We start from the raw sequence: 288,358 nt of genomic DNA on the forward strand, positions 1-288,358 counted from the left end.
AACCTGAAATAACCACGTATTAGCCTCCTTGGTAGAGTGACCACCCTTATTCGTTCAAATAACATAAAGATACTCAAAAAACATGCATAATCTATGAAAAATGGAGGATTGAACAAGGACAATTAGGAAAAATGAGCCCAATAAGTTACCCAATTCGGGGCTCATCATCACCCCCTGCTAAATGGGTTGCTCATCCTCTGAACAACTAGTCTAGCTCATCATCCTTTATGGCTTTGAATGCCTCCCTCACATCCCAGGCCTCCACAGTGATATCTTCTTCCCGGTTGTGGAATCTTGCTTTCCTTTCCACTTCCTCCCACTATTTGTCTCCCTCCTCTTTCTTAACTCCTTCTAGCAATCCCAAAAGCAAAGGAGGATTGAATTTCAGGCCAATTCAATTGGCCTGCAGATTTTGCACCAACTATTTGTAGAGAGGTACCCTTGCCAAGGCCTCGCTCATCCTAGTGGGAGACTGGTATTCCCTTATCTTCAAGTTGTGAGGCAGTGTGTTCCACCACCTTGTGCAGGCATGTAGGCAGTTTTATCCCAAAAATCTTTCCATTTCCTCAAAGTGGGCAATAGTGGGAGACCTCTCCTTTTGTGTAGATGGGGTGTCTACAATCGTGATTGGTTCTTTTGACGATGGCTGGGGTCTTCCAGTCCTTATCCTCATGCTCCTTCTTGCCTTAAAATACATGGAAGGCTCCCTCTTTCACTTCCCTGTTTGCTTTGGAGATGTGCTTAGGGTGGCCAGCACAGCTGCTGCCTCCCTAGCTAAAATCTCTAGCGATTTTTCCTTCTGTTGCCCTTCTTCCAGACTTCCTATAGAAAGTCCTATGCTGAATGTTTTCTGGCTTCCTGTAGAAATGGTTTTCTGGCTTCCTGTAGAAACTGTCTTCACTGTTTTGGTCTACTTGGCTGGGGGTGCCTTCCCTTTTAATTTTGCTGTGGTTGCCTTGGTTGTGTCCTCACTTGCTTGGACTTTTTCAGTCCTCTCTACCCTGATTTGCAATCGTTTCTCCCTTGGTGTTTGTGCCTTTATTCCACCCACAGTTTTGGGCTCAGCAGCTTGGCCTTTCCCTTGTTTCTCTTCTTATTCTTTCTGTGGTGGTCTGTCCTGGGTTTCCTTACCCTTGGCTTTCTCTTCTGCCTCAATATGCTCCCTTTCCTCACTGCTGGATGAAGTGAGTTCCTCGGCCAGAATCCGAATATCATCATCCTTGGACATATTACGGAAAATCTCCCAGGAGAGAGGGACAGTGTAGGTATGGAGGGCATCTTCCACTAGAAGCTTCATAAGCCCATGATGGGCCAGCTGGTCCGGTGTCCCTTCAATTTCGTGCCACACTCAATTAATGATTGTAGGAGGAAACAGGGGATGCTTAACTTTTGTTCTGCGGGTAAATCCATCCTATGTCTAAGTTGACTTAGCAACCATAAGTGATAGCCATAAACAATACTAAAATGCCCCTCACAGGTAATGTATTTCATGATCTGAAGGCTGACCTCGCTCCAAAAAGGGTATAGGCTGGCTCTCCGGACCCCATTCTTATCTTTTGGAAAATGTTCCTCTGGTAGGAAGAATTCTTTCTTGGCTTTTTGGCCCAATGCCCTCTCCTCTTTGCTCCAGGGTATCCCCAATGGTAGATCAGTGACTCGACTAATTAGTTGTGGGGTAAGCTTTAAGGTCAACCCTATGAAATTTACAATGGCCAGTGTCTTGGATTTAGGCTGCAGGGACCTTAAGAACTCTTCTATTACCTCATCATCATGACCTTGAATTCTGTCATAGAAGGTCATCCAATTGGCATGGGTGAATAGGTCCACCACCTCGGGAGTTTCTCGCAATTTCCTAGAATCCGAGGGTTCCTTTCTGATAAACCCTCCTGGCATGGTGAGAATGCTCTGTTTTGGCTTGTGCTCTGATCAGAAGGGGAATTCTGTGTATGGTTTCCTCCCCTGAACTTTGAAGACAGTATCCCTCAGGTGTTTATATTTCACTTTGCACCAATTCCCTGGTTATAATGTTGTTGCTGCCCAAAACTCGACTGTCAAAAGGGAATTAGGCTCCCACAGACAGAGTGCAGAGCTTAATTTTCATCCCCAACCACATAAAAGTCACATTCTTCATGCACAGGTTAGCCCTTACAGTGGTTTATCGTTTCTATAGGAGGAATTTGTTAACAGGAACCGTGGAGGAGAATTTGATGCAGAACCAACTGAAAAAATTTCATGTATCACACAGGCAAACTACTATTCTTGACCCACAGGTAGACTTGCTTCTAATTCTCCTACTCCAGATAGTTTAATTCACCACCTTTCAAAATATCATGCATGGGAATGGTGTTCTTGAGCCTACCTCTCTTCGAAACCTCAATTTCGATGCAGAAAATCCAGGTTTCTCTGCTCTTGGAGGCTATGACATGCTTCCTGTAGAGCTCCTTCCTGTAGAAAGCTTTGCCAGCTTGTGGAGGACGTCACGATGCTTCTGAACGAGCCTGGGATGTGGGAGGATTTTGAAACAGGCCGAGAAGCTCGGGCTAACAAACTGCAGAGGAGGAGGACACGTACTTTGCTGAGAACGGTTGCAAGTGTAAATGACAGCGGTTAATGTGAGTCCTCCGGCCGATCAATTTTGAATTATGGTGCAATTCATGGCGAGGGGGTGAGGTGGCCTAGCCACCTCACCCCCTCGGGACATGGAACGATGGCTTTGCTCACTGCTACTTCGTGCACAGGCGCTGAAACTCCTTCTTTCATTGGTTGATGCTATATGCACGGCTTCAGGACCCGATCCTCTGGTTGTAAACGCTGCATGCACAGGCTCCATCTGATTTCAGCGATCAAGGAGGTGTTCACATCCAAGCAGAGTTTGTTACAGGTCCCATGTGTCGAATTTAGATGCTATTGACTCCATAGTATGTGCTCCAGACGGATCAGTTGCTACAGGATTCCTGTAGGACATCCTGTAGCTGCTTCTCCTCTTGGGATGCATGCTGAAATGAGCAAGGTTGCATTCGCAGATGAAGGGTCTTGATGGAGCTTTGACAGGTAGAGTGTGCGAGCCTTTGTGTGCTTGATTTGTCACTTGGGGCAAAAAAAAAATCAATTTGAGGAAAACAGGACTCTTTGCATGACTGTGCAGGAATACATAACCTGATTGTTGCAATGGAGGTTCGAAGAGATGAAACCGGTGATGGATGGAAGAGAGAGGTGGCTGCAGGCCTAATAAACAGACTTCAAGCTTTAAATCCCTTTCCAGAATCAATTTTGGCCTACCCAAAGGCTCTATAGGATGTTTCCTGTAGAAATGCAGAACTCCCTGTAGAAAACCCCAAAACTTCCTGTAGAAAGCTCAGAAATTTCCTGTAGGAGGCTGAATCTCAACCATAATGTATTCAAATCCTGGAAAAAGTGAGTGGCTATGGAGTGAGTGTTTGTAAGGATGTCCTGTAGCCTAGTACGGACCCCTATCCTCGTTTTGCGCGACCTTTTTATCTGCATTGTATTCCCTGCAACCTGCAATAATTCTAGAGATTAGACCTGTTTCTTTTTCTTTCTTTTTCACTCTTTTTTCTTTTTCTTTTTCTCTTTTTTCTTTTTGAGAGGAAGCAAGGGCGCCTCCATGAGGTTTTCACCACCACTATTTGCCCTGGGCGCCTCAGAGAGGTTTTCACCCAAAGATCTTTTTTATTCCATTTCTTTATTTTCTGAGAGATAGCTAGGGCGCCTCCATGAGGTTTTCACCCTCACTGTCTACCTTGGGCGCCTTAGAGAGGTTTTCACCCAGGGATCTTTTTATTCCCTTTTTTTTTATGATCAAGGTGTGGCCGGAATAGAGGTAGAACCCTGCTCTACTACCAGCACTGATTTTTCCACAGTTTCAATGAACTCCTGCCTCGAAAGGGGTTTCTTGTAGATTTTCAATCGATGCCCATTGACAAGCATGGGGATGGCTTCTTCATCAATGGTCCTGATAAGGACTAAACCATTGTGATTGCATTTCTCCACTGTATATGGTCCCAACCATCTTGTCCTCAACTTTCCTTTGAAATCCTTGTATCTTGAGTCATACAGCAGCGCCCAATCTCCTGGCCAGAATTTCTTTTCATTAAGGAGCTGGTCATGGCATATCTTCCTCTGGAGTTGAACTACTTCTGAGTGGAGGAGGACCTGCATTATGTGTTCATCTAATCCATTCAGCTGCAGTAATCTTTCACGTTGAGCATGGCTGAGATCTAGGTCCAGCTGAGCTGCCACCCTCAATGTGTTGTACTCGAACTCTATGGACAACAAAACTTTCTTCCCGTAGACCAGCTCATAAGGTGTGAAACCCATTGTAGTCTTCCAAGTGGTGTTGTAGGCCCAGGTGGCCTCAACCAGGCAATCTGCCCAATCCTTTCTGCTGCTGCTCATCACCTTAGTCAAAATCCCTTCCAATGCTCTATTAGTGACTTCCACCTGCCCATTTGCTTGAGGATGATATGGGGTGGAAGTCCTGTGCTTGATCTTGTGATGAGCGAGCAAGTCTTCAATTAGGTTGGAGGTGAACTGGCTTCCTTGATCAGTGACTAACTCTCTTGGGTAGCCAAACTTGTAGAAGATATTTTCCCTTAAAAACTCAACCACCTTTTCTTCTGTTGCTTCTTTGATTGCCTTTGTTTCTGCCCACTTTGTCAGATAGTCGGTGCACACAATGATGTAAGACCTTTGCTTTGAAGGAGGGTTGATAGGACCCACAAAATCCATGCCCCACTTCTCAAATGGCTCGAAGGTCACTTGAGGTTGGAGAGGAATTTCATCCCTTGGAGTTGATTTCCCCATCCTCTGACATCGGTCACACTGGCTAATGTATCTTCTGACGTCTTGATGAAGAGTAGGCCAATAGTAGCCTGCCTGTAGAATTTTGAAGGCAGTCCTTTTTTGCTGCAAAGTGGCCTCCACAAGGTCCGTCATGACAGGTTAGGAGGTTGTCAAAGACTTCCTCCTCCCTAACACAACGCCTCAAGATCTGATCTGGGCCAAGTTTAAACAGGTTGCCCCCGATCCAAGTGAACGGGGCACTCTTCCTTACAATTTTGGTCTTCTCCTTTGAGGATAGATGCGGAGGGAACTGTGCTGAGACCAAGTAATTTGCTATATCATCAAACCATGGAGAGAGCATTGAGATAGCAAACAGATGCTCATCTGGCATCTGGTCATCCATTGTTCCTTCTTCACCTAGAGACAAATCCAATCTAGACAAGAAGTCAGTAACAACATTTTCCTTACCTGGCTTGTCGACAATAGTCAAATCAAATTGATGCAACAAAAGTAACCATCTAATGATACGAGCATTGACATCAGGCTTATTCATTAAATATCTAATCGCGGCATGATTAGTGTGTACAAATGTTTGATAACCAGTGATGTAGTGTCTGAACTTGTTTAGGGAATGGACTACAACCAGGAACTCTTTCTGGGTTACAGTATAGTTCATTTCTGTCTTGGACAGGTTTTTGCTGAAGAAGTATACGGCATATGGTAGTTTCTCCTTAACTTGTCCTAAGGCTACCCCTATGGCTTTGCTCGAGGCATCAGTGTGGATGTGGACAGGTAGGGCCTAGTTTGGACCTCTCAAGATCGGTGATCCAGGTGGATCTTAGTGGCCACCTGCCAACTCCACCTGGACCTCCACCATTGTTTCTCTCAGCATTTTCAGTTTCCTTAATTGTAGCACAATTTACTATTTTTAGCAGTTTTTCGGGTCCTGAACTTCCAAAGCCATTTTGAGGCCCTAAATGACGCTTTTTGGGAAATCTAGGGCAACATGGGTCCTTGGACCGATGTTGCCTCCCAAAGTGGTAGTGCTCAGATAGATCTTTCTAACGAGCTATTGTACACGTCAAACGGAGATCATATGCCAAAGTTATGACCCCATGAAATTGATGTACCAATTTACCCAAACAGGGCCCACAATTTGGCGTTTCATCTTCTAGGGTTAGGTTTCAAGATGTGAAAGGTTTTCCATTGTTTCTCAACAATAAATAGGCCTTCGAGCCTCATTGTAACACAGTTCAGAGGCATGTAGCCACCACATCTCTTCTCAGAGATAAGCTACAATCGCCCTCGCTAGTTTATTTCCATTACTGTTTGTAAGCATATTTCAGTATTTTCCATTAATGAAATGACGTATTATTTCCGCTGCATCTTTGTGTATATGGTTATCTCTATAATTTTTTGCATTCCTGTTTAAATCCGGATCAGTGGTATCAGAGCGGTCTGCTTTTTCTTTGTTTTTCTTTGCATGTCCCCAATGACGTCAGGATATAAGGAGTTAGGGCTTGAACTGGTCGAACCTTTGCAAGACCAGCCCCGCAAATCCCGATGGTCTCCCATGGCAGATGAGAAGAAAGACGAGGGGGTAGGAGATCCTATCAAAATATTGCTCGAAGAAGCCCTCGAGCGACAACGGAACGTGATGATGGACAGCTTTGCCCAGATCCTTCAGCGGCTACCCAGAAGCGACGCATCGGCTTCCAGTAGCTACTCTGGAAACGCCACGCCCTTTAAGGTACAAGTTAATTTTGAAATCCCCATTTTCGAGGGTCAGATAGATGTAGATGCCGTAGATAAATGGTTAAATCTGCTAGAGGGTTATTTTTTTGTTCATGAATTTTCGAGTCGGGAAAAGATTGTTTTCGCTCTTCTCAAAGCAGCCCCCCACGTCAAGGACTGCTGGGAAACCTACTTCGAGCAGAAGGATGAAAGTACTGGCTCACTATTTTCAGCCGCACCCACTTGGAATTCATTATCGGATGCCATCAAGGAGTAGTACTACCCTGTCAGAAGCTATGAGGATGAATACATAAAGTGGACCATGCTGCGACAGAGAAGGGACCAAGACGTGCCGGAGTTCACCAATCTTTTCCATACCCTTCGCACAAAGTTGGCTATCAAGGATTCAGAGCAGCATTTGATACTCAAATACCACGGTTGCCTGCACAAGTACATCCAGGAAGAAATACAATTCCTGAACATCTCCTCGCTCGGCGCAGCATACCGATATGCCGTCAAGGTCGAGTAGAAGTTTAAACAAAAGAAGCGAGACTTTGGATCCGTGAATCCAAAGGAAGGGAAAGGTGCCCCTAAACCATATAACAAAGGACAAAGCCAAGGCGGGGCAGCCCAAGACAGCCCGCTGAAGCTACAAGCAAAGAACAATGCTGTGAAGCTGAAAAAGGACACGAGAAAATGGTGTGAGTACCATAAGAGCTCCACTCACAACACAAGTGAGTGTCGGGCCAAGCAATCACTGGTGGCTGAGCTAAAGGTTTCAGAATCAGATGCATGTTCCGACTCTGAGTCAGAACTCGACAAGAGGAATGACAAAGGGAAGCAGATCATTGATGCGGATCCCAACGCCGTTGTTGCTACCGCCAAGATCCAAAACAATGAACCCGAAGATCCAAAGGAGGAGGAGTGTCTCTTCCACTCCCAGATGTGGGTAAAGGGTTCCCCGCTACAGTTCATTGTTGATAGCGGGAGCCAAAAGAACCTCATTTCTACAGAGGTCGTGAAGCGATTAGGCTTACCGACCACAACACATCCACAACCGTATACCATTGGGTGGCTTCACCAAGGACGGGATCTTCGCATGAGCCAACAGTGTCGCCTTCCATACAACATCAAGCCCTTCACGGATGAGGTATTGTGTGACATTGCTCCCCTTGAAGTTTGTGATGTATTATTAAGATAGCCATACTTGTGGAAGCGACATGCTATGTATGAATCAAGGCCCCGTGCTGTTACTATTACATTGGGAAATAAGTTGTACAGGATACCAGAGGTAGCATCGCCTACCGCCATCTCTTTGATTACTACAAAACAATGCAGTATGCTCATTTCCAAAACCGGGAAATTTGTTTTCCTGATGATACACCCTCAAGGAAAGAAGAAGACAGTGGTCGCAGCCTCCAAACAGGGTCCCTCCGCACGACAACTACAGATGGACAAGGTCGTGGAGGAGTACGAGGACATCTTCACCTCCCCCGCAGGGGTTCCTCTGCACTGTCAGGTCAAGCACTCCATCGATCTGACCCCAGGTGCACCACTACCCAATGGACCAATTTATCGGCGCTCTGTTCTGGAGAACGATGAAATCAAGAGGTAGATTTAGGAGCTCCTATAGAAAGGTCACATCCGTCCGAGTTCATCGCCTTGTGGGAGCCCGATCATGTTGGTACAGAAGAAGGATGGGACTTGGAGACTCTGTATTGACTATCGGGCGCTGAACAAGATCACTGTCCATAATAGGTACCCGATCCTGCGGATTGATGACCTCCTGGACCAACTAAAGGGGGCAAAATATTTCAGCAAGATCGATCTGAAGTTAGGATATCACCAGGTACCAATCGAACCCTCTAATGTGTGGAAGACTGCCTTCAAAGCCAAGGAGGGCCTTTTCGAATGGTTGGTGATGCCTTTCGGATTGACGAATGCTCCTGCAACCTTCATGAGGCTAATGGATGACATCTTGCGGCCATTCACCAACTCATTTGTTGTGGTATACTTGGATGACATTCTGATCTTCAACCAGAGTTGGGAAGAGCACCTCCACCATATCCGACAGGTTCTCCAAACACTACGGCAACACAAGCTATGTGCCAATTTGGAGAAATGCACTTTTGGCATGACCCAGGTTCAGTATCTGGGATACATTATTGATGAACAGGGGGTGCATGTGGATCTAGCCAAGATCCAAGTCATTCGAGATTAGCCATCTCCAACCACTCTGACAGAGCTCCGCAGCTTTCTAGGTCTTGCCAACTTCTACCGCAGGTTCGTGTTGGGGTTTTCTCATATCACTTGGCCCTTGAGTCAAGTCACCAAGGGAGGAGCGAAAGCAAAATTCTTTTGGTCTGAATCTCAATAGAAGGCATTCATAGAGTTGAAAGATCGCCTCTACATGGCACCAGTGCTTGCGTTACCAGATTTACAACAACCATTTGAGGTTGAGACAGATGCCTATGACTATGCTATTGGGGCAGTCCTTACTCAACATAGACATCCAGTGGCATATCACAGTGAAACACTTTCAGACATAGTCCGGAAGTATCCCACTTATGATAAAGAGATGTATTCCATTGTGCAGGACTGCCGACAATGGAAGCATTTCATTTTGGGGAAGGAAACGGTCATTCACACAGACCACCGACCCCTGCAGTTCATACAGACCCAAGGGAAATCACAGAATGATTGCCATCAGAAGTGGTCTACATACCTACAACAGTTCCATTTGAATATCAAGTATAAGAAGGGCAGCACCAATAATGTTGCAGATTGCCTCAATCGACCACCGATCATGGCGTTAACCACCGAGCTCAACTCTTGTGGGCACGAGACTTCTGATTGGCCACTTCTCTACAAAAGCGACCCAGAATTCGGCCAAACATACGAGACACTCTTGGAGGGTCGGCATGTTCCAGATTTTCACCTCCAAGATGCCTTGTTATGCCACCTGGGTCACCTTTGTGTTCCTTCAAGTGAGCCTTCCAAGATGATTTGGGAAGCACACTACAGTCGGGCTGCTGGGCATTTCGGGGTCAAGAAAATGGTGGTAGTACTGCAAAAGTATTTCTATTGGCCGAATCTTCGACAGGATGTTGGGAAGTATATCAAATCATGTACTACCTGTGCCATTGCCAAACCGACCATCAAGAAGAAAGGCCTCTATGCCCCACTGTCTACCCCTAGTCGACCTTGGGAATCCATCTCCATGGATTACATGTCAGGCCTTCCTTCCACTAAGCATGGAAATGACTATGTTTTTGTGGTCGTCGATAGGTTCTCAAAGATGGCTATTATGGCAGACTGCAAGAAGAATATCACAGCAGAAGCCACTGCTAAACTCTTCTTTGAACGAGTGTGGGTGCACTTTGGGATCCCACAGTCTATCATCTCAGATTGGGATAGTCGGTTCCTCAGTATGTTTTGGTCCAGTCTCTGGTCAATTCTGGACACTAAACTCACGAAGTCCACAACCTTCCATCCTCAAACTGATAGCCAGACATAGGTTTTCAATAGGATGATTGTGCACATTCTCCGCATGTATAACTCAAAGCATCCACGCACATGGGATGAGAGCCTCACCTATGTTCAACACAGCTACAACCGAGCTCTTCACAGCTCAACTGGCCATAGCCCTTTTCAGGTGGGCTTGGGATTCCAGCCACTATGCCCCATTGATGTGGCCATGCCACTTGCAGCTACTCACATAGATTCGACTCATGTCCAGTCCGAAATAGACAAGGAAACCAGCTTCATTGAGCACATCCAACATATTCGCCAGCAGGTCCATGACATTCTGGAGAAATCAAATGCCAAGTACAAGCAGCGACATGATCAACATCGGGTGCCACAAAAGTTTCAGGTGGGCGACAAAGTCTGGTTGCATTTGCAAAAGGAACACCTTACTGGAGCCTATCAGAAACTAAGACCACTCCGATATGGTCCCTACACCATTACTAAGGAGGTGGGAGACAATGCATTCGAGCTCAACATTCCCCCATTCCTTCGCTTGCACCCAGTGTTCAATGTGGATTGCCTTCGACCATACTTTCCACCATTGCTAGACACATCCGACATTGCAGAACAACTCACACCCATAGAATTAAATCCAGATTGCATAGAACACGCTGCAACTGATCGGATCATGGACACATAGATCAAGAACACTCACCAATAGAATATCCAACTGTATCAAGTTGTCAAAGTAGGCCAACTCCTTCGCCAGGGCAAGTGGCTCACCAAGGACCAATTTCAGCAAAAGTTTCCTCATCTCATGGAGGAACTCAATGCAATGGGGACCATTGCTTCCTAAGGGGGGAGGAATGATCTGGGTGGATCTTGGTGGCCACCTGCCAAGTCCACCTGGGCCACCACCATTGTTTCTCTCAGCATTTTCAGTTTCCTTAATTGTAGCACAATTTACTATTTTTAGCAGTTTTTCGAGTCTTGAACTTCCGGAGCCGTTTTGAGGCCCTAAACGACATTTTTTGGGAAATCTGGGGCAACTTTGGTCCATAGATTGATGTTGCATCTCAAAGTGGTAGTGCTCAGATAGATCTTTCTAACGAGCTATTGTACGCGTCAAACGGAGATCGTATGCCAAAGTTATGACCCCGGGAAATTGATGTACCAATTTACACAAACGGGGCCCACAATTTGGCGTTTCATCTTCTAGGGTTAGGTTTCGGGATGTGAAAGGTTTTCCATTGTTTCTCAACAATAAATAGGCCTTCAAGCCTCATTGTAACATAGTTCAGAGGCATGTAGCCACCACATCTCTTCTCAGAGATAAGCTACCATCGCCCTAGCTGGTTTATTTCCATTACTGTTTGTAAGCATATTTTAGTATTTTCCATTAATGAAATGACGTATTATTTCCGCTGCATCTTTGTGTATATGGTTATCTCTGTAATTTGTTGCGTTCCTATTTAAATCCGGATCAATCGGGGCGGACACCAGCTTATCTTTCAACTCATCCAGTGCCCCTTGACAGTTGTCAGCCCATTTAAACTCAACATCTTTCCCTAAGAGGCCAAACAATGGCGAGGCTAGCTTACTGAAATCTTTAATGAATCTTCGATAATATCCTGTTAAGCCTAGTAAACTCTGAACATCTCTTACCTTTTGAGGAGGTGGGACCTTTTGGATGATAGCAATCTTATTAGGATCCACCTGTAATCCTTGCTGAGAAATGGTATGACCCAGCACGGTCCCCTCTGTCATCAGGAATTCACATTTTTCAGGACTGAGGAACAAGTTCATCTCAATGCACTTGGTTAGAAATTTTCCTAGATTAGTCAATGCCTCTTGGAAGTTGGACCCATAAGGAGTAAAGTCATCCATATAAACTTCTACTGAATTATGGACCAACTCAGAAAATATGCTCAATACTACTCTCTAGAAAGTGGTAGGAGCGTTTCATAGCCCAAAGGGAAGGACTCGGTAGGCAAAGGTACCCCATGGACAAGTGAAGGTGGTTTTATCTTGGTCCTCCAGGCTTATTTGGATCTGGTTATACCCTCTAAACCCATCTAGGAAAGAGAAGAACTTCTTCCCTGCCAGTCCATCCAACACTTGATCTATGAAAGGCAAAGGGAAATGGTCTTTCTTGGTGGCTTTGTTAAGTTCTCGGTAATCTACACAGATTTCCCACTTCCCATTCTTCTTGGGCACAAGCACTAGAGGTGAGACCCACTCACTATCAGAGATAGGGTAGATGAATCCTGCATCCAACAATTTTTGCAATTCTTCTTTGACAATGTCTTTAAGGGCTAGATTCATTCTCCTCTGAGGCTGCCTGACTGGTTTACAATCTTCTTTAATGTAAATGTGATGGGTACAGACTGAAGGGTGGACTCCTTTCATCTCCTTATAACTCCAAGCGAAAGCATCCAGATGATTGTTCAGTAAGCTACACAGCTCCTTCTCCTGGGAGGGAGATAGGGAGGATCTGATCTTTAAGGTACTTTCAGGGCCAAATTCCACATTCTTAACTCTGGGAGAGGTCGGATCAGTCACACAGAGGTCTACTAAAGTGCTGGCTTGGGTATCTTCCACTAGTTCCTCTAAGGATAGTGCACTGGGAGGTGGATTTTGAATCAAAGTCTCAATCAAATCATCTAGGCACAATGTTGCAGAGTAGACCTCATCCTCGTCTCCCTCTTCCAACCAGAGTGGTAAGTCATGTTCTAGAAGAGGTTGGGTAGGAGGGTATAGGACTAGCTGCTTGGACATAGGCCCATTCTTGATGGTCATGCTTCTAGCTCGACAACGGATGTAAGCATCCGCAGTGGCTAACCAAGGCCTTCCCAAAATGAGGGGGTATCCAGTGAGCTTTGCCTTTGGCCGAAGGACCAAGAAGTCCGCAGGGTACTCCCAAGAATCAATAGAGACCAACACATCTTCCACAATCCCTTCGGGAGTCACGGTGGAGCAATCTGCCAACTGTAGGACTGTTGAGGTCTGCCTTAAGGAACTCTGAAGGTTGAGTTTAATCATGGTGTCCATGGTCATGACATTAATGGCAACCCCTAGATCAATCAAGGTATGGGAGATTATGGTGCCATTGATGTGGACATCGACTACAGGACTCCCAGGGTCCAAATAATTTGGACAGATTACTTGCCCCAACATTAGATCGGATAGTTGTCCTGTGACATTGATAGTCGGGGCATCTTTCTTTCACCTGCCTGGGTGCCTGAAACAATTCTCCTTAATCAATTTATTGTATATCTATTATCAGGAAATCTAGTGTCCATGTAGAGCTGCTAGTCCCACTAAGACTAGTAGCTATCTTAGAAACAAGCAAACTAAAGCTACTTTCGTTTTCCTTTATGAGAAGTAGATGAGAGGGGAACAAAGGAGACCAACCTCTATCTTGGGCTTGGTTCCTTGCTTGATTCCTCTCCCTTTTGATAGATCTTTTCCACTCGCTTCCTCGTCTACCCAGCTTCAAAGAGCACCTGTGGAATCAAAGTAGCATAACACTATCCAAGAACAGAGATCTACTATCACAAACAATATAGGACTAGATATATATTGACCACACAAATGCATATATCATCAATCATACAAGAGTGTGGAGGAAAACTTCAATAGCTTTATTAATATCAAGAATAGCGAAGAGGATTACAACCAATTGTTCTGACCCAGCGTCATCCTCTCAGCAAGAAAGCCCTTCTTCACCTCATGAAAAGCTTAGATCACCCAACACTATGATGTTACACCAAGAAACCAGCAGCACTTCCTTACAAGATACCAAATTCTAGCCTCTGGATCTTTGGGATGAGGGATCCATATATAGATGATTACAGGGAGGTGAGTCAGCTTTTGAGATTTGATTAGTGTCCTCTCTCTGATAGTTCTTGATTCCACTTGGAGATTGATGATCTCTTACTCATCCCTGGGCGAATTCAGAGAGGCAAGTGTCATAGGAGAAGTTTCTGGAAGATTCCATGTCGAACCACCTTGCAAACTATCTTTGCCATTTGTCCACTCTCGCTCACCGCACCCTGCAAAATAGCTATCCAGTATGCATCGCACCTTTTACTCTGGGCAGGTGGGATGCACTGCACCTTCTGCATTGGGCAGTTTGTATGGTCCAGATTTGATCAGTTCTAAGCAGTTTTCTGTGGAGAACTTCTAGGAGATGATGTAATCAGCTGAATTTGTTCCTTTAGGGTGTGAAACAACACTTTTAGGGACTTAGGAGCCCTTGGTTTATGGACATATATGATTGGGGTTGCAGTGCCCAAAAATGTCTATAACAGTTGCCCCCTAAAGCATGAGGTCGTTAATCTTTTGATGTCGGGTGAAATGCTTTATCATGAGGATCCAAAGTTTTTTCGAGTTGGAAGGCGACCTGTAATAAGATACAATACAATACATTATCTTCATAATATTTTCATGATCTGGTTGAGGCGGGCATTCCCATGCTCAGCTTTATAAATTCATTTTCATGTACATAGGATAGGCAATCGTCGATGTGCAGACTGATGATTCTGGTAGAGCCATCATCCCTTAGATTGGATGATTATCTGTGCATCAATGATGTACATTTGATGTCTTTATTTTCCTGAATATATATCACATCCCGGATGGATGAAACTAGATTCGAGGTCTTCAATCTCGTTCGATCTTCACTCAAAGTACAAGTCGATCCATGTGATAGATGTTCTGGAGTCGAACATGGAAAGACATTGCCTGATTACCAGCCAGTGATGTAAGCTGTTAACAGGCGCGAGAGGAATCACCAATAATGATGATGATCCTCAAGGTACAATAGTACAATTCATGTGGCGTGAAAAAGGGACTTGGTGTCGAACACCACGCAAAATCTTTCGGTCGAAGGCCATTGATGTAAACCTGTCGCCGGAAGTGAGAAACTTGCCATTGAGGCATGCAAGCTTCAAAGTACTAAAAGGGTTGTTCCTAGATCGACTTCCTGGATAATGAGCTGATGTCGACAAGAAGCAATCCATCGTAGGAGGGCCTTAATGAATCCCACATCTACGACATGGAACAGATCAAATGATTTTAATGGAGGTGAAAACGATCTGATGATATAAGGTTTAGGGTGGCGGTCATGAAAGAATGGAGCGTGAATGTATTGTAGTGGATGAGACACAGGTGAATTCTCTGAGCAACTTCTCTTGAACATACCGGCGACACTGACATGATGGATTGGTAGTGTTAACCCCAAATGTGGATGGTGTGATGGACCAATCGTGATATGACCAGTGAACGGAACAACCCAACCTGACTCGGATGCAGAGTGAAAGTGTCATGTTCAAGAGCGACTTGCTACCAATAAAGTTTTTTCAAGTTTTCTTCCCAATTTTTCCCCAGTCATTGCTGACCAGTACCTCTTTATTTTTGTCAAGCTTGAGGAGGATAACATATTCTTGTTCTATAATTTTCCCTTCGGGCAAACCCATCGCTATGTTTTAACGAGCCTAGCGATAGTGAAACTCGTTCTTGTATGTATGGACAAGTTTGTCGCTATTCGGTTTTAACGAGTTTAACGACAAAGATAACTCAGTCCTTTTCAATTTTAGAGAGTCTGAAAGGGACATAAATAAAACTCCAATAATCCTTTTTCGTCATATAATCCCTTAAGTTCGAAAAAGTATAAAATAATACAAAAGGGATGAATTTTCGGTAATTTTAACGAGCCGAACAAAACAAGCGCTCGATCTTTTTGTGTAATAATCCCTCAGGTCCAAAAAGATTAAAATATAAAGGAGGGATAGCACTTTCGGTCACTTTAACGAGCTGGAGAGGCTAATTTCTCGGCAATCTTTTCATATTTTACAAGTCAGATGAAAAGAGATTAAAGGAGGCTCATTTTTCGAGGAACAAGTGATAAATTCGGGTAGCTGATTATTCCAGGTAAGGTTTGGAATTTTCCAATCACGGCAGTGTCACCACGATGGCTAATAGGATCACTCTTCATAGTTGTTCCTCAAAAAGGGTAAAAAATAAAATGGAGGTGAATGATCGGCCAAAACAGAGTGGAGGTGATGATGAGAACACGACCAAGGCTCAAAGTTTGATAATAATGCATTTAAGATGGTTATTTACCGGAAATTGGTTCATTTTTTAATGAATGAGCTTAAACTCCGGGGGAAACATTTGCTCATTTCTTATGTTTAATTTTTAACGAGCTTGAACTCCACATAAAAATATCTCGATCCAGTCGTATAATAAGGATGTATCATATAAGATGCCATTTTTTATGGAGCTTGCACCTTACAAAGCTTTGCCCCGCATACTTTCTTTATGCAAGTTAGGAAACGACCAATCCTATGAGTTTAAAGGGTTAGAGGACCTAAAAATTTAAAAAATAAATGGTCGCTCTTCGCTTACATGCCAAAAGGTTTGCATGCCCACAGGTATAGTGAAAAATTTCCAGGTTACCAAAGATTGTTCCATCCGAATTGTAGACAAAACAATTCCTCGACGATGTCTACCGAAATAAACAAAGGTGAGTGGTGCAACTTGCTTCCACTCACATAACTTTGACGAAGGAATCTTATTCCAGTCTAATCTCATAAACCAGTCATATATCCTTCGAGGAAACCTACCCTATGCCCAAGGTTTTCCTGCCGAACAGACCAGGGTGCATGCCCCCTGGGTTTCAGTCATGTCCTCCCGAATCACTCGCGCTCATCAGGTGGACGGACTGGGGATTGATGAGACATTCCTTGCATGAAAATATCATTCAAGGATGGTATTTGACTATTTTCTATGTGTGAGCCGGGGAATGAAAGCTGGTCTACGAGCTTGACCACTCTTCCTTCATGCGGAAAAAACATTACTCTAAAGAGCGAGGAGACAATGGCTCCCATGCAATAAATATAGTCGCGTCCTAGGAGTAGATTATAATCTAGGGGTCCTTGGACTACCATTACGTTCATGTGAACGATTTTCCTTTTCAATGTTATCGGCACATTGGGAAGGATCACTAACGGTCGACTGGTTCCTTTGTCAAAGCCTGTTAGATTTCTCATCTCAGGCAAAAGCGATGGCGAACCAAGTGCTTTCCAAGCAATTGAGGAAAGGATACTCACAGAAGCCCCTTCATCTATGATGGTACCGGCCATGATCCTTATATATATTTGTGCAATGATTCGAAATGGTACACTAGCCAGTAAACGGGGTCTGCCTAGTAGATTCCAATCGAAGGAAACAACTAGGTTGCTTGGAGGTGGGACAGAATAGACGACCGAATATGACTCTGAAGAACTTCCTTCCTGCGGTAAAGGAATGGGTAGACTGCCCCTATGTTCATCTGAGTCTGTGTTTACGAAGAGAATTTGAATGGTGTCATTCTTGTTCTCTTCGGTGACTGTATCATCTGAAGATGGACCTTCTGAAGGCAAGACCGGGTCAACTGCCACCTCGACCTTTTGACTTTCGTCTGGTGTGAATTCAGATGGTTTATCTTCAATGATAGATGCTTCGACCGACCACAATGGCACGTCATTCTGATTTTCAACTAGTGATGGACTTGGCAAGAGTTTCTTATATCCAGGAGGAAGCCATAATGGTAGAACCGGACGGTCGTCCAAAACTCTTTTAGCCTCGTCTAGGAAGAGACAACGGCGGATGGTGTGATCGCCTTCACACAGTTTACAAGGGAATTTACTTTTCCTTTTCTATCCCGACACTTCGCTTTTACTAGTTGACGGTGTACTTTCAACATGATCATCAGAGGTTGTTGACACTGGATTGTGCAAACGAGGTGACGAGTCCCTTAAGATCTGAGGGATGCAAGGACAATCTCGATGATAGTGATCTCCTTTGCAAATGACACATGGAGATTTAGGATTTGATAGTGCAGTGTGTGGGTTTTCACTAGATGATTCCTAGTTTCCCCTTTTCGCCTTTGGCTCCTTCTTCTTCTTCTCTTTCTTCTCCTTCCCCTTCTTCTCCTTCTTAGTTACTTTATTTTTGGCTTTACCAGCTCCATTAAGTGAAGAGGAAGGAGGAGAGGGAGAATTAGATGAAGTAGAAGGTTGGGGGGTAGCTTTGGTATCGTCCAGTTGCTGACTTGATTACTCAGGAATCACGGTGTTCTGAACGATAGAGGTCGAGAAGAGCCATACGAGCAGGCCGATTGTCAATCCTGGAAGCGACAATGTGGCCATATGGGGTGCACCAACATCTCCCCAAGAGGAAAAAGGACTAGGATTTCCTCCAAGGGGAAATCCTTGGTTGGTGGACTCCATTTTTCTCAACCTAAGACCAACGTAGGAAAGGTGACGTTTATTCCGATTAAAATAAATTTTAGATGCTTTGACACAACTTGTTTTTTCAATTTTTAAGAGTCGAGAAAAAACAAAAGATGACTCTAGTCGCCTTTGATTTTTAATGAGCTTGAAGTGAAAAGTGCTCAGATGGACCTTTTCCTTTAAGGAGTCTGAAAAGGAATGAAAGAGACTACTATGGAAGTCTAGACAGAGGGATTACTGAACCAATCGTAAAACTGCAGAATACTTTTTACGGTACGACAGTCAATCTTCCTGAATGTTGTGTTCAGTGAATTGCGATCGATAGGGCGGTAGACACGGCTTCCTATGGATAAAGGATATAGCCTATTGTGGTCTCCCAATATATACTCAACGGTATGTGGGAGCACAAGTCCATACTGGCACTTGTTCTCTCAAAGTGGAGGAATCACCCAACCAGCAATGAAAACAACAGTTACCAAGCTTTACGACGTCGGAATACATCTCTAGCCTAGACTTATAAATGTTGTGCGTTAGGTTCCAAAGCGTTTTTAGATTCATTAATTTTATTTTACAGTTGATCTTGTTTAAGAAATTTTCCTTTCAGGTTCACCGCGTGATGTAGATATACAATTCCTAAAATGCAAATCTAAGATGATAAACAATCGTTTAATCTTCTTTTTGCAATGAAAATCCTAGCTACTAAAGAAAGAGAGATGATATTCTTTCAACATAAAGCAGAGAGCAACACTATATGCACTGTCCTAAATCAAACCAACAAACAGTCTAAATGAAAATGCACATGCATGTATTTGTTTTTAGCCTTCTTAATGTGTGAATGATAAAAAGAAAGCTAAGCGCAAATCTGAATTATTTTTCAAATCGACATTACTAACAAGTTTCTTTTCAAGACAAAATGAAGACAATGATGACACTTTGCGATTTGGAATTGAAAACTTACTTTCGACACTCGAAAAACTACTAATTCAAATCAAATACAAGAGTAACAGTGTAATCGACTATCAAGAACAATCGGATTCTCTTCTATGACTGAAAACGACACTTGCGACACTTCCAAATCAAGAAATGATAGTTCAATTACGCTACTTCTTTGTAAAAGAGAACTGAAAATGGCTCACAATACATAAAAACATTTACAGTTCTTTACACAATGGAGGCAGAATAATGGAAAGGAAGGGGGTTTACACTGAGGTATACTAACTACAGACATCAAAACTCCTTAATAGAGCTGAAAAAAGTGAAGAAAAACCAAAGTCTGGAGGCAAATTAACCTTCTCTGACCATCGCACCTGTTACACAGGGATTCCAGTATGCATCCAACCTACTACACACGGGAAGTGCGAGGCATACTGATATCCTTGAAGAGAGGGTGTGATGGTATAGTGCGAGACTTTTGATCCAGTTCTTGATCACAGTTTGCAGCACAATTCAGAGATTCAGGCCGAGCAAGTGATAATCAATAAATAAATCATAGGGGTGGATCTAAGGAGGTTACTAGAGCCACCACAAGCGCAATTAAGATGTTTACAAATCAATTGTTCAGTTTATAAACAAAACCCGGAGATAGAATGAAGCAACATTGATCTACTTTCCACTTGCACAGCAAATGCAGTTCGAAGGCTAGCTGGCTTGACTTCAGGCTCCGTCTGTAAGTTTATAAAACAAACAAGTATAGAAAATTAAAGAAGATATTCACTCCCCAGTGGAGTCGCCATTTTGTTATCAGGAAATCTAGTGTCCATGCAGAGCTGCTAGTCCCACTAAGACTGGTAGCTATCTTAGAAACAAACAAACTAAAAATACTTTCGTTTTCCTTTATGAGAAGTAGATAAGAGGGGAACAAAGGAGACCAACCTCTGTCTTGCACTAGGTTCCTTGCTTGATTCCTCTCCCTTCTGATATATCTTTTCCACTCGCTTCCTCGTCTACCCAGCTTCAAAGAGCACCTGTGGAATCAAATCAACATAACACTATCCAAGAACAGAGATCTACTATCACAAACAATATAGGACCAGATATATATTGACCACACAAATGCATTTATCATCAATCATACAAGAGTGTGGAGGAAAACTTGAATAGCTTTATTAATATCAAGAATAGCAAAGAGGATTACAACCAATTGTTCTAACCTAGCGTCATCCTCTCAGCAAGAAATCCCTTCTTCACCTCATGAAAAGCTTAGATCACCCAACACTATGATGTTACACCAAGAAACTAGCAGCACTTCCTTACAAGATACCAAATTCCAGCCTCTGGATCTCTGGGATGAGGGATCAATATATAGATGATTGTAGGGAGGTGAGTCATCTTTTGAGATTTGATTAGTGTCCTCTCTATGATAGTTCTTGATTCCACTTGGAGATTGATGATCTCTTACTCATCCCCGAGCGAATTCAGAGAGGCAAGTGTCACAGGAGAAGTTTTTGGAAGATTCCATGTTGAACCACCTTGGAAACTGTCTCTGCCATTTGTCCACTCTCACTCATCGCACCCTGTAGAAGAGCTATCCAGTATGCATCGCACCTTTTACTTTGGGCAGATGGGATGCATCGCACCTTCTGCATTGGGCAGTCTATATGGTCTAGATTTGACCAGTTCTGAGCAGTTTTCTATGGAGAACTTCTAGGAGATGATGTAATCAGCTGACCTTGTTCCTTTAGGGCGTGAAAAAACACTTTTAGGGACTTAGGAGCCCTTGGTTTATGGACATATATGATTGGGGTTGCAGTGCCCAAAAATGTCTATAACAATATCAGTACATCTTTTATGGCCTGGAGGAGTGGTATTTTCACACACAAGTATTTAAGTTCTCCCAGAAGTTCAGTCTCCTCTGGGTTTGGTTGCGTGGTTACTATTAGTCACTCAGGAAAGGGTGGAATGGCTTTGGGTTCACTTTCCTATTTCTCTTCCTCGTCCTCTAGGGGAGGAGGTTGGCGATTTGGAAGGGTCTTCCCAGATCACAGGTTGATCTCCTGGATCTCCACAGCATAGGTGGGGCATGTTGTCTCCCCAGTGTATACCTATTGGGCCTGTCGATTGTTGGGGTTTGGGTTCGGTTGAGCAGGCATCTGGGGTTGTCTTGGAGGAGTAGGAGGTAATGGTTGTGGTTGAGCCGGTGGTGGAGCCAGAATGGTGGGAGGAGAGTTGTATTGGGGCCTCCACCCAGTTGAGGTGCATTCCACTGAGGTTGTGGCTGGACATGTGAGTGAAACAAATGAGCAGTGGGTTGAGTATGGTATTGAGGTGGATAAGACCACAAAGGAGGTGTGGACCAGGAAGGATGAGCAAGGGGACCCCAAGAAGGTATGTGAGCATATTGGTTGGGGCCATAATAAGCTTGGGATGTCCCTTACATCCCCTGCTGGTAAGGTCTGGGCCCATGCGGCCTCCTTTGGTTGAGGAAGTAGAGAGGTTCAGTGGGTGCCTCAGTCCCTTGGTACATGGCTTTAAATCCGAGTAAGGTTGGGCATTGGTTTGTGGGGTGGTTTTCCTCACAAATGAAACATACCTCTACTGAGTGCAATGGACACTCGTTCTTAGGGTACTTCCTCATACATCTAGGACAAAAAATGGCCAAAGCCCTCTCAGCTTTTTATTTTGTTGGATTCGGAAAGTTTCAAGTTGCATGGCAATGGTCTATCTCATCTCACTTTTGAGGTCTTCCATCTGATTAGCAAACTCATGCTTGGAGAAGGTAGTACTAGCTGAAAGTGGATTCCCCCTACCTCTTTTCCAGGCTGCTGGTTTCTACACACAGTCTTTATGTCCTCATAAGGTAGTTGGTAGATGTCTCCTCCAGATAGCATGTGAAGGGTATCTAGAAGGTCTTCAGGGACTCCTCGGAGCAAAACTAACTTTAGAGATTCAGGGTCAAGTGTGCACCTGGCCTGTTTATAGCTAAGTTGGAACCTTTCCTCACAGTCTTCTAAAGACTCATCATTTCCCATGGTCATCCGAAAGATTTCTCCCTTTGCTTCCCTTGACCTATAGTAACCCCGATATTTGTTGTTAAAGGCTTTCTGCATCTGAGCCCAAGTGGTGATACTGTTTCCAAGTAACCCCATGAACCAGCGTAATGCTGCATCCTTGAGGGTAGAGGGAAAGAGTTTCAACTTTTTCTCATCTTCTACATAGTCATAAGTTCAAAAAAGGACAATAAACTCAAACAGGAAGGTATCAGGGTCTTCAGTGGTCAATCCATGGAAATGAGGTAAGGATGAGGGGTTTATGTCCTTCATCTTCATGTCCCCGTTGGTCTCTCGGATGGGGAAGGTACCTTCTATTCTCTCATCATCATCTCTACTGTTTCTGTTTTCAGCCATGGTCTCAAAAGGAATGTTTTCTTGCTCTTCTTCTGTTATAGGATCTTCGTATATCTCAGGAGGTTCACCTATAGATTCTTCTGGGTCACTGCCACCAAAGAAGAGAGAAGGGTGACTCAGTGAAGTGATGGGAGTGTTGGGTAGGAATTTTCCGGTATTATCTCTGTTCCTACGAGGCATGAAAAGGTTTTTGGTTTCTTTTGCTTTTTTCTACTTGTACTGGCAAAACTGAAACAGATGGAATTGAAACTGAAATGAAAGCAGGAAAGGACTAATCTATTTTGCTGAAATCAAATTGCGAGAATGAAATGCTAGAATACACTTGCAGAATTGAAATTCTATTCTACGCTTGCAGAATTGAAATTGTGGAATTGAAAGGCTAATCTATGAAAGCAGGAAATGTCTAATTTACTTTTGCAGAAATGAAATTGTAGAATGGAACTGAAATAAACTACTTAGCAGAAGGCTGGAGTAGGAAAATAGAAGAAAGGCAGTAATCACAAATACTCTAATGCTTCCCCGACAACGACACCAAAAATAATGGTGGGCTCCAGTATTGCAGCAATATTGCTGCAACTCCTGGGACTCCCTTCTTTACTTTTATCAACCCGGTAGTTCGTAACAAACTTGGAAGCGACGGTGCTGTATGCAAAAGTACTAGCTCTTGCCGCAGTTGTCACTTGGTCAGCTGGCACAAGTCTGCTAGGAGCTTAAGCCAACTTCTATGAGCTCTGAGAAGAAGCTTTTTAACTGATGGATGAAAGCTAGCTCAAAGAAGGCTGATCTACTCGCAGAAAAAAACTGGAAAGCTGAAAGGGAACGTAAACCCTAGCAAACCCTAATTTTACCAGCTAGCCCTACTGATGCAAGAAAGAGGATGCAAGCTACTAAAAGAGATGCCATTGAATTCTAGGAAGGTAAAATACATGTATTTAAGCTACTTCTACAGTAACATCTAAAGAAAAAAAACATCTTTTTGTATTTTTGAATAAGTTTCCAGAATTATCATGCATGCGATTTGACTATTTTTGATTGTGCAGAGGTGGATTGGCGAGAGGAAATGCTTGGAGGAGCTCATGAAGGTTCAGAGAGGGCCTAAGGGGTCCCTAACACCGTTCCAGAGAGTTTCACAGAGTTTGGCTATCAAGAAACCTCATTCATGAGCCTCTATAGGAAGTGTGCAGGGGTTCTATAGGATGTTTGTAATTTTCTACAAGTTGTTCAGAAATGGGTTTTTGGAGGATGGATGGAGAGAGAAAGGTGGAGGAGTGAGTATGGAGGTAGGACAGGGGTGTAAGGACGTCCAGGACTTAGTGGATGGAGTTGAGGAAAGATGAAGATGGCTGGATTTGTTCAAGGAGGAATGAAGCAATGTTGCACAAAAATTAGGGTTGTGTGAGCAAGTGTGGCAAACGTGAGGCAAGAATCCGAGTTAGGGGATGGAGCCACTGGGATTGATGGAGTATGGGCAGATAGAGAAGTGGTATAGGTGCTCTGCAAGTTTTTTTTCCAACTGAACCAATGAAGACTTGTAAAATCTGAGACCTAGTTACGTTGACCTAATCTGATCTAGCTAACAGTAAAGAGATTGAACAGAAGTTTTAATCGCAAGGAAACCATGTATATTAACTATGCAACGAAGCAATCAAGAATCTGAACATGTAACCAACTTCTGCAAATAAAAATCAAACACTAATGATTGCATGGCAAAGCAAAGTCAGTGTTTTTGTTGGCAACAAGGTCACCTTGATCCCAGCTCCTGATCCAACTGAGGGAGAGGTGAAATCAGAGTTGCTTGATGGCCTTTTTATGGAGATTTTCCCCGTCAATAACCTATCAACTCAATCTGAACATCAAAAGTCTTTCTAATCATCAACAGTGACCTGGTTAATCAGCAAGGTTTAATCTACTTAACAGAAATGATTTTGCAAAGACATAAAGAACAAATAACAATACATAAAGGAGGCCTTGGCACTTGGGTTGGGCCCAACCCCAAGAGCTGCAAGCTCCTATAAAGAACTCAGATCTGATGCCAAGTAAAGCTGCTTTTCATTACTAAAAAATAATCATCATAAGAAAGTTATACAACAGTAGCTACAAGAAAACGAACTGAGAAAATGATAGCACTATAGTGCAAATACCAACATTTCCAAAAGTAAACTATGAAGGTTGAGACCTTCCTATTTATACACTACGAGGGGCCTAGCAACCCTCCTAAATTCAAGGGACTCAGTTGTTCCAACTGCTAGTAAACAGTCACTCTTCCCAAAGCTGCTCGGCTGCCTTTAGGATTCGTTTTGGTGGCCTGTTGAGCTCGGAGTTGAGGGTGGAGATTTCGAGGAAGGCCGATTTAATGCAAGCGAAAACCTCCCTATGAATCGTCACCTCAAGCTTGGCTGTCACCAGACCCATAATTGCTTGGTTTGGCTCCAAACTTTGTCCAAAAAACCTGAAATAACCACGTATTAGCCTCCTTGGTAGAGTGACCACCCTTATTCATTCAAATAACATAAACATACTAAAAAAAAATGCATAATCTATGAAAAATGGAGGATTGAACAAGGACAATTAGGCAAAATGAGCCCAGTAAGTTACCCAATTCGGGGCTCATCAAATACTTCCCCTTTGCATAATTTCCCAAGAATCTTCCTTCTATCCCAGTTTACAAGATTGACGCTACTGACCAATTTTCTCATCGTGTTGATTTATAGAGGTTAAATCTAACCCTCACACCGATCGGATCGACTGAGCCCTTTTCAGTCATCTCTATCCACTTTTGGAAGGTTTTTTAAATAAGGAGTCGAAGCTTCCATGTCTAGAAGCTTCGTAACGAAAGTCTAATAGATGGCTGGGCTGAATAGAGTCAAGGAAATCAGTTTGGGCTCCTTTCCCCTATTAGGATGGAACAACCTCAAGAGATAAGACCTTCTCCCATGACGAGAGGAACCATCTCCCATCCATTCAAGCTATATAAACCTCTCTTTTTCCCAAGCACAAGCTAGTTTTTAGTTAGTGTTTTGGAGCAGGTGTGAATAACCAGCAAGTCATTTATAGCTTATAGCTTTCTAGCGTGTTTTAGGTAGAATAGTATGATTTTGGTTTGGTTTGAGACTAGAGGGAAAGAGGCCTTAAACTTCCATTTCTTGGGGCTATACATGAAGTGCTAGCGAAAGTGTGGGACCCTGGATACGTCAGCGGAGACCAACCATGTCAAGGCACTGGTTGTAATCTATTTCTAATTTATATTAATACAACTATCGATTGATTTCCTACCTGAAGTGTCATTTTACATCTTTATGGTTTAATGTTCCTTGACCTATTAAGTAGGTTGAATACAATATTGCATGTTGTCATGTTTGTTTTTGTTTTTGTTTACGTGTTTCAGGTATTCAAAGGAAGGAAACAAAAGATAACTAGAGTGAGGAAGCAGGTTCATCACCAAGCGCAATAGCATTCTAAGAGGTAGGCCTTCTTAATTGATTCTAGATTAGGGAGATGTTCCACAGATTGTTTTTTTGTGGCTAGACCCACTCTCTCGGGCTAGAGGAATTGTTTGTGTCTACACTAAGAATTTACCTACACCACAAATTGGCAACTCCACTAGGGAGCCAATCCTTCTATTTGATTGATTTTCATTTTATGGTTCTGTGTGAACTTTTCTAGTATCACCATTTCCCTTTAGTGTTCTCTACTTTTCCTTGTTTACTACTTTGAGCCTGAAATTTACAGTGGCAAGCCTAGTCTTAGCCTTTGAAAATTTTTATTTTTTTCTTCGAATCCTTAGTCAGTGCGTTTATTTTTCTGACTGTCGCGCTAATCATCACAAGTTTCTCAAAAGCAGTGGTGCTGACCCCCTTTTGGTTCATGTTGTCAGTTAGGCAATTACGTCGATTCTCGTAGGTGAAGATCAGGGTTTACCCTAGATCATAGCCAATATGTCTTACCCTTATGATTTCTCTCTCTCAACTCTTTTTTACTGTGTTCTCCCTAGCTGGAAATCTCTTTTAGCTTCGTTTGTATGATCAATTAATTTTCATTTCCTTCACTTGGTTTCTTGAGTTCTTGGATGGTGTATAACCCTAGGGCATCTAGGTCATCACCCATTCACTTGTTTGCCTACTCAGAAAGTCAAGTCCATAGTCAAATTTGCTCCTTGCATTTCATTTGATTAGTCCTTTCATTGCTTCGATTTCCATTTGACAAGTTTGGAAAGTTTCATTTAGTGTTTGAGCGTCTCTTTTCGGGCACAGATCACATTGCCCATCTTGTTTTTGGTTCAATATTTCCTTCATTAGTTTTGAAAAGAATTCTCTTTTATGCTCACTTGTGATTGATTCTATTGTGAATGTTTCATTGAAGTGTGAAGTGTTTGCGAAAGATTCATTCCGTCATTTCATTGAAAAATACATAACTCTAGTTTGTTGCATCAATATGTTACATTAGTTAGCATCATTGAAGGCTAGAGTTGCATCATCACTTGCATTGCAAAAGAAATGAATTCTCTTTATTAGTGAAAGGGCTACTTGAAGTGCATTTGATAGGAAAGTTAGGAATTGGAAAGAGTTTTTCATCATTTTTGTTTTCAAAACACAAAATAGTGAAAAAAATCATTTTTCTTTCAATTGCTTATTTTGTTGCATTTGAGTATGATTTCTAATCTCATTAGTGTAGACAACTCATCGAAATGAAAGGGTCCTGTCTCATTTAGTTGCATAAAGGTGTTTTTGAGTCGCATCAATAAGGCCTGAAAATCCCGACATAATTTCAAGATAAACTCTAAAATGTACTCAATTAACCTAAGACGCATTTGAAATTTAACGATCACATATTAGAAGGTCTAGTCTAGAGACGTGTTCCAGCGTCTTAAAACCTAGCAGCTGTCATTTGCTTTAGCACTATACAACACTAGTACGGACTTATTCTCCCTGTACCATCGAGTATATAAAGGGAGGCCCCACTAGGTTGTAATCCTTTATCCATAGGAAGTCGAGTCTATCACCTTGTAAATGTGATACACCAAACACAGCATTCGAGGAGATTACCTACCTGTACTTCTCGGTTCGCCGGGAGGTATTCTGCAGTTCATTGTTACCTGGTAATCCTTCTTACCTAGATCATCCTGAGTAGTCATTTTGATATTTTTGACTCCCTAAATATAAAAAATCATTCAAGCACTTGTCCTTTTGAGCTCATTTCAAACTGAAAGTGATAGAGCCACCTTTACTTCTTTCTCGACTCTTAAAACATGAAAGAGCACTAGTTTGTTTTTGCGTCTTAAAAAATTGTTTCCCACGATCTTATAACATCCCTATTAGTCTTTCTTAGACTACATCATGAGTATACCTTTAAATAAATTTTAAAGCCCTTGCAATCAATCTCTCTTTTGGTTATTTGAGACAAGATCATCATGGTTGAGCCAATTGGTTCACCTAGTTCCTCTTCCTCTCCTCTCTATGAAATATTGTTTTAGGAGCCTTTTCCTAAATTGGCACAGTCACTTGACAATCAAGGTTTTGAGCTTGGAATTATTTTGAGTATTCAACCTTTTTCATCTCGTCCTCCCCCTTCAAATACTCGGTCACTTTTTGATGTTGGCCCAGAATCTCCAGATAACCCTATCCAGACTCCCGAGAGTCTGCTGACTTCTGAAGGTCAGCTTGGACTGGTTGTTTATCCTTTGAATCCTTTGTTTGATCCTATTTTGATATCACCGTAGCATCTGTACATTCTGTATGATCGGCTGGGTACTCCTTTGGAATTATCCCCTTGAACATCTTTGGCAGTCTGTCATCGTTGGTTTTCATTGATGGAATCAGAAGGTGAAATTGATGAGGCTAGATATTGCAGCAAGAATGTTGCAACTCCCACGGCTACCATATTTACTTATCAACCTAGGGTTCATACAAAATTGGAGGTGACTATGCTATATACACAAGTAGAAGTGAAGGTACTGCCTGTTGTCACTGCTCATCTAACAAGAGACCACAGGGGTTCCAAGCCAGACTTCTATAGGGTCAGAAGAAGCTTGATTTTGATGGAAGGAGAGAAAACCTATTCTAGGGGAGAGCTATTATACCGCGGAAATGAAGAAATAAATCATGTAATGATAAAATCACACCAGACCCTAGCTAACCAATTAAACAACTATGCTAAGCCGAATTAATAGATTAATCACTAATCTAATGCTAATTATCTAAGTTGTAGAAGTAAAAGCATAAAAACTAGAATAAGGGGTAAACAATGGAAACTAAGCTAATTCTATGTCTAAGCAGAAGAAGTAGTCGAGGTCAAATTAGTGAAAAGAGGATGTGAGGAGCAACAAGACCTGAGAACCATTGGATCAGGTGGGTGAAAGGAAAACAAGCAGATGAGATCGGATCACAGGAGGGTATGTAGGTAGATGGGCGAACAAGGTTAACTACAAGATGAATGGTGGAGATTATATCGCGAGCGGTCAAGTGAATAGATGAATGAACGGGGAAACTTGGAGATGGATGGCTGAGATTATATCGTGCGGGTGGATTCAAGAGATGGACAGATGAGATTAATCAGTATATGGATGGTGGAGATTAGATCGTGGGAAAAAGAAACGTACGGAAATGGTACCGAGTGATGTGATGGCCGTCAGATCAGGAGACAAATCGATGGTGGAGATTGGGGCACTTAAAGGAACGTGTAGAAATGAGGGAGTGGGTTTAGCCTCAAAGATGTAAGCATTTTTTTCAAATTTCACGTGATTAGCCTCCCTGGGTGACACGTAGCATGGGGAAACCACCCATTTCACATGCCCTCGGGTGGATAATGATCGGACAGAAATCCACATGATGTGGTACAATAACCATCGGATCTGGCAAGGTAGATCAATGGTGGAGTGTGACCGGGATAGTTGGTGAGCGAGTACATGATAACCATCAAATCTGATAAGGCAAATCGATGGTTGGGGTTTAAAGTGCATGAAGTCAAATTCTAAAAGTGAATTCAGGCAGTGATTGGTTAGTTTTGCTATGTGAGGCGATCTAAGGGTAAAAACTATTTGAACGTGTATTAATAGCTTCCGCTTAGCTTTTCATGCTGAAGTAGAATGAAAGGGATGTAAGGAAGATCAAATGACAGTGTTAGGGCCTAAATCTACCTCAGGCTGAGAAAGGCAAGATCTAGGGTAACATTAAACCACGCTTAACCTGGTAGTTAGCCCTACCAGGTCAAGAGAGGGCTCTCTTCTTGTCAATCTCAAAAAACATGGCCAATGAAGCTTGAGATCACTGATATGATGATTGATTTTAGGCTAGGTATGTGTACAGAGGTGTTTTATTGAGTTTAAGATGGGTTTGTTGGCTCAATTGTGAAAGGAAAATTTGGGTCCGGGGAATGGACACAATCTTGCAGAGATCTCTATGGGGCAAGGTAGGAAAATGGTTTAGTACTTCAAATTGAATGAGATGGAGAGATTTCAGACCAATGAGGAGTTGGAGAGGGCATGAAAGTCTCAAGGATCCTCTTCAAACAGTTGAAAACATAAATAACTAAACAAACCCTAGGTAGAGCACTGCAATTTCAATGAATTCTACCTTTATCCTTGTTTCATTTAGTTAAGATGAGCGAAGAGAGATCATGGCATACATAAAACACCTATAAAATTGCAATTATAGAGGGAAACACAATACCAAATCAATATTCCACAAGAATCCCATAAAGTGCTGCAAACCTTGGTCAATTCCTTAGCCAAATTGGTGAAAATGAATGTACAATAATGCTCAAAGCATTCACAAGAGTCCAACCTTTCTCAATGACTAAAAAACTACTAGATATAGGCATCAAAAAACTCACGCTAGGCATTAGGGGTCGAGTTCATAAGTTTAGGAGCTTTTTCAACAAGATTTAAACTAAGAACTGAAAAGTAGGCAGTGGAACAGCATGCCTTTAAAACCTAGGAAATTGATTCATTTAATTGCAAACTACTTTTTCATGATGAATCTACCTCTATGAGTGAAAATTTAGCATAATTACATCAAAATACATCAAGTCACATTAAATTACATCATGAGTTTGACTATTATAAAGAGAAAATTCAAACTGTGAAGAGACTAGGTGAAAAACAAAGTTTTTTGGCCAAAATGAGCAAATTTCCTCCTACGCACCGTGCTCATTTCCCTATGCATAGTGCCTTTTTGCATCTAATTTTGGAAGCCTTCCTATGCACCAAATTTGCTCCAAGTGGGCTTGCTGGAAAGTTCTACCTATCTACTTTCCAAAACAAGTGGAATATCTGAATTTGGCCTCCATTTTCACATCCAAAATTGAGTTCTCCCAACATTGCTTCTTGTGTGTCGAAAAAGGGGCAGAAAGGTCATTTTTGAGGTGTTTCTGACCTTTTTGGAAGCTCAAACCTGTCAAAATATCTTGGCCATGTGAGGGAATTCATATTTTCCATGACAAATCCAAAAATGCAAGCCATTTTGAAAACTTCTTATCCAACTCAATGCGTAGCGCTGGTGGCGCGGTGCATTGGGCAGAAAAACCTGTTTTTTATGCCAAAAATTTTAAAATTGCAAAACGTTTCCCAAATTTCATGAAATTTGGTTTGAGTGTTCCTCATCAAGTGCTGTGTGGGGCTAAGGAAGCCTCAACCAAGATCTAGAGTCTATTTTTCTCTTTTCTCTTCCTCATGGCTTTCTTCAACTTAGCCTTCAAATTCCTGATTCTTGCTTTGCACACCATATTTCTTGACAAGTAGTGGTAGGCCATGTTCCTCAATGTATTTTCTCTTTGTCGGCCTTCTCCAGCATCCTCTCCAAGTGCAAGTTTGTCTTCTTAAGCCAATATTCACGATCAGCTTGAATTTCTTGTTTCAAGTGTTGTCAATTTGGTTTTCCTTCTCTTTGCTGCTTACTGGTTTTCTTTTATGTTTTGAATCCATGGATGAGTGGGATTGATGAGGGGAGGATTTGATGCTAGCTGTAGGGCTTTTAGGGAGTGATAGGGTTTAGAGATGCAAATTAGGGTTTGGGAATAGTGGGATTAGGTATTAGGGTTTTTAGTTTTAGGGATAAGGGGATAGGTGAGTGTGAATGAAAGAAGGGAGGGAAAGTGATATGAGTGAAGTGTAGTGAGAGAAAAATGAAAATAGGGATACAACAACAAAACTACAATTTTGCAAACCCTAGGCAATTTTCTCAACACAACTTTGCAAGGAACTAGGGTTTTGTTTTTAACCTATTGAAACACCATAAACACTGATGGAAACTCATACATTGGCAATATGGAGGTGTTAACTTACTTGTGGAATAAAGAATTTGAAATTTTGGAGCTTTGGAGGAAGATTTGAATGGACTTTGGGCTTTGTAGACCTATGCACCGTGCCACCTCAATGCATCGTGCCCGTTACAAATTTTCACTGTAAGTCACTGCCCATGCGCCTCTCTGGATGAGTGTGTCGTGCCTTTTTGAAGACAAGTTTTGGAGGCCTTCCCAGTGTCCAAATTGGGCATGGGATAGCTCGTTGGAAAGATTATTGAGTCTACTTTCCAACCGAACTTTAATTTTTCAATTTGAAGTTCATTTTCCCTACCAAAAGTCAAATATCCCAAGACTGTTAAAAATGTGCAAAATGAGGTTGCCTCAAGGTAGAGTGATGTTGTAGTCAAATTTTGAAGGTCTTCCTCAACCCCAAATTGAACGCATGATAGCTCATTGGAAATATTTCTATGTCTAGTTATCGTTTGACTCATCAAGCAAGTCATTTGGCCAACCAATATAGGAGAAATCTTGATTTTCCCAAGGTCACTTCAGAGGTGCATCAATTCTCCTGAGGCAACTGTATTTTTGACATTTCTCTAAAACCATGACACCTGTGTAAAAAGTGGAATTTTTTCTTCCTTGGCCTATTTTGGAAAATAACCTCTCTCATTTTTTCCAAATTCATCTTTTCTTACTCAGAAACATCATTGGAGTAAAACCTATCCCGATGTGTGGAACAGGGGATTTGTCGAAATGAATTGAAATGAAGGGGATAAGGGGCTTCTAAATTCTTGAGAAAATTTTGGGAAGTAGGGAGGGATGTTAAGAAGTAGGGGAAAGTGGAATTTCAAAGATTGAGTGAGGGAAAGGGATCAAAAAGGGCAAAACACAGGCCTAGCCTAGAAAATTGTCAAGTTGTAGCAAGAAACTAGGGTTTGTGCGAAAATGAGGAATTTGAGGGATATCAGTGATGGGAAGTGTTTAATAAGGTAAATTAAGGATGGGGGAAGGTGTATGAACATCGGGATACAATTTTTTCTGATGATTTGACCATCCAAGAGAAATTACCTTCAAAACCCTAGGAGAGGGAAATGAACCTTACCTAGGCACAACTGAAGCATGAACAAGGTGTAAAATGACCCATTGGAACCTGACATGATGATGATAACTCTCTAAATGATGGTACACTCAGCTGAATGGTGAAATAGACTGACATTTGGACAACTTTGACAGGAGTAAAAGAAAACCCTAGACCTAATACCTAGTGACCAAATTTTACATGAAGACTCACTGAAATGACAAATTTGACCTTAACACCTTAAAATGACTTTATAAGAGCATGTTTGATCACTGGAGGAAGGATGAAAAGACTGACACTAATAGATGAGAAGAGAGCGAAGGAGCAGATGATCATAGAAGGAACAGAGTAACAATGTAATGAACCCAGTGACTGCATTAAACCACAAACTCCCTATGAAAACCAAAGCCCTGTGTTTTTGGAGTTGTTGCAGGGTTTCTTCTTCACATCATGGTTTCAGAGGGAGGAGGTGAGGCCGAGACACCTATGAGTAACCTTGTGGATTGTTTCTTTGCCAACCTAATGACTAAATGAAATCATAAATGATCTACTCTACACTACTGTAATGAGACTGCACCTGTTTAAATAGATGAACATTTAAACGATAAACCTATGGAATGGAAATGTATGACTTAAGTAGATAAATAGGAAATAGGAAACTATGCTACTAACAATACAATAAAGAGGAGCTTTGGCTACTAGGGTCGAGCCCTAACCCAAGAGCTTCAACCCTCTGAGTTAACTCAGTGCTGGCTAAAAAAAAAACTCATCTTTATTATAAATCAAAAACTGTTACAAGACTTGTAGCTTGAAAACAAAGTAGAGTTCTTGCTAAGTCTTGGTGACTCCTGATAACTAACTATGACTAAAACAAATGAGGTCCTAAGCCTCTCTACTTATACATTTGAAGTCTCCAACGACTTCCTTCAAAATTAGGGAGGTACACCTCCCAATTCAATGATAAACTGATGCTTTCCCTTTCACTAGCTCGGCTACCTTCTAGTAAGGAGGCTTGGCTCCAAACTCAAGATAAACTCGTACCTTCACTTGCTTGGATGCCTTCTAGTATACCTGACTTGGATGTTTTCACCTTGACTTGCTCGGCTTCCTTCTAGTACTCCTGATTTGGTTGTTTGTACTTTCAGTTGATGGAGGGATATTCGAATGCACGGGCAGTAAATGAGGAGGATTTACCTATTTTAATTCATCTCCCTTGTCCCATTCAAGTCTTTACCAAGGTCTTTCACCATAGTTCCTTACTTTTATCTTTTTATCCCTGCATCATTCTTGCTTTTATCCTTTATTCCTGCATTACATGCACATTAGATCACAAAGCAAAATATCCAACTCTACTCATCTCATAAACAAAATATAATCAAAGGTATGCAATAAGTTGTGATAATAGTTGGTTTGACTAAGCTAGGAGGTGAATTAAGGCCAATTAAGGCCCATATAATTACTCAATGATGAGGCTCATCATCAGCCCCCTACTGAAAGTTTTTCTCATCATTTGAGCAACTTAGTGGCTTTGGTAGCCTCTCTGACATCCTATGATTCTGTTGTGGTCTCTTCTTCTTGTTCATAGAAGCCTACTTTCCTTTCTACTTCTTCCCATTGATATTCTCTAATCTTCAAGCTATGTGGCAGTGTTTTGCATCTCCTTATGTAGGCATGTATATTATCATTTCTTAGCAACCTAAACATGTCCTCAAAATGTGAAATTTCTTGCTCTTGGGTAGCAAGATATCTAAGTTCCAGCTGAAGATCATTTACAATTAGATTATTGGCGTGGATTAAGGCCATGGGATTTGATTATTCAGATGCTTCTCTATCCCTAAAGCCACTTAGCTCTTTTATTTCTTACTGCTATTTTTTTTTTTCAATACCTTCTTCCTCTTCTGTTTCAGCATTGTGTTCCTTTGTCTTAGCATCTTCTTCATCATGTCCCTCTGTATTAGTTTCTTCCTTATCCACCTCATCTCTATCTAGCTCTGTATCTTCTTCTTCTTGTTTTTCTTCCTCCTCACTGATAGAAGAACTAACACCATAAATGAAGTTTCTGATGTCATCCTTTGTTGGTAAGTCATTGAAGACTATCCATGTTATAGGGATCCTGGGGTTTAGGAGGGCATCCTCAATGAGGATCCTGATCAACCCATGGTGAGCCAATAGTTGGGAATTTCCTTTCTTTACTTTGCTGCTAGATTCCATAACTGATTGCATCAGAAAATAGGGTATGTTGAATCTTTAGTGAACTAGTGTTTCTACCCCAAATCTTAGTTCTTCAAGCATTCTAAAATGGTAGCCATAAAGAATATTTTATCTACCCTCACATGAGATATACTTGATGAGCATCTTGCTTGTGAGGCTTGAAGAGGAAATGAGCAAATTATTGAGAAAACAGAGTTTCCTATGTATGTAATCCACTAGCCTCTTTTGTTTAGAGGAAACTGGCCACCTTTTTACTTAAAAACCAACTACCTCTTAACCTTTACAACTTTGATCAAATGATGCATATGAGTGAGTGAGCAGGATACTTACCTATGGCCTTAATTTCACGTTGTAGTTGTCAAAGATCAGAGGTGCTACTGATGGTCATTCTTCTTCCTCCTCTACTATCTATTGATGGTTTCTTGACTGCAAATCTAATGCTACTACTGCTGCTATATGGTCATCTTTCTTCCTCTTCTTTTGTCTTCTGATGGTGTCTGTGACTGCATATCTGATGTTTTTGAATGGATAGAGGGAGTAGGAGTGTGTGTGAAGGCAAGGATGATGGTAATGGATGAGATTAGGGGTCCCTGTAGAAAACACAATTTTCACCCAAATTGGAGCAATGAACGGAAAATAATGGAATTTATGGATGGATTCATGGTAAGGAGTGAAGGAGATGAACATATGTGAGGCAAGGCCCCCTTTGGATCATCTCTTTGCTCCTTGATTGTCTTTCTCATCCTCCTGCAAATAACAATTATGTTTTTTTCTTTTTCTCTTATTATATATATATTTTTTAAAACACCCAGGCTGCGTTAGAGAGGTTTTCACCCTAGATATTTTCCCTGGGCGCCTCGAGGAAGGTTTTAACATAGGGATATTCTTTTTCCTTCCATTTTTCTCATCATTGGGCCTCCTCATGGAGGTTTTCAACCCAAATATGGGACTCAGGCACCTCATGGAGGTTTTCACCTAAATCCTTATTTTCTTTTTTTTCTTTTTCAGTGACCTGATGAGGGAGGAGTGAAACTTGCTCCACCATCATCACTATCTTATTGATACTATCAATGAACTCTTGTTAAGATAAAGGCCTCTTGTACATTTTCAGTTTGTGTCCATTAACTAGTAATGGAATGGCTTCTTCATCTATAGTTCTGATCTGCACTGAATTGTTGTCATGGCATCTTTCCACCACATAAGGTCCGAGCCATCTTGTCCTTAGCTTGCCCTTGAAGTCTTTATACCTGGAATCATATAACAATGCCTAGTATCTTCTTGAAATTTCTTCGCCTTAATGTGCTTGTCATGCCAAATTTTCCTCTGAAGCTGAACTATCTCTGTATGGAGGAGGTCCTGCATTCTGAATTCATCTAAGTTGTTCAAATGGAATAGTCTTTCTTTTTGTGCATGACTAAGATCCAGATCTAGTTGGGCTGCCATCCTCAATGTATTATATTCAAATTCAATGGATAACAAAGCCTTCTTCCCATAGACCAACTCATAGGGTGTAAATCCAATGGTGGTCTTCCATGTTGTATTATAGGCCCAGGTGGCCTCACCTATTATTTCTTCCCAATCCTTTATGTTGTTATTCACTACCTTGGTTAGGATGTCCTCTAGTTCTCTGTTGGTCACCTCCACTTTCCCATTAGCTTGTGGATGATAAGGAGTGGAGGTCTTATCCTTGCTTTGTGATGCTTGAGCAATTCTCCAATCATGCTAGAGGTAAACTAGCTGCCTTGGTCTGTGACTAGCTCTCTAGGGTACCCAAATGTGTAGAATATATTCTCCCTTTGGAACTCAGCCACCTTTTCTTCTGTTGCTACCTTAATTGGCTTGGTTTCAACCCACTTAGTCAAGTAATCAGTGCACACAATAATGTGTTGTTTTTGCTTTGAAGGAGGATTGATAGGCCCAGTGAAGTCTATGCCCCACTTTTCAAATGGCTCGAAAGTCACTTGAGGTTGCAGGGGAATTTCATCTCTTGGAGTAGGCTTTCCCATCCTCTGGCATCGATCACACCGACTAATGTACTTCCTCACATCCTGATGAAGAGTAGGCCAATAATAGCCTACTTGCAACACTTTGAATGTTATCCTCTTTGTTGTAAAGTGACCTCCACAAGGCCCATCATGACAGGTCAGAAGGATGTCAAAGACTTCCTCTTCCCTTACACATCTTCTCAAGATTTGATCTAGGCCAAGTTTGAATAGATTGTCCCCAATCCAGGTGAATGTGGCACTTTTCCTAGTTATCTTGCTCTTTTCTCTGGAGGGCAGGTTTGGTGGGAACTCTATTGATACCAAATAGTTTGCTATATCAGCAAACCATGGGGAGAGAATTGAAATAGAAAACAAATGCTCATCTGGTAACTGATCATCCACCATTCCTTCTTGTTACACTAAAAAATGTCACCATGACCATTTACAGTTAGGATGACTCTATCAACAGTCATGCTACCCTCTTAGGCAAGTCTTATGCCTCTGCTTTCCATGTCAAACTCCAAAAAAGAGAGAAAGTCTTTCTAAATGTATTTATCTCTGGGGACGCAGGTTCTCTCAACCTTACCTGCGGGGACGCACCCAATGTTCACAAAAACTGCGTCTTTGGACGCTCTGTATGTAAAGGTGCAGGTGCGTCCCCCTGAAAAGGTTAAAATGCACAAGTTTCATCTTTAAAAAGTCACTTGTGGTTATTTCTAGAGCATTCTAGAAGGTTGTTTGACGTGTATTGAGCGCCTCCAGATGGTTCATGCACTCCTACCAAAGAGGAACTTATGCCATCAATAAGGGAGCTATCCCATCCAAAGAGGGGATTATCCCATTGATGGTGGACCTGATTAACTTCCTCTTGAGCACTATAAGTACAGGCATTGGGCCAGAAGGAGAGGAGGTTGAAAGCTATACATTTCTAAGGGTAAATGCTGCAGGAATTAGGACTCCCATTTAGAAGCTTGTGAGGAGAGATTGCCATCTTTGCTTTTTCTATTTGGAAGTGGGTGAGCTTTGTCAAAGTAAAGGAGAACTCTTGATGGACCCTGGGAGGGACTTGCACAACACCAAGGCTTAGGTTGTATTTGTTCCTTTTGTTACCTATTAATGCAAATGAGTCCATTCTTCTCAATAACTTTTTATTTATGAGTTGTTTCATATACTCCTTGGTCTATGTGTTAAATATGTTTTATTCTATGAGATTATCAAGTGCTATTTAATCGTTTGATTGTTAGTATATGCAGGTTTCAAAGTGAAGGAGGAGCTCATCCGGATCAGAGGAGCTGGACTGCTACAACAGCGTTGGATTACAGGTAGGATCTAAACACTTGATTTCCCATATAGTAAATGCATGTTTAGAGAAGGATTGCTCTTGTTTGTCTTGTTTGTCACTAGAGAGTCTTAGGCTCCTAGGGAGGTTGGTTGTGTCCGCACAATCGACTCTTTCCGCCTGACAAATTGGTGACTCCACTGGGGATTCCATTAATGTGAAAAGTCTTTTCCTTTGTGTGAACTTTGCTCTGAGAAAATTGGTTTATTTTTCTGGTTTTGGCTCTGTGACTTTGTCTGTGGGTGGGTTAGCTTAGGATTAGATTCTTTTTGGTTTTTCTTGAGTTTTTCAGTAGGACGCACCCTCTGAGTGTTGCACAGTGCGTCCCTGGACGCACTATCGCTGTGTGCACAGAGCGGGCCCGCACCTGTGCTAATGGGTCGCCTGCGTCCCCTGCTAAAATTTGAGAAAATTCCATCTTTTGCATTTTTTCTCTTAGATTTAGTTTTTTCTTAGTTTTTACTGCCCAGATTCATTAGTCCTTTGTCAGAGATCTTCACCTGAACTTGTTTCGATAGCATTGAGTGTTTTAGTAGATTTCATGGAAGTTTAAGCCCTAGGGTTTGATTTTTGAGTAGGTCTTGTAGTGACTTTGACGGTAGAAGTTGTCAAGCCTTAGATCTCTCTGGTTTTGTCAGCATTCTAAGAAGTCAGATCTGTCGTAAAGTCTACCTGTGTGAGCAACTTACTATTGAGTTGTCTCTTTGGGCAAATTTCGAAGTGCTTGTTGTTTAAGTCTTGAATTCCATTTTACAAAAAGAACAAAAAGATTTGAATTTTGTTTTGACTAGTCTTTTGATTCTGCATTAGCTGGTCCTTGATTTGATTTTGGTCAAGTAAAACAACCTAGAATCACCTTTGTGAGCTTTTGCCTTGTTAGATTTGCTTAGAGTAATTTCCTTTTTGATTTGCTTGTGAGTCAAGTTTTCATAATTTTTATAGCTTTTAAGATTGATTTTCGTTACAATATATTTATATGCTTTATTAAAAAGAGAAAATACAAAAACATCTCCTTTGAAAAGTTTTGTTTCAAGTAGCTTTGAAAAGTTTTGAAAGAAAAAGAGTTTTTTCGTGCACGTAAGGAGTGGTCATGTTTGTATGCTTGAAAAGAAAAAGAGAATTGTTTCTTTGATTGTCTTTTCTAAGGAAGTGGTTTTCTTTAAAATTTGCATTCTCTCAACTCTCTTAGTTAAGAAATTCATTGAAAACGGAAAAGTAGCGTAAATCATCTTAGGTGCATCTTTGTAGTGGTTTGAGTCGAGTCTACACACCATTGGTTTCACTTCCGCTACCTTTTGTCTTTAAGAAAAACCATAAAATTAACGCTTAAAGTAAAATCGACGTAGTAATTTTTTATTTACTAGGGCTCTGAAACACCAATTTAGATCAGGCTAGTGTCTTGGAGTAGGTGAGTAATTAACTCTCCAAGACAACAAAACCAAACAAGTAGCTTATCTTGTGATAGAATAAATCCAATTGTCTCATTTGTACTCTGGGAAAGCTCCTCTTAAAGGAGAAGCACGAGCTCGTGTCCGAACCAGTGAGGGGATCAATCCCCCCTCGTTGGAAACGACGCCAGACACGCACGTATTACAAACGGTAAACCTCAGATTAACCATTGTCGAGGAGCCAGGGGTCACTTGTCGGTAAACCTTGGATTATTGTCAAGGAGCCGGCAAGGGGATTGAGCTTGCTACTCTGCCCTTGCGTGCTGTCGGAGTTTAGACTGTTCCCCCAGGTGCATTTGTTGCGATTGGTAACCTTAGTGACCATTATCTTTAGGATTCTACCGAGGTGACGGTGGAGGGAAGGTCCCACTGTACCTGGAGCAGACGTCGGCTATACTCACTTGGATTTTCTGGGGGGTTCACTTCACTCGAGACGGTTAAAGTGGAGGAACTTGGTCCAGTCTATTCATTAAGCAGGTTGTCGGGGTAACTGTTCCACCCGCCACTTCTGTACTGAATCCAGCGATGTTGGGCTTCATCACCAACTAGCGCTTTCGGTCTGGAAGGCTACTGTTTGTGCTTGGTTTGACGCCCTAGATTCTTTAGGCGTGTGATTCAAATTTGTTTGGTTCTTTAGAGACTTTAGGTGGTTTGATTTGAAATTTTATTTTGTTTTCGTGTGTAGTAGTTAAAAGTTTTTAGCTGTGGCGGAATTACCGAGACAGTCCCGTAGACTTCGGGGCAAGTCACCTGAAATTGTTACCGGAACAGATTTGTTAAGAAAACTCCGTAGATCGCGGGGTGGATCTCCTGAAGACGTTCTGGGTCAGTACGAAGGGTTGAAGGTCCTTGTAACTCCTCCTAGTGGCAGTAGAGTAGGTTCACCTGAAGAAGGAGAATCTTCCTTGGTAGTCCATCCAGATTACCAAAGTTTAGAGACAGGTTATAATCCCGAAGCTGTTACAGTTTCTGAGCTTGTTGGTAGTTTTTCGTCTGCTAGTGATACAGGCGAAGAACCAGAAATATCTGAACCTGTTACTCCGACTTCTAGTGTTCCTGATTCACCGAGAATAGAAAGAATTATCACCGAAAATCTTCCTACTGGTTTGATTGCTATTGAAGAACTTGCTCCAGAGGAAGAAATAGGCGTCTCTAACCTTGAAGATCAACTTACTATTGATCTAAGGGAGCGTGAATCCATCTTTTACAGTCCTCCTAGAAGTACTACTTGGTACCTTTCGTTAACCAATTATTTAGACAACTTTGGGTTAGGTTTTTCTACACCTCGTACTCCTTTTCCACCTGGAGGTATTCATACTCCTGTAAATATGTCTGGTCAGTCGTCCGTGTTTACTCAAAGTCCTGAATCTTTCTTACACGGCGGTCCTTCTGTTCCCACCGGGTATCAATCTCTTTCTGGTACTTTTGCGGGGGCATCTCCTCAACCCGTTGATCATGGGTTATTAGTTGGAAACAGTGGTAATATACCATTGGGTGTAGGAGACATTTACATGATGTCAGGTTCAGTTCCCGTTTCCCAACCTCAAGGTGGCCAATTACCGCCTGGGGGGCAGCCTCAGTTAACGCCTGGGGGGCAACCTCAAGGTACATCATTTGTGTCTGGGGGCAACCTCAAGGTCAGTACGCACCTATGGTGCAATACATACCTCAAGGTCAACCCCAGCCTCAATATGTACCCCAGGGTCAACCTCAGTATCAATATCAACCTCAAGGATGGCAACCTCAAGGATGGCAACCTCAAGGGTATCAACCCCAAGGGTATCAACCTCAAGGGTACCAACCTCAAGGTCAAGGTCAACCCCAGTATCCGTATTTACCTCAAGGTTATCAACCTCAAGGTCAATACTCAGGTCAAGGTTATCAACCACCTCAAGGTCAATCATATGGTCAAAATGTGGGAACTGCACCTTACAATTATCAATCCTATCCTCAATCCGGCTATGGATCTCAGTATCCTCAACCTGTTATGGGTCAATACCCTGGAATGTTAGTGTGGGATCCGTCACAGGGTCAACAGGTGTTGCAGCCAAGTATACAGTTGGTACCTCAAGCTGGACAACCCGTAGTTTCTGGTCCACCCCAGCAACCGCAACCTGTCCAGTCAAATGTTCAAACTTCTGTAACTTCGGTAGTTACTCAGCCGCCAATTGCACCTAGTACTCCATCTCAAACGGCTGCTGCAACTACCGCCACATCTACCATACTTACTTCTGGAGTATCGACGGCTCCGGTTTCTACTGTCTCTGTAACCACTCCTCAGACATCTTTACCGTTGTCTGGATCTACGATTCAAACCACGGTCCAGATGCCTGTAGGTCAGCCTGGTATAAGTACGGTTGTCACTACTCAACCTCAATTTGTTCACCAACCGTACCAGGGACAGTACCAACCTGGGCAAGCTGTCCAACAACCGGTTTACCAGTATCAACCGTATCCTGGGTACACTTATCAACAACCTCAACAACCCCAGTACGGTCCGGTTAATCCTGGTTTTCCAGGAGGATATAATATCCCAAATGCGACTCCTGTTCCTAGTTATCCTGGATATCCTCCTCCTGGGGCCAGTATTGTGACCCAGAGTTTTAGAGATCCTAACCGGCAGTTACCGTTTATCGCAACTTTGGATTTACCAGACTTGACGCGCCTAACGAACGATCCAATTCAATATCTTCAGTTCTGGCCGCCAATGCCAAATAAGTTGCCCAGTGATATACCCAAGTTCGAAGGTAAGTCTGGAGAGGATCCGTCCAATCACGTGATGACTTACCACCTCTGGTGTGCTTCAAATTCTATCTCGGATGATTCGATCCGCTTACGTCTTTTCCAGCGTACACTCATTGGTCTCGCGGCCAAGTGGTACATTGAGTTACCACGGGCCTCTTTTTACAATTTTAGCCAGTTAGCTACCTCGTTCTTAACTCACTTTCAGTTGCCGGTCAGATACGATAACGGCACGGAGTTATTAACTTCACTAAAAAAATCAACGTCCACGTATATTTCTGATCACATTCATGAGTGGAGACGTCGAAGAAGGCTAGTGAAAGTTTTTATCCCGGACCAAATCTTAGCTGAATGGTTTGTTAAATCATTATTACCGAAGATTACTGAAGATGTAGCTAAGGCCGGAGTAGTTACTGAGGAGCAAGTCATTGCTCAGGCGCAATACCTTGACTTAGTTTACACTCAGTCGGGTACGTTACACGAGAAGATTCCAGATCTTCCAAAGTCGAATCAAATCGCTGCTGCTCCTTCGGGATCTCATGCCGCTGATGGTATGATTGGTATCGTGAATACAAAGAGCAAGAAGAAGTCTTCCAAGGCTTCAACTACTCCTATTATCACTTTGCCTGATTCCCCGACAGGAGAGTCTTCTCCTGAACTTACCGCCGATATTCACGCTGTAGAGTCATCTACGGCCAAATCAAAAAACGGTGGAAAGAAGAAAGGAAAGAAGAAGGCTAAAGCAGACAAGGCTCCGAAGGAGAAAATGGAAAAGTCGGAAACCAATGACGAAAAACGCAAACCTCGATATCCTTGTCTTATTTGTGAAGAGGATCATTTTACGAGAGATTGCCCTCATCGGGCCGAGGTTGTGAAAATAGTCAAAGGTTCTCCCACTCCTGCTGTGTTAAAAAATCCATTTCCGGAGCAGGAGAATAAGATGATAGGTTCTTCCTCGAATGCCAGTGAAGAACCCATTTTGATGATGTCTCATGTGAGGATTGCGACTCGATCGCAAGATTATGGTAGTAAGGCTCCTGTTGATGGTAAGGAAGCAGAATCTTCTCATTCTAACCCATCAACCTCAGCTCCTGGTTCCGATCCACTACAGATCGAAAAACCTAACCCGGACTTAGTAATTAAACCGCCCGCCAAGGGTGTACTTCGAAGGTCTGCTTTCAATCCACATGCGAGAGCAGCCCAGAATTACAACATTGTTGAGGACTTAGCTGTTTCACCCTCAGCAATGTCGGCGTTAGAAGTGCTGCAATCATGCCCAGCACAACGAAAATTACTTTTGTCGGCTATCGGAGCTGTTGATGTTCAGGACCCGAACCTGATAATCTTCGATCTAGAAAATAGTACACCACGTCTCCCCCATCAAATGGCTTTCCAAATTCCAGTGATAGTAAAAAACAGGCCTATTCATCGGACTGTGATTGATGAGGGAGCTTCTACGTGTATTATGTCGATTCAATGTTGGAGATCTCTTGGTTCTCCTTCGTTGAACCAATCCCCCACCATCCTTAAGGCCTTTGATGGCCGTGGGTTCCGTCCGTTTGGTATTCTACAGGAATTGCCTATAGGGGTAGAAGGTAAAACCGTTAGTCTGGATGTGGAGGTGGTTGATGCCCCTCTAGACTACAACCTTCTTTTGGGTCGAAGTTGGTCATATGCTATGACAGCGGTCGTTTCATCGGTCTTCAGAGTAATTAAGTTTCCACATAACGGTAAGATCGTGACTATTGATCAGCTGACATACTTTTCATCCGACCCAGCCTCTTCAGAGAGTATCCAGCATGTCGGTAAGACGACAATCCCTTATAGGGACGTTGGTGTAGGTTTAGTTAAAGATTCCGGTTTACTGGGAACTTTTCCTCTCCCTCCACTCAGCGTAGATCCTTCATTTGCAACAATTCATATGATTACATCAGAAAACATTATTTATGATGATCCTTGGATTGTCCCATCTGAATCTGAGATAGACTCATTCGGTGATGCTATGCCTTTGAGTCCATATGAAATTGCTTATGAAGCTGTCATGTCTTTTACCGACTCGCGTTCAACCGAAATCGACCAAATGAATGTGGTCAGTGAAGAATCACTTTTCACCTCAACCTTAGAACGGATAGCGTTTCCCGAAGTCGTGTCATCTGACGAACAACTTCGCGAAATCCTAAGTGTAGACGATCTACCATGGGAAGATCTCCATCACAGATCTTCGTTTTTACCTAAGGATGATGCTTTTGAAAATGATTTTTCATCTATCTTTACCGCTGAATATGTCAAAGACGCTCAGGATCCAACGAAACATTCTGATTCAGAGTTGAATTTAGGGAATATTTCTCGTACTATTCCCATTGATATTTCAGTGAAGCCCGGAATTGAGGAAAACATTCATATAGGTGCCGCATGTACAGAAGATGAAATCCAAACTTACAAGGCCCTATTCCAAGAATTCCGCGATGTGTTTGCCTGGTCTTACGAGGAAATGCCGGGAATCGATCCTGCCATTGTTGTTCATGAAATAAAGACCTACCCGGATGCTAAACCCGTCCGGCAACGGTTGCGTCAGATTCACCCTCGAAAAGCGGCTGCGATTAAAGCAGAAGTCGAAAAGCTGTTGAAAGCAGGTTTCATTTATCCGATCCCGTTAACGGATTGGGTATCGAATATTGTTCCGGTCAACAAGAAACAAGGAACAATAAGAATCTGTATCGACTATAGGGATATAAATCGAGCTTGTCCAAAAGACAACTATCCTACGCCTTATATCGATCAAATTATTGATGATTGTGCCGGAAGTGAAATGTTTTCCTTTATGGATGGTTTTTCGGGCTATAATCAAATCAATATTCTACCTGCCGACCAACCAAAAACGGCATTCATTTGTCCATGGGGGACATTTGCTTATTGCAAATTACCTTTTGGGCTTAAGAATGCCGGGGCCACTTTTCAACGGGCGATGTCTTACGCATTTCATGACATCAAGCACATTGTGCAACCGTACCTCGATGATTTGCCTGCTCATTCTTTACATCGAGCTGATCACCTTGTCCACTTACGAGCAATCTTTATGAGGTGTAGGCATTATCGAATTCGGTTGAATCCCCACAAGTGTGTTTTCTGTATAGAAACAGGTCGATTGCTGGGATTTGTTGTTTCAAAAGCCGGCATTCGCGTCGATCCCTCGAAGGTCGAAGCTATCATCAAATTGCCTCCTCCTTCGAGTTTGCGCCAACTCCAAAGTTTGCAAGGGAAAGCGAACTTTTTACGCCGATTCATCCCAAACTACGCCGAGGTCACTAAAGGTTTTACACGGTTGTTGAAACAGAACGCTCAATTCTTTTGGGACGAGATTGCCCAACAATCTTTTGATGCACTAAACACGCGTTGACCCATGCACCGTTGTTGCATCCTCCCAACTACAACCAGGACTACTTCTTATACCTCGCAGCTTCGCATTCCACCATTGGAATGGTGTTAGTTCAAGAAGATGAATTCGGAGCGGAACATGTGATATATTATCTTAGTAGGACCTTAAATCCCACTGAGTTAAAATATTCGCATGTGGAGAAATTGGCCCTGGCAGCCGTTCAAGCTGTCCAGCGTTTTCGTCACTACATTCTTCTCCGTAAAACTACAGTTATTTCGGATTGCAACCCTATGATTTATATTTTGACAAAACAACTGCTAGGGGGCAAGTACTCTAAATGGATCGTTATCCTGCAAGAGTTCGACTTGGAGTTCGAGAAGTCCAAGTCTAAGAAATCCTTAGTTTTTGCGGAATTGATGTGTGATTTCCCGCGTGCTGACACAGAGACTGTGGCAGAGGAGTCCATTGCGGACGAATCTTTGTTTCTTATCAGTACTTTAGATCCGTGGTACGGGGATATAATCATCTATCTCCAAACCCAAACCTTTCGGCCTGAAGCTTCCAAAGCGGAACGTCGAAAAATTCGGTTTCAATCCCAGCAATACAAAATTATTGGAGATACACTTTATCGCCGGGGGGCAGACTTAGTTTTTCGACGTTGTTTAACTCACGAAGAGGCTGAGAAGGTTTTGAATGATTGTCACTCTGGAGCATGTGGCGGTCATATGTCTGGGTATGCCACAGCTCAGAAGGTGTTGCGCGCTGGTTACTTCTGGCCATCTATGTTTAAAGATTGTATCATTGCAGTCCGGAAGTGCCACAACTGCCAAGTGTTTGATCGAAAGATGCGCGCACCACCTGCTCCTCTCCACCCTATAATTTCCGTTGGTCCATTCGCCAAATGGGGTATCGACTTTATTACTTGTAACCCTCACTCGGCCGGGGGGCATGCGTATATCATCCTCGCGGTTGATTATTTTACTAAATGGGCCGAGGCGATGCCTACATTCGACGCAAGCGGCAAAACAGCTGCAGTTTTCGTATTCAATCATATTATAACTAGGTTTGGTGTCCCACAAGCAATCATTACTGACCATGGGAGCCATTTTCGAAACATCATGATGACTGAGCTTACAAGCCAGCTTGGTTTGCGCCACGATAGCTCTACTCCTTATTATCCGCAAGCCAACGGTTTGGTTGAGTCTATCAACAAAGTTCTGGTTATCATGATCCGACGAACCATTGGTATTCATCGGTCGAATTGGCACAACATGTTATTTTCAGCGCTATGGGCATACCGAACCTCAGTGAAAAATTCAACAGGGTTCACTCCTTTCCAGCTAGTTTATGGCTTGGAAGCTGTGTTACCCATTGAATGCGAAATCCCATCACTTCAAATGGCTGTCGAATTACTCCCAGCTACTTCCGAAGAGGAGAAACGTTTATTATACTTAGCTAAATTAGATGAGACTCGACGTGACGCTACATTGGCAATCGAGACTCACGCGAAGCGAATGAAAGCTCAGTATGATAGAAATGTGACCCCTCGAAGTTTTTCGGAGGGAGACCTAGTGCTATTATATGATCAAGCTAACGATAAGCTAGGTGCTGGAAAATTCGTTCCTATGTGGCATGGACCCTACATTGTAAAGCGAAAGCTAGCAAAAGGGGCTTATGAGCTGGTTGATTTTGATGGGGACTCTTTGGGTAAACCCAGAAATGGACTTTACCTAAAGAGGTATTATGCTTAAATGGTGGGTATGGAGAATTTTTTAGTTAGGTTAGGTTTTCTTTCTAGCTAGTATGTTTGTTAGTTAGTCAGTGTGTTTAGCTTAGAGAGTGTGTTTTTCGTCGTTATTCTGGCTTATCTTGGTTTTACTCTTGATATTGCAGATGTCGACGCCTCTCCAAACATACATTGGATTTGCTGATGGTGCTTGTCGTAGTACACGGAATATCTCTTCCGCAGCTTGGGTTATCTATTCACCCTCTGACGAGTTAGTTTCTATGCATGGGGTAAGCCTCGGTCAAACAACGAACAACATTGCAGAATACAGTGCAGTGGTTGAATTATTATCCGAATCTATTTCATTTGGAATTCGACGTTTGATAGTGAGGTTAGATTCTGAACTTGTTGTATTACAGCTTAATAGAGTTTATGCCATTAGAAATCCTGTGTTATTAAGGTTGTTTTTGAGAGTGCGTCTCTTGGAACGTGAATTTGATTACATTGAATATCAGCATATTCCAAGGTCTTTAAATACATTAGCAGATGCAATTGCTTCTCGAATGTTGGACAGACATTTACGATAATCATGCAAGTAAATTTAAAAACATTTCATCACATATGTTAAACAAGATAAGCCGGTAATAGTGATATATATATAGATAGGAGTGTGTCAAAAAATATACATCGTCTTCGATCATAGGTTGAAAAACACCTTATGATCGGCAAAAATGATAGAGTACAAAAAAGTAAAAAATGTCACATGTGTCTACAAAGTGACTAGCCAATCACTGGTGGTGCTCCCTATACGACACCACTGCACGGGCTACCTTGCGCAAAAATCTCCTAAACGGTCCAGGGACCGCGACTACATAGCGCTGAAGCCTGATAGGAATATCATCCATGGTAGTCTCAGGCATATCCGCCGTCAGACGCTCTAGATCATGCTCCAACTCAGCCAGTACCTCTGTAGCCGCCGCGTCCTGTGGGGCCGGTACCGGTGCAACTGGATGTCTCCTCTCAAAAGGCCGGAGGTTGGCTGGCCGCTGTGGACCAACATCTGCATTTTGAAAATTTTTACTGTCAGTTTTGAGACGATATATATAAAAACAAAAAAAATACATAATTTGAAAACTTGTGAAAAATAAAGTACCTCTGTCATCCCATTGTTCTCCCTGTGGAAGAACCATGTCCGGATCATGTCGAAAATCTACTCCGGCATACGGAAAGTCCTGGATCAAGAAAACCTGGTCCTCCAACCAGTGAAAGTAACTATCAGAAAATCGAACAACTGTCGCGCCCTCGTCAGGATGCCGGGCCATCACCGCAACCCATCGTACCAGCTTTGGCTCCCGAGGACCCAAGATATCAACAGTGAGTTGCTGAGGGATCAGCATCGGAACTCTCTCTAAGGCAAAGCTCACGACTAAAGGCCCATATCCAAAAGTTTTCAGTCGTCCGTTCTTTGCCTTAGTCAGTTGGCTCTTCACATTAGCCGACACAGCATCACACCAGTTGAAAATGGTGCCTTGGTAACAGTCAATTGCCATCCGCATTTGGGACCCAGAAGCAATGTGTAAAGCGGCTGCGCCGCAAATTCTGGTAACCGTGAATGCTATAACTTTGAGTTCACGCAGAGAGATGTGTTTGATCTCCACGCCTTTCGAATGGTGTGCACCAATCTTCCCGGAGACTAACAAGGGATTGGCCACCCGGCCTAGTCCCGGCTAGATTGAGTTGCTCACCTCTATTTGGCAAGCCAGTGAGAAAGTATATATCAGAGGGCTCTATCTCGAGCTGGTGCCCTCCGATGTAAAAGCATTGTTCTTGAACGTTCCATCTCTCAACCAGCCATTCCAAGAATCTTACCTGAGCCCTCATGCCCGGTATGGCCCAGTATTTATATAACCCGCATGCTTTTAGGGCATCCAGGGAAGGTTGATGTTCGATTGCAGCTTCATCAACCTCCTCGTGCTCTCTTTCTCTCCAATCCAGCATGGTAAGTGCCCTACACATGAATAAATAGGCATTAGAATTAATTTTGGGAAATTTGAATGGTTGATTTTGGAGTTTGGGGTTTCAAAATCCGCGTTTTGCGGAGGACGCACCCCGCGTTTAGAACACAGGGCGTCGGGACGCAGCTGGCCTGAAGGTGGGCTGCGTCCCCCGACCTTTTTTCTGTATAGAAAAAAGTCGGGGGACGCAGGTCACCCGAAGGGCACCTGCGTCCACCGCATAGCGCATTTTGAAACCTAAAACCCCCCAAAAATCAAAACTAAAACCTAAAATACAATTTTAATTGGATGAAATTGAAGAGTAGGATGTTGTAAAATACCTGGAAGAGACGGCGTTCGATTCTGACGGTCGGATTTTCCGCAGCAACCACGGGAAGTTTCTTGCCAAAAGCCCTTTTTTCAACCTCAACAGTAAAATGGTAAAAATGATATTGTAAAAAGTCTTTTTATAGGTTTTTTTGGATGAATTTGTTCATTTTTCACCATGGAAAGATGTTTTTCGATGTATTTTTGCCTATCTTAAACAGGTATGAGTAATGTGTTGCTTTTGTGCAGGACAAAGGGACTTAGAGGGAAAATTGTCATTTTTCACGAACCAAAATATCAAGTCATCTTTTAAGCCCTTTTCTGACTCCTAAAAGATGGAAATATTGCCGAGCGTTTCTTTTACACTCGTTAAAATGGAATTAAAAGACGGTCCCCTTATAGCTCTTTTCTGACCGTAAAATCAGGAAAAGATTGCCGGGTTTTTGTCGTTTCAAACTCGATACGGAAATAAAACGACGTGTCCTTGATCGCTTTTTACCTTTCAGGTCAGTGACACTAATTATGAAAGTACTCCTTGGTCGCAAGATCAAGCGGTTCCCCCAGGTATTATTTTATACTTTTTCGGGCTTGAGGGACACAAATCTACGAAAAAGTTCAACTTGGAGTCTTCTTAAGTTTTTCAGACTCTCTAAAATTGAAAAACGCCGAGTTTCTCCTATACTGGGCTCGTTAAACATTTCACAGTAAAGGACCTGTTCAATTACAAACAGGAACGAACCACTCCTTCCTAGGGTTCGAATCAAAACTAGGTTGGACTCATCCGAAGGATGAGCTTATAATCAAGCATATGTTATCCTCCTCAAGCTTGTTAAAAATAAAGAGGTACTTGCCAGAAATGGTGGGGGAAAAGAGAGAAGAATGAGCCTATTTGTTACCTTTTGTCTCAGAAGAAACTTTATTACCACTCTTGAACACGACACTTTTTCATTCACCTGGGTTGGGAAATCCTTACCTCACAGTTGGTCAAACCACTTTGAAAGTCTTTAATCGGGTTACGGGGATTAACTTTGAATTATTCATCACCAAGCCATCTGTCATGTCGTTATGTGTTCAAGAGGTCTGCAAGTAAAACTTTCATCTGCAAAATACTTGTCATCCATTTGACCATCCCTGAGTCAGTCCTTACAACAACATTTCTTCAACTTGAACAATGATTTCGTGTTGCAGGCTTGCCTGCAACGAGTCGCTTTCTATCGACATCAGCACATTATCTAGAGAGATGACTTAGAGATCGTCAGTACCTTGAAGTCTGCATGCATCAATGGCAGGTTTCTCGCCTTTGACGTCAGTTTACATCATTGACTTTCGATCAAAGGATTCCGTGAAATGTTCGACATCAACTCATTCATTCACATCTCATGGATTGTACTGGGTACTTTGAGAACCATTGACATTACTGGTGGTCTCTCTCACGTTTTTTAACAGTTTACATCATCGACTGGTAATCAAGTGGTTTCTACCATGTTCGACATCAACTCATTTATTCGCATGGCTAGAATCGTACCAATTCGAGAAGTAGAAATGAAGACCCTGGATCTAGTTTCTACCATCCAGGCTGCGAGGAGTTTTGTATTCATTATCTAAGTAGACTAATCACAAACAAATGGCTGCGCCCATACTGTGTCTACAAAAGTCTATGATTATGATGTACTGCAAGATCATTCCTGTATCAGAGTAGTTAGTCTGTTAGTTAAAGTTTTAATCTGAGTATGGGAATGCCTACCTCAGTGATGATATAATCTTATACATGTATTTTGTGTTGAAAATTGCAGGTTCTGACCAGGCTCTCCACGAGATAATCCTTGAAATGATAAAGCGCTTCACCCTTCCTAGATAATACAAAACCCTAATCTATTTCAGGCTTCGCACTTTAGGGGGCAATCTGTTACACTAAAAAATGTCACCATGACCATTTACAGTTAGGATGACTCTATCAACAGTCATGCTACCCTCTTAGGCAAGTCTTATGCCTCTGCTTTCCATGTCAAACTCCAAAAAAGAGAGAAAGTCTTTCTAAATGTATTTATCTCTGGGGACGCAGGTTCTCTCAACCTTACCTGTGGGGACGCACCCAATGTTCACAAAAACTGCGTTTTTGGATGCTCTGTATGTAAAGGTGCAGGTGCGTCCCCCTGAAAAGGTTAAAATGCGCAAGTTTCATCTTTAAAAAGTCACTTGTGGTTATTTCTAGAGCATTCTAGAAGGTTGTTTGACGTGTATTGAGCGCCTCCAGATGGTTCATGCACTCCTACCAAAGAGGAACTTATCCCATCAATAAGGGAGCTATCCCATCCAAAGAGGGGATTATCCCATTGATGGTGGACCTGATTAACTTCCTCTTGAGCACTATAAGTACAGGCATTGGGCCAGAAGGAGAGGAGGTTGAAAGCTATACATTTCTAAGGGTAAATGCTGCAGGAATTAGGACTCCCATTTAGAAGCTTGTGAGGAGAGATTGCCATCTTTGCTTTTTCTATTTGGAAGTGGGTGAGCTTTGTCAAAGTAAAGGAGAACTCTTGATGGACCCTGGGAGGGACTTGCACAACACCAAGGCTCAGGTTGTATTTGTTCCTTTTGTTACCTATTAATGCAAATGAGTCCATTCTTCTCAATAACTTGTTATTTATGAGTTGTTTCATATACTCCTTGGTCTATGTGTTAAATATGTTTTATTCTATGAGATTATCAAGTGCTATTTAATCGTTTGATTGTTAGTGTATGCAGGTTTCAAAGTGAAGGAGGAGCTCATCCGGATCAGAGGAGTTGGACTGCTACAACAGCGTTGGATTACAGGTAGGATCTAAACACTTGATTTCCCATATAGTAAATGCATGTTTAGAGAAGGATTGCTCTTGTTTGTCTTGTTTGTCACTAGAGAGTCTTAGGCTCCTAGGGAGGTTGGTTGTGTCCGCACAATCGACTCTTTCCGCCTGACACTTCTTCACCTACAAGTAGATTCATCCTAGATAGAAACTCAGCAACAACATTCTCCTTACCAGGCTTATCAACAATAGTTAGATCAAATTGTTGTAATTAAAGTAACCATCTTATGATTCTAGCATTTACATCTGGTTTATTCATTAAATATTTAATTGCAACATGATTAGTATGCACAAATGTTTGAGAGCCTATAATGTAATGCTTAAACCTGTTCAATGAATGCACAACAGCCAGAAGTTCTTTTTCGGTCACACTATAATTTAACTTAGACTTTGATAGGTTTTTACTGGTAAAATATATGGCATAAGGCAATTTCTCCTCTACCAGACCTAAGGCTGCTCCTATGGCTTTATGTGAGGCATCAACATGGATATGAAAAGGGAGGGCCTAGTTTGGGCCTCTAAGGATTTGTGAAGTGGTTAATTTACCCTTTAGAATGTCTAGGACCTCTTGACAGCTCTTTGACAATATAAATTCAGAATCATTGGCCAACAATCCAAACAAAGGAGAGGCTAACTTGTTGAATTCCTTTATGAACCTTTTGTAGTATCCATCTAACCCCAAGAAACTCCTGACATCTCTCTTCTTTTGTGGAGGTGGGACCCTTTGGATGATGGTTATTTTGTTTGGGTCCACCTGCAATCCTTGCTTAGATATGGAATGACCTAGCACAGTCCCTTTAGCCATTAAGAATTCACATTTTTATGGACTAAGGGATAGGTTCATTTCAATGCATTTGCATTATACTTTGCCTAGGTTAGTGAGGGCTTCTTGGAAATCATAGCCATAAGGTGTAAAATCATCCATATATATTTCCACAGTTTCATGCACTAGTTTAGTAAAAATACTCAAGACTTCTCTCTGGAAAGTGGCAGGAGCATTACATAAGCCAAAAGGAAGGACCCTATAGGAAAAAGTACCTAGAGGATAGGTGAACTTGGTTTTATCCTAGTCTTCCGGGTAGATTTGGATTTGGTTGTACCCACTGAATCCATCTAGGAAAGAAAAGAACTTCTTCCTTGCCAAACCATCTAGCACTTGGTCAATGAAGGGTAGGGGAAAATGATCCTTCTTTGTGGCTTTGTTCAACTCCCTATAATCGACACAAATCCTCCACTTACCATTGTTATTTAGAACTAGCACTAAAGGAGAGACCCACTCATTATTAGAGATAGGTTAAATGAACCCTGCATCTAACAGTTTTTGCAGTTCTTCTTTGACGATGTCTTTAAGGGTTGGATTCATTCTCCTTTGTGGTCGCCTGAGTGGCTTGTAACATTCCTTGATGTATATGTGGTGAGTACACACTGAGGGGTGTACTCCCTTCATTTCCTTATAGCTCCAAGCAAAGGCTTCTAGGTTCTCTTTCAACAATTTGCATAGCTATTCCTCTTCTAAAGTATAAAGATATGGATTAATCTTCAAGGTTTTCTCTGGGCCAAATTCTATGGTTTTGACTCGGAGTGGGTTGGAATCAGCCAAGCATAAGTCAATTTGATGATTGTTTAGTGTTTCATTTACTTCTTCTTCTAAGGATAATGAACTAGGAGTTGGACTTTGGAGTAGGTGCTCAATGATGTCATCCTCGTCTTGTTTTCCTCCTCCTATGATTACTTCCATAGTATAAAGTTGAGCAGAATAAAGCTCATATTCTTCCTCCTCCTCCAACCATAAAGGTAAATAATGTTTTAGGGAGGGTTGAGCAAGAGCGTATAAGACTAATTGTTTAGTCATATGCCCATTCTTGATGGTCATATTCCCATCTCTGTAGCTAATGTAGGCATTAGTTGTGGCCAACCATGGCCTCCCAAGGATGAGAGGGTAACTAGTAGGCTTAGCCTTAGGCTGGAGAACTAGGAAATCTGTAGGGTACTCCCAGGAGTCAATGGAGACCATCACATCCTCCACAATTACCTCAGGGGTGACTGTGGAATGGTCTACAATATATAGCACTATTGTGGTCTTCCTTAATGACCCTTAGAGGTTAAGCTTGAGCATGGTGTCCTTGGTCATCACATTAATGGCCACCCTAATATCATTCAAAGTGTGTGGGACAATGGTGCCATTGATGTGCACATCAACTATAGGGCTTCCAGTGTCTAAGTATTTTGGACATATTGCCCCAGCGTTAAGTCAGATAACTGCCCAATGACATTAATGGTAGGGGCATCCCTTTTTCTTCTTCCTGGATGCTTGAAGCAATTCTCCTTAATCAACTTATTGTAGATATGAACATCTTTGATTGCTTGGAGAAGGGGGATCTTTACACATAGATTCTTCAATTCTCCCAGAAGTTTAGTTTCTTATGGGGTAGGCCGGGGTGGCTGGGCTAATCTTTTAGGAAAGGATGGATTTGCTTTAAGGTTGCTTTCCTCTCTTTCTTCCTCAACCCCGCTATGTGGAGAGGGAGGTTGGTTATCTGGGAGAATTCTCCCAGATCTTGGGTTGATCTCCTGGATTTCTATAGCATAAGTTGGTTATGATGTCTCTCCATCGTATCCTTCTTGAGCCTGCCTATTGTTTTGGTTTGGATTTAGCTAGGTAGGCATATAGGGTTGCCTAGGTGGAGAAAGGTGTAGGAGTTGTGGTTGGGTAGGTGTGTCACACGGAATAAGTCGATCTTGCGGACAAGATAGACATTCCTAGAATCTAAAGAAGACCTAATGACAAGCAAACCAACCAGACACTATCTTTCTCTAAATATGCTTTGATAAACAATAGCAAACAAGTGTTTTTAGGGCTTACCTTAGGTCCAACGCAAGCTTGCGGATGCCCTCGCTTCTTTGATCCAAATGAGCTCCTTTGTCGTGAATCTGCAAACACAAACAAGGCAAACAAATTAAATAGCACCTGAAAAGCCAATTGCATAAAACATATTTAACATGAAAGTCAAGGAGTCCATGAAACAAATAACATAAGATACTTGTTGAGAAAAATGAGTTTGATTGTATTAATTCAAAAGAAGAAGAACCTTACAACCTTTGCCTTGACGCTGTACAAGGTCCTCCCAGGGTCCAACAAGAAGTCTCCTCTACTTTGAAAAGTTTCACTCACTCCCCAATGAAACCAAAAATGGTATGTGATCTCTCCTCTTTAGGCTTAACTAGGAAGTCTTGATTTCACCAGCATTTACCCTAAAAAATGTTCAGCTTCTAACCTCCCCAGCAACCAGCCCAATGCCTGTATTTATAGTGCAATGGAGGGAGGTTACTAGGTCCTCCTTCAAAGGGATAAAGCCCTCCTTCAAAGGGATAGCTCCTCTCATCAAGGGATTAGCTCCTTCTCTTTTGGGATACATGAACCACCTCAGAGCGAACAATCCACGTCAAAATTCCTTCTAGAAACCTCTAGAATTAACCCAAAGTGAGTTTTTAAAGATAAAACTTGTGACTTTTTACTTTCACAGGGGTCCGCACCTACACCGTTAGGGACAGAGTGGGCAGGTACACAGCTTTTGTACACAGAAGGTGCGGGACCGCAGGTGACCATGAGAGAAAGTGCGGAACCAGAGTTACATTGATTTTTAATGTCTTTCTCTCATTTCCAAAGCTTGATTTGAAGAACTGAGGTCTGAGACTTGCTTAGGAGGACAGTACAAGTGATGATAGACCCATACTGACTGCAAATAATCATGGTGACGATATTTTTGTGTAACAAATTTCCCCCTAAAGTGTGAAGTCTGTAGTAGATGAGGATTTCTTATCATTTAGGAAGAGTGAAGTACTTTATCATTTCAAGGATCATCTTGTGGAGAACCCGGTTGGAACCTGTAAAAAACATTCAATGCAAGATATATATATGAGATCATATCATTGCTGAGGTAGGCATTCCCATACTCAGATAAAAACTGACTACAAACTAACTACTGTTCTGATACAGGAATGATCTTGTAAAACATCACAAGTATAGACTCATGTGGACACAGTATGGATGCATCCATTTGTTTATGAATAGTCCATTATATAATGAATACAAAATTCCTCGCAGCCTGGATTGTGGAAACTGGATCCAGGGTCTTCATTTCTACTTCCCAAAACAATACGATTATATCCATGCGAATAAATGTGTTGATGTCGAACATGGTAGAAACCACTTGATTACAAGTCAATGATGTAAACTGTTAACAAGTGTGAGAGAAACCACTAGTAATGTCAATGGCTCTCAAAGTACCCAGTACAGTCCATGAGATGCGAATAAATGTGTTGATGTCGAGCATGTCACAGAATCCTTTGATCGAAAGTCAATGATGTAAACTGTCGTCAAAGGCAAGAAACCTGCCATTGATGCATGCAGATCTCAAGGTACTGACGATTCCTAGATCATCTTTCTAGATAATGAGCTGATGTCGATAGAAAGTGATCCGTCGTAGGCAAGCCCACAACACGAAATCGTAGATCAAGTTGAAGAAATTTAGTTGTAAGGACTGACTCAGGGATGGTCAAGATGGATGACAGATATTTTGCAAATGAATGGCTTATTGGCAGTGACCTCTTGAACACATAACGACACGACAGATGGTTTCGTGACAATTGACCCAAAGTTAATACCCAGAAACCGGCTGAAGACTTTCAATGTGGTTTGATCAATTGTTAAGCAAAGGATTTCCCAACCCAAGTGAATAAAAGTGTCATGTTTAAGAGTGGTTACAAAGTATGACAAACAGGCTCATTTTTCTCTCTTTTCCCCCACCATTTCTGGCAAGTACCTCTTTATTTTTGACAAGCTTGAGGAGGATAACATTTGCTTGATTATAATCTCATCCTTCAGATGGGTCCAACTTAGTTTAAATTCGAACCCTAAGAAGGAGTGGTTCGTTCCTGTTTGTAATTGAACAGGTCCTTTACTGTGGAATTTTAACGAGTCCAGTATAGGAGAAACTCAGCGTTTTTCAATTTTAGAGAGTTTGAAGAAACTTAAGAAGACTCCAGGGTTGACCTTTTTCGTAAATTTATGTCTCCCAAGCCCGAAAAAGTATAAAATAATACTTGAGAGAACCACTTGATCTTTTACGACCAAGGAGTACTTTTCATCATTAGTGCCTTTGACCCGAAAAAGTAAAAAAGCGATCAACGACATGTCGTTTTATAACCAATATCGAATTTGAAACGACAAAAATCCAGCAATCTTTTCATGTTTTTACGGTCGAAAAAGAGCTGTAAGTGGACAGTCTTTTAATTCCGTTTTAACGAGTTTAAAAGAAACACTCGGCAATCTTTTCATGTTTTAGGAGTCAGAAAAGAGTTTAAAGATGACTCTACATGTTTTTATGTTGAAAATGATAGATTTCGCCTGAATAATCCTTTATTCTGCACAAAAACACAAACATTACTCATACCTGTTTGAAATGGATAAAAATGTCGAAAAATACCTTTTCAAAGTGAAACATAAACAAATTCGCGATTTATTTACTCAAAAAACTTATAAAAAGGGCCTTTGTCAATTCATTTTTACCGTTTGAGTTTGGGTGAGAAAATAGTGCTTTTGTTCAGAAAACTTCCTGTGAAGATTTCGGAAAATCCAACCGTCGGAATCGAGCGCCGTCTTCTCCAGGTAATCCACATCATCCTACTCTTCATTTTTAACCGTTTAATTTTTTGTTTTAGTCTTTTACTTTCATTTTTGGGAGGGTTTTTAGGCGCAAAACCCGCGCGCGGGGGCCCACGGGTTTACCATTGCGGACCCGCGGACCCCGACTTTTTCTCCATTGGGAAAAAGCTCAGAGTTCGCACCTTCCGTGTAGATAAAGTGCGGTCCCACGCACTGTGTCTAACCCGGAGGGTGCGTTCCCCACCGCAAGGGTTTTGAACCCAAAAATTCTCAAAGACGGACCAATCAAAATATTTTCTAGCAATTTAATTAATATTTATACTTGATGCAGAGAGTACATCATGCTAGATTGGCGTGAACGAGAGCACGAGGACGTGGATGCTGCCGCATGGAATCATCAGCCTTCACTTGATGCTTTGAGGGCATGCGGACTGTACAAATTCTAGGCCATTCCTGGCATGAGGGCTCAGGTGGATTTCTTATAGTGGTTGGTTGACAGATGGAGCATACAGGACCAGTGTTTCTTCATTGGCGGCCACCAGCTCGAAATCGAGACGGTGGACATATATTTCTTGACTGGTTTGCCTAAGAGAGGCGAAGACTTGACTCTGCACGGGACTAGGCCAGGTGGCCAGTCTGTCGATAGCCTCTGGCTAGAGTACTGCAACAGCCAGGCTAGAGACAAAGGGATAGACATAAAGACAATATCCCGTCCTAAGCTCATGGTGATTGCATTCACTATCACCAGACTTTGCGGAGCTGCCGCATTACATATTGCCACTGGATACCAGATGCGTATGGCAGTTGATTGCTTTCGAGGCACCATCTTCAACTGGTGCGATGCCGTGTTGGCCAATGTGAAAGGCCAACTAACCAGGGCCAAGAACGGACGACTAAAGACCTTTGGTTATGGGGCTTTGGTCGTGAGTTTTGGCCTGGAGAGGGTTCCTATACTGATCCCACAGCACCTTACTGTTGGAGCTGGGCTTCCTCGAGAGCCCAAGCTGATGCGATGGGTTGCAGTCATGGCCCGTCACCCGGACGAGAGGACAGAGGTTGCTTGATTCAAACCTGAGTATTTCCAATGGCTGGAAAACCAGGTCTTTTCCATTCAGGACTTCCCTTATGCTGGGATAGATTTTCGTGGTGACCCAGGCATGGTTCTTCCACCAGGAGAGCAGTGGGACGAGTCAGGTAAAATCCTTCTCAACATTTTTCCTATTTCATTTATATTTTTTTTTATTTTTTCATCGTCTCAAAAACTGATAGGAAAAATTTCAAATGCAGATGTGGGTCCACAGTGACCAGCCGCTCTCCGGTCTTTCGAGAGGAGGCAACCAGTTGCACCCGCGCCATCCCCACAGGATGAATCAGCAGAGGTTTTGGCTGATTTGGAGGGTCATCTCGAGTGCTTGACAAGAGATATTCCTGAGACCACTATAGACGACATTCCTCGTCGACTTCAGCGCTATGTGATTGGAGTCCCGGGACCCTTTAGGAGGTTCCTTTGCAAGGTGGCCCGTGCAGTGGTTTCTTATAGAGATCATCACCAGTGATAGGATGATCACCTATTGTGGGCACATGTGACATTTTTGTTTTTTGTACTTATCATTTTTGCCGATCATAAGGTGTTTTTCAACCTATGATCGAAGACGATGTATTTTTTGACACATTCCTATATATATATCACTATTACCGGCTTATCTTGTAAATCATGTTATGGAATGGTTTTAAATTTACATGTATGATTATTGCAAATGTCTATTTAACATTCGAGAAGCAATTGCATCTGCTAATGTATTTAAAGATCTCGAAATATGCTGATATTCAATGTAATCAAATTCACGTTCCAAGAGACGCACTCTCAAAAATAATCTTAATAACACTGGATTTCTAATGGCATACACTCTATTAAGTTGTAATACAACGAGTTCAGAATCTAACCTCACTATCAAACGTCGAATCCCAAATGAAATAGATTCAGACAATAACTCAATCACTGCACTGTACTCGGCAATGTTGTTCGTTGTTTGACCGAGGCTTACCCCATGCATAGATACTAACTCATTAGAGGGCGAATAGATAACCCAAGCTGCGGAAGAGATATTCCATGTATTACGACAAGCACCATCAGCGAAACCAATGTATGTTTGGAGAGGCATTGACATCTGCAATATCAAGAGTAAAACCAAGATAAGCAAGAATAATGACGAAAAAAAACACTCTCTAAGCTAAGCACACTGTTTAAACTAAAACACACCAGCTAGAAAGAAAAAATATCCTAACTAAAAAATCTCCATACCCATTCTTTTAAGCGTAATACCTCTTCAAGTAAAGGCCATTTCTGGGTTTACCCAAAGAGTCTCCATCAAAGTCTACCAATTCATAAGCCCCTTTGGCTAGCTTTCGCTTGACAACATAGGGACCATGCCACATAGGAACGAATTTTCCAGTGCCTAATTATCATTAGCTTGATCATAAACTAAGACTAGATCTCCTTCCGAAAAATTTCGAGGGGTCACATTTCGATCATACTGAGCTTTCATTCGTTTTGCATGAGTCTCGATTGCCAATGTAGCATCACGTCGATTCTCATCTAATTGAGCTAAGTATAACAAATGCTTTTCCTCTTCGGAAGTGGCTGGAAGTAACTCGATGGCCATTTGCAGTGACGGGATTTTGCATTCAATGGGTAACACGGCTTCCAAACCATAGACTAGTTGGAAAGGAGTGAACCCTGTTGATGTTTTTACTGAAGTTCGGTACGCCCAAAGCACTGAAAAAAGAATGTTGTGCCAATTCGACCGATGGATCCCAATGATTCGTCGGATCATGATAACTAAAACTTTGTTGATGGACTCAACCAGACCATTCGCTTGTGGATAATAAGGGGTTGAACTATTGTGACGTAAACCAAGCTGGCCTGTAATTTCGATCATCATAACGTTTCGAAAATGACGCCCATGATCAGTGATTATCGGTTGCAGGACACTAAACCTAGCAATTATATTATTGAACACGAAAATTGCAGCTGTCTTGCCGTCTACCTCGAATGTAGGCATCGCCTCGGCCCACTTAGTAAAATAATCTACCGCAAGGATGATATACGCATGCCCCCCGGCCGAGTGAGGGTTACATGTAATAAAATCGATACCCCATTTAGCAAAAGGACCAACGACAATTATGGGGTGGAGAACCTTCGAGGGATCAACGCGAATGCCGGCTTTCGAAACTACAAATCCCGGCAATCGACCCGTTTCTATACAAAAGACACATTTTTGTGGGTTCAACCGAATACGATAATGCCTACACCTCATAAAGATTGCTCATAAATGGACGAGGTGATCAGCTTGATGTAATGAATGAGCAGGCAAGTCATCGAGATAGGGTTGCACAATGTGCTTGATGTCATGAAACGCATAAGACATCGCCCTTTGAAAAGTTGCTCCGGCATTCTTAAGCCCAAAAGGTAATTTTCAATAAGAAAATGTCCCCCATGGACAAATGAAAGCCATTTTTGGTTGATCGGCAGGTAGAATATTGATTCGATTGTATCCGAAAAAACCGTCCATGAAGGAAAATATTTCGTTGCCGGCACAATCATCAATGATTTGATCGATATAGGGAGTTGGGTAATTGTCCTTTGGACAGGCTCGATTAATGTCCCTATAGTCGATGAATATTCTTATTGTTCCATGCTTTCTGTTAACCGGAACAATATTCGATACCCAATCCGTTAACGGGATCGGATAAATGAAACCTACTTTCAACAATTTTTCAACTTCTACTTTAATTGTAGCAGCTTTTCGTGGGTGAATCTGATGCAAACGTTGCCAAACGGATTTAGCGTCTGGGTAAGTCTTGATCTCATGAACAACAATCGTAGGATCAATTCCTGGCATTTCCTCATAGGACCAGGCAAACACGTCGCAGAATTCTTGAAATAGGGCCTTATAAATTTGAATTTCGTTATCTGTACACTAGGCACCTATATGAATGTTCTCAACAATTCCAGGCTTAACCGAAATGTCAATAGGAATAGTTCGAGAGATGTTCCCCAAATTTAACTCTGAATCGGGATGTTTCATTGGATTCTGAGGTTCCTTGACATGTTCAGTTGTAAAAATTGATGAGAAATCATTCTCAAAACGATCATCCTCAGGTAAAAACGAAGATCTGTGATGGAGATCTTCCCATGGTAAATCATCTACACATAGGATTTCACGAATTTTCTCATCAGAGTGAACAAGTTTAGAAAACGTGGTTAAATCCAAGGTTGATGTGAAAAGTGATTCCTCACGGACCACATTCATTAAGTCATTTTTGGTTTAACATGGGTCGGCAAAAGACTGCACGGCTTCATAGGAAATTTCATATGGACTCAAAGGCATGGCATTACCAAATGAGTCTATCTCAGATTCAGAAGGAATGATCCAAGGATTATCATAGACAATGGTGTCTGATGTAATCATATGAATGGTTGCGAATGAAGATGATGCATTGATTGGAGGAAAAGGAAAAGTTCCCAGTAAACCGGCATCTTTAACTAGTCCTACTCCAACATCCTTATATGGGATAGTCGTTTTACCGACATGCTGTATACTCTCCGAAGAGGCTGGGTCGGATGAAAAGTAAGCCAGCTGGTCTATTGTTACGATCTTTCCATTGTGTGGAAACTTTATTACTCGAAAAACCGATGAAACGACCGCTGTCATAGCGTAAGACCAACTTCGACCCAAGAGAAGGTTGTAATCTAGAGGGGCATCAACCACCTCCACATCTAGACTAACGGTTTTTCCTTCAACCCCTATAGGCAAATCCTATAGAATGCCAAAAGGATGAAACCCATGGCCATCAAAGGCCTTTAGAATCGTCGGGGATTGATTTAGTGAAGGAGAACCAAGCGATCTCCAACATTGTATCGACATAATACACGTTGAGGCTCCCTCATCAATTACAGTCCGATGAATAGGCCTGTTTTTGACTATCACTGGAATCTAGAAAGCCATTTGATGAGGCAAACGTGGTGTACTATTTTCTAGATCGAAAATAATTAGGTTCGGGTCCTGAACATCAACAGCTCCTATAGCCGACAAAAGTAATTTACGTTGTGCTGGGCATGATTGTAGCACTTCCAAAGCCGACATTGCCGAGGGTGAAATAGCTAAATCCTCAACAATGTTATAATTCTGAGCCGCTCTCGCATGTGGATTGAAAGCTGACTTTCGAAGTATACCCTTGGCGGGCGGTTTGATTACCAATTCTGGATTAGGTTTCTCGATCTGTAGTGGATCGGAACCGGGAGCTGAGGTTGATGGATTAGAATGAGAATATTCTACTTCTTTACCATCAACAGGACTCTTACTACCATAATCTTGTGATCGAGTTGCAATCCTAACATGGGACATCATCAGTATGGGTTCTTCATTAGCACTCGAGGATGAACCTATCATCTTACTGTCTTGAGCCGGAAAAGGATCCTTCAAAACAGCAGGAGTTTGGGAACCCTTGACAATTTTTGCAACCTCTGCATGATGAGGACAGTCTCTTGTAAAATGTTCATCGTCACAAATGAGACAAGGATAACAAGGTTTGTGCTTTTCATCATTGGATTCCGCCTTTTCAGGTTTCTCCTTTGAACTTTTGTCGGTTTTATTCTTCTTTCCTTTCTTCTTCCCACCAGATTTTGATTTAGCTGTAGATGACTCTACAACGTGAATATCGGCGGAAATCTCTGCAGAAGAATCTCTTGTTGGGGAATCAGGCAAGGTTATGATAGGGGAAGAATTCTTGGAAGACTTCTTCTTACTTTTAGTGTTAACCATGCCAATCATACCATCGGTGGCATGAGATCCCGAAGGAGCTGCAACGATTTGATTTTGCTTGGGAAGATTGGGGATTTTTTCATGTAACGTACCCGACTAAGTATACACCAAGTCAAGGTATTGTGCTTGAGCAATGACTTGCTCCTCAGTAACGACTCCAGCTTTAGCAACATCTTCAGTGATCTTTGGCAACAAAGATTTTACAAACCACTCATCCAAGATCTGATCTGGAATAAATACCTTCACTAAACGTCGTCGACGTCTCCACTCGTGAATATGATCTGAAATGTAAGTGGATGTTGATTGTTTTAGCAAAGTTAACAATTCCGTGCCATTGTCATATCGGACTGGAAACTGAAAATGAGTTAAAAACGAGGTAGCTAACTGACTAAAATTATAAAAAGTGCCTCGCGGTAACTCAATGTACCACTTGGCCGCGAGACTAATTAGAGTGCGCTGGAAAAGTCTAAGACAGATTGAATCATCTGTGATGGAGTTAGACGCACACCAGAGGTGGTAAGTCATCACATGGTTCGACGGGTCCTCTCCTGATTTACCTTCGAACTTGGGAATGTCACTGGGCAACTTATTCGGCATTGGCGGCCAAAACGGAAGATAATTAATGGGATCGTTCATTAGGCGCGACAAGTCAGGCAAGTCCAAAGTTGCGATAAACGGTAACTGCCAATTAAAATCCCTGAAACTCTGGGTCATGAGACCAACCCCAAGAGGAGGATATCCAGGATAACTAGGAATAGGAATCGCGTTCGGGATATTGTATCCTCCCGGAAAACCAGGATTAACCGGACCGTACTGGGGTTGTTGAGGTTGTTGATAAGTGTACCCAGGGTACGATTGATATTGATAAACTGGTTGCTGCACAATAGGACCGAATTGGTACTATCCCTGGTACGGTTGATAGGTGAATTGTGGTTGACTAGTGACAACCGTACTTAAACCAGGTTGTCCTACAGGCATTTGAACCGAAGTTTGAATTGTAGATCTAGATAGTGGTAAAGATGTCTGAGGAGTAGATACAGGAACAGTAGAAACCGGAGCTGTCGATACTCCAGAAGTAGGTGGGGTAGACTAAACAGATGTAGCGACAGTTGTAGCAGTCGTTTGAGGCGGAGTACGAGGTGTACTAGGCCCAGGCTAAGAAACTACTGAAGGTACAGAAGTTTGAATGTTAGACTGGACTGGTTGCTGGGGTGTACCAGAAACTAGGGGTTGTCCAGTTTGAGATGACAATTGTACACTTGGCTGCAACACCTGTTGGGTTTGTGATGGATCCCACACTATATTCATTCTGGGGTACTGACCCATAACTGGTTGAGAATACTGAATACCATAACTAGGTTGAGGGTAGGATTGATAATTGAAAGGTACATTTCCCGTTCCTTGAGCATACGTTTGACCTTGGGGTGGTTGGAAACCTTGGTTCGAGTATTGACCTTGGGGTTGATACCCTTGAGGCACATACTGATACTGGGGTTGACCTTGAGGTATAAATTGATACTGAGGTTGACCTTGGGGTACATATTAAGTCTGGGGTTGACCTTGAGGAACGTACTGTCCCGTAGGTATGTATTATCCTTGAGGTTGCCCCCCAGATGCAAATTGTGTACCTTGAGGTTGCCCCCCAGGCGTTAATTGAGGCTGCCCCCTAGGCGGTAACTGGCCACCTTGAGGTTGAGGATTGGGAATAGAACCTGACATCATAAGAATGTCTTCTACGCTCAACGGCTTTGTACCATTGCTTCCAGTTAATAAACCTTGCTCAATGGGTTGAGGAGATGCTCCCAAAAAAGTACCAGAAAGAGACTGATACTCGGAGGGAACAGATGGACCGCCTTACAAAAATGATTCGGGCGATTGAGTAAACATGGACGACTGTCCTACCATATTGACGGGAGTGTAAAAACCTCTAGGTGTTGAGTGATAAGGGGCACGAGGTGGTGAAAAATTTAACCCTGAATTTTCTAAATAATTAGTCAAAGAAAGATACCAAGAACTACTCTGAGGCTGACTGTAAAAAAATGATTCACGCTCCCTTAGTTCAATAATAGGTTGATTTTCAAGGATAGGGATGCCTACTTCTTCTTCTTCCAGAGCAAGTTCTTCAATAGAAATAAGTCCAGAAGGAAGATCTTGAGTGATTACTCTTTCTACCCTAGGTGAACCAGGACCACTAAAAGTTGGAGAAACAAACCCCGATGTCGGAGTAGTAGCAAATTCACTTTCAGGCTCGGATATTTTGGGTTCTTCACCTATATCACTAGTAGATGAAAAGCTACCAGCGATTTCAGAGACAGACACTCACTGAGGATTATATTCTGCTACTGGAGTTTGAAAATCAGGATGTACAATCAAAGAAGATTCTCCTTCTTCCGGTGACCCAAATCTACTGTCTCTAGGAGTTACGAGGACTTTTAAGCCTTCAAGTTGGCTCGGTACTTCCTCAGGAGGTTGGCCCCGAAGTCTACGGGACTTCCTCAGTAACTCATCCACGTTTATAATCTCAGGAGACTGGCCCCGAAGTCTACGGGACTGTCTTGGTAATTCAGCCACAGTTAAAGACTTTTAACTACTTCAGACGCAAACAAAGTAAAATCTCAATGAAAAGCACCTAAAGTCTCTAAAGTACCAAACAAATTTGAATCACACGCCTAAAGAATCTAGGAGATCAAACACACACAAACAGTAACTTTCCTGACCGAAAACACTAGTTGGTGATGAAATCCAACTTTGCAGAGTTCAGTACAGAAATGGCGGTTAGAACAGTTACCCCGACAACCTGCTTAATGAATAGACTGGCGCAAGTTCCTCCACTTAACCGTCTCGAGTGAAGTGAACCCCCCAGAAAATCCAAGTGAGTCTAGCCGACGTCTGCTCCAGGTACAGTGGGATCTTCCCACCACTGTCACCTTAGGAAGAGTCCTAAAGAATATGGCCACTAAGGTTACCAACTGAGACAAATACACCTGGGGGAACAGTCTACGATCCGATACGCACGCAAGGGTAGAGTAGCAAGCTCAATCCCCTTGAAGGCTCCTTGACATAATCCAAGGTTTACCAACAAGTGACCCTAGGCTCCTCGACAATGGTTAATCCGAGGTTTACCATTTTTAATACGTGAATATCTGGCGTCGTTCCCAATGAGGAAGGATTGATTCCCACACTGGTTCAGACACGATCTCATGCTTCTCCTTTAAGAGGAGCTTTCCCAGAGCATAAATGCAATAATTGGATTTCTTCCCTACCACAAGATATAGCTACTTGTTTGTTTTTACTGTCTTGGAGAGTTAATTACTCTCCTACTCCAAGACACTAGCCTAAGCTTAGTTGGTGTATCAGAGCCCTAGAAATAAAAATGTTACTAGGTGAATTTTACTTTAAGCGTTAATTTTAGTGGTTTTTGGTTAAGTCCAAAGGTGCGGAGATGAAACTCGTGGTATGAAGACTCGACTCAAAATCACTAAAAATGCACCTAATATGATCTAAACAATCTTTTTCTCTTCGATGAACTTCTAAACTAAGAAAGAGTTTGAGAATGCAAATACTTTGTAAACACAAATCTTTCTCAATTAAACAAATTAAAAGAAGAGCTTTTCCTTTCCAAAGCACTCAAAACGAGACAACTAATTATTTCACAAAAATTTCCTTTTTTCGTTTCAAAGCACTCAATCACTACAAAAAACAAACTTTTTCCAAAAGAGATTTTTTTTTTATTTTTTCTTTTATTTTTTGCAAGACACTCAAAACTAATGAAAATGACTAACTTTGAGATCTACAAATTATAAAAACCTATTTGAAGTCAAAGCCTACTAAAAGTCTTTTTTAAGGATGTTTTACTCAGCTAGATGCAAGCTAAGGACTAATTTATGCAGAATCACAAATCAGTCAAGAACAACCAATTTTGTTTTCTTTTTGAAAATGAAAATCCAAACTTTCAAATACAAGCTTTTCGAAGTTTTGAAATGAGAAAATACAAAGCGGATTCCTCAACAAGGGGAGGTTTCATACATGGTCAGACTCATAAGAAGGCTGGTAGACACTAAGGTGATCTGAAGTCCCTACAGCTTCTAAGCTCATAGCCACTACACAACCAAAATGAAAAACAAACCCAACAAGCAAAACTCCTAGGAATTTCACCTAAAACCCTAACACTAGTGAAATTAAACCAAGGAAAGTTTTTGACAGGGCACACGCAGGTCTGGGCAATGGATAAAACCTATAAACAAATTCTAAACTGATAAAAAAGAGAAAAATTTAAAATTTCTCAAAATTTTGACAGGGTACGTAGGCAGCCTGTTTACACAGGTGTGTTCACGCTCTGTGCACAAAGAAAAATCGCGTACAGGTACACACTTTGCTTAACTCAGAGGGTGCGTACTTCTCCCAAAACTATGAAAAATAAAAACTAACTCAAAATTAACTAAATCCACCCAATCCCACAATCATCAAGTCAAAATCAGAAACAAAAATAGAGTTTTGCAGGTCAAAGTAAAAACAAGGAAAACAATCAAGCTCCCTAGTGGAGTCGCCATTTTGTCACACGGAATAAGTCGATCTTGCGGACAAGATAGACCTTCCTAGAATCTAAAGAAGACCTAATGACAAGCAAACCAACCAGACACTATCTTTCTCTAAATATGCTTTGATAAACAATAGCAAACAAGTGTTTTTAGGGCCTACCTTAGGTCCAACGCAAGCTTGCGGATGCCCTCGCTTCTTTGATCCAAATGAGCTCCTTTGTCGCAAATCTGCAAACACAAACAAGGCAAACAAATTAAATAGCACCTGAAAATCCAATTTCATAAAACATATTTAACATGAAAGTCAAGGAGTCCATGAAACAAATAACATAAGATACTTGTTGAGAAAAATGAGTTTGATTGTATTAATTCAAAAGAAGAAGAACCTTACAACCTTTGCCTTGACGATGTACAAGCTCCTCCCAGGGTCTAGCAAGAAGTCTCCTCTACTTTGACAAGTTTCACTCACTCCCCAATGAAACCAAAAAAGGTATGTGATCTCTCCTCTTTAGGCTTAACTAGGAAGTCTTGATTTCACCAGCATTTACCCTAGAAAATGTTCAGCTTCTAACCTCCCCAGCAACCAGCCCAATACCTGTATTTATAGTGCAATGGAGGGAGGTTACTAGGTCCTCCTTCAAAGGGATAAAGCCCTCCTTCAAAGGGATAGCTCCTCTCATCAAGGGATTAGCTCCTTCTCTTTTGGGATGCATGAACCACCTCAGAGCGAACAATCCACGTCAAAATTCCTTCTAGAAACCTCTAGAATTAACCCAAAGTGAGTTTTTAAAGATAAAACATGCGTCTTTTGACTTTCACAGGGGTCCGCACCTACACCGTTAGGGACAGAGTGGGCAGGTACACAGCTTTTGTACACAGAAGGTGCGGGACCGTAGGTGACCATGAGAGAAAGTGCGGAACCAGAGTTACATTGATTTTTAATGTCTTTCTCTCATTTCCAAAGCTTGATTTGAAGAACTGAGGTCTGAGACTTGCTTAGGAGGACAGTACAAGTGATGATAGACCCATAGTGACTGCAAATAATCATGGTGACGATATTTTTGTTTAACAAGGTGGTGGAGGCAATAGGGTTGGAACATTGTTGCCTTGGGGCCTCCACCCTTGAGGTGGGGTATTCCATTGGTATTGTGGCTGAATGTAAGCTTGAAATGATTGGATGGTTGGCTGGGAATGATACTAATGTGCATAGGACCAAGGAGGGGGTGTAGGCCATGAAGGTTGAGTAGGGGGTCCCCAAGAAGTTATATTTGTGGTTTGGTTGGTTTTGTAATATGCATGGGATGATCCTTGCATACCCTACTGGTATGATCTAGGCCCAAGAGGTCTCCTTTGGTTGATGTAGCATAGCTACTCAATGACCCCTTCAGCTCCTTGATATAAAGCTTTGAGTCTCTGTAAATAAGGGCACTTGTTTTTGGAGTGGTTTTCTTCACAGGCTGAGAAAATCTCAATACAGTTCAATGGGCATTCATTCCTAGGATGCCTCCTGGTGAATCTAGGACAAAATATAGCCAAGGCTCTCTCTGCTTCGTCTTTCTTCCTTTTGATATTCAAAGTATCCAATTGCAAGGCAAGGGTTTGCAGCATCTTACTTTTGAAGCCCTCCAGAATATTTCCAATTTCACCCTTGATGGATGAGTTGGAAGATGATGTACTGGCCATAGGTTGACTACTCCTACCCTTTTTCCTGGTTGCTGTCGGATGATTTCTAAAGACAGTCTTGATATCCTCATAGGCTAGTTGGTAGATATCTCCTCCCGCTAACAAATGCAAGGTATCTAGGATATCCTCCCTTACTCCTCTAAGCAGGACCAAATTTAGTGACTCAGGGTCAAGTGTGCACCTGGCCCTTTTGTAACTAAGCTAGAACCTTTTTTCATAGTCTTCTAAGGATTCATCCTAGCCTATGGTCATCCTAAAAATCTCTTCCTTAGTGTCTTTTGACCTACAGTAGTCCCTATATTTGTTGTTAAAGGTCTATTGTATCTGAGCCCAAGTTATGATGCTATCTCCAGGTAAACCCATAAACCAGTGCAATGTTGCATCCTTGAGGGTAGATGGAAACAATTTTAACTTTTGCTCATCCTCTGTATAGCCATAGGTTTGGTATCAAACAAAAAAATCAAATAGGAAAGTATCAAGGTCCTTTATGGTCAAGCCATGGAGATGAGGTAGAGAAGATGGGCTTATATTCCTAATTTTAGTGTCCCCATTGGTCTCCCTAATGGGGAAGGCACTCTCAATTCTCTCTTTGTTTCCTCTGTCATCTTGGTTTCCAGCCATTGGTTCAGTAGAAATGGGTTCTTCCTCTTCTTCTTCCCCTATAGGTTCTTCAAATATGTCAGGTTGCTCACCTAAAGGTTCTTCGAATTCATAGTCACCGAAGAAGAGAGAAGGTTAACTGTTGGATTTAGTGGGGGTATTTGGTAAGAATTTTCTCGAATTATCCCTATTCCTACGAGGCATGAAAGGAAATTTTTTGGTTTTTTTTAGTAATATTTTTCTTTAAAGATGAAAAGTACTCTATAGAAAGGAAATTGTTGATTGAATGAAAACCACTAACAAAAAGGAAATTACGTGCTGAATTGAAATTGTTGAATGAAAGACCACTGATAGAAAGGAAACTACTTGCAGAATTGAATTGCTTAATTGAATGAAAAACTACTAATAAGAAGGAAACTGTTTGCTGAATTGAAATTCTACTTGTAGAATGGAAAGGAAAGTATATAAATGACAAATGAAAGAAAGAAACTAGATTACTTTTTCAGAAATAAACTAATGGAAGAAAATTGAAGACTAGAAGTAGAAGAAAAGAAAGTTAGAGACTAGAAAAAAAAAGGAGTAGTAATCACTTCTACTCTGACACCTCCTCGGCAATGGCGACAAAAAGTGATGAGCCTAGGTATTACAACAAGAATGCTACAACTCCCAGGGCTACCAGCTTTACTTATCAACCCGGGGTTCATACAAACTTGGAGGTGACTATGCTATACACAAGTAGAAGTGAAGGTACTGCCTGCTGTCACTGCTCATCTGGCAAGAGACCCCAGGGGTTCCAAGCTAGACTTCTATAGGGTCAGAAGAATCTTGATTTTGATGGAAGGAGAGAAAACCTATTCTAGCGAAGAGCTATTCCACTGTGGAAATGAAGAAAGCAATCATGTAATGCTAAACTCACACCAGAACCTAGCTAACCAATTAAACAACTATGCTAGGCAGAATTACTAGATCAAACACTAATCTAATGCTAATTATCTAAGTTGCAGAAGTAAAATCATCAAAACTAGACTAAGGGGTAAATAATGGAAACTAAGCTAAGTCTGTGTCTAAGTGGAAGAAGTAATCGGAGGTCAAATTGGTGAAAAGAGGACGTGAGGGAGCAACAACACCTGAGAACTGTTGAATCAAGCAGATGAAAGGCAAACGAACAAATGAGATCAGATCACAGGAGGGTACATAGGTAGATGGGTGAATAGGATTAAATACAGGATGAATTGTGCAGATTATATCGTCTGCGGTCGAGTGAATAGATGAAAAAATGGGGACAACCGGAGATGGATGAGTGAGATTATATCACGCGGGTGGAGTCAGGAGATCGATAGACAGGATTAATCAGTAGATGGACGATAGAGATTAGATCATGGGAAAAAGAAACGTGTGGAAATGGTATCAAGTGATGCGATGGTCATCAGATCAGGAGACAAATCGATGGTGGATATTGGAGCACTTAAATTAATGTGCAGAAATGAGGGAGTGGGTTTAGAGGGTGGTAAGCAGTGTTTAGTGTGCCCTCAAAGCTGTAAGTAGTTTTCTCAAATTTCACGCGATTACCCTCCCTGGCAAACACATAACATAGGGAAGCCACCCATTTTGCATGCCCTCAGGTGGATAACGATTAGACAAAAATCCATGTGATGTGGCGTGATAGCCATCGGATCTGACGAGGCAGATCAACAGTGGAGTTTGACCAAGCTGGTTGGTGAGTGGGTGCATTAAAGTTGTCGGATCTGACAAGGTAGATCAATGGTTGGGGTTTAAAGTGCATGAAGTCAAACACTAAAAGTGAATTCGAGCAGTGATTGGTCAGTTTTGCTACGTGAGGCAATCTAAGGGTAAAAACCATTTGAACGTGGATTAACAGCTTTTTCTCAGCTTTTCATGCTGAAGGAGAATGAAAGGGATTTAAGGGGGATCAAATGACGGGAAGAAAATGGAGAAAATGATAATAAAAGGAACAAAGTAACAATGTAATGAACCCAATGACTATTTTAAACAACAAATTCCTTGTGAAAACCAAAACCCTGTGTTTTTGGAGTTGTTGTAGGGTTTCTTCCTCACATCATGGTCCCAGAGGGAAGAGGTGATGCCGAGACACCTATGAGCAACCTTGTGGATCTTTTCTTTGCCAACCTAATGACTGAATGAAATCATAAATAAGTTGTTATGCACCACTATAATGAGAATGCAACTATTTAAATAAATGAACAGTTAAATGATAAACCTTTGGAATGGAAATAAACTACTTAAGTAGATGAACAGAAAGTAGGAAAATATGCTACTAACAATACAGTAAAGAGGAGCTTTGGCTGCTAGGGGAGGGCCCTAACCCAAGAGCTTCAGTCCTTTGAGTTAACTCAGTGCTGGCTCAAAACAAAACTCATCTTTATTATAAATCAAAAACTATTACAAGACTTGCAGCTTGAAAATAAAGTAGAGGTTTTGCTAACTCTTGGTGACTCCTAATAACTAACTGTGACTAAAAAAGTTGAGGTCCTAAGCCTCTCTACTTATACATATGAAATCTCCAATGACTTCCTTCAAAATTAGGGAGGCATAGCTCCCAATTCAATGATAAACTCATGCTTTCCCTTTCACTAGCTCGGCTACCTTCTAGTAGGGAGGCTAGGCTCCGAACTCAAGATAAACTTGTACTTTCAGTTTTTGGCTACCTTCTTGTACACCTGATTTGGCTGTTTTCACCTTCACTTGATTGGTTGCCTTCTAGTACTCCTGATTTGGTTGTTTGTACTCTCAGTTGATGGAGGGATATTCAAATGGAGGGGTGTTATAAACTTTTTTGTGCCTTACAGCTCTAAGCATGAAATGTCCATAAACCAAGGGCTCCTAAGTCCCTAAAAGTGTTGTTCTAACTCCTAAAGGAACAAGGTCAACAAATTACAGCTTCTCTCAGAAGTTCTCCACCAGAAACTGCTCAGAATCAGTCAAATCAGGATCATTTCAGCTGCTCCACTAGCTAGCTGCATTGCAAAGCACCCAAATACACTAGCTAGGTGCATTGCAACGCACTTAAATGCACTACCAAGGTGCGTTGAGTGGGAAATGACAAGTGGTAGAGTCATTCCACGAGGTGGAGAGACAATGGAAGCTTCCAGAATCTTCTCCAATGACACTTGCCTCACTGAATTCGACCAAGGATGAGTAAGAGGCTCTCAGTCTCCAAGTGGAAGCAAGAACTGACAGAGAGAAGACACTAGTCAAATCATAAGCTGACTCATCCTCCTTGCATACATCTATATATGGATCCCTCATCCAAGAGATCCAGAGGCTGGAATATTGTACATTGCAAAGAATTGATGTTGGTTTTGAGATTGATATCAGAGTATTGGGTGATTTATGCTTTGTTGGAGGTGAAGAGGGGCTTCTCTGCTGGGAGGTTGATGCTGGATCAGGAATCATCGGTTGTAACTCCTCCTGGATCTTCTTGTTATATCAATAAAACTATTTGAGTTTCTCCTACATGCTTGTGTATCATTGATGTTTGTTACATTTGTATGTTTAGCTTAAATCTGATCCTAAGCTTTTTATGAGTATGAACCCATGTCTTTGTATAGTTTCCTTCTTCTGTGATCTTGCAGGTACTTGGTGAAGCTGGGCAAGTAAGGGAGCAGGTAGCTGGGAGCTGTTAAAGAGGAGAGAGATTGGATCAAAGGACTAGCACAAGACACCGGTTGGTTCATCCTATTTCTCTTTGTTTATAGTTCATAAAGAAGAATACAAAAGTAGTTTTCTCTGTTTGTTTCTAAGGTCACTGTCACAACTTAGTGGGATAGGGTCATTTTGAATAGACACTTTTCCCATTAACAAAATGGCGACTCCACTGGGGATGATCGTCTAGTTGGTTTGTTTGTGTTTCTCTTGTTGTTTGTTTCATAAACTTAGAAGTAGTGAATCGAACTGCATTTGCCATTAACAAACGCAAAGTAGACATCTGCTGCTTCAATCCATTCACTGGATCTGTTTATGATTTGAACAGATGATTCACAAATGATCTGATTGCCCTCTGTGATAGCTCTTAGATCTGCTTTAAATCTACCCTATGATTGTGCATTACTGATTGCTTTTACTCGGCCAAAAAACCATAGATTAAACTGCAAACCGTGACCCAGAACCAGCATAGAATTCTCGTTTCTACCCCAGCACAGGTACTGTGAAGAGTTCCTGCATTTTAGCGCAGTTCTCGAGAGGGCAACCTGCGTTGCAATCCAGTTTCTCTGTGTAGCAGGTGCATTGATCATCCTAGCCTTGTGCAGCTGAGGTTCTTTGCTCATTTTTTTCAGTTTTGTCTCTGATTTTTGCAGCCTGTGATCAGTGTGTGTGTGTCTATTTAAAAACCCCTTTTCTTTGTTGATATTCTGCCTCATTTGTATAAAAGAAACTGTAGATGTTTTTGTGTGTTTGTTACGTCATTTACAGTTTTCCATTGCAAAAGTAGAATAGTCATACTGTCGTCCTTTGATTTAGATCTGTCGCAAGTGTCGATTTTGATCATAGGAGAAAGTTTATTTGTTGTTGACAGTTGATTATGCTTTTACTTTTGCCTTTGGTCTGAATTTGTGACTTTCTAGTATCGAAACGAGTGTTTATTTCAAAATCATAAAGTGTCGTAATCGTCTCTACCTTTTGATTTCGAAAAGAAGCTTGTTTGCGTTTTTCACTTGAAAGCGAATTCAGATTTGTACAACAACTTTCTTTTTAGGCACCAATATTAAGAAAGTGAAAAAAAAACACATGCATGTGCATTTGCACATTGACAGTCTGTTTGGATTGATTTAGGAAAAGTGCATTTACAGTGTGCTCTTTGCTCTTTGCGAAAAGATTGTGTCTTTCTTTTCCCTTGTAGCTAGGATTTTCATTGCTGAAAAGAGATAAAAGTTTGTTTATCATCTTTAGACTGCATTTTAGGAATTACATCTACATCTCGTGGTGATCCCAAAAGGAAAACTTCATAAGAAAGATCAACCTAAAATAAATTCGATGAACTTAACAACGCTTTGTAACTTAACGCACAACATTTAGAGGTCTAGGCTAGAGACGTATTTTGGCGTCGTAAAGCCTAGTAACTGTTGTCCTCACTGATGGTTGGGTGATTCCTCCACTTTGAGACGATAAGTTCCAGTACGGACTTGTGCTCCCACATACCTTCGAGTATATATTGGGAGACCCCTATAGGCTTTAAACCTTTTATCCATAGGAAGTCGTGTCAGTCGCCCTACTGATCGCAATGCACCGAACACAGCATTCGAGAAGATTGACTGCCGTACCGTAAAAAGTATTCTGCAATTTTGTGATTGGTTTGGTACTCCCTCTACCTAGACCTGCAGAGTAGTCCCTTTCGTTCCTTTTCAGACTCCTTAACGGAAGAGGTCCATCTGAGCACTTGTCACTTCAGGCTCATTAAAAATCGAAGGAGACTAGAGTCATCTTTTGTTTTTTCTCGACTCTTTAAAACTTAAAAAACAAGTTGTGTCAAAGCATGTTAAAATTTATTTTAAACAGAATATTCATCCCCTTTTTCCTACGTTGATCTTTGGGTTGAGAAAATGGAGCCTACCAACCAGGGAATTCCCCTTGGTGGAAATCCTAGTCCCTTCTCCTCTTGGGGAGATGTTGGTGCGCCCCATATGGCCACATTGTCGCTTCCAGGACTGACAATTGGCTTGCCAGTATGGCTCTTCTCAACCAATGTCGTTCAGAACACCACTATTCTTGAACAATCGAATCAGTAATTAGATGAGTCCAGAGTTACCCACCAGCCTTCTACTTCCTCTAATTCTTCCTCTCCTCCTTCCTCTTCGCTTGATGGAACTGGTAAAGCTAAAAGACAAGTTCCTAAGGAGAAGAAGGGAAAGAAGAAGAAAGAGAAAAAGAAGAAGGAGCCAAAGGTGGATGGGGGAAAACGAGTGTCATCTAATGAAAATCCACACACAGCACAGACCAGGCCTAAATCGCCATCTGTCATTTGCAAAGGAGACCACTTTCACAGAGATTGTCCTTGCATCCCCCGGATACTAAGGGACTGGTCTCCTCGTTTGCACAATCCGGTGTCATCAACCTCTGGAGATCATGTTGAAAGCACACCGTCGACTAGTGAAAGTGAAGCCCCAGGACAAAAAGGGAAAGCTAGATTTCCTTGTAAACTGTGCGAAGGCGACCATGCCCTCCACCATTGTCCCTTCTTAGACGAAGCTAAAAGAGTTTTGGATGATCGTCCAGTTTCACCGTTACGACTTCCTCTTGGATATAAAAAACTCTTGCCGAGTCCGTCACTAGTTGAGAATCCAGCTGGCCCGCTCAGGTGGTCGGCTGAAGCACCTATCATTGAAGATAAACCAACTAAATCCATACCAGACGAAAATCAAAAGGTCGAGGTGGCAGTTGACCCAGTTTTGCCTTCAGAGGTTTTATCTTCGGATGATACAGTCACTGAAGAGAACAAGGATGACACCATCCAAATTCTCTTCATCAACACAGACTCCGACGAACATGGGGGCAATCTACCCATTCCTTTACTGCAGGAAGGAAGTTCGTCAGAGCCATACCCGGCCGTCTACTCGGTCCCACCTCCAAGCAACCTAGTTGTCTCCTTCGACTGGAATCAACTAGGCAAACCCCGTTTGCCAGCAAGCATACCATTCCGAATTATCGTTCAAATATATAGAATGGTCATGGCTGGTACCATCATAGATGAGGGGGCTTCTGTGAGTATCCTTTCCTCTATTGCTTGGAAAGCGCTTGGTTCGCCATCGCTGTCGCCTCAGATGAGAAATCTGACAGGCTTTGATAAAGGAACCAGTCGAACTTTAGGGATCCTTCCCGATGTGCCCATAACATTGAGAGGGAAGATAGTTCGCATGAACATCATGGTAGTTCAAGGATCCTTGGATTATAACCTACTCCTTGGACGAGACTATATTTATTGCATGGGAGCCATCGTCTCCTCACTCTTTAGAGTAATGTGTTTTCCGCACGAAGGAAGAGTGGTCAAGCTCGTGGACCAGCTTTCATTTCCCGGATCACGCATAGCAAATAGTCATATACCATCCCTAAATGGTCTCTTCACGCAAGAAATGTCTCAATCCCCAGTCTGTCCTCCCGATGAGCGCGAGTAATTCGGAGGGATATGACTGAAACCCAGGGGGCATGCGTCCTAGTCTGCTTCAGCAGGAAAACTTCGGGTATAGGGTAGGTTTCCATGGGAGAATATGACTAGTCTGTACCCCGTCCGTCGGTGTAAGAGGGGTCATTCTAGAATAAGATTCTCTTGTCAAAGTTATGTGAGTTGGCGGACGTCGTCGCTCACCCTTGTTTATCTCGGTAGACATCGCCGAAGAAGTGTTTTGTTTGCACCGCGAATAAAGCAATCTTTGGGTGACCTGTAAGAGGTAGGCCTCTCCTGATAGAACAAATGTTTTGTCTGCAAATTGAGGGGTAACCTTGAAACCATATTTTATACCTGGGGGCATGTGAACCTTTTGGAGTGCAAGCGAAGGGCGACTATTTATTTTTTTAAATTTTTAGGTCCTCCCTTTAAACCTGTAGGTTAACCCTTTAAACTCGTAGGATTAGTCGTCACCTAACTTGCATAAAGAAAGGATGTGGGGCAAAAATCTAAAAGTTGCCATTTTTATATGAGACATTCTTATCATATGACTGGATTAATCGAGCAGTTTTAGCGCATAGTTCAAGCTCATTAAAAAATAAACATAAGACTGAGCAAGTGTTTCAATCCGCGTTTAAGCTCGTTAAAAAATGAACTATTCCCCGGTAAATAACCACCGTGAATGAAGCATTTCAGCCATTAAAGCCTTGGTCGTGTTTGCATCGTCACCTCCACTTTTCCATTGGCCGATCATTCACCTCCATTTGATTGTTTACCCATTTTGAGGAACAGCTGCGAAGAGTGATTTCACTAGCCATCCTTGTGACACTGACGTGATTGGAAAATTCCAAACCTTATCTGGGATCAGCTGCTACCCGTTTTATCACTCGTTCCTCAAAAGACGAGTCTTCTTTAAGCTCTTTTCAACTGACTCGTAAAATATGAAAAGATTGCCGAGTTTTGGCCTTCCAGCTCGTTAAAGTGACCGGAAGTGCTATCCCTCCTCTAGATTTTAATCTTTTTGGACCTGAGGGATTATTGCACAAAAATATCGAGCCCTTGGTTTGTTCGGCTCGTTAAAAATATCGAAAATTCATCCCTTCTGTATTATTTTATACTTTTTTGGACTTAAGGGATCAGATGACGAAAAAGTAATTCCGGAGTTACCTTTACGTACTTTTTCAGACTCTCTAAAAATGAAAAGGACCGAGTTATCTTTGTCGTTAGACTCGTTAAAAAGATTAAATAGCGACAAACTTGTCTTTAGACGAGAACGAGTTTCACTATCGCTAGGCTCGTTAAAACATAGCGATGGGTTTGTCCGAAGGGAAAATTATAGAACAAGCATATGTTATCCTCCTCAATCTTGACAAAAATAAAGAGGTACTGGTCAGCAATGACTGGGGAAAAATTGGGAAGAAAACTCAAAGAAACTTTGTTGGTAGCAAGTCGCTCTTGAACATGACACTTCCACTCCATGCCTGAGTCGAGTTGGGTTGTTTCATTCACCGGTCACATCACCATGGTCACGCCATACCATCCACATTTGGGGTAAATGCTACCAATCCATCACATAAGTGTCGCCGACATGTTCAAGAGAAGTCATCCAGAGAAGTCACTTGTGTCCCATCCACTACCATACATTATACTTCATTCTTTCATGACCGCCATCCTGAACCATATATCATTAGATCGTTTTCACCTCCATCAAAATCATTTGCTCCGTTCCATGTCATTGATGTGGGATTCATTAAGGCCCTCCTTTGACGGATCTCTTCTTGTCGACATCAGCTCATTATCCAAGAAGTTGATCTAGGAACACCCCATTTAGTACTTTGAAGCTTGCATGCCTCAATGGCAAGTTTCTCACTTTCGGCGACAGGTATACATCAATGACCTTTGACCGAAAGATTTTGCGTGGTGTTCGACACTAAGTCCTCTATTCACACCATGTGAATTGTACTACAGTACCTTGAGGGTCATTATCATTATCGATGATTCCTCTCGCGCTTGTTAACAGTTTACATCATTGACTGGTAATCAAGCGATGTCCTTCCATGTTCGACTTCAAAACATTTCTCACATGGATCGACTTGTACTTTGAGTGAAGATCGGACGAGATTGAAGACTCCAGATCTAGTTTCATCCATCCGAGCTGCAATATATATTCAGGAAAATAAAGACATTGAAATGTACAGCACTGCAGCACAGATAATCATCCTACCAAAAGGATGATGACTCTATCAGAATCACCAGTCTACCATCAGACGATTGTCTGTCCTATGTACATGAAAATGAATTTATAAAGCTGAGCATGGGAATGCCCGCCTTAGCTAGATCATGAAAGCAGTATGAAGATAATGTATTGTATTGTATCTTATTACAGGTCTCCTCCCAGCATTGAAAGAACTTCGGATCCTCCTAATAAAGCATTTCACCCGATAAACGGCCTCATACTTTAGGGGGCAACTGTTATAGACATTTTTGTGCCTTACAGCTCTAAGCATGAAATGTCCATAAACCAAGGGCTCCTAAGTCCCTAAAAGTGTTGTTCTAACTCCTAAAGGAACAAGGTCAACAAATTACAGCTTCTCTCAGAAGTTCTCCACCAGAAACTGCTCAGAATCAGTCAAATCAGGATCATTTTAGCTGCTCCACTAGCTAGCTGCGTTGCAAAGCACCCAAATACACTAGCTAGGTGCGTTGCAACGCACTTAAATGCACTACCAGGGTGTGTTGAGCGGGAAATGACAAGTGGCAGATTCATTCCACGAGGTGGAGAGACAATGGAAGCTTCCAGAATATTCTCCAATGACACTTGCCTCACTGAATTCGACCAAGGATGAGTAAGAGGCTCTCAATCTCCAAGTGGAAGCAAGAACTGACAGAGAGAAGACACTAGTCAAATCATAAGCTGACTCATCCTCCTTGCATACATCTATATATGGATCCCTCATCCAAGAGATCCAGAGGCTGGAATATTGTACATTGCAAAGAATTGTTGTTGGTTTTGAGATTGATATCAGAGTATTGGGTGATTTATGCTTTGTTGGAGGTGAAGAGGGGCTTCTCTGCTGGGAGGTTGATGTTGGATCAGGAATCATCGGTTGTAACTCCTCCTGGATCTTCTTGTTATATCAATAAAACTATTTGAATTTCTCCTACATGCTTGTGTATCATTGATGTTTGTTACATTTGTATGTTTAGCTTAAATCTGATCCTAAGCTTTTTATGAGTATGAACCCATGTCTTTGTATAGTTTCCTTCTTCTGTGATCTTGCAGGTACTTGGTGAAGCTGGGCAAGTAAGGGAGCAGATAGCTGGAAGCTGTCAAAGAGGAGAGAGATTGGATCAAAGGACTAGCGCAAGACACCGGTTGGTTCATCCTATTTCTCTTTGTTTATAGTTCATAAAGAAGAATACAAAAGTAGTTTTCTCTGTTTGTTTCTAAGGTCACTGTCACACCTTAGTGGGATAGGGTCGCTCTGAATAGACACTTTTCCTATTAACAAGGGGTAGTAAATGAGGATTATTTACCTCCTATAATTCCTCTCCCTTGTCCCATTTGAGTTTTTACCAAGGTCTTTTACCATAGTTCCTTTCTTGTATCTTTTTATCCCTGCATTTTCCCTGCTTTTATCCTTTATTCTTGCATTACATGCACATTAGACCACAAAGAAAAATATCCAACTCTACTCATCTCATAAACAAAATATAATCAAAAGCATGCAATAATTTGTGAGAGTAGTTGGTTTGACTAATCTAGGAGGTGAATTAAGGCCAATTAAGGCCCATATAATTACTCAATGATGAGGTTGATCAGAAATCCTAGTTTCCTCTTCGAGAACTAGGGGGCTCTCGACTTCACGCATAGTTGAGCAAGAATATCCTTTCCCTCCTAAAGGTTTCCCTTACATGGGAAGCATTCCTACTAGTGTTCATCCTGAGTTACCACATAATTATGTGACTTTAGCTAAGTTGGTTTCAAGCACGCCTACTGCCTCATCATTGTATCACAACCCTATTTGGGCTTCTAGCGTTATGCCTACCAATGGTCTGTTCATTCAGAACCCGACCACCCAATAAATGGTGATGTCTGCAGTCACTTCAGTCCTGATACAACCCACCATTAGCAATTCCCTTGTTTCATCGGTCCAAGTGACCTGTCTAGTTTAACCAACAATCTCTAGTCATGTTGCTTCTAGTTCTTTGACCCCTCTAGTAAGTGGAAAGGCTGTTCCACCACCTGGGGCACAGAGTTTGAATGTTTCTATGATATCTGCACAACCAATGTGAGTGGATCACAACCTCACATTGTTGGGATGAACCAATCCTCTTCAGGTTCCATTTCAAATCCTATTGGTCCTGTTGAATCAATTAATTTCTAGTACCAATAGCCTAAGTTTGGTTCGTCTAGGTCAAATCATGTCCAATACCAACAACCCAATGTTGGTCTATCTAGGTCAAGTCATGTCCTGTACCAGCAGCCTAATATGGCTTAAGGTCGGTACCAACCTCCTTATGTTCCATATGGTTCATAAGAAATGGCTAATCCATCATACATCCCTCATCCTAGACCCTATGTCTGGCCTTGTCCATCCATCGCACCTGGTGGGTATGGCCAGATACAACTCAAGAACTTTCAAGCTATCATTCCGGGAATTGTTCAAGAACCTTTGCAGTAGCAAGGACAGCTCCAGATGCAGCAAGGGAAACCTTCATTGTTGTGGGGGCCATCCATGCAGTAGTAAGGCCAGATCATGCCGCAGTAAGGACAACTGCAACAATCGCAGGGGAAACCCTCGCAACAGTTGCAGCAAATCATGCAGCCACATATGTAGTATGCACCGCAATCCTCCTAGCCTATGCCTTCACAAGGTCAACCTCTACAGCTATAGGGATATCCTTTACAGTCACAAGGTCAACCCTTGCAGCCACAAGGTCAACCCGGGCAACAACTACCCTTATATTCATATCAATAGGGTCAACCCTTGGAAGGGCAGGGCCAGGGACAAGTCCTGTAGTAGCAGGCATAGAATCCTTATGTCCAAGGGAAACAGGTTCAACCTCCTTTTTTCCAAGGATAGTAAGTCCAAAATCCTTATGTCCAAGGACAGCAAGCACAAAATCCTTACATCTAAGGGCAGTAAGTCCAATACCCGTTTGTACAAGGGCAGCAGGTCCAAAATCCTTATGCTCGGGGACATCAGGTGAAAAACCGATATGTCCAAGGCAAGGAGGTTCAATAGCCTTTTAACCAATATGTTGCTTATCAACAACATCTCGCTAAATAGTTTCAAGGCTTTCAAGGTCAGAATCCTCCCTATGGGAAAGGTAACCTACAGTGGGGGGGAAATCAAATGCCTTATGGACAAAACCCTCCACTTTGGGGACAAAATCCTTACTAACAGGGATGGGTCCTGCCAGTTGGACCCCCTTATCAACCTCAAATTCCTTTCAATACCCAATTTCCATTCTTGGCTATGCTGGAATTTCCATATGTGTCTAGACTCACAAATGATCTGATTCTTCATTTGCCATACTGGCCTTCAGTTCCATCCAAGATTCTGAGTGATTGTCCAAAGTTTGAAGGAAAAGCGAAAGAGGACCCTCAAGCCCATGTGATGACATATCACCTCTGGTGCTCCTCGAATTCCTATGTTGATGATTCCATTCATCTTCATATTTTCCAATGAACTCTTACAGGAGCTATGGCCAAGTGGTATATCGAGCTCCCCTAGAATAGCTATCATGACTTTAACACTCTCTCCATAGCCTTTCTCACACATTTCCAGTTGTCGATTCACTAGGAAATTGGCACCCATCTGTTAACGTCACTCAAGCAAGACACATCGAATCACATCTCCGATCACATCCATGAATGGAGACATAGGCACTGTCTGATTAAGTTTGAAATTGCTGATCAGTTCTTAACCAAGTGGTTCACCAAATCATTTTCCAACAAAATTGTTGAGGACATTGTTATGGGTGGATGCGTCACTAAGGAACAAGCCATCATATGTGCCTAGTATCTAGACCTTGTATATTCACAATCCAACACGTTATATGATGTGTTACCCGATGCGCCCAGACCATCATCTAATATGACGACATCTAAGTCCCCCACTACCCCTCCTATTGATGGAGCAATTGGTTGAGTGACTCAGACCCTGTTACACAACATTTTGTCATTGTCCCTGTACTCCCCATTCCTTGATCCTGGAGGACCTCTACAATGAACCCCACATACTTTTCCTTCATGGAGAAACTCCCATTATGTCCCTCTTTATGAGCAAATCATTTCTCTTTTGCACCATTTCCCCTGAAACTTTTGTTTTGCCTAGTTTACAAGGCCAACGCTAATGACCTTTGTCTCCCCCACACTAATGTGCAGAGATTATCACTATTCCCCATGCCGATCGGTGTGATTGAGCTATGTTCCAATCACGTTGGTCCTATTATGGAAAGTTTTTAAAATTAGAGCCAAAGCTTCCAGCTCTAGAAGCTCCGTAACGAAAGTCTGGTAAATGGTTTCACCGGATGGGGTCGAGGATGACAGCTTGGGATCCTTCCCCTTATAATGATGGAACTAGTTCAAGGGATAAGTCCTTCTCCCATGAGAAGAGGATCTATCTCCCATTTATATTTCCTATATAAACCTCCCTTCTTCCCAAGCACAAGTTAGTTAGAGTTTTGGCTGAGTGCAACTATACTATTTTGATTAGACAAGCAAGCTATTACTAGTTGTAGCCATCTAGTTGTGTGAGGGAGAAGTGTGTTTGGTTTGGAGTGAAGTCTAAAGGGAAGAGCCTTTAAACTATTGTTGTTTGAAGGCATCATGGAATGCTAGCGAAAGTGTGTGGGAACCCGGTCTTATCAGAGGAAGACTGCGACGTCAAGACGAATGGTTGTAATATCTCTTTGATATTAATATATGCAACTATCGATTGACTTCCTACATGTTTTGTAATATTATATATCCATGTCTTAATGCTTCTTGACTTATTAAGTAGGTTGAATTGAAATTTGTCTATTATTATGTTTGTGTGTTGTTGTTGTTTACTTGTTTCAAGAACTTGAAGAAGGAAGTGAGAGATTGTTGGAGCAAGCAAGTGAGGACATCATCAAGCAGGATAAGGAACCAAGAGGAAGGCCCTCTTGATTGATTCTAACCTAAGGAAATCTTCCATAGAATGTCTCTTTTGTGGCTAGACCCATCATCAGGCTAGAGGAATTCATTCATGTGCACACTTATAATTTTACTTCACCATAAATTAGTGACTCCATTGGGGAATATCGCATCTTTTGTTTGTTTTGGATTTCATGATTTCATGAGAAATTTGCTAGTTTCATGTTTTCCCTTTGGTTCTATTTCTTTTCTCCTGCTTACTAGCATAAATCTAAAATTCATAGTAGTAGATCTAATCCCTGTTTTGAATTCTATTTTATTTTTCCTTAGTTCGCTCGGATATTGTGTTTAATCGGCTGACAATCATGCCGACTAGCATGAATTGTGGAGGAACAGTCTCGCCGACTAGCCTCTGGCACTTATTGTCAGTTAGGTAGTCACGCCGATCTTTATAAGTGAAGATTAGGGCTAGACCCCAATCTTAGCCAGTGTATTCTTCTCTTGTGTTTTTGACCCCGTGAGCCTTTTTGACTGTTTTCTCCTTGATTAGGAAGCTACCTTTCATTTGGTTTTTCTTGCTTGTTGGCTTGTCATCTTGTTGTTTGATTGATTGAGTCATTGAGTGGCCAGCGACACTAGGGTATCTAGCTAGTCACCCATTCAGCAGCTTGTGGACTCATCAAATCTGGTTGTGGGTGTGTTTGCTCCTCACATTTGTTTTTAGTCCCTCTTATGACTTTGACCTCTTCTTTCACAAGTTTGAAAAAGTTTCGTTTACTAGTTTGAACGTCTTTTTCTGGCATAGATTACATTGTCGGTCTTATGTTTGGTAAAGTAGGTGTTTCATTGATCTGAATGAACTTCTCTTTTCATGTTTTCATCTATGTGAAGAGCTCATAGTCTCGAAAACATTTTCATTGAAAGATTGTATGTGAAAGGTTTGTTTCATTGTTTCATGAGAAAGTATGGAATTCTAGCTTGTTTGCATAATTATGATTTACATCTCTTAAAAAATAGAATTACATTAGCATTTGAAAAAGGAAGAGAATTTTTTTCATTTTGAAAGGACTGATAGATAAGTGCTTGTCAAGAAATTAGGAATTGTAATGCAATTTTCATTAGTTATTTTTTTTTGAAAAAGTGTAGTGAAAGATCATTTCGTTTCAGTTGCTTTATTGTTTGCATTTCATTGAGTAGTTTCTACCCTCTCTAGTGTAGGCATTTCATCAAATTGAAAGGGTCTTGTCCCATTTGGTTGCATTTTAGGTTTTTTTAGTAGCATCTCTAAGACCTAAAAACTAAAACTTAACTCAAGATCAACTCTAAAATGAATTCAATTAACCTAAGGCGCATTTGACATTAACGATCATATCTAGAAGGTCTAGGCTAGAGACGTGTTTAGGTGTCTGTAAACCTACAAGATGTTGTTAGCTTCAACATTAGACAACACTAACATGGATTTGTGCTCCCTGTACCATTGAGTATATAATGGGAGAACCCACTAGGTTGCAATCCTTTTCTCCTTAGGAAGCCGAGTCAACTGCCTTACGAACGTGATACACCAAACACAACATTCAGGGAGATTGCCTACTCGTACTTCTTGGTTTGCCAGGAGGTATTCTGTAGTTCATGGTTTCCTGGTAATCCTGCTTACCTAGATCATCCAGAGTCTTCATTTGATCTTTTTGACTCATTAAACTTAAAAGATCATTCGAGCACTTTTCCTTTTGAGCTCATTTCCAATCGAAAGTGATAGAGTTATCTTTGTTTTTATCTTGAATCTTAAAAAATGAAATAATATCAATCTTTTATGCATCTTAATAATTGATTTCCCACGATCCAAAACATCCTATTAGTCTTTTTGACCAAATAATGATTTCCCTTAAAAGGAAATTTTAAAGCCTTGAAGTTATTTGTTCTATCGACTAAGACAAGGTCATCATGGCTGAACCATTTGGTTCACCCAATTCCTCTTCCTCTCCTCCATCCGAAAGACTATCTAAGGAGCCATTTCCTGAGTTATCAGAGTCACTTGAGGACCAAAATGTTGAACTCGCAATTGTTTTGAGTGTTCAACCATTGTCATCTCGTCCTCTGCCTACCTTCGATTCAGGGTCATTTGCTGATCTTAGCGTAGAATCTCAGGATAATCCTGTTCGAACTCCAGAGAACTTACCGACCACTGATGATCAGCTTGGACTGGTTATCTATCCTCCAAACCCTTTGTTTGATGTTGTTGAGATATCATCGCAGTGTCATTACAATCCGTACGACCAACCGGGTGTTCCTTTAGATCTATCCCCTAGTATACATTCGTCCATTCATTGTCATTTATTTTCAGACATGGAACCTGAAGGCGATGCTCCAGTCATTTCTCCAGATGAGTCCAAAATTTCTACTCCAAAAACTATTGAGGGGGAAGAAATACAGTTGCAGTCCCCCCCTGAGGGTTTACCTTATTCAGAAAGTATTCCTGCTAGCTTACCACCCAGATATGTGTCTTTAGGGCACTTAGTTTCAGGCACACCTAGCGCCTCATCACTCTACCATAATCTTGTTTCGGCGTTAGACGTTAGGCCTATGTCAGGTCCATTTGACACAAACACAACCTCCCAACCATTTGTTACTTCAGTCCCAGTGCAACCCACTGTCCTGAATACTCTTTTATTATCAATCCCAGTTACACGTCAGTCACAATCGACGGTTTCAAAGATTGTTTCCGTCAGTTCTTCTGTCCCATTAGTCAGTGGCTAGATTGTGCCACCACCCGGGGGGCAAAACCTAAATGTCTCTATGGTGTCAAGTGCCACTAATGTGAGCGGCTCACAAGCTCACATGCTTGGTATAAACCTTCCCTCTTCTGGTATTATTTATAGCCCTGTTGACCCTACTAGATTAAGCAATGTTTAGTACCAACAGGTTCAGAATCTTGGTGGTCCATCTAGATTGAGCAATGTTCAATATCAGCAACCCTATGGGGCTCAAGTCCAATACCAAAATCCTTACGCTCCATATGGTTCTCAAGGATTGGTTAATCAACCTTACACCCTCCAACCTGGGCAGTACATCCAGCCTGGCTATAGCCAGATTCAATTCAATAATTTCCTGGGCACTGTTCAAGTACCCTTGCAACAGTAAGGACAACCTTTGTTACCACAAGGCCAACCTTTGTTGCAGCGGGGGCTTTCCACGCAACAAAAAGGGTAGATTATCCTGTAGCAAGGTCAGACCTTTCAATAGTTGCAGCAGGCCATGCAGTAGCAAATGTAATATGCTTCACATACCTCTCAACCCATACCCTCGCAGGGCCAACCTTTGTAGCCCCAGGGACAAATTTTGTAACAGCAAGGTCAACCCTTGCAATAGAAAAACCAACCCAGGTAGTAGCAACCATTGCATACATATTGACAAGGTCAACCCTTGTAGGGATAGGGTCAAGGTCAAATCTTGTAGCAGCAGGTGCATAATCCTCTTGTCCAAGGTCAACGGGTTCAGAATCCTATCGGCCAAGGGCACCAGGTAAAAAACCCGTACGTCAAAGGGAAATAAGTGTATCAACCTTATGCCCAAGGACTGTAGGTCCAGAACCCTCTTATTCAGGGACAACAGGCCCAACAGCCCTATATTCCATGACAATTGATCCCATATCCATATGTCCAAGGGCAACAGGCTCAGCAGCCTTTTAACCCATATGTTTCCTATCAGCAACCTGTGCTTGGATAGTTTCAAGGTATTCAAGGTTTGAATCCTCCCTTTGGTCAAGGTAATCTGCAATGAGCGCAACCTCAAATTCCATATGGCCAAAATCCCCCACTGTGGGGCCAAAATCCTTACTAGCAGGGATGAGCTTCTCCTTATGGACCCGCTTATCAACCTCCCATGCCTTTTAACACTTAATTACCTTTCTTGGCTACACTTGAGTTACCAGATGTATCACATCTTATGAATGATCCAATCCTTCATTCACCATACTGGCCTCCGGTGTCATCCAAGATACCAAGTGATTGGCCAAAGTTCGATGGAAAAGCTAAAGAAGATCCTTTGGCCCATGTGATGACATATCACCTCTGGTTCTCATCGAACTCGTACGTGGACGATTCCATTTTTCTTCATCTTTTCCAATGAACCCTCATGAGTGCCACAGCAAAATGGTACATCGAGCTACCTCGAAGTACTTTCCATGACTTCAATTCATTGGCCATGGCTTTCCTCACACATTTTCAGCTGCCAGTTCGTTATGAAACTAGAACCTATTTTCTCACATCTCTTAAGCAAGACACTGTTTCACACATCTCTGATCATATCCATGAATGGAGACGTAGACGTTGCCTGATCAAGTTCAAGATAGCTGATTATTTGCTCATTGAATGGTTTACCAAATCATGTGTAGCCCCAGTTTCTCACGATATAGATATGGGTGGATGTGTCACTGAAGAGCAAGCCACTGCTCGTGCCCAGTACTTGAATCTGATCTACTCTCAGTTTGGCACCTTATACGAGTTGTTACCCAATGCTCTACGACCATCATTCAATCTCGCAACATCAAAGTCACCAGATGTTCCTCCCATTGATGGAGTTATTGGTTCAGTATCGCAGACCCCTACTAAAACTTCTTCCAAGCAGAAGTCATTCTTGAATACTGTTGCTAATAGTTCATCTAAAAATCCACCAGGCCCTAGTAAAACCTCAAAGGTCCACGCTATCCAATCTACCGCAGCGGATAAATCCTCGAAAGAAAAAAAGAAAGGAAAATGCAAAGCTAAAGCCGATGCCCTGAAACAGGGTCCCCCCAAATTTCCTACTGGCTAATCTTTGCAACGGAAACCTAAGTATCCCTGCCTCATTTGTGAGGAGGATCACTATATTAAGGATTTTCGACGATGATCCAAAGTTAGTCGCCTGCTCAAAGGGACCACTGTAGTCCTTAAAGAGCCATTTCCATCTCAGCAAACTCAGATGGTAGACCCACCCCTATCTTCTTCCTCTGGATCTCAAGTGTTCATGATGAGCATGGCGATTAATGTGGCTGCCCAATCAAAGATTATCAAACTCCATCTATGGAAGCTAGGAAAGAAAAAGAAGCTGCACCTTCTTCTTCTACCTCGAGTTTTGGCCCTCTGCAAATCGAGCACCCTAACCCTGATTCTGCTATGCGGCCACCCTCTCAAGGTGTGCTGTGGAAATCCTCATATAATCCCAATGCCAAGCCACTCAACACTACAATATTGTTGAATATTTGGCTTAGGCGCCGTCAGCCGTGTTGGCTCTTGAAGTACTCCAAATCTGCCCATCGCAGCGGAAATATTTGATGTCGACTATCAAGGGCATCGATCCCACCAATTCTAATTTGATATTTTTCGATCTGGAGAACCATGTTCCATGGCTCCCTCATTAGATTACATTCCTTATTCAGGTAATCATTAACGAGAATACCATCCACCGCACTATCATTGATGAATGTGCTTCTACCTGCATCATGTCAACTGCATGCTAGAAGGCTATTAGTTCCCCTGCACTAAACCAGTCTCTGAACAATTTGGAAGCTTTCAATGGGCATGATTCGTGACCCTTTGGTGTCTTACCTAACCTTTCCATCACCCTCGAAGGCAAGACAATGCAAGTCGAAGTGGAGATTGTTGACGCTAATCTCGATTATAATCTTCTACTCGGCAAAAGTTGGACTCATTCCATGCATGTCGTGGCCTCTTCTTTGTTTCACGTGATCTATTTTCCCCATCAAGGGAAGATTGTCACTATCAATTAGTTGTTTTTCTTTGCCTCTTCCTTCTCGAATGACAATGTTTTGTACGTCAAACACTCCGGTGCTCCCTGTGAGAGTGTGGGGGTAGGTCTCTTCAAAGACTCTACTGTAATGGGAATGTTTCCACTCCCACCTCCTCATGTTGCCTCTGTCAACATGGTCTCGGTCAAATCTGATCCCTGGGTCATACCTGCACTAGATCTTGTTGATGCTTGGGGCGAGGTCATGCCGCTTAGTCCCGCTGAAGTCAATTACATGGAAATTGTTTCAGCTTCGAACTCTGCATCCTATAATTCTCATATGTCGAAGACCTCTCTCAATATGTACTCTCAATCCCCTTGGCTTGGCCCTTTGGAATCATCTGATCCCTTAGCTGAGACATTCCTCATTGATGAAGGTATCATGAAAATTATGTCTCTCGAGGAACCACCATGGATCGATAGTCATCATTGCTCCTCATTCCTTCCTCGCCCGACAGTGATGTCTACCATTTTCAAAGAGTCCTCTTCTCCATTTCTGCCACCAACTATTACTCATAAAGTATGGTTGGAAAGAAATTTGGGTAATATTACCCAAATGATGTTGATTGACATTTCTATCAAACCCATTTTCGTTGAACACGTTCATATTGGGGTATCTTGTTCTCCAAATGAGATCAAGACATATACTTGTCTATTTCAGGAATTTCATGATGTGTTTGCGTGATCTTATGAAGAAATGCCTAGCATCAATCCTATCATTGTGATGCATGAAATCACAACGTATCCACACATGAAGCCTGTTCACCAATGGCTTTGCCTAGTGAACCCTAGGAAGGCAACTGCTATTAAGGCTGAAGTCGAAAAGCTTCTCAAATCTGTGTTCATTTACCATAGCTCCCTTATAGACTGGGTGTCCAATATTGTTCCAGTGACTAAAAAACAAGGTACGGTCTGCATTTGCGTGGATTATCGAGATCTTAATCATGCCTGTCCTAAAGATAACTATCCTACTCCCTTCATTGATCATCATTGATGAATGTGCCAGGAGCGAGATATTTTCCTTTATGGAAATTTTTTCTGGTTATAACTAGATTAACATCAAACCGGCTGACCAAGAAAAGAAAACCTTTATCTTCCCATGGGGCACGTTCACATACAAGAAGCTCCCTTTTGGCCTCAAAAATGTTGGAACCACATTTCAATGAGAAATGTCCTATGTGTTTCATGATATTCGTAACATTGTCCAGCATTACTTGGATGACCTTCCTGCCTATTCTCGTAAGTGCTAAGATCACCTAGACCATATTCAACAGATTTTTCTATGATACAAACACTATAACATTTGGTTAAATCCACACAAATGTATTTTTAGCATGGAATTAGGACGACTCCTCAACTTCATCATTTCCAAGGATGGGATTTGCTTGGATCCATTGAAAGCCGAGGCCATTGTAAATTTACCCCCTCCAACTTCACTACACCAACTCAAGAGCCTCCAAGGAAAGGCCAACTTTCTCCATCATTTTATATCCAACTATGTCGGGCTAGCTACAAGATTTACCGGGTTTCTCAAACAAGGAATGCCCATTGCATGAGATGAGGTGGCCCAAAAATCTTTTGATGATCTTAAGGTTGTCCTTATAAATTCTCCTCTATTGCATCCACCAGACTATTATCAAGATTACTTCCTTTACCTAGCCGCGGCCCCTAGTACCATTGCTATGGTGTTGGTTCAAGACAACGATGAAGGTAGTGAAAATGTGATCTACTACCTTAGTCGCAACCTCCTCGACACTGAAATGCATTATCCGCATGTCGAGAAGTTGGCTTTGGCTACCGTTCAGGTTGTTCAATGCTTTCGGCACTATATCCTTTTACGTACAACCATAGTGATTTCTGAATGCAACCCTATAACCTATATCCCAACTCGTAAGTTGCTGGCAGATAAGTATTCTAAATGGATCGTTATCCTACAAGAATTCGATTTGGTCTTCACTATGGCCAAATCTAAGAAGTCACTTGTTTTCGCTGAATTGATTTGTTCCCTTCCCTCCAAAGCTCTCCCTGCTGGTGCAGATGAACAACTTCTAAATGAGACCCTTTTCCTAATTAGCACCCTTGATCCATGGTACAGTGATATCATCATGTATCTCCAAACCTCCACGTTCCGGTCTGCGTTGACCAAGGATGATCGTTAAAGGATTTGACATGATTCCCAACCATACCATATTATTGGTGATACTTTATACCATGTCGGCGTCGATTATGTTCTTCGCTGATGCCTCACAATCGAGGAAGCCAAAAGAGCTCTTAATGATTGCCACTCTGGGGCATGTGGTGGTCATATTTTTGGTTACGCTATAGCTCAGAAAATCCTTCGTGCTGGTTATTTCTAAGCATCTATCTTCAAAGACTACATTCTTATTGTTCGCAAGTGTCACGAATGCCAAATTTACCAACGCAAGATGTGCGCCCCACCCACTCACCTACACCCCGTCATTACTAATGGTCCCTTTGCCAAATGGGGCATCCATTATATGACATGTAACCCCCGTTCAATCAGGGGGCATGGCTATATTACCATCGCTGTGGATTTCTTTACCAAATAGGCCAAAGCAATGCCAACATATTCTGCAAATGGTAACATGGCGGCTCAATTCCTTTTTAACCATGTTATTTCCAAGTTTGGCATAACCCAAGCCATTGTCACAGACTGTGGCTCCCATTTCAGAGATTACATGATGGCAGAACTGACATCTGCATTAGGCTTGCACCACGATGGCTCGACCCCATATTACCCTTAGGTCAATGGCCAAGTTGAAGCCATGAACAAGGTTTAGGTCACCATGCTTCAGCATACTATTGGGATGCACAAGTCAAATTGGCATCTCATGATTTTTTCAACTCTATGGGCCTACCAAACTTCAACCAAAGACACAACTGGTTTCACACTATTCCAGCTGGTCTATGGTCTGGAAGCAACATTTCTGATAAAATGTGAGATTCCTTCACTCAAGTTAGTTGTTGAACTCCTCCCTGAAACATCACCTCAAGAGGAACGCCTCTTATATTTAGAATGACTAGACAAGACTCACTGTCTCGCTACCTTGGTCATCGAAGCACAAAAGAAATGGGTCAAATCCCATTTCGACCAGTTGGTCTCCCCTCGCACTTTCTTTGAGGGTGATTTGGTCCTGCTATACGACCAAGCTAACGATAAGATAAGGGTAGGCAAGTTCGAACCTATGGCATGGACCTATATTGTAAAACACGTTTTGTAGAAAGGTGCCTATGAGCTTATTGATTATGAAGGAAATCCTCTCGATAAGCTTGAAATGGGCTTTACCTAAAAAGGTACTATGCTTAGGTCATCTTTCATGGTTACTTATGTACACTAGTGTGTGATTCATTTTTGTACAGCATGGTTTTGTGTGATAGTTTTCAAACAACTTTCCTATTTACTATGCTTTTCTTGCTTTGCAGATGTCTGCAGCTCCTCACGTTGGTTTTGCCACTGGTACTTGCCGAAGTACCCGGAACCTATCATCCGCAACATGGGCTATCTATAACCCTAACGGTGATTTAATTGACCTTCATGGTATCTTCCTAGGTCGTACAACCAACAATATCGCTGAATACAGTGTAGTCATCGAATTGTTGTCAGAAGCCATCACCTTGGGTATTAGGGAATTGGTTGTCAAATTGGATTCATAGCATTTTGTCCTTCAAATCAACGGGAAATATTCTGTCAAGAACCCTCAAATATTACGAATGTATCTCTGTATTTTTCTATTGGAAAAACAATTTGATTATATTACATATCATCATATTCCTAGATGCATTAATACATTGACAGATGCATTAGCTAATTACGTGTTGGATAGACATTTAAGAAACATGTAAAAGATAAGACAAACCATTTGTACCATAATAGATAGAAAAATACAACATATATGTGTGTGTGTGTGTGTGTGTGTGTGTGTGTGTGTGTGTGTGTGATAATTCTTGATACATCAAAACCTGAAAAAATAATATGTGTGTCTATAATAACATCTTCGGCTCGTAGGCCTCTACATCCATGGCACACAAGCCTCAAAAAATATGTAAGTGGTGGACCTAGGAACTACTTAGCATGGTGGTCATGATAGCACGAGACAACTCATGTGACATGGCTCAGCAGTCGGTGAATCCGATATGAGACTCCCACTATGTGCCTCTAGTACTGCTAAGGCATGTCTCCTATCTAAGCATACTTTGGGATACCATGAGTCAACCCCTCGAGGTTCCTCGTGATCTCCTCCTCATTACCACTTCCTTGCTGATAAGGGGCAACAACATCAATAGGATGGTGGACGCGCCTGGCTATTAGGGACATCTCAGTTGGCCGCTCTAGTCCAACATCTGCATAGACAAGAGAAATGTTATAAGCATGCATATACCAAAAAAAATTGAGAAACATCAAAATCAAAAATTTGATTTTTTACCTTCGTCATCGAAGTCCTCTCCATTTGGTAAGGGCATATCTGGGTCTCCATAGAAATCAGTGCTATTGTATGGCCAGTCCTCCATGACAATTTTCTGTCATCATAGCCATGAGAATAATGCCAATCGGTATGACATATGCTGACCCCCAGTGATCTTGGGCATCAGACGACTCCAGCGGGCCAACCGTAGATCGCGTGGCATAGGAGGATCAACCTCAGTCAACTGGTACTGGAATAGTGGCACTCATTCTAGGAAAAATGTCACAAGTACTGATTCAAAGCCAAATTGTTTCAAATTCCCCGTCTTGGCCTTAGACAACTGGCGCTTGATATTCATCTTCATGGCCTCTGCCCAACTGAAGATCGTAGGAGCTGTGTAGTCGATAGCATAAAGGAACTTTGACTTGTTAGTCTCATGTTCCATCTGGGACCCCGCCACTCTATTGATGGTCAATAGAAGCACCCTTAGTGTCAAATCTCACACACTGGACATCTGTATCTTCCCACTCTTGGATTTGAAGGCCTCAGGACAACGTTTGGCAAGGATGGAAGATATGCTTGCCCCGACTGGACGTGACCCATAAAAGTTCACTAGCTCACCTCGTGAGACAGTCCAGTGATGAAGTAGATATCTGAAGTTGTCAACTCCAACTCCTGGTCCCCAATGACAAAAATCTCACGATTGATGTCCCAAAGGCTTATCAAGTATCGAAGCAGCTCAAGATGGGCCCGCATCTCTGGTGTAAGGAAAATTTTGAGGAGCCTGCAAGCCCTCAAAGCCTCTAGGAAATTTGGATCATTCAATGCCTGGGTGTCAACATCTTTGTGTTCTCTTTCCTTCCAATCCACAATTTTCGGCAATTTTTCTCTTGCAAAAGCCCTTTATTTGAGTTAATCATCAATTGTGGCACATAAATTCAAGTTTTAATGGTTATTTCTTGAAGAAAAATTATTTTTCCATATCCACAGTGCTGGCATGCCTGTTTTTAGAAATAGTCACACTGGTCAGTGTGGATGGTTATGCAAATAACCCTCGACCGATGCGATCCCATGCCCAGAAATCGTGTTGACCAAGGGCGAAAAAATTTCTCAAAGACCTCCTTAAAAATCCTAAAAAAATGGCTAAAAATATAAATGAATAGCATGAAAATGGAGCTCAGGGCTTCGTTTGTTACTTGGAACTGTCGGCTCGACGATTGACCTCCCAAATCTCCCGTAATCTGCTCTGGAAAAACTAGGGAAGAAGTGGGTAAAAAGTATTCACTACAAAGGTAAAATGGTAAATGGTAAAAATATATTTACTTTTCCCCTTTTTATTCATTTTTTCATGAAAATATCAGGTTTTGTAAATGTGTTTGACCTATTTCACCTCGAGGACTCGATAATACACTTTTCCTTACTTGTGCAGCAACAAGTGATGGATGTTTGACGATGATGATGAGCCAAATTTTAGCTATTTTCTCAACTCATTAAACTCATATGAAAAGATTGTCGAGTATTTTTTCCCTTTTTGAATCTTTAAAGAGAATAAAAATGGGGGGTTTGCTTTCAACTCTTTTTCGACCCTTTAAAATTGAAAAGATGGTCGAGCCCTTGTCATTTCAAACTTGTTAATGGATGCAAAACATCATGCACCCAGTATAAGTTTACCCATTTTTTGGGCTGGGAGGCACAATTTATGAAAAATGTACTCGGCTGAAATGGTCAAGCGGTTGTCTCAAGTATTGTTCTCTACCTTTTTGGGCTTTAGAGACACAAACATAAAAAAAGGGACCATGTGGAGTTTTCTTTTACATGTCTTTTTCAAACTCTCTAAACATGAAAAAGATACCAAGTTACACCTTTGTCAGACTCGTTAAATTATTAAACGACATCGGATTTGTCACCATGACGAACATGAACTTCTCCTTCCTGGGGCTCATTAAACTTGCTAGGTCAGATTCATCCTAAGGATGAACTTATAGTGAAAGCATATGCTATCTCCTTCAAGCTTGAGATTAAAAAATAATTCGTGTATTCGCCGAAAATGGTGGGGGAAAATTTGGAAATCTATCAGTCGTGTTGGCAACTCACTCTTGAACATAACACTCTTTGCTTCGTGTTGAGTTGGGACATCCTCCTTTGTATCGTTGACCTTCCTGGGTTTATGCCATTCATTTTTGCCTTCCATTTGATCTCTGCCACATCATTATGACCATTGATCCCATGGGTCCAAAAGATGCCAAACTTCCAGTTGTGTTCGTGATATGTTCAAGAGTTGTCCTTATACAGTTACACTTACCTCTGAGTCTCTGTATCATCCAAAATCATTTTGCATCCTCTCATCTCACATCGATGATGTGGGATTCATTATGGCCCTCCTTCAACACGGTCACTTTCTGTCAACTTCAACTCATTATCCAGGAAGTTGACCGAGAGACTCCCTTCCAGTACCTTAGAGCTTGCATGCCCTAATGGCAAGTTCTTTGCACTCGATGACAAGTTCACATCATTGGCTTTCGATGGAGTGATTTCACGGGAGTTTGACTTTAGTTCTTGCATTCACATTCCATGAATTGTGATGATAGTACCTTGAGGGCCATTGTCATTATTGGTGGTTTCTCTCATGCTTGTTAACATTTTACATCATTGATTGGTAATCAAGTGACTTTCTAGCACATTCGACGTCAACAAATATATTCTCATGGTAGGATCTGTACTTTGATTGGGTCGTGTTGGAGCGCAAGACACTGGACTCAGATCACAAAATTCCAGGTTGCAAAGTGGTTTGACATGGTTATGGTGATATGCATGTCCCTTTCAGATGGCTGGTTGCAACCAGACCATGAGTTATCATATGTGATCATTCTCATTATTAGATGGTTGTGACCATACCTTGGTTTCATTATGATCCTCTTTGATGGATGGCTGTGCCTTGTTGGCTTGTTGGGGCCTGACCCAGATTCGGAGCTAATTAGCCAAACAAATCCCTATACTACTGGCCCTTTCAATGATAGTCCGTAGAGTGCAGACTGAGGTCTCACCCAAAGTAGTATGGGAGGGTGCTAGAACCAGGTTTCTGTTATCACTCAGGTTGTTCCCTGCCTCCTGTAGGGAATACAACCGAGGTAACCACTAGCCAATCTTTTAGCTGTAGGTCCTAGCCTACGTGCAACCAGAGAGGGCTCTCTCTTTGTGATTTAGCTTTGTTTTGAAGTATTTTAGGCTAGTTATGATGTGCAAGGTTTTGTTTTAAGTTTGTTGGATGGTGATTTCAGGCAGAGCTGTGATGCAAGTCTAAGATAGTCTATTCCATTGGGCTATGGAGTCCATGATGGTGCATAGTTGAAAGTGTTTCTTAGGTAAAGGCAATACTACATAGCGAGATAGGCAGTTCTGGAACAATTTTCAAATCTGGAGATTGGTGGAATGAAGTTAGGGAATGAAAGGTAGTTAAGGATCTTTCATTATGCTGGCAAAGGGAAAGAGTATGAATGTTATTCAGGAACAATTAAGAATTCCTAAAAAGTATTCAAAAAATGAAGGAATTAGTGCAAACATGAGCAATTAAGAATTCATATTTATGACTAACTCTGAAGAAAACGTATTTGATAGCAAAAATTGAACACAGGGTGCTGTTAAACAAATCCTGAGCTATTCTTTCTTCTCTGTTACCAAGGTTATGAACATATGTGGAATTTGCAAGCACAGAAATCATAAAACGAAGTTTAGAATAACTTATTGTTCCATTGAATGACACAAGAATTCTGTAGCAGGTCCCAGAATATCATTTGCACATTCAGAGAGCGCAAAAACCATGAACTTCAACAGCCATTTGTATTAGATAGTCTCAGAAATTATAGTGTAGCTTAGAAAGAAAATCACCAACCCCAAATACATATTATGGGGAGGTATTTATACAAAAGGGAGATACAAAATATCATGAAGATAAGTCTTTGAACTCATAACTTTCTTTACCAACTCTTAAGAAGTAGTAAATGAGGGAATAAATGCTGTAATAAATATGAATGTGCTAGCTGTCCAATTAGTCAGAGATATTTTGACTTTTCTGGGCTGTGTGAGTCAGCTGCTTGCTGCGCATTCATTCTGCATTTGTTGTCCTGATGCTGGTACGCTGTTTGTTGCTGTCTTGGTCTTCATCATCAGTGCTCGGTTTCTTTACATTCATTGAGCTGTAGTGACCATTCCGCCTCTGCCTTGCGCTGCTTTTTCTTCCCTTTGACAGGTGGACCGTGCTATCTGTATGTGCTGACCTGTAGCTGATCAAAAACGATTTAACAAACAAGATCACCTTAGCAATGTCTCCATCATTCCTTTCCACCAATCCTCTGTAGGCAGCTGATGTCTTTGTATCTTTATCAGTGTTTCATCAGCTTCAATGTATCTATAAAATTTTGGCTGGACTTCAAAGAGATGGTTTATGTCATGCTCAATGTAAAACAGGTTTTCTAGTTTTTCATAGAGACTCTATCCAGATGGAGGCCCTATTTCCTCTGATGTGATCGAGGAGGCTGTTATTTGATTGGAGGCATAGTTGTTTACCCTGTTGGCATAATGTTCATGTGACAGCAGTCTTCTAGCACTAGTTACTAAACTTGGTAGCCCTCTGCTCTATAATGCTGCAAACTTTATTCTGAACTCATTTACCTCTGCTTGCATTTCTTGGCATTTTCTTTCTAGAGTTTGCACAAAATTCCTTAGGGTCAGCACTCTTTTTACTAGCAAGATAGTATCAGTCCTATTCCTGATACCTATTGCTGCCAATTGCTCTTTGGTATGAGTGTTGAGGAATTGGATCATTCTGTTGGCTTGCTCAGGCATATTTCCTAAAGAAGCTCTAGCCTTTTGATTTTCAAATTGAGCTAAGCCTATCAAGTCCATTTGCTCATGTATGGTCTCAATTGATTGCCACTGGTCTGTAATGGATTGGCCAATCTTGGCCCACAAAATTTTCTTGACCTCAGCTAAGGTCCTATCAAGAGTAAGCTCTTTCTCTAGCTCTTTTATTCTTTTTTCCAGGGTTTTCACTTCCCTTGTCTTCTCAGCTACATCCTACTTTGACTTGTCATATCTTTCCTCAATTTTAGCCAAATTCTCTTTGGCCTCTTTCAATTCTGCCATCTGTACTTCCAGGGCTTTTATTTCTTTCATCATCCCCTCCATACTCAAGCTGGTCTCTTGCTCTGTTGTTGCTATAGTTGCTGCTGAAACTGGTGCTGAACTTGAGGTACCTGCTGTGGATGTTGGATCAATGGGAGGGACTGTTGTGGTGGCCATAGGAGGAGCAGCTGTAAGAATGTGAGTTGTTTGAATTGGCTAAGAGGCCAACTCTCCCTATCTTCCTTGCAAAGATGCCTCCAAGGCACTCTCTGTTTCTATCAACCTTTTATGTAAGCTCATAAGCAAAGTTACCACATCCTGCTCTTCTTTTTGTTGTGCTATCTCTGTGGCTTGAGGATGTAGTGTAGCTGGCAGCTTGAGTTGTCTTTTGAGGGCTTCTATGTCTTCCTCTTTCTTTTTGATCAAGGCCTGAATGCCTTTCGGATCTTGGGGATCATGTCCCAACTCTATAATAATCTCCTCCAAGGACTTGATTCTATTGTCCTTGGCCTGTGATGAAGCTTTCTCCAATTCTAGTTGGGCAGAAGTATTGTGCAGAGAGTTTTGCAATCTATGGGCCAACAATGTTTTGTCTTCCAAGGTAGAATATACCATTTCCCCAATCTGCTTGTGCAATTCAATTTGGTCCATCGGATGGATGTCTTTGGAGAGCACTTCCAGATTGGTTCTGATATAGTCAGCAGCTGATTGTGGTTACTACATTATAGGTCTGAAATGACTGAGAGTCATTTTGCCTTCTTGGATGTCATAGGCTGCCATTAGCCTTTGCTGATTAGTGGGAGCCATCCTTAGCAACTGGTTGTAGAGCTGGTACCTCACTGGCTCATTTCTAGCCTTAATATTGGTGAATGCCTTCTTAATATCCGAGCCCTGTCTGCTTTGTTTCCTGGTAGATGTTACCTCCACCCCCTATTGTCTTTCTTGCTCTGGCTGGAAGGAGTTGGCTGACGTTTCCATGCTTGGGGGAACTTGCTGTTCAGTTGGCCCCTCTGGCATTTCTTCTTCTGAATAAGGATTTAATCTCTGTCTCTTTTCTCCTTGCTGATCTGCAGATGTCCCTGTAGGAGTCTCTTCCTGTCTATCTCTTTTCTTGGCCCTTTCCTCATTAAGAGGAGTCTGTAATGCAGGAATTTCCATCACCTTTGCTTGAGTTGAAGGGTCTTGCCCTTGACCTTGTTCATTTGTAGAAACCAGCCGGTCTGCCATTGTCTCAGGCTGCTCAGAATGGTGCATTTGCTATTCTGAATCCTCCACCTCTTTACCTTTAGATGTTCCTGCTAGTGGAGCACTTTCTTGGGCAGACTGTTGGGAAGCCATGGCGGATGAGGTGCCTTCTCCAAGGTGCGGAGGAGCCGTGAAAACCACCTGTCCAAAAGATTCCAAGTCAACTGATTTTTCAAAGTTTTTAATTGCTTTTTCTGTTATCTCTTCCTCAGTAAGCTCTTCCACCAGTGTGCCCTCTATCCATTCTTCTTGATTAGCATATTGTTCAATTTCAGGGATTCTGTGGTGGGGATAACCTATGAGCTTGTTTTTAACTCTTCTAAAGCTTATGAAGTGTTCAGGGTCATATGATGACCAATAGAAACTCAGTTTGAGCTTGATTTTTTCTCTCAGAATCTCATCAGCATCCTTCCATGCTTCTTCCCTTTTATTAAAAATAAAGGGGCCCAATTGATGTCTAATTTTAAGTTGTGTCTTTTTCCTAGCACCATATAAGTGCTTTAAGTCTGCACTATTGAACTGCTGGTAGTACTCCAAGGCAAAGAGTCTCATGGGGACATATTTTGGTATTCTGCATGGGGCTAATTCACAGCCATAGATCCTTATTACAGTGTGGTTTTGGTAGTAATACCAATCACCAATGCTGTATCCTTTTGAGAGATGTAGAGTTCTCTGCATTTCAGCAGTGAGCCCAGGAGGAGGATCTCCTGATAAAAGGCAAGTGGCTGGGTAGATAAAGAGGTCAATGAACTCACAGTATGTGTAGGGGGAGAGATTAACATGATGGAACATTGAGGACCAAAATATGACAGACCTTCGCTCCCCCCTAGCATCCAATTTCTTAAGGAAAACCGAGAAACTTTCAGACTGATAGTATAACAACAAATGATAGATATATGAGGTGTATTTGAATACCCTTTCCCTCTCTAAGTTCATGAAATTCTCATGAATCTTGTTCGCTATGAAGGTTGCATAGTCATACTTGACAGCAGGGGGCTGTCCTAGAGTAAAGATAGACATCAAGGAAAAAACAGTTTCATCTACAATTTCACTTATTCTGAATCCCAGGATGTAGGAGATCATATCTATGGGCAATTTTCCCTCAGTAAAATAAGCATGGTGATAGGGAATTGTGAATCTAGAGCAACACTTTGGTGGCATAAACAGCCTAACAACTCGGTCAACTTCTGCAGAGGATAAATTTGAGGCTTGATCCAGTAATTGTTTCATGGAAAGGGAGACCAGAGGCTAAGTTGGCTTGAATTGCAACATCTCATATATGGACTGAGGAGTAATGTAAAAGAGGACATTTCCAGCAGGGTCCATCACTGCCCTTTGAGAGGGCTCATAGTTAGCACAACACTGATCGATGAGGTCAGGGAAAACATTTACCGAGGGCATGTAGTACATTGGCATGTTGGATTCCCATATTCCCAATAGGTCAGCTTTGTTTCTGAATTTATTCCTTATCTCACAGAAAGCCTGAAGGTGAGGCTTGATTCCCTCCATATCGACAATTTGATAGTCTCTGTCTGCCAGAGGTATCCATTCTAACTCTCTATGGGGTGCATTTAGTGGTGCAATATTGAGGGCAACTGGGATCTCCATGATTTTATTGGGACTATAATTGAATTTAATGTATACTTCAACAGGAAAACAGAGTCTTGGCAGTGGTTTTTTGGTAAGTAATTTACAGTTTTTAGTTCTGTGCAAAGATGTTCTTGCTGAGTAGAGTTTAAGGGAAATAAAGAGTATGCAGGGCTCTGCAACAAGTAAGCTTGCAAGGAATGGAGATAGCAGGGATTTTGCAGATAGTCTTTAGTGGTTTTGCGGGCTAACTAGAGCTGGATTTCGAGCCTCAATGGCGATTTTGCAGAGGAGGGAAAATTTGCCGGGTTGCACTTGAACAAAGGGTCAATAAGTGAGTTAACAGGTGGAATTTCAGGAGCTCAAGTGCCTTTTTGGTTTGAATTCGCAGTTGAATTCGCAGGTGTTCAAACAACTTTAATGGATAAACTACGAAAAACAGGGTTTGCAGATGAACAGATGGTAAATACCTGTTTATATGGCACAGAAAACTGTTATCAGGTACAACTTCGAGCTGCAAGATCGGACTATGGAGGCGAATTCACCGGGTGATGCACTGTGTAGGTTGTTGGGTGATTTGGATGTAAAATTTCATGCAAAGGCTCCACGGGTGCACAATAGAAAACAAACAAAATAGTCGTTTTCATGACTTTTTATTGAATTTTGGACATTTTGGTGCTTTTGGCGCTTTTCGGGGATGACGTCAACATGATGTAATTTGGCACGTCACAGGTACGGGATGGTGACGTGGAAGCTGACGAGGATAGTGACGTGGCGGATGACCCGTTGGCGGGGTGGTGATGTGAGCGGGTGATGTGGCAATGGTACAGGGCAGCGGTGGGCCAACGCGGACATGACGTCATAGGTGATGGGGAGGTGACATGGGCGGCAGGGACGATAGGCGGTAAGTGGTTTGGTATTGGACCACCTTTGGTACGGGGGCGGTATGTGTCAGCGCGGGCATGATGCAATCAAAGCGGGCCACGCGTCCCCACGTACGGCGGCAAAACTGCCTTCTATCGGGAGCTAACCCTCGTACAGCGGGGTCGCTCCAATATCGGCGAGGGCCGTCAGATCTGGGAGGGCAGATCGGAGGGTTGGCGGGATGCTTAGTTGTGGGTATGATACGGCACAGGGACCCGCCCGTATTTAATATTATAATATGCCGTGGGGGGGTTAAAAACTTTGGATTGTGGGTTTTATGTTTGCGCGGGCGTGGTTATTGGTTTAATCAAATATTAAACTGATCCCAAAATATACAAGCGCGGAGGGTATTGAGGCTAGGTTTATGTGTGGGGACGGACTATGGTTATTAATTTAACCAAATGTTAAATTAACCCCAAGTTTTGGACGCGAAAGGGCTAATATCAAGGCCCCAAATGGACCTAACATTTCCCAAACTTTGTATTATATGGCTATAGTGCGAAGGGGTGGGGATATTTATATTTTTTTGGGTTTTTAATATAGTTTTTTGTAAAAATAGGGGTAGGAAAATGACTTAGGGAGCTAAATAATAGAGTTAGGTGTTAATATGATTTTACAGAGTGAGACTGCATAAGTAAATGCCAAGTTTATAAAGTGAAAACTTAGGCATAAGAAAATGAGAGGAATGTGGAATTATAATTTTTACACAAGAAATGTGGCTTCTTTATACTAAGCAAACTGAGAGTTTAACTAGGACTATTGGGCAGATCCCAAGGTCCTTGAGGGGATGTTAGCAAATAACTTTTGGGGAATGAAGCGGAAATTAGTCATGCTTCCACTGTTCTACAAACAAACAACTGCCATGGTACCAATGCCATTTATGAGATGAGACTTTGTTAACAAGACCAGAAGTGAGCACCCACCTGCTTCTGCAACCTCAAACTACCTACCCAGCCTAATACACCTAACATATTTTCCTCCTTTTGATTGGGTGCACTTGACCTAGAAAACCCTGAAGTTCCTCTTTTCTTTTGACTGCCCTCCTATCTAACTATACCCTTATCTCTTCCAAGGGCGCAGATTTAGCAGTTGGGCTCCTTAATTTCTCTACCTCTCTACTCATCTGCCAAGCATGAACTGTTTGGACAGATATTCATTCTCTATTCTACAACAAGCAATTTAAACATGGAATGGTCTAGATTTAACTGTTTGGCCACCCATCAAGTGTTGTAAGCAACAATATCTGCACGTTGTGAACTTGTACATAAGATAGTAGTGGCATTTTGACTGGCCACTTTCCTGGTCTTTCTTTGGGGTTCATTTTCTTTTATTGTTTCTCACAAATTTACTCTTTTTTCCCTTTGATTATTCTTTTAGGGCATACCCTCTTTTTATTTTTTTATTTTCTTCCTTTGTTTCACAAAATATGGAACCATTGCAGTATGCAAGGATGAACATTTTTGGCACTTCCATAGTCAATCATGAAAAATGAAACCTATTGGTATAGGAACCTAACATTTTCTACACCCTTGAGATGTCTGAGAGGTTCGACTAGTCCTTTGTTTGTTCCTGCGTGTAGGTGGCTTCAGGCACCTTCCGTTCCTCTCAGCCTAATAGACTGCCTTCATGCAGCCCTAACCATGGGTTGTGCCGTGCTTTGCACTATTACCTGAGATCTTACTTATCTTCCAGTGTTAATTAACTACCTTTGCCTACTTGACTATTTTATAATTTGCAATACTAAGTATTTAGCAATACACAACATTCATACACAATCACTCAGTAAATAAACATTGTGTTTGTAAATTATATCCAATCATGCATTAAACTAGGAAAAGATACACAAAATTATAGTGAAACTTCTCTTTATTGATTCTTCCAATGGTTACAGACTCGACTTGCCCTGCACACTCAGCTGCAGGGGTCCGCGCACTCAACTGTGGACTACTAGGCCTCTGCACACTCAGCTACAAAGCCTTCTCCTACTCTACAACCCACAAACACACTTTACACTTCGACTCAATCACTTAGACTTCTCATGTTTCTATTCTATTCCCTCTTCTACCCTTAGAGCCTTGCTCTATTTATACAATCCCATGGTCCGCGGACCATGGGTAGGTCTATCCAGCCGACATTACATTCCAAAAACTAGGGTGGAAAACCTTGTGACTCTATTATACTTTTGTGCCCCGCGCCCGCAATTCGTAGAGCTTTTACAACAAGATTCAGTCAAAACTTGGCCTTTAAGCACCAAACACATGCCTTGGAGGGATTCCATGCCCAACAGGCCCCCAACACAAACATTGTGACTCACCCTCAAGTCACTCTATTAGCACAGAGATCTTTACATGGAGTCCCTCCAACTGTTCTCGAACTGTGGCAAGGTTAGTAGCACACTAAGCTACTGCTTGCTGGATCTGCTGCATATGTTGTTCTGAGACCTCTGTGTTGAAAGTGCTTCTCTACATCAATGCGTGCATCCCCTACATTTGTGCGAGCTTGCATTCAATTTCTGTTGCGATGGTGAAGGCCTCGTTGATCCAAGGATGAATGCGCGCCTTCAAGACTACTTCCTTGTGTCGTGCCACGTCCACATGTTCTTTTAGCACTTTAGCTTGTTGCATCCACACGAGCCTCTGAGTGAGGGCTGTCATCTGCGTAGTTCATTTGACATTGTCATACTGTTGTTGGAGTTCTCGCGCCTATGTCTCTAAGTGCTGGATGTTGGGGTCCTCCTACAGATTTGTGAGGACCTCAAATGATTCTTCCAACATGCTGGTGCAGTCTCGCACTACACTGCCAATTTCATCCAGTCCCGCTATGATAGCACTAGCGCATTGTTCTTTGACTTTCAGGGGAGTGGACGGATGTGCCTTCAATCGCATCTCGACGATCTAAAGGTTCAGCTCCAACTGCACCTTTATCATTTCTTCCCTCACCTCACTTACCCTTGCTACTAACCTATGGATCCGCACCTCTGTTGGTATGTCTGCTGGGATGGACAGCTCTGGGATGCTTTGGCAAGCGTCGTCTATTACCTATACCAGTTGTTGATTCTGTGACACCACTTCGTCGTGCTGCAATCTCAATTATTCCATATTGATTTTCTGCTCACTGAGGACTTGCAATGTGCCACTCTCCTGCAGCTCTGCAGTTATCCCATCCTATAAAACATATAAGGTCTCTCGTGAGAGTGCGGCTATGTTGATACCAAGACCCTTTAGTGTGCTAACCGTAGGCCTGTCAGCCTCATTTTTTTGTAACTATTGCCCCTTCTAGAAACACTATTTTATTCTTCATCCGCACGCACAACATCTATTCTGCTTTCATTGTTCCAACTGCGAGGCTGGTTGAAAGGGTACCAACCTGAGGAGGGCATACCTGCAATTCCTGCAACTGCACTCTGAGGGACCCTAACACAATTTGGTTCTCCTACATGAAATTTTGGAGGGCCTCAGAGGTGAAATCAAACACTGTATTGCTGATGTCATGCAGATCACCCTCGGTCAGGGTGATCGGGTCAATTGACAACTTCAATGCCTTGACCTTCTTACGCAACCTTATCCGCTCAGCTGGGTGCTGGCATTTTAACTGTGTTGACGCGGTTCGTGGGTCCATGCCCTCCTCTTCTTCCTCTACTTCCTTCCCATGTGAAGGCGATGGTTGGCCCTCACACATCTTCGCGGTTCCCTCCTACACTATTGTTGCTACTGCTACGGCCTGTTCCTACTCAAGTGTTGTATGTGCATCATCCTGCACCACCCCCACTTCTACTGCCATTGCTTCCTTCCTTTGCTTTTAGACCAACTGTGCGATGTGCAGCTTGGCCTCATCTTTCTTGCTTTGTGCTACCAACTTCTCTATCTCCGCGATGTCTAGGGCATGCCACTCCAATGGCCATGCCTCCAGTACATTAAAATCAGGTCATATGTGGCTACGAAGGGTAGCTTTATCCACTGTTTGGTCGAGTCCTTGCGTGCTCTGATGTAAATGTTGTGGATGTCCGCTTTGAATTCCACAAAACTCTACAGGTTGTTGTAGATAGTGGGCGACAACCACGGCTTGTGTTTGATCTCCATTTTGAGGTTCATCTCCATGAACACCCAAAATATTTTACTATCACAGATCCTCTTGTCATCCTTTATGGCCCAGATCAAAGCATACTTCGCGGCCTCTGGAAGGTCCCTGTAAATTATGGGGAATTGACTATCCTCTGGTAATTCCCCTACCATGAGCACTATGGATAGCAGAAGCCATGCATAGTGGAATGTTTTTCCTTGTTCCTAAGCTTCACGACAATTCTCTAAAAACTCCTTGCAAAGGAACTTAGACCAGTTAAACTGGATCCCCTCCATGCACTGCTCAGCCAGTGCAACCACTGGTGCGATGAGTTTTATTGATAGTGATTGATATCCTTTGCAAGTAGCACCCATCCTCTTTTTCGGTTCTAAAGCCACCCGTATGCAGAAGCTAATTCCGATCGAAAATTTCCACTATGTTATTGTTACAACATCGATTGAGGGAGTTGGGGTTCCTTATGCCCGGACGGACCTCAGAACATGCAATATTCTCTTCTTTCTATTGGGATTTAGTTGACCAAACAGAGATAGAATAACTGCTGGCAGGAACAGAATCATTCTATCCCATTCCTTCTCTATACTCATCAAAATTGTATTGTTGTGTCAGAAGAAAGCTAGCTATACTGGTCCAGTAGACTTTAAAGATACCCTTGGTATAACATTGACAATCGAACAAGGATTGGAGAAGATATCAATAGTTTTCCATTTCCTGATCTCTATCTTTCATGGGATCAATTCCCCCTTGACTGACTTTACAATAATATATGGAGCAGCTGAGCATGTCTAGGAATACGGGAGAATGCTCCTTTACAGACATTATTACTAGTATTAGATACTGGGTTATCCATAACATTACCATACCTTCTCTATTCTTTGCAGGTTGGTTATTTGTAAGCACGGGTTTAGCTTATGATGTGTTCGGGAGCCCCCGGCCAAATGAGTATTTCACAGAAAGTCGACAAGAGGTACCATTAGTAACTGGCCATTTCGATCCGTTAGAGCAACTCGATGAATTTACTAGATCTTTTTAGGAGGCATTAATGACTATAGATAGAACTTATCCAATTTTTACAGTTAGATGGTTGGCCGTTCATGGGCTAGCTATCCCTACAATTTTTTTCTTGGGATCAATATCGACAATGCAGTTCATCCAACGATAAACTCTATACTAAAGGAAGTGGAAGTATGTAGATATGACACAACCGAACCCAAACGACCAAAATGTTGGATTGAATCGTACCAGTCTCTACTGGGGGTTGCTACTAATTTTTGTACTTGCTGTTCCATTCTCCAATTATTTTTTCAATTAGGAACAATGATAATATTCTCACTCCATTCGAAGAGATCCAATACGCATAATTATCTATGCTATGACTGTTTATGTCTCGAGTATGACCACTTAAGAAAATGTGAAAGGGAGTAAGAGAAATGGCCGATACCACTGGAAGGATCCCTCTTTGGTTGATAGGTACTGTAACTGGTATTATTGTGATTGGTCTACTGGGTGTCTTTTTCTATGGTTCATATTCCGGATTAGGGTCATCCCTATAGTAGGGGAAATGCACTTACTGTGGGAAATAGTATACATGCGAAAGTGAAAAATCGATAAGGCCTTACCCTTCTTTGAAGGGTAAGGCCTTATCGAAATCTCTTTTTGAGATTCTTTCTATATTAATTTGAATTAGAAGAGAAGATTCGTACAAATAAAATTACTCTGTCATTTACTTCATTCAATGCCTTTCAGTCAAGTGATGAGCCAATCTATTCTTCCGCTATATGATCGGAAAAAATTTGGATCGATCAAATTTAAATATTTGTCGAAGGAACAACAGAAAAATGGATAATATTAAGTACTAAATATTTGCTCATTTATCTGATGGAAGATTATGCGAAGTTTTTGTAAAAACCCGAACTATGAGAATCTAAATGTGCATATAGAATATTTTCTTCTATTTTTTTGGCTTACAAAATAAAACAGGAGGAAAAACACCTTTTATTCATTTTCTCTCATTAGGAACAAACCCTATCAAAAGTTTTATAGGTTTTTTTTTATGAGTGATATTGCCCCTTACTTGTCTGCTCTTCCTTCTTTAGGAATTTTCAGTATAACATACAAAATAATCTTCAAATTATGAAGGAATTGACGAATAGGACAAGATCGAAAACCCAAATAGTTCTTTGAATAATGAAATAGGAGAATGGGATCAGAGAAAATAGGAATCTTCTCCAAGATTGCTTAGTTTTTCTCCTCATCTCTCCTCCCTATGATCTATCTCTATTTTCCGGATCGTTTGGACAAGGAAAGGAGGGAATGGCATGTATATAGTACACGATATAGCATATCGGGGATTGCTTAGTACTTCATCTGTGCGATACTTGTGCATAACCTTACTAGCCAATATTTGGGTTGCCACTTTCACTGCTTTATCGCTGATGTTGGATATGGCGTAGCCCCTTTTCTTCTTCTCCAGCTTGTATTTTTTCTTCGTGGCCCCCACGATGGCTAAGTCACTGCTCTTCCCCTCTGAGATGTCTGCAAGGTCCTATCCTTTGCATGGAAGCTGGGAGATGTGGTGAATCAAATCTAGCGTGATGGGGATGGGCTCCTCTAGCCACAAACACCCATGATGCACTAGGCAGAGCAGCTGCCTGATGATGAAAATGGTTATTGGGACACGGTGGAAATGCGGCACCTAGAGCAGGTTTAGTAGCCCAACCTTTTCCACTCCGTGCAACCACTTTCGTGGATCTAGTTCTGTAACCCCCACTACGATGTTTTGCATGGGCTTCATGAGGTGCCTGGTCTCAAGGTGAGGGAACTTCTCATGGTTAGCAAGGTCCCAATCTTCGAATTTTAGGCTCGAAACATGTCCCAGGTGCGTGCCCTCAAACATAATGTTGTTTGGGAGGAGAGAGGTTTGGAGTGAGCTCTTGGTCTCGTCCAGGTCCTTGGACACTTTAGCCTTCCCTCTTCGTGGGGGGACATAGGTGGGCAACTTTTTCTGGGGTTGGGTATGGTAAGTTTCCTCCTCCATACCTTCATCCTCATCTTCTGTGATGATTAGGTCCTCCAGGTCTTCCTCTTCTTCATCAGTCTCTATGGTGACAACTTTTCCCTTCTCCTCCATTGATAGCTTGGTGCGTAGCAAGTTCTGCAAGGATACACGTACAGGAACCATCGCTTGTTTGTCCTTCTTTAGTCTTGGTGTGTGCAGTGATTTCGGGATTTTTGCCACAATCCTAACACCTTTTGGAGCATCCCCCATAGTCAGGGCCTACACAGCCTCCTCAGTGGTCATTTCGGTTATCTCCATAACATCCTTAGTTATTTCCATCATATTTGTCCAGAAATATAGCACTCGCAAACTCAGGGTCTCAATCAACGGTCGGCACACAACAATCAGGGCTCTGCTCAATAGCTCAATTTGAAAATGACCAATTGTTGTTTGTTAAGAAGATCTTTGTAATTTATATTGCTTTTTTAATTTGAATTTGACCGTTCCCCCAAAATCCGGTTCATTAATTCTCCCTTGGTGGTAGATTTTCCCAAATATTTTCCATAAATCGTGTCTTAAATGCCTACTGCCCGCTCCACTTGGTCTCAAGTTGAGCATCCCATCATGAATAGTGACTTCAATGGTGACTTTATGGTCAACCCGCGTAGCTGCGCAACCCCCCGTGCATGGTCATGGACCTTGTGACTCTTTTCTTCTGCACACAGCTCCAACATCGTGCATCCCCCGGGCAGAATAGTTTATAGTCCCATGCTTCCTTTCAACTGCCTGGAGCACTAAGACTATACTTCCTTCGGCTAGTTAGGTGGTCACACCACCTGTGTAAAGTTTCATCCCATCATCCATCATGTTGCCTAGAAGACACGCCGCTTTTATTGTTACGGTCTACATCGCGCACTTTACCATCTGTAACACGCTACCTTGGTCAATTTGCTTAGTAATGTGTGGTCCAAGCCAAGGCATCAGACTGATCAATTCACGACAATAGGTCTTAAACCTGTCATTGTGATCGTACACATCTTGGCTTATCACCCTAGCCTTTTTGCTGAGAAAATATTCCTTTATCTCATCCTCTAGCTTCTTTACTTCCGTGTCCACTAGAGCACTTTTCTTCCTTAATCGTACCCTTTCTTCTTCAAGTTCTTGGAGTCTGAAATTTCCCTGTTGGATTTCTGCTTCCAAGGTTCTGTGAACTGTCATATCTGTCGGTGCTATCATGTGTAGTCTAAGCTCTCTAAGTACTACAGGGCTTACAGCATTTGCTTCATACTCCATCCTTTATGGTGCCTGCATGGTCAGGTTCTTGCACATAGTCCTATAAGCCCATATAACCTCTAGTACGTGCAGATCCCAGTCAGTCCGCTTCACATTGTGGACCTTGTTCAGTGCTTCGCTTACTTTGTTAAAAGCTTCTACGTGGATATTCTTCTGTGCACTTGGTCTTTCCATACTTCATGGTCCCAACCGGAGGGGTTGTTCATGCCATTTCCTTACCCACACCTGCTTACCGATCGTGTCTCCTACCACGAGGATGGTGTGCATTCATGCAAGTGTCACATCATATGCCTGTATCCACCTGGATAGGTGGGTGTGCGGACTGGTTCATCCAACAATTTTGTCTATTAATCACATCATAGGCTTCCCAAACTACATGTGCATCATCTTTCTACATTCCTGCTAATCCTCAAAACTTCATTGGTGCGTACCCCACTATCTTGCCGTTGTAGCTCATAGTACCCATTTCAAAGCGTTGAAACACTGCTATTTCGATACTTCTCTTTCAAATTTGTTCAGGAAGTCATCCACCTCGCTTAACCCATCATACGTAGGCATATCTCTTACCTCTGTTGTTACGCAGCGCAGCAACCTTGTCATCATGTTACATTTGAGCGTGGTTACCTCATGTAATTGGTTCTGCCATCGTTCTATCTCCTCGTCAAAATATGATGTGTAGGAACTTTAGTGCTCCCAAGAGATTAGGCCATCTACGGTTGGATTTACCCAATCTTTCTCCTATGTAGTTATCTTGTAGATGTAGTCCAGATCATTGTCGTTGTCGTAGTTGCGCACTGGCTCTGTGTAGCGCGATCCTTTTGCAGGGTCTAAAGGTACTACTACGCGTAGTGACTTTTTCACAAAGATCATCTTGTTCTTCTTTAGATTTATTACTCCATTCATATCAGTCACCCAATCTATTCCCAATAGCGTAGGGTAGGGATTGTTGTCATCAACAATCTCTATCACTTCGAAATCTGCTAGCGTGCTTGCTCCTTCGATGTCTACTATGATTCCTTGCAATCTCCCCATAGGTAGGATCTCTTTCTAGTTCACCATCCGTAGTTGGATGGGAGACCATTGCAGCACAGGTCTACCCATGTGCTCCCATGTTTACTCCGACAAGACGTTCGCATCCGATCCTAGGTCCAGAATCACTTGATCCATCTCATATTCCCCGATCTGCGTGGTCAATCTCATCTCCCTTCCTGTTCGCATTGTGTGCTTCCCGAGCTTCCGGACTACACATGGTTCTCCTGGCGTGGTCCCAACGCATCTAGTTATGAGTTCTTGCAGCCCCTTTATAGCCTTGCTATTGCACAGTAGCTTCATGCATGTCTCCAAGAATGTAGTGAGCATCGATGGGTCCATTTCTAGCTGCAATCTGTCTTTACTTCCTGAAGTGGAGGCATCAGTGAAGCTCCTATTAGATTCCATGAAGGCCTTCTTAGCATGCTCCAAATCAAATTCTAGTTCCTTCATTGGAGCCTTACGAACCCAGGTTCTTTCTTCAGGGTGCTTGCCTTTATCATCCCCTATCGTAATACCACTCTGGAGCATGATATTTACATTAGGGTCTTCCTCACGCAGCTCAGACCTCATCATTTGTAGGTTCTGAGTCAGAGGAGGTTGGAGTGCTTGTTTATCGCACAACCTCGCTATCAGTGTTAGACATCCTCTATCTCATAAACAAACTATGTACAATACAAGCATGATGGTCATGTTGGATTTGTACAATCGTGGGCATAATGTCCCGACCCTCCGCAATTGTAACATATCAGTTGTTCACGACCTCTTCATGGTCCCATTCCACCTCGGCCTCGTCCGCACCCCTGAAATCCGGTGCATTCCATTCCTGTGTTTTGATAGAGGGCTCATGTTTTAGCCTGAACTCTGTAGGTAGGAGTTCGATCCATCATCAGTTCATAACTTCTACAGGTGCGCTCATCATGTCCTACTGACCTGCAGAAATTACAGAACAACTGTTGTGAATTCTACATATACTTATGTAATAGATGGCAGTTATTTGTAGCATGCTTTCCTCCTATCTAACAAATCACGCACCATAATGTAGGCACCACACTTGGTCCTGCTTGTGCCTCCAGTCTTAGTGGCATTGGCCCTCCTCCCACAAGGTAATTCATGAACACCGAGCAATGGTCCTTGTCATGCCCCTAGCCCTTGAATTTTACACACCATACCTCATCGCAAACCTCTGGGAAGGTTGTCCTATCTTGTTTCAAACTCTACATCTCTAGGCACAAGTTTTTCAATGCACGTGAATCTCATGAACTCCCAGGTTAGGATCTTGTATCGGACTCTCGTGCAATCTCATCATGAGCTCCAAAGCCTCAACCTAAGTGGTTAGCCTTTGTTGCAATAACGCGTTCCATAGATGCGGTGTTAATGATGCTACAAACCATTCGCCGTGTTTCCCATCTATTAATGTCATGTTCGCTTTGCGAATTGTACACTTCAGTCTTTGATCCAACTCCCACGGGGTTTCGCCTGGTAGCATTGCGATTTCCTTGAAACAAATGATTGACTGTGCCTCTGATTTTGGCCTGCTAAATTCTTTGTTTAGCGCAACTTGGATATCCACCATCCCAACATTCGAATTGTCATTGGAATGCTTAATGTACCAGGTCAGTGCATGATCCTGCAAAGCACTGACCAACGTCGTTGATCCAAATGGATCCTAGAATACTCTCTAAACCTTGAAATCTTCTTAAAATCATTAAAAAACCAAAACAATCACATGAGCAGAACCTTCAAAAACAGGGAAAACACTATCGGCAGTGGCAATTGGTGGATATCAACAGATACCATATGTATGTTGCGATAGCGATACGATGAGGTCAACGAGGACCATCAATCAAGAGTGCAGATCGATGGCCCACGTTGCACTGCCATATCACATCGGGGGATTTCAATAGTAGCACTCACCATGACTCGGGGCCCATGCGACTTGCGATTATGACAAGTCGCATCGGAACCATACATAAGGGAAGACATATGTATATAGTGACAACTGGACCTGATAGAATTACAAAACGATATGCTATAAAGTTTCGGATTTGTCGATTGGTAATTTTAATGCAATTTCGTGTATTTCGAAATACAAAGAAATAGTGCCGATGCGATAAAACCCAGACCCAAAGGGGTTCAAGAATGAACATGTATATTGTTTCAAGTCTGGAGGAAGCCATTTTTTAGGTTATTTTCATAGTTTTAACGTTATTTTTTAAATACAAAGTAACAGGCCATTGCGAATGTGACAGCGACTTGTGGGCAGACCCGATAGGAGTATAGACTAGATTTGAGGACTTTTGAAGTCCGATACATAGTGTTTTGGCAAATTTTCTCTGTTTCGAATACATTCCTTTGTGTTAACAGAGATCAGCTGTTTCGGGATTCCAAAGGCCCGAGGCACTCTTACGTTGTAGAATAGGTGGCCACCTCTCCTTAATGCATTATGAAATGATTGTGTAATGCTAGAAGAGGGATTCGAGTGGACAGAGGTAGAGAGACAAAAAGCCGAGAAGGAAAAACGAACAGGCAACGTAGATTGGCTTTAAAGCCACAAACAGAGAGAAAACAGAGGCAAGCAATATTGAAGGTAGTGCTAAGACAGAGAGCAAAGGCAGAGATAGAGAGTGATTGAGAGAGTTTGTGTACTCAGAGAGTCTTGAGAGGTTCAAGAAAAACTCTTGTTGTTGTATCTGTTGTGTGTGAGGCTCAAATTGAGCTCACTATTGTAAAACTCTGTTTTGAAGACATAATAGAGAGGCCACCACAGAATGCTAGACCAGGAAATGTAGCCCAGGAGTGTTGGGTGAACTCCACATTAAATTTGTTGTGTTATGTGTGTTAGTCTATTATGCTTCTTTACTACTTCATTGTTTATGTATTTCGCAATCTTATCAATCCATTGCATAGGATAACGTAGGCAAATCCATGCACATGAGTCTATAATACCTTATTAATTGTCTTAGATCTCATTATCAGATCAAGTGGTATCAGAGCTTTAGGTTGCTAAGGTTAGACAAGCTTGTGCTAGATTGGTGAATGATAACTAGGTCAAAGCTCAAATTAGGAGAAGGAGAACTGGTTGAAGCTAACGCAGAAATAAGAAGAGTCTATCCTAGGAGGAAAATGGCAAAAGAAAATCCCTTGGAATTAGACTCTCAGTTCATGGACAGTTTCATGACCATGAGAGCCATGGTAGAAGAGATGTATCGAGAATTTAAGAAAGGTCGAGGTGAAGATTCTTCAACCTCCAAAAAAGACAAAGGAATAGAAGAATCTCTTCTAGATGTCCATTCTAAAGGTAAAGGGAAAGGAAAAGAGGCTCCTCTATCCACACCTCCTGATAGCCCTGAAAATAAAAAGAAGAAAACATCTTTGATTAAGTTAGATGTTAAATTTGATTTGGCAATATATGATGGAGAATTAAATGTAGAGAAGCTAGATAACTGGATTAGACAGATTGATGTGTATTGTAGGGTGTAGAATATTGATTCAGACAAGAGTAAAATTCAGCTGGCCAACCTACACCTGAGAGGAACTACCTTGGTATGGTGGGAAGGCAGGACACAAGCTAACTTGAATAAGCATGGTAAAATTCTTTCTACCTGGAGTGAATTTATTTCTACCATTAAAAAATAGTTCTATCCACTAGCTTATATGCAGCAAGCCATGATGAGTTGGAAAACTCCTCGCCAATTAAAGGGGCAAAGTGTACAAAGCTACTCCTCACCACTCTCTCTACTAATCTCTTTCCAAAAACATTTCCTTAGCTCAAGAAGTTTCAACCTAGACCAGCCTTTGAATGCTTGGTCCTTTATAGCTGAATGGAGGAGGTTAAGCCATTAATGACCCTCATGAATGCTTTGCCAAAATTGGGAAGTAGTTCCATGGAGGAAGGGATAATGGATTAAGGTTCATTCATCTCCTTCCTCATCCAAAAGCGAGCTCTATCCTTCTAGAAACCTCTAGAAGCATCCATTGGATGAGGAATCCAATGGATTCATTTCAAAAATTCAATGGATCTCGCTCATCGTAGGCAGAACAAAGGCTAGGTGTGATGCATAGCACCCAGACAGTGCAGTTCCTGCAATGCATTGCAACCTGATAAAGAGCCATCTGTGCTAATCTCTCTAGGGGCATTTTTTGGATGAATGGTGTCATGAAACTCTTGGGAAGAAATCATGATGTAGGTTAACTTAATTAGGGAATGAAAACAACTGAATTAGGGGTTGATGGACCCTAATAATACAGATCTGGAAGCTGGGGTTGATGTGCCCAAATTTTCCTGTAACAGTTACCCCCTAAAGCATGAAGTAAAAAATAAACATGTCGAGTGAGATGCTTTACCACTTGGAGAGAATGTTTCGAAGCGAAAGGTGACTTGCATCATTTACAATAAAAATATCATGATACTTTGATTTTTCCTCATAATCTAGCTGAGGGAAGGCATACCCATGCTCAACTTATAAACTTTCATTACATGTACAAATATAGTTGTCTACAGATATAGACCCATGAACAGATGACCATGAATGTAAGGCCATTTGTACATTTGATATAGTACTCCTGAAAAATATATCACAGCCCATATGGATGCAACTAGATCCAGGATCTTCAATCTCGTTCAATCTTCACTCGATGTACAAGTCTAACCATGTGAATAGATGATATGAGGTCGAACATAGAGAGACATCATCTGATTACCAGCCAATGATGTAAGCTGTTATTAGACGTGAGAGGAATCACTGATAATGATAATGACCCTCAAAGTACTCCAGTACATTTTGTAAGGTGTGAATAAATGATTTGATGTCAAACACCATACGAAGTCTTTCGATCGAAGGCCGGTGATGTCAACCTATCATCAGAAGTGAGAAACTTGTCATTGATGTATGCAAGCCTCAAGGTACTTAAGGGGTGTTTCATAGTCAACTTCTTCGATGATGTGCTAATGTCAACAAGAAGCGACTCATCACAGGAGGGCCTTGATGTATCCCACATCAATGATGCAAAATGAGGTAAATTATTTTTGAGATGAAACATCGATTGACGACACAAGGTTCAGGAATGGCAGGCATGAAAATGAAGGTTTATAATATTGTAAAGGATCAAGTTTTGAACCGGATGACTTCTATTGAACATATTAGCGACATTTAAGTGAATTGGTAGCATTGACCCAAAACAAAGTGATGGATGGTATGATATACCAATGGTGTGATAACCATTAAGTTGAATGACCCAACCGACATAGTCATGGTGTTGAGGTGAAAGTGTCATGTTAAAGAGCGACCTGCTACCATAAAGTGTTCCCATCTTTTTCCCATTTTCCCCAGTCATTTCTAACCAGTACCTCTTTATTTTTAATCAAGCTTGAGGAGGATAACATATTCTTGTTGTATAATTCCACCCTTCGAGTGAATCCAATGCTATTTGATGTTTTAACGAGTCTAGTGAAGGTGAAACTTGGTCTTGTCTAGATGGACAAGTTTGTCGCTATTTAATTTTTTTAACGAGTTTAACGACAAAGAGAACTCGGTCCTTTTCACATTTAGGTAGTCTAAAAAGGGACTAAAAGGAAAATCCACAAGTTCTTTTTTGTACATTTGTATCTCAAGTCAGAAAAATCATAAAACAATACAAAAGAGAACCTATTGATCATGTTTGACCAACGAGTACCTTTTTCGTAGTTAATCTATCTCAGCCCAAAGAAGGGGTAAAACTATACTGAGTAGATATTGATTCTAATCCATTAACGAGCTAGAAACGACAAGTGCTCGACAATCTTTTCATGTTTAGAGAGTTTGAAAAGAGCTTAAAGAGGACTCCAAGGGGGTTCCTTTTTCATTTTTAACAAAGCTCGAAAAAGCGATAAAAGTTTGCTTTGTGGTCAAAGATGTTCAATTTACACGTAAGCACATCATAACTACTTTCCAGTTGTTAATCCTACTCAAGATACCATCAAAAGATTAAACAATACATGTTCATGGATTAAATAAATAAAAACCCAATGTTTACTCGATTAATGTGCAAGAAATAAACATAAAAACTAGTTCTTACCATTCATTTTCACCATCTCGTTTTTACCTTCTGATCTCTGGAGTAGTTTTTCCCGAAGTTCACCAGTTGATTGTGGAGGATTGAAGGGATCATTCCTTGTGCTGTTTGGATTAGGTAGAAACTAATTTTGTTCTCTTTTATTTCATTTATCTCCTGCTTTAGTCAAGAATATTCTAGGGTTTTGAGGCCCCTAGGGTTTCTTTTTCCAATTCAAGAATTTGAAATGGTACTCATATGGAGAGAATGAGAGCATGAAGAACAAGATAGCATAGCCTTGAGTAATCAGGGAACAGTCAAGGCCCTAAGAAATTGTGGATTACTCAAGTATTTTAAACTATCCAACCTGCGGCAGCAGATGGATCTTCTACGGTTTCTTATTCAATCATGGGATCCAACCAATCAAACTTTTCACATTCGGGACAAAGAAATACCTTTTACCATTGATGATATATACTTCCTAACTACACTATCGAGGTGAGGTGCCCCATTTCACTAACAGGTCTTGCCCATGGAAGTAGACCAGTGAAAGATTATGTGCAACGATTTTGTAGGCAAGGTGCCCAGCCTAGTAGAGATGAAAAGATACTTATTAAAGATGTTAGTGATTTAACGCTAAGGACAATCCTTTTACCATTGCCAAACTGGCTAGTAGTTCCGCGGTTCATTTGGCCACCAAGTCATACATGCAGTATGCCTTAGAATGTTTAGAGCCAAAAGTATTCAATTGGTGCGGGGTTGTCCTTTCATTTGTGAAAGAGCAACTAACAAAGGTGAATCAAGGAAAGCTCATAAATTTCAGCTATGAATCAATCGTTATTTATTTTTCCTTGGATAGAATACCTCTCTTGCAGTCACAATTCATTTCACTAGGTGTATCTAGACCAAGAGACCCATAGTTGCAGAGGTGGACAGATCTAATGGCTAGGCATGGTGCCTACTCTATGATTGTTTTTACCTCTACATTCTTTGAATGGTTCAATCGACAAGAGATGACTTTCGTATAATATCCATATTCAGGAATGGATTTCCATGGCGATCCAGATTTACCACTACCAGCTGGAGCAATGTGGGGTGCTATTGGTAAATTGTTTGACCAAGTGTTTTTAATTTTTAAAGTTTTTGCATTTTTTGTGTTTTTGATTAACTCCAAGACTAAACAAAATCAATTTTTTATGTACACAGATATCAGACCTGTTCTACTAGTCAGAGACCCACGAGATGTAGTCAGACCAACACAGAGATCTATAGGGAGAGCGATTCTTTGAGACTTGGATTTGGTTGAGACTCTGGCTGAATTGCAAAATCACATAGAGGGTTTAACCCTAGGTATTCTGGATGTTCGGATCAAGGAGCTACCTATGCAATTGCAACGCCACACCATTGGTGTGCTAGGTCATTGGATGAGACTTTTACGCATGATAGCATAGGCAGTGACCTACTATCATGAGCACCACTAGCTTACTAAGATCATTTCTGCATACATTTAGTTTTTGGGTCAGATGACCAATTTTTGTCTTGGACACAAAATGTTTGTAAAAACTTTTTACAATTATCTTTCAGGGTTTTATTATGGTTGAGTGATGCAATCCTATTCAATTGATGATGTTAATTGAAAATATTTACTTTACATATGTTGCAAATGTCTATTTAACACATAATTTGCTAGAGAGTCAGTTAATGTGTTTAGACTTCTGGAAATATGTTGATATTGAATAAACTCAAAATAACTTTCCAAAATACAAACTCTAAGAAACATACAATGAATTGTTGGGTTTCAAACTGTATAAACACCAGTAACTTGTAACACAATCAACGCGCTATACTCAACGATATTGTTTGTTGATTGACCAATACAAATCCCTCTAAAACTCATTAACTCACTGCTTGGAGCAAAAATGGCCCATGTTGCAAAAGATAGGTTCTCCGTACTACGACTAGCACCATCAGCGTAACCAACCCATGGTTCCGAAAAGTTTGACATCTGCAATAAATGCGTGTGAAGTGGATTTACTTAACCAAATAAAATCCCTTAAAGAAACACACTCACACATGCAATCCAAGCATATTTACATGAGTCTTACCATACTCAATTAAGAATAGTAACATTTTAAATACAACCCATTTCTGGGCTTAGACAATGGAACTCCGTCATAATCTACTAACTCATAGGCATCTTTCATCAAAACACGCTTAACAATATAAGGGCCCATTCAAAGTGGTTCAAATTTTCCTGCACCACTTTTATCCAACTCTTGATCGTACAGCAAGACCAGGTCACCTTCTGAGAAGACTTGAGGCTTGACATTTTGATCATATTGCACCTTTACCCATTTCTTGTATGCTTCATTAGCCAATGCGGCATCACAACGAGTTTCATCCAGATGGATTAATTCCAAGAAATGTGCGTCTTCCTCAGAAGTGTTAGGTAGCAGGTGAATTGCAAGTTTGAGTGACGAAATTTCACATTGAATTGGCAAGACTGCTTCTAAACCATACACCAACTGAAAGGGTGTGAATCCAGTAGCATTTCTCAGCGAGGTTTGATATGCCCACAAGGCCGAGTATAGGATTAAATGCCAATTTCTTTTGTAAACTCCAATCGTTCATTGTAACATGTGCTTAAGTACCTTGTTGATAGCCTCAACTTGTCCATTAGCTTGCGGATAATATGGAGTAGAACTGTCATGTGACAATCCTAATTTGGAAGCTAACTCAACCATCATGTGATTGCGAAAATGTGACCCATGATCTATAACTATGGCCTGTGGTACACCAAACCTGGCAACCACGTGGTTGAAGAAAAATAATGTAGTCATTTCAATGCTATTATTTAATGTAGGCATCGCCTTGGCCCATTTGGTAAAATAGTCAACGACAACTATAATATACCCATGTCCCCTAGTCGAGTTGGGGTTACATGTCATGAAATCTATGCCCCATTTTGCGAATGGTCCAACAGCAAATACTGGATGCAAAGGTGCAGGTGGTAATCTAATTTTCCAATTGAATATTTGACATGCATGACAACTTCTGACGGCAATTATACAATCCTTGAATATTGTTGGCCAAAAGTATCCAGCATGGAGAATTCTCTGTGTCATTGCATATTCGAACAGATGTCCACCACAAGCACCTAAATGACAATCATTCAAATCTTTCTCTGCCTCCTCATGAGTGAGGTACCTACGTAAAATCGTATCAATACCACGGCGATAAAGCGTATCACCAATAATCAGATAATTTTTGGCTTGGTATTTGATACATCACTGTTTAGAGTGAGAGGTTATGGGTCAGAAAGCTTGGGTCTAGAGATAGATCAGTATATCCTCATACCATGAATCACTTAACGAAATGAGAAATAGATACTCATCCATGATTGATGTTTCTAATGTTAAATCGTTAGAGGATGAGGGAAGGTCGCAAAGTAGTTCAAAAAATACAAGAGATTTCTTTAACTTAGACTTAACGAATTCCAAATCAAATTCCTACATTATAACTATCCACTTCAAGTATTTGTCCCCCAGCAATTGACATGACAAAATGTATGTCATAGGGTTGCAATCAGAGATAACTATAGTTTTACGCAGGAGAATATAGTGACGAAACCTCTGTATAGCTTGAATAGCCGCCAAAGCTAACTTTTCGACATATGAATATTTTCTTTCTGTATCATTGAGATTACGACTCAAATAATATACAGGATGTTCAATTCCATCCACTTCTTGGACTAAAACCATTCCGATGGTTGTATTTACAGCAGCGAGATACAGGTAATAGTCATGTTGATAGTTTGGGGCATACATTAATGATGCTCTAATCAGGGAATCTTTAAGAGCACTAAAGGAAGCTTGCGCAACCTGATCCCAATGAAAGGGTACCTCTTTCTTCAACAGACGTGTAAAACCTTTAGCCAACTCAGCATAGTTTGGAATGAACCTCCTCAGAAAGTTCTCCTTCCCTTGAAGTTTCTGTAACTCTAATAAACTAGAAGGTGGAGGCAAGTCAAGTATTGCCTGAACCTTACTTGGATCAAGTCGAATTCTGTCTTTTGAGACCACAAATCCAAGCAATCGACCAGAGCCAACATAAAACACACACTTGTGTGGATTGAGTCTTATTTTGTAGTGTCGGCACTGTAAGAATATTGCTCTAAGATGTTGCGGGTGATCAATCTACTTCCGTGAATGAGCAGGAAAATCATCAAGATATGGTTGTATGATGTTCTTGATGTCATGGAAGGCATAATTCATTGCCATTTGAAATGTAGCCCCTACATTCTTCAAACCAAAAGGTAAATTTCTATACACGAATGTGCCCCAAGGACAAATAAATGCAGTTTTTTACTGATCCTCTGGGCAGATATTGATTTGATTGTAGCCAGAAAATCCATCCATGAATGAAAAGATTTCACATCTGTCACATTTGTCAATAATCTGGTCGATGAAGGGTGTAGGATAATTGTCTTTTGGACATGCTTTATTTACATCCCAGTAATCAACACACACTCAGATTGTTCCTTGTTTTTTCATCACGGGAACAATATTTGATACCCAATCAGTAAGAGGTATAGGGTAAATGAAGCCAGCACGCACAAGTTTGTTAACTTCTGTCTTAATTGCAGCAGCTTTCTTTGGATGTATAGGTCAAAGCCACTGTTGCACTGGTTTGACATCAGGGTACATTTTGATTTGATTTTCAACAATGCTTGAATCAATGCCTAGCATCTCCTTGTAAGACCATGCAAATACATCTCTAAATTCACGAAACAGAGCATGGTAAATATCGAGTTCCAAAGGAGAACAAGATTTGCCGACATGAATGTTTTCTACAATGTTAGGCTTGGTCGAAATGTCTATAGAAATGGTTTCTTCTATGTTAGACAAATTACGCTCAGAATCTACCGAATCTATTCTAACAGAATTCGAAAAGAAATCTACAATTGAAGGGTGTACTAGTTCATCTGAATAATCCTCATTGGAATCTAGAGGAAGGGAATGATGATGATAATCTTCCCAAGGTTCTTCTCCTATCATCATGGATTGGATGATTTCCTCGTCTGTAGAATATATTCAAGCAAAAGGATCGGAAGAAGTACCATATTCAAGTGAATGATATACCCATACAATTAGCAAATGTGGATCTAGAAATGCCGCACAAGCAAGAAAAATTGATTGCTTGGTGAGTTCGATAGGATTTAGCAGCATAACCTCAACAAAAATTTCATCTTCATCACTATTGGTGATCATCTTTAAATCAAATGAAGTAGAGGATAACATATTACATGTCTCAACTCTCGCAACTTCCAATGTTCCAGATGGTGGTGGAAGTGTGAAAGTACCCATTAAGGAGGGATCTTTGAAAATACCTACACCAACAGATTGAAGTGAAAGTAGGGGTCTGTTAACAAATGGAATGCTTCCCATAACTTGAGAACTAGAGGCAAAAAATGAGGTTTGGTCGATAACTATTATTCCACCTTTATGAGGAAATGTAATCATACTAAAGTACGTGTAAACAATAGTATCCATAGCATAAACCCATGGTCGTCGAAGTAAAATGTTGTAATCAAGGGGTCCATCAACCACCTCAATCTCAATAGTTACTGTTTTTCCCCCTAGTTCTACTTGCAAATTATTCGAAATCCCACATGAAGTATAAGTCCTTCCATCAAAAGCCTTCAATGTGGTTGGTGATCTTGACAACATAGGTGACCCGAGCATTTTCCAGCAGCTCATTGACATAATACAGGTAGAATCTCCCTCATCTATGATGGTTCGATGAATGTTTTTGTTGCAAGCTTTAACCTGAATTAGAAAGGTTAATTGAGCTTGTAACTGTGGTGTATATCCTGAGTGGTTAAAAACCACAAGATTAGAATCCACTATATCTATTCCACCTATTGCCGATAGTAAAGCCTGCTTCTGGGAGGGGCAATTTTGTAATACCTCCAGCGTCAACATAGCAGAAGGAGACTAAGCAAGATCTTCTACTATGTTATAATTTTGAGCAGCTCAATCTTGAGGGTTAAACATTAATTTATGTACAACTCCCTTAGGTGGCTTTATTGTTAACTCTGGTGCAATGGGTAGTGGAATATTTTCCGATGTGGTCGAAGTCGAAGACCCAGGTTGATCAGTGGTCTGATTATTTGATGATGATGGTGGATTACCATAACATTTACTACGTGTCTAAACCAAAACTTCATCTTTAGGTTTTACGATGGATAACATTAATACCTGGGATGTGGAAGAATTTTCAGTTGCAACCATATTGATATTCGGGTTCGGAAATGGATCTGTCAACACTGTAGATGCAACAAAAGCTTTTAATAGTTTAGAAACTTCTGAGTGGTGAGGAAAATCCCTTGTAAAATGCTCATTATCACATATCAGACAAGGATAACAAGGTTTATTTCCCGAAGTAGAGGAATCAGATGATTTTTCTTGAGGAGGGTTTTCAGTTTTCTTCTTATTTTTCCCTTTCTTCTTGCTTCTTGGTTGTTTTTTATTCTTACCTTTGTTAGATGACATGACATTAATCTCAGAAGCAGGAACCTCAGGTGCATTTACATTTTGATTTGTGGCAAGTGATTGACCAAATGGTCTACTCGCCGTTTGCGTGCTCAAGGAACGGATCACACCATCTCCGGCATGAGAGTCCCTATTCGATGGGTGAGGTGGAACGGATTTATTTAGGCGTGGTGCATGTGGAATTTTTTCATAGAGTGTGCCGGATTGTGTGTAAATTAAATCCAAATATTGGGCATGAATAATCACTTGCTCTTCTATAACAACTCCACCTTTAGCCACATCCTCAGTGATAGATGGCAATAAGGACTTATGAACCACTCAGCAAGAAGCTGATCAGGAACATAGGTTTTGACCATGCAATGACGATGATGCCACTCATAAATATGATCTGATATGTGAGTAGAAGTCGTTTGTTTAAAGTTGGTCAAAAGTTCCATTCTAGTTTCATATCTAATGGGTAACTGGAAGTGGGTCAAAAAAGTAGTGGCTAAATGGGTGAAATTATTAAAAGAAGCTCTCGACAATTCAATATACCACTTAGCAATCGAACCAATGAGCGTTCTTTGGAAAATATGGAGTCTTACTAAATCATCATTCAAGGAGTTCAAAGAACACCATAAATGATAAGTCATAATGTGATTTTACGGGTCCTCTCCATGATTTCCACTAAACTTTTGAATATCAGAAGGCAACTTATGAGGAATTACCAGCCACAAAGGTGAATGCAAAATGGGATCATTTGTGAGTCGGTTTAAATCTGGTAATTCTAGGGTTGCCACAAATGGAAACTGTTGATTCAGGACAGGTTGAGCATACCCGGGATAAGATGGAATTGCCTATGCCATAGGCCTTTGCATACCCGCATAAGGTGGATATCCTTGATAAGGCGGTGGGACATATCCGGTATATGGATTAAAACCAGGTTGACCTTGAACTTGTCCATAATTGGTTTGGGCTTGATACACAAGATCTTGATATGCTTGATATTGTCCTTGCCCAGGTTGAGCTTGAAAAGCAGGCCCATACTGAGGTTGGACATTATGAAAAGGAGGTTGTGGGTACTGTGGTTTCCAAGGTTGTTGGGGTATCAATTATGAAGATTGATATTGCCCCCCAACGCCAATTTGACTAGGCTGAGAATAAACTAAACTTGTAGCAACTTGAGTCACTCCAGATAATGGCACACTAACCTAAGGTAATTGTACCCCAGAAACAAGTAGTTGTTTCATAACAGCCTAAGATGTTTAGGTTTGCTGACTCGAAACTTGGGGTTGCGAGGCAGTGAAACTAACTTGCATAGGTTGAGATACGACAGGTTGAGCTTGTGTCTATTGTTCCATAGTTACGATAGCTTGGGTCAAAATAATTGGCTCAATTCGCATAGGTTGTGTCGCATACACAAGCCTTAGTTGTGGTGGCATATTTGGCTACCACTGATAGACTCTCATTTCACGCTGACCTAGATATGGTATGACATAACCATAGGGTTTTCCTCCTTGATAGGAAGGATGTTGTGAATAGGCATATTGCTGACCATATGGTGGAAATCTAGTGTTAAGAGGATATATAGGTCTTTCTTCATCGTATTGCCTAGCTTGATACTGATAAGTAGGATCAAACTGTTGTCCTTGATAAGAAGAACCAGGGAAAATTCTTGATGATGACATGGGTGATGACCATGGCAAAGAAGAAACCCCTGAGTGGATTCCAGACATAGACTGGTAACCAGCTAGGATGGACGACTATCCATATAAATGTGACTTAGGTGTGGTAGTAAACATTGAAGAAGTAGCAACAAAGGACTTTTCCGCAGCTACGTCAGATGAATTAATCTGGAATGTTTGCGGTTATTATGCCATGGTTAACTGACCCAAAAGTTGACCTAATGAATCAAGTGGGATTTCAGAGGCAACAACAAAATGAGGAAGAGACTCAAAATAAAGATATAAACCAGACCCAAAATGATGTGGAGTCCCAGGGGTAGAATCTTCTTCAGCTTCTCCCTCTACAACAATTAATCTAGGTGGAAGGATTTCACCATCAGGTACGAAAAATACTTCTGGTGTTAAAGATGGAGTTTCAGGAACTACAGATGACTGAGGTATTTCAATAACAACTTCAGAATGTTCAAGGTCAAAGCCCAGATGTTCCAATAAAAGAACTTTAGTTTCAAGGGAAGGTTCATGAACAACTTCAGGTTCAGAAATGTCTTCGGTTTCAACTATTATGGGTTCTAAATCAAATTCCAATTGAACAAATTCAAGTTCTGAAGTAATTTCTAGTTGATTAACTTCAAGTTGTGGATCAAATTCAGTTACTAGTTCACTTGTATCTATTATAGTGGCCTTAGGTAGTTGAGTAACTTCTTCTTGTGTAACAAATGTACCAGAAATAGTTGGAGTTACTTGGGGCTCAATACTAGCCGTAATAGGCAGTTCTGGTATTTTAGATGAAGTACCAAAAACTCTTGAAGTATCAGACTCAGTTTGATGAGGCCACCTTGACTGGATGGTTGTCGTTTCCAGTGGCAAGGGCGGTTTGCTCGTAATTCTCCTCAAACGACAGAGTGGAGGTTGATCTTCCTCCAGAATTGTTGATTGTTCTTATCAACCTAACTCAACTAAGGAAAAAAGGATGCTTTCATGGTCAATTAAATTTTACGACACTAGAACTTAACTTTGCTTTTTCATTTTTTAAGAGTCAAGAAAAGGCAAAAGATGACTCTTAGTCACTTTCGTTGTTTAATGAGCTTGAAAGGACAAGTGCTCAGATGGACTTTTTCTTTTAAGGAGTCGAAAAGGAACTAATCAAAAAACTGCAATATACACCTTAGTGGTAAATTAAAGAGAAATTACCAAGGATTTACCATATGGCAGTCAGTCTTCCTGAATGTTGTGTTCGATGCATTATGATCGGTAAGGTGGCAAACTCGGCTTCCTAGGGATAAAGGATTTAAACCTATTGGGGTCTCCCACTATATACATGACGGTACAAGAAGCACAAGTCCGTACTAGTACTTATTGGTTCAGAGAGGAGGAATCACCCAACCCCAATGAAAAGGACAGGCACTAGGTTTTAAGATGCGAGAACACGTCTCTAGCCTAGACACCTCTAGATGTTTGCGTTAAATTCCAATGCATTATTAGGTTAATTGAGGTTAATTTTAGGTTGATCTTGCTTAAAATTTTCCTTTGGGTTTCACCACGAGATGTTTTCCAAAATTCCTAAGAATGCAACTAGAATGAGAAGCACTCTTTCCATTTGTTTTCAACAATGAAAATCCTAGCTACAAGGGATAGAGAAAACAAGTAATTTTTGGATCAAACAACAAAGAGCACAAACTAATTCAATTCCCTAACCATTCCTTTTAAGCACACACACTCAAACTCTAAAATTTAATTACATGTATTTCTTTTTCTTTTCAATTCTCCTTAATGTGAATTATGCACTAAGAAAAACAGATGCACAATGATCCAAAAACTCTTTTCAAAAAAATTTCGATTTATGACAATTTCTCTTAAAGGTAAAGAAATACTAAACGACACTTTCAACTTTAAGGAAATGAAGATTTTCGACACTTTAAACGAAAATATGAATCAGATGTCCAAATAGACGAATCGATTATTTAATGAAGGAAGATTTTACGACACTTCGTTTTTGACAAAACAATTGACTGAAACTATTTGCAACAATGTACTACAAATGATAAAACAAATACATAAACAAACATTTAACAATCCAGTCTAAATCAAGTCGAAACAAGGAAATGAAGACTGTTTTCAGAGACAAGACCTCATCTAAATCCAACAAACAATTCAAGCAACTGAAAATTGACTTAAGGTTCCAACTCCTAGATGGGAAAACTGATCCCAAAGGGATCAACGCAGGCCAGAGTGAGGGACAGTGCGATGCATAGCACTATCTCAATGTAGAGGGTGCAATGCAGTGCAATGTGTTAGTTACAAAGGTGCGCTGATTACATAGTGACAATTTTATACTCAGAACTGACTTAATCTTCAATGAATTGAACTTGAATTCGATGAATAGTAGAAAGGAAAGTTTGACAAAGTGTTTTAAGAGATTGATAAGCTACTATAAGGGATAGAATCGCTCCCTAGTGAGTCGCCATTTTTTTATGGGAAAATTTAGTGTTTCTTCAAATGACTAACCCCTAGACCTAGTAGCAAGTCTAGAACAACAGTTAAAGTAATTCCATTGCTTTTCCTATACCTAACAGATAAAAGAAAGACGAGGAAAAGAACCAACCTGTATCTCTCGCTTGATCCCTCTTCCCTTTGACCATTTTTTCCGCTCCCTTCCATACTTAACTCATTTGAAAGGTACCTTCACAGAATCCGAGACAGAAAACCATTAAAGCATACATATCGATCTGTTAACTAAACATATTATAGAATTGAAAGTAAAATATACATCACATAACATGTGAATGGGAAAAAGCATATAACTCTTTATTCATAGAAGGAAAGATTACAACCCATGTAGATGCATGTCCGATTTAGTGTCATCCTTCTAGCTTCAAACCCTTCTCTCCTCATGAAACAACAATTTGACATGATAACATTACTCTCTCTACTAATCTCTTTCCAGTAGCATTTCCTTAGCTCAAAAAGTTTCAAGCTAGACCAGCCTTTGAATGCTTGGTCCTTTTATAGCCGAATGGAGGAGGTTAAGCCATTAATGGCCCTCATGAATGCTTTTCCAAAATTGGGAAGTGGTTCCATGGAGGAAGGGATAATGGATTAAGGTTCATTCATCTCCATCCTCATCCAAAAGCGAGCTCTATCCTTCTAGAAACCTCCATAATCATCCATTAGATGAGGAATCCAATGGATTCATTTCAAAAATTTGATGGATCTCGCTCATTGCAGGAAAAACAAAGGATAGGTGCAATGCATAGCACCTAGATAGTGCAGTTCCTATAATACATTGCACCCTCATAAAGGGCCATTTGTGCTGATCTCTCTAGGGGCATTTTTTGGATGAATGGTGTCATGAAACTCTTGGGAGGCAAGCATGATGTAGGTTAACTTCATTAGGGAATGAAAATAGCTGAATTAGGGGTTGATGGACCCTAATAATATAGATCTGGAAGCTGGGGTTGATGTGCCCAAATTTTCCTGTAACAAGGCTAGAGGCAAGAATATGAACCCAGAGATTGGGGGATCATCAAAACCCACTTAAAGCAAGAACAAGGAAAGAGGAAGCCGAAATAGAAAAAGAGGAAGGAAAATGTTGTACAAAAAGACAAACCTTCATGCACTCACTACAAGAAGGATGGACATGATGATGAACATTGCTGGTCTTTGCATCCGAAGCTGAAGCCTAAGAAGTTCGATGGCAAGAAGAAGAAGATTGTTGCTGCTATACAGAAATATTTGGGTTCAGACTCAAGTGATGAAACAAAAGTCATAGGCATAGGTATAAAAGGTAAAAATTTTGAAGCATATACTAGTAATTCTACACAAACTATTGATAGTGAAGAAAATGAGAGGAAAAGACATGAACTTTTTCATATTAGAGTTATTTCCAAGCATCAAAAGATTGATACTTTATTTGATAGTGGCTCACAAGTAAACTTGATTTCTGAAGCAATTGTAAATAAATTGGGACTACTAACCACACCTAACAAGGGGCCATATCCATTAGGTTGGGTATGTGATAAAGCAAAGCTACAAGTGACTAGACAATGTAAACTTAGGTTTTCTTTTGGGTCAGCATTTGTAGATGAGGTTGATTTAGATATCGTTCCCTTGGATATATGTGGAATTGTTTTAGGAAGTCCTTACTTGTGTGATAGAAAATCCATTTTCTATAGAGCTGAAAATAAGTATCAACTCGTTAAAGATGAAATCGAATATATTGTAAGAGCTCATAAACTCAAGAATGATTATACTCTCATAAACTCAGGGCAGATGAAAAGAATTGCAAATTCATGCAAGCAATTTTTACTAATGGTTGTAAAGGAAAAGAAAGCTAATAAAACCAATGTATTTGAAGGTTGTGATGCTAAACAGCAAGCTGATTTAGAAAAAGTTGTTTCAGAATATGATATCCTATTTCAAGAACCTAAAGGTCTACCACTCAAACGGGAAATTGTACATGATATTAATTTGCAGCAAGATGCTCCATTGCCAAACATCAGAATGTATAGGTTATCCGCTTTAGAGAATGCAGAGATTGAGAAGCAGGTATAGGAGTTTCTCGTGAAAGGGTTCATAAGACCAAGCACATCACTATGTGGATCTCCAATTGTGTTGGTGAGGAAGAAAGATGGTTCGTGGAGGATGTGCATTGATTACCAAGCATTGAATAAAATAACTATCAAGAATCTTTATCCCCTTCCTCGCATTGATGATCTATTGTGTTATCTCAAAATCAGGCCCTGGAAGGCTACAGACCAGGAAGACTTCAAGTAACTCTTTCAGACCAAGTTTTGGCTGAGGCTTAGCCTCCTCAACCTGAGAGGGCTCTCTCAAAGGTTAATGATTTTGATAAAGATTAGATGGCTAACTCTATGAAACAAGTGAAAAATATGAATGGTTGAACATGATCAGTAAACATGCATTGGGCTTATGGAGTCAACAACACCTCAATATAACAATGAACTCAACCTTACATGGAAGTCAGGGCATTCAGCATTTAAACATTCAGAACATAAACTCATATGGGACCACACAGTTCATAAATGTATACAGGAAGTCAGAGCACATTCAGTGAATTCTGAGTGATTATACATCCATACCACTGTAAGAATTAAGAAAAGGACAACATCACATATTCTGAACATAAAAAATCCTTCATGAATCCTGAGAAGTAAAGTCAAGCATGTATTACTGAAAATGAGTCTTACATAGGCCAAATACAAGATTTTCCATAAAAAATCCAACCCTAATTACATTGTTGTTTCAGCTATATATAGAGCTCTTATTCTAACTGATCGAGATTCCTCTTCCAGCATGAGGGGAATTCGAAAACTACTTCTATTACTGACCACTCTTAAACTCTAACTACTTAATAAATACAACAAAGTGTTGACTGGAGTTTTTAGAGATCTAAATCAACTATGACTCTAACTCCATAACAGCCTTGGTCTACAATCATTTTCATTCTCTGACATCTGGTTCCCTTCTGGCAGTGGCTGTGATGGACCTTTAAGGCTCCATGTTTGTCTTCAATGTCACATGTTTTCCAATACCCTGAAACATAGGAAACTGCCCCTGTGTATCGGTCTTTAGTTTGCCTTAACATGTCCGGATCCAATGAAGTATATCCTTTATCTTTTAATTACCCAAAATGGAGTAGACTGCCACGTCCTTGATGTGCTGTCCACCGTTTTCATGCGTGAAAGACAAAATTCTTGCAAACTGTTTCACATATCCTGAAGTGTGGTAAATATGCTCACTTTATGACAAAAATCTAAAGTTGGATTCGAATGCATATTATCTCCACCTGCCTTGACCTGGTTGAATTTTAATAGCTTCAGCTGATGCCTTGCATATCTTGTAGACATCCCCCTTTCAAAATTCCCATCCATATTCAAAACCGGTTAATTGAAATTAGACTGTTTAGCTTCAGCAGTTTCGTAGCACACTACGAAACTGCTAAGCTTTTAGTTATCACCTTCAGCAGTTTCGTAGCGCGCTACGAAACTGCTGAGTTGTTTCAAAAATCACAGTTTCAAACCAAAACTTCACTATTTGAGCACTTTGCTATTAAAACATTCTTCCAACTGTTTTATTGCTGCAGCTGCTGCAGAAGCACGAGTATTTACCACAGAATGTAAAGGTTTCCCTCCAAGCTTGTTAATGCTGTAAGTTTGGTAGGAAGGAAAAAAACTCATTCATATCAGATTTATGCCTTAACCCACTTAATGTTTGGCTCCTCGACTTTGTCCAATCCAAGGCAATAGCTTCTTGATTCAACTGTTTGTCTAATGCAAAAAGGTTTGCATCATGTTCTGAGTGTACTATGTGAGCCTTCATGATAGCAATTATACCCCAGTACACACAAGAACAACAACTTTTCTTTTGTAAAACAACTTGATACTTTGGAATGGATAATTGAAACATAGGATTAGCCTTGCGCAAGCAACTGGATTTGGTTTCATTTAGATGATCCATGACATTCTTTAGAATAGTGAACAGAGTTCTAATAACAGAGGCAATTTCAATAGGTGGCATCTGAGACTTGAGCTTTTGAATAGCATCTTGAAGGCGCACAGAAGTAGCAGCTGTGGACCGTTGAATTCTTCTCAAATCTGGATCTTTGTGTTCTAGGTTCAACTGCATGGGTTCAAAATCACTTACAACAGGTTTGTTTAGTCCAGAACCAAGAATATCGTGTTGCAATTCCGCTGGTGATGCCTCTGCTGAAGTATTCCCATCAATTTGACAATACTGATATCCACTGAACATACGATAATCCTCCAGAATGTCCAACAGTCTTGTCATCTGTGAAAAAATAAGAACTCTGGAATTACGGTCCTTCAGTTTTGGAGGCAACTTATTCAAAAGAACCATTTTGCCCGCATTGGTGATTAAATGATCTCCGATGGTGTATGGTGGACCTGGCTCAGCACCCTGAAAGAGATATGGATGGTTGCAGCACTTCCTGAATTGCATGACTATATTCAAAAGGCGCTTACACTTTCCTCCAGCATTCACAAGCTCCAAATCCTTTTAAAGCAATGCCTGGAAAAATTTCTTTTGCACTTGTGACATTCCAACTTTCAATATGGTTTCCTTTTTAAAAGGCATACCCTTTTCAACATCTGACTTTAGTCTCCGTAGAAGAAATGGCCGAAGAACCTTATGAAGTTGTTGAACCACTTCTTGTTCCTCACCACATGTAACCATACGCCAATGTTCCCAATACAGCAGCTAGCACTGCAAAAGATGCTAGATTACCGAAATTCCCATTCATAATGGTTATTGTTCTTGATGCACCCAATTCCCTAATCTCTTTTGCCAATCGTCGCACCTGAGCTTCAAAAACAGTAGTATTGTTAGAGTTGCCATTTAATGATTCTCCAATCGGGTTATCATTGATTGAATTTCTGAAATAATATCAGACAAGCGACCATTCTTCAGAACAACAGAGCCTGCTAGACCTGCACCCACAAGGATCATAAGAATTTCTGGAAGTAAGAATTTGAGAAGAAACCAGAGTTTGTGAAAACTGTTTTGAAGAGGTGTGCCGGTTATAAGAAGCCTGTAGTTGGTGTTGTAGATTCTCATAGTCTTTGCAAGAAGTGAATTTCATTATTTATTAGATGCGCTTCATAAATAATAATGTATCGCCAACTGAAACGTTTAAGGGCGGTCTTTGAGTATGACCATGATGGCCACATCCATACCGCAACTCTCTGCTTGGCGGTGATCAATTTTTCTTGCCAGCTGTCATCTGTAAGGGGTGCCATTTGCCCCAACAATACCAATTTTGTCCATATCTTGAGAAATATAAGCCCAAAAGCCCAATCTTGAAAGAAAACTAAACTCGGATTAACACTAAACCGTTACAATCAAAATGATATGAACCATTTAGAAATTTTTTCTTAGGTGATAACATATTGGATCAATTGAAAGACGTTGTTTACTTTTCCAACTTGGACTTGTGTAGTGGTTACCATCAGGTCAGAGTAGCAGAGCAAGATGCATGGAAGACTACTTTCAAAACAAAACAAGGGCTGCATGAATGGCTAGTTATGCCTTTTGGCTTAACTAATGCTCCTACCACTTTCATGATAGTTATGAATGATGTACTCAAGCCTTTTATTGATGATTTTGTAATTGTATATTTGGATGACATTCTTGTTTTCAGTAAAACATGGGAAGAACATTTGAAGCATGTAAAGTAGACTATAGACGTTTTGAAAAAAAAAATCTCTATGTTAAGTTATCAAAATGTGAATTTGGCAAAGCATCTTTGAATTATTTGGTCATATTGTAGGGGGTGGTGAATTAAAGATAGATCCCTCTAAGGTTGAAGTCACTGTAAACTGGCCTAAACCCAAATCTACTACAGAAGTTAGAAGCTTCCTAGGAGCACCACAGTATTGGAGAAAGTTTATTGATAACTTTTCCTTAATTGCAGCTCCCTTACATGCTTTGACAGGATTGAACAAGGTGTTTCAGTGGGGAGGCAAACAACAGAAATCCTTTGACACCTTGAAATAAAAAATTAGTACAGCATTAGTAATAGCATTGCTAGATCTTCAAAGACCATTTGAAATCAAAAAAGATGCCAGTGACTATGCCATGGGAGCAGTGTTGATGCAACATGGTAAACCCATATGTTATAATTCTGAGACATTTAATTATGCAGTAGTTAATTATCCCACATATGATAAAGAATTGTATGCATTAGTACAGAGTGTAAAAAAGTGGAAACATTACTTAATGGGAAAAGAAATAGTTATACATACTGATCATCAGCCACTTCAGTATTTGCACTCACAAACTAAATTGCAGCAATCAAGACACTATAGGTGGATTGGTTTCCTACAACAATTTCATCTAGTCATCAGATATAAGAAGGGCATACACAATAAAGTTGCAGATATGTTGTCTAGACCAATTATAAATGCATCAACTATACTTAAGCATAACTCATTAATGAATGAAAGCTACATTGAACAATATGCTCAAGATATACATTTTAAAGATGTATATGCAACTTTATGTCGTGGCAAAAAAGTAGAAGAATTGGACTATTATGTTAAGGACCAACTCTTGTATCATTTGGGAAAGCTATGCATTCCACAAATTGAAAGAGTTAACATAATTAGGTAAGCACATACTTCACTGATATCAGGTCATTTTGGTGTAAGTAAAACAGTTGCATAGCTACAAAGATTCTGCTGTTGGCCAAAAATGCATGAAACAGTTTCTAGGTATATTAAAAGGTGTACAATGTGTGTTAAATGCAAGCCCAGCAGTAGAAAACTAGGGTTGTACACTCCACTTCCAGGTCCTTCTCGTCCTTGGGAAAGTGTTTCCATAGATTTTTTTGGGGGATTGCCAAAATCTAGAAAAGGTCATGACTATTTGTATGTTATTGTGTACAGGTTCAACAAAATGTGTATTTTAATACCTTGTAACAAATAGATTATAGCTGAACAAATAGCAAAATTTTTCTTTCAGCATGTCTGGGTGCATTTTGGGTTACCCACTTCCATAGTATCTGATCGAGATTCCTGATTTGTTGGGAAGTTTTGGTCAAGTTTGTGGGAATTGATGGACACCAGACTGAAGAAGAGCACAACCTTTCATCCACAAACAGATGGTGAAACAGAGGTAGTCAACAAGACAGTGATCCAGTTGCTCAGGAGTTATTGCAGCAAGCATCCCAAGCTTTGTGATAAAAATTTATGTTATGTGCAACATGCTTACAACCATGCTAAACATTCTTCTACACAAAGATCACCTTTTGAGACTTGTTTTGGTTTTATACCAAGGTCTCCCTTGGATTTTGTCTTTGAAAAAGACATAGCGGTTGATGGACACAACGATGTGGACAAAGCAACCAGGTTCATTGAATAGATCCAAGAAATTCACCAGGTAGTGTAGGAACAGCTGGAAAAGAGCCAAGCCAAGTATAAGGCAAGCCATGATAAGCATCGAATGGAGCATAGCTTCCAAGTTGGTGATCAAGTTTGGCTATATATCAGCAAAGACAGAATGCAAGGTGAAGGAAAGAAGCTGAAGCTAATAAGGTATGGGCCTTTCAAGGTACTTGAGAAAATTGGTGAGAACTCATTCTGCCTTTATTTGCCAGCTTACATGCACATCTATTCAGTGGTAAATGCAGAAAATTTAAGACTGTTTGAACCTTCATTAATTGAAGATCCCGAAGAGCAAAGTCAATTGCCTTCTATTGACGATCTTTTGCCTAAATATCTTAATGAGTTTCAGGAAGATACAGTTTTGGACAGGAAGGTGAGAACCACGTGCAGAGGGGATGTTGAGTACCTAAGACTTGGACTCAAATGTTCAAAACCCAGTAGTGCAAAATGGATAGAGATTGGACAAGTGAGGGAGTTGTATCCTCACTTGAGTGATGTTTGAAAACCAACTTTTGGCAGTCTAAAAGCCTTTTCAGTGGGAAGGCGTGATCTAAATGGATCCTAGAATACTCTCTAAGCCTTGAAATATTCTTAAAAACATTTAAAAAAACAAAACAATCGCATGAGCGGAACCTTCAAAAACAGGGAAAACACTATCGATAGCCAAAATTATGAAGAAATAGTGAAAAGAATGGGTTATCAGCAACTTTGCACAGTAGCCATCAAATCTGGCCGATCAATGGTCTAGATCTGATCAGATAATCACAATCGACAGTGGCAATTGGCGGATATTAGTGGAGACCATATGTATGCTGCGATAGTGATATGGCAAGGTCAACGAGGACTGTTGATCAAGCGCACAGATTGATGGCCCACGTTGCACCGCCATATCACATCGGCAGATTTCAATAGCAGCACTCACCATAACCCAGGGCCTGTGCAACTTGCAATTGCGACAAGTCGCATCGCAAAGTCGCATCAGAGCCGTACAGAAGGGCGGACATATGTGTATATATATGTGATAGTCGGACCCGATAGAATTACAAAACAATATGCTATAAAGTTTCGGATTTGTCGATTGGAAATTTTAATGTAATTCCATGTATTTCAAAATACAAAGAAATAGTGCCAATGCGATAAAACTCGGACCCGTAGGGGTTCGGGAATGAAAATGTATATTGTTTCAAGTCTGGAGGAAACCATCTTTTATGTTATTTTCATAGTTTTAATGTATTTTTTTAAATAAAAAGGAACAAGCCATTGTGATATGCGACAACGACTTGTGGGCAGACCTGATAGGAGTATAGACTAGATTTGAGGACATTTGAAGTCTGATACATAGTGTTTTGGTGCATTTTCTTAGTTTCAAATACATTTCTCTGTGTTAACAGAGAGCGGCTGTTTCAGGGGTTCCAAAGGCCTGAGGCACTCTTACGTTGTAGAATAGGTGGCCACCTCCCCTTAATGCATTATGCAATGATTGTGTAATGCTAGAAGAGGGATTTGAGTAGATAGAGGCTGGGAGACAGAAAGCCTAGAAGGAGAAATGAACAGGTAGCGTAGATTGGATTTAAAGCCACAGACAGAGAGAAAATAGAGGCAAGAAGTATTGAAGGCGGTGCTAAGATAGAGAGAAAATACAGAGACAGAGAGTGATTGAGAGAGTCTGTGTACTCAGAGAGTCTTGAGAGGTTCAAGCAAAACTCTTGTTGTTGTATCTGTTGTGTGTGAGGCTCAAATTGAGCTCACTATTGTAAAACTCTATTTTGAAGACATAATAGAGAGGCCACCACTGAAGGCTGGACCAGGAGATGTAGCCCAGGAGTGTTGGGTTAACTCCATATTAAATTTGCTATGTTATGTGTGTTAGTCTATTATGCTTCTTTATTGCTTCATTGTATGTGTATTTCACAATATTATCGATCCATTGCATAAGATAACATATGAAAATCCATGAACATGAGTTTGTAACACCTTATTAATTGTCTCAGATCTCATTATCAAATCAGTTGCCTTCTTTATATTGTCATCGATGACACCCTGGGCTTCCCATACAACTTTTATCACAAATCAAAACTAGTCCGGATCTTCATTCCCTACACCCTTGAACACTAGTAGCTTTATTACGCTGGACATACTACTTCGCGATGGTGGCAGAGGTGGTATGGGTGAAGTCAGGGATGAGGATGGTGAAACTAGTGGTGGTGTGGGTGGGGGTGGTATGCGCGGAATTCTCTGCCTTATCAAATTGATCGCATTTCTTGGTGAAACCTTTGCGAGCTCTTCTTCGCCCCCTCATGGAGGTGAAATAAAGGGGATAGTTTCTAGCTATGTGCTACCTTCTTTTCTGTAGATTCTCCCACTGTGCATATCCCCAAACATCAATTTATTCGCATAACCCATTTTTCACACAGTAGCATTTTAATCCAAGTGTTCAAATATTTAACGTACTTACCTTGCAATCCCTTGAGGAAGCCTCATTCTGCCTCGCTATAGCTGACTGAAGTAACTACCATGAATTCGGTGATGAATCCTCCTATGATTCGATCGAGCCAGTGATTGATAGCATGTGTGATATTATCTTCCGATGCTTCCAGTCTACGCACTACTTCTAGAGTCCACACAATAGGTTTGTTGAGTTTACACCTTCCTTGGCTATCTACTAGCTTCACGATCCACTCCTACAACTCAGTAGGGAAGGTTGCAAAGAAAATTTTGTGGATCTCTGTATACAAGTAGCAATCTAACCACTCTTCCTTTGATAGTCACGGATTCTTGTTTTCCTGATCCACGAACTCGTGAATATTTCTGTCCAACCACTCTTCATTTCCTTTCTTTGTCAGATTTCAGTGATATGACATCAGACATCTCTATGCAGATCCTAGTCCCAGCAACAGAACCATTTGTTGGCTTGTTGGGGCCTGACCCAGGTTTAGATTTAATTAGCCAAACAAATCCCTGTACTATTGGCCCTTTTAGCAATAGTTTGTGGAGCACAGACTGAGGTCTGACTCGAAGTAGTATAGGAGGGTGCTAGAACCAGGTTTCCACACCAGATGTTTAAAAGGTTCAACTGTTCCTTCATTTGTTCTTGTGCGTAGGTGGCTTCACGCACCTTCTGTTCCTCGTGACTTGATACACTGCCTTCACACAGCCCTAACCAGGGGTTGTGTCACGCTCTGCGCTATTACCTAGGATCTTTATTATCTTCCAGTGTTAATTAACTACCTTCACCTACTTGAATATTTTACAATTAGCAATACAAAGTATTCAACAATACAAATAATTCATACACAATCATGCAATAAATAAACAATGTATTTGCAAATTATATCCATTCATGCATTAAACCGAGAAAAGATACACAGAATTATAGAAAAACTTCTCTTTATCGATTTTTCCGATGGTTACAGACTTGACCTGCCCCATACACTCAGCTGTAGGGGTCCATGCAATCAGCTGCGGACTACTGGGTCTCTACGCACTCAGCTATAGAGCCTTCTCCTACTCTACAACCCACATACACACTTTACACTTCGACTTAATCACTTAGAATTTTCATGATTCTATTCTATTCCCTCTTCTACCCTAAGAGCCTCGCTATATTTATAAAATTCCATGGTCCGCAGACCATGGGTAGGTCTATCCAGCCAACATTACATTACAAAAACTAGGGTGGACAACCCTATGACTCTATTATACTTTTGCGCCCCGCGCCCGCAATTCATGGAGCTTTTACAACAAGACTCGGTCAAAACTTGGGCTTTAAGCCCCAAAACATGCCTTGGGGGGATTCCATGCACAACACACCCATAACTGGATCCATTTACATGATCATTCTCTAGATGGTTGTGTCCATGCCACGATTCATGTATCATTTTACAGATATCTCAGTTTATGTATATGTATATGTACTTGCTTGTAGGTTTTCCAATGATAGACTGGTTCCTCACACTAATTTATAAAGCATTTCACCCCACTTCGGCTCGGACTTCAGGCTTTAGGGGTCATCTGATACATAGAATTTTGTCACTGTCCCTATACTCCCCGTTCCTTGATCCTGGAGGACCTCTACAGCGAACTCCACATGCTTTGCCTTCATGGAGAAACTACCATTATGTCCCTCTTCATGAGCAGATCATTTCCCTTTTGCATCATTTCCCCTAAAACTTTTGTTTTGCCTAGTTTACAAGGCTGACGCTAATGACCTTTGTCTTCCCCATGCTGATGCGTAGATATTAGCACTATTCCCCACACCAATCGGTGTGACTGAGCTGTGTTCCAGTCACATCGATCCTATTATGGAAATTTTTCTAAATTAGATTTGAAGCTTCCAGCTCTAGAAGATCCGTAACAGATGTTTGGTAAATGGTTTGGCCGGATAGGGTCGAGGATGATAGTTTGGGCTACTTTCCCCTATAATTTTGGAACTACCTCAAGGGATAAGTCCTTCTCCCATGAGAAGAGGATCCATCTGCCATCTATATTTTGTATATAAACCTCTCTTCTTCCCAAGCACAAGCTATTTAGAGTTTTGGCTGAGTGTGAGTATACTATTTTGATTAGAAAAGCAAGTTATTACTAGTTGTAGCCATCTAGTTGTGTGAGGGAGAAGTGTGTTTGGTTTGGAGTGAAGTCTAAAGGGAAGAGCCTTTAAACTATTGTTGTTTAAAGCCATCATGGAATGCTAGCGGAAGTGTGTGGGAACCCGATCTTGTCAGAGGAAGACTACGATGTCAAGATGAGTGGTTGTAATCTCTCTTTGATATTAATATATGCAACTATCAATTGGTTTCCTACATGTTTTGTAATATTACATATCCATGTCTTAATGCTTCTTGACTTGTTAAGTAGGTTGAATTGCAATTTGTCTATTATTATTTTTGTGCATTGTTGTTGTTTACTTGTTTCATGAACTTGAAGAAGGAAGCGAGAGATTGTTGGAGCAAGCAAGAGAGGACATCATCAAGTAGGATAAGTGACCAAGAGGTAGGCTCTCTTCATTGATTCTAACCTAAGGAAATATTCTATAGAATGTTTCTGTTGTTGCTAGACCTATCATCAGGCTAGAGGAATTCATTTATGTCTACACTTATAATTTTACTTCACCACAGACCCCTGCAAAATCTTCTTCCAAACAGAAGTCAGTCTCCAACATTGCTCCCAATGACTCCTCTCGCAATGTGTCTGGACCTGGTAAAACCTCAGAGGTTCATGCTATCCAGTCTACCACAATAGATAAATCCTCTAAAGTTAAGAAGAAAGGCAAAGGAAAGGGTAAAGTCGATGTCCCAAAACAGGGTCCTCCTAAACCATCTTCTAGTGATGCTTCCCAATGGAATCCTAAGTTTCCATGCCTCATTTGTGAGGAGGATCATTATACTAAGGATTGTCCTAGATGGTCCAAAGTTAGTTGTTTCCTCAAAGGGACCCCAATTTTCCTAAAATAGCCCTTTCCATCCCAGCAGACTCAAATGGTAGACTAGCCTCAGTCATCTGCTTCCTTAGGTTCACAAGTGTTCATGATGAGTACCGCGATCAATGTGCCTACTAGGTCAAAATATTATCAAACGCCTGCCCTGTCAATAGGGAAAGAGAAAGAAGTTACCCCTTCATCTTCAACCCCATCCGGTTCTGGTCCTCTTCATATAGAGCAACCTTATCCTGATTCCGCCATTCGACCACCTTCTCGAGGTGTTCTTTGAAAGTCCTCGTACAATCCCAACACTCGATGCACTCAACATTATCACATTGTTGAGGATTTGGCTCAAGCACTATCATCTATGTTTGCTCTTGAGGTCCTTCAAAGCTATCCTTCTTAGCGGAAATCATTACTATTGTCTATTGGGGGTATTGTTCCAGCTGACTCTAATCTCATATGCTTTGACTTGGAAAACCACGTTCCGCATTTACCTCATCAAATTGCCTTTCTCATTCAGTAATCATAAATGAGAAAACCATTCATAGGGACATCATCGATGAAGGTGCTTCTACCTGCATCATGTCTATCGCCTATTGGAAGGCTATTGGTTCTCTTACTCTAAACTAGTCCCCTAACACTCTGGAAGCTTTTGACGGGAGCAATTCATGACCATTCGGTGTCCTTCCCAACCTTTCCATTACATTGGAGGGCAAGATAGTACATGTTGACATATAGATCATTGACGCTAATCTTAACTACAATATTCTACTTGGATGGAGATGGACACATGCCATGCATGCTATAGTCTCCCCCCTCTTCCACATGATTTGTTTTCCCCATCAAGGGAAGATATTCACAGTCGACCAACTGTCCTTCTTTGCCTCTTCCTCCTAGGATAGAAATGTTCTATATGCCAAGCACACCGGTGCTCCTTATGAGAGTGTGGGTGCGGGAATTTCTAAAGATCCTACCTTGATGGGAATTTTTCTGCTCCCACCTCCTCATGTTGCCTCTATCAACATGATTTTGGTCAAGTCTAATCCTTGGGTCATTTCTTTGTTGATTCTTGTTGATACATGGTGTTAGATCGTAGATTTGCCTCAAGTTGAAAAGGCAAGGTTCTAGGTCCACATCAAACCACACTCAGCCTTGTAGCTAGCCCTACAAGGACAGGAGAGGGCTCTCTCCGGGTCAATGTCAATGAAAGATAATCAATGGGGCTTGAGATGACTGAATAACAAACTAATTTTAGGCTAGGTATGAAGTGCAAAGGATTTGATTTGAGTTTTTGAGGGTTTTTTGTTGGAAAAAGGGAAAGGCAAATTTTGGGTCTAGGGATGAGGCCAGATTTTTGTAGAGTTCAGGTAGGGGCAAGATAGGCAGTAGTTTTGATGCTTTCGATTGAATGAATGGGTGGATCAGACTGGTGAGGAGCCAAGGAGGGTAAAAAGGTCTCAAGAGTCCTCCTCAAATAGATGAAAACATGAAGAATTAAACAAAATATCCAGGCATAGCATAGCAGTCCAATGAATTCTACCTTAATCACTCATTTGTTTAATTGAAGAAGACAAGAGAAGGGAAAATGATACACATAAACATCAGTGAACTTACAAATACATAGAGAAACACACCATCAAAACATAGAGCCACATGGATCCCAACAAGTGCTGCAAAACCCTGGTCCTTCCTTTGCCAAAATTGCAGAAATGAAATGTACAATAGAGTGCCAAGAAATCCCAAGTGTCCAACCCTAAAAATGACTCAGAAAATACATGATATAGACTAGCCCAACCCATTCCCTTGCCTCTAGAGGTCGATATCATCATTATAGGAGCTTTTTGAACTAATTCTAAACAAGGAACTGAAATCTAGGTAGTCAAACAACTTACCCCTATATGCTAGGAAACTGATTCATTCATTTAATTTTCACCTTTTAGTGAATGAATCCTCTAGAACAAGTAAATATGTGCCAAAATTACATCATAGTCATCAAGTTACATCAATATAGATCAATAATTACATCAAAAAGTAAAACTGGTCAAAACTGGGTGAAATTCTAAGCTACTGAGTGAAAAACAAGCCAAAATTCTCTATGCGCCGCGCCAAAATCTGTATGCATCGCGCCACTTTGGAGCTGAATTTGAGGCCCTTCCTGAAGTCCAAATTGAGCCCAAGTGTGCTTGTTGGAAAGTTATGCCTATACTTTCCAACCCAAGTAGAATTTTTCAATTTTCATCTCATTTTTCCCTCCAAAAGCTCAATCTCCCAAAACTGCTCCCTGTGTGTCAAAATAGGGGCAGTGAGGTCATTTTTAGGGTGTTTTTGACGCTTTAGGCAACCCAAAACTTGATGAAATCCTTAGGTAATCCATGAGCATACATAAATTTTGATGAAAAATCCAAAAATGTAAATTTTTCCTCCTGGAGATCTCCCAATTATAAGCGCGCGCCAAGTGGCACTACGCGCTGGGCAGAAAAACCTGTTTTAAAACCAAAAAAATCAAAATTGACAAATTTTTCTCCAAATTTCTTGAAATTTGGGCTGTAGGTCCCCCATCAAGTGTCATGCTCAGCCAAAGAAGCTTCAGCCAAAATTTGGAGACAATCATGCTCCTTTTGCCTCTTTTGCTTCTTTGTCGCCTTCTTCAATTTTGCCTTTAGATTCCTTATTTGTGCCTTGGAACTCATATGTCGTGCCCTGTAATGGAAAACCATGTGTCTCAACAATGGTTTATCCCTATCGGCCTTGTCCAGCAGTATCTCCAAGTGGATGTTGATTCTTTCGAGCCAAGACTCCCGATCATCATTAATCTCTTACTCCAATGAAGTGAGCTCAATCCTCCTCCTTTGCGCAACTTGGCGATTCTCGCGGATGTTTTGCAACTCCATGATTACTTGTTGATCTTCAAGTTGTTTTTTCCTCTACTCCAAGTATTTCATAGTGTTACACTAAAATTTGTCACCATGACTATTTGCAGTTAGTATGGCTCCATCAACTATCATACTATCCTCCTTGGCAAGTCTCATACCTCAGCTCCTCATGTCAAACTCCAAGAAAGAGAGAAAGTCCTTAAAAAGTCAATTAACTCTGGTTACGCAGTTTCTCTTAACCTTACCTGCGTGTACGCACCCCAAGTTCACAATACCTGGTTGAAGGGAAAGTACCCCTAGGGTCCTTTGGGCTAAGACTCTACCAGACTGAAAATTGCTTATTCAAAGAAACACACACACACAGCCATCTTTTTTACTTTTAAGCAAATTCTAATGTTTAGGGTACATACCTAAGGTCCTACGTTCGAGAAGACCGTTAGGGTGCAAACCCTTCTTGGAGTTCCCTTCTTCTTTCTTTGACCTGCAAGACAAACAAATCAAAGAACGCAACAGTACATGTATAGAAGTTTATGTATAAATCATCTTTATGCTATAAAGTTAGTTATAAAAAATCTTTAAGTAACCACTTTCATAAGAATTCAACACAAGAATCTCATAAGCATAAAGAAAGATTATTCGGGAACAAAGACGTGTTTCTTTATATATAAAGGCAAATAAAGTACATATATCGGAAAGATATCACCTGAACACCTTCAGCAGGCTCCAAGCAAGCTTCCTCCCGGATTCGTTCCAGCCTCCAGCCTCCAACAAGAGCTCCTTCCAAGTCTTACTCAATGATGATGTCAAGGATGAATGATCACCAATACACATGGAAACAAGGGTTTCCTATGTAAAATGGGGGAAGTGCAGAATGCACCAAGGACTTCAGACCTGGTCTAAGGGAAAAATCTCAGCATAATAATCTTGCTCTCCTTTCTCTCTCCCCTTGGCCTTCCCTTTGATGTCTTTTTATACCCTCTCCAAAGTAGTTTTTTAGTTAGGAGTTGGTTGGGAACAGTTGGGCCACGGGCACTAACAGGTGATCCAGCAGGTAAACCCGCGATCACCGCCCGAAAAAGAGGAAATTATATTTTTTTAAGTGTTTTAATAGATACACGCGGGTTAGGTATGACAGAACCGCGTGTACACGCGTTTAACACAGGGCAAAGTCGCGTATAGGGAATAAAACACTGTTTTTTAAATTTTTGGACCAGGTCTGGAAGGAGGGGTTGCCCTAGGCCATAAGTGCAGCATCACAAACCATAAGAGTGAGATTTGGAGCTATAACAGATGCCCCCTAATGTATGAGGTCAGAAGGGGAACATGATGGCCGAAATACATTAAGTAAGTACAAGGAAAGGAACTCTGCCGAAAAACCGAGGAGGACTTCACCAGAATTCAGCCTGCCAAGCCACCGAAAGGAGATCAGAAAGAAACACTGTCTGAGGCGGGCATACCCATGCTCAGGAAAACTAAAGCATGTCCGCATATCAAGTACAAGCGGATCCACTAAGTATACAAGTATAAATGACTGTAAAATACATAATGGGTCATCTGATCATAATGAGTAAGTACATGTCTGAATATCACATATAAAACTGTCAATGATGCTGAAAGATGCAACGGATCACTGAAATCAAAGACTGATCCCATAAGGTACCAACTGAACATGATGGAATAGGATGGTACTACACTGCAAACTCAGGTGCCAGCATATAGAATGTCGCCATGACTGACTGCAACATATAAGGTGGAGTGGTATCAACTAGCAGCAACAGGAGCAACTGTCAAGTGAACCAATGAATGCTGATACAACCTGAGGTCTTCACCGACCGCCGTGGTACATTTCTACACCATGGGAATAAATGATCTGAAGTCGACCATGTGAGAAATCGTTTGATTACCGGTCATTGATGTATACCGTTAACAAACGCGAGACTACTCACCGATAATGATAATGAGCGTCAAGGTACCCAGTACAATCTAACAAGTGTGAATAGATGAGCTGAAGTCGAACACCTGTAAGAATCTATCAATCAGGAGACAATGATGGTTTCCCACTGTCGATAGCGAGGAATCTGCCACTAATGACTGCAAACCCCAAGGTACTGCCAAATGGACTCTAGATCTTTGCCCCAGAGCAATGAGTCGGAGTCGATAGGGAAAGATCCGCTAGAAGGAAGGCATTAAGGCATCCTCCATCAATCTAGCGCGAGTGTAACCCGTAGGCCAATAATGTGGAAGGAATCGGACGAAAAAGATGTAGTAACCCAACCGAAGTACGTTTCCGGCGTACACAAGATGTGGCTAGCGCACGGCAGAAACCCTCTGAACCAACCAATAATGAAAGCTGACACAGAGGCGAGGTATCCACCAATAGGGTCAAATGGAAACCAAGGTACTGCACGAATCCCAATGTGTGATAATGTATGCTGATGTCGAACACAAGGGAAACCACTCAGTCAAAGACCCATGATACTGATCGATGCTGAGCACAAGGTGACCTATCAATAATGAAAATAGGGCCAGGGTGCGGTCTCTAGGTCTGCCCTCAGAGCAATGTGTCGTCGTCGATAAGGACAAGACCCGCCAGCAAGAAGTCAATGGGGACCTTCTCAAACCGGCACGAGTGAAGGACCAATATAACTGATGTGATGATAGACATGACACTGACAACCAGGGATGGCCGACTGAAAAATGAGTCAAGAGACACCGCAGAAAGGCCGACTCAGGCTAACTTCCCTTGAACAAAAGCACGACTCAATGTGACTATGTGGCAGCATATAATGAATCTGTATAAGTTCGTCATGCAGGAGGCACGAACGAACCCTCCATATGATTGGAAGAGATAACCAATCGGGGGAGAACTGACTCGATAACAAGGTTATGGCTTGCCTAAGTCAAACTAAATCCCACCCATGCGGAGGAGACTTTGTTTTGAGTGCTTTGTTCAAGGGCAACACGACTGACTCTAGCTGCCAACAATAAATGGAAATAATGTCCCTGTTCCCGCTCTTTTTGGAATATTTAATTTTTTTGTCTTTTTCTGATAAGCCGGAAAAAGAATAAAAGAATGCTATGGTACAGTGGAAAGAACGAGTGTCGGTGAAACAGATGATCTAGTTCCTGGGAAAGGAACGTTCCTATGCTCAATGCAGGGAGGTGAAAAACTGGTCAGTGACACTCAGAGGTATGTCCCTTCCACGGATCTGGGTATGTCAAGCTGCAGAGGTCAAGGGTATGCAAGGTTGATTTTTGCAGACGTCATGGTCAAAAGTGGGCTTAAACACGAGTCCAAGTGAAGCCGGCTATAGGCCAAAAGGTGCAAATGGTCAACATGCAATGCAGAAGTACAACTCAACACACATAGGAGCCTCTAGGGTATAAGGCCAGAACGAAGCGAAGAAGCAAAGAAGAATGAGTCTTCAACGCATAAGTCATGGCGGGACTACAGAGGACTCCCGAGCCTACTCAAAATGAAGCAGCATGGGCAACAAATGTCAGTGAGGTGCTAACTAGGATGCCCATGTAAAAGGATGGCTCTACCATCATGTCATGATTTAAAGAATCGGCGAGTGAAAATGGCTTGCGAACCATAACATGATGGGGTCGACCCTACGGCAGATGTATCGGTCAAATGGAGGCTAGTATGCATAATGCAACGGAAAAATGGTGTCCCTAACCTATATGCCAGTGAGAACACGATACCTGCCATGACGGGTCAGCAGTCATGGAACCGTCTCGAACCGTCGAAAAATGTCCAAAATGTCCTGAAAAACAACTCAATCTCGACATTCCAAGCTCCCAAGTTAAAAGTGACATGAAACCAAACAAAATAAAATTTTGAAAAAATTTTGCATTTTCAAAACTTATAAAAAGAAATTTTGGACTTACCATTTTCACCGTTTGACTTGGAGAGCAAATTGTGGAGCAAAAGGAGCAAACTTTCCCCGTGACTTATTCAACCGTTCAAACTTGCCGAAAACTTCCAGGTAAGCACTAAACTTGTCTTGCAATCAATTGTGATAGTTTTTAGGAAGTTTAATTAATGTTTCACCGTTAGATTTTTGCAAAAAATTGCTCTGCGGCGTACACGCGGGTTGGATGTATATAAATCGCGTATACGACGGCCCTACACGCGACTGTGTATAGGGTAAACCGCGTGTGCGCAGCGAAAATTTTTTATACAAAAAACTAATGGATGAAAATGATTTTTTCTTCCAGGATGACTCTCACATGGCGTGAAAGAGAGCACTCAGCTGTAGATAATGAAGTTATGGACAATGATGAGGCATTAGATGCCTTACGGGGATGCGGATTGTTAAAATTCTTCAAGTTGCCGAATATGAAAGCAAATGTGCGTCTGCTCGAGAGACTTATTGATTATTGGGATGTCGAGGAAGAAGCTTTTATGATTGATCAGATGCCACTCAGGATAGAAGTGGAAGATATATATTTCATCACGGGCCTTTCCCGAAGGGGAGAGGTAGTACACTCCCGGGGCAGGACCCGGAATAGTCTCAGCATAGACGACTATGTACAACTTTACTGCCCAGGTCATCGGAAGGTCGGGAGTCAGATCTCGATCCCACACGTGGCGAGTTTGTCACTGCGGATAATCTTGTTCACCATAGCTCGAGTGAACGGATCATCTTCGCTACATCAGGCATCACGGGTAAACATGAGCGTAGCAGTGGACTGTCTTACCACGGTGTTTGACTGGTGTACTCCTCTACTTGCCAACATGAAGGAGCAACTTGCTTCTATCAGGAAGGGACAGACCAAGAACTTTGGGTACGGAACCATTTTATGTACTTTTTTCTTCGAGAAGGTTCCCGCACTCCGTCCCAGGGTAGCAGTTCCCATCAGTAGTCCACGTGATCCACGCATGGGCCGGTGGGCTGACTTGATGAAACGTCTGGGGGGTGGGGAAGTGCCCAGGAATGCATTCGACGACGACTTTTTTGCTTGGTGGGAGCAACAGATCATCGCCATAGACGACTACCCCTATGCTGGACTGGATTTCCGAGGAGATCCTGACCTAGTGTTACCACCAGACGCAGCATGGGGCGAGATCGGTAAGAATTTTTTTTTTTTTGATTTTTATGATTTTATGATTTTTAGGATTTTTCAAGCATAATGATGAACTTTGAAAAATATATTTTTTTTGATGAGATTCAAATGACTGATATGATGATCATGTTCCAGACATTGGGCCTGTGCGACCAGATGGATTCCCACGGCATGGACGGCGTGGCCGAGGAGCCGAAGAGGAGGCTGCGAATGCGGAAAGGACGCTCAACAACGTCCAGCGACACTTGGCGAGATTGAGCTACCAAGTACCGATGGCCGAGATAGAGGACCTTCCTCCAGATATGCAGCGTCATGTGGTTGGGATGCCACGTGACTGGGTTCGCGTCTTTCGGCGCGTGGCCACTGCTATAGTTAGTTATTTAGATGCTCATCCAGAGCCGAGGCATTAGATATGCCTGACATGATTATGGGCATTTGAGTCCCAATTTTGTATATTTTGGACACACATATGTATACTCGAGACGCTTTGCGATATATATATATATACAGTTTGACTTTTTGATGCATGATTTTATGATGATGAATGATTGATATGCCAGTCTAATGCTTGATTAGCGATAGAATCAGCTAACCAATTTTGAGATCTTGGAATGTGCAAATAATTAATGTAAATAAATGATCTTTGCAACAACCTCACCCTTAAATATTGGCGATATAATGATGGATCTCTAACCCGATAAATGTTATTTAACTGAGACACTATCAATTGAGAATCAAGATATACTACCAACGAGTCGATCCCATAAGAGATTGCCTCGGATAATAAATTGATAACAGTTGTATACTCGGCCATATTGTTTGAAGCAGGACCGATACACACGCCTCTTGATGTCATCAACTGACCAGTTGGGTAATAAAGTACCCAAGCTGCGGAAGCAAGATTCCGAGTGTGCCGACTAGCACCATCGGCGAATCCAAAATAAACCAGATCATCCATCAACACCTGCCAAAGCAGACCAAAAGTGCTGATATCAGAAAACGCTCGATAAGATATGTACAAATATACATAAAATACAAAGAAGCCATTGCCTGGTAAAACTAAGCAAAATACTTCTTTAAATAGAGCCCATTTCGGGGCTCCGCCAGCTTGTTTCCTTCGAAATCAATTAACTCATACGATCCTTTTTCTAAGACTCGTTTGATAATGAAAGGACCGTACCACATAGGCTTGAATTTGCCTGCCCCCAAGGCGTCCTTATCTTGGTCATAGACCAAGACAAGGTCACCTTCAGAAAAGACACGAGGTCGGACAGACTTATCATAGTGAGTTTTGACCCTTTTCTTATGGGCCTCATTCGTCGTGGCGGCATCTCGACGCTGCTCATCGAGATGTTCCAGGTGAACTAGGCGCTCCTCGAGACTCGAAGTCTCAGGAAGAAGCTCGACAGCCAATTTCAGAGATGGAATTTCACATTCGACCGGAAAGATAGATTCCACCCCGTAAACTAACTGAAAAGGAGTAAAACCAGTAGCCGTTTTAACGGAGGTTCGGTATGCCCAAAGAGCCGGATACAACATAATGTGCCAATTGGACCGATTTTTATCGATTGTCCGTTGGAGTATCGTCTTAAGAGTTTTATTGACCGCCTCGACCTGTCCATTGGCCTGAGGATAGTAAGGAGACGAATGCTCTTGACGGAAACCTAATTTAAAAGCCAATTCGGACATTAGCTGATTTTGGAAATGACTGCCATGGTCAGTGACAATCTCTCTTGGGATACCGAATCTTGAGATAACTTGATTGAAAAGAAACAAAGCTGCCGTGTCACTGTCGTTCTTATAAGTAGGCATGGCTTCAGCCCACTTCGTGAAGTAGTCTACAGCCACGATAATGTACTTGTGATTTGCCGCTGAAGGCGGATTACAAGTCGTAAAATCAATACCCCACTTAGTAAAGGGACCGACGGTGACAACGGGAAAAAGGGGAGGTGGATGCGCGCGCATCTTGCGAGTAAAAATTTGACACGGGTGACAGCGTTTTACCGCTTCCACACAGTCCTTAAAGAGTGAAGGCCAAAAGTAGCCGGCACGTAAGATGCGCTGGGCTGTAGCAAGCCCGGATAGATGACCACCACAAGCTCCACTGTGGCAATCATTAAGAACAGACTCTGCTTCCTCTAAGGTTAAACAACGTCGAAGAATTGAATCAACCCCTCGACGGTATAAAGTGTCACCAATGATAACATAGTTTTTAGCCAGGTGACGTAACTTGCGGCGTTCATCCTTGGAGGAAGTAGAGGGAAACTTCGAAGTCTGGAGATAAACAATGATATCTCCATACCAAGGGTCTTGTGAAGAGATGAGGAATATATGTTCGTCGAGTAAACTTTCCTCATAAACAACATCTTCTCCACAAGGAAGCTCAGAAATTAGCTCCGCGAAGACCATAGATTTCTTAGACTTGGCGGACAAGAACTCGAGGTCGAATTCTTGTAAAATGACTATCCATCTATTATATTTGCCCCCAATCACTCGCCTACTGAGGAAAAATTGGAATGGATTGACCGCCGCTAAGACAAAAGTTTTGCGTAGCAAAATGTAATGACGGAGCCTCTGGACAGCATGGACTGCTGCCAAGGCCAACTTCTCAACTGGAGAATAGCGGAGTTCAGGGCCTATCAAGCCTCGGCTCAAATAATAAATCACGTGCTCGACAAGAGCATCGTCTTCCTGAACTAGAACCATACCAATGGTAGATTCTGCTGCAGCGAGATATAAAAGGAAGTCTCTACCATAATCCGGTGGACTCAAAAGCGGGGCAGAGACTAATGCCTTTTTCAAAGCATCAAACGACCGCTGTGCAAAGTCGTCCCACAGGAATGGAACTCCTTTCCGTAGCAAACGCATGAACCCTTTAGTGATCTCGGCATAGTTTGCTATAAACCTTCTTAAGAAATTGGCCTTCCCTTGAAGACTTTGAAGTTGACGAATTGAAGACGGGGGAGGCAACTGAACTATTGCCTCAACCTTGAAGGGATCAACCCGAATCCCTTCATTGGAAACTATAAACCCTAACAACCGACCTGATGTAACCGCGAAAACGCACTTATTAGGATTCAACCGGATTTTGTAAAAACGACATCGCTCAAAGACTAATCGAAGATGACTAGGATGATCAGTTCTCTTTCGAGAACGAGCAGCGAGATCATCTAAGTATGCCTCGATGATATGTTTGATGTCGTGGAAAGCGTAAGACATGGCCCGCTGAAAGGTGGCTCCAGCATTTTTAAGACCGAAGGGCATCTTTCGATATGCAAAGGTACCCCAGGGACATATGAAGGCAGTCTTATGCTGATCCTCAGGACGAATAGAGATTTGATTATAACCTGAGAAACCATCCATAAAGGAGAAAATCTCATTACCCGCACACTCGTCAATAATTTGATCAATAAATGGTGTGGGGTAATTGTCTTTTGGACAAGCCTTGTTTAAGTCCCTAAAATCGATGCATACGCGGATTGTTCCTTGCTTTTTGTCCACAGGGACTGGATTCGAAACCCAATCCGTAAGAGGAACAGGGTATATAAAACCCGCCCTTAGCAGCTTCTCAACCTCAGCTTTGATAGCCGCTGTTTTTCTAGGGTTAACCGGCCGAAGCCTTTGACGAATCGGTTTTGCGTTTTCGTACGTCTTGATCTCATGTTGGACTATAGAAGGATCAATGCCGGGCATTTCCTCATAAGACCAAGCAAATACATCACGATATTCCTTGAATAGGTCGGTGTAAATTTGAATTTCTTCAGGGGAACACTCACTTCCGATGAAGATATTCTCGATGATGTTAGGATTCTTAGAGATGTTTATAGGTATCGTTTTTGAGATTACCGACATATTACCTTCGGCATGCACGTGTGTTGGAGCCAAAGGGTTCGACACCGTACAAACATCACTACCAACGAGCTCGGAGAATCTAGATTCTACTTCCTGCAATGGAGGAAGAAAATATGAGCGATGGTGTAAGTCTTCCCAAGGTCGATCTATACCCATCATAATTTCGAGGATTGCTTCTTCAGAAGGTAGAACCGAATCTAAGCAGTCCAAGGCAGAGTTAGAATCAAAGCTCCAAGCGGGGGCCACATGACCATCTAGCTCCTCTTCGGAAAAGGGAGTAGAATGGTTATCTGCAGAGTCTACGATAGCCTGATATCTAAGCTCAGCTGCAGATATAGGAAACGCCATTCCATTAACTTGCCCTTCAACTAATGTGGTCGTAGGTGAAGGCAAGGTCCAAGGGTCGGAAAAATGATGAGTTCGGAAGAACTCCTCTCGAGAAGATTCCTTGGATGATGAAATAGCATTGATTCTTGCAAAAGGAGAGGGAAGATCAAACGTACCCATCAATGAGGAATACATCCCTACTCCTAAATTCTCAGTCGGCGGGCGAGGGTTATCCACCAAAGGAACAGTAGAGTCGGAGGTTGCTTGAGGATCGATTGGAGCATAGTCCAATTGATCAACCTTAACGATTTTCCCCTCATGAGGAAAGCAAATGACACGAAACAGAGTCGAAACAACGGCTTCCATCTCGTACACCCAGTTCCTTCCTAATAGGAGATTGTAGTCTAGGTTAGCATCTACGACTTCAACTTCGATATTAACGACCTTCCCTCCAACACATATAGGAAAGGCCGGGATAATCCCATGCGGCTTGTGAGAATGGCCATCAAATGCAGTTAAGACGGTTGGTGAAGGAACAGCCGAAGGTGAACCAATAGCCTTCCAACAAGACATGGACATGACACACGTGGAAGCTCCTTCATCTATAACGGTGCGAAAAATATTGATTTTCCGGTATGTTGACTTTACCTGAAAAGCCATATGATGAGGGAGTCTCTTTTTGACATTTGACATGTCAAAAGAGAGCACTAGAGAGTTAGCTGGATCGACTGCTCCAATGGCGGAGAGTAAAGCACTTCTCTGAGACGGACACGACTGGAGAACTTCCAAAGCGGACATAGCACATGGGCTTTGAGCCAAATCCTCCACAATGGAGTAATTTTGAGCAGCTCTAGCATTGGGGTTAATTGTCGCGCGTTTGGCGGAACCTTTCGGTATCCTAGGTATAGTCTCAACAGGAGGTCGCTCGATATGAAGGTCATTACTTCCGGGAACCGTTTTATCCTTAGATGTTTCGGCTTCACCATAATCACGTGACCGAGTAGTCACGTTAACGTTTGAACCCATCATAAAAACATTTGATGCTTTTTCCCCTTCCTGGTTGCCCCCTGAGGATGTCCCAGGATTCGAATTTGCGCCAGCAAGAAGTTGCTGCCCTTGGGGAAACGGGTTAGTCAACACAGCTTGCGAACTAGAAGTCCCTTGCTGTGCTAACAAGCGCTGAGCGTCTTCGATTCTAGGGCAAAGATGAGTTAGATGGTCCCCACTGCATAACTTGCAAGGAAACTTGACTTTCTTTCTCGACTCACCTTTACCACCACCAGCGTTGTTGCCGGATTTATTTGCATCGGGCTTCCCATCCGAGTTCTTCTTTTTACCACGTCCTTTCTTTTTCCCATTGGAATTTTGATTTCCTTTGGGGTTCTCGGATTGGACGGCGTTAATGGAAGAATTTTGGGAAGCGGGAGGATTAGACATTGTGACTTGGTTGTTAGGAGCAGTTTGTAATGACAACTGCTGCAATTGATTCAACAAGTTCACTGTAGCCGAGTCTACTGACCCCACGATACCATCCGCGTGAGGACCTGGCTTTGGCTTAGCTAAATCAACCTTAGATCCAGGAGCATCTGGCAAGTACTTTTGGAGGATCCCAGACTGAGAGTAGATCAGTTCTAATTGCTGGGCCCTGAAAATGGCTTGCTCCTCAGAATAAACCCCAGACATGGAGACATCCTTGGAGATCTCGGGTTGCAAAGACTTCAAAAACCACTCTAGACGGTACTCCGGAGGGATTTCGGCTTTAATGAGCCTTTTTCTCCGTCTCCATTCCTGTATGTGATCAGAAATGTGGGTTGCCTTATCCTGACGAAAGGTAGCCAGAAGTTCAGTTCCGGCATCATAGCGGACAGGCAACTGGAAGTGATTTAAGAAGATATTGGCTAAGTCAGCGAACGATGTAAAGCTGCCCCCTGGCAACTCTATGTACCATTTAGCCGCATTACCAGTCAAGGTGTGTTGAAAGAGTCTCAACCTAACCGAATCTTCGATGAGGGAGTTAGATGAGCACCACAAATGGAATGTGGTTACATGATCGCCCGGATCTTCACCACTCTTCCCTTCGAATTTTGGGATGTCCGAAGGGAGTTTGGTTGGGACCGAAGGCCAGGCCGGATTGTATCTGATAGGGTCGTTCGTTAGCTTAGTGAGATCTGGCAAGTTTAACGTTGCCAGAAATGGAAGCCTAGGAGGACCTAGGGGATTCCACCCAGACTGGGCAGAACTCCCCAAGTTCTGAAAAGATTGTCCTGGGATTTGAGAGGCACCAGGCTGCCCCAAGTGACCAGTAGAACCAGCTGAACCAAAAGGCAAGCCTTGTGGTCCAGCAAAATTCGGAGTTTGACCAACTCCTGCCGTATAAGCTCCATAGCTTGCAAAGTTTCCTCCTAAAGAATTGTAAGGAGTCGATAACCCCTGATATGGGTTCCAAGCCGAAGCGAGGGGAGGAATACTTTGAAACATGCTAACCGTGGAATACGGCCTACTTCCTTGTTGGCCAATGAATGGATTCGCAGTTCCTGCGTTACTAACCCCAGGGTTATTCCAACCTTGGAAAGGATTGCTGCTTTGTCCTATTGAAGAAAAAGGCATGGATCCTACCATTGGGTTGGAATGTGGGATATGACCACTTCCAAAAGGAAAACCCTGAAATGAAGCCGATCCGCCCATCATGGACGTAGCGGCACTGAACGGAACTGACGGAATACCCTGTGATTGGGTGCCAAAAAGGAAGGAACCAGTACTAAAAGCATTGGTTTGGGCATTTCCACTCGTGGACGGAATGGAGGTAGACCCAACCAAAGATGTGCTAGCAAACGATCCGAACAAGGAAGCGGAGGGGATGGAAATGGTTCCTCCCCCTTGCACCGATGTTGGGGTTTGCATAGTCGCAGCACTCGTGGAAGCCATGCTTCCAGTAGAGATCATAAATGGTAAGCGCGTAGCGTAACCTGGACTCGCTGGTCTAAATAATGGAGGCCCAACGTATTGCAATACGTCTGGGTAACTAGATGGTAGTGGAGAATTTGGAATCACTAATGATTCTGAAAGTTCTTCTACCTCTACGTTATCCTCCGCTTGAAAGCGAACTTGAGAAAAGACTGGAGCGTCCCTCTCTTGTTCAAAAGTACCAGGCCTTGCTTGGCCGCTAATATCCCCGAGAGGAGGATCAATCCCCGATGCGTCAACCGGCGTAGGACGGACCCCACCGGTAGTATTCCCTCTGCGCCTTCTAGGAGAAGGCTCTAAACTAGGTGGCGAGAGACCACGAAGTCTTCGAGACCGTCTTGGAGACCGGTCAGCCACTTTGAATTTTCTGTTAAGATCTAACTAAAGACTCAAAAAATTAAAAGCTAAGCCGACTAGGAGCACAGAGCACACAGTATAAAGTTCCTAAAGATACAGCCAGTCAAACAACTTTCAAGTATTTCCGCTCCGAGTGATTGAGACCGGACACCAAAATACGAGAAAGTGAATCAAAGGGCCTTCCGAGGATAGTCTGGGATGATGAGGGCCCAGTCCTATCAGCGAAGGTATCAGAGGAAGTTACGCTGACCTCCTAACAACAGTCTGCGCCGGTGCAAGCCCCCAAGCTTCGCAAGGGTGCCCTCCGGAAGTACTGTCGAGAGTGATACAACGTCGACCTCAGGTGCCACGGGATTCCCCTCCGCAGCCACCTATGCAGATCCCTAGGAGAGGCAACTATGGGTACCAACTCGTCGCAGAAGCCAGGCGGAACAGTCGTGAGGTAAGTTCGGACAAGTAGGAGAGGGGGTATCTCTCTTCCCTGTCTTCACAGACCCTCGTGCTTAACTCCCAGATCCGGAGCTTTCCTGGTCTTCCTAACGCTATTGGATTTACTCTCTTTAATCAGACTCTTATGTTTGACGTTTTGTGTGGCCTTGGAGAGTTAACTCTCCACTCGCCTAATCCAAGGCCCTAAAATCCTAAACTTGTTGGTGTAATAACTAAAACAAAAAGTTCTAGTGGATTTTAATTAAGCGCTTGATTTTATTAGGCTGTTCTTTAAGTCAAAGGTAATGGAGGTGAAACTTGTGGTGTTTTATGGACGCAAAAGAAATTAATAAAACCTAGCTACATGCATATGCACTTTTGTTTTCGATGAATAGCAATTTCTATGAGGTTCAGAAGGCACTTGTAATATAAACAAAATTTTTTCCTTTTTCTTTTCAGACTCCACACTCACAAAAACTAACAAAACTAAATATGCCTAAAAAGAGATGCAAATCTTACCCTAATGCAAGAACTAAATGTGGATGCACGATTCAAAGACTACTCTAAAAACAAAGAAGGAAAGTTGCTGCTTTATCAAATTTTGTCTTGCCACTGAAATGCTTAGATAGAAGATGATTTGTTACTAATCATTTCGTCCAAACAATAAAAACAAGTTTAAGATAAAAAACAAAGCACTTTCACTTCGCAAAAAAGGAAATCAAATGAGAAGCAAGTTTAAGAAAGCGAAACTCAAAAACTTTCAAAAGATTTTCTTTCAATCAAACCAAAAAGTCTTTTTCAAAGGAAAACTCTCAACAATACTGACACTAATGATTGATAAACAAGCCACCAAACACTTTCGTGAATTGACACCTTTCAAATGATGAAAACTCAACAAAAATAAAATGTGTTCGAAAACGCTTTTGACAATCAAAAGCAGCAATGAAAGTCCAAAATATCAAAAGACAAGTTTCAAGAAACTGGTAACAAACAAATTTCCCGAAACAAAGGAGTAAATGGTCATAAAAATGATTTCGTTAAGCAAACACAAATGTCATGAAAACAAAATGGACACAAAGATTTTAAGACAATCTTCCCACTCTGCCGAAACAGAGCGATCAAGATTCTTAAACAGAAATCTTGTGTGTCAAAAATCAATGACGCTTGCAATCAACGAAAAACAAGACTAGCACTCCTTATAACTAGAGAGAGTTCGAAACAAGATGCCCCCTGTTAAACAGAGAACTGTCACTGGAAATTGACTGTTTTAAACTGACCCAAACCACCAGACAGACATTCAGCAAAAGAAAAATTATAAATCTTGAAAATTATGTGATATACGCGCCTGCAATTATTTGCAGAATGCGTGTATACGCGACTGTAACTAAGGAAACATGCGTATACGCGGGTTTACTTAGTGAAACTTGCGTATATACGCTTCTGTAATCCAGAAAAAGTGCGTATATGAAGTCTTTCAAGAAAAATAAAAAACACAAACTGAAAAACTGGAAAAGCTTGGAGTTCAAGAAAATATCAGACAGTCAGAACCAACAAACAGAGGGACTGAGCCTTGATTGGCTTGAGGACTACCCAAACTAGGAACAACAAGAGTGTTGTCCCCAGTGGAGTCGCCAATTCTGGTTGAAGGGAAAGTACCCCTAGGGTCCTTTGGGCTAAGACTCTACCAGACTGAAAATTGCTTATTCAAAGAAACACACACACACAGCCATCTTTTTTACTTTTAAGCAAATTCTAATGTTTAGGGTACATACCTAAGGTCCTACGTTCGAGAAGACCGTTAGGGTGCAAACCCTTCTTGGAGTTCCCTTCTTATTTCTTTGACCTGCAAGACAAACAAATCAAAGAACGCAACAGTACATGTATAGAAGTTTATGTATAAATCATCTTTATGCTATAAAGTTAGTTATAAAAAATCTTTAAGTAACCACTTTCATAAGAATTCAACACAAGAATCTCATAAGCATAAAGAAAGATTATTCGGGAACAAAGACGTGTTTCTTTATATATAAAGGCAAATAAAGTACATATATCGGAAAGATATCACCTGAACACCTTCAGCAGGCTCCAAGCAAGCTTCCTCCCGGATTCGTTCCAGCCTCCAGCCTCCAACAAGAGCTCCTTCCAAGTCTTACTCAATGATGATGTCAAGGATGAATGATCACCAATACACATGGAAACAAGGGTTTCCTATGTAAAATGGGGGAAGTGCAGAATGCACCAAGGACTTCAGACCTGGTCTAAGGGAAAAATCTCAGCATAATAATCTTGCTCTCCTTTCTCTCTCCCCTTGGCCTTCCCTTTGATGTCTTTTTATACCCTCTCCAAAGTAGTTTTTTAGTTAGGAGTTGGTTGGGAACAGTTGGGCCACGGGCACTAACAGGTGATCCAGCAGGTAAACCCGCGATCACTGCCCGAAAAAGAGGAAATTATATTTTTTTAAGTGTTTTAATAGATACACGCGGGTTAGGTATGACATAACCGCGTGTACACGCGTTTAACACAGGGCAAAGTCGCGTATAGGGAATAAAACACTGTTTTTTAAATTTTTGGACCAGGTCTGGAAGGAGGGGTTGCCCTAGGCCATAAGTGCAGCATCACAAACCATAAGAGTGAGATTTGGAGCTATAACAATACCTGTGTACTTGTACGCTCTGTCTGTAAAGGGGCGGGTGCGTACTCCTGTAAAGGTCAAAAGGCACGAGTTTTACTTCAAAAAAGTTACTTGTGGTCGAATCTAGAGAATTCTAGAAGATGGTTTGACGTGTGAGCGCCTCCAGATGGTTCATGCATCCCTATGAAAGAGGAACTTATCCCATCAAGAGGGGAGCTATCCCATTGAAAGAGGGGCTTATCCCATTCATGGTGGACCTGATTAACTTCCTCCAAAGCACTATAAATACAGGCATTGGGCTAGAGGGAGAGGAGGTTGAAAGCTGAAGATTCCTAAGGGTAGATGTTGCTGGAATTAGGACTCCCTTATAGAGCTTGAGAGGAGAGATTCCCATCCTTTCCTAGCCTTATTTGGAAGTGGGTGAGCTGATCAAAGTAAAGGAGAACTCTTGCTGGACCCTAGGAGGGACCTGCACAACACCAAGGCTCAGGTTGTAATGGTTTCTTTTGTTTCCACTTAATACAAATAAGCTCACTTTTCTCAACAGATTGTTATACATGATTTGTTTCATATACTCCTTGGTCTGTATGATGAATATGTTTTATTTTATAAGATATTCAGGTGCTATTTAATCTTTTGGCTTGTTAGTGAATGCAGGTTTCGAAGAGAAGGAGGAGCTCATCTGGATCGGCGAGGCTGGACTACTACAAAGCGTTGGACTAAAGGTATGTTATGAACACCTGATTACTTGTATTCTAAATGCATATTTAGAGAAAGGTAGTGTTTACTTGTCTTGTTTGTCACTAGAAAGCCTTAGCTTCTAGGGAGGTCAGTTTTGTCCGCAAAATTGACTCTTTCCGCATGACAAAATGGCGACTCCACTGGGGAACTCCATTGATGTGATTGATTTCTCCTTTGTGTGAAACTTTGATTTGAGAAAAGCCGTTTTCTTTCTGGTTTTTGGCTGTTTGACTGTGCATTTGGGTGGAATAGCTTAGGGTTAAGTTAGATTTTATTTTTTCTTGGTTTTGCTAGCAGTACGCACCCTCTGCGTTAAGCACAGTGCGTACTTGTACGCACTGCAGCTTTGTACACAGAGCGTACCCGCACCTGTGTGAACAGGCTGCCTGCGTACCCTTGTCAAAAGCCTAGAAAATTTTAATTTCTTCTTTTTTATCTTTTAGATTTTTTTTATAGCTTGTTTTTGCTGCCCAGATCCACTGTTCACCTGTTAGAAGCTTTCATCTTGGATAATTTCATTGGCATTCCTGCTCTAAGCTTTTATCAATTGGGTGTTTTGAGTCTCTTTTTGAGAAATTCTTGATTTTTTTTCCTTTGGTCATTACTTGGAGGTTTCTCTCAATCCTTTCACAATTTTGCATCTTTTTGCTTTTGTTTTTGCAAAAAAATATCCCCCTCATTCGCCCGGGGGGGGGGCTAAATTGTGTATGAGTGTTAATCGCCTTTGAGTGTTTTTATTGATCTTTGGAACTCTCACCCAATTTTCTCGACTTGCACTTGATTGGTTCTTAGATTACATTAGAATCATCTTGTGTTTGAGAATTCTCTTGCATAGATCACATTTGCATAATTAGAATTCTCATTTTCAGAATATTAATGAAAAATGTGCATAGATGACATTTGCATACTTTTCAAGTGAATTTTGCATAGATTACAATTGCATAGTTTACATTCTGAAAAATCAATCGTAGATTTAGATCAGTTTTCTTTGATTTGAATTTACACAAAAATAAAAATAAAAAAAGAACTTTTGGAATTGATTTGCATTAGTTTATCTTGATGAAGTTAGTGCATTAGAGAATTTGTTATATTTTCTCTTAGTGATCAATTTTTTGCATTGTTGGAAGTGAATGGAAACTCTCTCCTTACTTTAATTAGGATTCATCGAATTGAAAAGATCACATTATCATATTCGATTGCATTCAGTTGAGTCGGGTCATAACACCATTGGTTTCATATCCATTTACCCATTTGAGTAATAACAGCCTTAATAACACAACGCTTAATTAAAATTCATCTAGTAATTTTTACATTTCTAGGGCTCTGAAACACCAACATAGCTTAGGCTAGTGTCTTGGAGTAGGAGAGTAATTAACTCTCCAAGACAGCAAAACCAAACAAGTAGCTCATCTTGTGGTAGGATAAATCCAATAGTTACATTTATGCTCTGGGAAAGCTCCTCTTAAAGGAGAAGCACGAGACCGTGTCCGAACCAGTGAGGGAATCAATCCTCCTTCATTGGGAAAGATGTCAGATACGCACGTACTACAAACGGTAAACCTCGGCTTATTGTCGAGGAGCCTGGGGTCACTTGTCGGTAAACCTTGGATTATTGTCAAGGAGCCGGCAAGGGGATTGAGCTTGTTACTCTGCCCTTGCATGCTATCGGGTCGTAGACTGTTCCCCCATGTATATTTGTTGTTGTTGGTAACCTTAGTGACCATTATCTTTAGGATTCTACCCAAGGTGACGGTGGAGGGAAGATCCCACTGTACCTGGAGCAGACGTCGGCTAGACTCACTTGGATTTTCTGGGGGGTTCACTTCACTCGAGACGGTTAAATTGGAGGAACTTGGTCCAATCTATTCATTAAGTAGGTTGCCGGGGTAACTGTTCCACCCACCACTTCTGTACTGAATTCTGCGATGTTGGATTTCATCACCAACTAGTGTTTTCGGTCCGGAAGACTACTGTTTGTGTGTGGTTTGACTCCTAGATTTGATAGCGCGTGTTAATTTGTTTGTTTTTACTTTTAGAGACCATAGGTGTGAATTGTGAATTGTTAATTTTAGTTATAAATTGTTAATAAAATTCACTTAAGTTGAATATAATGGCAAATGTTTTGGAATTTACCAACCTAGGAACCCCTCCTAACGAGAATCCTAGTACTTTTCCTTACTTTGGAAATGTTGGCCCTCCTTATATGGCTACTTTGTCATTACCTGGATTTACAATAGGTTTACCGATATGGTTATTTTCAACTTCGTTGGCCCAAAATACTCCAATTGTTCCACCTCAACCGAATGCTTCACCTCAACAAAGTTCACCATCTCAACATCACCAACCTTCTGTTGACCCTTTACCTTCTTCGCCTAATTTTTCTTCCTCCATTTCTTCCTCTTCGCTTGGTAAAAGCCTTGACGCTAGTAACCAGGTGTCTAAGAAGAAGAAGAAAGGGAAGAAGAAGAAGAAGAAGAAGAAGCAAGATAAGAAAGAAGTCAATCAACCAACCATGGCTGTAAGTGTTAGTTGTGTTGAGGAAACCTCCAACACGCATCGTAAACCCAAATACCCTTGCAGGATTTGTAAGGGTGACCACTTCCTTTTCAATTGTCCTGGTATTCCAAAGGTCTTGGAAGTATGGTCAGAAAAATCTCATCAACTTTCCATTGATCCATCAACCAGTGATAGTCAAGTTCCTGGGAAAAAGGGTAAAGTTAGGTTTCCTTGTAAGTTATGCAAAGGGAGTCATCAAACTCACATTTTCCCTCACATGGATGAAGCCTCAAAATTGTTGGAAAACCTTACTGTTCCACAGCAAGAATTTCCAACTAGTTACCGTAAACTTTCTCCCAATCTACCGTCAACTGACGGAGTGGTCGATTCAATTTCACATTCGGTCGATCACACTCTTCCATTGGAGAGTGAAACTCATGTCACTCAGATTGATGATCCATTAGTTGATCAAGTGGTCGATTCAATTTCACATTCGATCGATCACACTTTCCCTTTGGAGAGTGAACTTCATACCGCTCAGGTTCTTCTTGTTACATCAGATTCTTCTATGCTGGGGGGCATTTCACCTGTTTCTATAGAACCCCCTCCAAGTACTGAGGTCTTTTCCTTTGATTGGAATAGACTGACAGAACCTCGTCTTCCTTCCTCCATCCCTTTCCAAATCATTGTCAAGGCTGGTGGTAGGGACATACATCGTACTCAGGTAGATGAAGGTGCTTATGTTAGTATTTTATCCTCAACTGTTTGGAAAGCTTTGGGTTTCCCTCAGCTTGCACCTATTACGCAGAATCTGAAAGCTTTTAACCGAACCATTAGTGAACCTTTAGGGATCCTTCCTAAGTTTTCTATTACCTTGGAAGGTAAAACTGTCTGTATTGATCTTATAGTAGTTCAAGGTCCCTTGGATTTCAATTTACTCCTTGGGCGAGACTATGTTTATGCAATGAAAGCTGTCATATCGACACTCTTTCGCGTGATGTCTTTCCCTCACAATGGCAGTATTGTGACTGTAGACCAGCTTTCGTTCCCTAGTCTTGTTTCAACTACCAATAATATGACACCCCTAAATGTTCCTGATTCTAAAGTGGTATCTACCCTGCCACGGGTTAATTATGTGGCAACTGGTCCCATGTTTTTAGTTACCGATGTAAGTGAGCCTCTCACTGTTTGCTCATCTTCCTTTGATTTAGATCCGGTAATTGACATGGAAAACTCTATGGGATTACTTGAACACGATGTTCTTGTCCATTTTGAGTCCCTTTACATGTGTTCCTTCCAGAGAACTATTCTTCTTTCAGATGAAGACCTCTTGGAAGCCATGATCAAGGTATGTCCATTGACATGTCTTTCTTCCAGTTGGAAGCCATGATCAGTAGTGAGGATAGTTTGTTCCTGTCTCAACCTCGTTAAAAAATGAAACAGGGTGTAGCGAGGATAGTTTTTTCCTGTATCAACCTCGTTAAAAAATGAAATAGGCTAGCACGAGGAAAGTTCCTTTTACTGTGTCGACCTCATTAAAAAATGAATCAGTGAGTATGAGGAAAGTTCCTGTTACTGAGTCAACCTCGTTAAAAAATGAATCAGGTTTGAGCATAGTTCCTTGTCTTGTGTCAAGCTCGTTAAAAAATGAAACAAGGATTTTATGAGCATAGTTCCTTGTCTTGTGTCAAGCTCGTTAAAAAATGAAACAAGGATTTTATGAGCATAGTTCCTTGTCTTGTGTCAAGCTCGTTAAAAAATGAAACAAGGATTTTATGAGCATAGTTCCTTGTCTTGTGTCAAGCTCGTTAAAAATGAATCAAGGTTTTTAGAGTAGAGTTTTTGTTAGGTAGATTGTAGAGAGTACACATGAGCATAGTTCCTTATCTTGTGTCAAGCTCGTTTAAAAAATGAAACAAGGGTTTTGAGGATAGTTCTTTTCCTGTGTCAACCTCACTAAAAAATGAAACAAATCCCACGAGTCTTTACAAGATTTCGAAAGTAAAGCTTCATTTCATCCACTTGGTTGAATGCAATGAAGCTTGGGGGGCATGTCCCTCGATTTGCGTCATTATGCTGGGGGCATGCGAACTTATAACAAGCATAGTTTTTCGTTTCAAGCTTGCGTAAACATGAAACCGAATCCGAGCATAGTTCTTTTCCTGTGTCAAGCTCGTTAAAAAATGAAACAAATCCTCCTCTAATTGAATCGAGAGTTTGACTAGATCTCATGAATGTTAAGTTGCATATTCAGGTTAGTTATTTCAGTGTTTTGCATAATTTTCGTACAGTCTTAGGTCGAGTCTTTCAAATGATCTCGTACAAGAACCTTCATTCCATCCAGCTTGTACTTAGTTGAATGAAATGAAGTTGGGGGGGGCATGCGCTCTAGCAGTTACGCTTAGGGGGCATCAAGCACAATTTTCTCTCTGTTTCAAGCTTGTGTAAAAATGAAACTACTTTGAAGCATAGTTTTTCTCTGTTTCAAGCTTTTGTAAAAATGAAACCTATCTCGAGTCAATTTCAGTTATTTTCAAGACTCGTTAAACTCATGAAAATACCGAGATTATTTTGCTATCTTTCATTCTCGTAAAACAAATGAAAATGCCGAGTTCTTTCTGTCTTTTCCTGCTCGTAAATTAAATTGAAAGTCGGCCAAATGAGTACATTTTTATCATTTTTTCAAACTCATTAAAACTTACGAAAAAGTGAAAACCATGAGTACATTTTTATCATTTTTTAAAACTTGTTAAAACTTACGAAAAAGTGAAACATCAGAGTCATCTTTAAGCCCTTTTCTGACTCCTAAAACATGAAAAGATTGCCGAGCGTTTCTTTTACACTCGTTAAAATGGAATTGAAAGACGGTCCTCTTACAGCCCTTTTCTGACTGTAAAAACATGAAAAGATTGCCGGATTTTTGTCTTTTCAAATTCGATATTGAAAATAAAACGACGTGTCCTTGATCGCTTTTTACTTTTCAGATCAGAGACACTAATCATGAAAGTACTCCTTGGTCGTAAAGATCAAGCGGTTCTCTCAAGTATTATTTTATACTTTTTCGGGCTTGGGAGACACAAACTTACGAAAAAGGTCAACCCTGGAGTCTTCTTAAGTTTTTCAGACTCTCTAAAATTGAAAAACGCCGAGTTTCTCCTATACTGGACTCGTTAAAATTTCATAGTAAAGGACCTGTTCGATTACAAACAGGAACGGACCACTCCTTCTTAGGGTTCGAATCTAAACTGAGTTGGACTCATTCGAAGGATGAGCTTATAATCAAGCAAATGTTATCCTCCTCAAGCTTTTAAAAAATAAAGAGGCACTTGCCAGAAATGGTGGGGGAAAAGAGAGAAGAATGAGCCTATTTATTATCCTTTGTCTCAGAGAAACCTTATCACCACTCTTGAACACGACACTTTTCATTCACCTGGGTTGGGAATCCTTTGCCTAATAGTTGATCAAACCACATTGAAAGTCTTCAGCCGGTTTCCGGGTATTAACTTTGGGTCAATTCTCACCAAGCCATCTGTTGTGTCGTTATGTGTTCAAGAGGTCACTGCAAATAAACCATTCATCTGCAAAATACCCGTCATCCATCTCGACCATCCCTGAGTCAGTCCTTACAGCTACATTTCTTCGACTTGATCTATGATTTCGTGTTGTGAGCTTGCCTGTAGCGGGTCGCTTTCTATCAACATCAGCACATTATCTAGAAAGATGACCTAGAAATCGTCAGTACCTTGAAATCTGCATGCATCAATGGTAGGTTTTGTTAGCTACCTATACCAATAGGTTTCATATTTCATGATTGGCTATAGAAGTTCGAAATATGCTCTGCTTTGATCATGCAAAGATCACATATTTCCAAAGGAGTACAAGGTGTGTAAATAGCTTAATGCCTCCCAATTTTGATGGATGGTCCAACAGTCTAATCTGGATCATTCCATGGTTTAAATTTGCAGTTGTAGATTAGAGAAAGAAGTCTGTCCAAACTGTTTAATCTTGGAAGACAAGTAGTTCAGGTAGAGAAGAAAAGGCTCCCAACAGCTTAATCTGGGACCTTGGAAGAAATAAGGGTAGAAGTAGATAGAAAAACAAAAGAAAAATCCAAAGAAAAGAAAAGGCAGGTAAGGGTCTGCAAGTCCAAGTGCACCCTCCAAGAAGAAATAAAAAATGCTAGGCAAGTAGCTGGGTAAGTAGTTGGGGTTGCATAAAGGTTATCTTTACCATTGCAGGTGTGTTAACTTTGTTTACCAAAGCAAAGTCAATGAATTGAGAAGGTGTTCTTCTTCATCAAGTTGCAGCAAGCAAAGGAGCATGTCTAACCTCCCTTTTTCCCCTTTTCATGTCATTTACTAACATTCCCTCATCAGTTGAGATTCATGGAAGAATTATGGTTTCATGGTGGTTCGTAATCTTTTAAGAAGCCACATTTCTTGTCTAAAGTTCTTTTCATTTTGATCTACTCCCTAAACTAAGTGAGTTTCAAACAAACTTAGTGGTTTCCCCTTCATTTACCCTTTCATACATCTTAACCCCTAACTCTACTATCTAAATCCCCTATGTCCCCCTTTCCCTACTATAATAACACTATGGTGTATAAATCCCAGCACTATGTACATATCCTCCTCTTGGCACTATAGCCAAATAAATGGTCAAGGGAGACTTTAGTCCATCTGGGACTATGGTCAACCCTATCTTGGAGCTGCTCTAACCTCTGGTTATGAGCAACAACCTCTTCCCTCAGCCCTCACCATCCCTCTGCTCAAAAACACAAAAAACCCCTTTTTCCCTTGCTAAAATCACTCCTATAAACCCCTTTCTCTTATAAAACCCTTGAAAAACCCGAAAAATCCCCAAAACACATGAAAAACCCACTATCCCAAGGTTCCCCGCCCGAAATATTAAATTGAATATTATAATAGGCCAGCGGGCCCCCCCCCAAACCTGCACGATCCGTCGGAGGGTCCGCCAGCCGTCGATCTTCCGCCACCCATGATCCAACGGTGGGCGGTCATTTCTGTTCCCCGACCTGCCGACCTTTAGCGTCCGAGGAAAATGGTTTTCCGCCCCGTACAGGGATGCGTGTCAAACGCTGGGGTTGTTCGGAGCCCCCTTCCCCAATACCACTCATCAGCAAAGGCGGTGCGGGGTACCCACTTACCACCATTCCGATACTGCCGTCCCTTATGTCATCGTTGCGTCATCCTGATGTAGCACCTTTCGTCCACCCCCGCGCCATGTGATCCTCCACGTACTCATGCCACCTTATTCACCCGCCACCGTGTCCTGCCACCCTGGCTCACACCTCAACAGCCACGTCACCTCCATACCCGGGCCCTGCCATGACGTCATGCTGACGTCATCGGCGGAAAAGCGCCAAATGCATACTTTTTCCAAATTTAACGTTATAAACGACCAAATGAGCCATTTTGGGTCATTTTCACGTGCAAAAGAAGTAGCCGTTGTCAACCAGCTGCCGCGAAATTTGTCCCCAGCCATCAAATTCAACATTTCGACCACTACAAGTCCAGAATTCGACAGCATTAAACCTCCACAGCCCGGCCCGCAAGCTTCCAAGCTAGTTTTTCCAGGTATTTCACCAGTTTTCCCCACTTTTGCCCATGCATTCCAATTCTCTGTAAATTCACCATTAAAAAACTGGTACAAATCCTAAATTCAACTCTGCTTGTTACCTAAAGTAAGCCCAAGCAACCTGCACCACCCCTGAACTATAATTCGACACTAGAGCGGTCATTCCACGGGCTGAAACCATAAAATTGTCCTCGAGGTGCTCGGCATTGTTCCCTTTTGCCGAGTACAGGCCAGCTGCATTTTTACCAAAAGAAACCTCATTACCCCTGCAACTTACCCTTGGCAGTTCACGTCCCTGAGAGGTTGCAGCAAACTGCAGAAACCAGCTTGCATTTTCACTGAGAAAAACACTTCAGACTTGGTCTGTATTGGTCCTATTACTCAAGCTTTTAAAAAAGGACTTTGTAAACAATTTCCATCACCTTATTTCAAATCAAGTTTTACAATGGCTGCTTCTGCATCCTCATCCCTCAGTGTAGCTCCATTGAATCCAACAAATAGAGAGCTGGAGGCCTTGCCATTTGTTGACAAGGAATGTCTTATTGAAGACTTTGAGGGCAACAGGGACTTCTTGCAGACCTTCAGTCAGTTGAGAGAGGACTATAAGGATGGTCATGGTACACATGGGATATGGGAGTCAAACCTACCATACTATTGTCTCCCAGCTGTAAATGTCTTCCCTGAAATCATTCACCTATGTGCTGAAAACTATAATGTGCAGCACAGAACTGTTATCACTCCATCTGGAAGGATCCTTTTCTACATTAATGCTGAGTCTATCAACAAAATGTTACATTTTGATCAGACATAATTTCTAATCCCGTTTTCCATGAGCTATTTGCTAGAGATTGGTGAAAAGATGACCAGTGAGGAGATTCAAAAGGTCACCAGAGATTTCATGAGACCTGAGTGCCAGCCTACAGAGCCACCACCCTACCTGGGTATCCATTTCAATGATATAGGCAGGCTTTTACTGGACATGATTTCCTATGTGCTGGGATACAAAAACAGTGAGCATGTGGACAAAACAATGCTGGTATTGCTATCTGCATATAGCCCACGCCAACCCCCTGCCAGGAAATATAACTTTGCTAAATTCATTGCCAATAAGATTCATGATCAGCTGAGCAAGGTGGACAGGCAGGGGGTCTTCAGGTACTCAGCCTATATTTAGCACCTATTCATGTACTACCACTCTGAAGCCTTCCCATGCTACATCAGAAGGCTGGATCACAAAGGGGAAAGAAGATCTGTTATCTTCTGGACCTCTGTCTTTCATAAGGTTGCAAACTCACCCTATACCTACTGTGAATTTGTTGACCAATTTGTATACCCAGTCTCTTGCCTATTGATGAAGTCCCCTCCTCCCAGAGTATCAAATGAGATAAAGAAAGCCCTGCAGCTTTCTAGAAAATATAAAATAGGTGACTGGTACCTATATGAGAACCATACTGTCATTAGGATCTATGGCTGTGAGCTCTGTCCATACAGGCTCCCAAAATATGTACCTATGAGGTTATTTGCCTTGGAATATTACAGGCAGTTGATTCAGTCAGACCTCACCCATTTCCACAGCGCCAAAAAGAAGGCCCACCTCAAGTTCAAACACGAGTTGGGCCCCTTCATCATGAACAAAAAAGAAGGGTGGGAAGAGGCAGACCTAATCCTCAAGGATAAATACAAGTTATCCTATAGTTTTCGGTGGGTCCATTATGACCCTCAAGGTTTCATCACTGCTAGAAGAAACAAGTATAGGCTTATAGGCATTAAACATTGCCAGTACTCTCACATTGAAAAATATGCCAACCTGCAAGAATGGCAGATGGACACTCTAGTTGAAAATCTAACTGAGGAAGAGAGAATGCTAAAGAGTAGGAGGGAGCTTGAAAAGACTATTGACCTAGACTATGTGCAGCAGATACCTTTCAGACCGCCTTATTCAATAGGAGAAGGGACCTGGGCTACAAAGACTGCACCACAGGCACCTTCTACATCAGCACCAGTGTTAGATAAAGGCAAGGGTATAATGGGTACAGAAGAGGAGGTAACAAAAGAAAAGCCTGCCCCTAAAGCAGAGCAGCAAACAGGGCAGCAACAAGAATAGCAGCAAGGGCAAAATGTCCCTCCACAGACTCAGCTACCAGCAGCTCCAACATTGCAAATTCCACCTTCACAAAAAGAGCCAGTAACTGCCCCAATCTTACAAACCCCAGCACATGAGGAAAGGGGAACTAAAAGAGATAGAGAAGAGTCCACTCCTCTCAGTGGATCCTCCCACCAGCCAGAAGCCAAAAGGCAAAGAGCAGACTCCCCAGAGGTAGAAGACATTACTGATGATGTCTTGGAGAGTGAAAGAAAAGACAAGGAGGGCAGTCAACACACAGGTACAAGCTCCTTTCAGCAGGAGCAAACTTTACAACTCGGCTTAGAGGTGTCCTCCTCTTCCCAGCTGACCAAGAAGCCCAAAAGCACCAAGGCTTCTTTCAAACAGATAAAAGCTCAGAATGAGCTGCTAAGGGCCGAGGTCTACAAGCAATTTGTAGATGCAACACCAGCCCAGCAGGAGAGACTATTGTCGGTATATGACATTCAGCAGGAGAAATTGCTCCTGAGCCACTTCAAGCCAATGGGGCCGGAGCCTAAGACACCTGCAGATTTCATAAAGACAAGGGTGGAGGTCCTAGCCAGGGATATACATCCCATGGACCAGATTGAACTCCACAAGCAAATTGGAGAGATGGTCTATGCAACCCTAGTAGAGAAGGCCACATTGGCCCATGAGCTGAAGGAGTCCCTAAAAAACACCAACACCCAGTTGGATTTTGAGAGATTGTCATCCCAAGCCAAAGACAATAGAATAAAGTCCCTGGAGGAGATCATCATCGATCTAGGACATGATCCTAGTGATCCAACGGGTGTAAAGGCCCTCATGAAGAAAAAAGATGATGACTTGAACGCATTAAAGAAGAGGTTGAAGCTGCAGCCCACAGAGCACCCTCAAACAGCAGAACTTCAAAAGCAAAAACGGGTTGAGGACCAGCTAGAACTCCTAATGCAGCAAGACCAAAGGATTAGGGAACTGGAGAAAGAGCTGGAAGGAATATTACAGGAAAAACATGCAGATTCCACTTCCCAAGCTCCTCCAACTACATCAACAACAGCAGCAACTTCAGGGGCAGCAGTGCCCCCTGCAGTAGAAGCAGCAGGAACAGCAGCAGCCCCAGATGCCAGTCCAAGTATAGAAGAATTGACCAAGGCCGTCAAAGCAATGGAGCTCCAAGCAGACGAAATAAAGAAGGCCAAGGAAAAATTGGCAGAACTGGATGCCAAGTATGATAAATCCAAAGTGACTGTAGCAGAACAGGGCAGAGAAATAAAGGCCCAAAAAGAAAGGATCAAGGCATTAGAGAAAGAGCTGAACCTGGAGACTGCTATGGCCGACATAAAGAGGATCCTATGGGCCAAGATTGGCCAATCCATTAGACAGCAATGGAGGTCAATAAAAATAATGCATGAGCAGATGGATTTAATGGGCCAAGCTCATGCAGAAATTCAGATGGCCAATACAGTGCTAGGAAACAGAGCAGAACAGGCAAACAGAATGATTGATTTCCTGAACAGGCAAGAAAGGGAGGAATTGGCAGCCATAGGCATTCCCAATAGAACAAAAGCTGTCCTCTCTGCTAAGAAAGTGCTTACCCTCAGGAACTATATACAAACAGTAGAGAGGAAGTACTATGATATGCAAGCAGATGTGGAGGAATACAAAGCCAAAATGGGAGTGCTGCAAGGAAAAGGCCTGCCCAGCCTACTAAGTGGTGCAGGGAAACTGATCTCTCCAGATCAAATGGCCAACAGAATGGCAACCACTATAGAAAATCAGATTATTGCATCTGGCAGTTCATCTGAACAAGGAGGGCCTCCCACAGGACAGAGCATATATGAAAAACTTGAAGGCCTGTTCTTCATTGAGAATGAAGTGAATCACCTGTTTGAGACCCCTCCCAATCTTTATAAGCATACAGAGGCCGAGGAAACATTGATAAAGATGCGCAGACATCAAATGCCTAAGGAGGATTGGTGGCAATTCATGCTTCAGATTTTGCCACGATAGCTTCAGTCATTCGGCCACTGCCAGCTCCAGGTCACTACAAGACAAATGACATGACAAATGTCAGCAGTTAAAGCAGCTAAAAAATGACTCATCACACAGACATGACAACTAGCCAAGTTTGGACAGCGCATCTCCAGCCGACTCCAACAGCCATAAAGTCCAAATATTTTCTGACTATTTTGACAGCTGAAGCATTAAGGAATTACTGCAGCATTCACTCCTTCAGCTACTGCATTCCGGAGATTAGCATATCATAAATGAGATAATAACTCATTCGTTGATATTTTTGATGTAAAATTTTGTATATAAACTCCCCTGAGAAACTCATAAGGGGTTGGTAATTTTCTCTATGAGAACACTTGTATTGTACACTTTCAGAATTATCTAATACAAAGGGCTGGATGAGCTCAGTGATTTCCTGAAATTATTTGATGTCTGGAGGATGCTCCATGTGTTGATGCAGAATTCCTGTGCTATCTGACGAAATAACAAGTTTTCTTCAAAACTCTGTTCTTGTTTTCCTTATGTTTATCAAATCATACTTATCTCACACTAAGCTAGCAGTGAAGAAAAAGAATAGTACAAGATCTGTTTTAATACACCTTGTGCTCAATTTTTGCTGCTGTAAATGTTTGTCTTCAGGGTTAAATATGTACATGAACTCTTAATTGCTCATGTGTTTGTTAATTCTATATGTATGAATATCACCTAGAAATTCTTAAATGCTCCTGGGTCAATATTCTCACTGTCTTACTCCAACAGTTAAACTGTAAGATTCTTAATTGCCTTGCACTAACTGGATACACTCCATTCCATCACTATTACAAACGTTATTTCTCAGACACTAATCTGGCTCTGCAGCATCACTACAGTATCACAGCAGCACATCAAACATCTAAAGGACCACTGACTCCATAGCCCAATGGACTAGAACTCTTTGGAAAATACATAAGCACCTTGACTGAAATTATCATCCAAGCAAAAAACTTAAAACAGACCTGAACTTATAGCTAGCCTAAAATCATTACAAACAGAGATAAATTATAAAGAGAGAGCCCTCTCTGACTACAGTTTGGCTAGAAACTGTCGTCCAAAGATTGGTTAGTGGTTACCCCGGTCGTATTCCCTTGGGAGTCATAGGGAACAACCTGGGTGTTAACATAATTGGCGACTCCACTGGGGACTGCTTGAGATTTTTCAATTACTATCTATCTTCCATAGCTACTATCAAGCCTGAAATCAGTCAAGAGGCCCCTAAACTGTTTCTGTATCACATTGACAGCTTTGGGGAGGAGCTTTTCTAGGGAATCTTCATCTTAGCTTTGAAATATATATAGACATTCCAAAATCTTCATCCAGTCCTTGCAGATATAAAAACTTCCTGTAAAAACCTAAAAAACAGTTAGAAACTGGCTCCTAAGAAAAATCCACGGCATACTAGGGCAAATCCTGACCCTAATCCACCCATCATTGTTGATAATCCAAATACCATCCCTAGAAACATTAGGAAGCAACAAAGGCAAGATGAACCTGTAAATTTCACCTCAGATACAGATTATCCCAGCCTTTCTACTCCATTTAAGGTCCTTTTTCGGTCCATTCCAAGTTCCCCTAGTTCACCATCCACATCTCAAAGCCCTCCTCCCACATCTTCATCCACTGCACATATTCCCTTGAACCACACTCTAGGTTCAGCCTCACCTGTTACCCCTGTCACACCCACTATTCCTATCAGCTTAGCCACCCCTGTTAACCCCCTACACCTTGTAAATATGGCAAGATATGCACCCTTGCAGTTGCCTGCCAATCCTGCAGCTTTGCCTCAGGACTACCAAACCAAAATCACTTACTTTGACTCCACTGGCCCTTACTCGGCCATCCAACATGCCAAGAGAATGCAAGATCACTTTGAAAACTATGAAATAGATGATGACAGTGTGAGGATGAGAATCTTTGTTCAAAGCTTGACAGGTGATGTTAGAACCTGGTTCAGATCACTTGCAGCAAATACTATCACAACCCCAGATGAGCTCTATCAAGTATTCACTAGAAGATGGGAGAAAAAGAAAGATCCCTTACATATACTGGGTGAATATGAGACAATCAAGAGAGGTCCTCAAGAGACAGTGCTGGAATATTGTGCTAGATTCAACAATGTATACAATGCAATACCACAAAACCTAAGACCCCCTCCTGATTTGGCCTTATACAAATTCCCTGATGGATTTGACCCTGATATGGCATTTCAGCTAAAGGAAAGAGCCCCTGAAAGCCTAGAAGAAGCCCAAAAGGTAGCTGTTACAGTAGAATCAAACCTAATTGCCAAAAGAAACAGGGCAAGGTTAGAAAAGAGAAGCATATATAAAGAAGAACCTACAGCCTTTGATCAAAAGCTTGATGCCATACTCAATAGCATGAAGAGATTGGGTGATAGGGTGGAGTCAGTAGAAAGAAAAGCATCATGGGAAGCACCACAAAACAACCCCATAAGGAATCCAAATTTTAGGAGAAACCCAAACCCAAACAGTGGCAGGGCCAATGCTGATCCAGAAATCAGACCTCCATTTCAAGAAAACTTTGCTGAAACATCTACTTCAAATGAGCAAGAAGATGATACCCACATCAACTTGATGGGTTTGAATGATGGGCATCAAGTTTTCCTAAGTCGAGAAGATCACAAAGAGGATGACTTTCCACAATTCCAAACCAAATCAGGTGAGTCATTTGACTTCAAACAAGGCTATGACACAGCTGTTTATGAAGTCCATAAATAGTACAAATTGAGGAGCAGAACGGTAAATATAACACAGCCTGAGAAACCAAAGGACAGGTTGCAGCCCAAAAAGGCCACAGTCACTGAACCAATTAACACAACTGATTTGCCTACAACAGAGGCAATTGTGGAAGAGATCACTGAACAAATGTCCTCAACACCACAGCCACTGGCTGCACCTTCTTTACAGCCCAATCCAGGGGACCTTCCTCAAGACATGAGGGTAAAGAACAAGGCCCAAGATCAAGGTAAGAACCAAGAGGAAAATACAGTAAACAAAGACAAGGTTGTTGCTCACAACATTAAGGTGCAAACTGAAAAGCCTTTTGATTTGGAGGCTGAAATTGGCAAACTGAAAGTGGTTGTTCCTCTCTCAGAATTGGCCAAACATGACATTTATAAACAGCAGATCAAGAAATCCCTTCAACTCACTCATAGTAAAGATAATGTCAATGTGTTGGATGACACCCCAGAATTGTTGTTTGGCCCAGAGGTTGATGGGAAAATAGCAGTCACAGGGATATTACCTTTCTATGTTAGTTTGCATGTGCATGACAAGATACTGCACAATGCAATGTTTGATTCAGGAGCCTCTCATAACCTCATGCCCAAATCAGTGATGGAGAGACTGAATCTAGACATTACAAGACCATATAAGGACCTATTTTCATTTGACTCCAGCCAAGTTAAGTGCTTATGTTTGATAAAAGACTTGTGTGTATCCCTTGTCCAATACCCAAACAAGACAATCCTGATGGATGTTGTAGTTGCTGATATCCCACCCAAATATGGAATGTTGTTGTCAAGATCATGGGGGGCCAAACTCCAAGGATCCTTACAGTTAGACATGTCATATGCCACAATCACAGTCTTTGGTCAACCCAAGAGACTATATAGAGAATCCCTCATGAAATATATGGTCAGCAATGAAGAGAAACCTCAAAACTTTCCCATATATGCTGTCCATTCTGATATAGATTCATACATTCTCTTCAATAACAACTCAGGTCTAACAGACAATGATGAAACTAAGACACCAAAACCAGAGCAGGGATGTAGTGAACAAACAGCTGCTCTAGAAGTAAAGATGATCCAAACAGGTGATGAAACTGTCCTAAAAGATGAACTAAATAAAAAACCAGAACTCCAACTCTCAATCCCAGACCATAGATAAGTTATCAAAACTCCCCTACAACAAGAAATCTTATGGTTTATGGAGTTTGATGGATCAGTCAACAAGTTAGGGGCAGGGGCTGGAATCTGGATACATAATAAACAAAACAGTCATGCAGAGGGCAGAGCTTATAGATTGAACTTCAGATGCACTAACAACATGGCTGAATATGAGGCTCTTTTACTAGGTCTCAAACTAGTAAGGTCCTTACAAGCTATAAAAATTTCAATACTAAGGAGATTCAGACCTAGTTATCCAACAAGTCAAGGGTAATTTTGTCACTAATGACAAAAGACTGAGGTCCTACAGGTCTGTTGCTGCTAAGCTGTTAAAATCATTCATTGAATTTCAGATTACTAAAATTCCTAGGACTCAAAACCTTCATGCTCATAGCTTGGCCACATTTGCAAGTACATGCAAGCTACCTTTTGAACCCCACCACAGCTTCACAGCTGAGATTAAGCATAGACCATCCGTCCCAAACAATGTCAAGGATTGGTAGGTATTTGATGATGACATACAAATAAACAACTTCTTGACTCTGCAGCAGGAATTTTCTGGAACAAGGATTGACAGTGATAGAGCAAGTCAATCAAAAATACATGATAGGGCAAGTCAATCACAAATACAGTGTGAAAAGGACAACAAAGCAATATCACCCAAAACAGCTAAACAAATGTTAAAACCCACAATTTTTAACAAAGACAACATACTAGAAATCCAACAAATTGATGATGAAGAAGAGATAGCTAATGATGAAGCTGAGGTGATACAATTAAAGGACAATTTCCTTCCCACTGGTTTAGATCCATTGGAAGATATGTTTGATTCAAATGATGTTCCCAGTAAACCAAAAATGCAGCCCGTCAACACTGCCATAGAAGAGTGCAACATTGGGACTGCTGAACAGCCCAAAATCATAAAACTGTCTGTTGCCTTACCACCTGATCAAAAGCCTAAATACATTGATCTTTTCAAGGAATTTCAAGATGTCTTTGCTTGGAGTTATGAGGATTTAAAATCCTATGACACCTTTGTGATTCAACACACCATACCCCTCAAGCCAGATCAAAAGCCCTTCAAACAAAAGCTTAGGAGAATCAATCCTATGCTTCTCCCAGCAATGGAGCAAGAAGTACAGAAAATGTTTAAAGCTGGCATCATAGCACCAATCAGATTCTCTGATTGGATTTCTAACTTAGTCCCTACAAGAAAGAAGACTGGTGAAATAAGGCTCTGTGTTGACCTTAGGAACTTGAATCAAGTATCCTTGAAAGACAATTACCCCTTACCCAAGATGGATCACATTTTGCAGAGAGTAGTGGGGGCTTCCAGAATTTCTCTACTTGATGGATTCTCAGGTTTCAACCAGATCTTAGTTCACCCTAATGATCAGGACAAAACAGCATTTACAACTCCATGGGGAACTTTCAAATATGTTAAAATGCCTTTTGGGTTAAAAAATGCAGGGGCTACATTCCAAAGAGCAATGGATATTGCTTTTGCCAAGGAGATTCATGACTTCCTTGTCATTTATCTAGATGACCTCACTCCTTTTTCCAAATCTGACCAAGAACATTTGAAACATCTGAGACAAATATTCATAACTTGTAGAAAATATGGAATTTCCTTAAATCCCAAGAAATCCCTGTTTGGATTGGAGGAAGGTAAGCTGTTGGGTCACATTATTTCAAAGGATGGTATTAGAATTGATCCAGACAGAATCCAAGCCATCCTACAAATGCCCCATCCAAGAAATGTGAAGGAATTACAAGCCTTCTTGGGGAAAATCAACTTCCTAAGGAGATTTATCCCAAATCTGGCCGAATTAAGTAGGTTACTCAATAACATGCTTAAAAAGGATTCAAAAGTGAAATGGTCAGTAGAAGCAAGTCAAGCATTTGAAGGTATAAAGGTGGCCCTTACCCAAACCCCAGTTCTAACAAATCCACAATTTGATAGAGAATTCATCATATTTTCCTTTGCCTCCCAACACACAATTGCTGTTGTTTTATTACAGAAAGATGACCAAGGAAATGAGAAACCCATTGCTTTCTTTAGTAAAGCTCTTAGAGATGCACCCTTGAAATACCAGATCATGGAAAAGCAAGCATATGCTTTGGTCAAAGCTATCAAAGACTTTAGGATATACATCCTATACTCCCATGTCATAGCCTATGTACCAAGCCCAATTGTGAAAGACATACTTACTCAAGAAAACCTAGAGGGTAGAAGAGGAAAATGGATTGCTAACATTTTGGAATTTGATATTGAAATAAAACCTACAAAATTGATAAAAGGGCAGGGCTTGGCTAAATTAATGTCTGAAACAAATTTCCAAGCCCTGGACATCAACCAACTAGACAGTGAACAGGAGCTGGTGACTCCAAAGATCAATGTAGCCTTTGAACAATCCCCTTGGTATTCTGATATCTGTTATGTGTTACAAAACCTGTGTGCTCCCCCAGGACTGTCCAGAACTAAATGTAGGTTTGTGAAAATGAAAGCCTCAAGATTTTGTGTTATGAATGGCAATTTGTTTTGGAAAAATCATGAGGGTATCTTACTAAACTGCTTGATTGAAAATGAAACTAACAAGATCAAGGAAGAATTCCATGCAGGTGATTGTGGTGGGCACTTGTACTGGAAGTCCACTATGGAAAAGATACTAAGGGCTGGATATTACTGGCCCACCATGTTCTCTGATGTCAAGAAATTCATCACCTCATGTCATAAATGTCAAGTGTTTGAGGGAAAGAGACAGTTGCTGCCACTTCCTTTAAGGCCTATTGCAACAGAGAGACCTTTTCAACAATGGGGCTTGGATTTCATTGGGGAAATTCACCCCTCATCTTCAGGACAGCATAGATGGATTTTAACAGCAACAGACTACTTCACTAAGTGGATTGAAGCTGCCCCATGCAGACAAGCAAATGATTCAATAATTATTCAGTTCTTGGAGAGCAATATATTGGCTAGATTTGGCTGTCCTGACAAGATAATAACAGACAATGTTGCTGCTTTTAGATCCAAGAAAATGGTGAACTTCTGCCATAAATTTCACATCACTTTGGGCCATTCTACTGCATACTATCCCCAAGGAAATGGCCTTGCTGAGTCATCAAATAAAAGTCTGGTAAATATCATAAAGAAAGTACTTGAAGAGAACAAAAAGAATTGGCATAAGAAGCTTGCGAATGCCGTATGGGCAGATAGACTAACAACCAAAAGATCAATTGGGACCAGCCCATATGAGTTGGTTTATGGCTTAGAGGCCAAATTCCCCTCATCACTAGGAGTGCCTGTTATGAAGCTTCTTCAAGAAAGCCAAGCTGAACCAAATGATATGCAAAGAAGAATCAATCAAATCATATGTCTGCAGCAAACCAGAGATCAAGTTTTCAGCAGAGTTCAAGTGTTACAAGAAAAGCTAAAGAAGGCTTTTGACCGCAAAACTAAGGCAGAAGATTTCAGTGTGGGAGACAAAATCCTCAAGTGGGATGCAAGAAGAGAAGACAAAGGAAAACATGGAAAATTTGATTCCTTATGGAGAGGACCATTTGTTGTCCAAGCAGTGCAAGGTAACAACACTTACTTCCTAAAAAGTCTTAATGAAACTGACTTGGATGAAGGTCCTGTGAATGGCAGGATGCTGAAGCATTATTTTGACTATTACCCATGAGTACAGCCTGAGGTTCCCTTGTATATATGCAGATGTATATATTATTTTCTGTTTAGTTTGTAAAAATGCAGTTTTCCAAGTTTATTGACTGTCAGCAAAAGGCACATAGATTCAGAGATCTACTAAGAAGGAAAAGCACAAGTTTGGCATTTCAAAGCAGCACACTTCAAGTTTTGGGTAAAACATGTCAAGGGCCAAGGCAATCTGACCTGCTGTTCTTGGTCTTTCAAATGAAAAACCATCCCCATGTGGAGCCACTGTTAGCTACCTATACCAATAGGTTTCATATTTCATGATTGGCTATAGAAGTTCCAAATATGCTCTGCTTTGATCATGCAAAGATCACATATTTCCAAAGGAGTACAAGGTGTGTAAATAGCTTAATGCCTCCCAATTTTGATGGATGGTCCAACAGTCTAATCTGGATCATTCCATGGTTTAAATTTGCAGTTGTAGATTAGAGAAAGAAGTCTGTCCAAACTGTTTAATCTTGGCAGACAAGTAGTTCAGGTAGAGAAGAAAAGGCTCCCAACAGCTTAATCTAGGACCTTGGAAGAAATAAGGGTAGAAGTAGATAGAAAAACAAAAGAAAAAGCCAAAGAAAAGAAAAGGCAGGTAAGGGTCTGTAAGTCCAAGTGCACCCTCCAAGAAGAAATAAAAAATGCTAGGCAAGTAGCTGGGTAAGTAGTTGGGGTTGCAGAAAGGTTATCTTTACCATTTCAGGTGTGTTAACTTTGTTTACCAAAGCAAAGTCAATGAATTGAGAAGGTGTTCTTCTTCATCAAGTTGCAACAAGCAAAGGAGCATGTCTAACCTCACTTTTTCCCCTTTTCATGTCATTTACTAACATTCCCTCATCAGTTGAGATTCATGGAAGAATTATGGTTTCATGGTGGTTCGTAATCTTTTAAGAAGCCACATTTCTTGTCTAAAGTTCTTTTCATTTTGATCTACTCCCTAAACTAATTGAGTTTCAAACAAACTTAGTGGTTTCCCCTTCATTTACCCTTTCATACATCTTAACCCCTAACTCTACTATCTAAATCCCCTATGTCCCCCTTTCCCTACTATAATAACACTATGGTGTATAAATCCCAGCACTATGTACATATCCTCCTCTTGGCACTATAGCCAAATAAATGGTCAAGGGAGACTTTAGTCCATCTGGGACTGTGGTCAACCCTATCTTGGAGCTGCTCTAACCTCTGGTTATGAGCAGCAACCTCTTCCCTTAGCCCTCACCATCCCTCTACTCAAAAACACAAAAAACCCCTTTTTCCCTTGCTAAAATCACTCCTATAAACTCCTTTCTCTTACAAAACCCTTGAAAAACCCGAAAAATCCCCAAAACACATGAAAAACCCACTATCCCAAGGTTCCCCGCCTGAAATATTAAATTGAATATTATAATAGGCCAGCGGGCCCCCCCCCCAAACCTGCACGATCCGTCAGAGGGCCCGCCAGCCATCGATCTTCCGCCACCCATGATCCAATGGTGGGCAGTCATTTCTGTTCCCTGACCTGCCGACCTTTAGCGTCCGGGGAAAATGGTTTTCCGCCCCGTACAGGGACGCGTGTCAAATGTTGTGGTTGTTCGGAACCCCCCTCCCCAATACCACTCATCAGCAAAGGCGGTGCGGGGAACCCACTTACCACCATTCCGATACCGCCGTCCCTTATGTCATCGTTGCGTCATCCTGACGTAGCACCTTTCGTCCACCCCCGCGCCATGTGATCCTCCACGTACTCCTGCCACCTTATTCACCCGCCACCGTGTCCTGCCACCCTGGCTCACACCTCAACAGCCACGTCACCTCCATACCCGGGCCCCGCCATGACGTCATGCTGACGTCATCGGCGGAAAAGCGCCAAATGCATACTTTTTCCAAATTTAACGTTATAAACGACCAAATGAGCCGTTTTGGGTCATTTTCATGCGCAAAAGAAGTAGCCGTTGTCAACCAGCTGCCGCGAAATTTGTCCCCAGCCATCAAATTCAACATTTCGACCGCTACAAGTCCAGAATTCGACAGCATTAAACCTCCACAGCCCGGCCCGCAAGCTTCCAAGCTAGTTTTTCCAGGTATTTCACCAGTTTTCCCCACTTTTGCCCATGCATTCCAATTCTCTATAAATTCACCATTAAAAAACTGGTAAAACTCCTAAATTCAACTCTGCTTGTTACCTAAAGTAAGCCCAAGCAACCTGCACCACCCTTGAACTATAATTCGACATTAGAGTGGTCATTCCACGGGCTGAAACCATAAAATTGTCCTCGAGGTGCTCGGCATTGTTCCCTTTTGCCGAGTACAGGCCAGCTGCATTTTTACCAAAAGAAACCTCATTACCTCTGCAACTTACCCTTGGCAGTTCACGTCCCTGAGAGGTTGCAGCAAACTGCAGAAACCAGCTTGCATTTTCACTGAGAAAAACACTTCAGACTTGGTCTGTATTGGTCCTATTACTCAAGCTTTTAAAAAAGGACTTTGTAAACAATTGCCATCACCTTATTTCAAATCAAGTTTTACAATGGCTTCTTCTGCATCCTCATCTCTCAGTGTAGCTCCATTGAATCCAACAAATAGAGAGCTGGAGGCCTTGCCATTTGTTGACAAGGACTGTCTTATTGAAGACTTTGAGGGCAACAGGGACTTCTTGCAGACCTTCAGTCAGTTGAGAGAGGACTATAAGGATGGTCATGGTACACATGGGATATGGGAGTCAAACCTACCATACTATTGTCTCCCAGCTGTAAATGTCTTCCCTGAAATCATTCACCTATGTGCTGAAAACTATAATGTGCAGCACAGAACTGTTAGCACTCCATCTGGAAGGATCCTTTTCTACATTAATGCTGAGTCTATCAACAAAATGTTACATTTTGATCAGACAGAATTGCTAATCCCGTTTTCCATGAGCTATTTGCTAGAGACTGGTGAAAAGATGACCAGTGAGGAGATTCAAAAGGTCACCAGAGATTTCATGAGACCTGAGTGCCAGCCTACAGAGCCACCACCCTACCTGGGTATCCATTTCAATGATATAGGCAGGCTTTTACTGGACATGATTGCCTATGTGCTGGGATACAAAAACAGTGAGCATGTGGACAAAACAATGCTGGTATTGCTATCTGCATATAGCTCACGCCAACCCCCTGCCAGGAAATATAACTTTGCTAAATTCATTGCCAATAAGATTCATGATTAGCAGAGCAAGGTGGACAGGCAGCGGGTCTTCAAGTACTCAGCCTATATTTACCACCTATTCATGTACTACCACTCTGAAGCCTTCCCATGCTACATCAGAAGGCTGGATCACAAAGGGGAAAGAAGATCTGTTATCTTCTGGACCTCTGTCTTTCATAAGGTCGCAAACTCACCCTATACCTACTGTGAATTTGTTGACCAATTTGTATACCCAGTCTCTTGCCCGTTGATGAAGTCCCCTCCTCCCAGAGTATCAAATGAGATAAAGAAAACCCTGCAGCTTTCTAGAAAATATAAAATAGGTGACTGGTACCTATATGAGAACCATACTGTCATTAGGATCTATGGTTGTGAGCTCTGTCCATACAGGCTCCCAAAATATGTACCTATGAGTTTATTTGCCTTGGAATATTACAGGCAGTTGATTCAGTCAGACCTCACCCATTTCCACAGTGCCAAAAAGAAGGCCCACCTCAAGTTCAAACACGAGTTGGGCCCCTTCATCATGAACAAAAAAGAAGGGTGGGAAGAGGCAGACCTAATCCTCAAGGATAAATACAAGTTATCCTATAGTTTTCGGTGGGTCCATTATGACCCTCAAGGTTTCATCACTGCTAGAAGAAACAAGTATAGGCTTATAGGCATTAAACATTGCCAGTACTCTCACATTGAAAAATATGCCAACCTGCAAGAATGGCAGATGGACACTCTAGTTGAAAATCTAACTGAGGAAGAGAGAATGCTAAAGAGTAGGAGGGAGCTTGAAAAGACTATTGACCTAGACTATGTGCAGCAGGTACCTTTCAGACCGCCTTATTCAATAGGAGAAGGGACCTCGGCTACAAAGACTGCACCATAGGCACCTTCTACATCAGCGCCAGTGTTAGATAAAGGCAAGTGTATAATGGGTACAGAAGAGGAGGTAACAAAAGAAAAGCCTGCCCCTGAAGCAGAGCAGCAAACAGGGCAGCAACAAGAACAGCAGCAAGGGCAAAATGTCCCTCCACAGACTCAGCTACCAGCAGCTCCAACACTGCGAATTCCACCTCCACAAAAAGAGCCAGTAACTGCCCCAATCTTACAGACCCCAGCACATGAGGAAAGGGGAACTAAAAGAGATAGAGAAGAGTCCACTCCTCTCAGTGGATCCTCCCACCAGCCAGAAGCCAAAAGGCAAAGAGCAGACTCCCCAGAGGTAGAAGACATTACTGATGATGTCTTGGAGAGTGAAAGAAAAGACAAGGAGGGCAGTCAACACACAGGTACAAGCTCCTTTCAGCAGGAGCAAACTTTACAACTCGGCTTAGAGGTGTCCTCCTCTTCCCAGCTGACCAAGAAGCCCAAAAGCACCAAGGCTTCTTTCAAACAGATAAAAGCTCAGAATGAGCTGCTAAGGGCCGAGGTCTACAAGCAATTCGTAGATGCAACACCAGCCCAGCAAGAGAGACTATTGTCGGTATATGACATTCAGCAGGAGAAATTGCTCCTGAGCCACTTCAAGCCAATGGGGCCGGAGCCTAAGACACCTACAGATTTCATAAAGACAAGGGTGGAGGTCCTAGCCAGGGATATACATCCCATGGACCAGATTGAACTCCACAAGCAAACTGGAGAGATGGTCTATGCAACCCTAGTAGAGAAGGCCACCTTGGCCCATGAGCTGAAGGAGTCCCTAAAAAACACCAACACCCAGTTGGATTTTGAGAGATTGTCATCCCCAGCCAAAGACAACAGAATAAAGTCCCTGGAGGAGATCATCATCGATCTAGGACATGATCCTAGTGATCCAACGGGTGTAAAGGCCCTCATGAAGAAAAAAGATGATGACTTGAACGCATTAAAGAAGAGGTTGAAGCTGCAGCCCACAGAGCACCCTCAAACAGCAGAACTTCAAAAGCAAAAATGGGCTGAGGACTAGCTAGACCTCCTAATGTAGCAAGACCAAAGGATTAGGGAACTGGAGAAAGAGCTGGAAGGAATATTACAGGAAAAACAAGCAGATTCCACTTCCCAAGCTCCTCCAACTACATCAACAACAACAGCAACTTCAGGGGCAGCAGTGCCCCCTACAGCAGAAGCAGCAGGAACAGCAGCAGCCCCAGATGCCAGTCCAAGTATAGAAGAATTGACCAAGGCCGTCAAAGCAATGGAGCTCCAAGCAGACGAAATAAAGAAGGCCAAGGAAAAATTGGCAGAACTGGATGCCAAGTATGATAAATCCAAAGTGACTGTAGTAGAACAGGGCAGAGAAATAAAGGCCCAAAAAGAAAGGATCAAGGCATTAGAGAAAGAGCTGAACCTGGAGACTGCTATGGCCGACATAAAGAGGATCCTATGGGCCAAGATTGGCCAATCCATCAGACAACAATGGAGGTCAATAAAAATAATGCATGAGCAGATGGATTTAATGGGCCAAGCTCATGCAGAAATTCAGAAGGCCAAGACAGTGCTAGGGAACAGAGCAGAACAGGCAAACAGAATGATTGATTTCCTGAACAGGCAAGAAAGGGAGGAATTGGCAGCCATAGGCATTGCCAACAGAACAGAAGCTGTCCTCTCTGCTAAGAAAGTGCTTACCCTCAGGAACTATATACAAACAGTAGAGAGGAAGTACTATGAGATGCAAGCAGATGTGGAGGAATACAAAGCCAAAATGGGAGTGCTGCAAGGAAAAGGCCTGCCCAGCCTACTAAGTGGTGCAGGGAAACTGATCTCTCCAGATCAAATGGCCAACAGAATGGCAACCACTATAGAAAATCAGATTATTGCATCTGGCAGTTCATCTGAACAAGCAGGGCCTCCCACAGGACAGAGCATATATGAAAAACTTGAAGGCTTGTTCTTCATTGAGAATGAAGTGAATCACCTGTTTGAGACCCCTCCCAATCTTTATAAGCATACAGAGGCCGAGGAAACATTGATAAAGATGCGTAGACATCAAATGCCTAAGGAGGATTGGTGGCAATTCATGCTTCAGATTTTGCCACGATAGCTTCAGTCATTCAGCCACTGCCAGCTCCAGGTCACTACAAGACAAATGACATGACAAATGTCAGCAGTTAAAGCAGCTAAAAAATGACTCATCACACAGACATGACAACTAGCCAAGTTTGGAAAGCGCATCTCCAGTCGACTCTAACAGCCATAAAGTCCAAATATTTTCTGACTATTTTGACAGCTGAAGCATTAAGGAATTACTGCAGCATTCACTCCTTCAGCTACTGCATTCCGGAGATTAGCATATCATAAATGAGATAATAACTCATTCGTTGATATTTTTGATGTAAAATTTTGTATATAAACTCCCCTGAGAAACTCATAAGGGGTTGGTAATTTTCTCTATGAGAACACTTGTATTGTACACTTTCAGAATTATCTAATACAAAGGGCTGGATGAGCTCAGTGATTTCCTGAAATTATTTGATGTCTGGAGGATGCTCCATGTGTTGATGCAGAATTCTTGTGCTGTCTGACGAAATAACAAGTTTTCTTCAAAACTCTGTTCTTGTTTTCCTTATGTTTATCAAATCATACTTATCTCACACTAAGCTAGCAGTGAAGAAAAAGAATAGTACAAGATTTGTTTTATTACACCTTGTGCTCAATTTTTGCTGCTGTAAATGTTTGTCTTCAGGGTTAAATATGTACATGAACTCTTAATTGCTCATGTGTCTGTTAATTCTATATGTATGAATATCACCTGGAAATTCTTAAATGCTCCTGGGTCAATATTCTCACTGTCTTACTCCAACAGTTAAACTGTAAGATTCTTAATTGCCTTGCACTAACTGGATACACTCCATTCCATCACTATTACAAACGTTATTTCTCAGACACTAATCTGGCTCTGCAGCATCACTACAATATCACAGCAGCACATCAAACATCTAAAGGACCACTGACTCCATAGCCCAATGGACTAGAACTCTTTGGAAAATACATAAGCACCTTGACTGAAATTATCATCCAAGCAAAAAACTTAAAACAGACCTGAACTTATAGCTAGCCTAAAATCATTACAAACAGAGATAAATTATAAAGAGAGAGCCCTCTCTGACTACAGTTTGGCTAGAAACTGTCGTCCAAATATTGGTTAGTGGTTACCCCGGCCGTATTCCCTTGGGAGTCATAGGGAACAACCTGGGTGTTAACAGATTTCTCGCCTTTGACGACGGTTTACATCATTGACTTTCGATCAAAGGATTCCGTGAAATGTTCGACATCAACTCATTCATTCACATCTCATGGATTGTACTGGGTACTTTGAGAACCATTGACATCACTAGTGGTCTCTCTCACACTTGTTAACAGTTTACATCATTGACTGGTAATCAAGTGGTTTCTACCATGTTCGACATCAACTCATTTATTCGCATGGATAGAATCGTACTATTTCGGGAAGTAGAAATGAAGACCCTGGATCTAGTTTCCACCATGCAGGCTGCGAGGAGTTTTGTATTCATTGTATAGTAGACTAACTATAAACAGATGGCTGCGTCCATACTGTGTCTACACAAGTCTATGATTATGTACTGCAAAATCATTCCTATATCAGAGCAGTAGTTAGTTTGTTAGTTAAAGTTTTTGATCTGAGTATGGGAATGCCTACCTCAGCGATGATATGATCTTATATATGTATTTTGTGTTGAATATTTGCAGGTTCCTACTGGGATCTCCACAAGATAATCCTTGAAATGATAAAGTGCTTCACCCTTCCTAGATGATATAAAACCCTAATCTACTACAGGTTTCGCACTTTAGGGGGCAATATGTTACACTAAAATTTGTCACCATGACTATTTGCAGTTAGTATGGCTCCATCAACTGTCATACTATCCTCCTTGGCAAGTCTCATGCTTCTGCTCCTCATGTCAAACTCCAAGAAAGAGAGAAAGTCCTTAAAAAGTCAATTAACTCTGGTTACGCAGTTTCTCTTAACCTTACCTGCGTGTACGCACCCCAAGTTCACAATACCTGCGTACTTGTACGCTCTGTCTGTAAAGGGGCGGGTGCGTACTCCTGTAAAGGTCAAAAGGCGCGAGTTTTACTTCAAAAAAGTTACTTGTGGTAGAATCTAGAGCATTCTAGAAGATGGTTTGACGTGTATTGAGCGCCTCCGGATGGTTCATGCGTCCCTATGAAAGAAGAACTTATCCCATCAAGAGGGGAGCTATCCCATTGAAAGAGGGGCTTATCCCATTCATGGTGGACCTGATTAACTTCCTCTAAAGCACTATAAATACAAGCATTGGGCCAGAGGGAGAGGAGGTTGAAAGCTGAAGATTCCTAAGGGTAGATGCTGCTGGAATTAGGACTCCCTTATAGAGCTTGAGAGGAGATATTCCCATCCTTTCCTAGCCTTATTTGGAAGTGGGTGAGCTGATCAAAGTAAAGGAGAACTCTTGCTGGACCCTAGGAGGGACCTGCACAACACCAAGGCTCAGGTTGTAATGGTTTCTTTTGTTTCCACTTAATACAAATAAGCTCACTTTTCTCAACAAATTGTTATACATGATTTGTTTCATATACTCCTTGGTCTGTATGATGAATATGTTTTATTTTATAAGATATTCAGGTGCTATTTAATCTTTTGGCTTGTTAGTGAATGCAGGTTTCGAAGAGAAGGAGGAGCTCATCCGGATCGGCAAGGCTGGACTACTACAAAGCATTGGACTAAAGGTATGTTATGAACACCTGATTACTTGTATTCTAAATGCATATTTAGAGAAAGGTAGTGTTTACTTGTCTTGTTTGTCACTAGAAAGCCTTAGCTTCTAGGGAGGTCAGTTTTGTCCGCAAAATTGACTCTTTCCGCATGACACATAGTCCACTTAGCCCTTTCCAAGTCAAGGGAAAAGACTTTGATCTCTGTTTGCTACTCCCGGATGATCTCTCTAAGTTTGGCACTTTTCGAGCCCATATCTGTATCATCATCATGAATGAGAATGAAGTTGGTCTCTCATTCACCTGAAGGCCCCTCATCCTACATTGGCCTCTTGCCTTTGTCTTGTACCTGTGGTGTTGATAGAGGAAGTGAGGCCCCTTTGACCCCAAGTGGAGATAACACTTGCTTTGCTGCTGCAAACAAATGTCTAGTGCCCCTCTGATATGTGATATATGCCGGCACACTAGTAGTCTCTACCTCCTGACCTCCATGCTGATATGAAGGTTCACTGGTATGATGGACAACCTCCTAATGAACTACTGAAGCTGTGAAAAATGCACAGGAAATGAAATCTTTGCATGTGATACCCTACAAACCAAGATGATGCACAACAATGATCTTGATGAGCGCATAGTGGTAAATGCTGTTGTACTGCTGTTCCGGAGTCTTCTTCTGCACAAGAGTGGTCATCCTCTTGATGTTTTGGCACATGAAATATGGAATGTTCATGAACCTCACTCTCGTGAAATGCATCAATAACCTGATATGGTATGCATAGAGGCGTGAGAAGCGACCTTCACAACTGAAGTATCTGATAATGAGTCTCATCAACGGCACATAAGCTTCCTTTAGAAACTGAAATGGGAATACTCTCCTGAGCTGCATCAAATAGCTAGGCCTGTTGTAAGTTTCATAATATGATCTATCTAGCTGCTGCCTCTTGTTCCACTCTTCCCCTATATTCGGTATCCCGGTGGCCTGAGAGATGGTTTCTGGTGTGAAGGTGAAGTTTACTCCAGCAAGAGCAACATGATTCTCATGCAAATGTAAAACAAACAACCGAACCAACTCTTGATGAAGCTCGATCTGAGCAATCATCCCACAATACTGAAAGAATGACATTTGCTGAAAGCATGTCATTGCAAGCGGGCAGGCCTATAATTGAGTTAAGGAAGTAGGCTCTTCTCTAACATGTCTGCCACCTTTTCAAGGCCTTCTTGGCACATTAAGCTTAGTGGTTGAGTCACTTTTTTGCTCATATTCTTGCTCATATGATGAATCTCTCTCTGTCATGGTGCTGCAATGTGTATATCAAGTAGGTGTTTGGTTTGGTTTGAAAATCATATGTTTTTGTTTTAAATGCCAATGTGCCACAGAAAAATGAGGGATTGTGAGGAATATGGGACAGGGAGAAAAGTGGATGGTGAAAATTGTCAAGTGAAACCTTTAAAATGAGCAAACAGTCACTTGACTGTGTTTAGGGAGTGGGGATTTAGGGATTTTGTGAATGATACGAGAGGAGAATGATAGGGAAACTTAGGAGTTTAGTATAGGAAAAATGGGAAGCAGGGATATAAGTGTTTTAGGAGTTTAATAATGATAGGATTATGAAAGGGAAGGGATCACAAGTGGGAGAGGAGACTTGGCACCAAAATCATCATTTGAAAACACCAATCACAAAACCCAATGGGGCAGATTTTGATATAAATGTAGGGTTTATATTTTCACACTTCAAGCCTTTAAAGCTTGCCTCCAAACAATACCCAACCAAACTAAATTCAATAGCAAGAATGCTCAGACTTACTTGGAGCAAATGACGTGGTGTTATTTGAGTTTTGATGACTGCCGGGATAAAAAACTGGTCTGTTGGCTCTGTGTGCCATGCACAATCCCAGTGCGCCGTGCCTCCTGGATACGCCGCGACAGTGTAATTTAACACTGCAGAATTTCGCCCAATGCACCACGCAGCCTGTGTGCACCGCGACCTCCTCCAATGCACCACGCGGCCCTTCAACGCACAGTCAAACACAAAATTCCTTCCTTTAACCCTCAAATCAATATCCTTTGACCTCTTGGCATAGAAATGAAAGTTTCAAGCAATGAACATGTCTAATGGAATGATGGGTTTTGATTTTTATTGAAGCCACAATGATTTTTTTTCTTGGAGGTTCTGTGCACCGCACGCAAGCCCAGTGCGCTGCACCACGTGGATGCGCCGCGCCAGTGGAGAAAAGCACTGTGGCAGGAGGCCCAATGCGTCGCGCAACCTATGTGCACTGCGCTCTAACCCAATGCATCGCGCAGCCAATAAACACAGTCTTGGCTTTGAAAATTGCCTTCTCACCACTAACTTCAACTCTCCTTGATCTTCTTGGATGCAAATGACATTATACACACAAAAAAATCTTTATAAAGACATGGCTTTGATTTTTGGTTCTCAAAACCCATCTTTGTAGTGTTTTAGCCTTTGGCACTTTTTCACTTTAATACAAACCCTATTCTTCTGTTCTTCTGTTCTTCTATTCTTGTAACCTGAATAATGAATCTTTTGACGATTTTTGCAAGGATAATGGCATGTCTTGACAAAGGAAGACCAGGGCTGCGCCTGGAGATTTCAACAACTGAAATTTTTTTGAAAATTACACGGCAATTTATTACAAAACAAAATGATGAATTTTCTTCAAAATAGAGTTTTGAAGAAAAGTCATAATCCATCCATATGACGATAAAATTTTGTGAAATAAAATCTCCCTCTGGCCTGCTGGCATTATTGGACACTTTGACGACACAATTTGTGAAACCCTAGACCTAGTGACTGAAATGACTCTGTTGATCAAAGGACTAAAATAGGACTGTAAGTGACTTTAAAAGCTTGATTAAAAGACCTAAGCCAGCAGGTATAAGGCATGAGGGGTAATGAATAAAAAGACCCTCCCATCAAATTATGGCATGCCCCTAGTGGAATGCAAATAAAAGAACTGAATGAGACACCTAAACATGAAATGCAATAAGAGAACTGATCTCTGACAAAGGGATGTAAAGACCGACTCTAACATTGGCTCCAATGGGGATGGTAGCTGCTTGGAGGTGCCAATAACGGTAGATCTTTGGGAGAGCAGACAGTGCCTTCATCCATTGGGCAATGGAGTCAAAACTCAAGCTAAAATGCATGACTGAAAACCGACACAAACTAACTTAACAACAAGACTGAAAACCGACACAAACTAACTTAACAACAAGACTGAAAACTGACTCACAAATGACTCATGAATGACTTAACTAAAACAAGAACTTACAAAGCTTATTGAAGGGTAGCAGTCCATCAGATTTCAAATCATGATGACAACCACCTGAATACTAATGAAATATGTACAATCATGTCTAATGAGCTTTCCAATGTAACCAATCCAACAGATGGCTACATACCAAATTTCTACTCTCACTTTTCTCGAGCAGGCGGAACAATGAACCTGTAGGCAACTCACAATAACCACTGAAACCAAAACTTATGATAATGAACCAGGCAATATTTATCTTTTCTAATGCTTTCAGAAGAATGCCGAAGGGATCTTGAAAATCATGAAGCATTGGCTTATCTTGAGATCCAGCTGCAAAAATACAAGTACTCCCTCCATTTTGATCTGAAAGAACAATTGATTTCTGAGGGATAGGAATGCACAGAGAGGTATGTGCTTCTTCCATTTGAGTGTTAGCTATAGGTTCCTTGACCATGAGAAATTCTGGCATATTGTCTCTCTCAAGTTCATATTCCTCAACTTCATGGCCTAGGTCATTCTTAAACAAAAAACAATCTTCAAGATTATCAAACATGACAGCCTTATCATCTTTGTGAAAGAAAATATTATCTGTTTGCTAATCTATAAAATTGATTACAAGACCATCATCATTTTCGAAAGAGGAAGAAGGTTCACCAACACTTTCTTGACCATGTGTGCACTGCAAATCTTCTTTAGCTTTAGTTGTAACCTAACCTTTCAAGAGTCGATCTATCTCATCTTCAGACAGATGAGATAATACTTTCTGTTTTGTTTTGCTCAAGTGATTTTTGTCTTCTTGAAATAACATTTCAAAACATGAAAAATCTGAATGACAGTCCTGATCTTCTGAAATTTGGAAACATTGTTGATCATCTTCATATGACATGGCAATCAAATTATCCTTTATCACTGAGTTATCGAAAGAAGATTTTTCACTTACTAGAACAAAGATCTCATCTTGTTTTTCATGAAATGGTTGGATTACCTCCTCATGAAGGCTTTGGTCAATAACTTTGACTTCTTCATTCCAGATGATCTCAACAGTAGAGCTCTCCTTTATGGGATTCAACACAAGGTAGTCTACATCATCACAATCTGAATCTAGATCTGAAATAGCTGACTTGACTTTATCAGATTCTGAAATTGAAACTTGATTTCCCTACATGCTGTCTTCTTCATCTATGGATATATTTGAAACAAGACCTTCTCTTTTGTCATTTTCCACTGTGCTAAGATCTTGGTCCTGCTACAAATTTTCCTGAGCATCTTGATGAGTATCCTCTAAGCTCTCTTTATGCTGCTGAAATGGATTCTCATACAAGGCTTCCATGATCTCATCATCCATGAAGTTATCATCTTCATAATATTTCTCAAGGCTTTCAATAAAACTATAAGCATGTTTGCAACAGTTCTGAACTAAATTTAATGATGGATAATATTCTTTATACCTTTCAAAGAACATGGCATGAAAATCCTTCAAACAGTAAATACAAGCAGGCGGCAAACTTTCATACCAAGATCGGGCTTCACCTTCTAGAGTGGCCATGAATATCTTCATCAAGCAATCTTCAGGAAAATCAACCTTCAACTTGCGAATATGTATGTGAAATCTAACCAGATGTAAGGCAGCATCCTTCCTATCATCATCTTTAAACATAGGAAAATTCTTTTGCCAATCTACCTTGGGAATTTTATTTGGAAAACATGGGATGTGATCTTGGCTCATGGGAGCGTATCTTCTTGCAACCCATTCCATCTTGAGAATCTTAAAGCTACTGATCTTCCTGCAGTGGAGTCACCATGAAGCATTGATTTCTGGATTTTTCAGTGAATGGAGTCGCCAGGTGAATGATTTCAGCCTTGCCGTGTCTAATCGTTGTCCACCATCAACCATCAGATATGAACTTGATACATGTACTGGGGCAATTTACAAGTCAAATGTCACGATTACAAGCTAGACCAGAGATTGACTGAAGCAGCGTTTATCTGCTTCCGCTAATGCAAAGCAAAAGCGTTACAATGGCTACCTGGCATAACTTCAGGCTCCGTCTGCAGCTTATAAAACAAATGAAATCAACAAGCAAACCATTTTCTTCCCCAGTATGGTTGCCACTATGTTAGAGCCTAGATTTTCCTCAAGCTGAAAAGGCAAGGTTCTAGGTCCACATCAAACCACGCTCAGCCTCATAGCTAGCCCTACGAGGACAGGAGAGGGCTCTCTCCGGGTCAATCTCAGGGAAAGATAATCAATGGGGCTTGAGATGACTAAATAAGAAACTAATTTTAGGCTAGGTATGAAGTGCAAAGGATTTTATTTGAGTTTTTGAGGGTTTTGTGTTGGAAAAAGGGAAAGGAATATTTTGGGTCTGGGGATGAGGCCAGATTTTTGCAGAGTTCAGGTAGTGGCAAGATAGGTAGTAGTTTTGATGCTTTGGATTGAATGAATGGGTGGATCATACTGGTGAGGAGCCAAGGAGGGTAAGAAGGTTTCAAGAGTCCTCCTCAAACAGATGAAAACATGAAGAATTAAACAAAATATCCAGGCAGAGCATAGCAGTCCAATGAATTCTACCTTAATCACTCATTTGTTTAATTGTAGAAGAAGAAAATGATACACATAAACATCAGTGAACTTACAAATACATAGAGAAACATACCATCAAAACATAGAGCCACATGGATCCCAACAAGTGCTGCAAAACCCTGGTCCTTCCTTTGCCAAAATTGCAGAAATGAAATGTACAATAGAGTGCCAAGCAATCCCAAGTGTCCAACCCTAAAAATGACTCAGAAAATACATGATATAAACTAGCACAACCCATTCCCTTGCCTCTAGGGGTCGAGATCATCATTCTAGGAGCTGTTTGAACTAATTCTAAACAAGGAACTGAAATCTAGGTAGTCAAACAACTTACCCCTATATGCTAGGAAACTAATTCATTCATTTAATTTTCACCTTTTAGTGAATGAATCCTCTAGAACAAGTAAATATGTGCCAAAATTACATCATAGTCATCAATTTACATCAAGATAGATCAATAATTACATCAAAAAGTAAAACTGGTCAAAACTGGGTGAAATTCTGAGCTGCTGAGTGAAAAACAGGCCAAAATTCTCTATGCGCCGTGCCAAAATCTGTATGCGTCACGCCACTTTGGAGCTGAATTAGAGGCCCTTCCTGAAGTCCAAAGTGAGCCCAAGTGTTCTTGTTGGAAAGGCCTATCTGTCTACTTTCCAACCCAAGTTTAAATTTTTCAGTTTGGATGTCATTTTCCCCTCCAAAACCTCAATCTCCCAAGACTGCTTCCTGTGTGTCAAAATAGTAGTGAGGTCATTTTTAGGGTGTTTTTGACCCTTTAGGCAACCCAGAATTTGATGAACTCCTTAGGTAATCCATGAGCATACATAAATTTTGATGAAAAATCCAAAAATGTAAAGTTTTCCTCCTAGAGATCTCCCAATTATAAGCGTGCGCCAAGTGGCGCTATGCGCTAGGCAGAAAAACCTGTTTTAAAACCAAAAAAATCTAAATTTACAAAATTTTCTCCAAATTTCTATAAATTTGGGCTGTAGGTCCCCCATCAAGTGCCATGCTCAAACAAAGAAGCTTCGGCCAAAATTTGGAGTCGATCATGCCCCTTTTGCCTCTTTTGCTTCTTTGTCGCCTTCTTCAATTTTGCCTTTAGATTCCTTATTCGTGCCTTGGAACTCATATGTCGCGCCCTGTAATGGAAAACCATGTGTCTCAACAATGCTTTATCCCTATCGGCCTTGTCCAGCAGTCTCTCCAAGTGGATGTTGATTCTTTCGAGCCAAGACTCCCAATCATCATTAATCTCTTACTCCAACGAAGTGAGCTCAATCCTCCTCCTTTGTGCAGCTTTGCGATTCTCGCTGATGTTTTGTAACTCCATGATTACTTGCTGATCTTCAAGTTGTTTGTTCCTCTACTCCAAGTATTTCATAGTCCACTTGTCCCTCTCCAAGTCAAGGGATAAGGCTTTGATCTCTGTTTGCTGCTCCTGGATGATCTCTCTAAGTTTCGCACTTTTTGGGCCCATATCTATATCATCATCATGAATGAGAATGAAGTCAGTCTCTCGTTCACCTGAAGGCCCCTCATCCTACATTGGCCTCTTGCCTTTGTCCTATACCTGTGGTGCTGATGGAGGAAGCGAGGCTCCTTCCACCCTGGGTGGAGATAACACTCGCTTTGCTGCTGCAAACAAATGTCTAGTGCCCCTCTGATATGTGATATATGTTGGCACACTAGTAGTCTCTGCCTCCTGACCTCCATGCTGATATGAAGGTTCACCAGTATGATGGACAACCTCCTAATGAACTACTGAAGCTGTGAAAAACTCACGGGAAATGAAATCTTTCCATGTGATACCCTGCAAACCAAGCTGATGCACAATAATGATCTTGATGAGCGCATAGTGGTAGATGTTGTTGTACTGTTGTTCCGGAGTCTTCTTCTACACAAGAGTGGTCATCCTCTTGATGTTTTGGCACATGAAATATGGAATGTTCATGAACCTCACTCTCATGAAGTGCATCAATAACCTGATATGGTATGCATAGAGGCGTGAGAAGCGACCTTCACAACTGAAGTATTTGATAATGAGTCTCATCAATGGCACATAAGATTCCTTTAGAAACTAAAATGGGAATACTCTCCTGAGTTGTCTCAAATAGCTAGGCATGTTGTAAGGTTCATAATATGATCTATCCAGCTGTTGCCTCTTGTTCCGCTCTTCCCTTATATTCGGTATCCCAGTGGCCTGAGAGATGGTTTCTAGTGTCAAGGTGAAGTTTACTCCAGCAAGAGTAACATGACTCTCATGCAAATGTAAAACAAAAAACCGAACCAACTCCTGATGATGCTGGATCTGAGCAATCATCTCACAATACTGAAAGCATGACATTTGCTGAAAGCATGTCATTGCAAGCGGGTAGGACTGCAATTGAGTTAAGGAGGTAGGCTCTTCTCTGACATGTCTGCCACCTTTTCGAGGCCTTCTCGGCACATTAAGCTCAGTGGTTGAGTCACTGTTTTTCTCATATTCTTGCTCATATGATGAATCTGTCTCTGTCATGGTGCTGCAATGTGTATATCAAGTAGGTGTTTGGTTTGGTTTGAAAATTAGATGTTTTGTTTTAAATGCCAATGTGCCACAGAAAAATGATGGATTGTGAGGAATATGGGATAGGGATAAAAGTGGATGGTGAAAATTGTCAAGTGAAACCTTTAAAATGAGCAAACAGTCACTTGACTATGTTTAGGGAGTGGGGATATAGGGATTTTGTGAATGATACGAGAGGAGAACGATAGGGAATGATAGGAGTTTAGTATAGGGAAAATGGGAAGCAGGGATATGAGTGTTTTGGGAGTTTAATAATGATAGGATTATGAAAGGGAAGGGATCACAAGTGGGAGAGGAGACTTGGCACCAAAATCATCACTTGAAAACACCAATCATAAAACCCAATGGGGCAGATTTTGAAATAAATGTAGGGTTTATATTTTCACACTTCAAACCTTTAAATCTTCCCTCCAAACAATACCCAACCAAACTAAAATCAATAGCAAGAATGCTCAGACTTACTTGGAGCAAAAGACATGGTGCTATTTGAGTTTTGATAACTGTCGGGATAAAAAATTGGCCTATTGGCTCTGTGCGCTGTGCACAAACCCAGTGCGCCACGCCTCCTGGATGCGTCGCGACAGTGTAATTTAATACTGCGGAATTTCGCCCAATGCGACGCGCGGCCTGTGTGCACCACAACCTCCTCCAATGCGGCACGTGGCCCTTCAATGCACAGTCAAACACAAAATTCCTTCCTTTAACCCTCAAATCAATATCCTTTGACCTCTTGGCATAGCAATGAAAGTTTCAAGCAATGAACATGTCTAATGGAATGATGGGTTTTGATTTTTATTGAAGCCACAATAATTTTTTGTCTTGGAGGTTCTGTGCACCATGCGCAAGCCTAGTGCCCCGCGCCTCATGGATGCGCTGTGCCAGTGTAGAAAAGCACTGTGGCAGGAGGCCCAATGCGTCGTGCAGCCTATGTGTGCCGCGCTCTAACCCAATGTGTCGTGCAGCCAATAAACACAATCTTGGCTTTGAAAATTGCCTTCTCACCACTAACTTTGTCTCTTCTTGATCTTCTTGGATGCAAATGACATTATACACACAAAAAAATATTTATAAAGACATGGCTTTGATTTTTGGTTCTCAAAACCCATCTTTGTAATGTTTTAGCTTTTCACACTTTTTCACTTTAATACAAACCTTGTTCTTCCGTTCTTCTGGTCTTCTGACTTGAATAATGAATCTTTTGATGATTTTTGCAGGGATAATGGCATGTCTTGACAAAGGAAGACCAGGGCTGTGCCTTGAGATTTCAACAACTAAATTGTTTTCGAAAATTACATGGAAATTTATTACAAAACGAAATGACGAATTTTCTTCAAAACAAATTTTTGAAGAAAAGTCATAATCCATCCATATGACGATAAAATTTTGTGAAATAAAACCTCCCTCTGGCCTGCTGGAATTATTGGACACTTTGACGACATAATTTGTGAAACCCTAGACCTAGTGACTAAAATGACTCTGCTGATCAAAAGACTAAAACAGGATTGTAAGTGACTTTAAAAGCTTGATTAAAAGACCAGAGCCAGCACGTATAAGGCATGAGGGGTAATGAATAACAAGACCCTCCTGTCAGATTATGGCATGCCCCTAGTGGAATGCAAATAAAAGAACTGAATGAGACACCTAAAAATGAAATGCAATAAGAGAACTGATCTCTGACGGAGGGATGTAAAGACCGACTCTAACACATGGGGCGAGGTTATGCCGTTAAGTCCTGCTGAAATTAATTACATGGAAATTGTTCAGCTTCACCTTTGGTATCCTCTAATCATCCTATTTCGAGTTCATCTCTCAATGTGTCTTCTCATTCCCTGTGGCTTAGTTGTGGCTGGTCATGTCTATGTGTCTTGAGAAGTTCTCTTCTCTTCTACCTATTGACATGTCAATTTCTCCTGACATTGTCAAGATCTTCCAAATGAGGGCACCTTTATCTCTTCATGGATTCAGGTTTTTTCACCCTCCACGATTTTTTCCTGATTTCCCATTCTTGCGATGGGGTTGTCATCTGACTTGTAACGCTCCCTCACCCAGGGGGCATGGGGGAACAACCTTATATGAGTTCTACTCTATTATTTGACCGAGTCGATGCTTACTTGTCATGTCAACAGAAAAACTCTAGTTTTCATCTATGTTGATTGACTCCCCGAGTTCGAGCATGGACTCTCTCAAAAAGTAAAATGCTTAGGCCATCTTGCATGGTTACTTTTGTAAAATAGTGTGTCATTCATTTTTGTACAGTGTGGTTTGGTGTGTTATTTTTCAAGCAGCTTCTCTGCTTATTATGTTTTTGCCTACTTTGCAGATGTCAGTGTCCCCTCACGTCAGTTTCGCTGATGGTGCTTGCCGTAGTACCCAAAATCTATCATCTACAACATGGGCCATTTATGACCCCCATGGTGAGTTGATTGATCTTCAAGGTATATGTCTAGGTTGAACAACTAATAACATCGTTGAGTATAGCGCAGTTATCGAATTATTGTCAGAAGCTATTGCTCTTGGAATCCGGGAATTGGTTGTCAACCTTGATTCACATCTTGTTTTTCCTCAACTCAATGGGCAATATTCCGTCAAAAACCCTCAGATATCGAGAATGTATCTACATATTCATCTATTAGAGAGAAATTTTTATTACATTACATATCATCATATTCCTCGACACATGAATACATTAGCAAATGCATTAGCTAATTATGTGTTGGATAGACATTTGCGAAACATGTAACAACTCAAAAAAAAAACATTTGTACCATAGTAAGCAAGGAAGTATAGCATATATAAATATGTGTTCCGGTAATGTTTTTCATACATCAAAACCTAAAAAAATAATGTGTGTTCGAAATACATTGGTGGCTCGCAGGCCTTATACATTTGTGGCTCACAGGCCTCAAAAATATGGAATGCTATACCTATGCACTAAATAACATGATGCTCATGATAGCATGTAACATCTTGGACTACATGAGTCAGAAGTTAGCGAATCCGATCTGACACCCCCACCGTATGCCTTTGGTACTGACATGGTACATCATTCATCCAAGCATACTCTGGGATCCCATGGGTCAAACCCTCGATATTTCACGCAATATCCTCGTCATTTTCACTTCCCTCCTGATAAGGAGTGACATCAAACTTCCGAGCAATGCGCCTGGTGATCGGGGACATCCCAGTAGGGTGTTCTGGTCCAACATATACATTCATAAAATCGAAGTGTCATGAACACATATATTTCAAAAATAGTAAAAACATCAAAAAACTAAAAAAGTGTTTGCTTTTAACTCCATCATCAAAATCCTCCCCTTCTAGGAGCGACATATCTAGGTCTCCATGGAAGTCAGTACTGCTATAAGGCCAGTCCTCCACTATGATTAGTTGTCATCATAGCCACAAGAAAAAGGTGGGCTTGTAGGACATATGTTGGCCCCCGTAACCCTGGGCATCAACACGCTCCAAAAGACCATCCGTGGGTCTCGTGACATCACCGGATCTACCACAGTCAGCTGGTATTGGAACAGTGGCACCCATTTCGAGAAGAAGGTCGTTAGCATAAATCCGAAGCAAAATTGCTTCAGGTGTATCACCTTATCTTTTGATAGCTGGTGCTTCATGTTTATTTTCATTTATTTCGCCTAGTTAGAGATGGTGGGTGTCGTGCAGTCGATATCATACTAAAAAATTGACTTGTTGGTCTCATGCAGTGCTTGGGACCCAACCACTCTGTTGATGGTCAACAATAGCGCTCTGAACACAAGATCCCAAATGGTCATAATATCGATCTCGCCACTTTTGGATTTGAGAGCTTTTGGGCAATGTTTAGCAAGTAGCATAGTTACGCTTTCCCCAGTCAGCCTCGACCCATATAGGTTGATTGGTTCCCCTCTCTAGGATAGTCCTGTGATGAAATAAATGTCTGAAGTCTCCAACTCCAGCTCTTGGTCATCGACGATGAAAATTTACCGATTTATGTCCCAGAGACTAATTAAGTACCATAGCAACTCAGGTTGGGCCCATATACCTAGCATAAGAAATAATTTGAGGAGTCCACACTTCCTCAAAGCCTCCAAGTAATTTGCATCAGCTATTGCTTGAGTATCAATATCCTCATGCTCACTGTTAGGGTCCTACAATAATAGGATTCATAATTTTGAATTGTTTATGGTTAGTCTAGTAATATTGTACATACTTTTGCTTTCTACAAAATGTTTTCCATATTAAAAATTTAAAAATGTAAAGAGGGTATGTCCTAAAAGAAATATCAAAGGACAAAAAGAATAAGAAAATATAAAAAAAGTGAAAAATTATGAACCCCAAACAAAAACAGATCATGAAAGTGTGCAAGTCTAAGTGTCACTGCTTTCTACTTTACTGTACAAAATAATGGTTGTGTGCAGCTTGTCATAAATGCCACAACCCATGATAGTCAAATTGTTTAATCTTGACTACTTCATGTTTTAAATTTCATGTTTATAGATAGAGAATAAGGATCTAGCCAAACTATTTAATCTTGGCAGATCAGTAGTTAGGTAGAGAAATAAAATGTGCTCATAAGCTTAATCTGAGCCATTGGAAGATATAAGGTTAGAATTATATACTTTACTTTTCAAAAGAAAAATGAAAGAAAGGATATGCTAGCTTAAATGAACCTAATAAAGTGAAGAAAAAATGTTAGGGTAAGTAAAGGGTAAGTACAAGAAAGGTTGCAAAAGTACAAAGTTTTTTGAAGCATAAGCACATTTATCATGCTTAATCCTATGTTTTAGTGTGTAGGAGCAGTTATGAAAGTGAAAGGATGTTCACAAGCTGATTTAATTAACTTCCCCTCATTTCATTTCACCCCCCACTACATACTTACTAATTTCCCCATCATCCCATCATTTCTTAAGAATATACCCTTTTCCCTTCATTTTGACCCTTACCCCTTGATTTCACACATTGCCCTAGAAAATTACCCTTCAAAGGTAATTTTCCTACCAAAAACCCCTTTTTCCTAGTGTGAAACCCATTCCCCTTTGAAAAATTAATTTTTCCCCTATTAATTCCCTATTTCATCTAAAAACCCCACAAAACCCCCTTTGTCCTAAGTTTAATTCCCGCCCCCCAACACATAATTACTTTAACTCCCCCATTCATACATTTCCTGACAAAACCCTTTTAAACCATAAAACCCCTTATATCCTAAGTTTAATTTCGCCCCCCGCATTACTTTGTTAACTTTGCAATTCATCGTTTTGTTGATATAAAAACCTTTTAACCCACCCCCTTGGTGCGGTTAACAAACCCTGATGCATTTAACTCTGGTCCCACTATATTAAACCCATGCATTATTCTTTTAATCTCACACTACTTATTCATTAAATAATTACAAGTTAAGTGTAATTATCCCCTGGGCCCTGCTAATCTCCACCCGATTTCCCTCCATGTAGCTTCACCACACGATACCCATTAGATCTTTCACCCCTAAATCTGATGGCAGGCATCCATATCCCATGCTCTTGACGTCTGACCTTTACTAACCCGAGAGCACGTGAGATTCGTGGTTTTGCTCGGGCCCTTTTTGGTTACGTGGCAACACCGGGTGAACTCGCTTTCTCTCAAGGAAATACCACCCCACTGCCAAAAGCGAGTGATGGCCTCCGAAACCACCTCCCCGCTAAAGTTGAAAGCACTCATTGTTCATATTATAAAATTCCACTCCAATTCTAGCCGTTACCCGTTAAAATGCTGAAGACCCTCGTTTTCACTCTTTTCGCTCATTTTTTCACTGAAAGATGCCTTAGCTATTTACACCACCCTGAGCCTCTACAATCGAATTTCACCATGGAGTACCTCCCGAAAACGCTCCAGACTCCATCCACAGTGCTTCTTAATTCAAATAAAACCTTCAATCACCTCCTCCCAGACTTGGATTTTTTTAACGAATTGTTTTATTTTGCAGGTGATTAGCAGAATAGGGGCTTGGGTAAATAATTTTGGTACTAGTTCCAAACCTGTTTACTCCAATATTCGCAAGGAAAATGTATTCAAAATCCTTTATTCAGAAGAAAAAGAAAATTATCATGAGCAGAAGGAAACAATTTACACAGTAAAATGTTAAAAAACGGAGATGAAATCATTTTCACCAACACAACAAAGTATATTTACAAACTAATCTCCAAGCAACATTATGTATTCTACATAGTATAAAATCATTTTTACTAAAAACACAGAAACGTGAAAGAGTGAGTAATATTTACAGTAAAAGGTAAAAACGAAAGCAGGTGACAGAGCATTCATAGTAAAAGACTAAACAGAGGAGATATATAAAGAAATACAGTTGAAAAAAAAACATATGAAAGTGGATTAGATGGAAGTTCATAAGTAAATATGACATCCAGCGTGAAGACCAAATAGCCAAGCATCTTAAAGGGCAAAAGATCAAAGACTAAAAGATAGCAGAACCTAAATGATAGGGGCAGCAAATGACAGTTCAATAGCTTTCTCTATCTTCTTGCATGAAGATATTTCATTTTCCGATATTAGTTCTCAAAGTAGTTTGAGATATTTTGTAAGTTCTTTTTGTATAAATACTTCATAATTTGAAGTATTGAGTGTGGATTACCTTACATTTGTAGAGTTATTTTGATCTTAAACCTAAGGGTGATTGTACCAATTTTCAAGTCAACAGTCTGGAGCAAGTAATAAAAACATTGCACTACAGGATTCGTGTGATGAGCTATTTGCAGTGAAGTATCTTCTTTGTCTAATTTTGTTACTTTCTTATGTGTTTCATAAACTTAAATGTTTTTCCAAATTTGAATGAATTAACTAGAAATATCACTCAGAATTTGTTTTAGTACACTCTGTTTTGCATAGTTAGTCATTTATATGTTTTCCTCTGATACCCGGATTTGAGAACCCTTAATTTCTCTCCCATCCCAGTTGACCTCTTTCATTCTCTTCATGATTCGGCCTAGGGAACCCTTAATTGATCCCTGGATCCAATTGGAAACCATGTCACCATAAAGCCTTTGAGATCTATAGTAACTTCTATATCTTGCCTTGTAGACACTATTTTTAGAACTTAATCTAGGCTTGTTTGTATGACATTTGACCCCAAAGCCCAATGGTAAAATACAACCCTTTCCATCTAAGTAAGTGATCCCACCACCCAAATTCAAATCAAAACCCAAGTACAACCATAACTAGCCTAAAATTAATTAACTAAAACAAAGTTAAATCATAAAGAGAGAACCCTCTCTGAGATTAGGAAGGCTAGGTCCCGATCTCCAAAATTGGTTTGTGGTTACCTATATCATTTCTTTTTTTTTCTGACAACTTAGAAGAAATTTTGGAGTGATAACATCATTGGCAATCATACTGGGGACTTCAATCCTCAGTCTGATAAAAATTTAAGGAAACCTTGAATTTCATCTTGAGCCCCTTAAGGTCATTTTTTTAAGTTGTTTTTGAAAAATTTCATAAAAAACAATTTAAAAAGTTAGAATTTTGGCTCCTAAGAAGGCTCACTATACCAAGGCAAATCTAGATCCAAACCCTACTATTATAGTTGATGATGCAGATAGAATTTTAAGAAAAGCAAAAAAGGTAGAAACTCAGGCAAGTAGTAGCCAGTTAGTCAAAGAAAATTCACTCCCTGAGGAGTTGTCAACTTTAGAGGAAATTCCTTTTGATTTGTCATTTGATCTCTCATTATTTAGAACTAAATATGAGAATGCAATTCATGAAATAGTGTTAGACCCTGAGTTTATTCAACTCATTGAATCAAAAAGGGTGATTATCCATCCATATTTAGATAAATTTGTCTTGGAGAATTTTGACAAGTTAGAAGTTTTAACCTCTACATTGATCACCCATATAGATGATTCTTACCTTCAAAAATCTGTTGAATTAGCTTCCCTTACTGTTGTTGCCTCTAAGATTTCTGCACAATCTTCAAGCACTGTAAATACACCTTCATTTATCACAACCTCACCTATCGTAACCACCACAGTCCATTCCCTTAAACCAGTTATTCATCAACCATCCTCACCATCATCTAGTTCATCTCCATCCAATTCAATCCCTTCCTCAACTACCAGCACTTTACCCCCCAGTCAAGCCGAAATCCAAGCCATGGACTGATATGCACCATTGGTTTTACCTGCTCAACTCCATGCCATGCCCCAAGATTATCAAAGGAAAATATTTTTGTTTGATGCTACTGGTGAGTACACTACCCAACAACATGTGAACAAAATGACTGACTATTTTGAGTTGCATGAGGTAGATGAATAAGATGTACAAATGAGGTTGTTTTCCCAAAAATTAACTGGGGATGTTAAGAAATGGTTCGAAGCTTTACCTGCTGCCCATATTGTAGACTTAGCTTCTTTTTATAGATTTTTCATTGATAGATGGGTGAGAAAGAAAAACCCTCTGCAAATACCTTCTAAATATGATAACATTAGAAGAGCTCCAAATGATTCAGTTCAGGATCATTGTAATAGGTTCAATAAAATCTACAATGCAATCCATACTAATCTTAAGCCTCCACATAACCTAGCATTAATCAAATTCCCTGATAGTTTTGACACTAAAATGTCATACCAGTTAAGGGAAAGAAACCCTCAAACATTGGAACAAATGCAAAGTAATTCTGTTAGTGTATAGGCCAACCTATTAGCCAAGAAAACTAGATTGAGAAATTAAAAGAGAGTTGTAATTAAAGAGGAAACTTCCACTTCTGATGGAAAAATAGATAGTTTAGCAAAGAGTGTAGAAAGAATAATGGATAGATTAGAAAACATGGAAAGAAAAACTCAATGGGAGAATAAAAAACCACCCCCAATAAGAAACCCCAACTTTAGGAATAATCCTAATGCTGGAAAGAATGCTATGCCAGATTAGTAGATTAGGTTTCCCTTCTAGGAGAACTATGCTGAGGATTCACAGAGCCATGAAGAAGAGGATGACACCCAAATAAACTTATTAGGAATCAACAATGAATATGATGTTTTTCTTACTCAAGAAGAACATGAGTTGTATATGCCACAACAATTACGGTTAGAATCTAGTGAATCCTTTGACTTTAAACAGGGATATGAGTCAACTATATATGAGGTTCACAAGCAATATAGCTTAAGAAGTAAAAAGAACAATGAAGCTCCCACTAAAAGATCAATCCAGACCCAAACTAAAAATATAACAGAAGCTCCTGTCACTAAAATTTTACAAATCCTTCTTATGGGAACGCCAGAGACTTCTACCCCAAAAATTGTAGATATAACATCCACTAAAACTCAAACTGAAACAATCACTCAAAACATTCCAAATAGGAATAATCAAAGAAAAACATCTGAAACACAGACATAATTTCTTAGTACTGAGAAACAAGATAAAAACATAGACTGCATTTGTTAAGGAAAATCTTATCCAAACAAACAAAGCTCAGCTCCCTTTCAACATCCAAACTAAAATAGCAAAATTAAAGATATCAATTCCTTTGATCGAACTAGTAAAGAATGAATCCTATAGATCATAGATAACTGAAACTTTAAATATAGGAGAGGGAGAAGATGTTGTCAATTTGAATGATGATCAACCTGAATTATTGTTTGGCCCTGAGGCCAATGGTATTCATCAGCAAGGGAGAGTCCCTCCTTTCTACATTAGCTTGAACATTCATGACAAAATATTACATAATGCTAAATTAGACTCAGGGGCATCCCATAACTTGATGCCAAAAGCAATCATGGAGAGACTAGACCTAGACATTACTGGACCATATAAGGACTTATTTTCCTTTGACTCTAGCCAAGTTAAATGCCTTGGGTTGATCAAGTATTTATGTGTAACTCTAGTCTAGTGCCTAGCAAAGAGTATTCTGATGGACATAGTAGTTGCAGATATCCCACCCAAATATGGAATGCTGCTATCTTGCTCATGGGGAGCAAAATTGCAAGGATCCTTGTAGTTAGATATGACATAGGCCACCATATCTATTTTTTTCCAACAAAGGGAACTATATAGAAAGACCTTGATGAAATACATGGTGAGTAGTGCTGAAAAACCACAAAAATTCCCTATATACTCCATGCATTCTAATATGGACTCTTTCATATTGTACAATTTAGACCATGACAATAATCAAATCACAGCTAAAGAACTAAAATACAAAAGAGTTGATAGTGAGAACATTTTTCATGAGTCCCTATGGCATCTAGATTTTGATGGATCTCTGAATAGACTAGGGGCTGGTGCAGGGGTGTGGATCCATAATATGGAGAATAATCATTCTGAGGGACATGCATTTAGATTAAACTTCAAGTGTACAAACAACATGGCAGAGTATGAAGCCCTAATCTTAGGGTTACAAATGGTTAGAAAACTTGGAGCCAAGAGAGTTTCTATACTTAGTGACTCAGAATTGATTATTAAACAAATTAATGGTGAATACTCTATAAACAATCCTAGACTTAGTCAATATAGGTATATTGTCCTAGATTTGATTAAAGACCTCCTGGAAACAAACTTTGATGCCATTCCTAGAAAAAAAAAATATGCAAGCCCACAATCTTTGCCACTTTTGCTAGTACCTGCAAATTGCCCTTTCAACCCAACCATCAGTACACTACAAAAGTGAGACATAGGCCTGTTATACCAAACAATTTGAAGTGTTGGCAGATTTTCTCCTAGGATTCTCAGATTTATGATTTCATGAATCTTGAAGGTGAGTTTCAGAATTGTAAAATAGATACATATTATACAGTAGACAGTGACATAGATAGTGACATAGATGTAAATATTTTAGATATAGCTAAGCCTACTAATTTCACTAGATTATAAGTAGATAACTTAGAAAATGTAGAGATAGAGGAAATAATGAATGATGAACCCGAAATTATTAATCTTAAATTTATTTTATGCCTAAGGGATTAGTCCCCTTAGAAGATTTTTTGACTCAAACGATGTAGATAGGAAGCCGAAAATGGAGCCTTTGAGAGAAGATATAGAAGAATGTAACATAGGAACTGAGGAAAAACCAAAACTCATTAAAATATCAAAATCCTTACCTCCAGAGGAAAAGGTTAAATACATAAATCTGTTTAAAGAGTTTCAAGATGTATTTGCATGGAGTTACGAAGACCTAAAATCTTACGACACCAGCATAATTCAACACAAAATACCTCTCAAAGAGGATCATAAGCCTTTTAAATGGAAACTTAGGAGGATTAATCCAATTCTTATGCCATCTATTGAGAAAGAAGTTAAAATAATGTATGATGCCCAAATTATAGCTCCCAATAGATAATCAAATTGGGTTTCAAACTTAGTCACTACTAGGAAGAGAACTGGAGAAATCAGACCTTGTGTTGATTTTAGAAATTTAAACAAGGTCTCATTAAAATACAACTATCCTCTACCAAAAATGGACCATATCCTTCAGAGGGTAATAGGCTCATCCAGAATCTCTTTACTTGATGGGTTTTCTGGATACAACCAGATCTTAGTTCAACCAGAGGACCAAGCCAAAATTGCATTTACTATTCCTTGGGGTACATTCATGTATTTGAAGATGCCTTTTGGATTAATGAACACAGGAGTAACATTTCAAAAAACTATGGATATAGCTTTTGCCAAGGATATCCATGATTTCTTAGTGGTATACCAATATGACATTACAGTCTTTTCCAAATCTGACAATGAACACCTAGATCACCTGAGAAGAGTTTTCACTAAATGTGGGAAATTTGGGATTTCTTTAAATACCAAAAATACACTCTTTGGTCTAGAAAAAGGAAATCTGTTGGGACATATCATATCTAAAGATGGAATTAGAATAGATCCTGCTAGAATAGAGGCCATTTTAACCATCACCCATCCTAGAAACATCAAAGAATTGTAGCCATTTTTAGTCAAAATTAATTTCCTTAGGAGATTCATTTCAAATTTAGCAGAATTGATTAGAGAACTAAATAACATGTTAAGAAAAGATTCAGAACTTAAATGGATAGTGGAGGCCAAACAATCCTTTGAATCCATCAAGGAAGACCTAACCAAGACTCCAATCCTTATAAGTCCTTGACGATGAACCACACTAGTTGGTTCGAAACGCGTCGACAAATGATATTCCATGTGATTTTCGCCGAAGAATCTTTCTTAAGTCCTAATTTTTAGAATGATTTTCTAATTTTTTCTTTTGCTTCAGAACACACCATTGCAGCAGTCTTACTAAAAAAGAATGACCAAGGATATGAACAACCAATTGAATTTTTCAGTCAATCCTTAAGAGATGCCACACTCAAATTTAATATTATGGAGAAACAAGCATTAGCTTTAGTAAACTCTATCAAAGATTTCAGAGTCTATATTTTGTATTCTCACATTATTGTTTATGTTCCAAATTCAGTAATTAAGGACATTTTGACACAAAATGGGCCTCAATGGAAAATAGGCAAATGGATTGCCACTATATTGGAATATGACATAGAAATAAAGCCTACTAAACTTATCAAAGGCAAAGGTTTAGCCATACTCATGGCTGAATCGAACTATCAGGCCCTAGATATTAATTTCATTGGTGCCCTTTATGATCACGAAGAGATGGCGACTCCACAGATTAGTGAACCTTTTACAAATTCACCTTGGTATGCAAATATCATATTTGTATTACTAAACTTACAAGCTCCTCCTGGTTTAACCAGAACTAAAGCTAGATTTTTGAAAATTAAGTCATTAAAGTATTGTATCATAGATAATGATTTGTTTTGGAAAGACATTAGTAGTATTCTTTTGAACTATTTACTGAAAGATGAAGCTGATAAAATTATGCAAGAATTTCATGCAGGAGATTGTGGAGGACGCTTATATTGGAAGACTACTGCTGACAAGATTCTAAGGGCTCATTTTTACTGGCCCGCCCTTTTTGCAGATGTTAAAAAACATGTGACCTCCTATCATTAGTGCCAGATATTTGAGGGAAAGAGAAATCTTTTACCTTTACCTCTCAAACCTATCTCCATAGAAATGTCATTTCAACAATGGGGGTTAGACTTCATTGGAGAAATAAACCCAGCCTTCTCAACCCAGCATAAGTGGATTTTGACAGCCACTGATTATTTTACCAAATGGGTAGAATCCATCCCTTCTAGACAAGCTACAGACACTGTCATTATCTCATTCCTAGGAAATAATATCCTGTCCAGATTTGGATGCCCCCAAAAGCTCATTATTGATAATGTAGTTGCCTTTAAATCCAAGAAAATGGTAGATTTCTGTAACAAATACCACATCACCCTTGGCCACTCCACTGCTTATTACCCTCAAGGTAATGGACTTGCATAATCGTCTAACAAAAGCCTGGTTAATATCATTAAGAAATTACTAGAAGACAACAAAAAGACATGGAAAAAAAACTTGGTCAATGCCTTATGGGTAGACAGACTAACTACCAAGAAGTCCATTAGCACATCTCCCTACCAGTTCGTATATAGGATGGATGTTTCTTTTCCATCTTCTTTGGGAGTACCGGTGATGAAGATCATCCAAGAATTACAGGTGGAACCAAACGAGATCCAGAGAAGGATAAATCAAACCATATACTTGCAGAAAACCAGAGAAGAAGTATATGTAAAATCACAAGTAATCTAGGACCAAATCAAAAAGGTATTTGATAAAAGGACCAAAGTTGATGATTTTACATAGGTGATAAAGTTCTTAAGTGGGATTCAAGAAGAGAAGAAAAAGGAAAACATGGCAACTTTGACTTCTTATGGCAAGGGCCTTATGTCATTTATGGCTACAGGGGTAACAATGCATTTTTCTTGAGAGAGATAGATGGATCAGATCTACCAAGAGGACCTATCAATGGTAGAATGTTGAAGCATTATGTATCCGTAGATTAACAATAGTTCACTTTACTTTGATCATTGTACATAACATTGTAGAGTTTAGATTGGATTGGATGGTGATATTTTGAATTTGAAGCCCTAAGAGAAGGCCCTGAGCTTTGAAGGTTTCACCATCATAAGTATGAATAAGGCATAAATCACAGAAGAACAATTTATAGGGTAACTACAGTCACAATTCAAAGGCTACTGATCCTAAAGTTACTAACATTTCACCAGGAAATGCCATCACTATGTGGAGCCACTGTTAGGGTCCTATAATAATAGGATTCATAATTTTGAATTGTTTATGGTTAGTCTGGTAATATTGTACATACTTTTGCTTTCTGCAAAGATTTTCTATATTAAAAATTAAAAAATGTAAAGAGGGTATGTCCTAAAAGAAATATCAAAGGACAAAAAGAATAAGAAAAGATAAAAAAAAAAGAGTCAAAAAATAAGAACCCCAAACAAAAACAGATCATGAAAGTGTGCAAGTCTAATTGCCACTACCTTTTACTTTACTGTACAAACTAATGGTTGTGTGCAGCTTCTCATAAATGCCACAACCCGTGATATTCAAACTATTTAATCTTGACTACTTCATGTTTTAAATTTCATGTTTATAGATAGAGAATAAGGATCTAGCCAAACTGTTTAATCTTGGCAGATCAGTAGTTAGGTAGAGAAATAAAATGTGCTCATAAGCTTAATCTGAGCCATTGGAAGATATAAGGTTAGAAATAGATAGTTTACTTTCCAAAATAAAAATGAACAAAAGGGTCTGCTAGCTTAAATGCACCCAATAAAATGAAGAAAAAATGTTAGGGTAAGTAAAGGGTAAGTACAAGAAAGGTTGCAAAAGTAAAAAGTTGATTGAAGCATAAGCACATTTATCATGCTTCATCCTATGTTTCAGTGTGCAGGAGTAGTTATGAAAGTGAAAGGATGTTCAAAAGTTGATTTAATTAACTTCCCCTCATTTCATTTCACCTCCCACTACATACTTACTAATTTCCCCATCATCCCATCATTTCTTAAGAATATACCCTTTTCCCTTCATTTTAACCCTTACCCCTTGGCTTCACACATTTCCCTAGCAAATTACCCTTCAAAGGTCAATTTCCTACCCAAAACCCATTTTCCCTAGTGTGAAACCCATTCCCCTTTGAAAAAATATTTTTCCCCTTATTAATTCCTTATTTCACCTAAAAAACCCACAAAACCCCCCTTGTCCTAAGTTTAATTTCACCCCCCGCATTATTTAACTTTATTCATACATTTCCTAACAAAACCCTTTTAAACCATAAAACCCCTTCTATCCTAAGTTTAATTCCCCCCCCGCATTACTTAGTTAACTCCACGATTCACCATTTTCCCAATATAAAAACCTTTTAATCCACCCCCTTGGTGCGGTTAACAAACCCTGTCGCATTTAACCCAGGTCCCACTATATTAAACCCGCGCATTATAGTTTTAAACCTGCACCACTTATTCATTAAATAATTACAAGTTAAGTGTCATTATCCCTAGACCCAGCTAATCTCTACTCGATTGCCCTTTGTGCATCTTCACCGCAGGATAGCCGCTAGAACTTTCACCCCCAGATTTGATGGCATGCATCCATATCGCGCTCTCCCGACGTTCGACCTTTACCAACTTGAGAGCACACGAGATTCATGGATTTTCTTGGGTGCCTTTTGGCTACGTGGCAGCACCAGGTGAACTCATGTGCTCTCAAGACCAATTGCCAAAAGTGGTAAGATGGCCTCTGAAACCACCTCCCTGCTAAAGTCGAAACCACTCAATGTTCATATTATAAAATTCCTTGCCAATTATAGTCGTTACCCATTAAAACATCGAAGACCCTCATTTTCACTCTTTTCACTCATTTTTTCACTGAAAGTTTCCTTAGCCATTTACGCCACTATTGGCTTAGTGGGGCCTGACCCAGGTTCGGAAGTGATTTCGCCAAGCAAATCTTGATACCATTGGCTCTTTCGGTAAAAGTCCACAGAGTGCGGGTTGAGGTTTCGCCTGGAGTAGTATGGGAGGTTGCTAAAACTAGGTTTCCACACCCTGGGGATGTTTGATATGAGCTGATTGGTACGCGATCCAACCTTCGCACTTACTATGCTACGCGCACATAGGGGCACCCCACACCCTATGAGACTATCTTCACGTAGGTCTAGCCACAACGCGACCCGTGTTATTTACCCAATTATTCCTTAATTAGTCTCTATTAGCTGGTTACTTAGATTAAATTCACAGATAAGAATTCATACAAGTATTCATCAAGTGTGCATAGTAAATAAATAGAGTAAAAGTAATGTATAACATCAACATAAAGATTCCAGAATAGATGCACAAAATAAACTTCTCTTTATTATCTTTCAATCCCAAGTACAAACCTGACTCCGCCATGTTAGCCTAGCTAGCACTAGGCCCAAAATTTGATCCATATATGCTCTTAAAGTTTCCAAGATTGCTTAAAATCATCCCAAATGATCCAAGTATGCCCAAAAATTCTTCAAAATCCTCTTAAGGATCGTTCAAATTCGAAATGGTTGCAGGAGGAAAGCCCTTGGAAGTGTGGAAATACACTATCGGGAGGTTCAAAACACTCTAAAACCATGAAAAACCATTATCGCAAGCTTAAACTAGGCATTGCACAACAACTATTAGATCTGGCCGATCAACGGCTTAGATCTAAGCGACAAATCGCATATCAGTTCAGCAGAGGTGGCAGTCTAAAGACGGGCACATAACACCACCGATCAGTAATCGCCGATGATTGGATCGACAGGTCGCATTAGCAGGGAGCTATGTTATGTATATATAAAATACCCAGGTATTGAGTGATCAGTGATTATGATCGGATCGTATCGTTGTATCGCATCGGCATTATAACATGGGGTGGGGCCTATGCACAAGTGTATGTGCGATGCAATAACCAAACCCGACAGTTATGAAAAATGATATTTGAAAATGTTTGAAGTCCACGCCCAGACCATTTTTAATATATTTTCCATGTTTTTCGTTATTTTAATGAAATACAAAGGGAACGGGAGATAGTGCGATGCGATATAGCCTGGACCTTAAAGGGTTTCAGGAAGCAAAGTGTATAATATTTGAGGTCCATTCCAAAGCTATTTTGCATGTATTTTTGTGTTTTTAACACATTTAAAAATACAAAGGAAAGACTATGGACAGACCTTTTTGCGACTTGCGATAGCAATGAAGCCCGGGCCCGAAAAGGTCCGGGAAGTGAAATATATGAAATTTGAGATCCGCAAGAGTGCCATTTTCAATGTATTTCATTTATTTTTATGGTTTAATGAAAAACACAGGAATAGGGCCGAATGAAACTTGCGATAACACTAAGGGTGGACCCGATGGGTAAATAAACCATTTTTGAGGACTTTTAAAGTCCGAAAGGAGTAGAGATTGGTAGGAGTTTACAACATTATAGTGTTTTCTGTGTAAAGCAAAAAACACTCATTATTAAACATTTTGAAGAGAAACTGAGGCCAAGAAGCATCTACAGTGCAACATAGCATGCCCAACTAGCCCGAAACAGAAATATCATGGGCATCTACAGCACAACACAGCCCAAATCAAATACATCATGGAGCAGCACAGCGCGACATAGCTGAAAACAATAGAAGAGATTGTGGGCATCTCTGTCAAGAGAGAGCTCCTTGCCAGTGCACCCAAAATATATGAATGCGATTATTCCTCTGTTAAAAGGAGAAAAACCTCCAAGCCATGCTTGCCTTCATGGAATCAAACAGTTAAACAAGAGAGTGATCGATTAAGACCTCTCAAACCTTAGAATGTTGAATATCATTATGAAGGCTATAAATACCTGAAAACTAGACGTAACAAGGGTTCAGCTGTTAGAGATTATTCCTCCTCTGTTCATTCAAGCTTCTCATATTCATTCTAACCAATATAAGCTTCTTTTGCCATTAGATGTTCAATGTCCATTCTCTTTATGCTATTCTACGCTTGCACTTGAACAGTTTGTTTAGGTTTTCTGTATGTTTAAGGCCAGATAACTATCAACTTATCTCTGCGTTGATATATTAGATTAGAAAGCTTCTTTACTGCCTATATCTAGCCATTTATATGTGTTATTATATATGCATCTGCCAATATAGTCAGTAAGCTCATTTGCTACCTGTAGCTAGCCATTCATATATGTTCATGTATGCAATCTGCTGGTATTGTCAGTATTCTCCATCTATCCATTAAATCTACTAACTATTGAGCATTAGTGGTCTAAATCCTTGTGTTGTTGAGGGTGTTCATGCATGTCTTGAGTGAGAATAGAGCTGAAATGGCTATCTAACTTGATCCAAACCATCATCCATTCCAATAGTTTTGAGAACAATATTGAATATTATATGTTACTAGGCATCTTCAATTTGCAACCTAGGAGAGTTTCCTAGAGTGATAACATAATTGGCACCATTGTCGGGGAGAGGAAACTGAAGCTCAGCTTCCCTATGAAACGACACAGATCCAGCTTTGATGATAGACAAAGTCTGGGCACATTTTTGGTTGTAATCATCTATTAGGCGACTCTACTGGAGGCCTAACCTCTTGGCGACTCCACTTCATAGTTTTGGCTCAGTTTGTGAGGCATACTCGGAGAAATCCTCAAAAGCTACAGGTTGACCCAGTACCTGACCCTGAAAAAATCATCAAAGAGAGAAAGGTATTGCAAAAAGGAGCATCAGGTTCAGGGAAACCTAAATAATATCCTATATCTCTTCAAGAAAGGCTTGTAATAGAACAAATACATGTTGAGAGTATAGCATCTATACTAGTAGTGAAGAGAAACTCTCAAATATTCATATAGCTCCTTATTCTTTAGGTTCTCCTTTTGCTTTAAGCCCAAAGGAAACCTCACCTCCTATACATCATACTCCTTTAGTCCTGTCAGTCACTCCTCAACCCTCTATCATTCAGACTACCAGTACTCTTTTAGCCACCACAACTATGGCAGGTCCCAAAGCACCTACCAAAATGGAAAGAATCATAGCTATTAGGTATGGACCTCTAATACTGCCCACTCCTCTGAACGCCATGCCTACTAGAGAATATCATAAATATCGGCCTAAGTTCACTGGGACTAAAGGTGTTACTGCTGAAGAACATCTTGAGTCATTCTATAGCTATGTTGATAATCTATACATTAGTGAAGATGATGTGTGGATGAGAGTCTTTGTCCAAAGCCTAGATGGAGAGGCTAGAAAATGGTTCAAAGTACTAACCCCCAAATCTATAGCAGATATTGAAGCTTTAGATGGTGCATTCCTAAAGCATTGGGGGGATAAGAAATATCTCCTCTACTACCACACTGAGTTTGGGAACTTAAAGAGGGAAAATGGTGAGTTGTTGTCTGATTTTAATAAGAGGTTTAACCGTATGTACAACAAGATACCAGCTGAAGTAAAACCTACTACTACCTCTTCTAAACTTACCTATGCCAGTGCTTTTAATTTTGACTTCTGCCTACTGTTGAGAGAGAGGCGATGTCCTACTTTGGTTGACATGCAGGATGCAGCCTTGGCAGTAGAATCAAACATCATGGTTGTAGAGAAGCTCAAGGGAAATATTGATAGAAGAAGACAGAGGAGTGAGTCTTCATCATCCTCCGATCCTAAGATAAATAAAATGACCAAAATGATTGAGTCATTAGCCTCTGGAATCTCTAAATTGAAGGTTGAGCAATACCTAGGGAAAGGAAGAATGCCTAATACCTTTCCCCAAGAAATCCAAATCGAAATTCGTATAGAAGAATGAATGAGCAGTTGCAGATTTTGCAAAGAAACAAAGATGCAAATGAAGACCAAAGGGTGAAGGCTCCTTTCCAGAATGCAGTCATGCAAGAAGAGCAGTTTGAAGAAGATGATGAGATCCATTGTTTGGAAGACAAAGGAAATGCTTCCTTTTTGACCTCAGCTGTCTATGAAAAGTCATTATGTGATGACCAGCTTAGCCAAGAATGGGTTGGTAAAGCTATTTTACAAACTGTAGATCAAAAAAGATATAATTTAAGGTCAAATATAAATAATTCCAAGGAAACTCTTGTTCAAAGAGTTATTGTCCCTACAGTACAACAAGCTAATAAGAAAAAACAACTGGCAGTTGATCCCATCATCCTCAAAGCTCCAGCTCATGAGGTAAGAGGCCTTGACAAGTCTCCTTCTCCTTTCAGTTTTCAATCAGAAATTTAGAAGCTAAGAATACCTATGCCTCTGATTGAACTAGTAAAGAATGAGTTGTTCAAAAGATCCATCCTTGAGGCCCTTAAGCCTAAAGCCATCCAATCCTTCACTGACTATGTAAATCTACAAGATGATAAGCCAACTATTATTCTCAGCCCAATGATTGAAAATTTTGAAGACAACTCTCCATCGTTCTATGTCTCCCTGACTATTCATGATAAAATCCTTCAAAAATACCCTTTGGACACTAGAGCAAGCCATAAACTAATGCCCAAGGCTGTCATGGATGAGTTGGTTCTTGACATCACTAAGCCTTATCATGACCTGTTTTCTTTTGACTCTAGAAAAGTGAAATGTCTAAGATTGATCAACGACTTAGCCATCACTTTGTCTCAGCTACATATCAAAAGCATGATGATGAACATTGTGGTAGCAGATGTACCTCCCAAGTTTAACATGTTACTTTCCAGAGGTTGGATCAAGAGATTATGTGGATCATTACAAAATGATCTGTCCTATGCTACTGTCCCAGTTTTCGGAGCTGAAAAGAATCCCACCAATCATCCCATACATGCTATCGATACTAATTTTGAAGCTTGTATCATTCATATTGAAGAATCTCAGTTGGCCTCCATGCAGCTCAGGAAACCAGTTTGCCAGATCGCTGAGGAAGAAAACCCATAAATTTGGGATATGTTTTTTGATGGGGCTTGCTGTAAACAAGTTGCAGGGGCAGGTGTAGTCCTTGTGTCCCCAACATAGAAATACATTCATTTATCTTTCAAATTAACCTTTCAGGTCACAAACAACATCGCAGAGTACAAAGCTTTGATTATGGGCTTAAGCGCTACTAAAGAAATGGGTATCAAAGGCTCGAAAGTGTTTGGAGACACAGACCTCATTATTCAATAGGTAAATAAAACTTTCCAAGCTAAGAATCCAAGGCTGAAGGCATACAGAGATGAGGTATGGAGGCTCAAGGATTCCTTCAATGAGTTTAGCATTTCTTATATTCCAAGAATGAAGAACCATCTTGCCGATGCCCTTGATGTCTCTGCTAGCATGTTTATTCCTCCTTTTCCTCCTAAATTTACATATGAAGTTTAGGTAAAATACAGACTGTCTCTACCTGATAATGTCAAATATTGGAGGGTTTTTGAAGACAATGAGGAAATTAACAGGTTTTCATAAGTCGTGGAGGAATTTTTTGAAATGCACATTGATCAGGAAAATGAAGCCATGGGAGAATGCGGCCAGCCCAAGCTAAAAAGCGAGACCGGCCAAGGAAGCATCGTCCAGTTGCCCAGTAATCACATACCAAAAGGATTGGTGCCTCTAGAGAAGCTTTTCGATCATAACGACATGCCCTATAAGCCGGTCGAAACAGAAAATGAGTCTGATGTTCGTAAACATAATATAGGGAGCCCAGCCCATCCAAAAAACATAAATCTATCCATGCATTTGTCCTCTGCCCAGAATTCTGAGTATTGCACCCTTATGAAGCAATTCACTGAAATTTTTTCTTGGGAATACAGTGATCTTAAAACCTATGATGCAGACATCATTCAGCATAAGATCCCACTGGAAAAGAACACCATCCCTTTAAGCAAAAATTAAGACCTATCAACCCTCTCTTGTTGCCTTTGATTGAGAAAGAAATCAAGAAGCTGTTGGATGCCAAAATCATAGTTCCCCTGAGGTATTCAAAATGGATAACCAACCTTGTGGTAGTAAGAAAGAAAAATGGATAAATTAGGCTTTGTGTTGACTTCATAAATTTGAACAAGTGCTCTAAAAAAGATAAGTATCCCCTGCCCAAGATGGAACACTTGCTGCAAAGAGTTTCAGGGGCTAGAGTCATGTCTTTCTTAGATGGATTTTCAGGTTACAATCAAATTGTTGTACACCTTGAAGATCAGGAAAAGACCGCCTTCACTACTCCTCGGGGCACTTTCATGTACTCCAATATGCCTTTCAGACTGATGAATGCTAGCACTACTTTTCAAAGGACGATGGACATAACCTTCATGGGAGAAAAGGACAAGTTTGTCCTTATTTATCTTGAGGACATAACAATCTTCTCCAGTAACCACAAAGACCATTTACAACATTTGAAGAAGGTCTTCCTAAAGTGCAAACAGTTTGGAATTTCAGTCAACCCAAAGAAGTCACAGTTTTCTCTAGAAGAAGGCAAACTTCTGGGACATGTTGTTTCTGTTGAAGGTGTGAAGATTGATTCAGCAAGGGTTCAAGCCATTCAGACATTGTCCATCCCAAGGTAAAAAAGGGACATTCAATCCTTCTTGGCTAAGATTAACTTTGTAAGGAGGCTCATTCCAAACTTGGCAGAGCTTGTAAAGCACATCACTTCCATGCTAAAGAAAGAGTAGAAATAAAATGGACAGATGCTTCAAGAAGCTCTTTTGAAGCCATCAAGCAAGATATCATGGAAGCTCCCACTCTAATCAGCCCAGATTACACCAAAGAGTTTTGCATCTTGTCTTTTGCCTCTTATGATACACTTGCAGTAGTTCTGTTGTAGAAAAATGATGAAGGCATAGAGCACCCCATGGCCTTTTTCAGCAAAACTCTAAGGGATGTTGAATTAAGGTATGACCTTATTGAAAAACAGGCTTATGCTCTCTTTAAATCTTTAAAAGAGTTCAGAATTTATATTTTTCATTCCAAATTAGTTGCATATGTACCTTTAGCCTCAGTAAAAGATATCTTAATCAGCTAAATATTGATGGAAAGAGGGCTAAATGGATCGCCAAATTCATAGAGTTTAACATAGAGGTGAAGCCCACTAAGCTTTTCAAAGGCCAAGGCTTGGCTAAACTTATGGCTGAAGAAAATTGCAGCTTGTTAGACATAAATTCCATGAGTCTGAACTCAGATGATGAGCAGACAAAGGGAGAAACAAAAGAGCAAAAGCAGAAGCAGTCTTTGGCTGAAAATCTAGCCACGTGTGAATGGTATTACAACATAGTTCATTTTTGCAAAAGCTAGAAGTCCCTCCAGGGCTTATCTCAAGTCATGCTCATGCCATTAAATTTAGATCAACCAAATTCTATATTGATAAAAAATTTCTTTATTGGAAAGACCCATCAGGAATCCTCTTGAGGTGTCTAGATAAAGAACAATCTATGGAAGTCATACACTAGTTCCATTCTAGCATCTGTGGAGGGCATCATTATTGGAAAACCACAGCTCACAAAATCTTGAGGGTTGGATATTACTGGCCTACTCTGTTCTCTGATGTGTTTTCTTTTGTAAAATCTTGTGACAAGTGTTAAAGGTTTGCAGGTAGAAAACAACTAAAATCTCTGCCCTTAAAGCCAATACATGTCAATGGTCCCTTCCAGCAGTGGGGCTTGGACTTTATAGGTGAGATCAACCCACATTCCAATGGCCAACACAAATGGATCTTAGTAGTCACTGATTATTTCACCAAATAGATTGAGGCTATACCCACTAAGAATGCCAATGATCAAGTTGTCATAAAGTTCTTAAATTAGAATATTTTCACTAGATTTGGTTGCCCAACCAAACTAGTCACTGATAACGTAGCAGCTTTCAAGGCAAAGGAATTGATGGACATGACTGAATCCATGGGCATTCAAGTGGTGAATTCTACCTCATATTATCCTCAAGGAAATGGCCTGGCAGAATCATCTAACAAGAGCCTACTAAGGGTAATCACAAAAGCTATTACAGGACAAAAAAAGGAGCTGGGATTCCAAGCTGAAGTTTGCACTATGGGTTGACTGAGTTACCATCAAAAAATCCATAGGGAATTCTCCATTTAAACTGGTTTATGGTGCTGATGCTATTTTCCCCATCCAACTAATTCTCCTTGTGGCTAAGTTCTTCCAAGAAGAACAAGATGAAGAAAATGACATGGTAAGAAGAATGAATAACTTGGTTGAACTACAGTAGATCAGAGAGTAGCTGGTTGAGAAGTCAAAGGCTCATCAGAAGAAAATCAAAGAAACCTTTGAAAGGAAGGAAAAAGTGGATAATTTCCAAGTTGGTGATTGGGTGCTTAAATGGGATGCATTTAAGGAAAATAAGGGTAATCATGGCAAGTTTGACTCCTTATGGATAGGTGCTTTTGTCATCGCTCAAGTTCAGCAGAACAATACATTCATTCTGCACAATCTGGAAGGAGGAGATACTTTTGCTAGCCCAGTAATGGGAGGTTCTTGAAACTTTATTTTGTTTAAGGCTTTAAAGCCTTGTATTGTAAACATGCTTTTATTTTGGTTTTCATTTCATGCTAAAAATAAACTCCATGCCCAATGGAACACTAGGAGGAAGATTTGATTTTGTTTTTTTCAGGAAAGGCATTGATCTGTGATCCTTGAAACCTCACAGGGAGGATTTCATCCCCAGAAGGAGCCAGTGTTAGCCTAGCTAGCACTAGGCCCAAAATTTGATCCATATATGCTCTTAAAGTTTCCAAGATTGCTTAAAATCATCCCAAAGGATCCAAGTATGCCCCAAAATTCTTCAAAATCCTCTTAAGGATCATTCAAAGTCGAAATGGTCGCAGGAGGAAAGCCCTTGGAAAGGCGAAAATACACTATCGAGAGGCTCAAAACACTTTAAAACCATGAAAAGCCATTATCGCAGGCTTAAACTAGGCATTGTATAGTAGCTGTTAGATCTGGCTGATCAACGGCCCAGATCTAAGCGACAAATCGCATATCGTCCAAGCAGAGGTGACAGCCTAAAGATGAGTGCATGACATCGCTGATTAGCGACCGCCAATGATCAGATCGGCAGGTCACATTGGTAGGGAGCTATGTTATGTATATATAAAAGACCTGGGTATTGAGCAATCAACGATTGCAATTAGATCGTATCACTGTATCACATCGGCACTATACCATGGGGCGAGGTCTATGCACAAGTGTATGTGCAATGCGATAAACAGACCTGACAGTTATGAAAAACGATATTTGATAATGTTTGAAGTCCATGCCTAGGCCATTTTTAATATATTTTCTGTGTTTTTCATTATTTTAATGAAATACGAAGGGAACGGGAGGCAGTGCAATGCGATATGGCTTGGACCTGAAAGGGTTTTGGGAAACAAAGTGTATAATATTTGAGGTCCGTGCCAAAGCTATTTTTCATGTATTTTTGTGTTTTTAACACATTTAAAAATACAAAGGGAAGACTATGGACAGACCTTTTTGCAACTTGCGATAGTGATGAAGCCCGGACCTAAAAGGGTCCAGGAAGTGAAATATATGAAATTTGAGATCCACAAGAGGGTTGTTTTCAATGTATTTTGTTTATTTTTATGGTTTAATGAAAAACAAAGGAACAGGGCCAAATGCAACTTGTAATAACCATAAGGGTGGACCCGATGGGTAAATAAACCATTTTTGAGGACTTTTAAAGTCCGAAAGGAACAGACATTGGTGGGAGTTTATATAATTACAGTTTTTTTCTGTGTAAAATAGAAAACACTCATTATTAAACATTTTGAAGAGAAACCGAGGCCAAGAAGCATCTATAGCACAACACAACATGCCCAACTAGCCCAAAATAGAAATATCATGGGCATTTACAGCACAACATAGCCCGAATCAGATACATCATGGAGCAGCATAGCATGACACAGCCGAAAAAAATAGAAGAGATTGTGGGAATCTCTGTCAAGAGAGAGCTCCCTACCAGTGCACCCAAAATATCTAAATGCAGTTATTCCTCTGTCAGAAGGAGAAAAACCTCCAAGACATGCTTTCCTTTAGGGAATCAAATAGTTAAACAAGAGAGTGATTGATTAGGACCTCTCAAGCCTCAGAAGGCTGAATATCATTGTAAAGGCTATAAATACCTGAAAACTAGATGTAACAAGGGTTCAACTTTTGGAGATTATTCCTCCTCTATTCATTCAAGCTTCTCATCTTCATTCTAAGCAATATAAGCTTCTTTTTCCATTAGATGTTCAATTTCCATTCTCTTTATGTTGTTCTATGCTTGCACTTGAACAATTTCTTCAGGTTTTCTATATGTTTAAGGCCAGATAACTGTCGTCTTATCTTTGCTTTGATATATTAGATTAGAAAACTTCTTTACTGCCTATAGCTAGCCATTTATATGTGTTATTATATATGCATCTGCCACTATAGTCAGTAAGCTCATTTGCTACCTATAGCTAGCCATTCATACATGTTCATGTATGAAATCTGCTGGTACTATCAATATTCTCCATCTATCCATTAAATCTACTAACTATTGAGAATTAGTGGTCTAAAGCCTTGTGTTGTTGAGGGTGTTCATGCATGTCTTGAGTGAGAATAGAGCTGAAATGGTAATCTGACTTGATCCAAACCATCATGCATTCCAATATTTTTGAGAACAATATTTAAGATTATATGTTACTAGGAATCTCCGATCTGCAACCTAGGGGAGTTTCCTGAAGTGATAACATGCCCTGCGCACTTAGCTGCAGGGGTCCACGCACTCAGCTGTGGACTCTACTAGGCCTCTACACACTCAGTTGCAGAGCCTCTCCCTACTATTATGACCCAGTACACTTCAGATTCCACTCTAAGCTCTGACCATGCCTTCGCTATTCTATCTTTCTACTAAGATTAGAAACTATCTTTACACTTAGAGCCTCGCTCTATTTATACAATCCAATGGTCCACGGACAATGGGTAGGCTGATACATCTTTACATTAAATTTCAATTCTTAGGGCAGACAACCCTATGACTCGATTGTACACTTCATGCTCCATGCCCTCACTTCGTGGAATTCTACCCCATATTTGACCAAAACTTGGGCTTTGAACCCCAAAACCTGCTACGGGGGATCCCATGCCCAACAAGCCCCCAACACAATCATCGTGACTTGTCCCGAGTCACTCTACTAGTACGACAATCTTGGCACAGAGCCCCTCCAACTGTGCCTGTGCTACGTGAAGGTCCACAGCGCACTGTTCTGCCGTCTACTAGATCTACTCTACTCTTTCTGCCAAATGCTCGCTTTCAAGGGAAAATCCTTGTCTTAAAACATGCATCACCTTCATTTGTGCGAGCTTTCATTCCATATCGGCAGTGATGTGGAAAACCTCACTAACCCAAGGCTGGATGTACACTTTAAGTACTGCCTCTTTCTATCACACGACATCCACCTATTCCTTCAATGCCTTCGCCTGTTGTAGCTTCGCCAGCCGCTGGGTTAGGACAACTATCTGCACCTTTCCACGCACACTATCATACTATTCTTGAAGCTCCCACGCCTCCATTTCCAGGCACTATATGGTGGGGTCCTCTTGTAAGGAAGTGAGGACCTCGAAGGATTCTTCCAACATACCCGTACAGGTTTGCATTGCCTGTCCTATTTCCTCCAGCCCTTTTTGGATAGCGTTAGCGCACTGTTCCCTAACTTCCGGGGGCATGGATGACTACGCCTTTAATCACAGTTTGATAATCTGAAGGTTGAGGTCCAGCTATATCCTCGTTGCTTCCTCCTTTGCCTCATGGAATCCACTAGCCAATCTATGAATTCGCACTCCAACTAGTAGGTTTGTCGCAATTTCTAACTCTGGAGTGCGGCGACATGCTTCCTCTACTATCTGTTCTAGCTGTTGATTCTCCGCCAGGGCTTCATCACATTGTAGACTAAGCTACTCAATGTTGATGCACTATTCATTGAGCATTTATACTGTGCATCCTTCCCTAGTGCAGATTTCTGCTGTCGCTTCGTCCTATAGCTGGTATAATATATCCCGCGGAAGGGCAACCAAGTTTAGGCCAAGTCCCTTGATCTGGCCCACTGCGGCTCTATCCTTCGTGCTATCCGCTGTCAGTGCTCCTTCTGGTAGTGTGACGGTGTTAACCATTTTGGCCTACAGCAACTGCTCCATTGCTGATGTACCTGCAACATCGTAGGCGCTACTATTCCCTCCTATTGGGGCTGCACCTAAAGTTGTTGAAGATGTGCCCTGAGGGCCCCCAACACATTCTGCTGCTCCGTCATCGTTTCCTGAAGCCCTTCCCTAGTGACCTCACAAATTGTATTGCCGATGTTGTAGAGGTCACCCTCTGTCAGTGTAATAGGTTCACTATCTAGTTTAGAAGCCTTGGTCTTCTTCCATGGGCCTGCTCGTTCCATACCTCGTGGTCATTTTAGTTGTGCAGATGTCATTCTTAGGTCCGCACCTTCTACTGTGTCCTCTGTTCCCTATCCCATGGTCAAGTCTGGGCCCCCTTCTTCCCGCGTCATGGTGGCCCCTATTGCCTGTGCTTTTGCTGCTTGTTCAGTGCCCCTGGTCTGCTCTGCAACGACCTTCACTACCTCGTGAAAATCCCTTACCTCCTCATCCAACTGTTCGTTGCACTTCTGCTGAGCCAGCAGCTTGGTGGTAGCCTTCTGTTTTTGTACTGTTGTCTTATCGCACGCTGCCAAATCTGAGGTGCACCACTCGGGTGGTTGCTATGGGGTAAAATGCACGGTGTATGGAGAATGAAAACTACCCTCAAAGGCCTTCTCGAGACCTTTGACAGACTGTAAGATTATCTATAGAAGCTACCAAGTTATACACATGTTCATCTATCAAATATCAATTAACAAAGTATGGAAAGAGTATTACCTCAAGTCTCCTTCTAGATTTATTTGGAGATCACAATGCAACCAAGAGGAACTCCCTCAAAGCTGGCTCCAAATCAATTCCTTCACAAAGGAAAGGAAAACACAATCACAACATACAATCTTGAAAACTAATATAAGAATGCACAATGAGCATATATTTGTATATAGCATAACTACTCATCTAAACAAGTATCGAAATGAACAACTTAATGAACAATGTTACCGACACTATGGAGTAGGGAACACAACTGAAATTCTGTATTAATAATGGAAGAGTGATTACAACCATCTGTTGTATCAGTCATCCCTTGCCCCCTCTTCTTCTCTCTCTCTCTCTTCTAGCTCACTTCTTCAGATTTGAGTCAATGCTCAATAGCTTAGCAGGCTATCCTTTCAAATGTTCTGACCTCTTTCACAATGACCCTCACCTTGCTTATATATAAATTGAGTTAGGGTTGCCAAGTTCCTCATAGAGTTTACTAGGGTAAAAGCAATGAACTTGCTCTGCTTTTCAGCTCTTTCCCATTTGCCTTATTTTCTTAGATTAGAAATCCTCCAAATATCTCGATTTTGGATGTTTCCTTGCTTTTCTTGAGCAAATTTAAGGATAAATATCTAGATATTTGTGAGTCAATTTGCTGGTTTGACCCATTGAACTTCCCTTAGTTTCACTAACGTTGCCCCTGGTCTAGCAACTGAGTTAGTAGGGTCACTAACGCACCCTTAAGCTTGGTAACAAGCTTTATAAAGTAGGTTTTTAGTGTGTAACCAGCATTAGTGTGGAATCAAGGCCTGCAATTGTGGTCTTTTCTTCAGTCATCATGTCTTTCACTTCTGAGTTGATGAGGACGTCATTTTGTTGTATAAAAGATGCCCCCTAAAGTATGACATCAGAGGCTGAGACAATGGCTAAAATACTTTACTAAAACTATAATTTTCTGTCAAAATTTGTAGAGAGAGAGAAGCTTCAGGTAGCAAGGAAAACCTGATACAACACATATATATAAAACTACTAAAATCATGTCCTTAGTCAGGCATTCCCATGCTCAGTAGCTATGTTAGAGTAATCTTCTCCGAAGAGATATAACAAGGTTGGCCGCCGACAAGCACAATGCAGATCCAGTTTCATAATGGAACCAGCTTGAAACAACTGTCTCCAAAAAACAATATCCACAGCTTGGGAGAGGAAACAAGGCTGAATGATGCAAGCCTCTACCCAAGGTCTTGATTTCTGATTCACCAAACAGCATAGATCGATACATGTGAAAAATATGTGTTGATGTTGAACATGCACTAAATCATATGATAACCAGTCAATAATGGAGTCCATTAATAGATGCGATGAAGGCCACCAATAATGGTGATGGTCTCCAAGATGCACAGTACAAACTAGTGAGTGTGAAAGATTTCTTTGTCGTCAAACACCCGTAGAATCGCTTAACGAGGAGCCAGTAATGAGAACCCCTGATCAAACAAAAGGTAACCTGCCACTAATGTCTGCAAGTATGAAGTCACTGAATGTGTTTTTGGGTTACCTTCCTAGATAGAGTGTTGAAGTCGATAATAAGAAACTTGTGAAAAGGTAGGCAATGATGTGTCCTACATCAATTGACACGAAACATGATGAGAATGATTTTGTTTTTTGAGGAATCTTTTGAGAATTTGGGTCTAAAAAACATAGGGCATGATGAAAGGATATGTTTGATCAGTTGATGGAGGAAACAAATGGGTAACCCTTGAACAATAGAAGGCACGACAATAGTTTTAACCAGATAGCACTAGACTCATGAACACTATAGAGTGTTAGGATACAGAGATGCAATTACATCAGGGTATATAGGCTAAAACTCATAGAATGGTAGGGTTCATATTGAGAGGCCATCAAAAGAAAGGTTTATTTGAGAGAGTTCCATGTTCAAAGGAACGACTGCTGCCAAACCACACTTTCTAATACAGAATACAGTTGTATTGTCCACTTTCCCCACCTGATTAATTTAATGAGTCCAGACGGGTAAACTCATCGATATTTTCATGTTTAAACACTCTGAAAAGGATCACAAAAAGAATAACTCTTTGCCCTATCTGATTAGTTTAATGAGTCCAAATAGGCAGGCTCGTCAATTTTTTCATGTTTTAAGAGTCTGAAAAGTATCATAAAAAGAACGACTCTATATCTTGTTTGTGTAATTTAAAGAGTCCAAACTGGACAACTCAGTGGTCTTTTCATATTTAGAGAGTCTGAAAAGATCGTAAAGTGCAACTCCATGGTGGTCCCTTTGTCATAATTGTTAACTAGGTGTGACAAAAGGTTAATAGTATACTCGGATCAATTACTTTTCTGTTAATTAATCTACTGAACTCGGATAAAGAGAAACCCTTTTTCAATAGATGTCAACCTCATTTTGTTACGAGCATGAGGTGATGGACTAAACTCATTTTTTGTCGTGAATTTTTAATGAGTCATGAGACGAAAAACTCAATACCTTCATCAAAATGTTTAGTGAGTCAGATGAAGAAAACTCAAGGTATCTTTTTCAGTTTAGTGAGCAAGAAAAAGAGGGAAAAGAATGGCTCATCCCTTCTTCATAGTTTTACTAGCTTGAAGGAGGGGAAAAACTCAGGGATTTTTCGATTTAAGAGTGAGAAATGGTCCCATAAAAGAAGGTTCTCTTGCTGCTGCTATATATTTTTAATGAGCCCGGTAACAAAAACTAGGGATTTTTCAGTTTAACGAGCGATAAAAGTACCAAAAAGAATGCTCAGGTCATCTTCATCAAGTTTAACAAGTAGAAAGACTAAGCTCGGGATTTTTTTCAGTTTAAAGAGTGAGAAAAAAGTGCCTAAAAAGAATGCTCGTTTAGTCTTTTTCAGTTTATGAGCTGGAAAAAGATCAAAAAAGAGTTTCTCAGAGCATCGTTGTATGGATTTAACGAGCGCAATGATGAAAACACAGAGATGTTTCTATTTTTTAAAGAGCAATAAAATATCACAAAAAGTGCTCTAACCATTGTCGCATAGTTTTTAACAAGCTCAACGATGAAAACTTGGAGATGTTTATATTTTTTAAAGAGCAATAAAATATCTCAAAAAGTGCTCTATTCTTCTTTGTAGTAGTTTAACGAGCCTAAATAAGGAGACTCGATCTTCTTCATGGTAGTTTAATGAGCCTGAAGAAGGAGACTCGAGGATTTTTCGGATTAACGAGCAAGAAAAATACCATAAACAGAATGCTCAATATTTCTTGATATCATGCTTGATAGTAGAAGGGTCTATGCCATTCATTTCCACATAAGACTAAGGGAAAACATCGTGGAAGTCCCTAAACGGGTAGGTGAAGATCACAATTTCCTCAGGATTGCGATTGGCTCCAACCTGTATGTTGTCCACAGTTCCTGTCTTGACAGAAATATCGATGAGAAATGGTTTTGAAAGATTTCCCATGTTTCCTTCTACCTCCAAAGTTTGGAGGATTGTATAGGGTGAGGAAACTATTTCTAGAATGTCATGGATAGGATTTGAAGAGGCATCATGTCCGAATTAGATATTGAAACATGATGGTGTGAATCCTCCCAAGGTCGCTCTTCTAAACTCGTGATCTCTCTAATAGCTTCTTCGATAGGTAGGACTTGATTGAGTGGATCGAAAGAAGGAGTGGTTATGGGAGGGGTAGTGGTACCATTGGCTGAAACCAAAGTGACCAAAGATTCAGATGCAAATTGAATGGCTGGGTAGGCCAATTCAGTTGGTGACAATGGAATTTTTTCTCCATATGTGTCAATGTCTGAAGGAGCCAGTAGGATCCATGGATTGGTCTGTTCATGAGGACTATATGAAAGAATATTGACCATTTGTGAAACCTTTGGTGGCTGAAGAGGGAAAAAGCCCATGAGGGAAGAAGCCTTCAGTAGACCGGTACCTAAACTGACGTAACTGTCAACTCCACCTCCTACTATGGGTATAGAGCCACTTGGTAATGGTGAATAATTAGGGGTCCAGAAAGACAACTGATCTATTGTAATAACCTTTCCATCCAATGGAAATTGGACGATGTGAAATATAGTAGATACGACAGCAATCATGGCATATGTCCAACTGCGACCCAGCAAGAGATTATAGTTGAGTTTTCTGTCTACGACTTCTACGTCTACTGTTACAGTTCTCCTAGCCAAAGTAATTGGAAAACTGGCTAGTTATCCTTTTGGGATAAAGGTGTGGCCATCGAAAGCTTTAAGGGAGCTCGATGACAGGGATAGGGTTGGGGAACCCAGGGCAAGCCAACATGAAGCTGACATGATGTAGGTAGAAGCACCTTCATCTATGATAGTTCTGTGTATACCTTTACCTTTCGAAGTGATATGCACCTGAAATGCAAGCTAGTGGGAAAGGGGAGGTTTACACTTGTCCATGTCGAAAATAGCAAGCATGGAATCCGTAGGGTCAATACCTCCAATAGCTAAAAGAAAAGCTTTCCATTGTGTGGGGCATGTATGTAATACTTTGAGTGTCGACATAGTCGACGGTGCTTGCGCCAAATCCTCTACAATGTTGTAGTGTTTGGAAGCACATGAAAATGTATTGTACGTTGTGCATCAAAGTGCCCCTTTTGGGGGTCGAATTATAAGGTCCTCAACTGGCCTTTTGATATGTGAATCGTTGGGCGGCAGTGGGTTTTGACGTGAGGATGGTTCTGCTGTCGGAGTGATAGGAGCTCCATAAAATTTGGCTCTTGTGGCAAGTTCTACCATTTCAAATGTGTAAACGGTAGAAGATCCTTCACCAGCCGAAGGATGTTGTGAACCATCTTCGCCACCTTGTAGGGGTTGTGGTTGGTTTGCAATAAGATTTTGTTGTTGTTGAGTGGGAAAAGGATTCCTAAGGACAACAGGGGCCTTACTAGTATCCTTTCTGGCAAGGTAGTCAATGCATTCCTGAAGCCGTGGACAACGCCAAGTCGTGTGGTCTTCAACATAGAGTTTGCATGGATATCTGGTGGGTTTATCCTTTTCCTCATCAGTAAGAATAGCGGCCTTTTGTTTTGGGCTGGGCTGCTTGGGTGACTGCTCTTTAGAAGAAGTGGTATTTTTCTTATTCTTCTTGTTCTTGCCACTAGATTTTTGTGACTGCACAGAGTTTATCACAGTGGCAGGAAGAGCAGTCGTATTGGTAGAGGTGTCCACTACCAACTTGGCAATGGAACCACTAAGTTGTTTTACAACGGCCCCAGAGGTTGCGCCGACAATCTCGTCGACGTGCACTCCAGGGTGCTAAGTGACAAAAGCATTGGGGTTACTAGGAGCATTGGGGATTATGTTGTAAAGAGTGACAGACTGTGAGTTTTGGGCATGACGTATGGATTGGTCTTCTGTGACTGCACCACCTAGAGCGACATCTCTAGCGATTTGTGGGAGTAAGGACTTATAGAACCAGTCCATTAAGAGAAAGTCTAGGACGGGAGCTTTAACTAACCTCCACCTACATCTCCATTCATGAATATGATCAGAGATGTGGGTGGTGGTATCCTAATGAAATGAAGTGAGGAGCTCTGTCCCAGTCTCATAGTGGATAGGTAGTAGGAAATGCTTTAGGAATTCCATCGCCAAAGTATCAAAGGTGTTTACTGACGTGCGTGGTAACTCAATATACCATTTCTCTACGTTTCCAGTGAGGGTGCAGGGAAAAAGACGTAACCAGACACTATCATCCACCATAGATTTTGAAACACACCAAATATGGTAAGTGGTGATATGGGTGCCCGGATCCTCCCCTTGTTTTCCATCGAACTTTGGGATGTCCATTGGTATTTTATGCAAGACCGGCGGCCATTGTAAGTTGTGATAGATGGGGTCGTTTGTCAGCTTGTATAAGTCGGGTATATCCAAAGTTTCCAAGAAAGGCACAGAGTTAGGTGCCCCTGACTCGGACCATGGTGATGACGGATGACTTGAGGAGCTTTGTGCTCCTCCCATCATTTGGTTCCCCATAGTGTACATGGGTTGCTTGGTGTAGCAATTGCTTTGCAGTATGGTGTTGCAGAGTGGATTTCCATGAGGATTTTGATATTGGGGTATGAAATTGCCCCCAGTATAAGCAGTGCCCCCTGGACTCGTTTGAGTATGTGAGTAGGGTGCCCCCATGGATTGGTTGGGAACCCCTTGTGGATTCCCGCCCAACACAGAACTAACCATTTGGCTTTGATTGATAGAGGGAATGCTCATGTCAATTAGCAACTGACCATGCAGGCCTTAGAATGGAGGAGGAACTATTACATTCCCTATCAGCATGTGTGTATTGGGAACCCCCCCAGGTATATGAATCTGGGGGTTTGAACTGTACATTGATGGCCAACCATATTTTTGGTAAATGGGAACCGCACCCATAGTGATGCATTGAGTGTTATAGGAAGAATTGTATGTGGCACTTGTCGAAGGTATGCAGTGTGGCACCATAGGGGTGGAACTTGGCATTTGCTGGGTTCCACTCAAAGAGGGTGTCATATGAGTTATTGTACCTAGGAAAAACGAGATAGCGGGATTCACCATTACCGGTGTTGTGGAGACTGTTGACTGGGAGAGTGGTAAAGGAAAAACAGTGTCCCTAAAGTTCCACAACCCATGATTCGTCGACTTGATAGATGGGAATGTTCCACCCACTGAAGCAAGAAGTATAAGTACCATGGGAACCAAGTTAGGTTCCAATGGATTCATGAGCGGAGTGTTAAAGGAAGGAAGAAATCCTTCTGTGAAGAAATCCTCTGGCAAACTTGAATTGTCGGTTGTCCACACATATCCCTTGTGAGATCTAGGAGACTGATCCCTCGAAGAGGAGGAATCCGGTTCAGTGGAACTCGGCGAATCTTCCACAATGAGTGGAGGAAGTCCTAACAAGTGTTTGGAGTGATGACGAGGTCCATATGTATCCACGGTGACTGTTAATTTTATCAATAAATTTTTATCATGATATTCTTTAAAGTCTCAAATGATAGCACTTAAGTACCTAAATAAATATAAAAAATACACTAAATGGATCAATCAGCAAACAAAGGGAAATTACCTTGTTTGATAAGCATCGATCATCGAAGATGAAACCCGGTATCTCAATGAATAACTGAGAAGGATGGCCAAATGTACGGTTACGGTTACTCTAGAGCTTCGCCCGAACCTCAGATTGAGGGGCCAAGTACTCTCATGAAGACGATCAGCCTCCCAAAAACTGAAGACAGAGTAGATCCGTCCATGTTAGGTACTAGGATAGCCCGTCCCAGTCACCTTGTGCAAGTCCCTATAAGTTTGGCCACTAGAGATACCTCAGATCTCAAACGTCACCGGGGGGGAAATAGTCATAGACATCATGCTGTGTGGGCAGGATACCTGAGTCCTTGACTCAATTTCAAAATCCATGATGGGACCCCCAATACACAGAATGCCCAAAGGATTTGTAAGAGAAGGCGGGATACCTTCAATTACAGTCCGATGTTGTCTCGTATTTCGCTTCATTGTTAGTGGAGTGGTCCTAGTAATATGAGTGCAGGAGGAATTTTTCGCTCATTAACGATGCTAGTTTTGGTTTTCAACCTTGGGTAGTTCACTCACATGCTTATCCTAAGATCCTAGCCTAGCTAATGTTGGTTTGCTCAAAAGAGTAACTGATTGATTTTAATGTAAATTTCATGTGTACTTGATTATTTGTCTTCATTAGGGGTGTTAACGTATGAAATACGGTGAGACTCTTGACTCAATAAATCATGCAAAACAATGCCCTGAAAAAAATTCAATTTGATGCAAACAAGCTTTATTCTACATATTCATATTTTTCACATATTCATAGTTTTGTCTGTGCATCTATAGTCTTTCAACACATGCATAACCAAAAGATTCTTTTCCAATATTTCCTAACAACTACTAAAAACCAAAATGAAGCAACTCACAACTATTTAAATAGAAGGATGAATACAAATTATCAGTCTTTCTTTCAGAAATAATGTTTTTTAAGAGAGAAAAACCAAAACTTTTTCCTAAAAATAAATTTCTAGGACACCAATTTTGCTGACATAATACAGTTACAGATCTTATTTCAGCCCATGAGAAGATTTTCCATCCCTTTTGGTCCACAGATACTACTAGAAATCAAGGCAAAGGGAGACTAACGCTCTGTAACAGTGGTTACAGAGAGTTAGTAGGGTCATTAACGCTCCATGTACTCAGGCACAATGCTTTATAAAGCTCTGTGTAGCCTAGTAACTTGAGTTAGTGTGGGAAATCTTTCACAACAAGGGTTTCCAAGATTAGTTTATGAGATGAATGTATACTAGTAGGATGCATAAAGATATTTCATGGATCAGAAAAGGATTGCAAAAGAGTAGGGAGCTCTTAGAAGGAAGAGAGAACCAAGAAGAGTCTAGGTAAACTAGGAACTAGATGTATAGTCCCCAGCGGAGTCACCAACTTTGCTATGGGGTAAAATGCACGGTGTATGGAGAATGAAAACTACCCTCAAAGGCTTTCCTGGTACCTTTGACAGACTGTAAGATTATCTGCATAAGCTACCAAGTTATACACATGTTCATCTATCAAATATCAATTAACAAAGTATGGAAAGAGTATTACCTCAAGTCTCCTTCTAGATTTGTTTGGAGATCACAATGCAACCAAGAGGAACTCCCTCAAAGCTGGCTCCAAATCAATTCCTGCACAAAGGAAAGGAAAACACAATCACAACATACAATCTTGAAAACTAATATAATAATGCACAATGAACATATATTTATATATAGCATAACTACTCATCTAAACAAGTATCGAAATGAACAACTTAATGAACAATGTTACCGACACTATGGAGTGGGGAACACAACTAAAATTCTGTATTAATAATGGAAGAGTGATTACAACCATCTGTTGTATCAGTCTTCCCTTGCCCCTTCTTCTTCTCTCTCTCTATCTTCTAGCTCACTTCTTCAGATTTGAGTCAATGCTCAATAGCTTAGTAGGCTATCCTTTCAAATGTTCTGACCTCTTTCACAATGACCCTCACCTTGCTTATATAGAAATTGAGTTAGGGTTGCCAAGTTCCTCATAGAGTTCACTAGGGTAAAAGCAATGAACTTGCTCTTCTTTTCAGCTCTTTCCCATTTTCCATCTTTTCTTAGATTAGAAATCCTCCAAATATCTCGATTTTGGATGTTTCCTTGCTTTTCTTGAGCAAATTTAGGGACAAATATCTAGATATTTGTGAGTCAATTTGTTGGTTTGACCCATTGAACTTCCCTTAGTTTCACTAACGCTGCCCATGGTCTAACAACTTGAGTTAGTAGGGTCACTAACGCACCCTTAGGCTTGGTAACAAGCTTTATAAGGCAGGTTTTTAGTGTGTAACCAGCGTTAATGTGGAATCAAGGCCTGCAATTGTGGTCTTCACTTTAGTCATCATGTATGTCACCTCTAAGTTGATGAGGAGGTCATTTTGTTGTATAATAGTGGCCATGAGTCGAGCATAGAGAAGATGGCATCATCAATTGTGATGAATGATAGTTTGGTCCAGTTCTACACCGGATCCTTACGTGCCTTTTGTAGAGCTGTAACAAGGGTCTCTTTCACCTCTAGTTATGCTACATTAATAAGTCAATCCAGGAACGCTTTGTTATTGCAAAGAGTAGCTCAATCCGAGGCTATTCGTCAGAGTAATGCTTAGTAGTATAGTGTCTAGAAAATACAAGAGTAAACGGCTGCTAAACCTATGACTAAATTGCTTTTAAAAAGAATAAAATCACACAACGCAGTTTATCAGTCAAGGGTACGGAAGCGATAACCCATCCCTCTAGAAACTGATGGAAAGAAAATTAGAGCATGGACCATCGGTCTGGGAGCTAGGCAGCGACTTGCTGAGGCTCACTACAGCCTTAGACCTTCTCTCACACCAAAACAGTAAATGCAAGTAACTAGAATGGCAGAAAGTAAAATGGAACAGCAAACAGAAAATGGAACAGCAAATCTGAAATGGAACAACAATCCAATAAACTAAATCTCGCGAGTTAGACTACGTTTGCTCTATTGAATTAAACTCACATCCTACAATCAAATAACAATCTTCTCTCTAAAGCAACTTCAATGAATTATACTTTATGGAACAATATTCACAAATGAATTATGGAACAGCAATCATCAAACTTATATACACAACACACTTACTATAGCAATCTGATGATTAAAGAGAATGTGACTATGTTTCCAAATAGAATAATATTACTTCCGAATTCCAGTAACTGAGATTTCAAATGAATCCAATACAGCAATATTCAATATGAAGGATCTGTAACAGAAACAGTTGGCTTAGACAGCAGACATGCAATCAACTCTGAAGAGATTCACTCACGCAATACAGAGTCACGACATAAATCTTCTCGAAAGAAACCATTAATGAATTAATTGAAACAGAGCATGGAATAGCATATGAAAAACATATCAGATTACCGAACTGTAAAGATAAACAAATCACACCGAAACCAGATTATAATGATACAAAAGCAAGTGTCCTTCGGATCCGGGCCCTTAGCTTCCAATGGCACACTGCCTTAGGTTATTCCAGATGCAAAGATGAAATAAACACCAAGTCTTTTGTATTAAAACATCAACAAATGTACAGCAAAACGAGTCTTAGTGAGAGTCGATGATCAAAGTTGAATCTGGAATTCACAGTTACATATATGAACAAAAAGTCCTCTTGCTTAACACTGCTGTCCCTTTTTATAAGAGTAATGGCGGAGGTATCTAGGTAACAAAAATAAGAAAAACAACGATCCCTCAGGATCAAAGATCCTGAGGGATGCGCCAAGCCGTTAATCCTTTACTTTTCTTCCCCTGCTCTGCCGAGTCGATAATCCTTCTTCCTTTCCAGGGTCGTCTTGCTTCGATTTGATTGATCTTTTTCTCATCCGGTTCCCTCCTAAAGGGACAGAAGTTATTGCTTCTTTGTCTTTTCCTTTCGAATGGCAATCCTTCGTTTCCACCCTTTCCTGCATGGAAAAATAACAATTATCAGCGATTAAGTTTTCCATGCTAATTCTCACACATTCTATTAAAATTCTTTATTTCTTTAAGCTCATTATGCAGAAAGGGTTACAATTGTTACTGAAAAGTCACTAAATTGTTCGTCAAAAACATACCTTTCCAGTGCTCCACACACCCCCCTGCTTACCCTGTTTCATGCCCTCATGAAAACATTATAGTTGACATGCAAAGCGGTAAGAGAATAGGCTGGAGAGGGAACCTCGTGTGGAGGCCTACAGCCGTGATGAGCAACTAGATCATCAAAGAACTGATTTTTTTGACCTTCAGGCATTTCATACAAGGCCTGATATCCTGGTGCAGGGTGCCAAATAATTGGACTACGAAATCGATACCCTAACCAGGATGGCCCTGCTTGCAAAATACGCTCGCCATAAAGGTTCAATTGGAAGCTAGCCCAAAATTTTCATATCTGAATGGTTCCCTGAGCTGGATGTTTGGGTTCGAAGTCTGGTATTGAAATTTTGCAGCATCGATGGCAAGGTCTTTAATAGTCAGAAAATATTCTAGATTTTGTCAGATTAGGTCCTCATGCATGGGTCCTAATGTCTCCATAACACCCGGGGTTCTCATAAGGTTCCTATGTGCTCTCCATAACAGTACTGGGTCTCTAGGCTCGGCTCTTACCCACAAGTCTAGGCTATTTTCCTGTCTCTGAAAAGTGTTATAAGCCCTGCGCCATTTTAGCTGATTAACCCCGAAGGAAACGAAGGCTTGCAATTGGATGTCCCCAACAAAAGGGCCAGGATTTAAATCAGTTTCCTGGTCTAGCACAAGGTTATGCAAGTAAAATTCACATAATAACCTTTGAACCTTAACTCCATAATGCTTGCAACAATGTATGAAATCATTAACAGTATTGATTTGTATAGGGGCACCTGCCCTGACAGCTTTTATCTTTAATCGTAAATATCGTTCAAGCAAAAATAAAGCATAGTTTTTAGCAGGGGCCCTACAGGCCAGAACGTCATTATACAAAGAACACACAGTGTCCATCTGCCTAACAACAATATCTAATCGACGAGTTACCTTTGCAACCTTTTCTTGCTCCTTTTTCCAGCCTTCGAAGGCCTGGCTCTCGGACTGACTAATATCCCGAAGTTGTTGTTGCAACTCTTCATATTTCTCCCGGGGAACTGTTTGTTCCTTCAACTGTTCAGCTTCTTGTTAAGCTTTCTTCATCATCTTGTGCAAGGTTCGTGTTTTTGGATCCTTTTTCCATAGGGCCGTAGAGGCCGGGAGTTTTACCTAAACCTTTTTATTATGCTGTTTGGAGTTCAGAACCCGGATCACCCCTGAGGGCGGTGCCTCTGTTTGGATCTCCTTATTCTCCTTTTCTTTCTTAACCCGAATGAAAGGTTGTTGTGGTTCCTCAGTTAATGGAACATCATCCTGTCCCTCTACCCCAAATGGAACGACAGTCTGTTCTTCATTATCAATTGGAACAGCAGTCTGTTCCTCATCGTCAATTGGAACAACAGTCTATCCCTCAGCGTCATTTGGAACAACAGTCTGTTCTTCTGTGACAATTGGAACAGCAGTTTGTTCCTCAGTGTCATTTGGAACAACAGTCTGTTCTTCTGTGACAATTGGAACAACAGTTTGTTCCTCAGTGTCATTTGGAACAGCAGCAGATCTTCCAATCGGGTTTCGACCAACAGTGCGACTGTAAGTCCTTCGTCTTCTTGTTCTGCGGGATTTTGCTACAGTGGTCCTCTTTCTTTTCCTTGTGGTCCTTTGTATCCTCAGACTGGCTTTCAAAATCTGAATTTTCTGTCAGAGCCGGGCTATAGTGTTCAGCAGCCTCTGCTGTTTAGTCCTTAATTTCTTGATTTCCCTTGCTTCAGCAGAGGGTTTGCGACTGGCCCTTAAATCTGCTCCTATTCTATCTAGAGTTTCTTCTGGTGCCTTGGGAGCAGATTGTTCTTGGTTGGTGTCCCTTATTTCTTCCTCATGAATGGGCGGGTTTTCTTCTCCTTCCTCTTCTGCATGTGAATCCTCAGGTATGTCTTCCTCTGGAGGTTCATCAGGAAGACCTGTTGGGCTGGAGGGTTGGCCATATTCCCCCAAACTAGCCAGGATTGCGGCCAATTCTTCTTCGCCCACAGGCTCTCGCAGCGGGCTTCTTATTGGCTGTATTACTTTCTCCTCCTGATTGTCCTGTTCAGTGACTGCCTTAGGGCGTTCAGCTTCTGTTTCGGTTTCAAAGTGCACTTCTCTCTCCTCACCTCCTCCTCTAGATTGCTCAGCTTCGCCCCCAGATTGCCCAGCATTTTCTTCGGAAGGTACTTCTTCTGGTTCTGGAGGTTCGTCTATGATCTCAATTGGTTGGCTGGTGCTCTCTCGAATCTTTTCCAGCCTCCCTCGAATTCGAGCTAGCCGGACTGATTTTCTTGGTTTCTCTGGTTGTTCAGGTGTGCAAGCAACAGGTTTTTCTGCTATCACTTCTCTGCATTTTCCTGGTCACTCTGGTGTACTTGAAGAATGCTTTCGTTTTGGAGCAACACGTTTTCCTGTTGCCACTTCTCTGCGTTTCTCTGATCGTTCTGGTGTGCTAGAGGAAGTTTTAGGTTTTGGGGATGGTGCAGCCAATTTCCCTTCAATCAATGCAACGAGCTCCTCCCAGCTGTTCTGCTGTTGAGTGAGACTATGGCTCACTATCAATCGAATCAGTCTATGGTGGCTAACAACTGCTTCTACGTGTTGTGCCGTTTTTAGGCTTCAGGCCGCATCATGCAATAGTGAATTTAAAAGTGCAGGCATATTTACAGAACATTTCTCTTTCAAAACAGCTAAAAGTTTAAGATGGTGTGGTCTTACCACGTCCCTCCTTCCTTCGCACGTAATGTAGCTCTGTACTATCCTTGCTAGTTCGGTCCAGGGTTCTCCTAACGTTGCTGGCAGAACTCCCTTCCCCTTTACTGTCAAGCTTTGGCCTTCATCCTGAAAAATCTCCATAATCTTCTGCAGTCTCTCTTTCTTCAGCGTCCATACAGGTCCGGTGGCTGGTAGGCCTGAGACTTCTGCAATTACATCGTCAGTGACCGCTATCCACCTTTCTCTTACTATGGAGTGGTCTTCCTGCAAGTTTTGCAGAAATTCCAACGCCACTGTCTCGTTTGATTCTTGAAGGCGACTGAAATAATTCAGCCATCCAGCCTTTTCCAGGATCTCCCGGGCAGCAGCAGAGACTGTCAATTCTTGAGGTTCGCTTCGGACTACCATTCCTCCCATGGTTCTACTAAGGATTTTCCATGGAACAGCAAATGCCTGTGCTGTTTTGGGATGCAGAGAAGGTGATCGTCACGGAAAAAAAAACAGAGTATGCAGCAAAAATGGATTGCGGATGGCAACTTTGCGTAAAATAGAATTATCATACCGTTAAACCATGCCATACTTTCGTACACTATCTACCCCGAATGGTGTGCTGACACGTAACTCGTGGAGTAATGAGATTACCTTCCCCCCCGCGATGTGATAGGCTGCCCCAGCCGTCAAATAGAGGAGCAGCAGCCATCGTGTAACCAGTCATAAAGGAACAGCATATAGAATTACGCCATGTTTTAGATGGACAACGAAATACCGAAATCGAGGCAAAAAGGTGGATCGTGTTTTACATAAGAGCCTACGTAATATGATGCGAGGCCGGGGGATGGGACGTCTGTCAATCGTACGAAATCCCCAAAAGTCATTGTCAGTTCCCTTGCCATGATTGGTAGTAATGAGTGTTCGTGCGATATGTTCATCGGGAAATAAAATATGAATTATTCATAGGATAGAAGAGACGAAGAGGTATTAATATCATCCCTGTTGGTGTAACTATTATGACTCCGATACCATTAACAGAGCTCTACTGCCGACAGGTGTTCATAACCTTGGCAGAGTTGTTTATTTCACCCGTGGAACCATGATCCTGTATGTGTATAAAAAGTGTTTTGTCAAAACGCAGGCCATTATGCTGGCTTGGTAAACAGGTAGCCATAATGCCATTCACAAGGAGGGTGCGAATCGTGGGTAGGCCGGCTCGTGATGAGACCCCCTATTCCAAGGTCTATTTATTTAGTGTACCTTTTGGACCATATCCCTGGTGTGGTGGCCATGTTGGGAATGCCACTTCGCTTCCAACCTGATGATCATGGTAGGCTGGCTCTTGATGAGACCCCCTATCCTGCATTTGACAATTAATAATCCATATTGATTATCATTTCTTTATTTGCAAAGCACCTTTTTCTTATTTATTTACACATAAGGGTGGTTCAGCACTCCTTAAGAATGGGAATGGTGGAAGAAGTCTTATCATCCCAACAAGAAGATATAAATCCTCTGTTCTTATTCCTGTGTAATAATCAGAGAAAGATTTTTAAGGAGATCGCCATGATAAAGATAACCAACCAAGACAATGGGAATAAGTCAATGACAATGGTGATTAGAAGTAAAGTATGTCCCTCCTTTTGTCCTCTTATCAATACTAGGCTCTATAAAGATAGTGATTTTATGATCTGCTGACTTCGGCATGTTGTAATTGATGTTCATTGCATAAGTATATAGTTGTATCTTAAAGACTGGATAGATCATGGGCGAGAAGCATCCTTAATATGAATCATCACTGAGAGCAAAGATATGGCTATGGTATTCCTTTTGAAAGAGAAGAATCCATGCAAGCAAATAGTTGGGATGTCGTTCTTTGAGAAGAAACAGCCTAAGATCATGAGTGTTGTCTGCAAAAACTCTCAACTGCTGTTCCTTTTTGAAAAGGAACAACAATAACTCGCAAATGTTGTTCCTTTTGAAAAGGGACAGCAAAAACACAGAATGTTGTTCCTTTTGAAAAAGGAACAACAAAAACACGAAATGCTGTTCCTTTTGAGAAAGGAACAGCAAAAACACGAAATGCTGTTCCTTTTGAGAAAGGAACAACAAAAACATGAAATGCTGTTCCTTTTGAGAAAGGAACAGCAAAAACACGAAATGTTGTTCCTTTTGAGAAAGGAACAGCAAAAACACGAAATGTTGTTCCTTTTGAGAAAGGAACAACAAAAACACGAAATGTTGTTCCTTTTGAGAAAGGAACAACAAAAACATGAAAATAAGCAATTGCTGTTCATTTTGGAAAAGGAACAGCAAAACCCCAAAAATGTTGTTCCTTTGAAAAAGGAACAGCAAAAACTCACACCTGCTGTTCCTTTTTGAAAAAGGAACAGCAAAAAACACGATGAAGCAACTGCTGTTCCTTTTGGAAAAGGAACAACAAAAACACAGAAATGTTGTTCCTTTTGAAAAAGGAACAGCAAAAACATGGAAACAAGCAACTGTTGTTCCTTTTTGGAAAAGGAACAGCAAAAACACGCTGACTGTAAAAAGCAATATTAAGAAAGAAAGATCAAAGAAATATTAAGAAAATGTATATACAAGAACTTATGTACAGGTCAGAAAAAAAAAATGCGTTCCTTACTGAACTATAGGTGAGGAAGGTTTTACTTCCTCTCCTAAAATTTCCATGTCAGTGTCTTGACGTAGCTGCTCACAGAAGGATTCCCTAGTGAGTGGCCTGCGATAGAGACGAACTCGGTGGCCATTTACCTTGAATGCATATCCAGAACCATCGATTGTGATGAGGGTAAGGGTCCCATTATCATGTACTTTCTGGATCTCGTATGGCCCCAACCAACGAGTCTGCAGTTTCCCCGGGAAATCCTGAAACCGAGAGTCATATAACAGAGCCCAGTCTCCTTCATGAAATACTTTATTCTTGATAAGTGCATCATGCCATTTAGCTCGCTGCTACTGAATAAGTGTTGTGTTTTGTAATGCAGAGAACCTTATTTCATCCAGTTCATTAATCTGTTGTAGTCGATTGAATTGTGCCTCACTTAAATCTAGGCCAACTTCCTGTGCAGTTCGTAGTGTTTGGATTTTGAATTCTATGGGGAAAATAGGTTGTTTCCCAAACACTAATTGATAGGGTGAATAACCAGTGGTGCTTCTCCAGGTGGTTCTATAGGCCCAGAGTGCTTCAGGTAGTCGGGCAACCCAATCATGCCTATGTGAAGCAATGGTTTTTGTTAAGATTGATTCTATTACCTTATTGCTACTTTCTACTTGCCCATTCGCCTGCGGGTGATATGGGGTAGTAATTTTGTGCTGGACATGATAATTGTCAAGTGTTGCAACTAATTTGTTTCCGACAAATTGTGGTCCTCCATCTGTGATTATTTCTCTCAGAAGGCCATATCGTACAAACAAATGGAACAGGAATTGTATTACTGAATCTTCTGTAGCTCTAGGCAACGCTTCGGCCTCAACCCATTTGGTAACATATTCTGTGGCTACCAAAATATATGTTCTCTGATTTGATGATGGGTTGATGGGTCCAACGAAGTCAAGAGCCCATCGTTCAAATGGTTCAATAACTAATTGTGGCCTCAGAGGCATTTCGTCGGCTTGACCAGGTCGTCCTGCTCGCTGGCAACTATCACAGGCTTGAACAAATTTCTTTGAATCCTTAAAGATTGTAGGCCAGTAGTATCCCGTCTGCAATACTTTATGTGCTATTCGTTTCTCGGCAAAGTGTCCCCCACATTGTCCATTATGACAAGCTTTTAAGATGTCGAAAATTTCCTCTTCTCGGATACACCTTCTAATTTGCATGTCTGCCCCTGTGTGGAACAAATAACCCCCGATCCACGAAAACCGAGTACTCTTCTGAACAATCTGCTTACGTTCATTAGGGTTTAAGTGTTTTGGTAGCTTACCTACTGCAAGGTAGTTGGCAACATCAGCATACCAAGGTGTTTGAAGAGCAACAACAAACAGGTGCTCATCGGGAAATTGGTCTTCCACTGTTGCTGCCTCAATTGATTTTGGTATTCGTGAGAGAAAATCAGCTACAGGGTTTTCCTTGTCGGGTCTATCTTTGATTGTGATATCGAACTCCTGCAATAAGATCAAACATCTCGTTATTCTAGCATTTGTAACAGGCATATTCGCTAAATATTTGATAGCAGAATGATCTGTATATAAAACAACGGGATAGCCTGTAATATAATGTCTAAATTTATTGACAGCATGTATTACAGCGAGGAATTCTTTTTCGGTGACAGTGTAATTTAATTCAGTAGGGGATAAATTTTTGTTGATATAATAAATGGCGTATGGTTTTTTATCCTCCTCCTGCCCCAGGACTGCACCGATTGCTATGTCTGAGGCATGAGACGAGATTTGGAACGGTAAATTCCAGTTTGGTCCTCGAAGGACTGGAGCTGTTGATACAAGCTTCTTTAAATCCTGGAAAGCATGGTCGCATTTTTTTGTCCACATGAAATAAACATTACCAGTTAATGCATATAAAGGTGCAGCAATGTGTGAATAATGTTCTATAAATCGTCTGTAATACCCAGAAAATCCAAGAAAGTTGCGTACCTCTGCCTGAGTAGTGGGGGTAGGGATAAGCAACAGAATTTGAATTTTGGCCAGATCTACCTGAATTCCAGCTGCTGAGATGAAATGTCCGAGAATGAGTCCTTCAGTCATCATCATATAACATTTTTCGTGGCTTAGACAAAGCCTGGTATCAATGCAACGCTGTAGGACTTTTTCTAGGGTGTCCAGGGCTGGATTAAAATCATCTCCGTATGGTGTAAAGTCATCCATGTATACTTCAAGCCCATCATTTATTAAATCTGCAAAGATGCTAAGAATGGCCCTTTGGAATGTAGCAGGAGCATTACATAGGCCAAAGGGTAGAACTCTATAGGTGAACGTTCCCCAAGGACAAGTAAAGGTAGTTTTATCCTGGTCTTCAGGGGCAATCTGAATCTGATTGTATCCACTGAAGCCATCCAGGAAAGAAAAGAATTTCTTTCCTGCTAACGTGTCCAATACTTGATCTATGAATGGGAGGGGAAAATGGTCTTTTTGTGTGGCTTTGTTTAACTCTCTATAATCCACACAAATCCTCCATTTCCCATTCTTCTTGGGTACAACCACAAGTGGAGAGACCCACTTACTATCAGAGATAGCATAGATAAAATTAACATCTAAAAGCTTCTGAAGTTCTTCTTTTACAACATCTTTTAGGTGAGGGTTGAGTCTTCTTTGCGGTTGACGGACAGGTCTTGCATCGTTTTCTATATAAATATGGTGTGTGCACAATTGAGGGTCAATCCCTTTCATATCGGGGTAATCCCACGCAAATGCTTCTTGATGCTTCCGTAACAGGTGGATGAGTTTTATTTCTTTATCCGGTGTAAGGTTGGCATTGATGTTTAGCATTTTTCCCGGTTCAATTTCCACTGTTTTACTATTGGCAACAGAAGTTACAGGTATCGTTTGGTCATGTGTATCTTTCAAGGGATCTTCTTCTAGTTCGTTCTCGAATGCAGCTTCTATCATAAAACACTGTGCATGAGGTCTCGATTCAGTTTGACTAACAAAGTTATTGATGGCATCATCTTCTGTCTGGTCTTTAAAGTCTAGGGCCCTCTGTATAGTCAATGGTGATCTGATATTGTCAGTAAGGTATGATACAGGGTGCTGGTTAGTTTTTATCATTGTCAGACTTGGCTGTGCTGGAGGGTATAGGACTAGGTTTTTAATATCTGGTCCTCTGGTTATTGTCATATTCCCTTGCCGGCAACCAATGTAAGCATCAGCGGTAGCAAGCCAAGGTCTACCTAAAATTAGCGGGTGTCCATCCAGTCGGGTTTTTGGATTAATTACCAGGAAATCGGTTGGGTATTCCCAAGAATCTATAGAGACCATGACATCATATAGAGTTCCTTCTGGTCGAACTACAGATCGGTCAGCCAATTCTAACAAAGTAGAGGTGGGTTCTACTGATGTAATACCGAGCTTTTGGCAAGTAGAAGTTGTCAAAATATTAATTGCAGCTCCTAAATAAACTAAAGCATTAGTCAGGGTCTGGCCATAGATTTGGACAGTTACGATTGGATTTCTTGGATCTTCATATTTAATGGGTGCTCCTGATAACAGGTCAGATAAAGTACTGACTACTTAGACTCTTGGGTTAGTGGTTACATTCCTCCTTGGTTTTTTTATGCACAATTCTTTTATAGTTTTTGCATATATAGGGATGTCTTGAATGGCTTGGAGGAAAGGAATTCGTATGTACAGGTTTTGTAGCTCTCCCAGAATGTCAAAGTCTGGATGTTGTACAGGTCGTGGTATGACTAATCGTTCTGGGAAGGGAGGAGAGGGCATATTTGCTTGATGATGGGTCTGCTCCTTATTTGCACCCTCTTGTTGTAACGGCTGTTCTATTGGTAACTGATCTTCAATGTGAACTGTTTTATCTCCCTCTGTTTCTATTATACGTCCAGATCTTAACTGAAGATCATTGCACTCCCTCAGTTCGGGTCCGATTTCTGCTGATTCTATAATTTGGAGGGATTGGACTAGCCTATTATTAGGATTAGGATTGGGTTGGGCTAGGAGTTGCGGTCTCAGATTAGACTGGGGATTTTGTTGCAAAGCTGGCAGAGTCGGTTGAGGGAGCGGAATAGTTCCTGTTGGCTGATATGTCGATTTTGGCCAATTTGTCTGCCAGGGTGAACTTTGTGAAGTAGGGGGGTCCATTGCGGAGGGTATGAGCTATTCTGCCAATATGGTGGGGCGTAAGGAAAATTCGTCCAGCCAAATTGGCTTGGCTGATTCATCCATGGATTTGAAGAAGGAAATGGTTGTGATGACCAGTTCGGAAATGGAGATTGAGATTGGTTTTTCCACATACTATATTGCTGAGCGTTATATTGTGGAGGCTGAAAAGAAGAAGTTGGATCTAAAAACATACCTGATTGCCTTGGTTGCCATTGGCGATGCTGGTTAACGAAGTATGCTGATTCTGGCTCTTCTTCTGCTTCCTTATATACTGCTTTCAATCCAGGAAGTGAGGGGAAACTTTCAGTAAGATGATCTTTTGTACAGATAGCACATGTTTGAACTGCATCCAGCGGACATTCCTTGTGGCTATGTTTTCTTCTACATCGGGGGCAGAAGATCGCCAAATTTTGTTCTGCCTCTATCTGCTTCTGTTTAGCAAGCACAATATCAAGTTGTGTAGTCAATGTCCCCAGGATATCAGTTTTAAAATTTTCTAATATATTCCCAAGTTCTACACGTGTTACTCATTCCGTTGGTATTTTGTTATCTCTGACAAACCGATCATATTCTGCTGGCTTTATCCTCGTGCTCCCTCTCGAGCTCCTGATACATAAATCAATGATGTCAGCAAAATTTTCTTGATAAATATCGCCTTTTCCCATGATATTTAATGTTTCAATCCATTGTTCCTTCATGCCTCTAATCAATGTTGTTTTTAACACATTATCAAGCAGAGGTAGTGATGCATATGGAGATCTCTGCAAATTATACTGAAAACGTTCTACATATTCTTCTAGTGTTTTGTTTGGTCTAGCTGTCATCTGAAATATTTCATCTTTCAGTTCTCTAGACCTACAATAATCTTGATATTTCTTTAAGAAAGATTCTTTCATCTGCTCCCAGTTATTTATAACCCCACCACCTAAACCCATAAACCATCTTAAAGATGCTCCTTTCAAAGTGGAAGGGAACAACTTTAATTTCTGGGGGTCAGTGGTGTAATCATATCCCCTGCATAATACATCAAATTCAAATAAGAATGCATTAGGATCCTCTGATGTAAGTCCATGAAATGTAGGAATGTGTTGGAGGGGAATTGCTTTCATAGGAGCATTTGCTGCGGAATCCACTATAGGATATTGTAATGTAGAAGTTTGAGTGTTTGGCTGATTTTGTGCCATGGGATCGAATATGTGCCAGTAACCTTCTGGGATTTCTAAGAGGGTATTCCTAGGTGGAGAAGGAATGGCCTTAACAGGGATTGTTTTAATAGTACTTCCTTTATCTGGAATAACGAGAGTCCCTGTTGCTTGAGGAGATTGAATCCCTTCAACAATGATTTTTACAGCGCTTCCTTTATCTGGGCTTTTTAATGGATGAATTATCCTAGGAGGAGATCTTGGCTCCTCAACTTCTCCTGTTTCCCCTTCTCCTTCACAAAGATTGCTTAGATTCCCTTCCTGCAGTCGTTCTGGAATAGAATTTTCAATTTCTTGAAAGTCATGTTCATTAGTCTGACTATGCACCTCAGCGAAGGCTACAGATGGTGATCCTGCGGCCTGAAGGGAGCTAGTAGGTTGTTTAGAATTGGTTTTCCTAAACCCTACAGATGGCTAAGATTCAGTTTTCTTATAGATTTCGTCTATGAAGGTTGTTCGGCCAAGGGTCACCGGCCCTTTGGCTTTTTCGGGTTTGAACGAAGGTTTGATAATTTTTTCTGGTTTTTTCTGCTTAGTCATGCACTCTATAAACTACCAAATTCTATTCAACCCACAATTCTACCAGGAAAGCGGACGGTGGAGCAGGGCTTTTACATGCTCCGTACGCAGGTTCTTACCTTCCGTTTTTAAAATCCAACTCTCCCCTAGAAGACTCGTACACTACTCTGTAAAAGACAAATGGCTGTACTCTTTCCCCGGCAGCGGCGCCAAAATGTAGAGCTGTAACAAGGGTCTCTTTCACCTCTAGTTATGCTACATTAATAAGTCAATCCTGGAACGCTTTGTTATTGCAAAGAGTAGCTCAATCCGAGGCTATTCGTCAGAGTAATGCTTAGTAGTACAGTGTCTAGAAAATACAAGAGTAAACGGCTGCTAAACCTATGACTAAATTGCTTTTAAAAAGAATAAAATCACACAACGCAGTTTATCAGTCAAGGGTACGGAAGCGATAACCCATCCCTCTAGAAACTGATGGAAATAAAATTAGAGCATGGACCATCGGTCTGGGAGCTAGGCAACGACTTGCTGAGGCTCACTACAGCCTTAGACCTTCTCTCACACCAAAACAGTAAATGCAAGTAACTAGAACGACAAAAAGTAAAATGGAACAACAAATCTGAAATGGAACAGCAATAAATGGAACAGCAAGAAATGGAACAGCAATCCAATAAACTAAATCTCGCGAGTCAGACTACGTTTGCTCTATTGAATTAAACTCACATCCTGCAATCAAATAACAATCTTCTCTCTAAAGCAACTTCAATGAATTATACTTTATGGAACAATATTCACAAATGAATTATGGAACATCAATCATCAAACGTATATACACAACACACTTACTATAGCAATCTGATGATTAAAGAGAATGTGACTATGTTTCCAAATAAAATAATATTACTTCCGGATTCCAGTAACTGAGATTTCAAATGAATCCAATACAACAATATTCAATATGAAGTCTTTGTAACAGAAACAGTTGGCTTAGACTGCAAACATGCAATCAACTCTGAAGAGATTCACTCACGCAATACAAAGTCACGACATAAATCTTCTCGAAAGAAACCATTAATGAATTAATTGAAACAGAGCATGGAATAGCATATGAAAAACATATCATATTACCGAACTGTAAAGATAAACAAATCACACCGAAACCAGATTATAATGATACAAAAGCAAGTGTCCTTCGGAGCCGGGCCCTTAGCTTCCAACGGCACACTGCCTTAGGTTACTCCAGATGCAGAGATGAAATAAACACCAAGTCTTTTGTATTAAAACATCAACAAATGTACAACAAAACGAGTCTTAGTGAGAGTCGATGATCAAAGTTGAATCTGGAATTCACAGTTACATATATGAACAAAAAGTCCTCTTGCTTAACACTGTTGTCCCTTTTTATAAGAGTAACGGCGGAGGTATCTAGGTAACAAAAATAAGCAAAACATTGATCCCTCAGGATCAAAGATCCTGAGGGATTCGCCAAGCCGTTAATCCTTTACTTTTCTTCCCCTGCTCCGCCGAGTCAATAATCCTTCTTCCTTTCCATGGTTGTCTTGCTTCGATTTGTTCGATCTTGTTCGCATCCGGTTCCCTCCTAAAGGGACATCATTTATTGCTTCTTTGTCTTTTCCTTTCAAATGGCAATCCTTCGTTTCCACCCTTTCCTGCATGGAAAAATAACAATTATCAGCGATTAAGTTTTCCATGCTAATTCTCACACATTCTATTAAAATTCTTTATTTCTTTAAGCTCATCATGCAGAAAGGGTTACAATTGTTACTGAAAAGTCACTAAATTGTTCGTCAAAAACATACCTTTCCAGTGCTCCACACCTTTATATACATGTTGTGCATATCTGTCTTGAAGTCTGCAAAGCTCCACAGACTGTCGTACACTGTGGGGGATAGGTGCGACCTCTTATTGATCCACATCAGAATGCTTGCCTCCATGAGCACCTAGAAGATCTTGGTCTCGTAGATCCTCGTGGCATCCTTCATCGCCTAGAGCGATGCATATTTTGTTGCCTCTAGCAAGTCTTGTTCAAGAGGAGGGAACTGACTATCCTTAAGCAATTCCCCTGACACCAGTACGATGGACAAGAGCAACCACGCGTAGTGGAAAGTCTTATCCTGCTCCTAGAGTTCATTGCAGTTGATGAGGAATTCTTCACAAAGGAAGGTGGCCCAGTTGAATTGGACCTCCTCTTCACATTGTTCGTCCAGCGCGATGACCGTCACTAGTACCTTGTTACCGCGACATTTTCTCATCACCTTCCCGGCCATCAGATGGGTGGCTACACATACCCTTTTGTCTAGAATGCTACTAATTACATAGCGTCTCTGCTTCTTTCCTAACTTATATTTCTTCTTCATAGCCTCGGCGAGCGCCAGATCTTTGCTTTTGCTAGCTATTTCCATGAGGTCCCTTCCTTTGCAGGGAAGTTGAGAAATCCTGTGAATAAGCTCTGCCCTGATGGGAATGGGCTCCTCCAGCCATAGGTACCCATTGTGTACCAGGAAAAGTAGCTGCCTGATGACAAAGATCATAATCGGTGTGTGGTGAAAATGCGGGATCCATAGTAGGTGGAGTATCCTAGCCTTCCCCACACCGCGCAGCCATTGCTACGGTTCTAGAATTGTAACAGACCCCTCCTTGCTTTGTGTCATGAGGTTCTCAGTATATAAATGTGGGAACTTTTCACCATCCGCGAGGTACCGATATTCAAATTTCATTATGGGCACACAGCCTAGGACCGAGCCTTCAATCAAAATTCCATCTGGGAGGAGTGGGGTTTCGAATGCACTCTTAGCGGCATCCAAATCCTAAGGTACTTTTGCTTCCCCTTCCACGGAAGGACATACTTAGGCAGTTTTGCTACAACGCGCACAGGCTGAATGTCTTCCTCCATTTCTTCATCCACCTCGATCTCTTCTACGAAAGCCTGGAGGTGCTCCTCCTCATCATCTGTCTCAAGATTAACAGTCTTGCCCTTGACCTCCAGAGATATTTTACCAAACCATAGATTTCGCGAAGACATGCAGATTGGTCTTGCTGCCTGTGGATCCTTTTTGGGCCTCGGTGTCTGAGGCAATTTTGGAATTTTCGGTGCATCCCCCTACAGCGTAGGGCCCTGCGCAGCTTCCTCAGTTGTCGCCATCATTCTATTGAGGAGGTCCTGCATCTCCTTCAGTAGTGTCTTAAACACTGAACTTGCACTCAAAGCCTCCAAATTCGTAAGGTCCATACCCACTTGATAACACAACAACTGAATTCTCAAAATGCCAAGGGTTGTTTGCTGGATAGCCACCTATGATTTATAGGCCTTTTTTAATTCAAGTTCAACAATTCCCCCCATATTTGGCCCATTAATGCTAGATTGGCCGTAGATCGTCCCAAATCTAGTTCTGACTTCATGCCTTAATTGCCTACTGCCTGCTTCTCTTTTCCTTAAATTGGACATCTTGTCATGAACAGTGACACCAACGGTCACCTCACAGCCTACCCACGTAGCAGTACAACACCCTCTACGTGGGCGCGACCCTTATGACATGCCGATCCTGCGCGCAACCTCCTTATCATGCAGCTCCCTCATAGACTCTTTTATAGTCCTGCGCTCTCTTTCAACTGCTTGGAGTGTTGATACCATGCTTCGTACAAATAGTCAGGTGGTTGCACCACCTGTGCAAGGCTTCAATTCACCTTCTAGCCTAGTCTGCGCGTACTCCTCAATTACCCTCGCGACAGTCGGTGTCACCCATTCTTCCTTATGCAGTGCTCTCCCCTGGTTACTTTGTCTAGTAAGGTGTGATCACAGCCACGGTAGCAGAGTCACAAATGCTCAGCAACAATCTTTTAATGCAGTACTATGGCTTCCCATATCTTGTCCTGTCATTCTTAGTTTATCTACGCGATATGCTTGTGCGATTTTGTTTTCCAGTTTTTTGATCTTTGTGTTCATTAACATGATTTTCTTCCTCAGTCATACCCCATCTTCTTCGATTTCATGAAATTCCTAAATCCGCATATGTTCGCCCTCATGGAGTTGCATACTTCCTTTGTCCTGGTCCGCGCTTAGGTTTTTGTACATGGCCCTATAGGCCCATCGAATCGCTGGCACGTGTAGGTCCCAATCCATTTGTCCTGCCTGGTGAACCCTGTTCAAGACTTCGCATACTTTATTGAATGCTTCCACATGGAACATTTGTGGTGTGTGTCACCTTTCCTGCTACTGCGTTCTGTTCCGATTTTCCATCCTTAGTTTGTGGTGTGCTTGAGTGGGCTGCACAACACGCATCTGTACCCATCGACATAGGTGAGTGCACAAGTTGCTCCATCGTTGCTGACCGATTCTTGTTTGAAGTTGGGGGCTTTCAAACCATAGGTGCATAATCCTTCTACATCCGCACCATTCCTCAAATCTTCCTTGATGTGTACCCCATCATCGCATGGGTGTTGCACGCAGTGCCCATTTCAATGCATCGAACCACTGTTGTTCGAGTACCGCGCTTTCGAATTTTCTCAGGAATTCGTCCACCACTGTCAATCCATAATATGTTGGCAGGTCTCTTGTCTTTGTTGTCATGCAACGTAGTGATCTAATCATCATGTTGCAATTCAGTGTTGTCACTTCATGCAACCGATTCTGCCATCGCTCTACTTCTTCGTCTGAATCTGAAGTGCAAGAGCTTTTGCACTCCCACGATATTCTCCCATCTACAGTTAGATTCACCCAATACTGGTCTCATGTAGTTATCTTGTAAATACAATCAAGATCATCATCGCACACGGGTTCAGTGTAGCGCGCTCCTTCGGTTGGGTCCAGTGGAACTACTACACGTAGCACTTTTTTCTCAAAGATCATTTTGCGCTTCTTCAGATTGATGACTCCATTCATGTCGGTGGCCCAGTCTATTCATAACAACGTGGGATAGGGATTTCTATCGTCGAAAATCTCTATTACTTCAAAATCCGTCTGAGCGCTTGTGCCTTCAATATCAACTGTTACCCCTTGCAACCTTCCCATGGGCAAAATATTCTGTTGGTTTGCCATTCATAATTAAATAGGGGACCATTGTAGCGTGGGCTTGCCCATGCATTCCCATGTCTGCTTTGGTAATACATTCGCGTCTGAACCTAGATCTAGGATTACTTGATACATTTCATACTCACCAATCTACACAGTCAACCTCATTTCCCTTCCAGTGCACAATGTATGCTTTCCCAATTTCCTGATTACGCACGGTTCTCCTATCCCCGTACACCTGGTGATTAGCTCTTGTAGTCCTTTAACCGCTTTGTTGTCACACAGCAGTTTCATGCATGTCTCCAGAAAGGTAGTGAGCATTGAAGGATCCATTCCTGGCTCTGGTTGATCCTTACTACCTGAAGTGGAGACCTCCGCGAAGCTCTTCTTACCTTCCATTAATGTATCCTTTGTGCGTTCTAAGTTGTCATCATAAAATCTGACCTTGATAGGTTGCTAATCAAGTAGACTCTGAGTAACACTTTCAAACCAATATTTTGGTTGAGGCTTAGCCTCCTCAACCTGAGAGGGCTCTCTCAATAGGTTTAAGATTTTTTATTAATGATTAGATGGCTAACTCTAGTAGTAAATCGAACAAAATATATAACTTGGTTGAATCAAGGATTAGAAAACATTCATTGGACTATGGAGTCAAGGTAGTCTTCAACAAAATATCATGATCAGCAAACATGGAAGTCAAGGCACTTAGAGTTCAAGTTTACAACTGAAACAGTAACACAGTAAAACAACATAGTTTATAAGCATGTGAAGGAAGTTAGAGCATTTTCCAATGAATTATAAGTATCACAAGATCATACTACTGCAAATAAGTAATTGAACAAGGCCATAAGAACATCAAACACATAAAACTCCTTGTGAATCTTGAGTAGTCAAACTAATCTCTGTATTAGGTATGAAAACCACAGTTTCTTACAATAACATATCTTTGCTATTGCTAATAAAATTACCAACCCCTGAGGAATTCGATTCTCAAGCTTTATATAGAGTTTTACATCCTTGGATACTATGATCCACCTTTAGAGGAATTTGAATTCCTAACTTAGACATCTTTTCATTCACAAAACAAACTACTTAATTACAATTTAACAGCTAGTTGTCTTTAAGAGTCCTAATACAAATAGGAGTGAAACTCCTAAAACATGCTTTCAAAAACCTTACATATAACTTCAATACATTATTTAATTAGTTGTCAACCCATGTCTTCGATCTTGATGATGTCCACGGTGCTGTTGCAAAACCTGCTGAGTCATGACCTAACTATACTGAAATCTAGGAGACAGTGTTCCTCCTTTTAAGGCCCTTAATCCTTTATGCTTATCTTCAAGAAATTTTGCTAGTGTACATGTGGCATGCATCAATAATCCATAAAAACTTCATTTGTCCACCTGTACAAGGAAAGAACTCTTGAATAGATGAAAAAGAGAATGAAACATGACTATGCTGCTAAAATAGTTTGTTTTCGTAGCACAGCTTTAATATCATTTGTGGAATACTTCTTTGAACCATTCTGCATCACTGCCATCTGAAAATTTATCAATGATCCTCATATGTCTACCAGCAATCATCAAAACTTGGACTTGATCAGACCTTACCTTCGAAATGCATCCATAAAGTGCTAAAAAGTCACCTTTAGCAGTTTCGTAGTGCACTATGAAACTGCTATGTATGCTCTTTTTTCAACACGGCCTTCAAAATCTACAATTTGGGAATTTTTCAATATTTCATAAAGACTGATATGATCACCAAAAATCAAAACAACTTATCCTTATAATATGTTCTTCTTCAAAATTTGGTCTTCACCTTAATGAAAGACTGACCTATAAATTTATCATTTTCTGCACTGTTTTTATCTAAAAAATAGGTGTTGAGACAGAGCTTATATCTTTTGATCCCTAATGGATATTACAAAAATGGAGGAATTTTTTGTAGATAAGAATTTTTATAAGAAAAACCTCTCTCATTTTTTTGAAAACTAGCTTCAGTTGTCCGAAATCAGCATTACAAAATCATGTATAAAACAGGAAAATTCAAAATTCTGCAAATAGGTCTCAAAGGAAACTTCGAATCTCCAAATTGGTAGCACCTAGCAGAAATTTGAAAGATTTTTTGTTCCTTGTTATGTTCTTAGAAAAAACCACCTTCATATTTTTGAAACTCATCTTCATTTGCCTAAAAATTCCTTTTGAAACCAATAGCTCAAAAGAGTCCAAGGAACATACAAATACCCTTGCAGCTCCTGGTAGAAATACCAGTAACCTGTCTGGATGAAAGATTGTGTGAAGCTGAGGTCATCCATGATAGCCTTCTTTTTATCCATTCATCTTCATGGAAATTTCCCTTTATAACCCAAACTACCCTCTTAAAAATATGACAGCTGTAAAGAACTTTTTGGACAGCAAGCTGTTTGTCAAAAAGTTAACTTTTCAAAGGTGACAGCTAACTGATACATGCAAAGGTTGAAAAGTAAATGATAGACAGGAGCTTGTGTGAATTGTTTAAGGAATGATATTCGAATGTCGAGAGAAAGGTGACAAAATGAGGTAGTGGAAAACAACAACCACTTCATCAACCAATAAAAATAACTATGTTTTTCCCGAAAAAGAAGGCTTCACTCCTAAGAACCTATCTCCTGATCCTTGATAGATGTTACAAAATTGGAGGAGGCTTTTGTAGATAAGAATGTTTATAAGAAAAACCTCTTTCAGTTTTCAAAAAAAGGTTTGCAATTGCTCAAGAACCACCTTGGAAGTTAACTACTAAAAACAGAAAAACATGGTTTTTGCCTCATAGTGTGCTACGAAACTACTTGTTTTCGTAGTGCAAATCACCTTTTTTGAACTAGTTGCGCTATGAAATTGCATATTCCTGTGTATTCTCTTTTTTCAACACAGTTTTCAAAATGGTTAAAGATATGGGTTCTAAACAGCATGTGAGACTTCTAGGACATTGAACAAGGCTGATTTAACTTTATTTGGATATGAAAATGAGACTCTTAACCTATCACCTACCCATTATCAAGACTAAAATGACCTTTAGACCTCCTTGAAATCATGACAAAAAATAGAGTTGACACAATGATGTTTTGAGAATTTTTTGGGTGATAACAGTGGCTCCACTAGGGATATGTGCCCCAGTGGTACACTAAGAACCAGTAGCTCCAGTGCTAATATCCATCCTTTAGAATAAAAATATGAAATTTTGCCAAGCTTCTCCTCAAGCTTGATGATCACTGTGAAAGAAACAAATATGTATCTATTGAAAGGATGCTCAGTCAACTTTGAGCTTATTCACACACTCCTACCTACCCTATCAGCTGCAATCTCCATTTGTAGCTCAAGGAACATGAAACTTCCAATGAAGCCAGTCATTGATATGATCTGACACTTGAATCTCTTGACTGTGCTTGAAGAAAAAATAAACATGATACTGAAATAACTGAGACAGCATGAGATGTAACTGATCTTCAAGATGAAAATATAACTAGAAATTTGAACAGTAAATCTTTTCCATGTAATCAGTTATAGGGTCAAAAAAGACATGATTAGTTTGATGATCATCATAACATTCTATATCTTCAGACAACTAATTCTCAGCCACACAAGATTCCTTTGATATGCTATCCAACTACTTTTCTAAATGATTCCCACAAACAATGTAATTTTCCTCATTATTATGATCATTCATTGATGTAAGCTGCTGCAAAGTATGACATAAAAAATCAACCTTTTCCTCTGCCTGAGGGTTATAAAAGCTATCTTCCAGTATTTCTTCTTGGTGTTTGCAATGATTTTCATACTCTTTATGATCAAAATACTAGCAAGTTTGTTGCATCTTTACATTAATCTCAGAGGATGTAACATGGTTTTCATAAGTAAACCCCTGCTGATTTTCATGTTGCATTTCATGGGATGTTATCCTTTCTTCTTGGTGTTGAAATGTATTGTTATGAAGAGCCTCTAAAATTTCTTCATTCATGAATTCATCATCATCATAACAATCCTCCAAATATTGAATAGAACTCACAGAATGTTTACAACAATCTTTGACCAGCAATAAGGAGCGATGACACTCTTGATACATCCCATAGAATACATCATGGAAATTAGCAAGCGAATATATTGAACCATTTTCCAAACCTTTATACCAAGACCATGCTTTTCCTTCTAAACTAGTCATAAACATCTTCATGAGACAATCTTCAGGGAACTGAACCTTAAGACTATGTACATACATATGGAACCTAACCAAATGAAGAGCAACATTGTCTTTCTTTTCATATTTGAATATTGGAAGATCATCTAACCATTCTACCTTTGGCATAGGATTTGGAAAACCAGGGATATGAGAACGATTCATAGGGACATACTTGGCATTCATTCTTGCAATGGCACTCATCTTGAAACTTCATCCAGCTACTGATCTTCTAGCAGTGGAGTCACCTTCCAATTTGTTATTTTATGTGTGGAGTCACTAAGGTAGATGCAGCCTCAAACATCTTCCTGAACTCCTGCTACCTTCAGAAGTTTAGCTACTTGATTTTGGGAATGATTAATCTTCAAGCTCCTGACAGACGCACCAAAATGTTATCACAAAATCTGACCTTGATAGGTTGTTGATCAGGTAGACTCTGAGTAACTCTTTCAAACCAATCTTTTGGTTGAGGCTTAGCCTCCTCAACCTGAGAGGGCTCTCTCAATAGGTTTAATATTTTTTATTAATGATTAGATGGCTAACTCTAGTAGTAAATCAAAAAAAATATATAACTTGGTTGAATCAAGGATTATAAAACATTCATTGGGCTATGGAGTCAAGGTGGTCTTCAACAAAATATCATGATCAACAAACATGGAAGTCAAGGCAATTAGAGTTCAGGTTTACAAGTTAAATAGTAACACAGTAAAACAACACAGTTTACAAGCATGTAAAGGAAGTTAGAGCACTTTCCAATGAATTCTAAGTATCACAAGCTCATACCACTGCAAATAAGTAATTGAACAATGCAATAAGAACATCAAACACATAAAACTCCTTGTGAATCTTGAGTAGTCAAACTTATCTCTATATTAGGTATGAAAACCATAGTTTCTTACAATAACACCGCTTTTATTTTGCTAACAAAATTACCAACCCATGAGGATTTCGATTCTCAAGCTTTATATAGAGTTTTACATCCTTGGATACTATGATCCACTTTTAGAGGAATTTGAATTCCTAACTTAGACACCTTTCCATTCACAAAACAAACTATTTAATTACAATTTGACAACTAGCTGTCTTTAAGAGTCCTAATACAAATAGAAGTGAAACTCCTAAAACATGATTTCAACAACCTTATCTATGACTTCAATACATTCTTTAATCAGCTGTCAACCCATGTCTTTGAGCTTGATGATGTCCATGGTGCTGCTGCAAAACCTACTGAGTCATGACCTAACTGTCCTGAAAACTAGGAGACAGAGTTCCTCCTTTTAAGGCCCTTAATCCTTTATGCTTATCTTCAACCAGTTTCACTGGCGTACATGTGGCATGCATTAATAATCCATAAAAAATTCATTTTTCCACCTGTGCAAGAAAATAACTCTCAAATAGATGAAAAAGAGAATGAAACATTACTATGCTGCTAAAATAGTTTGTTTTTGTAGCGCAGCTTTAATATCATTTATGGAATACTTCTTTGAACCATTCTGCATCACTGCCATCTAAAAATTTATCAATGATCCTTATATGTCTACTAGCAATCATCAAAACTTGGACTTGATCAGACCTTACCTTCGAAATGCATCTATAAAGTGCTAAAAAGTCACCTTCAACAGTTTCGTAGCGCACTACAAAACTACTGTGTATGCTCTTTTTTCAACACGACCTTCAAAATCTGCAGTTTGGGAATTTTTCAATATTTCATAAATACTAATATGATCACCAAAAATCAAAACAACTTACCTTTATAATATGTTCTTCTTCAAAATTTGGTCTTCACCTTAATGAAAGGTTGACCTATAAATTTATCATTTTCTAACTGTTTTTATCTAAAAAATAGGTGTTGAGACAGAGCTTATATCTTTTGATCCCTAATGGTTGTTACAAAAATGGAGAATGTTTTTGTAGATAAGAATTTTTATAAGAAGAACCCTCTCATTTTTTTTAAAAACAGCTTCAGCTGTCTGGAATCTGCATTATAAAGTCATGTATAAAACAGGAAAATTCAAAATTTTGCAAATAGGTCTCAAAGGAAAATTCAAATCTCCAAATTGGTAGCACCTAGAAGAAATTTTAAAGAGGTTTTTTTTCCCTATCATGTTCTTAGAAAAAACCTCCTTCATATTTTTGAAACTCATCTTCATTTGTCTGAAAATTCCCTTTGAACCCAACAGCTCAAAATAGTCTAAGGAACATACAAATCCCCTTGCAGCTCCTGGTATAAATACATGTAACGTGTCTGGATGAAAGCTTGTGTGAAGCTGAGGTCATCCATGATAGAATTCTTTTTATCCTTTCATCTTCATGGAAATTTCCCTTTATGACCCAAACTACCCTCTTAAAAATATGACAGTTGTAAAGAACTTTTTGGACAGCAAGTTGTTTGTCAAAAAGTTAAGTTTTCATAGGTGACAACTGACTGATACATGTAAAGGTTGAAAATTAAATGATAGAGAGGAGCTTGGGTAACTTGTTTAAGGAATGATATTTGAATGTGGAGAGAAAGGTGACAAAATGAGGGAGTGGAAAGCAATAGCCACTTCATCAACCAATAAAAATAACTCTGTTTTTCCTAAAAAAGAAGGTTGAACACTTGAGCTCCTATCTCTTGATCATTGATAGTTGTTACAAAAATGGAGGAGGTTTTTGTAGATAATAATGTTTATAAGAAAAACCTCTTTCAGTTTTCAAAAAAGAGTCTGTAATTTCTCAAGGACCCCCTTGGAAGTTAACTACTAAAAATAGAAAAATAGGGTTTTTGCCTCATAGTGCACTACGAAACTACTTGTTTTCGTAGCACAAATCACCTTTTTTGAACTGGCTGCGCTACGAAATTGCGGATTCCTATGCATGCTCTTTTTTCAACACAATTTTCAAAATGGTTAAAGATATGGGTTCTAAACAGCGTGTGAGACTTCTAGGACATGGAACAAGGCTGATTTAGCTTTATTTGGACATGAAAATGAGACTCTTAACATATCACCTACCCATTGTCAAGACTAAAATGACCTTTAGACCTCCTTGAAATCATGACCAAAGACAGAGTTGACACAATGATGTTTTGAGAATTTTTTGGGTGATAACATAAGTCAAACTCGGGTTCCTTTGCAAGAGCCTTGCGAACCCATGTGCTTTCCTCTGGTTGTTTTGCTGTATCTTCTCTCGTGGTCGTACCACTTCTGTGCATCATGTTTACATTTGGGTCCTCTTCGCGCGGCTTAGACCTCATCATTTGTATATTCTAAGTCGAGGGAGGTTGGAATACCCCTTTTTCGTGCATCTTTGTGATCAACATAGGACAGTCTATTGTTTCATGATCAAACTGAGCACAATACATATAGGATATCCTCGTTGGGTTGGTACAATCGTGGGCATAGTGCACTAGCCCTCCTCAATTGTAACAAATTAACTATCTGCAACCTCTTCCTAGTCCCATTCCACCTCATCCTTGACCTTGCCCCTGAAATCCAGTGCGCCATCCCCACATCTGGGTTGAGGGCTCATGTTTCTATCTGCATCCTATAGGTTGGGGTCTTATCCATCATTAGCTCATAACTATGGCAAGTTCACTCATCATGGCCTACCGAACTACAGAAATTAGAAAACGATTGCTGGGGTGTCTATGTATATTTCTGCAGCAAATGACAATTGTCCGTCATGTGTTTCCCTCCTATCTGACAGATTGTGCACCATAAAGCAGGTGTCACACTTGGCCCTGCCTGCGCCTTCGGTTTCAGTGGCATTGGCCGTCCTCCTGCCAAGTAGTTTGCGAATACTGGATAGTGATCCTTGTCATGGCCTTGGCCTTTGCACTTTATGCACCATACTTCTTCACCCGCCTCTCGCCAGGGTGCCCTATCCTGCTTCAAGCTTTGCATTTCCAAACACGAATTCTATAATTGTGCATGAATTTTTTGAACTCCCAACCCAAGGTCTTGTATCAGGGTCTCATACAATCTCATTGCCATCTCCAACGCTTCGACCTAGGTGGAAAGTTTCTGCAGTGACAATGCCATCCTCAAGTGCAATGCCAAAGATGCTACAAACCATGTTCAATGTTGCGCATCCGTTAGCGTCATATTGGCCTCACAGATTGTACTCTTCATTCTTTGGTCCAGATCCTAGGGGGTCTCATCCGGAAGCATGGCGATCTCTTTAAACCCAATGATTGACAGCGCCTCTGATTTTATCCTACTAAATTCTCTATTCAACGCATTCTGGATCTCTACTATCCCTGCGTTTGGGTGGTCGTTAAGGTGCTTGATGTAGCACGTTAATGCACAATATTGCAGCGTGCTCGCTAATGTAGCCTTCTTAATATTGTCGTCTGTAACACCTTGGGCTTCCCATACTGCTCTTACCATGAACCAGAATTGGTCTGAATCTTCATTCCCTACCCATTTGAATACTAGTAGCTTGATCCTGCTCGCCATACTGAATTGTGGAGGTGGTGGTGGTGGGGTGGGTGGAGATGGAGGTGAGGGAGGTGAAGTGGGTGGCGGTGTGGGTGGAAGTGGTAACCGTGGAATGTGCTGCTTTATCAAACTGACCGCGCTTCTCAGAGATACCTTCACGAGCTCTTCCTCGCTCTCTCGTGAGGGTGAAATTAAGGGACTATTTTCTAATTCTTCACTACTTTTGTAGATCCTTCTACTCCGCGTAGTCCCAAACATTAATGTATTTGCATGACCCTTTTCTCACACAATAGCATCTTAATCCAAGTATTCAAAGACTTAATATAATTACCTCGTGGTCCTTTAAGAAAGGGTGGTTCTACTTTGTTGTAGCTCACGATCGTGTCTACTACAAACTTAGTGATAAATCCCCCTATTATCCAGTCGAGCCAATGGTCCGTAGCTCATGCTATCTTATCCTCTGAGGCTTCTAGTCTTCGCACTAGTTCTGGAGTCTAGATTATTGGTTTATCGAGCCTACACCTTCCTTGGTAGACATCTAACTTCGTGATCCACTGATACAGCTTAGAAGGAAAGGATGGAAAGAAAATCTCATGGATTTCAGTGTACAAATAGCGATCCAACCACTATTCCTTAGATACCCACGGATATATGTTTTCCTGCACCACAAACTCGTGAATCTTTTTATCCAACCACTCCTCAATTTCCTCTTTGTTGGGTTCCAGTGGCATAACAGCAGACATCCCTTATCTAGATCCCAGTCCCAGCAATGGAACCATTTGTTGGCTTATTGGGGTCTGACCCAGGTTTGGAAGTGATTTAGCCAAGCAAATCCTGGTACTACTGACCCTTTCGGCAATAGTCCATGGAGTGTGGGCTAAGGTCTCACCCGAAGTAGTATGGGAGGGTGCTAGAACCAAGTTTCTGCACCCTGGCAATGTCTGATATGAGGTGATTGGTATGCGGTCCAACCTTTGCACTTACTGCGCTATGCACACCTACAGGCACCTCGAGCCCTCTGAGACTGTCTTCACGTAGGTCTAGCCGCAACACGACCCGTGTTGTTTACCCAAGTGTTCCTTAATTAGTCTTTGTTAGCCAATTACTTAGATTAAATTCATAGATAAGCATTCATACGAGTATTCACAAGTGTGCACAGTAAATAAATAGAGTAAAAGTAATGTATAACATCAACATAAAGATTCCAGAACAAATGCACAGAATAAACTTCTCTTTATTATCTTTCAATCCCAAGTACAGACCCAACTTTGCCTTGCACACTCAGCTGTAGGGGTCTGCTCACTCAACTGTGGAATCAGCTGCAAAGCCTCTCCCTACTGCTACGACCCAGTACACTTCAGATTCCATTCTAGGCTCTAACCATGCCTTCGCTATTCTATCTTTCTACTAAGCTTAAAAACTATTTTTACACTTAGAGCCTCGCTCTATTTATACAATCCCATGATCTTTGAACCATGAGTAGGCTAACACATCTTTACATTAAATTACAATCCTTATGGCGGACAACCCTATGACTTGATTGTACACTTCACGCTCCATGTCCACACTTCATGGAGTTCTACCCTATCTTTGACCAAAACTTGGGCTTTGAGCCCCAAAACCTGCTGTAGGGGATCCCATGCCCAACAGCCACCCTGAGCCTGTGCAACCAAATTTCACCATCAATTACCTCTTGAACACGCACTAAACTCCATCCATAGTTCTTCCCAATTCAAATATAGCCTTTGGTCACCTCCTCCCAGACCTGGATTTTAACGTATTATTTTATTTTGTAAGTGATTAGCAAAACAGGAGCTTGGATAAACAGTGTTGATACTAGTTCCAAAACCTATTTACTCCAAGATTCATAAGGAAAATGTATTCAAAAGCCTTTATTTAGAAGAAAAAGAAAATTATCATGAGCAGAAGGAAACAATTTACACAATAAAATGTTAAAAAACTGAGATGAAATCATTTTCACCAGCACAGAAAAGGATTCCTACAAACTACTCTCCAAGCAACATTATGTATTCTACATAGTAAAAATCATTTTTACTAAAAGCACAAAAACATGAAAGAGTGAGTAAGATTTATAGTAAAAGGTAAAAATGAAAGCAGGTGACAAAGCATTCATAGTAAAAGACTAAACAGAGGAGATAGATAAAGAAATAAATTTGAAAAACAAACTGATGAAAGTGTATTAGATGGAAGGTCATAAGTAAATATGACATCCAGTGTGAAGACCAAATAGCCAAGCAACTTAAAGGGCAAAAGATCAAACACTAAAGACAACAGAACCTAAATGACAAGGACAATGAACAACCGTTCAATAGTTGTCTCGATCTTCTTGCATGAAGATATTTCCTTTTCCTAGATTAGTTCTCAATGCCGTTTGAGATATTTTGTAAGTTCTTTTTGTATAGATACTTCATAATTCAAAGTATTGAGTGTGGATTACCTTACATTTGTAGAGTTATTTTGATCTTAAACCTAAGGGTGATTGTACCAATTTTCAAGTCAATAGACTAGAGCAAGTAACAAAATCATTGCACTATAGGATTCATGTGATGAGCTATTTGCAGTGAAGTATCTTCTTTTTTTGATTTTGTTACTTTCTTATGTGTTTCATAAACTTAAATGTTTTTCCAAATTTGAATGAATTAACTAGAAATATCACTCAGAATTTGTTTAAGTACACTCTATTTTTCATAGTTAGTCATTTATATGTTTTCCTCTAATAACCGGATTTGAGAACCCTTAATTTCTCTCCCATCCCAGTTTACCTCTTTCATTCTCTTCATGATCCGGCCTAAGAAACCCTTAATTTCTCCCTAGATCCAATTGGAAACCATTTCACCATAAAGCTTTTGAGATCTAGAGTAACTCCTCTATCTTGGCCTGTAGACACTGTTTTTAGAACTTAATCTAGGTTTGTTTGTATGACATTTGACCCCATAGCCCAATGGTAAAAGACAACCCTTTTCATATAAGTAAGTGATCCCACCACCCAAATTCAAATCAAAACCTAAGTACAACCATAACTAACCTAAAATTAATTAACTAAAACAAAGTTAAATCATAAGGAGAGAGCCCTCTCTGAGATTAAGAAGGCTAGGTCCTGATATCCAAAAGTGGTTTGTGGTTACCTCTATCATTTCTTTTTTTCTGAAAACTTAGAAGAAATTTTGGAGTGATAACACTCATGTTCTTTCCAATCTACCATTTTTCACCATTTCTTCCTGTAAAAACCATGTAATCAAGTCAATTATCATCCTTGGCCAAAACAAATTGGGTTCAAATGGTTTAATTGAGCAAGGAACATGAAAAAAAATCTCACGACATTGGCACGACTATTTTAAAAATAGTGGCACTGACGGCGCGGTTGGTAGTTTCAACCACCCCGATTGGTGCAATTCTATTCTTGAAATCACGCTAACCAAGGGTGAAATTTTTTTGCCAAAAGCTCCTCATGAAACCCAAAAAATGGATAAAAATAAGAAAAATCAGTATGAAAATGGAGCTTAAGGTCTTGGCTCTTACCTGCAACTGACAGCTCAGCAAATGACCTCCTGGATCTCCTGCAATCTGCCCTAGGTAAATGAGGGCACAAGTGGATAAAAATCTCTTCACACAAAGTTAAATTGGTAAATGGTAAAAAATAATTACTTTTTCCTCATTTTGTTCGTTTTTTCATGAAATATTAGGTCTTTTGAGTATTTTTGACCTATTTTGTCTCAAAACTAGATAATTCCTTTACCCTTCTTGTGCAGTGACAAGTGATGGATTGTCTATGATGGTATTGGAGTCATGTTTCAACTCTTTTCTCGACTCGTAAATCTCAAATGAAAATATCGCCGAGTATTTTTCCCTTTTTGATTCATAAAAGAGAATAAAATGGGGGGTCTTCTTTCAAGCTCTTTTCCGACTCTTTAAACATGAAATGGTTGTCGAGCTCTTATTGTTTTAAACTTGTTAAAGGTTGTGAAAAGTCATGTACCAAATATACGTTTACCCCTTTTTCAGGCTGGGATGCACTATTTATGAAAAAGGTACTCCTTGACTGAAATGGTCAAGTGGTTCTCTCGAGCATCGTTTTCAACCTTTTTGGGCTCGAAAGACACAAATCTATGAAAAGGGACCATGTGGAGTTTTCTTTTCTGTGTCTTTTTCAAACTCTCTAAACACGAAAAAGATATTGAGTTGCACCTTTGTCAGACTCATTAAAACATTAAACGACATTGGATTTGTTGCCATGACAAACATGAGCTTCTCCTTCCTAGGGCTCATTAAACTTACTAGGTCAGATTCATCCCAAGGATGAAATTACAATGCAAGCATATTCTACCCCCTTCAATCTTGCAATAAAAAATAATTGGGGTACCTGCCAGAAATGGTGGGGGAAAATTTGGGAATTCGGTCAGTCGTGTCGGAAGCTCACTCTTGAACATGAAACTTTCTACTTCGTGTCGGGTTGGGATATCCTCCTTTTCATTTGACCTTCCTGTGTTGGGCCATTCATTTTTGCCTTCCATTTGATCTCTTCCACGTCATCATGACCATCGATCCTATGGATCCAACAGCTACGAAACTCTAGAATCGTGTCGCCGATATGCTCAAGAGTTAGTCTTTCTGCCGTTACACTTATTCCTGATTCTCTGTATCATCTGAAATCATTTACATCCCTTTATCTCATGTCGATGATGTGGGATACATCATGCCCTCCTTCAATACAGTCGCTTCCTTTCGACTTCAACTCATTATCCAAGAAGCTGGCTGAGAGACTCCTTTCTAGCACCTTAGAGCTTTCATGCCCTAATGGCAAGTTCTTCGCACTCGATGACAAGTTCACATCGTTGGCTTTCGATCGGGTGATTTCATGGGTGTTCAACATCAGTTCCTTTATTCTCATTCCGTGAACTGTGCTGCCAGTACCTTGAGATCCATTGTCATTATTCGTGGTCTCTCTCACACTTGTTAGCGGTTGTTGGGAACAGGATTTCCCAAGGACAGTTTTAGGACTAAAAGCCCATGTTTTGGCTTGAATTTTGTAATAAAGTTTTAAAGACTCCGCATTTTGTGTTCGAGGAGTGCAAAGGTGTCATGGGTCATAAAGGGTTGTCCATCGTTAATTTTGTAGAGTAAAGTCAGCTATAAAGATCTACCCATGGTCCGTGGACCATGGGATTGTATAAAAAGAGCTAAGTAAGTAAGCTCTAGGTAGTCTTAACAAGTAATAATTTGTAGATGAAGTTTTGAGTGATAAGGAGACAATTCTAAGTTTCGAGTCTTAGTGTAGGTAGAGGCTTTGTAACTGAGTGCACAGATGCCTAGGGTGCAAGTCCGTAACTGAGTGCGTGGACCCCTGCAACTATGTGCATAGGGTGGATAGAGTCTGTAATCGTCTGAAGATATCAATAAAGAGAATCATTTTACAAATTTTGTGTCTTTGTTTCCTATTAATGCATCTTGTCATATTGGCTATGAATTTCATTTATAATTCTTACATGATGCGCGAATGTATGTAATTATGTTGGATAATTGAACGCAAGTAAGAATATCTATTACGCAGTGCTAATTGTGATTGTTTAGTAAGATAATTAAACACTTAAGGATAACTTGGAAACCTGTTTTATATGTTGTGTTAGCAGCGTGAAAGTACCTAAACTATATGTTATGGCTGCACGAAGGCCAATCGTACCCCTTCATGGAGGTACTGAAAGGCGGAATAAAGGGCTAGATTGATAAAGCCCTAGAACTTAACGACCTACATGAAAGCAGGAATAGGAGGAATAAACTGACATCATGACCATCTCAGGGTGCGGAAACTTAGTTCCAGCACCCCCCCATACTGCTTTGGGTGAGTCTTTAGTCCGCGCTTTGGAGGATGATGCCGAAAGGGCTAGTAGTGTAGGGATTTGTCTGGCTAACTAACACTGAACCTGGGTCAGGCCCCACCAAGCCAACAAATGGTTCCATTTCTAGGACTAGAATCTGCATAAGAGATGTGTGATGTCGTATCACTGGAATCCAACTAAGAAAGAGATTAGAGACTGGTTGGATAGAAAGATCCACAAATTCGTGGTGCAGGAGAACATAAATCCATGACAGACAAAGGAACAGTGGTTGGATAGGTACCTATACACAGAGATCCATGAGATCTTTCTCTTTTCCTTTCTGATTGAGCTATACGAGTGGATCGCAAAGCTATCAAATAGCCAAGGAAGCTGGAGACTTGATGGTCCTATTATTTGGACCTCATAGTTCGTACAAAGATTGGAACCCTCTGAGGATAAGATCGACCGCGTTGTCAATCATTGGCTTGATCACATCATAGGAGTATTTGTGACTGAATTTGCAGTCGATACCTCAGTCAACTACAGCGAGGCGGAGTGGCATTTTTTCAAAGGTCCGCGAGGTAAGTACTTAAAGTCTTTGAATACCTGGATTAAAATGTTATTGTGTGAATGGTTATGCAACTACCTTGATGTTTAGGGTTACACGAAGTGGAAAGACTTACAGAAACGAAGGAAGGAAGGGCCTTGAATATATTCCATTGATTTCACCTCCATTGGTTGACGAGGAGGGAGTAGGATAGGCTTCTTCCAAAGTGCTATTCATTAATAAGACAAGTTTTCGCATGACTTCCACCTCCACCCACACCACCTCTAACTTCACCACCATCACCTACGACTTCACCCGTACCACCTCCACCTCCACCGCAGTTCAATATGGCTAACTCAGTGAAGCTGCCTTTGTTCAAAGGCTTGGGAAATGAGGACCCAGACCAGTTTTGGTTCGTCGTGAAAGCTGTATGGGAAGCTTAGGGCATTACGGATGATCACCTGAAGAAGGAAACATTGGTTAGTTCCTTTCAGTATCGCGCGCTAACTTGGTACAGCAAGTACTCTAATCATAATCCAAACGATGGGGTGGCGAACATCCAGACCGCACTGAATAAAGAATTCAGTAGACCTAAATCTGAGGCATAGTCGATTGTAGGGTTCAAAGAAATCGTGATGAAACTAGACAAGACACCTTGGGAATTAGATCAGAGATTGAAGTGTAAAATCCGCAAAGCTAATATGAACTTAACAGATGAGAAACACCACAAATGGTTCGTGGCTTCACTCCTACCACACCTAAGGGTTGCGTTGTCACAACAAAAGATAACAAATCAATCAGAGGCCTTGGAGATTGCAATGAGGCTGCATGAAACACCAATGCAGGATCTCAATCTGGGGGTTCAGCATATCCATGCGCAGTTGTAAAATCTTTGCATTGAAATGCAAAACTTGAAGAAAGACAAGACAATTCGACTAGAGGTGCGCAAAGAGGTATGGTGCCTGAAATGCAAGGGTCATGGGTATGACAAGGACCATTGCCTAGTATTTATGAATTACATTGCAGGAGGGGGAACGATACCTTTGAGGCTAGAAGTTCAAGCAGGACCAAGCGCGGGACCTTCATTGTGGTGCACTATATGTCAGGTAGCAGGAAAACATGCCACGTATAACTATAATTTGTTGCAAAAGTTTGTACAAACACCACAAAAGCTATTCTGCAACTTCTATAGGTCAGTAGGGTATGATGAGCACAACTGTAGAAGTTATGAATTGATGATAGATAGAACACCTGCCTATAGGGTTCAGGAAGAAACGCGGCCCCCTGACCAGAGCATAGGGATGGTGCGAACAGGGTTTCAGGGGTGCGGATGAGGCGGAGGCGGAGGAGGACTTGGCAGAGGTTGGGGAAAACTGATTTGCTACAATTGCGGAGGACCAAGACACTATGCTCGTGATTGCACTAACCCAATGCATCCGTCATGAAAATATTGCACTCTATTATTCATGAGATAGAAGACTATCCTATGCTGATAGAAAGGATACGTGACAAAGGGGCGCTACCACCTCAGCTAACTCAAAACCTACAAATGATGAGGTCTGAACCTCGCAAAGAGGATCTGAATGTGAATATAGTACTAAGAAGTGGAATTGCAATAGGGGATGATAAGGGGAAACAGTTCAAAGACAATGCATGGGTTCGTAAAGCTCCAGTGAAGGAGGTTGAATTCGATTTGGAGTGTGCACGCAAGACGTTCATGGAAGCAAAGAAGAACTTCGTTGAGGCCTACACCTCAGGAAGCAAGGAAAAATTGGATCAATAGATGGACCCTTCTATGCTTACAACCTTTCTAGAAACTTGCATGAAGTTGTTACGCAATAGCAAGGCTGTGAATGGATTATAGGAGCTTATAAATAGATGCGCCGGAAACACTCCAGGTGAATCGTGTGTGGTATGAAAGATTGGTAAGCATAAAACAAGGATAGGATGAGATATGAGGATGACCATTCATATAGGAGAATACAAAATGGATCAAGTTATTTTGGACCTGAGGTTAGACACAAATGTCCTATCGAAGCAGCCTTGGGAACTGATGGGAATACCCACTCTATAGTGGTCTCTGATTCAATTAATGATGGGAAATCAGTAGAAGATCATCTCCATGGGGTGGCTGCAAGGGGTGACTATAGATATTGAAGGCACAAGCACGTTGATTGACTTTGAGGTAATAGAAATTGTGGATGACAACAACCCTTATCCTGTGCTCCTTGGAATTGATTGGGATACTAATATGAATGGGGTAATCAACCTAAAGAAGAAGAAGATGATATTTGAGAATAAATCGCGTTTTGTAATAGTCCCCCTAGATCCTATTGAACGATCATGCTATACTGAAACAGTCTGCGATTATGAGAGTGATGATGATTTGGACTATATCTATAAGATAACAGCACGAGACCAAGATTGGTTGAATCCAACAGTGAATGGATGAATTACATGGGATCATGAGAGTTCCTATACCTTGGACTCTGATGAAGAATTAGAGCATTGGTAGAATCGGTTACATGAAGTAACCACACTGAGCTATAACATGATGACTCGGTCCCTATGTTGTGTGTCATCAGAAGTAATAAATCTACCCACTTATGATGGCCTAAATGATATAGATATATTTTTGGATGCATTTGAGAGGGAGGTACCAGAAAAGCAGTGCTTCCACACTTAGACTGGGCACTGCACGCTATGCCGGCAAGGTGGTGGGGTACACACAAGGGCAGCTTTGATGATTGGCATAGATGTAGGAAGATGATGAGAACATACTTTGGGAAGCTGAAGGTACAAATGATAGACAAATATGATGGGTAGGATTATCCACACACACACTTGGCCAAATGGGCTCAAGCTTAAGGAGAGAAGCTCCAACTTGAATGGGTTCACTTATTTTGTCACACCCTGGATTTCATCCCAATGAATTGGTAATTAGAAATAGAGCTCCACCATGCTACACGTGAATGGGATATTCTGCGCGAAGGATTCATAATGACATTCAACTTTGAAGACGGGTTTGACTATATTGACGAGGCGCTACAAGAAGTAAAATAAACAATATTTAGGATACCATAGGATCCTTTGGATCTGATTCAACCTGATTGGACTACTCAGCTGAGTTACTCACTGGAATGCTATAACGTAACTGCTAAAGAAGAAGATGAGGATCCACAAAACATTAACATCCCTGAAACAAAAGGTCACCACGAGGTTGAAGGACTGCAGATTGAGAATCCTGATAGAGCCGTGCTGCTGAAGACAAAACAAGTAAATATTGGTACGGAGGTAGAGCCCAAATTTGCAAAGATTGGAGATTATTGGGATGACGCGACGGTGGATAAGGTCACTGAATTGCTCTGCAAATACGAAGATTCGTTCCCTACCAAGTTTATGGATTTAAAAGGGATATTCAGGGATGTGGGTGTTACGAAGATCACATTAAAGCTTGATGCAAAACCGGTTAAGCAAAGACCTTACCGTCTCAATCCAGAGTATAAGGAGAAGGTCCGCTTAGAGCTAGACAAGATGCTCGCGACAGGCATCATTGAGCCTATGGAAGAATATGATTGGGTAAGCCCAATGGTGGCATAGGAGAAGAAGCAGAAGGATGAAATAAGGATATGCGTAGATCTTAGGAAGTTGAATGACACTTGTGTACATGATCCTTTCCCAACTTCATTCATTGATGAAGTGTTGGACAATGTAAGTGGCTAGGAAGCTTATTCCTTCGCTGATGGGTTTTTTGGTTACCATAAGATCAAAATCGTGTCATAGGATAGGAGCAAAATGACCTTTGCAACTGAGTGCATGTGTTTTCAGTACACTGTAATGCCTTTCAGATTGAAGAATGTGCCTGCTATTTTCTCACGCGTAGTCATTGCGGTGTTCAAGGAATTTAGTCATAAGTTCCTGGAAGTGTACTTTCATGACTGGACTGTGTTTGTGTTTGTGTTGGTGAAATGCCATGTCACAAGTTTACAACTGATGCTAGATACTTGTCGAAGATACCAGATCACGCTCAATCTGAAGAAGTGCCTGTTTTGTGTTCCTTTTGGGACCTTGTTGGGTCATGTGGTTTGTAGATAGGGACTGATGGTAGATCCCGTGAAGATCATGGTGATACTTAACTTGGAAGCACCAAGGAGTGTGAAACAGCTGCATGCTACCTTAGGAAATACAAGATATTATAGAAATTTTATCAAAGGCTATGCCTAGGTCACCACGCATGTGGAATTTTTTTTGAAAAAGGATATCACATTCTACTGGAATGAGGACTGTAAGAAGATCTTGGATGTATTGAAAGAAAAGATGGTCACCGTGCCGATTCTAGTCTTCCCTTATTGGAAGAAGGAGTTTCATGTACATGTCAAATCATCATGTATAGCATTGGGAGCAGTACTGACACAGACTGGCGAAGGAGACTTGGACCATCCTATAGTGTTCACAAGTAGAAGGTTATCCAAGACAGAGAAGAATTATTCCACCACTGAGCGTGAAAGGTTAGCCATGGTATACACGCTCCAGAAGTTTAGACACTATTTGCTGGGTGGCCATTTTAAGATATATACAGATCATTCCGTGTTGAAATACCTAGTCAATAAGCCTATGTTGCGGGGGGGTGGAATCTGCAGATGGTTGTTATTGTTCCAGGAGTATGATTTTGAAGTTATTGTGAAGCCTAGATGACTGAACGCGAGACCAGACTATCTATCATGCATCGAAATAGGGGAAGAGCCCACTAATTTGGAATAAGGATTTCCTAACACACAACTATTTGCAATGCACATCACGGATGGTCATTTTGAAGATATCATACACTTCCTAACAACAGGAACTACCTCGAAAGGATACATCGTCCAGCAGAAGAAGGAGTTAGTGATGCACACGGCAAAATTTTCTATCATTGCTGGGCATTTGTACAAAATGGGATCTGATGAAATATCACGATGATATGTATTGGAGTTTGAAAGGAGTAGTATCCTCACAGATGCTCATGGAGGTGTCACGGGAGGACATTATGCAGGGAGAGCGACCATGCAGAAGATTCTACGCGCAGGGTTATGGTGGCCAACCCTCCATCAGGAGTCAAAAGCGTATTGCAAAGCATGTGATGTATGTCAAAGGACTGGCAGACCCTTGCGGAGGGATGAGATGCCTCTGAATCCACAGATGATGTTACAACCCTTTGAAAAATGTGCAATAGATTTTGTGGGACCCATTCAGCCCCAAGGGAAGAATACGGGAGCGAGGTACATTATCACCACGATGGAGTATTTGACTCAATGGGTGGAGGCATGGCCTGTAAAGGATTGTACAGGCATGACTATCGTAAAGTTCCTCCTTGAGTATGTATTGACGCGATTTGGGTGTCCAAAGATTTTGATGAGTGATCACGGTACACACTTTCTGAATGAAATGATCAGCGCGTTAACGAAGGAATTTCAGGTATATCACCAAAAGAGCACACCAACGGGATAGTGGAAGCATCTAATAAAGTGTTGGAGAACGTGCTGACCAAGGTTTGTAATGCTCAGCGAAGTGATTGGGACCTATGCATACCTGCAGTACTATGGACCTATCGAATGACATGCAAGATGTTGATTTGACAAACACCCTTTAGGCTTGTCTATGGTGTTGAAGCAGTGATTCCCATGGAATACATTGTGCCTAGTTTATGCATAGCGGTACTCACAGGTATGACAGATCGCAAAGCCTTGGAATAGAGGCTTGCATAGCTAACTGTTCTTGAGGAAGAAATATTTCTAACTGGATTTCACCAACATGTCCAAAAGCAGCGCGAAAAAGCATGGCATGATCGACACATTAAGTTGCCCACTTTTAAGGCAAATGACCTGGTTTTGTTATATGACAACAAGTTTGATAAATTTCCAGGAAAATTCAAAATTCACTAGTGTTGGGTATGGAATCCCCCCACAGCATGTTTTGGGGCTTAAAGCCTAAGTTTTAGTCAAAGGTTTTGTAAAACTCCACGAATTACGAGCGCGGAGTGCGAAGTATAGGTTAAGACATAGGGTTGTCTGCACTAAAGAGTCATGTCGGCCTACCCATGGTCCATGGACCATGGGATTGTATAAATAGAGTGAGGCTCTAAGTTGTAAATATAGTTAATTAGTGAAATCAAAGAGAAGAATATGAATGGTTTGAGCATAGAGGAAGAGTCTAAGTGTATTGGGTTGTAGTATGATCCAAGATACTTTGGCTTATAGATGTATGAAAAGAATCACATGTAAAATTGCAGCTTAACATAGAAAACTTAATGTGTACACAAGAAAAGAAGAAGAAACACATAAAAGCATGAAGGAAGACACAAAGACTTGATAATGGAGTTCGTCCAACTTGGACTACATCTCTGGGCCCTTCTTGATCAATGGGGAGGCCTTTATATATTAAATGGCATGAAAAGAGAGAATAAAATCATATGCTACATAAAAAGAGGCTTATACCTCCATTCTAAAAGATGGTTGATAACAAAGGAACTCAAATGGAGAAATGGACAACACCACTACGTTCGGGGTGTCGAGAGGGGCAAAAACCATATAAAATTTGCCCAAATCAGACAAAATGATCAATCGGCCCTCCTACAAGCTGTTGCCTCGAACTGTGTGCCAAAAAATCCTCTCGCCCATGCCTTTTCCAATCATCACCTTTTATAATCTTCTTTACAAGAAGGCTGCTGAAATCGGGGGTCATTTATTTCAGAATAGAAGTTGGTGGAGTGAAGAATCGACAGGCACAACTACCCTTTAAAAATAACCTTTTTATCATTTTAAATAATAATACATAAAATACCTGTAAAACACTAAAAAACCCGACCGAAACCTTAAGACCGAGACCTCAAATTTATCAAATCGGGCTGATATACCCATCGAGTTCGACCCCCATATCACAATCAGTTCATTGCTGGAGCAAAGGTCCCGTCGGCGGGGATTGTTGATCGCTGATATCGGCATCGGCCAATCACAATCGCTGCGGCCCAAGATCTTCACCGATTATCGATGCTAATGTCGATCGCCAATCCAATCGCTCCTCCGATCACCGATCACAGTCACTAATCGCATTTTCCCAGTTTCGATAACGGGCCCCAATCGCTTGCCTTCCTCTGACTCGATAGATTGGCGATCGCAAATCAGAGGTTGTGGAATCTGCCCTCTACACGTTTTTTGATGCGATTCCCATTTAAAAGGCTTAAAACCATGAAAATGCCTCCTTTTTCAAAGGGGTAATGTCACGCGGAAAGATTCGTTAGTGCGGACACAACCGACCTTCCTAGAAGCCTAAGACTTTCTAATGACAAACAAGACAAATAAGAGCAATCCTTCCCTAAATATGCTTTTACAATATGAGAAATCAAGTGTTTAGATCCTACCTGTAATCCAATGCTGTTGTAGTAGTCCAGCTTCGTTGATCCGGATGAGCTCCTCCTTCCCTTCGAAACCTGCATTCACTAACAATCAAACGATTAAATAGCACCTGAATATCACATAAAATAAAACATATTTAACATATAGACCAAGGAGTATATGAAACAACTCATAAATAACAAATTGTTGAGAAGAATGGACTAATTTGTATTAAAAGGTAACAAAAGGAACCATTACAACCTGAGCCTTGGTGTTGTGCAAGCTCTTCCCAGGGTCCACAAGAGTTCTCCCTTACTCTGATCAGCTCACCCACCTCCCAATGGAAACAAGTAAAGATGGTAATCTCTCCTCACAAGCTTCTACAAGGAAGTCCTAATTCCAGCAGCATCTACCCTTAGGAATGTTCAGCTTTCAACCTCCCCTCCCTCTGGCCTAATGCCTGTATTTATAGTGCTCTAGAGGAAGTTATTCAGGTCCACCATCAATGGGATAAGCCCCTCTTTGGATGGGATAGCTCCCCTCTTGATGGGATAAGTTCCTCTTTGATAGGGATACATGAACCATCTGGAGGCGCTCCATACACGTCAAACAAGCTTCTAGAATGCTCTAGAAATGACTACAAGTAACTTTTTTGGAGTGAAACTTGCGCCTTTTGACCTTTACAGGAGTACGCACCCTTTGCTTTACATACAGAGCGTACAAGTACGCAGATATTGTGAACTTGGAGTGCGTACACGCAGGTAAGGCTAAGAGAAACTGCGTACCCAGAGATATATAGATTTTTAATGACTTTCTCTCTTTCTTGGAGTTTGAAATGGAGAGCAGAGGTATGAGGCTTGCCAAGGAGGATAGTATGACAGTTGATGGAGCCATACTAACTGCAAATAGTCATGGTGACAAATTTTAGTGTAACAGGTAAGAAAATCTTCTTTCTGCCATAACCTCCTCATCCAGACTCGGATTAGAGTGTCGTTCACACCATTGGAATCAGGGTGACAAGCACTTCGATATAATGTCAAGATATTCACTTTTCTACCACTTGAATTTTTGATCTTTTCCATGTCATTGTATCTGAAGATCCACCTGGATCAATCCTCCCCATTGAGGAGCTTTTGGACCACCAAAAGCTTTCATTAGTCAATTGGCAAATGAGGGAATTATTCCCTCACCTTTTCCTTCTTCATCCATTTGGCCTTGCTGGGGTGCATTCCCCTAAAACCCATTCAAAGGTAGTCCACATCTCCTTGCCATGAATTTTTGGTCCTTCTGTCAAGGATGATGTCTTCCGGTAACTCATCAAGATATTCTGGAGCAAAATCATCAACTATAGGAACTGTGCCCACCTCATCTGTGTCCATGATCAATGGTGGCTCATACAGCTTTAAGTTCTCTACATTCACTACTGAGTACATCTGCATATAAATCGACAAATCAAGATGAAAGGCATTGTTTCCAATCTTCTCCAACATGGTGAATGGACCATACTAGATTGGTGTCAACTTCTTCCCTTCTCCCTTCATCCTATCCTTACTGATGTGGAACCACACTTTGTCACCCACTTGGAATTGGTGGTCGACTCGGTGTTTGTCATGTCGAGCCTTGTAACGGGCTTGACTTTTCTCCAACTGCTCTTGTATTGCTTGGTGAATCTGTTTGATTCGCTAAATGAACCGCTGAGCTTTGTCCCTATCATTATGTCCACTGGAGCCATCTTCCCTTCCAAAGATGTTATAGACATATTTTGGCACTGCAACCCCAAACTCATATGTTCATAAACCAAGGGCTCTTTAACTCCTAAAAGTGTTGTTTCATACCCTAAAGGATCATGGTCAATTGATTACATCATTTCCCAGAAGTTCCACCTAAAAAACCACTGAGAACTGACCAAAATTGGACCATACTAACCGCTCCATGGTGAAGGTACGATGCATACTGGCTACTACACTAGCCAGCTGCGATGCATACTAAAAGAGCCTTCTGTGGGGTGTGATGAACGAGAATAAACAAATGGTAGAGACAGTTTGCTAAGTGGATAACCATGGAATCTTCCAGAAACTTCTCATATGTGCCCAGGGATGAGTAAGAGATCAATGAAATCTCCAAGTGGAACCAAGAACTATTAGTGGAATGACACTAATCAAAAACCCAGAGTTGACTCACACCCTTGCAAGACATCTATAAATGGATCCCTCACCTGAGAGATCTAGAGGCTGGAATGTTGTAATTTGTAAGGAAGTGCTATTGGTTTATCTGTGAGAAGAGACATTGTATTGTTGGGTGATCTTTCTTTTCATGAGGTGAACAGGGCTTTGATGCTGGGAGGATGATGCTGGATCAGGCAGCTGGGTTGTAATCCTCTCTTCTACTATTAATAAAGCTCTTTGAGTTTTCCTCCATATAATCGTGTATTTCTGAATCTTGTTGTTTATGAATGCAATTGTATGGTCAATGTATTTCTAATTCTGCATTGTTTATGATATCATAAATCAATATGCTTTGATGGTGTTTTGTTGCTTTGACTCTACAAATATTCTCTGAAGCAGGACAAGTAGGAGAGGAGTGGCAAGCTCTATCAAGGGAGAGAGGAAACAAGCAAGGAGCCAAGCGGAAGATCCAGGTTGGTCCTCCTTTGCTTATCTCTTATCTATCATACATAAAGGAAATCGTAAATTTCTTTGATTGTTTGTTTCTAAGATAGCTACCCATCTTAGTAGGACTAGTAGATCGAATAGACACTAGTTTTCCCAAAAAAAAAATGGCGACTCCACTAGGGAGCCAATAGTTTGTTTCTTGTCATTGTTGTTTGCTTTATAAACTACATATAGAGCCTGAAGTTAGCCAGCTAACCTTCGAACTGCTCTTGCTATGCAATTGCAAAGTAGATGAATGCTGCTTCAGTCAATCTCCAGGTTGGTTTATGAACTAAACATCTGACTTAGAAAAATTATAATCATCCTTGTGGTAGCTCAAAAACCTCTTGAGATCATACCCCTATACTTTGTTTTTACTGTACATGATAGCTCAGCTAAAATAACTGAACTTAGCTACAAATTTTGAGCAAAAACCAAACTCAGTTTCGCTCCCTAGTCCATCGCACTGTCTGTAACTGGTAGCCTGTATGCATTGCACATCCCATGTGTTGCAGGTGAGATGCATCCATGTTTCCCTTAAGGACAGGTGCGATGATTGAGTGATATTGTTTCTCTCTTTGGGATTTGGTTTTTCCTCCTTGTTTTAAGCTCTATTCAGTAGTTTTTCTGCTTATGATCAGTATCTCATTACTGAAGCCTCCTTCCTTTACATTATTCAGCCTCCATTGATTAGGATTTGTAAATGTTTTTATGTATTTTTCCATCATTTATTATCCTCCTTTGTCGAAAGTATCTTAATCAAACTGTCATTTTTGATGCAAAAAGTGTCGTAACCGTCATTTTGAGTCAAAAAGAAGAGTGTCATAAAGTCTTCCTCCTCTAGATAGTAGATTGTACTTTTTTCATTGTATTTGATTTGGATTGTTAATATTTGAAGTGTCGAAAGTAGTTTACCATTTGAAATTGAAAGTGTCGTTTTAGTCTTCCTTTCGTTTTTTGAAAAGAAATTGTCGAAATGTCGCTTTGAAGAAAATAGTTCAGATCTGTACTTAGTTTTCCTTTTGAGCATTCTCACATTAAGGAAACGAAAAAAATACATACATTTTCATTTGCATTTAGACTGTGTGCAAAAGATGATTTAGGAAAAGTTCATTTAGTGTGTGCTATTTTCTCTCTGTTGAAAGAATCGTATTCTTCTTTCCTTAGTATCTAGGATTTTCATTGCTAAAAGAAAATGAACGACTGTTTATCATTTTAGAATGCATATTTAGGAATTTTACATCTACATCATGCGGTGAACCTTGAAAGACAAACTTCTAAGCAAGATCAACTCTAAAATAAATCTCAATGACCATAAAAACACTTTGGAACCTAACGCAACACATCTAGAAGTCTAGGCTAGAGACGTGTTCTAGCATCGTAAAACCTGGTAACTATTGTTTTCATTGAAGGTTGGGTGATTCCTCCTCTTTGATATGACAAGTGTCAGTACGGACTTGTGCTCCCTGTACTGTCAAGTATATATTGGGAGACCACAATAGGCTGATATCATTTATCCTTAGGAAGTCGTGTCTGCTGCCCTATCGATTGCAATGCATTGAACACAACATTCAAGAAGATTGACTACTGTATGTAAAGTCCTTGGCAATTTCTCTTTAATTTACCACCAAGGTGTATATTGCAGTTTTGCGATTGGTTTGGTAATCCCTCTATCTAGATTTCCAGAGTAGTCACTTTTGTTCCTTTTCGACTCCTTAAAATAAAAGGTCCATTTGAGCACTTGTCACTTCAGGCTCATTAAAAATCAAAGGCGACTAGAGTCACCTTTAGCTTTTTCTCGACTCTTAAAAATTGAAAAAGCAAAGTTGTGTCAAAGCATATTAAAATTTATTTAATTCGGAATAACTTTTTCCCTTTAATTTTGAGTTGATCAAGTAATCCACAATTGTGGAATAAAATCAATCAAAACCCTATCATTCACGGAGACTAGTGAGTTAACCATATTTGACTCCTGAAACGAAACCCTTCCAGGCAAAATGGTCTCGTTTAACTGAGTCGAATTCTCCTATTTTATTTGAAACTTGTGTTTCAACGTCATCAAAGACTCTAGTTACTCCAATCATTTCTGGTACATCTTCCTTTACAGAAGAAGTTCCGTAATTACAAGAGGACATTAGAACTGATCATAGTGTGATGGTAGACACTTCTATTCATGAAAAAACGCCATCTAGGACTGATCCAAAAACTGAAGTTCACTTACCTGAACATCTAGAAGTTGAGTTTCAGAATTCAGAAGGTGTCACCCCTCTAGTATCTATAACTATAGAAGCTATACCTTCTTTGGCTCTAGAAATATTTTACGGACCTGACGGTCTACCTCTTCCACCTGGACTGATTTCCATAGAAGAGATTGTAGAGGATCTTCCATCCAATACCCCATTACATTTTTGAACTAGGATCCACTTATATCTTTCTACTACAGAAGTTAGTTCTGTTAATCATCCTTCGTCGCAAGTTCCTGTTGAATTGCTAGTAAATCTTTTGGATAGGCTAAACATGTCTGAGCAACCATCAACCTCTAGGACTGTATCGTCTGATACAACCACAACAGAACTTCCTGCTGCCATTCTGACGATGTTTGCTGGTATACCATCTATCCCAACTAGTCATGAATTACTAGATGGAGTCCACCCAAGGACTGTATCGACGACATGGTCTATTCGTACTTGTTCATCCGAAATCCTGTCTGGCATTTCTTATGTTCAAACTCAGCAAATTGATCCTGCATACTAGTTTCAATTTGGGCAATCCAGTCTTCAAAGGCCAATCTATCCTTTGAGCACTGGACTACCGCCATATGGGGGGCAGTATGCTTTTTCATTTTCCCACCTAGAGAACAACCATATGAGAGTTCACAAAAAAATTCAGGCCAAACTGGAATTACATCCAATGGTTGGATACCGATACTGCCTCAACAACCAAGAGTTATATATTCAATACAACCAAATCAACCTGTGTCGAATATTCCCACTAGACCTACTACTATGACTGTGTCGCAAGTACAAGCACTACCTGTTGTATGCCAACCTCAAGTCTCTCAGGTTGCAATATAATAGCCTCTTGTCTCTACAGCTCAATTACAATATTAGTTTAGTGTTTCCTTACCTACAACGACTCAGGATCAAATAGGTACTATCACCCTGCATCTTGGTCAATCATCTAGTATTGAGCAACAACAAATGGTCCAACAACCATGGCTAGTGCAATATCAACAACCACAATTCCAGCAAGCTTACCAAGGACCTGAGCAACAAGGATTTGTAGGTAGTGTTACACTAAAAAATGTCACCATGACTATTTACAGTTAGTATGGCTCTATCAACAGTCATGCTATCCTCCTGGGCAAGTCTTATGCCTCTGCTCTCCATGTCAAACTCCAAAAAGAGAGAAAGTCTTTGTAAATGTATTTATCTCTGGGTACGCAGGTTCTCTCAACCTTACCTGCGGATACACACCTAATGTTCACAAAAGCTGCGTACTTGTACGCTCTGTATGTCAAGGGGCAGGTGCGTACCCCTGTAAAGGTCAAAATGCGCAAGTTTCATCTTTAAAAAGTTACTTGTGGTCATTTCTAGAGGCTTCTAGAAGTATGTTTGACGTGTATGAAGCGCCTCCAAATGGTTCATGTACCCCTACCAAAGAGGAACTTATCCCATCAATAAGGGAGCTATCACATCCAAAGAGGGGATTATCCCATTGATGGTGGACCTAATTAACTTCCTCTTGAGCACTATAAATACAGGCATTGGGCCAGAAGGAGGAGAGGTTGGAAGCTAAAGATTTCTAAGGGTAGATGCTGCTGGAATTAGGACTCCCATTTAGAAGCTTGTGAGGAGAGATTGCCATCTTTGCTTGTTCTATTTGGAAGTGGGTGAGCTTTGTCAAAGTAAAGGAGAACTCTTGATGGACCCTGGGAGGGACTTGCACAACACCAAGGCTCAGGTTGTAATTGTTCCTTTTGTTTCCTATTAATGCAAATGAGTCCATTCTTCTCAATAACTTGTTATTTATGAGTTGTTTCATGTACTCCTTGGTCTATGTGTTAAATATGTTTTATTTTATGAGATTATCAAGTGCTATTTAATCGTTTGATTGTTAGTGGATGCAAGTTTCGAAGTGAAGGAGGAGCTCATCCGGATCAGCGAGGCTGGACTGCTACAACAACGTTGGATTATAGGTAGGATATAAACACTTGATTTCTTATATAGTAAATGCATGTTTAGAGAAGGATTGCTCTTGTTTGTCTTGTTTGTCACTAGAGAGTCTTAGGCTCCTAGGGAGGTTGGTTGTGTCCACACTATCGACTCTTTCCGCTTGACAAAATGGCGACTCCGCTGGGGAATCCATTGATGTGAAAGTCTTTTCCTTTGTATGCAACTTTGATCTGAGAAAAGTCATTTATTTTCTGATTTTTGGCTCTGTGAATTTGTATTTGGGTGGGTTAGCTTAGGGTTAGATTGAATTTAGTTTTTCTTGGTTTTTTCAGTAGTACGCACCCTCTGAGTATTGCACAGTGCGTACTTGTACGCACTGTTGCTGTGTGCATAGAGCGGGCCCGCACCTGTCTTAACAGGTTGCCTGCGTACCCTGCTAAAAATTAAGAAATTTCCAATTTTTGCATTTTTTCCTCTTAGATTTTGCTTTTTCTTAGTTTTTTCTGCCCAGATCCATTAGTCTCTTGTCAAAGATCTTCACCTGAACTTGTTTCGATAGCATTGAGTGTTTTAGTGGATTTCATAGAAGTTTAAGCCCTAGGGTTTGATTTTTGAGTAGGTCTTGTAGTGACTTTGGCGGTAGAAGTTGTCAAGCCTTAGATCTCTCTGGTTTTGTCAGCCTTCTTAGAAGTCAGACCTGTCATAAAGTCTACCTGTGAGAGCAACTTACCTTTAAGTTGTCTCTTTGGCAAATTTCAAAGTACTTGTTGATTGAGTATTGAATTCCATTTTACAAAAAGAACAAAAAGATTTGAGTTTTGTTTTGACTGGTCTTTTGATTATGCATTAGCTGGTCCTTGGCTTGATTTTGGTCAAGTAAAACAACCTAGAATCATCCTTGTAGGCTTTTGCCTCGTTAGGTTTGCTTAGAGTAAATTTCTTTTTGATTTGCTTGTGAGTCAATTTTTCATAGATTTTATAACTTTTGAGATTGATTTTTGTTAAAATAGATTTATATGCTTTATTAAATAAGAGAAAATACAAAAACATCTCCTTTGAAAAGTTTTGTTTCAAGTAGCTTTGAGGTATTTTGAAAGAAAAAGAGTTTTTCGTGCACGTAAGGAGTGGTCATGTTTGTATGCTTGGAAAGATAAAGAGAATTGTTTCTTTGATTATCTTTACTAAGAAAGTTGTTTTCTATAAAATTTGCATTTCTCAACTCTCTTAGTTAGGAGTTTCATTGAAAGAGAAAAGTAGTGTAAATCATCTTAGGTGCATCTTTGTAGTGGTTTGAGTCGAGTCTACACACCATTGGTTTCATTTCCGCTACCTTTTGTCTTTAAGAAGAACCACAAAATTAACACTTAAAGTAAAATCAACGTAGTAAATTTTATTTACTAGGGCTCTGAAACACCAATTTAGATCAGGCTAGTGTCTTGGAGTAGGAGAGTAATTAACTCTCTAAGACAACAAAACCACACAAGTAGCTTATCTTGTGATAGAATAAATCCAATTGTCTCATTTGTACTCTGGGAAAGCTCCTCTTAAAGGAGAAGCACGAGCTCGTGTCCGAACCAGTGAGGGGATCAATCCTCCCTCGTTGGGAACGACGCCAGACACGCACGTATTACAAACGGTAAACCTCGGATTAACCATTGTCGAGGAGCCAGGGGTCAATTGTCGGTAAACCTTGGATTATTGTCAAGGAACCGGCAAGGGGATTGAGCTTGATACTCTGCCCTTGCGTGCTGTCGGAGTGTAGACTGTTCCCCCAGGTGCATTTGTTGCGGTTGGTAGCCTTAGTGACCATTATCTTTAGGATTCTACCGAGGTGACGGTGGAGGGAAGATCCCACTGTACCTGGAGCAGACGTCGGCTAGACTCACTTGGATTTTCCGGGGGGTTCACTTCACTAGAGACGGTTAAAGTGGAGGAACTTGTGCCGGTCTATTCATTAAGCAGGTTGCCGGGGTAGCTGTTCCACTTGCCACTTCTGTACTGAATCTGGCGATGTTGGGTTTCATCTCCAACTAGCGTTTTCGGTCTGGAAGGCTACTGTTTGTGCTTGGTTTGACGCCCTAGATTCTTTAGGCGTGTGCTTCAAATTTGTTTGGTTCTTTAGAGACTTTAGGTGGTTTGATTTGAGATTTTACTTTGTTTTTGTGTGTAGTAGTTAAAATTTTTTAGCTGTGGCGGAATTACTGAGACAGTCCTGTAGACTTCGGGGCCAGTCTCCTGAAGTTGTTTCTGTGGCCGAATTGTTAAGAAAATCCCGTAGACTTCGGGGTGAACCTCCTCGAGACGACCCCAGTAATCTAGAAGGTTTGAAGGTCCTTGTAACTCCTCCTAGTGGCAGTAGAGTAGGTTCACCTGAAGAAGGAGAATCTTCCTTGGTAGTCCATCCAGATTACCAAAGTCTAGAGACAGGTTATAATCCCGAAGCTGTTACAGTTTCTGAGCTTGCTGGTAGTTTTTCGTCTACTAGTGATATAGGCGAAGAACCTGAAATATCTGAACCTGTTACTCCAACTTCTAGTGTTCCAGATTCACCAAGAGTAGAACGCGTTATCACCGAAAATCTTCCTACTGGTTTGATTGCTATTGAAGAACTTGCTCTAGAGGAAGAAGTAGGCGTCTCTAACCTTGAAGATCAACTTACTATTGACCTCAGGAAGCGTGAATCTATCTTTTACAGTCCTCCTAGAAGTACTACTTCGTACCTTTCGTTAACCAATTATTTAGACAACTCAGGGGTAGGTTTTTCTACACCTCGTACTCCTTTTCCACCTGGAGGTATTTATACTCCTGTAAATATGTCTGGTCAGACGTCCGTGTTTACTCAAACTCCTGAATCTTTCTTACACGGCGGTCCTTCTGTTCCCACCGGGTATCAATCACTTTCTGGTACCTTTGCGGGGGCATCTCCTCAACCCATTGATCATGGGTTATTAGCTGGAAACAATGGTAATATATCATTGGGTGTAGGAGACATTTACATGATGTCAGGTTCAGTTCCCGTTTCCCAACCT

The sequence above is a fragment of the Pinus tabuliformis genome, chromosome Q (genome assembly GCF_031772625.1).
Source record: "Pinus tabuliformis cultivar Carrire ecotype Pingquan chromosome Q, CPIR1, whole genome shotgun sequence".
Taxonomy (NCBI): domain Eukaryota; kingdom Viridiplantae; phylum Streptophyta; class Pinopsida; order Pinales; family Pinaceae; genus Pinus; species Pinus tabuliformis.